Source organism: Oreochromis niloticus, linkage group LG15 (genome assembly GCF_001858045.2).
Source record: "Oreochromis niloticus isolate F11D_XX linkage group LG15, O_niloticus_UMD_NMBU, whole genome shotgun sequence".
NCBI classification, from domain to species: Eukaryota; Metazoa; Chordata; class Actinopteri; order Cichliformes; family Cichlidae; genus Oreochromis; species Oreochromis niloticus.
Genome location: NC_031980.2, coordinates 19221509 through 19454453, shown reverse-complemented (window position 1 = coordinate 19454453; position 232945 = coordinate 19221509). Strand labels below are relative to the sequence as shown.

At 39.1% G+C, this 232945-nt stretch overlaps 1 protein-coding gene across 3 annotated transcripts; it reads right to left on the bottom strand.

Annotated features, from left to right (window-relative positions):
- Positions 1 to 1094: 1094 nt before the first annotated feature.
- Positions 1095 to 194612, bottom strand: fam184ab (family with sequence similarity 184 member Ab). 3 transcript variants are annotated; one of them, XM_019346150.2, is made up of 22 exons: positions 193884 to 194612; positions 125787 to 125912; positions 121940 to 122098; positions 117976 to 118215; positions 117570 to 117653; positions 116275 to 116526; positions 105619 to 105754; positions 103720 to 103901; positions 95940 to 96125; positions 80971 to 81093; positions 79644 to 79805; positions 76895 to 77016; positions 65130 to 65280; positions 57451 to 57663; positions 43970 to 44123; positions 40678 to 40805; positions 32007 to 32191; positions 27731 to 27877; positions 16426 to 16543; positions 14524 to 14628; positions 11871 to 12125; positions 1095 to 2123 (listed from the first exon to the last, which is right to left on the bottom strand). In XM_019346150.2, the coding sequence occupies exons 1-21, from the start codon at positions 194043 to 194045 to the stop codon at positions 11967 to 11969; spliced, it is 3294 nt and encodes a 1097-aa protein (XP_019201695.1). In that variant the 5' UTR covers positions 194046 to 194612; the 3' UTR covers positions 1095 to 2123; positions 11871 to 11966. The 3 variants fall into 3 exon arrangements, with proteins under 3 accessions (XP_019201695.1, XP_019201697.1, XP_019201698.1); XM_019346152.2 differs by having other exon boundaries at positions 125793 to 125912; positions 193884 to 194611; XM_019346153.2 differs by lacking the exon at positions 11871 to 12125 and having other exon boundaries at positions 193884 to 194610.
- Positions 194613 to 232945: the final 38333 nt, after the last annotated feature.

Genomic DNA, 232945 nt, shown 5'->3' with positions numbered 1-232945 from the left:
TAAACATAAATCATAATCCTATTCATCATAAATATATATTTATAAAAACACTATAAACCATTTTATCAGTATACATATAAGAATGTGTTCTTCCTTCACCTTATCCCATTTATTTTTCCATCAAATTTCAAATGCTTATACAACTGTCTGCAGATGAGCTCACCTAAACTGTGTCAGTTACTTCTGTAAATATTAAAGCCTCCTGTGATTTGATCAATTTAGCAGAAATTCAAGCTGCCAAAAACGAAATTCGTGGAAACATGTTTAAGTAATTACTTATTTATTTAAAATCATTTGATTTGAGAGCACAGGAGGACAGTTGCTACTTCTACTGCCTGTTGGGATGTTTTTGATGAACAGCCTCATTTTAAAGCGATGTTTGGCACAGCTGCATCATAAAACCCATAAAGCTGCTCTGTTGATGATGTGATGTGATCTCATGTCTCCAGTGAGCACAACAGTGTTCAAGACAACCTTTATATCTACTTTTAGTTTTTACTGAAAAGTATTTGTCTGTCGAGTCGTGCTCCAAGCATGAGGGACTGTGTTGTGTTGTTAGCCCAACAACACGCTGCATACATATTAGGATAAATCTGTGTCTAGGCTCTGGAGGACAGTGTGAGGGGGTGACGGTGGGCTCCAGGAGGAGCTGTAATCCAGGATAAACAGGTGCAGGTGTATTGTTGACAGCTGTGTTGTTCGTATTGAGTTATTTAAGATGCGCAAACCTTCTGCCCCAGTGCAGCACAAACTCTTAATGAAGCAGTCGTTCCACACGTCACATTGAACTGACATGTCGTTAAAATGAAGCTCTGAACTGAGGATGTCTCATTCGGTTTATAATTCGCTGTCTCGACTCCTCGTCTGCCTCGTCTCTTCCTTTCACCCCAATCAGCCCTGTGTATTTAGAGTACCGTCTCTTCCTCTGCTTTTCCATCTGTTTCCCTTCACTCCTGTATTAATTAAACCAAAACTAAAAGCTTTTGTTGTTGTTGTTGTTTTTTTTTACCTCATAACAAAATAAGTTAACTTCATTTATGGAAAAAAGAAAACACAAATCACCAGTTCATTAAAAAAAGACAAGCAAACACCAGTAAATGTCACAATAATAATTTATTAAGCATACACATTATAATATAAATATAAAATATGCTATTTTTGATTTTAAAATTGGTGAGACATCATTATATCTGTGTTGAGACAGACGACCATACAAACAGGTTTTAATATTCTACCAAAATCGGCTGAAACTTCTATGCAGCTGTAACAAACTCGCCATGATGGTGCCGTCCTAAAATCAGAGCCTGTAATCACGGAGCACGCCAGAGAAGTGTAACTGATCTAGGATCAGGTCCGAAGTTAATGTCACCATAAATGAGGAGGCAAACTGGTCTTAGATCAGCCCGCCTAGTCTAAGATGCTGTATGCAGTGGGGCCCACGTACAAAGAGAGCACAATTACCTACCGTATAATTCTTTATATATAGTTCTTACTGTAGTCCAACAATGGCAATTAGCAGCATGAAAATGCACCACTCATATTTTATTCTAGTTCCAAGAAACTGCAAAATAAGTCGAAGAGTAAAGGAATGAAATAAACATCAAACATACGGATGATTATTGTCACTGTACTATGAGAGAAACTCATCCACAGTGAAACAATCAGAGAGAATCAAACAATCAAATCAGATCGGAGCGATGACATTTGATGTCGCGGTCGGGTTCAATTCAGTTTGGCCTCGGTCAACGGCAGGAATTGGAAAATCGTGGCGTTTCTCCCAGAAGTGGAAATCAGTGACATCAGGTTCTGTGCGTTTGATCGACACGTCGAGGAGAAGCGATTTTCAAACCAGGATTTACAGTTTCGGTTGACTGATTCCAAAGTGGATTGATCCCCGAACCGATCAATGACGATAAATAACAAATAGTTTGAATTTTTTTTCCAGTTTTTTGTTTTTTTTTCATCAGTTTTTTCTTTTTCTTTTTTTTTTTTAAAGTTTGGTTGACATGCTGAATCGTTGTGTTTGCAGGTTTGTGGTCGATCAAAAGGAAAAGTATTGGGCGAACCACTCCTGGCGCTGAGCGTCCGGGGAGTCGATGGCAGAGTCCTTTGTTTCAGGAGGGCTTCAGGACGGACACACACACAAACAGAAAGTTAAAGAAAGAGAAGTGAGAGGCTGATCGCTCAGCTCGTTACGCTAAAACATTAAGGGGTGAAAAGCACAAGCTTCACTTTAACACTCTCAGATTTTTTCACACCAAAGAATCTTAAAAGTCGATGTGTTTTTATAATAATCCAGCTTTAGCCTCAAATGATGATTTCTGATTGAAAAGAAAATGATGCTCTAATGCTTTCATCTCTCAGGAAAATATAGATTCAGCTGAGCAGCCTTCCTCCAGTGAAGCTCCACAATCTGATCCACAGCTAAAAACCTTTTTCTTTTTTTGCCTCCAAAATCAAAAACAAACGTTCACACTCTGTTGATATTAACATGCAGAAGAGCGGGGGACACACATTAACAACTGCGTGGAAGATGTTTGTTTTAGTACTTCGTCCGGTCTAAATACTGAAATAAATCAAGCTGAGCTCTGCATCTAAAACATCAGCGACTGTGTAGTTTTGTGGAGGTTTATGCGAGACACGATGTAGATGTTAACTTTGGAAGTATTTTCCTAACTATTAAAATAAATAGCCCAAAGCAGCCTCTGTGTTAGTTTGTGAATATGAGCTAGTGACGGAGCGTTACCAAAGCAGATCTAACCCCTGTGTCCACCTGTGCACATGTCTTCATTGTAACCAGTGATGTAAGTCTGTCTGTTTCTTCTCAGACAGACCAGCAAAACTTTTTTACTATCATGAATCAATAATCATTAATATTAATTAATATTAATGTCTACCTCTGATGCTTTGAGAAAACTTAACTGGGTTTTTGACCCTTTTCCACACTCCACTGGTGTTTTTGTGTGATTTAAGTTTGAAATCTGAGCGTTTGAATAAGTCTGAATGTGTAATTTTCTTTTCTGTCCACAGGGGGCAGCATAACCACAGCCACGATCTTCAAGATGAGCCACGTGAGTGTTCGTCCTTCTCCACACTCCAGTTATATTACAGCTGATTGAATGACTATTCTCCTGTGCAGCCTTTGGAAAGTAACCACGAGCAATGTTTTATCTCTAAGTAAAGGTTTAGTGAAGTTCACAAAGTCCTTTGAAGTAAATTGATCTTCCCCGTATTCCCCGTTTAGCGAAACTGTTAATCGGTGTCGTATTCACAGAGATGTCACCACCCAGAAACTGTTATAAACACATGGCTGTAACAGCGCCGTCCCTCATCACCATGAGAACGGTTTAATTTGACTTCTCAAATCATCAAACCATGATGCTGCTGCAGGAAATCATCACTAGAGCCTCAAATCAGCTGAAAATGGCTACAAAAATGGAACAATTTCATCCTGTCTGAATAAGATTTTCTAAAAGACCTGTGTCCAGATGCTTTTCAAGAAAATGTTTTGTGAGGATTTTCTGTTTTTTTCTGTCCTTTTTAAGTTTGCCAAAACAAATTTCAAAATTAAAGAAGGGTTATTAAACCTTTGTTGGGATTTATTCATGAGGCTTTTCTTTTGACAGGACTACTCTTTATGTTTTGGAGCTATTAATACAGTACTGTGGAAACGTCTTGATTTTTTCTTGAAGGACATTCAAAGCTATTTTTTGGATGTTATTTCCCTTTAGATGATCCCACACTGCTTCAATTGAGATCTGGCCCCCGGGGAGGCTGGTACATGGCCGATAGAGTTCATTATATTGTTCTATCCAGGATTGCTTTGACTGCATTGGGATACCTGTCATGCTTAAAACTGAAGCTGTTGCCAATCAAAAGTAGCAGTACCAGATGGTACTGAATGGTGGATAAAAATCTGATGGTACATTTCTGTTATAATTCTATCACTTTTGAAAAGATCTCCAAACCACGACAGAGCTTCCATGTTTTACGGATGTCTGTAGACACTCACTGTTCTACCTCTGACTCGTAACCTCTGATCAGTCCAGCTCTGTGTAATTTGGCATACCCAAGGCTTTTCTCTCGGTTTCCCTTCCTCAGGAATAGCTTCATCTCAGCCACACTTCCACTGCTTTGAAAATAGATGTAGATGGATAAATGCAGAGCCAGGTTCATCTGTCAGATCCTGTGTCAGGTCTTTGTTGTATTTTTTCCCTCTATTTTTAAGAAGATGATATTTAGATCCTGTGCATCTGCAGTAAACAAATTTTAAGGCTTGCCACGTCTTCTATTTGTACTCTGTCGAGTTTCCTCAAATTTTCTAAGGTCACACCGCACATTATGCTGAAAAACGCCAAGTTTTTAGCTCGTAGCTTTTCGAGAATCACCTTGTTGGTACAAAAATAAATTTTTTAATGTTTGGCAAACTGGGTTATTTTTTTGGCATTTTATAGATCCATTAAAAGAAATGGAAAGAAAGGGAACAATTATGTATTTTAGTGACAGGCTGCTAGTAACAAAGTGTCTAAAGATACAATTTAAAATGGGTTTTTTGCTAAGTTGCTTGTCATGTGCACACACTGGTTTATCTCTTGAGTTGATGGTTTTTTATGCTTGAATGATTCATAGGTCAGTAACAAACAAAAAACATTTGTTTGAAAATGTTTAAAGAAAACTTTGAAAAACCTTCAGAAAGTCCGGAGGAGTCAGAAGTCACTGAAAGCAAAGTACGAGAAATGAAAATGGCTTTTGCATCTTTTCTTTACCTATTCATGCTTGTCTGGATGAAAAAAAAATCATAGAACAAAATCGCTTTGAGATATCGCTCTGCACATTTCACTCTCATCACATATCCTCACAAATTTTGGTGGTTTGAGTTAACTGTAAAATTTCAGAGCCCTTCCTTTGACATGTAACGGTAAGTGGGCTGTTTTTTCACGTGATGCTTCCCCACCTCACTGCCTGTTATTGTATGGCTACTACACCATATTTGAAAACTAGGCACCAAAGTTAAAACTACATTCTGGAGCTTAAACTGTTTAAACTTTAACTTCAAACAGCTATTGGACTGAATTGGAGGTTTTTGTGTGTGTCTGTGTTTTCTTCCACATCTTAAAGGGAAGTATAGATTCAGTTGAGCAGCCTCTCTTCAGTGAAGCTGGAAAATCTGATTCAAAGCTCTGAAGCCTTTTTTTGAAAAGATGCATTTTTTTCCCTTGAAATCAGCAGCAAAGTTTCACACAGGACTTTGGACACAGCTCTGCATCTAAAATATTAGTAATTGTGTGGAAGAGTTTTTATGCAAGACACGGTGTAGACGTTAATTTCAGAATTCTTTGGAAGTATTTCAGTTTAATAAATAATAAATAGCCCAAAGCACCCTTTGTGTTGCTTTGTGAACACGAGATTGTGATGGACCATTAAGAAGGAAAATCTAACCCTAGAAGAGACAGAGTAACTGTCTGTGAAACGCACAAACTGTTACGAGCGGCGTCTCGTGTAATGCACTTTCTATGAAAATGTCACAACATCCCTATTTTTGTGTCTCTGAAGCATTTCCAATGTTTCTACTGCCCTCCAAGTCCATACTGCAGAGTGCGATGTATTTTAATCCTACGGCTGTGTTCACATTATAAAGGATGGGTGTAGCCACTGTGGCATCACCCATTGGCTAGTAAAGTCCCATTAAAGATTGTTGTGCCTGAAATGAACAAATTAAAAAAAAGAAAAGAAAAAAAAGAAGCCTAACGTTGAGTGTTTATGCTAATGCTAAAATACATTGTGATTAAAAAGCCTCCTCTATGACTCTAATATTGAGCACAGTTCACAAAACGAGGTTAACATCCCTTTTCAGTATGACCTCAAAACTGAATTATTCTTTATACTACTTATTGTTACTCTCTCACTGATAAATTCAAAAACTGCTGCAAAATAGTAGCTAGAAATGCACAAAATGAACCGATGGGACTGAACAGGCCAATCAGAAGCTGCGGGTTGCGTCGATCCGATGTTTAGTTGCTTTTCTCATGAGGTGCAGGTTTTGGTGTAGGGTTCCCGCTCAAGCACAACTTTTCAGATTCTTAAGCTATGTGCATCTTTTATATTGTCTGTGTCACATTTTAAAAGAGCACTGATGAGCTGAGCTTGGTGAGTATATATATGTTAAAATACTTTAAGAAGTTAGTTTCCTCAGCAGGTAACTCTATAACACTAAATTGGCATTATCCAATGATTTAAAGTATATTCTTTTCCAGAAAAATGCCAATCGCGGCTGGAATTTATATGATCTAACCACGCTGCAGTTCCTTCCTGACTCACGTCCTCGGAGGGGAAATATACCGTTCCCCAAAGTTTGAACTAATTAGTGTGTGCATCTATTAAAAACAAACACCTATCGGAGCCACTTCTGTTTCTTAATTGGCTACTTCTTAAACAAACAGTCCCATAACCCTGGGGCGATGCTAAAATTTTACAGGGGTATTTTTTTGTTATTTTACTTTCTCCCCAAAAGAGCTCCCTTATATTTGCTCAGCCTAATGAATCTTGTTTATGCTGCGCACGGTCACAGTTCAGACTCAAGGCGTTCTGTTTTACCACAAATTCATAAAATATTCATGTTAATGTATAATTTGTGCTCACGGTCATCTCATATTAAACACCCTCTTCTTCACAATAAAATGCTCAGTGTGTGCACTGACCGACAGAATCACGAGGTGATCAGAGGATTTTAAAGATAATTTTCAGGAAGCTTTGATGCAGGAAGTGCAGCTTTCTGTTCGCAAGAAGAAAAGGAGAAAAGAGAGGTGAAATGTGGTGGTATGAAACCGTGAGCAGAGAAGCTGGATGACTTGCAGGAGCAGGGCAGGAAATACGATGGAGAGGAGATGAAAAGAGATTGGCAGAGCATGAGAAGATGAATCAAGGTCAGAGGAAGAAGTAAGAAGAGCGAGAGGAGCGTATCAGATTGAAGGAGGGAGTCTATCCATTATACGTGACAGCAGAGAGAGAGGATGTGGCCTCTCTTTGCATTTGCACAAATACTGGACCTTGAGGGGAAAAGAGAGGGCTAGAAACTCGGCAGGCTTTTACAAATGTGTGCACTTCACCCGCCTACCTTATTTTTTAAGGGATCGAGGTGCAGTCATATCATCTGCAGCTCAAGTGTTTATGATTTGGTCTTTCAGTTGTACATTTCATTCATGTAGATTACTTAAATTTAACATAAACAATGTAATAAACGTAATGAGATGCATGTTTATCAATCAAAACCACGGTGTTTTTCATGTGGATAAAAATAACCGGCCTAATGAATTATAGTTGTTTTAAATATGTAATACCTAATTATTGTCTATTTATTTACATTGTTTGCACTTGGTTCACTTATCTATATGTTTATATCAAAACTATGTAATTTAAAAGATTTAAATTTTTTACTATACTCTACTTTTTACGATCCATTTTCTTCCACTTATCCAATTCAGGGTCTTGCTGTGAGGTGACAGTGTTAGCCATGACCTTTTAATATACTATCATATTTTTAGGCCTTTTAAACAGCTTTAAAGAATCCCAGGACTTTGACTAAATGCACACGTTAGAACAGCTACCTGAAGACAGCTTATCTTTATTTTTATAAAGATAATAAGATCAGCTTACGTGTGAGCCAAAAGCTGAGACTTCAGTCTGCTCTAAAGGTTCATTCAGCTATTTTTCTTCTGTTCTTGAATCTGTATGATGTCAACAGATTACTAATATGGTCAAATCTGGCTGTGAGCACAGAAGCTGCACCCACCTTCTGTTTAAACTTTCTGTTTTTGAGGAGCAGCCAGTGAGAAGAAAGCAGGCCTTAAAGGGGGAGGGGTCTAAAATGACTTGTTTTAGAGAGTCATTGAACTGGCTTGGGGTCTCGTTGGCTATGGTAAATGAGGATTATTATTGTTGCAGAGTTTTGTGTTGTTTTTTTGTTTCAGATTTTGATTAATATTACTATGTTTTTGGTAAATGATACTTGATATTTAGTTTTTTCTTCTGATGTTTTTTGTTTTTGTCTTTAGTTCCTGTCAACATGATTGTCTTGATTCCTTTCAGCTGTTTCTTATTCCTCAACCGTTTCTAATCCCTCTAATACTCCTACATTTATATGCAGCTTACTCCTGACTTTCTTGTTGTCTGTCTGATACGTGTCTATGAAGCTTGTTTTTTATTTTGTTTGTTTGGGGTTTTTTGCTGTCCATACCTCAAAATTTGGTGTCATTAACCTAAAATACGTAACTTTGAGTTAGTCATCTTGAAATTTTGACTTGAAATTAGGATTAGATTAGGATTAGTCTGAGATTTAAACATACCCAATTTAACACCATTAACAGGCTGTTACACACATTGCGTTCTATATATTTCTATTAAACAGATTTTTGTTATGAACGTTCTGGATGTTTGTGGGCACAAAGATATCTCCTTCTGCCAAAACGGGTGCGAGCTGCAGTCTAATAACTACTCTTGACTGCTGTGATGTCTGACTCACTTCTTCTATACAAACTGAAGTCGATTTGAATAAAGTTTGTCAGGGGTTAAACACTTAACGACTTATTGATTTAAAGAGGCCAGCATAGCAAATCACTCAAGTGTAAGGAAAATGTTTACCATCACTCAAACTGTTTGTTAAGAACAAAGAGTGTGAAGAGTGAGAGCAGAGATAAATTGTTTAATATAGTCTGAAAACAGTTCAAAGCAGATCTCTAACACCTGACCTCATACTGTCATCGCCTTACTTTGTTGTGCATGTTAGAATGTGTGTTAAGGTACAGCTCTGGCAATGAGGAATAATAATGCGTGTGTGTGTGTGTTTGTGCAAGCATTTTAAATCAACAGAGGTTCGTCCCAAGCTTTTGCAAAGCAGCCACTGCGTCTTACTCGGCAGTACAACATGCAGCAGAAAAGAAAGAAACTACTCACTCACACACATGCTGTAAACCTACATGCAACGTCAACCCCCCTCACACGCATACACACCGCATGTATTCATGTGAGAAGCATGTTACATAATTTATCATCATATCAGTTCACACAGTTCATCACAGCCACCAAAGCAGTGTTTACTGGAGCGTAGAGTAGAGCAGGATCAAAATAAGACACCACCACACACAGAGGGAGACAGTCCATAATAGCAAAAGACAATATCTACTTCAATATAAGTCTGCATAAAAAACCCCGTTTATTTACTTTTTACAAAAACAGTCGAGCCCATTTCGAGTCGAGTAAAAGTGCAACATGCTGAAATTTAGATGACGGTGAGGATGAAGAAAGAAACGTCACAATGTGACACAAAGCGACGACGAAAAAGACACAGTGGATAATAACAACAGGTAGTGTAAATGTCCTGAACGGAAAAGAAGAGAAAACAAAACAAAAAAACATTGAGCATGCACGCAGTTCAGACAGCAACATGTTCGGACTGATGGAAAAGAAATGAAATGAAAAGTAAAAACATGCCCCTTTTGCATTCCAAGGCCATTCTTTGAAGCTTCAGTCGCACACGGGACTCTCGTGTTTATGTTGCCCTTTCCATATTATTCACTTCTATTTAAAGAGCTGCCAATGTCTCTGAGTTCAAACATGCTGCAGCAGAAAGCAGTCGTGTCCTTTAATGTCGACTCAGGGTCAGCTGGTTTGTGATATATAGTGTAAAAACCTCAGGCCCTGAAAGGAGGCAGAAAATCATCTACAAGTCTTTTTGATTAACTGTTCGCCAAACCCTAACCCTGAGGAGCGAGGCTGTTATCAGCTGGGAAAAAGTGGGCGTCAAAGACCCTCAGGGTCCCCAACATCCCCAAATCTACACGATATAACTAAAGTATAACACCTATGAACTCAGAAGGGTCATCAATCCTCTGATTCTGTCCTCTATAGGGTCAAGATTTAGGACCTGAAGTTTATTTTCTATTGAAGCTTTTTACTGAAAGTCTTATCAAACCATGTCTGGCTGTAAATAACACAGACACAACGTGGCATTACTTTACTTTATCCATTTAATAATAAATTGACTATTCTGGGTTTAAAATGAAGGAAAATGGTGAAATGGTGGCATCACAGTTACCATAACCAAAATTATCACATACATATGTTACAGATTAAAGCAGTTAAAAACTGTTAACTGTTAGTTTATCATCACCAAAAAGTATTAAATGACCAAACTGTCGTCATAGCTTAGCATTTATATGACTTAGGTACTCCAGACGTGCAGGCTCTAGACGTCTTCAGTGTAAAACTGTCTACACTCTATAGTTAAATATTTTGGACATTATTTCCACTTAAAAATCTAAATCAAGAAAAACAAAGTGGTGAGGATTTGATTGAACGTGGTTTGCTTTACTGTAAGCTGCAAACAGTAGCATGTCTGTTAGCTTATTAGCTTAAAATTAGCTTTTAAAAAGTAGCCCTGGTTACTTTAAAAGCCAAAAGCATTACATCAAACATGCATTAAGCAGTTTTTTCTATTGTTTTTTTTCCCAGTGGTTTAAAGTAGTAGGATTAAACTTGGTTTTCAAAAAAATAGCCCTTGCCTCTCAGTTGTCTCTAACAGTCTGTTTTCTATTTGGGATGAATTTATCGCATAAAAGTGTAAGAGCTTTATGCTAGCTTCCAACCTGCGGTATAACAGATCTCACACATGCTCTCCATCAGGACGATAAAACCTGATGTGGCTCTAGATAGTACTTTGCTAGGGACAGCATTAGTGAAACAAGATTTGGGTTAAAACACCCCCTTGGTTAGAACTGGGAGTGACCGCTTAATGTAACACCATAACACCTTGAATGCAACGAGCCATGCAGCAGTTTTTATGTCATCAATTAATACTATGTACTATAATGCCAGTTCACCCTGAATGTCTGAAACACGTATACGATGCCTGGTTCTACTTCCTAATGATTTTTTAAAAATATGGGACTGTCTCATTGTTGAGGCTTTCAATTGAATATTTTAGGGCCTTTGCCTTGGAATATAAAGCACCTCCTCAAGGTTATACAGCTGTTGTGAATAGAAAGGTTTTATTCATTTTCAAGGAAAAAATTATAATATGTTGACTAAACCTTGGTTGAGTTTGTTTTTCTGTGTCACCTTTAATGTCTTTGCATTTAAACAATCTAACATTGCTGTATCTGGAGAATACCATAGTATCCACCTATCGCCTAAAGCCAAATCTTTAAAATAACTGCCTGATTATCTGATGACTGTAATTTTGTTGCAGCTCTAGCACCTGCTAAATACATATATTTTAATCTTGTTCCAAACTGAGTCAGGTGGAAGCAACACCTGGCAGTTTAACCAATGTGTTACCTTGATTAAACTAATAACAAAAACGGAGAAAATCAAGTAGCAACAGCTGATATTTAGGCCAAAAAAACGAAGTAATGATGTAAAAACAAGCAGCGTTTTTCTGCCTTTTTTGTCTTAAACTCAGGTTCCACCTGTTGCTTCTAAAACTGTCAACAACCCGCAAAGAGGGGAAAGCTCAACATGGCACCAGCAATCAACAAGGTTGGGAATCAGCGAACAGTTGATCACAGCACAGAGCTTCTGAAAGCTTCTTTTTTTAGAATCTGCAGCTATAGCTGACAATGATTTCATGCTTCTTATGGTTTATGAAAGTGCCACACTTGGCAAGAAAGAATGAAAGTATAATAAAAAAAAAAACATCTGTAGAGAAGATTTAACCAAGTTCTGTTGTTTGTTTTGAAACCTAAAATAAAGATATTATATATTTGAATGTTTACCTCAGGCCACGACTCACTTCAGTAAAAGTGCTTCTGACTAAAAAGAGGCCTGTGATTGGATAATTAATGCGCTGCTGTTAGTCGGGGCTGAAAAGGTCTCACCTCATGAATTTCTTGGGTTCGGTGGGAGGGGTCAGCGGGGCAAGAGGTTTGTTGGAGTTGAGCTCAAGGTGATGGAGGGGGAGTTGGGGATGGGCTCTAGGCGACTGGGCGGGGTTGGGGCGGGGGTGGTGGCTGTGGGGGCTGGCCGCTCCCTGTACCCACCAAGCCCATGCCCATACCTGCTCCCTCCAGAGCCCTGACATTAGTAGAGCTGCTCAATCTGCTGGCTGCTGTTTTCTCATTCTTTCTCTTTTGCTACACAGGAGAAAAAAAAAGAAAAAAAAAGAAAAAGGAGGGGCACGGGGGTCAAAAAGGAGCAAAAGGGAAGTTTAAAACAAAATAATAATAAAAACTTAGGAAGGAATGGAAGGATAAAAAGGGCAAATGGAGTACAGGGAGAGCTCTGGAAGCTGTAACAGTCCAGCCAATGAGAGACAGGAAAGAGCAGCGTGCTAACTTAATAATATTCAAATGCTGATCGAAGCAGAGTGAATGGATCAGTCTGAAGACCGGCATTGCTCAGTCACAGTCTTAAAGCACCAGTCACTCTGAGCAGAATGAAAGTTCAGATGAGAAGAGATGTGTCAAAGCGGGAAACATCTCACACTAACAAATGGCTTTGAAAGCAAAGGAAGGCTGAAGAAAAGAAGACCAGTCGAATCGGGTGGCACATTTATACACACAAAGACATGATGAGAGAAAGGGTTTGCAAAGAAAACAACGCGCCACAGGTCAAAGTTGTAGAACCTGAGATGGTGTCAACAGTTAAATCAAGCAGTGGGAACCATTCAGCTCAGACACACATGACAATGAGACATTCTGTTAACCAGAATCATCTTCTGAACCTGTTTCCTGCTACGAGCTATGAAGTCCTGCATGAGAATGTCAAACTTGTAATAACACTTTTAATTTTCTGCTCTTTTTTGCTTTTTTTTGCCACAAAAGGAAAAGGTCGGCACACTATTTACTTCAAAATATCAATTAAATTCTTAATGCAATGTAACAAAGGAAAGAGAGTATTAATTTCAAAGGAGCTTCTTCAGACATGGGTCAAAGAGAAAAATGAGCTGCTATTCTTATTGTAGACGCTCTAATTGATTTAAATCACCATGGCAACCACCAACAGGGATATGTCTGGGAGTGTTATCACATGGGACACCAAGAACAAGGAACAAAGGGCCCACAGAAAATCAGAATATTTGATCTGAAATATATTCAGTATACAGTCTGGATTAGAAAACACTTGAGTGATTTTTGGCGTCATCATAAAGATGCATTACTGAAGCAGATGTAGTACGTTAAGCTGAACTTCAGAACAGTGCTTGAGTAAATGTACTAAGCTATATTTGAACCACTGGTCCCATCCATACTTTCATCCAGTGGAGTTAATTGTATTTTTGGTGGGGCCAGTGCCCCCCCATGCCCCCCCTCTGACCACACCCTTGACAACAACAAGATGGTGATCATAAATCCAGAAAAACGAGAAAATACGATGCCGGTGTGACAGGAAGGAAAGAAAAACCAAGTCTCTAATAAACAATTGATTTTAAGGTATTTATTGAACCTTTTTACACAAATTAAATTGTTTCAGTTATCAAATATTATTATAATAGAAATAAATGTTATTTAAATGATTTCTAAAATTGTGCCATTTAATTATCCTTATATAGTATACAGAGCTTTTCCTTTTGTTGCAATATATTGAGTAACATTGGGGGCGGGGGAGTCTGGTATCTAAATTAATGCTTGCTTTTGCTTATCTGGTTATTTCGCTAAACCAACATCCTATATACTGATTTTTTGAGTAGTGCTTTACAGAACAGAAATGTTTGTTTTCAGCAGCTTTAAACAGATCACAAAATCAATGCTTCAGAAAAGCACCATTGTCCTTTTGGCTTTAGGTTTAAATTCTCTAATTATATAATTACACTGAGCCACAGCGACTAACAGGAAACAGCATTTATTTAATTAAAGGTAATAATGGGACATAATTTAATTGCAATCAAACTTCCTGATTTTATTTGACTGCATTCATTAAAACCAAAGGCCCTTTCCTTTTGTGGTGTTTTTATGGTGCATTGAAATCTATAAGAATCACTTTTTGAACTGTGACACTTTGGTTCAACTGCTGCAAACAAACAAGATCTTGGTATGTAGACCTTGGACAGCCTCCCCCTCACTCCTCAGTCTGTGCTATTATCTAGAAATGAAAGAAACACCACAGTTCCTGTTCGTCATGCCGTTTCCTGTCCTCTTACTCCATCCTTGACGACCTTCATTTTACAGAAAAGAATAAATGTGATAAAATTGATTTTTTCTCCCCTTGTCCTTCTGCTGTCTCTCATAAACTCTGAAAGTTTTACTGGAACATCGTGATCCTTTCTTTGCTGTAAAACAACTTCATGTCTTGCTCTGTAAACTTTGCTAAAGGACGACAGTCACCTCAAAAATGGTGTAATTCTTAACAGGTATTACTTAAAATGATTTACTGTGGTACCATTTTAAAGCCTCAGCACTGATGGTGTTGGTTGATCAGCACAGATGTACATGAAATGACTTGGAGTGGATATCATCTTTGCTATGCAGTAAAATAATGGAGCAGGCTTATCAGAGCGCCCCTGTGTGTGGCGTGTTACAGGATATTAGGGCCTACCTTAATGAGCGGGTTGATAACTCCCACATTAGGACTGGCGTTGAACACTTTGTTGAAGTTGGTCTCCCTGTTGACGAGTTCCAGCTGGTAGAACTTTTTATCGTCCTGGAGGAGAAAATCGTGTTAGCTGACAGCCAGTTAGGCTGCGGAGGACTCAGGGGAGTGTGGAGTGACTGAAAATCACACATTTAATGAGCTCTGTCTGGCAACGTTTCCGAGTGGCACACAAACTTGACACTACAGTTTCATGTCTTTGTGAAAACTGCTTAAAAACAGCAATTCTCACAACCAAACTCTTCTGCCCATCAGAATTTTGCACCTGTGAGGTACCTTTTATGCACTTTAGCATAAACTTTTCACCTCCCGAGCGCTCCAAACTGTCAGAGACAACTCCATGACTCAGACAGCAATAGTGCCTCAGCATGAAAAATGTAACCTGATTAATAAAAGTCACCACCTCAGTACCACTGAGTGTCAGACAAAAACAATGAATCTCACAGTGTTAATAAACTGAAGTAGATTAGGTCTCAAACTGTCCAAAAGAGAGAAACTAAGGCTGACAATGGTGCTGAAAATTGTGATGCAACGTATAAATAAAGACTAATTCCAACATATTTCTGAGCAGTTCTGAATGCCAACATGTGAATATATTTAGCATATTTCCAAGTTTGGACAAGTTTAATTCTTTTATTTTATTTTTAAACATTTAAATTGTCACATGAGGTTTTGGACTCTTATTAAGAAACTTTGCGGTGTTCCTCAGGATTCTGTCTTGGGTCCTGCACTATTCTAATTAGCACCTTCTCTTTAAGTCAAATCCTTTGCTGACTGTTCATTTTATGAAGGACTCCTCACCTGTACATTATTTTTAACATGTCAAACTCTGTGAGTAATGAGTTATTAATCTTAGGGGTGTGTATGACTAGTCGAATACATGTTGCTGCCCTCGACAGTCATCAGTGCAAATACGGCTTGATTAAACTACCTACTCATAATTAAGTTAATATTCAAAGGCAATTAACTGTTAGATTTTATAAGATGTTACACACCCAGCCAAAGTCACTACATGGTATAACTACTCGACCAGAGCAAAATGTACCCAGATTCTGCACAGGCATGTCAATGGTAACCTGCAAGACGCTGGTGTTAGCACTGCTAATGTTAGCCACCCTTTACTAAACTAATCTGACGCTGTGTGTCTGTGAACTACTGACTGAAAAGGTCACAGCTAAGCGTGAAAGCATTTAGAATTGGACGAACCAAATGCTTTTTTTTTATTGATTGTAAGACAAGTTCTTTCATGAATCAAAAATTGCTAAATGCTTGCTTTCAATGCTCCTCACACTCTGGCTTGCTTTTCTCTTTTGGTGTTCTCTTGGTTCTTTGATGAGGCTCATTAGCTAGCCTGTGGCCAGAAGTGACAGACAGATGATTAGTGCAATGAACGTCATTTAATTATTATTTAAAATGCACTGGCCATTTCCAAACAGCTTCAAAAGATGACTTCAAAGCTGGTTCTGTAGTAAAACCATGTGGTGCTTCACTTTAGCCTCAAATCTAAGATAAAATATAGTATAAAAAATGAGTATAAAATCAGTGTTGTTAGAAAAGTAACTTGTGAAAATCAGCACAACCTGAGCGATTTTTAATTTTACAGCAAACATTTTTTTTGTTGGGTTTATTCAAATGTTTAGCTTAGAGTTTTCAGGAGGGTTAAACATATATTTTGTGGGTCTGGACAACACTATCCATGCCTTCTCTATAAATCAGATAAGCTCTGGGAAGCATTACTCATCATTTTTGTTCACTGTGCAAACAAACAAGGGAGGATGCATTTTCCTCTTCACATTTATAGCTATAACTTCTTATGGTTGAGACTTTACCTCACTAGCTGTTACCTACCACCAGTTTTTTGACTAGAGTTTCTCTCTCAGAAACCATATCTTTGAGCTCGGCGATGAGCTGCAGATCCTCAGGACGACTCTCTCTGTTCCTGAACTTCTCCTCTGTTCCTTCCAACCTGTGAGATCAAGAAAAAAAAAGACATAAGACCATGAATATCCTCCCACAGTCTAGGCTAAAACAAAATTATACATATCTAAAAATCAGGCAACACTTCAATGCTCAGTTTGAGCCAACAAACTGTGTGAGTTTCTTCCACATATTAAATATGTGACATCAAACATTAGCAGGGAAAAATTCAAAGCAGGAACATTTGATCTGGCACTTTATAGTGTATGTTTACAAGATGGAAGCATTTAAGAGTTGAGAAAATTAAAAGTGTGTACCAAAAGGAGCTTTCCTTTTCCATTACACTTTAATCAATAAAACAGTAATTGTCCTTCCTTTCTTCCCCGCCCTCGCCTCTTCTCATCACAAAAACCATTATGTCAGCAGCTGTGCAGCCCCTGTGGAGGATGTTTTGATTCTGTAACTTAGAAGAACTTTCAAAAATGTTATAATGGATTTTTTATTTTCACACTGGCCTTTAGAGAAATCAACATGTTGTGTAAAAGCTCTGATTAATTTAACATCTGGTGACATTTTCCTTTCTGCAACACACGCTAAAGAGCGCAGTGCCAACGTAAGCGAGTGACACGCTCAAGCAACCAGTCATATGTTGTACTGTTGGCTTAAATTTGTTATTTTTTTTAAGCTGTGATAAACTCAAATGTTCTTTTGTGCACAAAACTCAGACAAGTAAACATAAAAGAAACATGCCAGGATCACAATTAAACAGAGATGCACTCAGTTTCAGTTACTGTGTACTGGGTTGCTAATAAATCGAAGTATTTTCAGAATATGTATTTTTTTTTCCGTTCACAAGAATTATGACATGACACCCTCATAAATTTAAATTAGAAAAGAAAGAAAAAAGAACTTAAGCAAAAGAAACAAAAACAGGAAAATTAAACCATCAAAGCTCAGTTACAGGAACTTTTATGTGAGGCGTTTTAGGAAACGAAAACAGGTCTTTTTGATTAAACACAACTTCTTTTCATGTTTAGCTGCAAGCATGTTTCTAGTTTTGGTAATACTTTTTATCATTATTTGACAGTGAGCTTAAAAACTTGTTACCCCAACACAGTACAAATTTTCCCTGGATTTTTCTCTTGTATCTTGTTTATAGTTCTTAAAATTTTGTTTTTCAGGTTATTTTTTTAGGGTTTTTAGTCTTTAGTTCACGTTACATTTTTATTGTGTTTACATGCTGAGTACCAAATATACTTATTTGGTTTTAGACTCCCCCATGTCCTTGTCTTTCTTGTTAAGTGTACATATCTGTCCCCCCCCATGTGCTACCTCCAGTTTTATTTTAGTACTCTGTTGTCTCTTGTGTTTTGTCTTTTATTTTACATTGTTTATTGTTCTTGATCAGTTTCAGCTGTTCTTGTTTCCCAGGTGTTTTCCCTCCTCCTAATTGCCCCTTTTCTATACAGTCAGTGGTGTCTTCCCATTAGTCTTTGTCTCAGTGTCTGTCATCTACCCTTACATATTCAGACTCAGGTCTGTTTTGTTGTGGCTTTTGCATTTTGGACTGTTTCAAGAACCTCATGAGGTATCTTTTGAGTTAACTCAGGTTATTAGTCTCTTCAGTCCATTTTTTATAACATGAATTTTTTCATTTTAGTGAAGCTTAGCATTTTGTATATTGATGGGTTGGGGGGAAAAAAATCAAGCATCCATCTTTTAAGAGCTAAATTTGAGCTTTTAAGTATTTAACATAACAAAAAAAAAGATAAAATGGCAGTAGTGACTGCTTTCTTTATGTCATGGTATAAAACGGGTGAGAAGGCCAGCTTCTCTTCCAGATAAATTGCGGTCACTCCAAAGAAAATCTGGCATTGGAGTGGAACAGCCAGTGGAGCTGATCCAAGTGATGCTGATAAAAGCTGATCTGCAGTTTCGTCAGATATTAGGTTTGCTGTTGTGCTGGTACTTCTGAGTTTATCAGACAGGCGATTCATCATCTTTTTTCCTGTTTGCCAAACATTTTCTGCAGCTCAAGTAAGAGAATATCTACAGTATGAACCAAACAAAATTCTGGTTGCTGCTTTGTACTGTTCAAGTGCTTAGTGCAATAATCACTTTAGGGATCTAGAGTAAATTCTGAACACGAAAGTAAAAATATGAAGGAAAAGAGCTTGGGGCTGTTGCAATCTTTGTGTTTTGAAACTGGATGCTACGAGCGAGGGGCAGTGAAAGGACATAACCTCACCCTACAGCACACCCATTATCTTCTTTTTTTGGCTTTAATGGCAATTATCATTTAAAAAATGAAAGTCATGTTGTATTCAATGAGATATGAAACTTGCTTTGACACCATAAACTCTAAGGGCTTACTGAAGTCACAGAGGACATTATCACCTGGAGTAATTCAAACAGTTGAATTGCATCAGGGCAAGTAAGACAATCCATGGTTGCCCAATGAAATTTAAAAATGGAAATTACTGCCATCATGTGGCTGCCGTTGGCTATTGTCTCTTGAGGCAGTCTTAACCCGACTGATTCCTTTGGAATTTACAGCATGTGTTGTTTTGATGGGGTCCTCTACATTCTGTTAACAATATCTTAAGCCTTTCAAGCTAAGAGGCCAGCAGCTTTTTCTGGTTGTTTGCACACGAGCATTGGATAAACCAGAGTGCCAGAAAAGCTTTCACTGCCTGTACTTTCACTGCTCTTAATGGTGGCGATCGTGGCTCAAGAGTTGGGAGGTCGCCTTGTAATCGGAAGGTTGCCAGTTCGAGCCCTGGCTCGGACAGTCTCGGTCGTTGTGTCCTTGGACAAAACACTTCACCTGTTGCCTACTGGTGTTGGTCAGAGGCGCCAGTGTCCGGCAGCCTCGCCTCTGTCAGTGGCTACAATGTAGCTTGCCATCACCTGTGTGTGAATGGGTGGATGACTGGATATGCAAAGCGCTTTGGGGTCCTTAGGGACTAGTAAAGCGCTATACAGACCATTTAATTTCAGCTTTATTTATAAACCATCACTTCCCATCAAGTTGCCTCAAGGTGGTATACACTGTATGGTAAAGATCCTACAGGACTAGGGGAAAAAGCAGAGGTAAATCTGAAATGATAAGAAATCTTTTGTAACCTTCACTGGGTCTATTTCTGTGCTATGATTCACTCTAAAACTCCTTAAATGGATTAGTCCAGATAATTAGTTAGCTGTTCGACAACTACTCTTTCAAGGATTTAATGAAATAATTGAGTTATCTGTAATTAAAAAAGACAGCTGGGTGAAGTGATGACTTCTCCTACTAATCACTTTTTTGAAGATGAATCATTCCATGTCTTGTAAAATTAAACAGAGAAGTTGATCAGGTACAGGCTCCAACAGCACTTTTGTATTCAACACGTTCTCACTCCCGAGGCGTAACATTTTACGCTAGGTGACAAATCGTCCGTATATTACGCTTCCGGGCACCCAACACGTCCCTATGTTATGAGATCGGAAAAATGAAGAAACATGAAAACTGTTTGGAATGAATCTACACATGTACGTTTGTTTTACTTACATCACTTTGGAAAACACTATCTAACATCATTAAAGTGCTAGTTAAGGTTAGGGATAAGGTTATGGTTAGGGCTGGAATACATGGTGGAACGTGTATTACCACGGGAGCGTCATTCGACTGGATTTCATCTATAACCTGGCGCATAGCATAAGAACGCGGAAGTTCACCTTTCGCGTTCCTCAGGAACGCCTCTGGACTTGACAAATCGTTGTTATGTTACACTTCGGGGTTGAGAACGGGCTGTTGTATTAGAATCTTTGACAAATCATTTGATTGACCGAAGTTACAAAAACAGGGTGTATGCTTGTCTGTCTTAGCTAATTAAAAACTTCTTTAGAGATATGTGGGCCTCACAGGGTCACGTCTGTGCTCGTCGTTTTTTTTTTTTGTTAGGGAAAATATAGCTGATGTTATTGTGCTAATCTTTATTTAAGAAAAATTCAAGTTGGATCCTTTTTTACTGATAAAATATTTATACATATTTGTATGTATATATAAATCTTTTGTTCAAGCTGACTGAGCTGGTGCTAAAACAGCTCTTCCTCTGAGCAGGAGCATACTGAGGCCAAGTGTTTAGTGACCAGCTATTTTGCGCCTGAGTGCCACAGCATCAGCAACCCTTCGCTGAGCAGAAGGACCCTCAGTCACACCCACAGGAAAAGCAAGGGAGCGCTGTGTCACCAGTGGCATTTATCTCATTTTCAGATTTGTTTCAGATCACACGGACAGATGGTTTCCAGCTTACGGACAAACACACCTGCCATTTCTCAGGCTTACAAACAAACACACACACACACAAAACATCATGACAATCTGCAGGGAGAAAATCCGCTGCATGGTTAAGCTGATATGAGACGCTGGACAGCCACGACTGCTCCAATATGTCAGCAGCAAACCTGTAACACAGTGTTCATGTGGATTTTCTGGAGGTGCTTCATCTTCTTGGTGAAGGTGAAGTCTGTGATAAGATGATGACTTAGAATCTCTCAGCAAGAGTCTGAGGTTTTAGGATTTCATATGTCCCAAAAACAGAAATGAGAGATGGTCAGGAGGGTTTCTGTTATCTTCGCCACCTTCTTATCATGTCTTGACCTTTTCTCTTATAGCTGCTGCTGCCGCACTACATTCATGCTATTCACACCACATCAGCAGCTGAACGAACAAATGCATGACCCACTCATGTTGGTGCACTGGTCCATGTGCACAGTGTTAATTCTGAATAGTTTCAGCTGTGCGGTTGCAGACACACACTTCTCATTAACACTTAAGACATACAAATACAAAAATGTCATGAGAAAAATGAACGAGAAACTGTTTGTAAAGTCATTTCGAAAACCCACTGTGCATTTACGATAGAATATGGAGATATAAAGAAGCACTCATCAAGGAAGACATTAAAAATAGAAAAGAAGGCTAAAAGAGAAATGAAGGAAAGATCCAAAAGGTCACATTAAGCAGCTTTCATACTGTATGCTTGATATTTTCTCTATAAAGACTTTATAGGAGGCAGAGTTTTATCTACGGCAGCCAGAGACAGCTTGATCTTTAAAAGAGCAGTTTGATTTGTTTGGTCGTGCAGCAACAAAATTTGTTTTCTCTTTGAGAAGAAATTGGTGTTTTGAGACTTGCAGGGGGTTTTCTGCAAGATCCTTGGAGTCTTTTTCAATATTACATTGCTAATGTTGCAGAAAGCAAAACCTCTGTGATATTTACATACAGTTTAATATGTGTTAATTTGAGAACCGGTGTTCAAGTGTTAGACAGTAATTATGATTATGGTGCCACTATCATGGTTCTGGATTCTTTTGGTCTCATTTTTATTTAGTAATCTTTTTTTTTTTTTAATACGCCAACTGTGTTTATTTAACAAGTCAGTCCCCAGTATATACACTATGTGGAGGGCCACCTACACATTACATCTACAGGATCTGCTCATCCATGGAAACCATGCCATGAAGCTCCTGGCATACAGTTTTTGTGCTGATGTTAATCCCAAAGGAGGTTTGGAGCGCTGCGGTGTTTGAGTCAGCAGAGTGTTGGCAACTTTTACACATTATACATCTCAGCAGATAACACTCTGTAACTTTACATAGTCTTTGCAATACTACTACGTTGGACCTAAGTTTTGGACTAAAGATCTAGATTTTACTCTTCTTCCTGGTGTCCTGGAATTGAGTCCCCTCCCTTTGTGAATTTTTCCAGTCACGATGTACGACCTCAGCTGGAAGGCTGCTAATACGACTGCAGACATGACTACAAACTGAAAAACCAAAACTTCACAAAAGCAAAAAAACCCCACAGGTGAGTTTTTAAATTCTCAGAGGACTGAGCAACAAGGCGCACAGGAAGAGGGCAAAACACTGAAATATTCATGAAAACTAAACAGCACAGCAGTTTCAGGGGATATTTAGAGGGAGGGTAAAGCTGTCGTCATGACGGTGATTAATTAGGAAGGGACACGGCTTGTTAAGATAAATCTATGCTGTACTTAATTAGATGACAGAAAGTGGATCATCTCAGAGAAAAGTCCTAGAAATGCATCTTTAGGGACTCGAGTGAAGACAGCAAATCAGGAAGTTTTCCTGACTTTATTAAAGTAAAATTGTTACCATAATAACAAAAAAAACAAAAAACAACCCAACCTAGAATACATCTGTAAACTCAGTTTCCTGCACAGACTACAAACCTTGTGCCCTGATAATGATGTAGATGATTTCATGTTTTTTCTCTTTGGTAAGGGTTCATTAGTTCTCAGAAGCAAGGGTGGATCTGATTTCAGATAGATTTAAATGGACTAAAATGGGTGTGATTAAAAAAGAAAAAAAATCTAAAAACGCAGAAGTTTATTTGAACTCAACACACAACCACTGATCACAAATTTCAACACATTAATCTCCAGGATCAGAACAAACAACAGGCAGAAACCACAAAAAAACTGACACTGAAATGTGATGCAACTAAAGTCAAGCCTTGAGATGGGATTATTTTCTAAAACACTTTTTTTTGCATCATTCTTAAGTTTTTAATTATTATTTAATCTTAAATACAAGAAAAACTAAGAAGATCTTGACCCCTCCTCTTGCTTTAATTTTTGCCACATGGGACTGTGGCAGGTTTAGTTCATGGAAACACTTAATTTGTAAGACATGTTTTTTCAAATAAATGCACTTTTTTCCCCAAAGTTTTGGAATTATATTGTTAAATAATTGTGATCTCAATACTGACCAAAAAAATGTGGGAAAAGCTTGATTTTCAGAACTGTTGTACACTCGCTGGCCACTTTGTTACACCTGCACACCTGTTCAATTGCTTGTTAACAAAAACGTCAAATCAGCCAATCACATGGCAGCAACTTAGGCATGTACACATTGTAAATTCAACCTGAAGTTCAAACTGAACATCATAATGAGGAAGAAAGGTCATTTGAGTTTGTGGCATGGTTGTTGGTATTTCAGAAAGCGCTGATCTGCTGGGATTTTCCCCATACAACCATCTCTAGGGTTTGCAGTGAATGGTCTGAAAAAGACAATATCCAGTGAGCAGCAGTTCTTTGGATGAAGATGCCTTGTTGGTGTCAGAGGTCAGAAAACAATGAGCAGACAATGAGCACAATGAGAAGAACAGAAAACTGAGGCTACAGACTCTCCAAACCTCAAGATTAGAAGATGAAAAAAACTTGCCTGGTCTGTTAAGTCTCGATTTCTGCTACAACATTTGGATGGCATAAACAATATGAAAGCATGGATCCTGCCTGCCTTGTATCAATGAATACCAAGTGAACATCGTTTAAATTTCAAAGCCTAACTGGAATATTTGGTCATCCCACTATAACCATAGTGTACCCATCTTCTGATGGCTGCCATGTCACAAAGCTTTTTTCCTGATTTCTTCAGCAGACAAATCAGCAGCAACTGTACAATCCCATCATGTCAATATGGACTCGGATCTCTCGGGAATGTTTTCAGCATCCTGCTGGATCTATGCCATGAAGCATTGAGGCAGTTCTGAAGGCACAAAGGGGAGCCTGAAATGCCAATCTTATTTTTTCCTCATGTTGTTGCTGTGCAGGTCAAAGCAATCATTTCTTTTACTGATTTAAACAAGATACACAACAGACACGCACACTGTCACAATCTTGTATGTGCCTATCTGTCAATGTGACATCATGCATTCAGACTGGCGCTGTAACAAAAGAGATAAGTAAATGTCAGACAGCTGCTGTAACGCTTCAGACGCGTTCAGATACTGTTGGATTAACGGAAAAGGCAGCAGTGTGTTATGTAAGATAATGCTGAAGGGTGGATGCAAGAATTGCCCATTCAGGGTGATTCGGGTGAATTCACACTGTTCATCTGTGACCCAGCAGGTGGCGCTGTGCTCTCAGCAGAATCTGAGTAAAAGGAGGTCAACTCTAAAGGGTAGAGCTAGCTCGCTACATGTTTCCTGATGGTCTCTGGACACACACACACACACACACACACACACACACACACACACACACACACACACAGCATGTCTCCGTATGAATTTTCATTTTTCATCTCCCTCTGTTTTTTTATCAGTGTTGCTTTCTCTTCACAGATTTGGTTTCATCTCTTTCCTTCATGCTTTGACGTCACAGATCGCCCACAACAGGAAGATTACCTTAAAATTCACCTTATTTCTACACCCACTCTTCTAAACATCTTCTCCAGTTTTCTCTTTTAGCTTTTATGTCACATCTCAGTCTCGGTTATCTATCTTCCTCACATCCCCTCAGCCTCCTCTTTTATTTTCCTCCTATACATACATTCATCACTTACATTTTACCCAACATCTCACTTGACCTCTCTTGCCTACAGTATCTTCACTGCATGTCATCAGTAATACAACTCTCCCTCTTCATCTGCAGTGATAAAAAAAAACACACACACACACACATTTCCTACCACTAATGAGGTCCTTTAACCCTTTTCATCATTTCTTGGCGGTCTAAATGTCTTTGATCCACATCTATACATCAACTATGATCTCTGCTCAGATTTCTTCGACTGAGTGACTTCTAATTTACAGCATACTTAAGGACTCAGAGAGATGTATGTTTTAAAGGAGGCAATAATTTATATTTCTTTTTTTGTTTTATCACCATGCTTGAATTCTCAACTTTATTCAGTGTATAGAGAGTTCAGCTGAATGCCTCATGTTATGAGACTTCAATTGGATGAAGTTGCAGTTTGTCAAGGTTGAATCTGGTGGTGAATCACCCTCTGAAATTCTTTAGTTTCACATCGGAGAACAGAAAAGCTGCAGCAGTGTGATGATAATCCTTGACACTCACCGTACAATATAATTTATAGATTAGAAATGATTACAAGTTGTATTTTATTACAGGAATGATTCACTGTAGGACTAAAATTGCTTTTGGGTTAATTTGCTCATGTCAGGTTTAAAGGACTTCCTCCAGTGGAGTTAATGCCCATAGACTTGCGTGTTAAAAGTCCCATGGGAGTAGGGGGTACTTATTAAGCTCACTGAACTTAACCTTTTGACTGTTTGTGGTGTTGGAGCCTTTTGGAACATTTTTCATACAATTAATAGTGTCTGAGAAATAATATGGCCTACTTAGCTTGTCTCTTACTTAGCACTAAGTAGCTGTGTTTTGAGTGCTCAATTTAAGCAGAATACCTAAATATATACCAGTCTCTTTAACATTTATAGGTGCAAATATGGTCACTTTTGACACAAAACCACTAAAAAAGGAGAGTCCAAACACCACTTGATTGAGTCAAGGTGAACAGGTCTAGATCTGATTTGCCGTGGATGGTATCATATCAAAGTTTGGCTGTTTTAATTCAACACCTGATGTTAGCATGGAAGACCAGGATCTGAGACACGGCCTGGTGCTTTTCATGAATAGATTTCACATTGATTGGACTGGCTAAATGCATATGTGGGTCCACATGGGTGGCACTTCAAGACCCAGATGATGAACTCTCTATGTTCATAAAATATAGTGTGAAACATCCATTTCTCGCCCTCAAATGTCACCATCATATCAAAGTAGCAGGAAGTGAGGGGCTATCAAAGAGCCTTCAACAGTAGAATAAGTCACCACTGCCAATGCTAACTACTTAGCTAACAGTGGCATTTTTTGCCAACTTTAAGGTAACAAATGAGGCACTTTTCAGTGGTGATGTGTGTTAGATTGGCATTGTAGGTCTGTACAACAGGTTTCTCTTAGAAGACAAACATATAAGAAAAAGAGTCTGTCTTAAGTCTATTTTCATTACAGTTACACTGAAGACAATTAGTCAGTAGTTAAGCTGTTAAGAGTTAACTTTCAAACAGAAAGTCCATGATAAAAAAAAAACAAAAACTATTTTTTGTAGATTAATCCTTCATGTCTATTAAATTGATGGAATTTAATATAATTCAGCACTCTGCATGTTTTCATTCTGTTTTCTGTGACGTGGCCCTTTAAGCTTTATCTACGTCAGTATGACCCTGCTTTAAATATCAGGGGCACTAGCAACACACAGGGCATGCTGAGTATACGTAAAGGATTCAATATATTTGTGATTTACAGTTTCGGACCCGTTTTTTTGGATGTTTGAAATGGTACATTTTATGGAGTTGATATGTCATGATTTTTTCGTAAAAGTTTGTTCATGTAGTTGGACTTCAGTCTTAAACTCCAGGTAGGATACTGGTGACACTGGAGATATATAGAAGGTTTCTAATTTTGGACTGAACAGCTCATGTACAGTGATGTTTAGATGAAGAGAGCAGACTTTACATTTACTGTCTGTGCGAAGAAGACGTGCTGACGGCGCAGGCAGCACAGATCCATTGTTATATGACAGTTTCATTAATTTAGAATCAGCTGTCTCATACTTCCAAGACAGGTCTGGGCGTTGTTCCTTAATTAAATCGATTCCATATACAGATGTGAAGAGGCACATTACAGTGTGTGAATAAAGGCACATTACAGCTTCTACACGTGTAATCCGGAGCCCTATACTGTGCTGGCGTTTGTGTTTCTATTTTGTCAGCCTTTGATTCATGGATTATCATTTCTTTTTGCGATTTGTTTGTGTTTTGGAGACTGAATACATTATTTCCAGATGATTGCAGCACAGGTAAATATTGCAGGTGCACCCATTGCTTGAAGCTCGCAGTAAATCTCTCATGGTGCCGTCGCTTACGGCGAGGCAGTTTCGTTATGCACCGTTGTGCTCAGCGCAGTGATTTAAAATTTATGACACGCACAATGTGATTGGTTGGGAAGAAAATAACTCGTTGCCTTGCACTTTATACTCCATGCCACCTGGCCAAAAAGGAATAAAGGAAGTCTATGCTTTAAGTGTCTCATTATGAAGTAGTGACTGCACTGCATGAACAAACAGGAAACCCACATTTTTTTTTAAAGACTCCCCAAATGTGAAAAAAGAGCATTTGTCTAAAAAACTAAGTTAAATCTGTAGAAGAGATCTGACTGTTGCCTCTACTGTTATTTTCCCCAGAGACACCCAGTCTGTTTATTAGGATATAGTGGGATATACTTTAATGCTTGCATTTGACCCTGACAAAGCAGAACGACATCATCTACGATGAATAGGCTGACCTGCACTCAGAATCTGTTAAATGTTACTCGTCTGTAGTTGTACAGCTGTTTAAAGGCATATAGTTTTTAAAATGTGTACATACAGTATCTGAAGGGCAGAGATCTTGTCTTTGAGCAGTTCCTGGGCTTTGTTGAAATCTGACAGCATGTTCTGCGTCTCCCTGCTGTGGACGGCGCTCAGCTCGGCTAGCTCCCGCTCGTGTCTCTTTGTCAGCTCCTGCTCATGAGCCCTGAGGAACGAGAAGAAGAGTCAGCCGACAATTTGAAATAGCATTTAAGATTTTTTTGCATGCAGTGTCCGACTCACTAAAATACTGCCATCACACCAAATGTGAGATGAAGTTTTCACACTGCCTTCTTACACACAGAGTCTATGCAATGAGACAAACTGACACAAATTTGCACCGGCGATGTGAACGGAGCCAAATCTGCATTTGTACTATTTAAAATATAAAACCCATCAGCCGGGATTCTCCTGAAGCCACAGACAATCAGAAATGAAGGACAATCTTGCTGATGCCATTAAAGAGCAGCTGGAGCTGTTTCAGCTTTGCAGGATTTTCTAGTAACTTCTGAAATTATTTTACCTTAACTTAATTCCCACTATCAGTTGTGTTCCATGGATTGGATTTTAATAGACAGTATTTTCTGGTGTATAAAAATTTGCCAGTAGTAGAAACAGCAAAGAGTGAATCAACAGTTGAGCTTTGAATCATGATCCTACGGCCACAGTAGAGGTTTAAGACAAGTTTAGCTGTTTGCTGGCAGACATAGGATGTAGATAAGTGCACTTGTGGTTTTCTTGTCTCTCAGTATTGATAACTTGGGTTTGCACTGGCTATGTTTAGTGTCCGGGTGGGATGTGCCAGAGATGCTGTGGCTCGAGGGTGCTAACCACTGGCCCACCATCACCATAGACATCAAATAACCATGACCTAAATAGGAGGAACAGGAGGACTCTGCCAATGCTGACTGGGTGGCAGGTGTTAAACTCATACACAGTTCTGGTTTCTGGTCTGCAGGGATACAGCACATTGAGGATGTAACTGTCTCTTCCTGTTTTTTTTAGATTTTTTGGGCATATTTGTCACACTTACATGTCTCAGATCATCAAACAAGTCTTAATATTAGACAAAGATAACCCGAGCAAACAGAAATTTTCTTTGATGATCTGAAGCATGAAAGTGTGCCAAGAATGGAAGAGTGCAGATACTTTTTAAATGGTATTATAGATGCTTAGTCTCACCAACAGTGATGAAAAACACAGAATTACTTGCAATATTTTAGCTCCGTCTAACGTGATTCAGCTTTTTGACTCAAACTCAACCCAAATATCAGATCGGTGCTCTCCTACAGCACCTCAGAGCTGTTGCCAATTAAAAAAAATCATGATAATGACCGAAAAAACAATTGCATTATATCACACTGTTCACTTTTAATTAACAAAAATATTAAATATATCCCATGTGTCACATCAAATCATGTGTCACTTTGCTTGATCACAATTTAAGCTCTGGGATAAAGTGCTGTATGCTGTAACTCAGAGGTAATAGATTTATTTTTACTCTTTAATATGTGAGGTTGCACTTTAAGACTTAATCAGGTCCTGCAGACTCTCTCTCTCGCCTTGTATTTTTCTCCCAGGACGGGCAAAACATAATGGATTGCTCCACGCTGGAAATGTTAGTGAGATAAGAAAATCCAGAGACGGATGCACGGAATGAATTCGTAGAACATAATTTCATGACAAACACATAATTAATTTAAAATCATAATGAAACTGACATGTATGAATATTTAATAGAAATACTACAAAACATGTGGACAGCAATATTTGAAGACCTGTACAAGGGGCAGGATGATAAAGGACGATAATGAAAAGAGGGGAATAAAAAAACAAAACGAGTTGATGAAAGCGAGGAGGACGATGGAGGGGGAAACATGGATGCCCGTCTGCCTCTCATTCTGACTGGGCCAACTCTCCCTGAGGGGCGCACGTCTTATCTCCCTCTCTCTGCTTCCTCTTTATTTATTTATCAGTCTATTTTTATCCCCGTGACCAGGATTCAGACGAGGCGTTACGTAACAGGAGAAGAAATGTGCTGCGCATGAGTCTGACAGCAGAGAGCGATGACGTGTATATATAAAGGCAAGCGGCACACAAATTAACAGATAATAATAATGCACCACGGGCGCACTTAAAAATACAGTGTGATGGATGCTAATGAGTAGCCGGACCACATTACTCATATAGCACTTTAAAAATTCATTCCATGCCGCAGGGACAACATGATTATAGCCCACATTTTGCATTACCCAAAATAATCTTCATGTCTTCTAATCAATGGGCTCCTGACACTGGTCGAGAGACAGAGGCAGACTAAAGAGACGGATTTGCTTCTTTCGGGCTTTTCTTTCCTCTCTTTCATCTTTTGGTGTATTTTCATCGCTCAGGCTCGGACAGAGAGGGATTGCAGAAACTATCGTCATCCAAATATAATAAGAGAATTCAAATTCAGACACATGTGCCCACTGCGGGCGTTTTTGTGTGTTCTAGGCGACAGCAAATACATGCCAAAGCTATCTTGAAATGTCACTGACAGTGTGGTGCTAATGTTTTTAAAGGAATAGTGTGACATTTTCGGGAAGGCAGCTTTTCCTTTTTTTTTTGCTTTAAATGCCACGTTCAGCATCATCTCAGATGGGGGTTTTTTTGCATGGATTAAAGAAATAAGATGTGACGTCTTTAGTTTTTTCCCCAAGAAACAAACTGTTTAATGTTGCTGTTTACTGCTCTGAGCTAAAAGTCTAGCTCAGCATTTTAGGAAATATGCTTATTTACTTCTTTAATATGAATATTAGGACATTCTATTTCTTACTTATGAAGTTGAAAATTGTAGTTAGATCAGATTAGCATAAAGCAAGGAGAAACAGCTAGCTTGGCTTTTCCCAAACTTCAAAAACACAAAAACTGGTATCACCCTCAAATGAAGCAGATTTAACCAAAAGACGTACGCATTACGAAATGTGCAGAATGTGCAAACACATCATAACAGAAAACATTAATAGCCAGGATGGTGGTTCAGGTCTCTGTCCAGCATGTTCTCCCTGTACTTGCAGGGCTTCCTGTGTGCTCTAACTTTCTCTCACAGACCAAAACTAAACATGTTAGGTCAGGATCCAGCCACACATGCCTAGAGACCAGCTGCCAACCACAAGTCGATAGAGAAACATAGACTTGATCATGTCACAAAGAGGTATACTGTGCTGGACCAAAATCCTTCTTGTGATTGCACTAGTCACTACCAGAGTTTCATGAATGATTTCAACTCATCTGCAAACACTTGTTAAGCGAAATTTTGAAACATGTCAGTTGCAGCGGTGAGGTCTAACTTTTTCTTCGAAGCTGAACCTAACTTTCTGCTAGTAGTTGGCATCCATGCTAACCACCAGTAATCACAGCAGACTGCTAATGATCAAATCAACTGCAATGAGGTTTTTGAAGCAGAACTGTCTTTGTGATTGATTTCACATTACAACATCCAGCAAACACTCGACTGGTCTCTAGGCCTGTGCGTCTGAGGCCTGAGGTATGTTATATGTGGGTGTATTAATGAATGTGCCTGAAGTGGTTTGGTACTAAGAAAGACTAGAAAACCACAATATGAATAAATGCCAACCCACATATCATAAATGTCAAGCTTCTGATTATGAATATTGAGAACACGTGCCAGCTTTGCTTTCACGCTCAGCTCTGCAGATTGTGCTTCAACCAAAACCTTAAGTCCCTATTTTTACAAGTAAAACTCAAAATTGATTTAACAGAAAATTCTAAAATGAATCTGAACCGTGCACTGTAACTGCTTACTGCCAAAAACGGACACAAAAAGAAAAAAATAAGGCACTCAAACAACCATCGCTCTGAATTCCCGAGGAAAAATATTCAGCAGTTTGGTTGCTAGGTTACAGTAAAGGATAAGCTTCACTGTGAAGATGCAGTTTTGTTTTTTTCTTGTCTGTGTTTTTGAGCGATTTGGACGTGCATGTGTGTGAGAACTGTTCGAAGTGCAAGTTTAACGACTCATTCCTTAGCCACACAAAAACATAATATGACAAAAGAAAAAGAGGCATATTCAGAGGAGATCAGTCACAAAGGTAAAGAGGATTAAGCAATCTAATGTAAATGCAGCAAACAGTAACTTAATGTTGACAAAAAGAAAAAGTTTAGTTAGAGTCTGGAGTGGTAGACAAAACCAATTTGCTGTGAACGTGTTGAGAAAACGTGTTTTTCCTCCCTGTGAAGTAAAGTTTGACCGCAGGTTTTCACTTCAGTGCTACACAATGAACACTGAGTCATACCGGATCTGCTGATTGGCTTCACTGCGGATCTTGAGCACCTCCTTGCCCTTCAGCTCCAGCTCTTTAGTCAGGGTGCTGATGTTCTCGTTGAGCGTGTGGATTTGGTGGTCCAGCTGAGCGATGTGGTTCTTCCTCCTCGTCACCTCCTCCTGCAACTCGGAGATCCGGCCCAACAGCTCGCGTTCCTGTGAAAAGAGAAACAATAAAAAACAGCATTGAAGAGATGAAGGACATAAAGGTTTAGCTATAAGGTTTGTAATGTTTTAAAGCTTATCTATATGGTAGAATATTTTGTAAACTAAACTTTAGAATTTTTTAAAGTTGGTTATTTTGAACATTTTTAACACCTTGAGAATATTTTTTAAATCCACCATGAGGGTGAAACTTTTCAGATGAATAGGTGAATGCTGAACACAGCTGAATGAACAAAAATGGCTTTACCATGATGAAGCAATCATCCATCAATGCACACCACGCAGATAGCAACAAAGCCTCTTAATGAATATACTGAACAGCATTTTATCTTAAGTCCTGAATTTATGCAGGACTTTAAATAATCTAGCTTATGTGTCTTGATTCAATTGTCAAAACGGTTTTCAATGTGTCCATAATTTCACATCCTTAAGAAGCTTATAGAGCCGAATTACAGCTTTTATCAAAAACTGAATATATGTTTTGACATAAGTCTGTTGTATTTACTGTATTTTCTCAAAAAGCAACAAGAACTTTATTTATCTCAAAAACAGAAGACTTGCAGCATCTTGTATTAGAGGCCGGTTTGGTATTTCTCACAAACTGTTTAAACCTTCTGTTTGCAGACAAAAGTTGGCTTAAAGGGAGAGAAACTGTTTATTGCAGACAGTGGATTAATCGAAAGGTTGCAGCACTATAAGAGTAATAGGGGTTATTTTGAAGTGGGAATCGCACAAAGCCACTTTCGCAGAGTTCAGGAAAAAAACAGAGGTGGAAAGGACCGTATTAGGTCCTCTTTAAGTAAATTTACTTGTTTCCTCAGGTAAATTCACTGCATGATACTGTTAAGGCAGTAGTAAGCTGTGACCCCTCTTAAAATAGATCAGAAATAAATGTTAGATTGCCAGATTCTTTATTTGAACAACAAGCAGCACACCAGTGCCAAAAGTATTTGCTCAGCTTTGCCACACATATGAACTTGACTAAAATCCCATTCTTAATGTCGGCCAACCATCTGCAGCTATGACAGCTCCAACTCTTCTGGGAAGGCTTTCCAGAAAGTTTAAGAATGACCAATCTTTTAGAAGTGCATTTATGAGATCAGATGCTGATGTTCACCGAGATGGCCTGGTTCGCACTCTCTGATCTGATTGATAGTAAATGGTAAATAGACTGGTTCTTATATAGCGCTTTTCTACTCTGAGCACTCAAAGCGCTTTATACAACTTGTTCATTCACCACACCCATTCACTTTTTAGTGCTATCTAACTAACATTCATACATACACATTCACACTCCGATGGATGCATCGGAGAGCAACCTGGGGTTAGTATCTTGCCCAAGAATATTTGGCATGCAGACTGGGATCGAACCACCAACCTTCCAGTTAGTAGGTGACCCGCTCTACCACCTGAGCTGCACAAAGTTGCGAGCATGAAGTTGTACAAAATTTCTTGGTAGCTGAAGTATTAACAGTTCCTTTAACTGGAACTGATGGGCAGAGCAAAACTCCTGAAAACCAAGCCAAGACCATAAACCTCCTCCGCCAAACTTTACACTGATTTTTTTTGCCCTTCCCTTTATTTGGGCTCAGGACACAACTTAACACTTCCTGTAACTCTTTCAAATTAAAAGCCTCAGCGTTTCTTCTTAACACGGCGTATACAACAAACACTGGAGAGGACTGTTCCTTTAGCTTGCACATTACAGGCAGCCCTTATTTGGTCACATTGTCCACAGAGACGTCTAAATCCTCCACTGGTTTTCATTTAAGGATACACAGTGATTTCCAACTGTGTCACAATAAGCTGAGTCAGTGTAAGGTTCTTATTTTGTCAACTTACTTGCATTCTGCAGCCAGTGTACTTGGGCAAAGTAGGCCAGTACAATGATCTATTAGTTCTTTTGGGCCATAACAGTTTGTTTATGACTGATGAAAGCAACTTAATAAAATCCTGTAGAGAACTCAAACTGTTGCTAACCCCCCCCCAAAAAATAGGTAATTTAACTGACGAGTATGACAAAACCAAGATTTCAGTCATTATGGGAGAGACAAGATTCATCTGAGCTCTGAAAATACAACAGCGCTGTAAACTACTGAATGACTTCATGTAAACATGACCAACAACTGAAATTACTCACGACCGCCTGCCGAGCTGCTCTTTTCTTCTGAGCTCCACACTGACACAAGAAGCAGCTCCATTCTGCCGCATTTTGAAAGTGAGAAAATGAGCAAGTGATTTTCCCAGCAGGGGTGCGGCGAACGACGCGTAGGTTCAACCAAACAGTGGCATAAAAAAAAAAACCCCAAAAAACAACGCAGCCTGTCTGCATTTACGAGTCCATTATTGGAACATGTGACTCACAGCTTTGCAAACTTTAAGAAATATTCCACTTTCTGTTGTTTGTTAATAGGGAGCTTAAATTTCTTTTTATATACAGTGTATGAACTGAGGGGGTGCATTGAGGTCTGGTATAAGATAGAAAAGGATATTTTTGAATAGCGCATAGCTACTCTGATAAAGTCATAAGGTCAGTTACTACGATTTATATTCTTGGTAGCTCTGAATATCGTCTCAGATTTGCCTGAAAATGGTAAATTGATCTGTGCCTGTAAAAGGTGAACTTTAAAGAAACAATGACGCCTTATTATTACTTATTTCACTGTTTTATATATATCTATATCTATATATAATATATATACATATATATATATATATATATATATATATGTATATTTTTAAGTTATCATCTCTCATTTAGGTGTTTCTATTTTAGTAACTTTCAGTTTTATGTTGACTGTCATTTGTCTCTAATGTGTTTAAGACACAAGAGACTGCTTCCTTTGTCTCATTGTCCTTGATTAGTTTCGGCTGTTCCTTGTTTCCTAGGTGTTTCCACTCTGATTAGTCCTCATTGGTCACCTTGGTGTTTGTTCTTAGAACTTTGGCATCTCACCTAATAAAAGGCTGATTTTAAAGATTGCAAAAAAGTTTACTTGTCATCGCGGAGCACTTTGTGTTGACTGATGAGGGGAAAAAATGAGCTGAATCCATTTTCAGAGGAGCCTGAAACACTGAAAGAGATCTGAAACCTTTCTCAAGTCATTGTCATTAACATTCACAACTCTGAAGTTAGCGGGAGGTGAAATGGGCCTCACGTGCCAAACATTTCATTACGTTTGGTGACTCAAATGAAGAAGCAAGATGTGATCTGAAGACTCTCAGTTGAGTGCCACTTAACTCCATCAGAATTAGATTAAACACTGTCATGTTATTGTCTACTAATGATTCCTCTCCCTGTGAAAAATCTAATTTAACTTGGCACTATAATAATTTGTGCCAAGGACTGTGTTCACATATCCAGAAGCCATAATCTTGTAAAATAGCTTCATATTCACAAACTACTGTTTCTATTTGCATCTCCATCTGCATTTTTTTGATGTCTATAAACCTTCAGCACAATCAAGCACAATGGTGATGGGCCAGATGAGTCTTTAATGACCAATTTACCCATTTTACTCTTCATCTCATCCAAATCTTGGCTTGCGTTGGAGCAGGAGATGAAGGGAAATTAGGAAAGAAAGCTGGCAGAATTAAAGAAAGAAACAAAGGCTAATTGGAAGAGCATTTATCGAATGATATGGGACATTATAACTTAATATACTCTTTCAATTACAGCAGATATCAGCCTTTGATTTCAGAACTACGGAAGACGAGATAAAATTCCCAGTGTTGGGCTCATTTGGGGGAGAGATTTATTTACTTTTACATCTTGTCTGAGTTGATCTGTCATCTTTTCTTTTGTCTGCTTATCTGCTGTCTCTCTCTTTATAATCTCATTTTATCCTCTCTTTCAAACACCTCAGATATAATATGTGAACAGCGCCGTGAAGGAGAATATGAGAACGCTTTGTCATTCTCTGTTTTGCCTAGTTCTTCTTTATTCTTCTTTTCCTTAAAAAATAAAGTTTTCAAATAATAATCAAAAAGAATATTAGTTACCCCGAGCTCTACAGTAAACTAGGGTGTGATTTCCTGAGCTACTTTATTTTTCAATGCGTATTAGTAGTTAGCCAATGAAATCCCATGAATTTGAACTGCTGTCATGAATACATATTTTTATTCTCAGGGGAACAATGCTGTGCCCCAGTGTCTAAACAGTGTGTGATTTATTCGTTTTGTTATTCCTTTAAATGTGCTTTTTATTTTAGTTTCGAGTTGTTTACTGTCTTATTCATAAGTGTATCTGTGAATGTCAACAGTAAAGCCTTCACTTTTTATTCCTCCTTTCAGTGGGACAAAGGTGGTTCATACTGTTGCTGTAAAATATGCTGGCTGTCATCATGTTTATCCAGGGCTGGACTGCCAACACTAATATGGGAAATATGCCACCTTTCTGCCCGTCACAATCTCAGTTAATCATTTCATATCAAATTCTACCAAACTGTTAAAAACACATTGCTCCAAAAACCATAACTCCATGAGAACAGAACCAAAGCGGGGAGAAAAATAATACGAGCGATAAAAGGAAACAACGGTTCTCTGAAGATGATTTAAATCTAACAATGAGGAACAAAAAATGTTCTCATGTGTGCCTGAGCATCATCATGAATGGAACAATACAATCAAAGTGGACCGGAATAGATATTAAAAGTCAAGAGATACTGATGACGGGGTAATTCTTCAGACAAGACTGTTAGATCAAACATGATAAATATCTAGACAAGGATAGATGACACTGTGTACACAAAGACCTGCACACACCTCTGCACTCCATCAGCCTCTCCCTCCCCATCTGTTAAGTAATTGGAGGTATAAAAGCATTATTTAACACAGCGTGACGCCCGTCTGCCACTGAGCTCCTCCGCTCTATTGACTCAACTCAGGAAGTTTCACTTTATGTTCCATTAATGCTTCAGCAAAGTAAACAAGGAATTATTGTAAACACAGACTCCCACTGATGTTGAATTTAAATGTAAAACGAAACGTTTAAAGGCAGACTTTTAACATTATTAAATCATTAGCAAAATAATAACCGAGACCTACAGCATGGACAGAAATGTCCATTACTAAAGCCCCATTCATGCAGGCCCGGAGAACCCCTGGCAACCAACAGTAACCCAGTCACCAGAGAAAAGTGTGTTATTTCCTGACAGGTTGGTGAGCGGTGGAAGTCGATATCTTCCATGGAAATTATGGATCTACTAGTGACCAAAGCTGCTTCTTTCCAACTGACTTTACATGGTTAACAGGTAGCAACAACTTGTTAACTGGTCAAAGAATAGACATTTTTTCTCTCCCGTGGATTTCCTCCCACAGGCCAAAGACATTCATGTTAGATGAAATGGTGTTTCTACACTGGCCGTTGATATGAATGAATGAGAAAGTGTGGATTTGAGAGTTCAGTAAGACTAAAAATCCAAGTCTTCTAGTATTACGGGATAGCTTTTATTTAAAATATATATATAAAAAAACATGTCTATCACATTTATGCTCTAAGTGCTGCTTAGTGAGCATGCATTTAAAAGCCTCTATACCATGAAAACACTTGTTTGGCTTGATGCTCCCACGGTAATCAAGAAGTCTCTGGGTTTGAATCTGATGATTGTTTAAAGAGTTTGCAGAGGTGATGAAGAGGAAGAGAAGGGCTTTCTCTTTTCAAAGACCTGTAAAAATGGCTTTTTACTTTTTTCTTGTTAAACAGTTACCAATGTAAATTTGATTATTGGAAATGTTTTTTTTTTTGTAAAGTTATTTATTGTTTGGGATGACGCAGATGTTCTTATACTGAACCCTTCAATGTCTGTCATCTCCGAATTATCAATTGTGGGTCTCTTCTGCACCCCAAAGTAGACTAAATTGTCTAAAATACAAGCTTTTTCTGTGTAGGAAAGTATGAATGTCAGACTTTGTGTCTATTTGTGATTAATATTCAGGAATGGGCATTCTCTGGCATTATTAATTTCATTGCTCAGTTCATCTGCAAAACATCATATTACACAAAACATTTATACCATGCCACTGAGAGATGACTTGCAGGGAGTTGGTACGCATTCGGAGTAAAACAAGAAAAATATCAAGAAAAATGGGCCGACAAATATTTATTTGCTCCCTGTGGATCCAACCTTCCATTCAATGAAACTCGTCCATTGGGAGTTCCCCCAGGAAAAGGAAATATTGAGCAGCTATGTACATCGCTTTGTGAGCAGCAAATCAACTTCTTCATCTGAGCGCGTAACTCGGATGTCTTTATGGATCTCAGCGGACCAAATAATAAATAAATAAATCTTCAGATGCAAGAAAAAGGCAGAACACACGTATGTAGAAATCTTTGAGAACCTGACCCTTGTCTCCTGTAATCCATGACATCAGAAAACATGCTACTTTTTCAGTCATTAATTTTGAATCTTTTTAAATAAAATATGATGATAATTTTGCAAATCATGGTCCACATTGTGGTCAAAAACAAGAATAAAGGAGGGTTTGCTTTACCTTGTAGCTGACTGCTAGCTGACCACCCCTCGCTTGTCACATTCAGTTTCAAATGACCAGAGTGAAAACAGTTTAAGACAGATCCTCTCTAACAGGTTGATGATGTCATAGTGGCTGTGTTGACTGAACATGCAGTTACATTTCTTGGGAGGTGCGCGTCAGGTTAGATGGGAGGTTACGGCCTAGGGTTAAGAGGAGGTTCCGCTTATCTCTGAAGTCACGCCGTAGATTCCCAGCTGAAGCATAATTCAAACATCACTGTTTGACTGGCAGGTAGTTGAGACTGTAACATGTGCCTATTAGCTTTAATTGCCCCCCTGTTCTCTTTGTGACTAAAGAGGGAGTAAAGGTGGGGTGTGTGCATGTGTGCATTTGGGGGGTGCATAGTGGCAGTATTAAAGAGAACCAGCTGCGTGTCTCTGCTAGAACATCTGTATCATAAGGTGATGAGAAAGGAACTCACTGTGCTGGGGGTAATTAGAAAGATTTACAAGTGGCACTCAGAGGGCTGCCTGCAGTGTGGTGTGTGTGCTTGTGAGCAGGTGGTGTATGAGGCGTGCTGGTAGCATCATTTAACACTGACTCCATCCCATTGAATTTCTTTGATTTCGGCCAGAGCAACAAGAGGAAACATCAGAAACAAAAACATGAAAAACTGATAATTAACAAAGTAATTTTGTTTTTTGAGGACTGTGTGACCTAGATTTGTAGATTAGTGTCTGAATGTTTTATCACTGAGTTTGTATTTGAGCATGGGCTGTATACTGAAGATGGATGGTGGCTGATCCATCACGGCTTCACCAGCTGAGTAATGAAGTCCTATTCTGAAGCCTTGAGTTTTGCATTTTGGCCACCACCACGTTGGTGTGTTGGAAGAAGAAGTGTCCATATTTTGACATGATGGTGGATTACAGAGTTAACGATAACCTGCTTCACACAAACATACAGATGTCTGCTAGTTAGTTAGGGCTAGTTAACAGACTCTATACCTCTATGAGGTGGGAAATTAATATTAGAGACAATGAAACAAGTTTTACTGCAATAAAGTTTCCATAAAGGAGACTATAAAGACCTGACCCATCTTCAAGTGGTCATTTGAGGAAGTGCAACTTTTGGCACTTCTTTATGGCCCATTTATCCTCACCATGCAAACTGTGCCAGATGAAAAAAGTGACATCATATACAGAGGGAGATGTTGCAAAAATCTGAAAAGAAAAAGACGTGGTACTTTTTTCCAGCGCTGATGTACAGACTGTGTCTGAGTGGAGACACTTATCGTAATGTGGGGACTATTTCCTCCCTCAGTGCTGGTATAAGTGGTACGGAGCTGAGGAGACGTCACTGTTTGCAAACAGACGAATGCAGTGAGCTTAACCGAGACTGAATTCTTCAGCGCTAACAGTATCCATTTGGTTTGGACATGAACACTTTCTTGGGTTGTAAAAAATTTCGTCTATACAAAAAAAATAAAAAGCTTCCACAAATCAAGGCGACACCTTTAAATTGCTCATTTTTGAGCCAATAGGTAAAGCTAGGTCAACATTTCCTCTTGAAAAGCTCCTTATTTTTTAAGCACTTTTAACATTGATCCAGCTTGTCCTCAATTATTTTTTTGTTGCTCAAGTAATCAATTATATGACTAATAACTTCGATGTAACCTCGGGCTAATTTAAAAACTTGGTGAAATAAAGAAAAATCCATAAAAATATCAGCGGCCTGTGGCTTTGATCCAAATTAAATGGCTCACCGGTGCACATAGCTCAAGCCGGGTGTGTGAAAGGGGAATGTAGTTCAGTGCGTGTAATACTGTGTGCGTCTAATCTTCACTGTGGCCATGGAAGCAAGAGAATATGCTGGAGTGTTTTGAGGATTCATCCTTCACCAGACGCCCATTCATCATATAGCTTTGTGGTGGTGGTGGAAAGAAATGTGGTTGGAAATGCTGTTGTGATAAGCCAGCCCGTCTTCAGTAAGTCTCACAGTACCTGTGTCCGGTTATTCTCGATCGTCTTCTCCAGCTCGGCCTTGGCGGCGGCTGACTCGTGCTGGTGGGTTTGTCTCAGGTGTTCGATGGCTGACGCGTGGATGTGGTTCAGCTCCGATCGCAGAGAGGCTGATGGAAAAATATGATGGAATACACGAATGTCAGGAGGTCACATTTCATTTGCACAGAGCATAATGCACATGATGAAGCAAAGCTAGTCTGCATATTTCAGATTCAGTGTCACCGGGCACGCAAGACTTACTCAGAAAGCTCCTTTCAGCCTTTTGTCTATTTGCAAAAAGAGCTCATTACATCCAAAGGCATTCTTACTACATTACTTTTTTTTTTCTAACTTTGCACATAAAGAAGAATGCCTCTGCTGCCTTTACCCGAGTGGCCTTTAATCCTCACTTCAATGAACACCTTTTATTGCAAACAGTCTAATGGCTTAGAGAAGCATAGTGAGGGAACACACTGCTATTAGCTTTGAAAGAAAAAGGGGGAACAAAGCCACGAACTGCACATGATTTCTCTCTGCAGTTCAAAACCAGTCAGAAGACGGGCAAACAGAAAAAAACAGAACATGCGAATACACACGTACGGGGATACGATAGAAAAAAGCTAAGAGATATAAGGAGGAACAGGTAATAAAATAATATTATCGCTGGAGAAGTGAGAAATCGATGGAAGGAGCCTGCCAGTGTCAGGACCATGACATAGAGGTTAATGGAAGACCATTTATCACAGCACAGCACTGGTTTGTTGGCACCAAATATTTGGTGAGGTTGTGAATTTACTTCACTTTTTTGTGCTTATATGGTTTTGTTAGACTTTAGATCCTTGTTGATGTCTTCATTTTACTTTGCTGATGTTTCATTTTACTCTGTTGTCCCTACATTGCATTATAATAGGAAAATAATAAAGACTAGATGTTTCTCCTGTCAAATAGCAACATTAACGTAAGACAGAGAAATGTAATAATGCAGTCTGTGATGAAAGAACGTCTGTCTACAGTTATGTAAAAAACATCCATATGTCTTGTGTTCTGAAATTACAGCTATTATTCACGGAAATGCCATTTCTATAGCACTGAAGTGCAAGACCGGCTATCTAAATGTGCTTTAATGTTGTTCTACAGTGGGGAGGAAAGACTGTCTTTTGACAGAAAGAGATCAGACCCATCCTCGAGGATAGGAAGTTAACTGCCACAATCGATGGGGATGGTTAAGGGGAAAAGGGACGACAACCGACAAACAGGACAAAACATAAACTGTGAGAGAGCAGACAAAAATGATCACCCATCATTCTACTGCACGACTTTCCCTCAGACCAAATTCTGAGTGTTTTATTGAAACAGATATCTTCCACAGCCGTCCTTTTTCAAACATATTTCACTTCAGATGTGTTTCCACTAGTTGGAAAAACTCCATGAGGTTCGAGGGAATGAGCCGCCTGAACAGACCGTGGAGCAGGCAGTAAACATGACCAAGACTCACTAATGGTGAACGGACCAGGTTACCAGCTGCTATAGTCGCATGCTGTTGAAGTCTGACATTAACAGAACGTTGTGCCAGGGAGCTGGAAAGTTACAGATTTGTGTCCTCACAAACAAAACGGGCTCAGATGTGTGATAATGTGACCTTCTCATCTTTTCCAACTGTTCTCCGTCTGCACCAGCTGGGAATCCCTGAGCTGTGCTGATGTATCACAGAGAGACCCGTACAAGTATATCTCACAAAACTAAAATCACTTTTTAATTTAAATGGGTAAATTTTTATATATTCTATACAGATTTATACATTTAAAGTGAATAATTCAATACTTTCTTTGTTTTAATATTGATTATTATGGCTTATAGCTCATGGAAATCTGAAAATATCTTAAATTATTTCATTATTTCATTTGAAGTTTCAGTAAATTAAAATTTAAACAGTATAAATACTGCGTGATTTTATGCTTCATCTGCTCACGAGCTTTACAGAGATGCTGATTTCTTTTTCCAGTTGGACTTGCTCACAGTGCTGTCTGTGCTCCATTGGTCAGCCAGCTCACTTTTCAGAAATTGGACAGTTTTGTATTTTGAATCCTTTTTTGATAAAAATGAGAAAATGTTACGATAAAACTGATAATCGATTTGTGAGTTTTTTTCATGAGCTTTAAGCCAAAACCAAATCAAAATGTCTAAATACAGAATACATGAAAGTATTCTGTATTTATAAGAATACATGAAAGTATAAATTCTGAAAGAACTAACTTTTTTCCTGGACATTCATATTATTGGAGATGCACTAGTACAGATGGACCCTGTCGCACACTTTTGCCTCCAGACTGGGGTCAGGTTACAAAAATTGGGGGATGCCAAAACAACACTGTGGCGGGGTGTGGTCTGCAGCTGCAGAGGAAGCGTGGTGCAGTGGGTTCAGGGCCCAATGCCCGGGAGGCTGAACCCACACAGCCTCTCGGGCATTGGGAGGCTGGGAGGGCAACTGGGGCTGATTGGCTTATTGGGCTCCCCTGTTATCAGAAGGTCGCTGGGACCGGAGGAGTGAGCTGCACCGCAAAATGTCACCAACCCTGCGACATTGTGCACTTGTTGGGTCCTTTTGCCAAACTAAAACTCACAATGCATTTACATTTCAGAGAAATCCAGTTTAAAAATATATTTTTTGAAAAGTTGTTACATAATCAAGGATAATATATTAGCCATAATAAATGTGGCAGCCCTAATTTTCCCCTTAAGTCCTTCACTGCCAGTATCTTCTTTCACTCAAGACTTTCTTCTGAAATACATGAATCTGTTCAGCCCCTGCTGCATTTTTTCCATTTGGCTTCTTCTGAAATAACCACCAGGAATCCATATTCATAGGTATGTGAAGTCTCCTCTATGTAGACACAAATCAGCTGCCAGAGGGTGTGTTGAAGGGTTTCATAAATGACTTCCACTTAAGGCTGTATGGTTTGGAATAGCACCTAATGTGGCAGAGTGTGAAAACAGAGCGAGACAGTACAGGGGGAGGATCTCATGGCTGAATTGAAGTCTGGCCAATAGTCTCATATTCAACCTACAAGTATAAACACAAATATTTTCATATTTGTGTTTTATACTTGTAGGTTCTGCTTAAACATTCTTCTGTTCTTTCTATAGTTTCAGCTCAAACTGTAAGATCAGTGCAGACTCTGACTAAAAACTCTCCAATCAACGCAAAATATACTTAAAATTTATGGGTGGGTTAATCTGTTTTTATGTATGCACCCACACACAAACGCAGAGCAACCAAACACACACACTTTACCTAACATGGCTTTGCCCTCGTCCTCCAGTTCAAAGCGGAGCGTTTGCAGCTCCTGTTCTGACTGCTGTTTGAGCGTCTCGATGCTCTGGCGGTGAGCCTCTCGGAGAGACTGCAGCTCTGCATGGTGATGGTGGCGGAGACGCTCCTCCAGCTCCTGATGGAGAGATGAGACAGGTGGGTAAAAAAAAGGAAACAGAGGAGGGTGAAAGAGAAACAAAAAGAGGAGGTCAGGAAAACAATTAGAAAGAGGGAAATGGAGGAGTGGGAGGACCAGACGGAGACAGAGTGACAGGAAAAATGCAAGAAAATGAACAGTGTAGGAGGAAATGATGGAGTGGGAGGGAAAAGTAAGAGGCAAGAGGGATAAAAACAATGAAATGGAACAGTGAGGAAGAAAGAAAAAGGAAACTATTTTATTTAAAATCCTCCATGAGCTGAAGGAAAAACTGACCACTGAAGCATCAAGAGCAGAAGAAACACACTATTTATGCTGCACACTGCACAAATCTTGGTCACCTTCTATGTCTGAATGCATCATAGTGCACACGCTATTTTCTTACATTTGAAATGTCAGAAAAAGTCACTCTGCTCCGGAGCTGTGATATTAAAGAACGCGCAGACAGTTTTTTCCGTCATGTTTCAAGTCTCAGGTTTGCTGTTCCTGTCCAGAAGTGCCTCATTCAGTTTAACTCTGCATGTCTATTAAAGCAACAGTGTTTATTTTGCAATGCTGAAATTTAGTTCAATATATCTTCTCAGTTATACTAAGTAATCTGCAGCACTGCAGCAGTTACTTTATAGAGACCTACAGGCTTGAGTCACACAGGCCTAGAGACGGGTCAGCAACCAGTGGTTGTGAGGGAACAATTCATATTCCCACATATTCCCATCTGCTTTGGATGCTGGCAGATCACTCTGGTTGCCTTTAGTTTGCAAGAAAAAAACCCATCCTGTGTGTAAACACTTGCCAACTAGCTACTGAACTTGGAAAAGTGCAGCACACACCAGAATTAAAGTGTTCACTGTCAGTGAACGTCGTTCTTTGTCGGTGCAATCAGCATGTTTCAAAACACCCAACTTTCACTTTGAAGGCAGACAGTCTTTGTTTTCTGTTTGTGTCACACTGCTTAGGTATTACATCACTACTCTAATGGCAGATACACAAAGCCAAGGTGTCCGTATGGATATTAATCCTAAAAATGGATTGGTGCATCCCTACTCTTCATCCTTCTGCGTGCAAGCATGGAAAACTGGAGATGGCGTAGAGGTGGGTTTCTAAGAAGCTCGCAGATATATCCTGACAGATCTGACAAATGGATGTTAAGAAGAGTATCAGGCAATTTCCCAGGATTGGAGCTCACATCATGTCCTGCTGGAATTAACTGGAATTTGAGAAAGATTAAAAAATCATTTATATTGACAGAGAGAGAAAAACTGAGTGATGTGCCATCAGATTCTTTTGATAAGTTTGCTGTTGTCGTGCTATGAAGAAGGAACAGGCAGAAAGACATTAATGAGTATGTAGGCTAAAGGCACCAGTCAGGCAGTTTTTGTGTACACTTCCAATTTTCAGCTTTTCTGGGAAGTTTTTGCCACATTCAGCATCTGAAAGCATAAGTCTCAACTATTTAATTAATAAAACAATAAATACGTTCATTTTGTTTTGTTCAGCTTTTTTATTTCCACTTTAGTTTCCAAACAAGAACTTAAACAGTTTAAACAGAAAAACATATTTGACTATTAGCAAAAACAACTGACAAGCATACACAGCATTAGCATCATGCATTAGCACTGTTTACTGGAGGGTTGCCACAAAACAAACACACACACACAGACACACACACACACACACACACACACACACACACACACATTGTAACATCAGTGAAGACCTACTAATGTTACGCTGCTGGCAGCTGAGTGTTTACTCTGGCAGAAAAGGCTGTTTTTGATGTGTGAGTATCCACATTTTGTGCCTTTCTAGCAGCAGGTTTATAGGAAACATGCTTTTACTTCTTTGAGAAATAGTCAGCGCTGCTGTTGCTGTCAGGATTTGACGTCTCTGTGTCAAACGGCCATTAAAGTGTTTCTGCAATCTATCAGGAGCCTCATTTCTGTTTCCAGAAACAGTCCTCTAAAGTTATCACTGAGATTACACACACAGGGTACAACTTAAGTGCTATTTTTCAACATGCAGGTATAAGTTGGTACAATATGACTTCTTTAGAGATTAACAGTAGTCATTGTCAAGGCTTTTCTAAGCTTGCAGAGGTGTTTATGATGATGATACCTCTAATTTACAGAAAGTAGCCTCCACCTAAACTTCTTTTGGCTTTAGCTGCAGGGATCACCACAGTGATCTGCCTCCATCTCACCCTATTCCTAGCATCCTGCTCTGTCACACCAACCCTCTGCATGTTCTCCTTCATGACATCCACAAACCTCCTCTGAGGTCTTCCTCTTTTCCTCCTGCCTGCCAGCTTAATCTTCAAAATCCTTTGTCCAGTATATCCACTATCCCTCCTCTGCACATGTCCAAACTATCTTAGAGTCACCTCTAACTTTGTCTCCAAAACACTCAACCTGAGCGGTCCCTCTGATGCACTCATTTCTAATCTTGGTCAAAATCCTAACAATTTCAACTCTGCCATTTCCAGCTCAGCCTCCTGTCTTTTTGTCAGTGCACTGTCTCCAAACTATACATCATACCAGGTCTCACTATCAACTTGTAAACCTTCTATTTCCCTCCTGTACTATCCTTCTGTCATAAATCACCTCTGACACTCGTCTCCACCCACTCCATCCTGCCTGGACTCTCTTCTTCACCTCTCTTGTGCACTGTCCGTTGCTTTTGATAATTGAATCCTGGGATTTAAACTCATTCACCTTCTACTCCATCCACTTTCAAACTGTCTCCCTCTTCATTCAGTATTTTGTCTTACTTCTACTGACTTTCATTCCTTTTCTTTCCAGAAAAGCCCTCCACCTCTTCAGGGTCTCTCCCAATGCTCCCTACACTCACTAACGATCACAGTGTCACGTACAACCATCACAGACCATAGCCCACGCCTTAACTGAAGTATGAAAAAGATGGACCACATTGCCCGCTAAACTGACCATCATCTAATCTGAGAAACTCCAGCTCGTCTCTCTAAAATCCAACTCTTGAACTTAATAAAACTTTTAAACGCTTAACTGTCTGATTAGATTTTTGGTTGCCAGATGCATTTGGTAACACTTATGTTCAGGTCCTTATTGTAAGCATAGTTAATAGGTCTTTACACGTCCATACATGTCAACGTATAGTATTTTTTAATAAGAGTATTTATTTAAGTGCTAATCAAAATGTAATAGGGTTGCCATGATAGTAGAATTTCAGTCTCAGTGTCAATACCCCTAAAAAATACTCAAACCAATGAGGGCAAAAAATGTCAAATAAAGATGAGAACAATACAAGCCACTTTTTAATTTATCGGATATAGTTCAAGAACCTCGATATAAAGTGTTAAATGTTCTTTCCAACTCTGGACAAACTACCTAATCATCTTTGTCTGAAATGGTATCAAGATAAGTAACTCAGCATGGCAATAAATAAGGAAAATGTTGATACTTTTTCTATCAGCAGTCGTGAAATATTGGATGACGTTCAGATCTCATTTGCATTGTTGCACAAAGCGTTAAAGCACACCACGGTTCACACTGAGTTTAGCTCGTTTTTCTTTGTCAGTGAAATGTTCAGGTGCCATTTTGCAAATTTTAAACCACAATCCATCAGCGAGAATGATCTAAAATGATATTCAAATGAGGCTGACAGAAACATCTGCATTTTAATTCAGCAGTGTGTAATGCCTTTGGGAAATGATACATGGATTGAAGAGATGCTTGAATATTGAAATGAGCCTCGCTCTGAGTTGGCGGACAGCAGTCCTGATTACTCAGTGTTCGACGGGGCTCCCATGCTGTTTTTATGGTAACCCTTCAAAAGCACCAAAAGCAGCGCAGTGCATTAATGACTTAAAAAAAAAGAAGAAAAGAAATAACTGCTATTTATAGTGGATTCAGTCATTTATCTGCTATAACAGGGCTCTCTGTTTTCTCACGATGAAAAGCTGCTTCATATTTTACATAATTTTCCTATTTGCACTTTAGAGCAGAAGAATCACATTAAGTCCTAAAAAGATAACGTAACAATCCTCAGCAACTTAATAAAAGGCAACATTATTCTGATTAATCTCAAACACAGACTGTATATCAATGATGGATGAAGCCAGCGTGATTTAATCCACTGGGTATGGCGTCCAAATGTTGATGCCTAAAATTTGGTATTTTGGTTGCCACCACAGTTTTTTCTACCAAATCTACCAAACAGAAACCAACCTCACAAACAAGGGGCATAAAAGTCTGTATCCAGACTATGAACTATAAAACAAATTGACTTGCTAAACAGCTGATGTCAAACTATCCACCGAGGCCAAAACCATTTTTTGTACTAACTTGAAAACATGTTTACTTCTGCTTTAAATTGGGGCATTTCAACATGTGAGTCTATGAGTACTCATTCACTTTTGGAACCTGCCTCAAGTGGCCACAGGAGGAACTGCAGTTTCCAGCACTTTTAACCCCTCAGCCATGATTTTCACATGTGATAAATTGAGAATGATGCAACGTAGCATTTTCAAATTGATACCATTGGTGCATCCACTAAAAATCTTCGACATGTCTGAATCTCAGTGACCTCAACCTCAAGGATCAAGGTCAAGGGTCAACTTTTCTGAAAATAATCTATGGTATAAATTTGACATTTTTTTTTTCAATTTTTTGTTTTTTTTTACCATGCTGCGAAGATTTTTGTTTTGTTGTCTGGTTGTGTTTCATCGACCTTTATGTAGCTAACCTGACACCATGAGTGAAGTAAGCGGTTGGTATAATCTTGGCACAGATAAAAGAATAGACATGCAAAGTGATCTTCAAGATTTTGTAAGCTGAAATCTTCCAACACAAAAGTGGTGCAGACTTTATGCTGCCAAAAAGTCTGCACCACTTTATGGCAAGGTAAAGTGGTGCATTTTGAATTAACTGTAATCAGAAGCCACACCTAGAAGTTAATTAAAATATTTAAATTGTAAAAGTACTCAATTTTTAAGTCAACTTTTTGTGTTTTAGTTCAGATTAACAAAACACAAATCTGAAAAAAGTAGCCTGTATATGCTCAGTGCCCAGCCCAAGAAGGAAAAGCAGCAAAGACCTCTTTGACTCCAATATAAAAGAGGAGCTAGGTCGGAGGAGGGTAACAAAGGGGCTTGCAGATAAATCACTGAAGGTCGGCAGCCTACTTTACTATCATGTCCAACATGAGACACTACACTACACTCAATTTTAGACTTCCAAATAATCTATTTAGGGCCTTATTCATTCCCTGTCTTCCTTTTTAAGATTAGGTGTTGGTCCACTGGCCCTTACTACTGAAAGACTTGAGCAAATCTTAAGGACTTGATTTAATCCATCTAATCCTTGCCTAAGTATTCTGTTTCTCTTGAACACATCACAAAACAAGCTCTAAAGTTTGACTTTAAAGTAGCACCACTGCAGTTTTTTAAGATCTAAGAGAACCTTTAATTATCATATTCTTAGTGGCCTTCACTGAGTTCATATGTGCAGTGAATCCTGTATGAGTTTTAAAAGCCACTAATCTATCTTATTCATTAGTATTGATCATTGTTGCTTTTGTGCCCCGAGTCAGTAAAAAGCATACCTTTTATTCCTTTAATTAAAGGGAGAGCATTAGTTTCTCTTAACTGCAGTGAATCCTTTAATTACAAACTGACCGAACTGTTGTTACATTCACCTCCTCCCCTGTCTCGTCTCTCTGTGCTGTTTGTGTGTGAAGGCCTGTTTCTTCAATCTTCTTTCCATTACCAAGCGGTCAATATTTGTTACTTTTCTGGTGGCTGAATCCATTTAACAAGTAAAAGTGGTGATACCGAAGAACAAGAGCTTGGGGTAAACATACAAAGACATGAACTGAGAACACTGACCCTCAGGTTTTGTGGCAAACTGATTCAGCTGCTTTTAGTGCAATTCTGAATCCTGACCCCGAAGACCACTGAGAGTGAGGCATCTGAAAGGGATGTGGCTTAAAAGCCTGTCTAATGCGCATTCAAGTTCTTAGACTGTCGAGCAGAATCTTAATGCCAAAACTAACCTGCAGCCAACACAAGGGTTTTAAAACAGGTAATATGTTCGGACCCTGAAGCTACTGTAATACGATAATGCTCACCTTATTCAAAGCTTTTTGGACCAGAGAACACCACCTGACTAGTAATAAAGGCCCTTTTCGGTGTTTGACTGTGGGAAATGACTGCACTCTGCCGTTATTCCAGAGATGATTGAGGGGATTTTGGTGATTATTTTTTTTTAATGCAGGACTTGAAGCTCAGATCAGGAGAAAAGTGGCCAAGTGATGTCTGAACATGTCCACACTAACTTTCAGCATTCCTCATAGATAATTATTTCACTACATAAAGAATTATGGCAGAAAAAAGCAACTCTCGTGGCTGGAAAACGAAATCTGATTGAATTGAAGCCAGAGAAAACGACGCCACTTGATGGAGTTGATGTATGAGAAGAGTTTATTGCCTTAAAAGTCAGTTTCTGTGCTTCCTCAACACAGCATTATGTGTATTCTGTAAATAATCGCGACATTTAGAGTAAAACAGTGAAGAAAGCAGGAACTGTTTGACTGCATGATGACCTTGTCACTAACAAAATGGTACCAGCGACATTTTTGTTGCTGACTGGGCTGCTGCTGTACAGGAAGTGGAGCAGGTGATCTATTAGTCAGATGGTCAGTGGTGTGATCCCTGGCTCATACACTCCATCTCTTGAAGTGTCCTTGGGAAAGACACAGAACTCCAAATTGCCCCTGGTGAATTCATTGGAGTGGGAATGTGTGTGTGATAAGAAAAAAAACAAGGTTAACGGCAGAATAAAGTGCTGTGTGGATGGGAGCTGTCCAGAAGTACTTCTATTCTCTCAGAAAGAGTAGAAAAGCACTACATAACTACCATAAATCAGAGACATTCTACCGAGGCAACTCTGAATAAAAAATGTGGGAGCACTCAGCACTAAAGATAGTGCTAAAGGTGTGTCAGTACTGAGTGGTGCATGCTGTTTTCTGTTGTGGTGACCAGTAAGATTTAAAGTTCAAATAATTCTCAAAAACGTTTTACTAAATTTAAGTGTCCATGGATGGTAACACTTGTGTGGCACTAAACAAAACCAACAACAACAACAAAAAACAGAGTGATGGTCAAATATCTGGTCAATCTCCAATGTAATGCACAAATTAGAAGAAAATCTTGATTCACAGGCACAACAATTTACATTTTCACAGTAATTTTAAAAGTCCTGTGTGAACTAAGTATACCCAATGAGCCAGTAAATTATAGAACCACTGTGGTCACTTGTTTATGCACAGCTGTCCTAAGTTCCCACCACAGGATTTCGATCAGGTTGAGGTCTGGACTTAGACTCGGTCAATGTAGTAGATTTGCTGTTGTGCTTGGAATTATTGTCCTATGGTGTGACTCAATGTAGACCAAGCTTTAGCTGTCAGACAGATGGCCTCACATTTGGCTCTACAATACTTTGGTATAAAGAGGAGCTGGTTGGCTCAGCGAATACAAGGTACCCAGGACCCATGGCTGCAAAACAAGCCCCGATCATCACTCCTCCACCACTGTCCTTGACAGCTGGTGTGAAGCATTTGTTTTTCTCCACCTTGGTTTTGTCTATCCAAAGAGCTTTGGTTCAGATGTCTTATGGTTTATTCAGATACAAACCTAAACCATACTGTCCGAGGATTTCTGCCCGCAACCCTTTTAAACAAGTCATTGTTGATCAGACTTTTTCTAATGATACGCTTATTATGAACTTTAGTATTTAACACACCAGCTTAAGTCTGAGTCTGAGATGTAGCTTTAGGATCTTTTGCTATTTCTCTATGCACTACACGATCCAAACTTGGGCTGAAAGTGCTGGAAAGATTGTGACCAGTAAAACTGTCACAACCTCTGCTTTTACAGAGATGGTCACATTTGCTGATGATCAATCAATCAAGTGCATTTGATTAGAGACACATGACTATTCCAATGAGGCTGTTTAACATGTGACCCTCTAAATTCCTATTGAAGAAGTTGGTGTTACTTTTCAGAGGACTGCATATCTTGTGTGAAAACCTTTTTACATGACTGCATCAACAGGAAGGATTTATGTCAGTAAAAAGAATAACATCAATCCATCTGACAGTGATATTTCAGCCTGGACGGTGGGTGTCTGCAATTTTTTAAATATTTATTTGAATTAATATCTACACATCCTTTTAAAAAACACCACTGTTGAAGGTGAACTCATTCTTTCCCTTAGCGTGCAGACAAAAGAAGGCAAGTAAGCATCGGAGAAATAACTAAGACAAAAGATAAGAAATTCCATATACTGTCAATTGCCTCACACTCATTCACTGCTTCTATTTGCAGCTTTTTGTTGAAGAGAGTCTGGGAGCTAAATTTGATTATTTGAATGTGTGTGTATGTGTGTATATAGCAAGGATTTAGAACAAATGTATTACTCCCTGGATATAACTTCCTGTGAAGTGTGAAGAGATAACACCAGACAATATGAATGTACCTCTCATCCCCCCCCCCCCCCCCCCCCCCCCCCCCCCCACACACACACAGACAAATCATCCTTCAAATGCCTCCACGTGGGATAATTGAGTTTTCTCTCCCTGCGCTCCCGACAGAAACATAAACACCCCGTCACCATAAAAGCCCTCCATAAAGCTTTTAACACTTGGTTTCCCAGCTTATTAACTAAGTCTGTGACAGAGGAAGAAGTACTCTGAGCAACAAAAAAAAGTGGTCAATTTTGTGGGTATACTGAGCAAATATGTACCAGTGCTGTGTGCGTTTGCATCAGAGGAGAAACAAGTGGAGGAGGAGATGAAGATAACAGAGAGGAACGTGTTTGTTACAGCAGTCAGTTTGGTTTACGGGGAAATAATGAAGACTGTCGATTTCATAAGAGCTGTGTGACTCACTGTTTTCTATCCTTTACACACACACACACACACACACACACACACACACACACACACACACACACACACACACACACGCGCACACATACACACACACACACACACACACAGTCTCATACAAATGTGTACTGAAGGAAATGCCAGAAAGACATCATAAGGACGCTGCTTCCTGACCTCCATTCTGCTTAAAGTATTAATACAATTAGAGCGTCCAAGACGGAGATAGGATTTGGAATTGTGATGTAAAACTGATCCAAATCGACCTTGACTGTGAAATGGACGGATTAGTGCTGAAGAACATTTTCTTGGCACCTTGAGGACAGGGTATGTTGTGTTTATACTTGCATGTTTTTGACATTATAAAGAGGAAACACAGAGCTGTCAGTAGAGCCACTTGATGCAGAGGCTGTCTGCTGTCAGTCCGGGCGAGTAATGATGGAGATGAGTCACTGCCACTCTACTCTTGACTCTGACAAGGCTCCACTGTATTCAAAAGTCAAGTAAGACTTCTCCTGAGGAGCATCTCTAACTGGCTGAGAGGATAACAGGAGTCTGTAAGCTCGTGGTTCATGTAGTCGTTTAATTTATTTACATTGAATAACAGCATGAAACTTTTCAGGAATGCAACATTTTACATATAAAAAGTAAAAGTTCTTATTATGCTGAAATGCAGGACTACGTTATTGCAATGAACACTACCAAGGCAAACTCAGTTTGTTTCAGCATAAATAAGAGAATATTTTAGAAAGACAGCGACAAATAAATCTAAGAGCCTGGTTCTGATGGAGGTTTCTTCCTGTTAAAAGGGAGTTTTTCCTTCCCACAGTCACCAAGTGTTTGCTCACATTTTGCAATTTTTTGTGTTCTTCTCTGTGTTATTGAGGGTGGTGCATCCTCAGTCTCTTGTCTATGTCACCATTCTTCTTTTTGCAACACCCTGTCTGGCATAGTGAAATCGACATAAACCTAGATAGTTTTGTAGCTATAATTGAGAGGTGTCACACAGAGGCAATCATAAAACGACTCTTTTATAAAGTGGAGAGCTGAAGGGATGCACTCACTGAACATGTGTGCGTAACAGTCTTATTAAAATGTGGCTGTGGAGAATGGGCAGATTGTTATTTGCTGTTTTGTTGGGAATTACTCATCTAAAGAACATGACTGAGTCACTAAAGTCATCTGCCACAGGAAAACAAAGACAGACAAATGAAAACATGTTTAAACCATCAGAATGATCTTAAAAACATAGAACATCTTGACTAGCTCTCACTTTTTAGTACCCTCGTGTTAGTCTGTTTGAGTTAGGGTTAAAGTTAGAATTAAGTTTAAATTTAGGCTTAGATTTAGGTTAAAGGTTCAGCACTTAGAGATAATAAACCAGATAATAAACCAACTAATTCAGAACTGAAGAAGGCCCAGTGGTCTTAGAAAACACACTTTTTAAACTAGAAATAATAATGCACTGCGTTCGGTGATTGGGGAACATTGAGTGCAAAGGAAAGGCTGCACTGATGACTGCTGATTGATGCTCCATGCAGAGCAGAGAGACGTAGGGGTCCCGAGGGTCGCTGAGATGTATTATTATAATTACTGTTTTATTTCTCCGTATGTCATCCGCATCCTTTGTTTTAATTAGCGAGAGCAGTACACGCTTCCCAACAACATTTTGTATTAAGTTCTGTATTTGTCTGCAGGCCTATTGATCTATTTGAGCTGGAAACACTCTCTGTCAGGAGCAAAATCAATTTCAAATTCAGCTTTCAAACAGCAAAGACATCGGCAGCGATTAAAAAGTTATTTGCTCTGCAGTGCGTTATCATCGGTCTCTTTGTCTTCACAGGGTTGTGCAAAGGGATCGTAATGTGGCAGGTCTAGCAGCTTGTCCATCCAAAAAGATTGAAATCGAACATTGATTTTCATGTAATTTGTAATGAACAAAATGTGCCTATTGGGCTGATCAGTCTACTGCTCATGGTAGTGATTTGGCCCGAGTCTGTGTTGCAGTATAAATCTTGCCAATCAGACTGCTTCATCACACATTTTCAGTTTTATTTCCTTCCATCGATAAAACTTACAGTCAAAAAGAAAGTTTTCAGAGGACTCTATGTACTTGTTAAAAACTAAGTACAGCCTTACAGCTTTTATAACAATAAAGATGGTAAGTAGTAGCCAGTAGCTGCTAATCAGAGGCACTTGATAAATTGATTATCAGCAAGTGTGAAAATCTCTAAAAGCAGAAAATGTTGCTCCTTGCTGTACTGGAGGTTCAGGTGCTGTGTAAACACAATGCCACAATTTTCTATTAGTGCCAAATTCCCCCCAATGTCAGAGAAACAGCAAAAAACCCAAGAGCTACATCACAGACTCTACAGTACAATTAGAAAAAGACTGAACAAGTATGGCCTGTTTGGAGCAAAGCCTCTTCTCTCTAAAAAGAACTTGGCAGCATGGCTTAGACTTGGAAAGCTGTATTTGAACAAACCGTAAGACTTCAGTGCTTTGGATAGACAAGACCTGAGCGGGGTGATGATTTGGGCTTGTTTTGCAGCCACAGGACTTGGACACTTAGCAGTCACTGAGACAACTCTGTATACACTACCTGTGTGACAGCTCAAGCTTGGCCCAAACTCACGCAACAGGACAATTCAAGCATAGCAGAAAATCTATAACAGAATGGCTGAAAAAGTAAAAGAATCAAGGTGTTTCAAAGGCCAGGTCAAAGTGCGGGAGCTCAACCTGACTGAAATGCAGTGGTGGGACTTTAAGAGAGCTGTGTATAAATGAAAGTGTGTAAACCTCAATGCCTATAAACTTCCTGGAAAGAAGAATGGACCAAAGTTCCTCCACAACAGTGGGAGAGACTGATAAAGTCACACAAAATGTATGTCTTCTCTATTCTGTTCAGTGCAGGATTGTGACTTGGCAAACTGCACCTTATAAATGTACAGTGTGGTGTTTTTGACCTATCTATCGATATCGATATCGATATCGATAGGTAGAAAGGAACTCAATGGGGATATGGCGAATAACACTGGACGCCAAGTTTAAGCTTATAGCACAAGTCACCATCAATTGCGGGATCTACCAAGGAGATGCTCTGTCCTCACTGCTGTTCTGCACAGGCCTGAACCTCCTCAATGAGCTCACTGACAAGACTGGCTACGGATACCAGCTACAGAATGGAGCAAACGTCAGCCACCTCCTCTACATGGATGAGATGTAGGAGTGAATGAGACACTGATTCACTGATCCACACCATCAGGATCTACAGCAATGACATCGAAATGTCAGTCGAACTGGAGAAGTGTAGCCGGATGGTAACAAAGAGAGGCAAGGTAGTCAGAACTAAGGGGATCGAACTACCAGAAAGTGACATTGTAGAAATTGAGGACAGCTACAAATACCTGGGAATCCTACAGGCAAAGGGGAACCACAAAGACGCCACTAGGAAAGCTGCAATCACCAAATACCTGCATTCAACTGAGGAGTCAGTTGAATGGGACAAACACGATCTGGGCTATAAACACCTACGCTCTGCCTGTGATCAGATACCCTGCTGCCCAAAGGAGGAGATGGAACCCATCAAGACAAGGAAGCTTCTGACCATGCATGGAGGGTTTCACCTCAAATCCAGCACCCTGAGGCTGTATGCTAAGCGAAAGGAAGGAGGTCGAGGACTGGTGAGTGTCAGTACCACTGTTCCGGATGACACAACAAACAACCATGAGTACATCAGGAATATGGCCACAACTGACTGCATGCTCAGTAAATACCTCAGGCAGCAGAAACCTGAGAGAGAAGAGGAGCAAGAGGAGGAACCATCATGGAAGCGCAAGCCCCTGCGTGGCATATACTACCAGCAGATAGAGGAAGTGGCTAACATCCAGAAATCCTACCAGTACATGCTTACATGGCAGGAACTCACAAATCCGACCCTGCTTTATCCTCTATTTTAAACTAAATGTAAATGTATGTACGAGGTTAACATAAAATTATATTAAAACTTGAGATCTAGACTATAAACTCTTCAGGAAAATTTTTAGTAGCCTCCTTTTTTTGTATCTCTTGCAAAGAGAAAAGTCGCCCACAGCTGCTAAGAATGAAAGTTTAAGGAACTTATTGAACTGGCTTCTCTTCTCAGACCTGAACGCTACGAGCATAACGATTGCATTCATCAATAATGCAAAATTCATGCAATTTCACTGAAGGACAGTTAATGGTTTTAACGTGGCAATGTGAAAGGAAATTGCAGAGGAGAAAAAGACCGCTATAACGTGTGGATATAGGATTTGACATTTTTTTTTATCAGAAAGAAAAAAAAGCCAATGAGCCTTTGACAAAAAGCTCTATAGCAGCCTTTTTGGGTCACTTTAATGTGTGTTACCTTCAAATCACGTTGCCTGGCATGCTCCATGTCCTGCATGGCGCAGCGGTGGGCCTCCTGCAGACGCTGCTGTCGCCTCTGATGCTCTGTCTGCAGCTCCTCCAGCTGCATCCTCAGGTGCTCCCTCTCCTGGCTGAACTGGTGCTGTAGCTGCTGCAGCGACGACTGCGACTGGGACAGCTGCATCTCCAGACTCTGCTTCAACAAGGATATCTGCACAATAATAAGAACAATAAATATTGCAGTGATTGTAAGTGAGAAAGTTGAAGAAGCAGCTGCCTCTAGACCCCTGCATACATAATTAGTTGGATAGAAATCAGGTAGGTGGTCCAGGAAGTGCAAGTTCAGGCTGTCTTGAGGGAACTGCATTTTTACGTGGCAGAATAACAAAAAGGTAGAGGGTTGGGGTTGGCAATCAATTTGCCTTAAACAAATATATACTCTCAAAGCCTGCAGCAAAAGAGCTTTTTGCTGTGAACAGTAAAAGCAGGCAGCAGTGTGACTCACGAAATGAGCCTGTCTAGACAGTTTAGGATTTTGAATTCAAGTGTTGAGATAAGTACGACCTTGCAAAAGCTGCTCTGGCAGCACTGTATGCAACTGCTGCCAGGTCAAAAAACACATTCTAATCAGAAACCCTGATGAAGAAGATCGGCAGTAAACTTTAGGGGCATCAAACTCATTTAAGTTCACGGGCCCATAAGTTACCTACTACACAATTTAATGCCAAGTAGGCTGAGCCAATAAAATCACTTAAAATAACCTACAAGAAACAGTTCTTAAAACCAAACCATCCATTCACAAAGCAGATGGCGAACAGAATGAGATGTCTCACAAAAAGAAGTACTTCAACAGCACGCTTCATTACAATTTACAGATCACAGCTGATTTACAAAGACACAAATTGGAACTTCTGTTTAGTCTAGACAGGCTGATTTTGCGAGTCTCTAAATATTTTTTAACTTTCCACATACTTCCACTGCTTTCTAGTACTGCAGACCAAACATTTTACTAAATAATTTGAATCTCTGAATCAATTTTCAAATGCAATTTTCAGCCATTCAGTGGGTCAGGTTGAAACCTTTTGTTGGAAGTTTGGAATGTGATCAGAACATTTTTTAGAAAGGCTTCATAAATTCAAAAATGCTGATTTTAATTTAGCCCATCTCACCCTCAAGATCGTCTTCTTGTGCACTCACAGACAGCTTCTAGTGGGTCTGTGGTTTCTATATTACTCCCTGAAAGTCGTGCTCTGATGGTGCGCTTCTTGCAGGCACACAACTTCTCTTCCTCCTCTTGACCTAAATTTCATGTAGGGGGTCATTGATGAATGAGAGCAGGATCTCCATGCAGTCTTCAGTGGAAGAATACAGTGTTTCCAAGCCAAAAGGCAACACATGAGGAGTGAGACTGGAAGACTGCTTGTCATTTCATTTAGTATTTATTGAGTTTTGCACCATGAATTTGTCCCCCGGCGTGAGTCAGAATGAGAGCATTCAGAGGAAACGATCTAAACTGTGCCGGCTCAGTGTGCACTGAACATGCAGGAAATTTCTGCCCACCATCTGGACGACTCGCCAGATATGGCTACCTGAAACTTTGTCCACTTCCCAAAAATGTAAACTAAGTCAAACGGTTGTTGCTTTGATGCACTGGAGATCCAGTCCCTCATTACACAGGCAAATAGGACACATAGCTGTTAAAAGGGGGATTGTCCTTCCCACTGACGCCAAAGCACTTGCTCATACGAGGTCGTATGATTGCTTGGGGTTTTCTCTGTTTTCTTTATATTATTGTAGGGTGTTGACCTTACAATATAAAAGTGCCTTGAAGCAACTGTTGTTTTGATTTGGTGCTATTTAATAAAACTTAACTGAATTGAACCCTGAATGTGTGATCAGCCAAATGAAAATCAGTTAAGACGTCTGACTTTCATGAACTCGTTCTCAGAATACTGTGACCACACCCCCACACCTCTTTACACAAGTTTCAGTGTAAAGATCTCACAGACAAACAGGAGCATTTGTAGCCTGAATGTGCAACTCTGCTTTATGGACTGTGAAAGCTGAATGAATTATTTGGCTTTGAGCTTTTAATTAAAAATACAACAATACTTTCAAACATAATCGGAGAAAGTGTTGATAAATCCATCATCTTGTGCAGCCACTTGCAGATCATCATTTCTGAGATGGTAAACACAACAGGAAAGACTCTCTGTGATCTAAATAGAGTAGCTTTGCTGCAGGAACTGCTTCACTAATTTGGAAATTACATTATCACTCAGACATGAGTCACACATTTTTTTGCATGGTGGCAAATCTTTATTAGCAGGCACATATGATTATATATGCTGCACACTGATTCTGTATTATCTAAAATTTACTTGCTCATATAACTTGCAAACTGTGGACTTATTCAGTTTGGAGAGTTGTTGTATAATAGACGAAAACTTGCATAACGTATTAAACAGCTTCCACATTCCGTGGATTTATACACATCGGCATCCTTGTTTCAAACATTGATGTCCACTAAGGTTAAAACAGGGGCCTGATTTACTAAACTGAGAGTGGAAAGTCTTTTGTTTTATCTAATAAGAGTAAAAAGTTTTGCTGCTGCAATTTTGAATAGTTGAATTATCACCTGGTGATTATGTAACCAACATGAAATGCCACTTTTATAATGACAGCCCACCACTTTAGGGACATTTTGCATGTCATGTCAAAGCATTTTAAGCTTTCTGTGCCTCGTTTCACTGTGTTTTGTGCCAGCTGTAAAAAAGGTCGTCACAAATTGCCAACAGTGAGAGTAAATCCTGGACTAATGGCAGTGATTTTGCATGTCTTGCAATTATAAAGTCAGCAGTGCCGACCTCTCTAAGTAGTAACTTTTTGGGGCTTTTGGGTTTCTCCCATAAATCCTGTAAAGCTAGAACCATAAATTAGCTAACAAAAACAATTTTATGTATTGAGCTCATTTCATTATATGAAAACTAAATGTGCTTAATACAAAATATTAAGACATGAACCCCTCCCCTCAAAAATAAAAAAAACCCTCTAAGGGAGTGAACAAAAAACAACAACAACAAATATTAAGTGTAGGCCTGTGTGAATAGAAGGTCTGTTTGACACACAGATTTAGTTGATCTCAATTTAATCTCAATTTTATATTGCGCTGGGAGCCAATGAAGTCATTTCATTACTGGGGTAATGTGGGTAAATTACAGTGACCTGTAAAGATTCTGGCTGCTGCATTTTGGACAAGCTGAAGACGTTGATGATGTTGATGATTTGGGAAATCTTGCAAATAGAGCGTTGCAATAATATAACCTACTTGATTTGAATGCATGGACGAATTTCTCAGAGTCAGTTTTAGACAAGATTTTTTTAACCTTAGATACATTTTTAAATTGTAGAAAGCAGTTCTGATAACTATACTGATGTGGTTATCAAAACTGAGACCACTGTTTAAAATGATACCAAGGTTCGTGACTTGCTCACTGTGTTTTAGAGAAATGGATGATAAATATGAACAAATTTTGGACCACAAGCATTTCTGTCCTGTCTCTGTTCAGTTCTAAAAAGTTTTGAGACATCCAGGACTTAAAGTCATCAATGCAGCTCATTGGTTTATGAACAGAGGTTAGATCATAAGAGGGAAGTGGTAAGTACAACTGTGTGTCATCGCTATAAGAATATGAGGCTATATTATGACAGTACCAAGTGGGAGCATGTAAAAGTTGAACAGTAATGGACCAAGGACTGATCCTTGAGGAACCCCCAATTGAATTTTGTATTTGAACAGATCTAAAACTGCTAATTGAAACATAAAAAACTTTGACCCTTTAGATACAATGAAAAGCAATAATGTGTCTGACCTGTTAAACCTACTGAGTCATGAAGCCTTAAGTTGGATTATGATATGGTACAATTATTAATTACTAATAGATCTAAGTTAGTTTTATTGGGTGGTAGTGTGATTACAGCACATTTAAAAGAAACAGGGAAAATGCCAAACTGGAGAGAGAGCCGTTGATAAAATTTACTAAAAGATTTGTAAAACAATGAAATACAGATTTGACAACTTACATATATTAATTTTGTATCATTTTTGCTATAGCTGGCATTTTTGAGAAATTTCTTTCTCACAGTTGTCAAATAGACAGATAGAATGGAGGTTGGGCTTAAAAACCACACTGTTGAAGCTTTTGCATGAGTTCAATAAGGAAGATGTTTTCACTCATCTGCTCGCGTCTAGTCTGCTGTTAATATGTTCTTTACTGTATTCAAAGATTCATACGTGTACCCCTGTATTATTTAATGGCAAATGGACTGATTCTTATATTTTCTACTCTCCCAGAGTATTCAAAGCGCTCTACACAACATGGCACATTCACCCAATCACTGTCTTCTATGCTTTTAAGTGCTTACTAACTACCATTCACACTCATACGCCGATGGATGCAACTTGGGGTTAATATCTTATCAAGGACATTTGGCGTGCAGACTAGTGGGAGCCAGGGATCGAACCACCAACCTTCCGATCAACAGATGACCCGCTTTACCTCCTGAGGTACAGCCATACAGCCATGTGCTATAGTGTATATGATAATATTAGACATAATATTATAACATTTCCCCCTCAATATTATCTTACTTTGGTGCATTTTATTTGCCAAAAATGAAACAAAACAAACAGTAAACATAAGTTAAAGATGAAATTCACAGGCAGTCAAATTCTTCTTCTTGTTAATCACGAAGTTGATAATCATGAAGTGAAAATCTGATATTGTGACAGTGATGGTGTGGATGCCACTGACCCTTTTTAATTTGGTTTTTCACTGAGATTCAAAGTAGAGGTTTTCAAGCATTACCTCTCTCAAACTCTGCATTTGAGTGCAACATTACCCGCATATATCATTCACATTAGGCGTTATTTACAACAACACTAATATTTTCAATGCTTGTGCGTTTTGAAAACACACTTTGGAGCATGCTGTGCATCAAGGCCTTACTGGCACTGACATCTGCCATTTGATTTCTAAACAGCCTCTTCTCCGTCAGTGCGTATCTGTCAAGAGCCTGACTGCTGCTCTGATTTGGCATTGGAGTAAATAAATATGGTTTAGCTGATTGTGAGGTGCGGAGCGGCCACATTAATCACCGATGACAGCGCGGGCATGTTGAAGACCGGCGATTAATGCACGAGACATGCACAAACAAACAGAAATAACGCTGTTGATTCTGCGCGTACGATGACCACAGGAGAGCTTAGTCATGCCACATTAATATTACTGTGCAGTCATCAGCTACAGCAGCCGGCTCCGGTGTGCGTTAAACACTACCACATTGTAATACGTGAGTCTGTGTGCCAGTTTGAGGAGGAAATCTGTGAGTCTGGCACAGACAAGCCGTCACAGGCACAACATACACCTAGAAGAGAGGTAGCTCTTATTGCTTCAATAATGTTTCGCTCATCATATTGATTTTCTTACTGCTGGTATAATTACAGCCACTTGACTCCAGGCTGTGGGCATTTTGTGTTCAAAAAGGTCTGTTGATTGTAAGTTGAAGATTAAACCTTTAAATCTTTAACCAGTATTGTCGCTTAACAGTGCTTTACAGACACACTTGGTGTACAGACTCTACGTGATTTCTTGTGTTAATAAAAGCTGTTAGTTTCTTGCTGTTCCTGTTTTTCTTTGAAATATATCCTTTCTCCTCAACACCTTTGTTTGCGTCTACACTCACTGGGCATTTTATGAGGCACACCTTGTTACTACTGGGGTGGACCCTCTTTTACCTTTGCCTTTAATTCTTGATGGCAGAGATTCAACAAGGTGCTGAAAGCATTCCTCAGAGATTTTGGGAGATTTTTTGAGATCACATCTCAAATTTGCTCCTTTTGGATTGGTTGAGGCCATTGGAGTAAACTCTTGTCATGGTCAAGAAACCAATTTGAGATTATGTTAGTGGTCAAAAAGGGATGGACATGATCAGCAACAATACTCAGGTAGGATGGCACTTAAACAATGCTCATTTGGTACTGAGGAAACCAAAGTGTGCCCAAAAATGTATTCCTCACACTATTAAACCACCACCACCAGCCTAAACTTTTAATACAAGGCAGGATGCATGCCTTCTTTTTGTTTATGCCAAATTCTGAACCTGCCATCTGAATATTGCAGAAGAAATCGAGACTCATTAGACCACTTTTTCCAATCGTCAGTTCTGTCTAATTTTGGTGAGCGTGTGAAAATTGTGGCTTTAGTTTCCTGTTCAGGTCATCGTGACCATGTCTACATGCATAAATGCACTGAGTTGTAACCATGTGATTGGCTAATTAAATATTAGCAATAATAAGCAGTAGTTTGTTTTCCCTCCTTTTTCTTCTTTATCAACTTCTCCCCTCTAATTATCTACAGCTTGGTGTACTTTCAGGTTGCAGTCACATAACCAACATAATTACCTCACATGTTTATCTCTAATTACTTTTCCTTGACTTCAGTGTCAAAAGCTTTGAGGTGAAGTACCTGTGTGAAGGTGACCTCTGAAAAGTGGCCCACACTGCTCACACCACTTACATTAGGGTGCTTAATAATGTGGTGGGTGATGTGAGTCAGCCCTGTTGATACTACAGAAGTAGTACAGCCTTATCTGTTCTTAGTGTTTTTCTTTATGCAGGCTATATGAACTTAGACATTGATGTGAATAATGTTTCCATTACCAAGTGGGAAAAACGTGAGAAACTTTGGAGTCACAATGAAATAAAATGGTTTTAATAAGAAATGTGGCTCGCCCTGCTGTCCACTCATCTACTTAAACACTTCCTTTATTAAAGCTTTTAGCATCTCTGACGTGAAACTAATTAAAGGTAATCCCGAAAGCTGGAAGTACAGCAACCCCGAAAATGAGAACAAAACCACAGCAAAATGAGTTACACTACAACATTCAGCTCTCTTTGAGCTTTGAAATAGGGCCAATTATCTTTATTTATACAGTGAGCTTGGCAAACTGTTGAGATTCAAAACATATCAGCATATTAAGTCATTATGGCACAGGCGGTAATTTACATGATCTGTGTCAGGTATGTTGATCATTTTGGTTTGTGAACGTCGTTTGAATGGTGTGCTGCTATGAACTCTGGGAAGGCCTTATTTTCTTAGAGTTGGGAAGTGCATCGTCTGCTAAAGGAGGTAAGGAAGCATGCACTGAGGCACCTTGTCTCTGCAATTTGAGAATTTGACCAGCTCTAATGACGGCTGCCATGCAGATAATTTACTCAATCAGAAAGTACAAATGATTTGACCACAACCAAAGTCTCATCTCTGCTTTTGTCTTTGTTTTATCATCTGTTTACTGTCCTGTTTTCCGGTTTGTGTCCTGCCTTGGTAATGGTTTGATTCCTCATGTTATTCTCACAAGTTTTGATTTTTCTTTGTATTCAATGTGTGTCTGCTCATCACTGCAGCCTTTTAATTCACACCTATTTATGAGCTGACTAAGTCACTTCAGTCTTTCAAAATCTACCAATATTTACTTCCTGAATTCCCAAAACACAACAAAAACACCAAAATTCACATAACATTTCAATATGTGCCCTTTTAGTCTTTTGCACAGAGACAGTAGAGTGAACAGAAGGATGGGCGGCACTGTTTGTGCTCCCATTGGAAAGAGCCTCACCTGTTCTAGCAGGTCCTCCACTTTCCTTTGCCAGCTCTCCCTGGCATTGCTCAGTTCCTGCTCCTTGCTTTGCGCCAGCTGAGCCAAGGCTGAGCTTTTGTCCTCCTCGTGCTCCTCTTTCAGCTCCTCACGTAGCTTCTTACACTCCTGCCTATAGCACAGCACAAAATGAAACACATATGCGTTTATGTTTCAAGTGCTTTATTAATCATCCAGTGTGATTCACAAAACCTGTGTGGAAAACTACACAAATTCAATCTGTGAACTGCGAAGTTTCAGACAACCTGAGAGTAAAATAGTGTGACAGAGGAATCACGTATGAGTCGAAAGTAAATCTTAGTGAGCTCAATAAGGACCCTACAGCAGCAGCAGCGTTACTGACAGGTAGCTTAGATCAGAGGACGCTCCATTTCAGCATTTTTACCACCGTTTGTAAGATGGAAATTTGATTTTTGGAAAACAGTGGGAACCTCCGCAAACTTCTTTCTTGTGAGTGAATAACCATAAATCACTGGAACTGGGGGATTGCCTATATTGATTAAGTGTCAACTCTCAAACTGATTTATGTGCTGTGCTGACAAGAAATTGAGCACAGCGTTAGTTCAATCAGGCCATAAAGTCAAGCCCAGCAGTGACCACAGATAAAATGATGTTAACACCCACTCATGTCAGCTGATACCCTCTTATAGATTCAGGTGGCAAATTTAATATAGGGCCTACTGCTTTAGTGTGGAAGCCACTTTGCAACCCACTTCTGCCAGGTTGCTCTAAAAACTCCCTGGGGGAATCCCTCCCTTAAGTCAATCCAGAGTGCTGCAGTGAGAGTACTGACAGAGACTAGAAACAGAAAGCACATTCCTCCCAAATTAGCATTGTCGCCCTGTTAAATCCAGAACTGATGTTAAAATCCTTCTCCTTACATATAAAATCTTGAATAATCAGGCCCCTATCATATCTTAAAGACCTCTTTGCACCATATTATCCTAAAAGATCACTTTGGTCTCAGACTGCTCCTGCTACTGTACTGTGAGCTTTTCTTTTCACTCTCTGTGTATTCATATACCACAACTGTAGTTAATCATTAGTTATTATTCATCTCTATCACTCTCTCACAGTGTGTCCTTTGTCCTCTCTTCCTCCCCTCACCCCTATCCGGTCGTGGCAGAACGATGCCCCTCCCTGAGCCCGTTTCTGTCGGATGTTTTTCCTTCCCTCTGTTGCCAAGCGCTTGCTCATAGGGGGTCATGTAATTGTTGGGGTTTCTTTCTAATATCGTAGCGTCTTTACCTTACAATATAAAACACCTTGAGGGGACTGCTGTTGTGAATTGGTGCTATATAAATAACCCCAGCTCCTCCTTTAATGCTTTATCTGACTTAATCTGAAATCTGCTGTCAATGATGCTTGATCCTCTCTGTGCTCCTGCTGATGCCCTCCCCATCACCAGTTTTTACTGTCTGCATAATGAAGGGTGGCAAGGTCCCAGAACAGAGCTGCCAAAAAATGAATTACTCCAGTCATAAATATTAATCTTCTTTTGTCTACAGGGATCTTGACTGAACTGAAATTATGGATTGCCTGGAGGATATCAAATAAATCTAACAGGTATGCTCTGGGAAAATAAGGAACTAGAATTCAGCTAATTCCCCCAAATGTTGTGTGTTAAGTTTAGGCTGATTTTGTGGAGATGACAACAGAGTCTGAAAGAAGAGACTCGAACAAGCAGCTAGGAATTGGCTTGAAAGGTAAAGGTGCTTCAGAGAGCGCTATAACACCTTTATGGGAACAATAAATTGTCCTGAATCATTAGACCTCAACACAGCTTCCACTGAGCGCCCATCACTCTCCAACACTTCGGCTAACAGCGCTGCGAATGGCAGTGTGTGTGTCTGCGCGCTGCCAATGTGATAGCTGTGTGGGAGTTGAAATGGCAGCTGTTAAATGAAGTATCCAGGCAAACACATTTTTTCTCTCACTTCGAGAGCTGCAAAGTGTCAGACTGAAGGCAGGCTATAACACACACAGCGATGCAGTCACACACCACAAAGTCACGTTCATAATGCAGCACACTTGACACGTGTCATCATTCACGTCCTCATTCAGCATAAAGCAGACGTTCTCCCTCTCTCTCGCTCTCTCACAGACACATCCAGACTTGAGGCGTCAAAGATCTCTGCTCTTCTCTTCTCTGCTGTGCAGGAAGAGCCGAGGGCAAATGGAAAGAGGTAAAAACATGAAGGGATGAAGGAACTGTCAAAGATGGAAGGAATATCCGGATCAAATGTGGGATAATTGGCTGGATTCAGGGATCTGTACAGGCAGATATGAGCCGCATGTGCTCATTTAAGGTGCGTGTGAGATTAAAATTTACTGTGTGCTCAAAATATGTAATCATTCTAACAAGAACTTTGTTCGTACAGTACTTTTAAAACACACAGTTACAATGTGCTTCACAATCTGGTTAAAACTGGGGCGCCACTGTAACTCACCTGGATGAGCTAGCGACCAGGACACTAAGGCTAGGGACCCTTATGGCAGGGGCCAGAATTCAAGACAGAAAATTTCATTCGCGCTCACTCTCTCACCCCCTTCCTGTCTACTCTCTGCACTGTCCATCAAATAAAACATGTTAAGACTGAAAAATAATCAAAGAAAATCAAAAATAACCCTTTTACAGCATAAATTATTTTTTTGTGTTTTAAATTGCAATAAAATTGAAGCTTTTTATACTTGTATACATACGTCAGCATGCGCAATTAATTTTGTTAATTTTATTATTGTGACATGGAAACCCAAATAATAAGAAACCAGAGCCATAGTAGCACCATAAACTATTCAACCTGATGTCTTTCCCAAGATTTGCAAACAAAGGTTAATAACTTATAAACACCAAAAATTACAAATCAGCCACATAATTCAATCATCACAATCTGTACATAAAAACACTTCTATTTTTTTCAAGACATCCCACTAAATGAAGGTATTCTTAACTTATCATAATTAAGGACTATACAGAAAAAAGTCACTCATTGTTTGTTGTTGTTGGTATCCTAAACAGTGTTTAGGACAGTAGGTTTAGTTCATTTGAACCACGCAAATTTTTTGTCTATGACAGATTCTTTTCTTTTTAATGACTTTACTGTAGATACTGCTGCAGTGCATTGCCCTGTTGCATGACCCAGTTTGGGCCAAGCTTTAGACAAGTGCATCCCATTTGACTTTAGAATATTTTGGTACACAGAGGAGTTCGTGGTTGACTCAGTGTCTCCGAGGCACCCAGGTCCCAGGTAGCTATGAAACCAGCCCAAATCATCACCACTCCACCACCGTGCTTGACAGCTAGTGTGACGTGTTTGTGGTGATATCCTGCGTTCGTTTTGGGGTTTTTTCAAACATGGTGCTGTGCATTATTGCCAAACGGCAACATTTTAAACTAAAGCTGTGCTGTCACATTCTTTTTCAAGGGGAAGAGGCTTTCTCTCCTTTCTCCAACAAAGTGCTAAATGTTCTGCTTTTTATAGAGGTTCTCAATTAATCAGGTATATATGATTAACAGCACCTGGCTGCTTCTTATTAGAAGTAGTATGGGTGTACTGAGTTCTTTACAGTACTGCACAAAGACTGTATATTCACCTTTTAATGTTTATTATTATTGCACATACAGTGTAGTTTAGCTTCTATAGTGAACTTCTAAGAACTATGTGATTTAGTCCAAAGAAAAACTTTTCTATTTACTCTGTTTCTGCTAAATTAAGCAAACAATTCCACAACGTTGTCGTGGCACATTTTTGCCTTTCTTATCCACGAATCCATCTCACGTCACCTTGATCGGTCAACATAGGGCCAAATTTATCAACACCCTGTGTCTGCTGTTTTTCATTCTTTAAGTCCACACATCCCTGCAGCATAATTAAACACATACATCATACAGTTATGAGAAAATGTAACAGTCAAGGTCTTTGCATATTTGTAACATGCTGACAAAAGACTCCAATGCTCTCCATTCCAAATCTGTGAACCCACATACATACTTACATAAAGGAGACGTGCCCAGAATAAATTAACACAAGCAGAGAATGTTCAAGAAGAATTTAAGAAAATGCTGCCTACAAAAATATGTTTTCGACAGACCTTTAAAACAAACCACAGCTTCAGCCAACTGATGAGATACACTGCTGTTTCAATATTTATCATTTATAAGAGTCAATACTGCTGTTTGTGACTCTGAAATAAGAACAATGAGGAGGATCTGAATTTAATGTGTATAATGCATATTGTGTAAAAGCCCACTGTGAGGGAAAACAGCCACCGGGCTTATACTGACTCACAGTTACTGCATCACAGGATTTCCGAGCAGCTGCCAGTCGCACAAGACATTTTGGCTGCTGGTACTTTGACAGATTTCTGATTTCCACCAGGCTACGAGACCCATTACAAGGCTAACACACACATCGACTTATGTGGTGCTAAATCCCTGAGGTAGGCCAAAACGTGGAGGTCTTACTTCTCCTTTTGTCTTTTTTGCCATTCTTACGTGTATTCTTGTGTATTTAGGCCGGACATAAACCAGCAAATGTGAGCGATAACACTGATAATCAGAACTGATGGGGTGTGAAGTGAAAAAACAAATACAGAAATAGAAATATATGGAGTAACCACTTGTCTGCAAGTTTGCTTGCAGAATACTTTCTATACAAGTAACAACAACAGTACAAATTCAAACTCAGATCTAAAAACATTTACTGGATTTTCCACTTTAGAAAAAAAAAATTGAAAAAGAAGTTAGTATGACATTAACAATACAAACTTTAGCCTGATTATGTTTCGGGTGCCTGCAGACATTTTAATAATGAGTGCTTGATGATTTATTATTCAATATTAAACAAGCAGGTTCACCGCACAGAAAGTAAAAGAAGAGAAAGTCGTATTTTTGGAGTCACATTAATAAAATGATCCCTAAAAGAACAGCCAGCTCACATTACAGGATGATGTGGGTAATTAAATATTAGCTGTCCTTCTGCTATTTACCTTCTCAAAGTCATAGCACAGGCAGAGGTTCAGAGTTTAGATGTAAATCCTCAAACGCAAACACAACTGCAGACGAACCCTGCTGGAAGCATCTGCCACAAACTCTGCTGTAACATTCAGAAGACTCACACCTTGCAGGAACTTTGTGAGAGGACGTGTCTGTTAAAAGATGCAATAAAAGGCTAAAGAGGTACGTGCAGTCTCTTTATCATAAAACCGCTACGACTGTAGCAACTCAACAAAGCAGTATACTTTTATGTAACATGGGCAAATGCTGTTATAACATTTTCCAAGCAGCTGGTCTTTGTCATGGATTGTAGCATTAATTTCAATATTTCTGGGATATCTGGCGTCAAACTATTATGTTTGTTTAACATTTAGCTAAACTGCCACAGCAGGGAGATGCTGGTGTCATGTTCACTCAGGTCACCAGCCTAGTTTTAGGTTGGCCAGGTTGGAGGGGGAGGCTGTTTTTCCACTGTGGGGTTTTTACCTTACAATATAAATAAATATAAATAAAATAATATGTAAATACATTTTAGCGACATGCTAAAAAAGGTCTCAACAGTTCTTCCTGAGTATATCCTCTGATTGGCTGTCACTCACAAACAGAAGATTAGAATAGCAGGTAAATGGGGCATCTGTGCTCACAGCGTGCCAAATTACACAAAGACTGGACTAGAAATCAGGACCTGTCAATATATCTCATTTTCCTAAAAAAAAAAAAAATGCGTATGCAGGCCATTGATGCATAAGTGATGCAGCATCACTGACCCCTCTAAAAGTCCGCCGTTGATCTAATTCAGTGATATTTTGCAGGTTAACGGAGACAGTTTTTTGGCTGAAACAGTGACCTTTAGATCAATACTTCAGTCACAGCGGAGATGGAGAAAGGCTGTCATCTTCTGCCCAAGGCTTCCTGCTGCAGCACATTTACAATGACTTACTTTTCGGCCAATATTTATCTGCCACCGCTGTGAGATATTCAGTATTAGTTGGCTGGTTCTAACTATGATATAAAATAAGCATTAAAATTCTTTTTATTTTGGGATTAGGAGGAAAAAACATGAACTACACATCCCTTCTTGTATTGAACTAGTCATCGCATTTTTAACTTTAGGGTCTGATCAGCTGTCCAATACCTCCAGTGTTATCACTGGCACTAACTGGTTACAATATCTACAGGGAACTGTAACACAGAGACAGCTGTCCACATTAAAAAAAACATTTTTCACTTATTTATTTTATCCACTACTGTAATTGTACTTTTTGTGATACATTTCTTCCAGAATCGACACTGCCCTTCAATAAATCCTGTTTTCATATGAATATAAGCAATAAATACATTGCAAGTGCTCCCTGAAATGCAGCAAATAGGATGTGAATAAAAGCCCTTCTTGTGTTTTCACACTCAGGATGCAAACACTTAACTTAGTCCGTTAAAAGAAGGTTCAAAATAAATGATTTCATTTCCTCGTGAGCGTGCCTATTAAAGCAGGATGGATGTGTATTAGGATATACACACTTCAATACCTTTTATCATCTCAAGTCATACTAAATCGCTGTATTGAACAATGGTATTTCATACTGCACATTTTTTTCATATCATGCAGTCCTTTGCAGTCATACTACCTGCTGATTTCTGACTTTCATTTCACGCTCTTTTTCTCAGCCTCAGAGTTCGTTTAATCAGTTAATGCCCCCGCTCTTTGTAAAGGTCACACTTGATATTGTTTAATATTTCTGTCTTTTCCTCGATCTACCGGCCCAAAGATGTCTTCTTACCCGACTGTAATTTATTTTCTACTTCTCTACTTAACTTTCTTGTATTGCCCCACTTCACTCTTACTCTTTCCTTTGCACTCATTCTTTGTGTGTTTATCTGAATCTGATTGTGCATACTTAGAGGCTTTCAGATGATCAAATCAAGTAAAATCCACCTGCAGTGCTGAGAAAAAGTTTTTGCCACTTCCTGATGAGTTCGTTTTTTTGTATATTTAGAACACTTACATGTTTTACATCATCAAATCAAATGTATATCAAACAAGACCTGAGTAAATTTAAAATTTAAATGATGATTTTCATTAAGAAAAAAAAAAAGCTCTACCTAATAACTGGTTGTTCCACCACTGGCACCATCTTTAACATCACTGTGGGGGAATTTTGGCCCACTGTTTTTTGCAGAATTGTTTTCATTCAGCCACACTGGAGAGGTTTCAAGCATGCATGGCCTGTTTAACATCATGCCAAAGCATCTCAATTGATTTTAAGTCTGGACTTTTATGAGGCCACTCCAAAAAACAATAATCTTTTTTTTCTGAGTCATCCAGAGGTGGATCCAGATCTTTGTCCTTCTGCATAACCTGAGTATGCTTGAGCGTCAGGCGATGAACTGATAGCCGGACATTCTCCTTCAGGATTTTCTGATACAGCGCAGGATTCATGGTTGCATCAATTACAACAAGTCATCCAGGTACTAACCATCATACTACCACCACCATGTTTAACTGTTGGTGTGATGATCGTTTTATGAAATGCTGTGTTAGTTTTATGCCAGATGTAATGGGACTCTTTTGGTTTTTGAAATTAAATTAATTACAGGAAATTGTAAGTCATCATTTAATAACAGGGAGCAATTACTTTTGCAGATTAGGGCACGTAGGTTTGGATAACTTTTTCCACTTGATGAATGAAACTATCATTTAAAAATACAAGTGGCCATTAGTACTACCCCTCAGCCTCATGCTCCTGTGGTATAAATTTGAGTTCCTTTGAGTTCAAGGTAGATAAGATTTGTAATAGATGCACCTAAGCTATGAATTTAAAAACCCCATGTTGCCTCGTTCTTAAGTTATTGTGTTCAGATTCATAGGTCCACGCCATCCACCCGGGAGGGTGATGATAACTCCCCATCAACTGTTTAAGGCAGAGAGGTAAAAACTATGTTTTGTATTTACTTGAGTTATCTCTGTATAATATGATGATCTGAAACATGTAGAGATACCAAGAAGGTTGCAAATACCCTTTCAAATTAACAGAAATGTGGAAAATACAATTTGATTTCAGTTGTAATTTCGTTGGTTAGTTATTAGATTATGTGTTATCTGTATAATAACAACACCCCAACAACGCCAGTCCAGTCCATAGCCTTAACAGAGAAAACAGGCCTCTCTCTCCCCAGCTGCCTACTTCATCTTTTGCATGACGAAGTCAGCATTCCCGAGCCCCTTGAAAGATATCATCTCTCAAGTATGTCACAAGTCTGCTGCAGGGCCTCCTCCCACTAGGACGTGCCCAAAACCAGTAAGCGTCCAGCTCAGATCAGATAAACTATCTCCACAGCTCCTTTCGAGGTGGGGGAGCAGCGGCTCCTCACCCTACCTCTAAGGGAGAGCACAGATGGTCTTTGGAGCAATCTCACTTCTGCTTGTGTCTGCAGTCTTATTCTTTCGGTCACGGCCCGCAGCTCATGGCAATAGGTGATGGTATGAATACAGATCGACCAGTAAATTAACAGCTTCACCCCAACACTCAGGTCCTTTCACCACAAAACAGTGTTCCAGCGTTACCGCAGACATCTGCAGTAAATAAATGTAATACTTGCTTGTTGAAATACTTGGGCGATCACAGACTTTGTTCTGATATTATAACTTAAAATGCTTTTCCTTTTTGGGCACACCTCTGTAAGGTACACAAAGTCACCTTGAAGTATAACAGATGCATTCAGGTAGGGACAGATGTGGGATTTTAGTGTACTGCTATTTCTTAAGAGTGTAGGGGATAAACTAGAATAGAATTAGTATTAAGGATTATGATGAGTCACAGCAACTGGAAAGTGGTGACAATTCAAGTCTCCTACGCATGTGAACAATGAATTAAGACAATAAAGCACAAAAACCACCCGAAGACTCAGTGAAGGTGCAACAGAGCAAAACAGAAATATTGGCATACTGACGCATTTATATTATCCTGATGTTCCCCATCAACAGTGAGGGACAAACTTTAAGAAGCACATAAATAGAAGGCCAATAGGTGTCAAGCCTCGCATTAAATTTAGGAGAATTGATGTTAAAAAACTGAAGCTGAATCTTTCTTCTCTTATCTTGACAATCATCACAACCTAAATCTGTCAGCAGCCTCTCTCGGCAGCTTTTTCTTTCTTTTTATACTCTCCCAGAAGTATGATTTTTCTGGTTAATAACAGTATTTATTTAACACAGAGAATTCCTCTTTCACAAAAGCATCAGACAGTTGGCTAATTTCACCTTCTGCATTACATTTTAAGTTGCTTCCAGTGAGGAGGATGTTTAAATAAAAATGACAAAAACAAAAAGGGGAGATTGTGTTACATGCTGAAATAGCAGCTCTGCTGTGATGTTAATGATCAGACCTGATGCAAAGTGCATCTTCTCATTTTCCCTCTGCTGTGCTCACAAACTATCTGCAGCAAATTCACTTAAATACTTTATAAACCTCAGACTCGGTGACATTCAGTCTTCAAAGACAAGGTGAACGCACTGTAGGATTAAAAAATAAATAAATATAGACCAGCATATTTATACAGAGCACTTGTCGCTCTCCTCCTCTCAGTCTCCTCTTCATTAGCTTCCATTCGCCTTCCTTTGTCTCTATGCACTGAGCTCTTTATTCCCTGGAGAACATCTATTCATTTGGTGGTTGGGGTGAGTACACTGTGGTTAGTGAGCCGTCTGAATAAAGGAGGCTGGCTTTAATCCCCCTTTCACTGTGGAAACAGGCGGTTTGTCTGTGATAGTGTAATCACGGAAAGAGCTCTCTGGATTACCAAATGAGCAGAAGAGGTTCGGCGGATCAGCAGACTAGAGCGCAGATGAGGCCGTGCTAGTTTGTCCTGGTCATACATAAGATCTTACGAGCATGTTAGGCACTTGAAACTTTAGACCGACCTCTGACAGATGCTTTATCCTGGTTGTTATAGTCTTTAGTTTAAAACTATTCAGGGAAGTTCAAGCAAATTCAATCTGCGATTTAGTGAGAACTGACCTGGTTCACACTAAAATATCACCAATTAATAGGATTTCCTGATTACTTCCTTTTTCCAAAATATTCATATATATGTAATAGTTTATATCTGGACTCTAAAAAGCCTGAAAGTCAATATTTGCTATGCCCAAAGCCCGAACTCTCTTAGGCAAGTTTTTTTTGTAATTTCTTTAAGCAGTCTTAAGGAATAGTTCTCCAGACTTCTTGTAGGACATTCAAAGTTTTTCTTTGGATGTTTGTTCTGTTCACTAATGGTGAGGTACAGGCCCTGAGGAGGCAGTTCAAGGCTGATAGTGTTTTCTACCCAGATATGCTTTTTGTTTGGGATCATTTTCATGCTGGTAGATGAAGCCGTTGCCAGTCAGATGCTTTCCAGGTTATATTGTGTGCTGGCTCGATCTAACGGTACTTTTCTGTGTTCATAATTCCGTCAAATTGGACAAGCTCTCTAACGTAGCAGCCCCAAACCATGACAGAGCCACCATGGCTGTTTACAGACACTCACTATTGTACTCTCCCCTGACCTTATCAGTAAGTACTGATGAAGATTTGAACCTAAAATTTCAAATTTGGATTCATTGCTCCATAAGACATGTTTCCAATTATTTTCAGTCCAGTTCTTGAGTAATCTGGCACAACTCACCTTTCCTCCTGTTCCTCTTCGTGAGTCTCTCACCATTTCTTATAAAGCTTCAGTGAACAGTAGTTCCTGTCTCAGGTCAGTGCTGGATTTTTTTCTATTGCTTTAGGTGTTTTCAGATACTGTTCATATGCTGTTGAAAGCTTTTCAGGCCTGCCACTAGTTCTTGTGGCCTTCCCTTGTAGTTATTTGTCACAAAGTACACAATACCCTTTGCGTAATAACTGCAGATGTGGAACTTATGAATGGAGGGAATTAATTATCGATTTAAGAAAGTGTGTGCATGAACTTTCAAGGCAAAACTCCACATATAGAAACAGAGGTATAGATGAGATGTTACGATTAACGCAGCACTTTCACTTTGGCCTCAAAAAGGAAGAATTCATCAGATGCTGTTGAATCCTGACAAAAACTCTAACAGAGTCATTTAGTGGCTGTGTGAAAAGCACATCAGTTCACACCTGAAAACAGTCAATTTTATTCTGAGAGGATTTTGAATAATCACTCTTCAAAGGTCTATGGACGTTAACAGGGACTTTAACACTGGGGGCTTTAACACTGGATTGAGCTGAGAAGCTGCAGAGCCCACCAAGACTAATGCTCTGTCACAGTCAACGATGGAAGCAGCATGACCCGTGTGTGTGTGTTTACGTGCAATGTGTGTGTGTTTAATCTACTAACAGCAGGAAATGAAAATAAGGAAATAAAAAGTCAGAAATTACCCATTCGTTCTCAATTTCATACTCTGTTAAAAGGAAAGATGAAGACGGCGGATGCTATTGTTGCTTTGCATTTAAAATGCACACACACACACATTCTCATTTTGATATCTTACTGAGGACATCTAACTGAAATAATGCTTTCCCTAGCCGCTTACCCTAACCCTAACCATCATAAATGAACGCCTAATCCTAACCCTCAGCCTAACCTTAACCATAACCTAATAGTAACCCTGACACTATGGGTCCTCATAAGTGATCGTTGGTCCCCACAAGTATAGTAACGTTCCAATTTTTGGTCCCCACAAAGACATCTAAACAGGTACACACACACACACATACACACACACACACACCTGAGTGTTTCAGTCCATTTGAGCTCCAGCTCCAGAGCCATCTTGTCCATCTTATGTTTTTCTTCTTCTTTGGTGGTGATGAGTTTGGCTTCATGCTGACGTTTTTGGGTCTCCAGCTCTCCCTGAGAGAAGGACACACCGACTTCAGTCTACCATCACAGTCTAAATCACATGTTACACTTAAACTCTGTGGTGTGCACATCACTTAAGGTTCTCAACAAGTTTTGACCTGTCTAGCTGAAGTTGCGGTCTGACGTGCATGCTGTCTAAATGCCAGTCATGCACACATTCACAGCACCTGCAAGCTAAAGAGCCAGCTAACAAGGGAAGCAACAAAAAGGAAAAGTTGTTGCTGAAGGCAGAATAATTTCAGCAGTGGTGTGAGACTGAGCAGCCTACGCCTTTACTGAGTGCAGAGAGAGAGACCCGTGTATTCACCATTAGACAATTTCTGTTTTCAAAGACTATGATTTGCATCATTACTATTTTGTTTTTTCTATCTTTATGAAACTTTCTACACATCTATTGCACTATCATGTTCACGCCCGTTAAACAGCCTGTGGAAAATTCTGAAAAATGTTCTTTGCTTTTACATCAACATACATTTGGTCTTATTGAATTTCTCCGCACTACCTGCTTGTTAAAGGGGTTGTCGTGAGTTGACTGTGTGGTAGCCTTTGTGTAGAACTTGTTTTCCTTAACAAACTAAGGTTTATGGGGACCAACTGTATCTGACAAGGCAGAATGGAATATATGTTCTTAATTACAGGATGTAAGTAAGCTACAAATTTTCAGGTGCCCCAGTGCACACCTTAGTGAACACCTAATTGGAAGCTTTATCTAAATTCACTTTAATCTCAATGATGGTGTCAGTGGTCAATCTGCATGCCCAAAAACAAGCTGAGTCACAGATGTTTTGGGGCATTGCATCCTCCATACTCTATGTAAAGGATAATGTGAGGTCATAGGCTAAATGAAAATATAATTTTTAGAACATATTTGGGTCATTTTCTTGGTGGCAGTAATTACGACATTGCAATTACACAATTAAAACCTGACAGATTAAAATCATCTAAATTAAAATACTAATATGCATTTTTTTAAATATATGAAGCGTATGCTTTGTAGATGTAAATTTTGTGAACTGCTCTCCGTCTTCTCATTCATATCTCAGGTTTTTCCACAACACAAGGAAGGCTAGTATGGGATGCCTGAAAAGTGACAATCAGTTATAGACTGCCTTTCACAAAGCATTGTGGGATACTAGGCAATAGTAATGCTCGCTATATATTTGGAAAGGACTACAAAATGGTTTACTACAGTGTGGAAATAAGCCCAGTTTTCAATCAGGTTTTTCCTTTTTTAAGGAGAGAATCCAGCTTCGTAGGTGGATTTTTTGCAGAACAAAAAAAAACAAAGCAATGTAGGGTGACACTGCTAACAGACAGCACAACATGTTGGCTTCTGGCAATGTCAATCCTAACATCCTAACACACCAGAAGCCATGCAAAAAATAGAAAAGGAGAAAAAAAAGAAAAAACATCACTCTGTGAAACTGCTACAACAAAATTGATGATTTTCTTTTTTTTTAAACCAGGCCACTAATTTTTAAAAAGAGACATTGTTGCAGTGTTTCAAATATATTATTTTAGCACTTTGATGAGTACAAAGAAAGGAAAATGCTATCTGGTTACATTATGCTTAGGAGAAAGACAATCTTTATGGATAAATAGCAGCACAGAAAAAACAAAAAATGTTTATTTGATTTTAGAGTGAACTGTTCTTTCACAGATAAGTTAAGGTTTGAGGTTCATCCAAAGAAGTTGATTCTGTTCATCTGGACGTAGCATTTTCATCCAAGTGACTTTTTCAGTCTCAGCTAACTGCAGTTTTCCCCAACCTTATACACAGTACATTAGCATATTGACTGAAACTAGCACCACAGAATGACTATAATATGCAAATTAATATACAAATTGTCATGACCATTGATCAACAGCTACTGATCAACAACCACTGATCAATGACCACTGATCGGTGGCGATGAGTACCATTCACAGAGAGTTGGGGAATGGCTGCAATCACAGCATTTTAAGATGGTGAAAGATGTACCCTTAGGCCCCCTCCTCGAATCAGAGATGGTCTTTGCCTTTTTACATAAATTGCCTCTTTGACTCCTCACTCAAACCACCCTGTCCAGGATGTGTACATCCTCATCATTGAAAGAGTGTAGAGTGAAAGCCTGTAGGCGTAAATAGGTGCGAGTTAGCTCTTCTGCGTTGTGCCATCCGCTTTGCCAGAGGTTGTTTGGTTTCCCCGATGTATAAATCATGGCAATCTTAACAGCGTACACTACATTACTCTGTTTGTGCTGGGGGACCCGATCCTAGGATGGGCCAATTGTTGGTGCAGCGTGTTTTGGGGTTTGAAAGCCATAGAGACGCTGTGTTGGGAGAAAATGCGTCACAACTGTTCCGATACTCCTGACAAATAAGGGATCACTAAGGGTTTTCGCTTAGGCAGCAGTTGTTTATAAGGTTGGGGAAACCTGCAGTTGGTTGAGGCTGAAGAAGTCACTCAGATGAGTGACAAAACGTTTCTCCCACTGAAAACACTACGTCCAGATGAACAGAATCAAGCTTTTGGGATTTCCTCACCTGGATGTTTGAGCATGCATCAAGACGTTTGAGGTTAAGTATGCTGTTGTAAAGTTCAGTGCCCAGGCTGATGTGTGCTTTGTTTGTCTGACCTGCAGAGCAGTCAGCAGGTTGCTGGTCTCTCTCAGTCGGGCCCGGGTAGCGTCCAGCTCCTCCAGCAGCTTGTCCTGCGCCTCCTTCAGCGTGGAGATCTGCCCCTCGGCTGTTTTAATATCATTCTCCCCCTGCTGTACTTCTTGCTGCAGCCGAGACACCTGCAGGGAGGACAGACAGACAGACAGAGTGAGGCAGAGAGAACAGACTCTGTCCACACCCTCCTCTCTGTTACACTTCAGGCTGTAGCTCAGTGTGGCACCAACCTTGAAACTACATCAGCATTTTAGGCTCAGCGAGGTGGAATTTCCATCAAAAATACATTCAATGACTGTTTCCATTTCAGATTTTTAAATGAACCAAGCCCATATACTTTTTTTGCCAACATAGCAAAATAGTTTTGCAATACATCACATATTAATTTCCCCAAATGTCTGAAGTAGTGGCTAAAAATGTTTGCATAAAGTACCCCAAAAAACAACAACAAACAGTGGCAGCAGATTTATACTGAGGAAAACTTGAAACGAAAACCATTTACTCATTCAGAGTGTTTTAATATGCAAGCAATTCAATTCATTCATAATCATTTGAGCTAAACTCATCTTTATTCTTTCTTGTTCAGCTACTTTACTACACGAGTACTAAAGTCTTGTTGTTTTACAGCAGAGCTGATCTGACCTGCTCAGGTGCAGTCAGGTTCAAAAATAATTAAAACTGAAGCTTTGGGTTTAAAGTTTTATAAAAAGAAATCTCAAACCCAATTACCTCCTCTCCTGGGCTCAGTTTGGGTTTGCAAGCTTTATTTTTCCACACACTTAATTTTTCTGTGTCCTTTAAGAGTGACGGAAGCTGTGACTCTTAGAAGCGATCCTCAGCTCATTTTTCAGGGGCTAATATGACTGAAATGTGTTTTTATTTCAGCTTAAAAACAGCAAGTATCATTTAACACTTGGGGAACACATTTTTTGAGGAGCTCAGGATTCAGATGTAGGTTTCTTAAACTTTCTGTGGTGACAAAACTGACCAGAAGTTAAAACAACTGTATAGTATATATATATATTTAAATCTAAGCTTTTACCAAAGTATGGACATACTTAAGGAAACTCCATGTGCTCAAGGACATCGCTTCATCTGATCTCAAGAACGGGCACTAAACTGATTTAAAAGGTCAAGAATAAAATTTGAACCTTACAGTTTTTTTTCTTTCCATTGAGACGCATCTGATCTGTTTTCAAAGTGTTCCTTTAACTTTTTTGAGCAGCGTATTTACCACAATATATTGTTTGCACGCTTGAACAGAAGCTTTACAAAGTCAACGTGTCGTACCTCCTCAGTGGCCGCATTGAGTTTGGACGTCAGCTCCTCCCTCAGCTCATCCAGCTGCTGCCTGAGCAGCGTCTTCTGCTCCTCCAGTGACTGACGCTCCCTCTCAAACTGCTGCTCCAGCTCCTGTGGAGACCGATCAATAACACAACACTGTCAAAAACAACAGGGAAACTTACAAAAGCCAAAGTGAGCTCAAGACCTTGGATGAAAAGTCTTTTGCGCCTGAAGATTCATAGGGGTGAACCCTTATCTGTTTCCCTCAGATAAGTGATTCATATAAAGGGGAAATGGTACATGAGTCGTGCCTGATTTAGTTGAAGGTGGAAGTTAAATTTAATCAGTATTCACAGTATTTTGCGTCTGTAAAGATTCTGAGTCATACAGGTAATGCAATATCTGAGAAAGGAGTCAGGGCAGAAATTATTCACAATTCAGATGAAATCTTGTTAAAAACAGTCACGATCAAACAGCAAGTCATTTTTCCACTAACCTACTGAGTGCCAATTAATCTAAAATTTAGCAAAAGCTGCAAAACCGAAGGCCAACATGAACAACCTTGGGCTCAATGAATAGCAGACACTTGAGAGGAATTTGAAATACAACAAAATCGGCATAACTGTGCCACCAGTCCAGTATAAGAAATGAAAAACACCAGCAAATACTTACAATTTTACATCAGGCTAATCAAAATACAGCTTTATAATGAGCCAGGAAACATTGATGTTACTGCACATGTTCTAAATACTCCCACCTAAAACTCAAAAAGTTTCAAACTGCATTGAAGCGCAAAAAGTTACTGCAATTACTTCAGTTGTAATAGTCCTGAGTGGCCTCTTCAGTGAGTGTACCAGGGTGGAAGAGGTTAGAGAAAACCTTTACAAAGGTTTTTGTTAGAATTTCCTAACTGAAAGTCAGTCTTGCAAACCACATCTAAAACAGTCTAAAAGCCAAGGCAGTCGCTCTTTCATTTAAGAGCTTCACCATAACTGTGCTATCATACCAAAGTTTTATACCAAAGGTTTAGCAGGCATAATCTTTAACATCAGGCAAAGTGATCCTAATGGGAACATTACTGTGAGTTCATGTTTACTAAATGTAATGTTAGCCTTGATGTATAGTCATAAACTCCACAAAGACCCGGTGCTGTGGACTCGACGTGTCATTGTTTGCCAGTAAGCTGATGTGGGAGGGAGAGAAACTATACACAGATTATTAAAACAGTGCATACAGGGGTGTTGCACTACACCAGTACTGAAAAAAAACCCCTAATACTTCATAACAAACATCAATGTTGTGTTTTTAAATACATACATTTGTATTTTGAGTACAAAAAAAAAAAAGGTATGGCTAAAGCACATATTAGATAAAGTTTTGTTATGTGGACATTTCTAGTTCCCAGGTCTGATTGTGAGTTCTGAATGACTGAGGTTGAGTTTTTTTGTTTGGTGTTATAGATTTTTTAAAAATTGATCTTTATGTTTTCTTGAGTATTTTGGAGTCTGTAGTACTTGTTATAATTTAGTTTTAGTTTTAGAGTTTAATTTGTTCCCTCAGTATTTCCTGTCTTATTCTCTTGTGTCAACCCACCTTTAATGTGTCTGCATTTCACCATTTAGTAACAATTTTCCCTTCCTGTTTTATTTTGATAGTCTTTTGTCTCTAGTGTCTTGTGTTTAATTTTACTTCCCCTCCTGCCTCACTACGTTTGATTATCTTCACCTGTGTTTTTTTTAATCTATATCTATATCTATATATATATGTATATGACTATCTATCTATATATTTCTCTCTATATATCTCTCTCTATATATACATACATATATATGTACTTTTTTGGACTTTTCCCATCAGCTGAAATAAAGGCTTGCTTTTTTAAAATTTAACCTGTCTCCACATGTCTACGTTTGGATTCCCTTTGCCTGTAGTTCATGACATGACATAAAGTTACATTTCTAAGAAACTACATGTCTACAGTAGAGGTTATATAGCAACACTGTAGTTGTGGATTTACTGCAGTGCTTTAAAAAAAAAAGAAGCTCTGAGGCATTAATAAGGTGACTACAATTCATCTACAGGTGTATCTGCATATCTGAACCAAATTTCAGGTCACTGCATCAAACATTTGTTGATGCATTTTACTGGTGACCAAAGAAGGAGACCTACATACATTTCCACCCACAGGCAAACAACCAGTACACTTAAAAGGGATCTGGATGTGCCGTTACGCAGCACTGGAATCATAACAGACTAAAAAGTTTCAAACCAATAAAGAGACTAACAATGACCATCAGCTCTGACAATGGCATTGCATTTGTCCAAACCTTCAGATCTGTGCAGCACTTCCTCAGTCGTGGTGCGGATCCAGAACTTGCCTCCCTCACTCTCCTTTGGTTGACATTACATTCACTGCATTCATCTATACAAATTTCTAAATATACTTCAAACATTTTCATTGTCCTTGGCAGTCAGAAGAGAAAGAGCTCTTGCAATTGTCACCACTATAAAGCTTATTATGCCTGCTGATGAATGGGGAATGGTTTCTGTTATACTGAGCGATGATTGCTACTTTCCAAGGACAATTAGAGCTCAGGGAAATTGCTATAATGTCAAATAAAATTTGCCACCGTTATTCATTACACAGGAGGATGGAGTTTGTAACGGCGTGCAAAAACACTCTGACAAGTGTGACACAGTCCCATAAAAATGAATGGGACTTTACAAAAATGTATCTGAATGGAAGAAAGAGTGAAAAATCACAGTAATTCATGTGTAATGCTTCATGAATTCTTACACTCCACTCTCTGCTTAGAGCATGGAAAGTTTCTCTGTTGTCATTCTGACAAATGTTACAATTGTTAGCTCACCTTGCATAGAAAGTGAATATTTAATGACACAAGAATGCATGTGTAAAAAAAACCTCTATAATGTGTAATTTTTTACACCAACATAACCAGTTAAAACACCACACATTGCTCCACTACTGGCTTCCCACAGCACAAAGGCTCAAATTAGTCTGACAGATGCTGCGAATCCTACAAAAAACTGAAAATATACCAAAAAGACTTCAAAACATAACCCTAAACTAGAGCTGCATCTTTCTATTTTCTGCCCGGAGCCTGCTTCTGCCCCGGACCCCTGCAGAGAAAAATGAGGGCAAAAATCAGGACACAGAATAACTCTGTAGCAGTATAAGAACTCTATTTATTTCATATGTAGTTTACTCTTTATTTATTTTTTAGTATTATAGGCCACAGTATGCAACATGAACCAAGAGATGCACCACAGCATTTATAGTCAAAGCTAGTCTGCAAGGCCCGTTCCTTGCACAGTAAATACAAACATTAAAAAACCCCAAAAAACTCACAACCCAACAAACTAAAGTAGAGTGAAGCACCATAAAACAAAACTCACATGTATGATTCCTCTTTAAGAACCGGTTAATATTAAAATGATGCGGAAGTCTGTAAGTAAGGAATTCGATTTGCTGATACCCCAAACAGAAAAGCTGTTTATCCACATCAGGATTGGCATAATGGTACATTACATTAGAAGCTCCACATGTTACTGAACCCAAAGCTCTTAGAGGAACCACAAGGTCACTGAGCAGCTTGGGAGACTGATTACGAAGGCAAGCATAAATTATTTTAAGATTAGCAAATGAAATGATAAAAATTTCACAAGTTAAATTTCTTCAGGCAGTGATGAGATCTAATGTGCGACTTGCTTGTTGTGGATGCTGCTTGCGACCAAAAAGTTACACAATCGTTTATTGAGAGTATACTGAGAAAATTATACTCACAATAATGGGGAATAAGTGAGCACACATTCACTCAGTGCCAATAAATTATGGTCTCTCCTTTTTGTGCCATTAAAAGGAGACTTCACCAACTATTCAGCTGCAAACCATAAAACAAAAACATTCAACTGAATATGGTACAATGACTCATCAGCCATCACAGTAAGGTAAGTACGACAGTCTTTCTGGCAGTTCTTACAGATGGCTGAAGAGGCCACAGTCTGGGCATAAGATGTGCTACATTTGTGCTGTGCACCAGTGTTAGAAAGGGGAGCTGGTGTGGTTGCTAGAAAGCATCTCATTATCACAGGGCATATGCAGGTTTCTACAATTTATGGGACTCTGGGGGCACACAGTCGGTGAGAGCCTGCACTGCAGGGCCGACTGGGTCGACAAGCCGGCCTGGTCGAAATAAGGAAAGGGACATCTCACCTTCCATCAAAGGCTGAAAACTTCCTGTATCTGCAGAAACAGCCGCCAATACAGAAGGATATACCCAGGAGGAAGTAAAATTCTATTTAACCAGAGGCATTCTGACCGTGTTCATGATCCAGCCTCAGTTTGCTGAATTTACAGGAAACCTAAGAATCGGATCCAACTCTTCCCAGGTATTGTTTCATTATCTTATATGAAATATGGTATATATCTGAGTTTGCTAAATGTTACAGTGTCCCTATGAAGACTTTTTCTTCATACACGTTCTTTGCTGCTTTTCACTAGAAGCTTGTCAGAGATCTCAGTAAAAGGTTTCCCCCTATTTCTGTGGATTTGTTTTTAACTTGATCCTTAAATTGTCCTTAAAACAACGTCAAAGCTCGAGGCTGCTGGTCAAGATTTACCAGACATCCTTTGTTAAAGACCTAACAAATAAACCACAGAGCAGAGGGGGGCACTTTAGCTCTAACTTTAAAAAATCCTTGGGAATTCTCACTATACTCAAGTAAGTATTAAGAAAAAAACATTGAAGTATTTCAATACTTCAAAGAAAACAAAAAACGACATCTAGATAAAAAAAACATTTTAAAGTTTTTTACTATTATTTAACTTTGAAAATCAGAGAAAATTGTGTGAGTTGGAGATTGTTTGGTGCTGAAACAGACAAAGTCAAATGGTGCAAGAAATGATAAAGAAATAAGAAATAATAAGAGAGAAAGAAATTATAAAGACATATATATATAGGTTCCATAGACTGTATATAAAAGATGGGCAGAGCTTCCAGCTCTTATAAAAGAAGCAAAGACCTGCAACTTCTTTAACTGTAAAAAGAAGTCAGACTATCTATGGCAAAATAAACTTACTTTTCACCAAATTTAACAAATCAGTAAACAGTTTATTGATAAGTTTTTGGTCTCTAATTAATGACCAAGTCTTATTTTATACAACATTATCAAAGGCCAATGAAGAAGAATTTATTTTACACTCTTCTACCACCTTATTTAAACCAAGATGGACAAAATCCTCACTCAAGATGTTAAAACAGAACAGAACTAACTAAAGGCGTGATGTCAACGTGACTGTCCATCTTTTATATATAGTCAGTGATTATGACACAGAAGGATTAATGTCATGCCAGGTAGCTTCATTTAGAGCTTGAGACAAAGGCAGAATAGATCCATTTAAATTCAAAATGCAGCCTCCTCACAGACAACTGTCATTATAATTTAAAGTGATGAAAGAATGAAGATGATGAAAGAAAAGATGATTAACTCGAAGTGATGAAACTTGGATCAGACAAAAGAATTAGGTGATGAAGATTCATTTCTTCTCATCTGTCTGCTCTGTCATTTTTGGAGAAAAGATGTAAAATTGTGAGTGAGCGAGATGCGAATGAATGCTGCTGGTCGCCCTACTCCTCCTCCTCCCCGTCACTCTTTAAATCTGAACAATTCTGCACACAGTGCTGACAGCATAATCATGAACAGGACTGAACAATGGCAAATTACTGTGCAGTTGAGAACGCAGTGGGAGGGAATAGGAAGCCATGGAAATCCCACAGCCGTGAAAATCCCACAGAGCCACAGAGGAGAAAGTCTTCGTATGGAATGCATATCTATAACTACAGAAATAATAACAGTCTTAGCATTGCTTTCACATCTGATCGGGTCTACAGTGGAATATCATTTAAAACATCCTCATTATGCAACTTTGATGCAAGAGAATACTTGATCACTTGCTTTCACATGGCTGTGTGTGACTGGAATGAAGGACTCTTGAGATTAGGCATCATCATGAGGCTATTTCGGGCTGGTGGAACTGCATGCCACGGCTGCAGTCAAATCAGTGGTAGGCTGCGATTTGGAACAGCGAAACCTTAGGCTCATTAAACTGGTCCCAAGCCCAGTTTGTAATCCTAGGAGACAATTTCACTGTTTCATATCAGATACAAATCTATTCTGTTGGTGGAGTATTCTAGGCTAGGCACAGAAAAGGATGCAACCGATGATCATCCCCTGAAATTGATCCAATATCAAATTGTATTTATTTATGCTTCAGCAACTGTTTTCATTGCACCTTTTACAACAATGACCAAGTATACCTCTATGCTGCACTCTAGCTAATATTTGTGGGTCACTTCATTAGGTGTCCCTGTTCAACTGCTCGTAAATGCAAATATCTAGTCAGCCAATCAAATGTCAGCGACTCAGTGACTTTAAACATGTAGGCACGGTCGAAGTGACCTGCTGAAGTTCAAACTGAGCATCAGAATCATGAAGGATGGTGATTCAAGTATGATTGTTGACCAGTTAGACTGATCAGAGTATTTCAGAAGCATTGGGAATTTTGCCAAAGAGTTTACAGAGTGATCAGAAAAAGAAGAAATATCCAGTGAGCGCAGTTCTCTGGGAGAAAATGCCTTGTTAATGCCACAGATCGGAAGAGGAAGTGGATCTGATAGGACGTCAAAATCAACACAAATAACCACTTTTTACAACTGAGGAATGCAGAAGAATGAACAACACAAACAACAGCAGCAGAAGACCACATAAGGTGCCGCTGCTGTCAGCTAGAAACAGGAAACTGAGGTCACAGTTCACATGGGCTCACCAAAACTGGACAACAGAAACCTTCTGGTGAGCCTTGATGTCTTAATTGTGTTATTTGCACTTCGGCATGAAAAACATGAAAGCATGGATCCACCCTGCCTTGTGCCGGTGGTTCAGGCTGGTGCTCGAGGTCTATTAGTGGGTGGGATATTATATTGAGACACTTTGGGCTCCCTAGTATCAGAAGAGCACTGTTTAAACAGCCAACCCAAGTACTGCTGCTAACCACGTACACCCCCTTATGACCACAGTGTACGCATTTTCTGATGGCCACTTCAAGCAGGATAACACACCACATCACAAAGCTTAGGTCATCTCAAACTGGATTTTTGAATGTGACAATGAATTCACTGGGCTTAAATGGCCTCCACACATATAAATTTAACAGAGCTCCCTTTGGACCTGGTGGAAGACGAGATTCACATTGTCCGTGTGCGGCTGACAAATCTGCAGGAAGTGTGTGATGCTGTCACGTCATTACGGACCAAAAGATCTGAGGAATGTTTCCAGCCTGAAGAATTAAGACAGTTCTGGGGGCAAAAGACGGTCTTTCTCTTTTTTGCATTTATTTTCTGGCCTTTTTTCTACACATTTTTGGATTCTGTTGATTTCTCACATTTTTTTGATGTTCTGTTTGAGCTCTCTAGGTCTTGCCTCTTGGGTCCTAAACTACTGCTCTACATTCCTTATATCCAAATGTGACACTATATGAATCAGGAGTTTTCTTTAAAGCACATTTACTAATGAACTGATTTTGCAGAATTCATTTCAGACAAGAGGGAAATAAGAAACTCTGTGCTTTCGAAAAAGAAACTCATGTTCTTCTTAAGAGTTAAAAAAAAAGGTAATGGGGTAAAAATATATACCATAGAATATGCAGCAGACAAGCAGTGGGTAAAAGCGTCATCTAAGAACTGTGCATGTATGTGCTTAAGGTCTGTTAGGCAGGCCACACGCTGTTCTAAGTAGCAGTAAAATATTGATGCTAGAAGTTTTAGAAACTCACATATATGCACAGACACACACACACTGTACTGGCTACCACAGCCATATCCTTGAGCCAATGCTCACATCCATCTCCTTTAACATCAAATCATTTTGCCCTAAATTTGATCACTTTACTTACTTTATACCCTCCACTTGGAGTTTTATGCGCAGTAAATGTCATCCGTGTCCTGGTAGGACTGTGAATTTAAATATATTGGTCTTGTGCTCTTTTCAATGTCAAACTTTCAAAGCTTCTAACAAGCCTAATTCCCTCATTTATTTGAAAGACGACACTCCTCCTAAAAATTAATGTTGTCCTTTAGAGAACCAAAAGTTAAAAAGTTGCTTTTTACTATGTAGCTTGAGGTTTTCTACCATGTACATGCAATGTGTTAATCTAATTAATGTCTTTTTGTTTCTGTAGCAGCGGCACGCTACAACAACTACAAGGAGCGCTAGTTTTAGCATCTCCCTGAAATAGCGCCTAACGCTTAAGACGCTCTTTGTCACCTGTGTGACTCATCAGGCAGCATGAACTGTCTGCACATGTGGCTGTCATCAGCTGCCACTTCTTATTATACTTTGTTTTCATTGAGAACCTATTTTAAATGCCTGTTCTGGATCTGGTTGCTTTGTGACATAATAAAACTGACAAAACCTTCATCGGGTTATTCACATTCCTACAAGCTCAGATTAGGAGAGCCCAGAGGTGTCCCAGATTACATTTATAGGTGATAAATATAAATGCGCACCCACGTCAGTAGGTTGCGTTTCCTCCTTTGATTTCGCCAGCTTCTTAGTCACAGTTATAGCGTCATTTGATGTATTTTAGTCTATAGACAACGAAAGAAAATGCAGATTTTTTGTTTTGTTTTGGCAGAAATCTCAACTGATGTCACATGTCGTTCCTGTGCTAGTTGGTGTACTACTTTGAATATGAGTAACAATGTGTGCGCAGTAGTATCACCCTGTGAGCCATTTTTCTCATGTTAAAGGACTTGCTTTTTGTTTGCATGCTGGTTTGTGTTTTAGCAATGACTGTCTTTCACATTGACACTGAAGTTAAAAAGACTCAAAGCCCTACCATTACCAGGTACCCAGGTACACTCAGGCAGAGGTGGAAAGTAACTCAGTACAATAATCAAGTACTATACTTGACAACACTTGACTTGACAGTACTCAGCTGTCTAATTCAAACGGTTCTTCTGCTTCACCTCAACAGTTCAATTTTTGTGCATTCGTAAGAAAATACATTTATCTATATTCATCTGTTTAGATTTTACAGTCTATTCCATGTGACTGATGGTTCCCAAACTTAGATTTTAGCATTCTATTACTCTATTATTAACTTGTAACACCTATGTAATTTGCACAAATCCTTTTAGTAGACTGTTTAAGTATTAATAAGCATTAACACAAAGCTTAGGGCAAAGTTGGTAAAAGAGCACAGAACAATGTTGTTACAGTGATTCTTCTCTGAGAGCATGCAGGTGATAACATGACAGCTCATCTCTGCCTTTAGTATTACAACAGTACAAGTCAGAAATGAAGCCGAATCAGCTGCTTGGCTGCATCACTCGGGGTCTGGGTACCTCTCACTGCTAACTCTGTTTGAGCATTATATACCGTTTTACAGGTCCGCGCAGAGCTTTGATGTTATTCTTGCAGTGGCGGGTTGTTGTTTCTTGCATGAGCGCAGCTCTCTCTTTACCTTCTTGTCACTTTTAAGTGTTTGCAAGTGTTTCACGTTTGCTTCTTTGTACATCTGCAAAGGTGACTTTCTTCTTCGCTCTTTTTAGAAAGAAGACGTAATCATCGCTCCTCAGCAGTCATAAATCACTCTAACACTTTGGTCTCATCTTCCACATGAACTGTCATCAAAGCCGCTGTTGTGCAATCCACATAAAAAGACATGCTGGAACATTTTTCCTACCCTCTCGAATCACGCAGACAATTGAGGAACTTATGTTTGATTAATAACTATAATGTAATTAGTGAATTACTCCATTACAGAGCCAGAATATCAATGATGTGTCTCATCCGGTTCGCAATCCATCACAATTCACAGGTTATTGCCAGTAAAATGACAACTGTGACCTTGAGCACACTTCGGGTGAAGACCCATTAGTTGATCACTGTCTGCAAGTTTCTGACCAATGCCCAACACTGATTACAGTATATCCATCACTTTCTGCAGATTAAATACTGTAATCTTACTTTACTTGCTTTTATATGAGGAGTAATTTCAGGTGTAATGATCCCGTCAGTGCTGTCATCCGATAGGGAAAAATGTGAAGATTTTCAGCACTATGAAAAGTGAAAACCATCAGGTTGTGAGAGCCTAACTCACCAGTCTCAATATCCAAAACAAACTTTAATCAAACCTTCATCTTTTAAGTCCCGGATTGGTAAACTGATTCGTGCGTACTAGACAATTCGAAACATTTCAGTAAACAATGCATGAACAGTCACACACTTCAGTAAGCACAAACTTCAAAATTAGGGGAAAAACTCCAAACATCAAAGCCCACTGCTCTGTCTATCATCATCTTTCTAACAGATTTCCAATTTCAAACGTTCTTCAGCCTCTCGGAGAGAATCAAATTTGCTCTTCCTCTTACACACAGGAAAAACTGCGCTCTTTGTATTCACGAGACTGACAGTCTTGTGACAACAATAAACTGAAAATGTTAGTCGGATCTTTTTCCACCGCCTGAGAGGAAGCGTTTCAAAGAGGGGCATCACCTGAAATTCAATATGAAATTAACTGAATACCGAAGCCAGTATTCAGCATTTCTTTCCATTTTTGGCATCAGCAGAGAAAAGCTCTTGAAACAGTATTTAGACCTTTGTGAAAAACATGTTACAAAGTGTCTAGGAAAACACAGCATGTATCTTCTTTTCAGCTCTTGTGGCAGTGAATAAGGAGAGTCTTTGTACAGACTGGAGAAACAGCCTTGTGATAGCTTACTTGTTAGAAATCCACACACACAACTTGCACATCATCTGTGGAGAGGTAAATGAGTATAGCTCACAGTACAGAACTATACTAATTACTGGGAATAGGAAAAACTTTCCTTTTCAACCTAGATTGTTAATAATCCCCCCCACACACACACACACACACACACACATACACACACGCAAACAAATTGCAGCCTGCTATAACTGTAGCCGGTGGTATAGAAAAACATATGCGACATAATGTGGGCTGTCTGTCATTCCACTCGTTCGCTAATGAATACGACATGAGCAGACTGGATTCTTTGACAGGGCCACATCCTTTGGCGGGGCGCAGATCCTTAGTGCAAAGAATCCGAGCAAGCCGACAGCTTGTATTTTGACTGAGTCATTCCTGATTATCTGTCTGCTCATCATTTTATAATATCAACTCTAACTACACGGTTATTTGCAGTAGGTGCCTCCCGGGTTATGATAAAGTTTTGTAACAACGTCACCACTTGTAACTGTGACTTAGATGTAGAGCAAATTTCTAACAGGGAGGCCGTTCGTCAAACAATCCAGGTGAGCAGCAAAACGGAAACAAAAAATACACAAGAACAATGGAAACACGAGAAATACTACAAAGTATAAAGTAGAAATAAAAAACTGACTTGAGGGAGTCTGTTGCTGCCTGGGTTATTAATAGCTAAGGTCCACCAGTACACTGAATCTGATCTAATTCATCAGATTTCTATCATCAGTTTTGTCATCTAGTGTACATTTTTATCCCTGTCAGGTTACCGCTGACAGGGATAAGCCGAAGAGAGCGGATGGATGGATGGAGGTTACCGCTGAATAATTACATTTCAAAATGAAATATAAAATTTTGACGACAGAAAGTATATCGTACATAAGTATCATATATTTTATGTCAAACTTTTCTTCTGTACATGATGACAACAGGGCGACATAAGCTGATTATTAATGACTGTTCTCTTTCCTCCTTATTTAAAAGATCAGCATTGACTTGTGTTCATATTCCTCAGTCGTTTGGGTTGCCATGGTGAATTGTGATATCACTGTTTTATGTGTTATAAACTACATAAAACTACACGTACTTCAGCTAGTTTGGAGGTAAATTTAATCTCAATGTTTAGCTCTCCAGACAGCAAATTTTCCATCACATACTGTAATATATAACCTACAATACTCTGCCTGCTGTGTAGCAAATGGTAGAGAGGAAATTGCTGATAAACATAGAGGGTCATTTAGGAGCTCGAGAAAAATATTTCCTTCTGCAGTTAGCAGACCACAAACAAGAGAGTGAATATTGGACAACAGTCTAAATAAATGATGAAGTTACTCTGTAAGATGTCAGATCGTATCAGACCGCTGCGGTCGAAGGTTAGAGAAGCGAGTCTGTGACTACAAGATCAATGGATCAGTCCTGGGTCATCTCTCTCGTCAACACCACTGCTCCGCTGATGCTGTTTCTACACACTCCTACACACAGCCTACAGCTGTGTGCAAGTGAAACTTTACTTAATAAATACATGTTAAATCAAGTTGGTCAAGTTAGTTTGTTAAAAATTATTTCCTGAAGACTAATCCATCCATCCATCCATGCAGACTAAAGGACACCAGCATCTTACTTACTAAACATTTTTGTATTAGATCAGGTCAGTACCTGAAGCCAACAAGTTGCTTGTCATCTTGAGCAGTTCACCATCTGCTTCTTTCACTTTATTTCTGATTGAATGCAACATTTGACAACTCTAGCTTTTCAACATGTGCAGTTCTAGGAAATCCAACAGAAATGGCAAAGTTTATAATAAAGTTGCCCAAGCCTTTACTGGACGAAGAGTGGCCCTTTTACCATACATTTTATACAGGTGTCCTATGTGTGCGTGCCACCAAGAAATGACCACAGAAGGTTTTGGTTTAACGTATTTAACCTCCCAGTGACTAGTATGCAGCTGATTAGCTCAAAACCATACAACAAGTTCACACTAGTTAGCAAGCTAATATTAGTGGGCTAAGATCCCAGACACTATAAAAGATGAACACAGCTTTTGGGGCTTAAAGTGAAGCAATGCAAAAGCACCTTAAACCTGATTCTTTGTATTGGCCAGCCAGGAACCACTGCACAAGAAAAATTGGGAAAATGGCCCTCAGCTCACTCTCCCTGTGACCTCAGTAAACATTTCCTGATATGTTTATGGGCCCAATCACTAGTTTCTAATCATCGCAAACAGCAACTGGGGCCCACTACCTTCCATTATTAACCCAATTACCTGTACTGCTGTCACTGTCAGCAGGCACCAGTAGACACTGTCACTATGATTTCCCATCACAGTAATGGCGGCTGTGCTGGGTGGTGGAGCACACAAATCAGTGATAGCAAGGCACCACGCGATGACCATGTTTTGACATATTTTTAGCTGCAAATTGTCTTGTGACTAAAATATTACCAAAGCACAAAAGTGCATAAAGTTAAAAAAAATCTAAGGCATCAGAACAAATAAAAATACTTATGCACCAAAAGTTAATTTACTGTCACATCTGGTGTCCATCAGAAATTCTTCTAAGAACAGAATGTTTACGGCTTGAGATTAGCTCCGGGCCTGATGATGCAGGATCAATTAGCATACAGCTGTTCACATTCCTCCGGCTTCGAGCAATAATCGCTGATTACTCAAGATGCGGCAATCACAAAATAAACCCCTGTTGATTTTCATTCATCGTGCCCTGTGAACCCACCATCTGATCCATCCATGTTTTAAAGCTGCAGTATACAAAAGTGTTTTTAGAAAGTGACATGAAATAAAAAAAGAACCAAAAAACCCCCAAAACAAACACATCTGATGCCACATATAAAATAAGATTGAAATGAAGTCTTTGTGTTTCTGCCCAAAATAATTACAAAGTTGAGGAGGACAAGTTTTAAAAAATAGTTCCGTCTAGAATAAGAATAAGTTTCATAGATTTCATTTTTCACTTGAAACCTGAAATGATTATGTTTTATTTAAAGCAGAGATCAGGATTTTGCAAAGCCTGATGGTTGCAGAAGTGGCACAAGTTTACTGAAGTAATCTACTTTAAAGAGTATATCCCAAAAGAAGTGTGGCATATCTTCCAGTGTGACTGTGTATATTACAGCAATAAGCCAGGATAACCGTTTATGCAACATACGCAGTACGCCTTACAAGTTACTTTTAATTACAAGATTACAAATAGCTCTTTGAAAAGTTTTATGATCATTTAACATTTATACATGAGTTTTTTCATCACCTCTTTCTTAATATGTGTCTGTCCTCCCTCATCTGTACCTCATTCTCTTCCTCCTCACCTCATCTCCTGAATTGAAAGTCTGGGCTTTAAACCCCAAAAAATGCATAAACATGCTTATTTGTTCCTGATATTGTCACAGCTACAGCCGGCAGATTAGACATGCGACCCACACAAACAACAACAACACTAAGGCCAGCTAACAGCAGCTCAGTTTTGGACAGAAATGAGCTTCACTGACTCCAGAGGCTCCACATGAACACCCAGATGACATAAACAGTAGAGTGACAGAGTTGTTTGTACCTACAGCTGCCATACTTAGGATCACGCACTTAAATTTCAGAGGGGTAAAAAACCAGAACTAGACAGCAATCAGCAATCTACTGACATCTACAGCAGTGGTGAGATTTCACAAACTGTACCTTTAACTCTACGTTATTTGGCTTGTTTTAACAAACGAAGGAAGAAAATTTGAGATGCACTGGTTTAGCCAATTCAACCCACTATTTTGTTAAAATTACTGCACCGAGGCTAGTGTGAAATTTGCTCAAGTCCCTCCTCACGGGCTACAGGCCTGAAAACAGAGGCCAGAGGCACTGCCTCTTCAACTACTTCAGTTTCAACCTGGTGGATTATGGATTTTTATTAATAATTTCAGAAATTACTACACCAGCTTTAAATGTAGTTGTTTCTTCTTTGTAGTTGGGACCTTTGTTATGATTGCATGTGTCAGATGCTTCACTTCATAATAAGGCTCTGGTCTGGAAGAAGCTTCGTCATATCAGAGGTGGACACACTGGATAATTTACAATAAAGGGCCCAGGACAGCCCTGTATGTCTGTCTGTCCTTGAAAACAATGAAAACATGTCCCTGTGTGTGTGTGTGTGTGTGTGTGTGTGTGTGTACTCACAGCCAGGAGGCGGTTCTTGTCCTTCTCGGCGTTGTTGAGAGTGGTCTCCAGGGTCACCCTGTTCTTCTTGGCGACTTCCTCCAGAGCTCGAGCTTGGCTCTCCTTCATTTGGCTGGTCTCCTCTTCGTATCGACCTCGCAGACTGTTCACGTCCTTCTCATGGGACACTTTCTCATCACGCAGGGTCTGAAAAACACAGAATGCGTGCGCACTTAAATTATGCTCAAAGGTGAGCGCTGCGATAGACGATAGACAGACACAGAGCTCGGGCTGACATTCACACCATATGCTGCATTATTCAGCCATATTGCCACCGTTTGCTTGAGAATAACCAAGGAATTAATCCTCCAGGCTGCCTCTACAGTGCTACTCTTTCTCTCCACATCACTCTCATGTGTTATTCTTTGAACAGTAAAAGTTGATAAAGCCTGGGCACAGCCTATCTGGGATTACTGATAATGGGGTTATTGATTAGGACACAATGAAGCCCATTATCAGTCTCAGAAATAAAGATAGAATCGTTTGGATTCTAGATGTCCAACAGTCTTTATCACACTGGTGTTCGGGTATTGTTTTTTTAAGTATGCTAAAGCAGTCTAGCTGATAACAGGGGAACTTAAATTTACTCATTATTTAAACAGAAGGTCTTTGAGTTCACACAGAAAGAAACAAACAGACTTTGGGATGTTTTGTAGTGAAATCCCAAGTGAAATGAACAGCTGCTGATCGAAGACTCTGACCAACACGTTTTAAACATTGTAAAAAGATCTTTAATATAGGCAGACATGTAATATTACTCAAAAAATCCAAAATCTAAGTTTCTAGCAAAATATTCACCACTGGATGAGCCACAGTGAGCGGTATCTTTGTTGTATGCAGCTAGTTAACCCCTAGTTAGGGCACAGTATTATAAATAACTTAATCCTTTAACCTAAAATTAATTTATTTGGATGTTAAAAAAACCTTTTCTGATTATTTAAACCGTTTCACTTAAATTACATGGAGGGCTTGATAATAATGTTTGGCAAAAATGTAACTCAATTAGGTACACAGAAAGTATATGTGACTCTGCAGAGGGACATCACAAAATAGTGACAAATAGTGACAAGTTTACAAACTGCACTTGTAACCAAACTCATAAGTAGTACTGTAAAATTTGCTCATGTGTATAGAAGAATCCAATAGTAATTTTAAATTTAAGAAAAAAGTGAAAATTGGTTCAAAACTAACTTCTAATGCGATCCACTGATGAGTCACAGACATGACAGATGTTTAAAAGGAGGAAAAACATTAAAAAGCCTGAAATTCCAAGTTAAAATGCTAAGCTAATGAGTATAAATGCAAAAAAAAAATGTAATGAGCATAATTTAAAGAATGATTCCAAGTTATTTAGGAGTGATTTATGTGTGGATGAAATGAGAGGATAAGCCGTAGAATAACAGAGCAAGGAGGCAGAAAATGCAGTGAAGAACAGATGTAGAAAAGATGTTGTTTAGAGAGACACAAGGAGAAAGAATGAAGTCCTGCAGAGTTAGGTTGTTGCCAGGCTCTATAAACTGTGTAACTCAGACATGAGCAGACAGGCAAGAACAAATGTCGTCTGTACCCAGCAACAGTGCACTGGGTTTGTCATTGGGAAGCTATTATAGTATGAATCAAGGCTACAGTCAAAAAACAGTGATTTTCAGGGGAAACAGACAAAGCAGACAAAAAAAATTAATATGCAAGCGGTAAAGTTTGGTTTTAATCAGGAGAGCAGCTGTTTCCTCTTTTCATGGCTTTAACAAAATTTTAATTGGCTAAACTTTGCAAAAAAAAGTCACAAGGGAACTGTAATACACATGAGCTGAGCTGACGCACACAGTGAGCGATCTGAGGGAACATATCCTATTAAAGACTATACCAAGATTATCTGACTACTAATGAGATTAGAGTTAAAATCAGCAGCTCTGTTTCCAGCTTTAATTCTCTGTTCGTTGCGTGTTTTGGATTAAAAAACTGTAGCTAAAGGTGTAGATAAAGTTTACGTGTGGGCTCTGGTTGTGGAGCTGGGTAGTTTCCTGTTTTCTTTGCACACTTACAAGAGATGCATTACCAGTAGCATCACACCAATCATCTGGTGGCAATAGCACATCGGGGCGTACTTCAGGCAGACATAAAAGGGATGGCAGGAAGGAAACTTGAAAGTAACTGATTAATGAGTGAAAAATAATTCTTTAACATAAGGTTAGATTTTGTTTTTAAATTTTAATTTGCTCAGTCTCAGGAGTCCACACAGTGAATTTCAGGTAGGCCATTAAAAGGCTTGGACAGCATTTTTACTGATGACAAGGGTATGTGTTATTTGATGGTAATTTTATTAAAATAAATAAATAAAGAGGCTAAGTGGCTGGTAATAGAAGCGAGGGATTAGCTTAGTGAACAATTAATCTTTGGCACCACAAATATATGTTTGTTAAACTAATTACAAATGTCATCAGTGTCACCGACTCACTGTTGGGTTACGCAGCCACCCGTCACTTACCCAGGGTTGCATTGTACACTGCACTGTAGCCGCGACAGCTCCCCTCCCCTCACGCTAATTGCTGTAATAGATGTAAACAAGCAGGGTGGGAGGTGGAGCAGATGACATCTAGTAAAAACTTCTGCAGTCCACCAATACTTTGATGTAGGAAATGAAGGGTTGAATGTAGCGTTTGAGTCCGGCCTGCATCATTGACTATGACAGCCTTAATTAATTTTAAATCAAACTATCAATATTTATAGCATTTTACAAAAAAATCCCATTAACTGTTTAGGAATTGCAGACATTTTTAGATACAGATCACATTTTTAGAGGTTCAAAAGTAATTGGAGGATTTACAAGCAGTTTCATAGCTTAGTTATTATTACACAACAAATGAAGCAGACATAATATCTGAAGTTGACTTAAAGTGTTGAATTTGTATTTCAAAACTTTTTGCTGTAATTTTAAATATAAGGTGTAAAGCCATGTGTACTAAAGACGTGGTTAATGAAGCGGTGTGCAAGTTTAGCGGCTAAATCAACAATGTGGTACATTCTTAAAAGGAAGAAATGCACTGGCCAACTCAGCAAGACACGCAAGACAGCTGAGGTGGATGAAGACAGAATTATTTCCATGGTTAAGAGAAATAACATCTAACCAAGCCAAGAACACCTTTGAGCAGGTAGTTGGTACCTCCATCTCATCCTATCACTAATATCTGTCACACCAACCTTCTGCATGTCCTCCTTCACTACACCTGTGAATCTTTTCTGTGGTCTCTGGCAGCTCAATATTCAAAATACTTAGCCTAATATATGCACTCTCTCTCATCTGCACATGTCCAAACCATCTCAGCCTTCCCTCTTTTGAACTTTGTCACTACCATCTTGTAAACCTTCCCTTTTAGTCTTGCTGCTATTCTTCTGTCACAACTCCTCCCTGTATGCACTTTCTTCTTCACCGCTCCTGTGCACTGTCCATTACTTTGAATGGTTGACCCCAAGTATTCCAACTCATCTACCTTCACTAACTCTACCAATTGCATGTTTACCTTTCCACCTGTCTCCCTTCCATTCACACACGTATTCTGTTTTGCTTCTACTGAGTTTCATTCCTCCTCTCTCCAGAGCATACCTCCACCTCTCCAGACTCTCTGCTTCCTACTCTCCTTACAGATCATAATTTCGTCTGTGATCATCAGCGTTCACAGAAATTCCTTCCTGACCTCAGCTGTCAACCTGTCCATCATCATCACAAACAAGTAGAGGCTCTGAGCAGATTTAATCTCACCCCAACTTGAACCCACCTGTCACTCTTACCACACACCTCACCAGTGTCTTGCTGTCCTCATAAATGTCCTGTACCTCCCCTCACATAACTTCTCTGACACCTCATCACCTTTGTCTATCTATAGTGTGTCCAGCTTCACATACAACTGACTGTAAGCCCTTTCCTTTGCCACCTCACTCTTTGATGAACACCTACCCTCCCAGTACTCCGGTGTACTTTTTTCATCTCACTGCTATCTCACTTTTCCTACCTCTTCCCTTGATACTCTCACTCTCATAACAAAATTTATATCAGTGGACATAAGAGGACCCTTGCATGGTGGTGGATGCAGAAACTACAACATTGTTGTTGGTTTATTAGAAGAAGAGACATCTGTTTTGTCATCTCATGGTATTAAAAATCATATCCTATGACATACTAATACCCTAGTGTTCTATATACTTTAATGGCAGTAAATTTACTGCTTCAGAATTAATAGCGTAATAGCTCCCCAGCCTATTTAGTGATACTAAATGCTTACATAACCGCAGAGAGCCCATTTAAGCTGGATATATTCACTCATTACAAATTAAATGTTTGCTTAAGTGTGATAAACGTAATGTGTAAAACTCTTCCTTTGTCCACTAAACTGAACTCCAGAAATACTAGGCTTCAGAAAAATGTGAATATATTAACTTCTTAAGTCATTTAGACTGACTGACCAACATAACTTCTCAGCATGACACATTTTAGTGTCCTAAAACATGTACAATTTATATCTCATTCAACCTCCCAATTTTCATTAACCCTACTGAGTATCTGGCAGATCATCAGACACTGGCAGCAACGTGAAAAAACTTTAATCTCCGATCAAAGAGCGATCATATTAGTGTGCAGTAATTGCTTAGAACCAAAGGCTGTTTTGGACAACTACCAAAAAAAACCCATCTAACAAACTGGTCAAACTGGGCAAGCCTGCTGTGTTATCATATGGCCAACAAAGCCGTAGGCGACACATCTCCACAGTGTGACACAAACAACAGGCCATGAACATCCTGAGAGGTTAATTTCTCCTTTTAGAGAGAGACAGAGGGAAAAAAACACAAAGAAATAAAAACAAACCAAAATGAGAGAGAATGGTAATAAGAGGGAACCGAAATGAAAACCAAGGAAACAATTAATCTAATGACTTTTCACACATGTTCCCTAATTAAGTCAGACCAATGAAATTATCTTTATAGTTCCGTCTCTTCGCGTTCGCTAATGTTGCTTATTTGGAACCATAATTGATCCAATCTTTGTCTTAAAAAAAACAAAGAAAGAAGAAAACATGGTCTGCATTGCCACAAAAGATGCAAATTTATATGGATTTCACTTGGAAGGAAAAGTGCCAAATATCACTACATTAACAATTAAATGTAATTATAAAAATCATCTTTGCAATGTTTACATTAAGGTAATTTTAATTTATTTTACAAATACAATACATTCACTATCATTATATTGTACAAAGTGTTTATTTTTTACAGGATTTTTCAGCAGTAAATATTCAGAGTATTTACATCTATCTTTTAAAAACACTCATGAACCTATCTCAGTCAGGACTGCTATAGCTGATTATGAATGTGTCAAATCTGATTGATTACTGTTTTTGTTTTGTTTTCGGTTTCAAGCCACTTTGCAACCCAGCTCCGTCTCAGTGTAGCAGAAAAAGTAAATTAGCTCTATATAACTTCAGTCAATTCTCCTTTCATGTTTTAACTGACTTGGTCAGTGTCTCATCTGTTGGCACCGTTTCCCTGTCTGGTCCTGCTGTTGCCCTCCTCGCCTCTGGCTTTCATATGTAAAGGGTGAAGAGGTCCCTGAACAGAGCTGCACTGCCAAATATAAATTACTGCAGATGGGAATGCTCTCTTCCCAATTTCTTGCTTCACTGCCCATTCAGCTTGTGACTGTTTTCTTTTGGCATTACATGTTATGTTCTGTTTACTCACTTTACTAAACTTTAGAGGGGAACATCCAATTACTGTGACACTCATATTCAGTGCAGCATCTTGGTCTGCTGCTCCATTGGGGGTCCTCAGACCCTATAACTGCATTTTGATCGAGGTGATATGTCCAAAGTATAACACAAACACCAGTATAATTTCTCCATTTCACTACTAAGGGTTAAAATGTCACTGTATTAAGAAAATTCTTTTAACACAGGACCTTTGTAAGTTTACCTGAAATGAAAAGTTCTTTTCAGACAGTTATGAGGAGACAGAAATGGGTTCAACATTATTTATAACCAGCTCAAAGCTGGTTATAACCAAATAGAGATTTTGGCTTTAGATTAGAGGGAGTGTAAAACTGGTTGAGTAACAGTTACCCTTAACCAGTTGTGGCAAATGGCTGACCCTCCCTGAGCCTGGTTCTGCTGGAGGCCTCTTCCTCTTAAAAGGGCGTTTTTCATTCCCATTGTTGACAAGTGTTTCCTCATAGAAGGTCGTCTGATTGTTGGTTTTTCTGTATTGTTATAGGAGATATTACACTATAAAGAGCTTTGAGGCAACTGTTGTTGTGACTTCATGCTGTATAAATAAAAGTTTTCAATGTGTAGACTATGTGATACACAAATGCAGGGAAAAAAATTCAACCCACCTGTCTCTACTTTGAGGGCCTTTAATACAAAAAACATTCATAGCGTGAAGGTAAAATTTCATTCAACAAAAATAAAGTTATTTTACATTAATAAATCAACTGAACCGGTCGAGGTCAGATGGGAACTTTTATCACATTTAGTTGAGTTTACATAAATTTCATCAAGAGACAATTTATAATGATGAATCAGTGTTGAAAGGTTTGGAAATTTAGCTTCAGCCATAGAAGAAAGATGGCATGAAGTTTAAGTGATCTGAGATCTTCCATTATCCTCGGGAAGACATCTAAATTCACAGCAACCACACTCAGTGGGAGAAGTCTTTCAGCTCCCAGAGGATTACACTGCACAAATGTCAGATATAAAAGGATGGGAAAACACACATGAGGCTGCAACACTTGACATTTACTATTGGCTGCGGTCGGTCTGCTGACTACGCTGTTGCTTAAATCATCTGACCTTTAAGAGTCCCGGTTTTTAAAAAGAGGAGCAGCTGTCCTTTTTTCAGAGTTTGTAAAAGCTGTGATCGACAGGTTTGACCCTTTCAACTGTTTGACGACTGCAGGTCATCTGTGCAACCACACGCTTTAAACTTTGTTGCAGACCTACGATTAATTTTCTTCTTAATCCCTAGGAATTCCTCTGCAACGCACTAAATATACCAAAATAACTAATGAAAAATAGACAGGGCGGGTATTTATGCATACTGTACATCTACATGCTCTTATCTAAAAATCTGACTTCCTCTACAAATACAACTCTCCCAGATACATCAATAATTTAAACTAAGTGCTCTTTTTACTTCTGTAAAGACTTAATTTGGGAAAGACATCACCCTCACATGGGGATTACAGTCTCTTCTGTACAGTCAGTATCACAAACTAAGAAAAGCAAGCAAAAGAAAACTGGAAAAATGAATTTGGACAGCTCTTTACTGGAGTCTACGTTTAAATCTACTTTTGCTTGATCCTGGTCACTTGGTCAGGAGAGACAGGTTCACTACTTAAAATGCACATAAATGCAAAAAAATACAGGAGACCAAGGCTTCATGCTGGGGTTTCACAATAACTGCGTATAAACATTTTGGGTACGATTTTGTTTTTTCTGCCAAAGTAACCCTAACGTGAAAACCTGATATCAGTAGGAATTAGTTAGTACTGGTTTACTCCATTGACATTGGACTACTACACTAAAAAGTATGGGCACTGACTTCATCACAGTCCTTGTATTTTAAACTGGTATGAAGCAAACTCTACAAAAAAGTTCAGTTTCTGCATCTTGATGACTTACTGGTTATTCATAACGGAGCTGCTTCCTGTCTGACATGAATACAAAACACTTCACCATCTTACAGACACACGCACCTTCTCCAGGGCCTGGAGCTGCTGTTTCTGTCTTTCATCCAGCGCTTGGCCCTGGCTCTGAAGGGCCTCCCTCTCTTCCTCCATCCGCACCACCTTGTCCTTCAGCCGGTTCCGCTCGTTGTCCAGGTCTCTGATGGCTGCTTCCTGGGTCATCTGGGTGGCCTGCAGACTGCTTATCTGACCTATGGCAGAGCAGAGACGAGAAGAATGCAAATATTCAAGTAATGCAATCGGCGTGTTGCTGGTTCTTATTGATGCTGCCAACACAGCCACAACGAGGTGCTGTCAAAGACTTTCCGTTTTGTGATTGTGCCATGGTTGACCCTGACTGATAGAAAGAAGGTCTACAACTCCCTGGGGCCTTTCTATGTGGAGCTTGCATGCTCTCACTTTGTCATTTGGGTTCTCTGGGTACTTCAGAGCTATACAGTTCTTCACTGAAAACCTCCTTGAGATTGCTTTGACCTCTAGGGGCTTGCTACATTCTCCAGTAGTTAGCAATGAAAATGCTCACATGCCCACAAAGACGATTAAACTATTCCCAGAGCAGTAGTGAAACTGTTAAAGTACAATGCAAAACAGGAAGTAAAAGTTGTGTTTTTTGACATGTGTTAGTTGCAGCAATAAGGGACAAATTCATTTTTTGAGTTTCACTAGAACTGGGAGAGTAAATGGCCAGTCTCTGCAGATTAGTTGCCATCTTCCCTGTGAACTACAGGTGATCGTGTCAAACTGCTTGCCATTAAAGCAATCACAAGGAATTTTTGTTGCAGCAATTTTTGTGACTGATTTCACCTGGCAGCAGCCAGCAACCAGTTTGGGAATAAACATTTTTGTTACCCAACTGGTGTTAGCCAGTTAGTAACTGATTGGTCTTTGTGATTGTGAGAGGCCTTATTCTAAATTAGCTGTAAGTATGGGTCTGAGTGTGAAAGGTTGTTTTTGTCACTATGCTAGCCCTGCAATGGATTAGTGACCCTGCCTCTCCCCCATGACAGCTGGAACAGGCTCAAGCCCCACTTTGGCCCTTAACTGGATAAGCTGTTAGGAAAATGTATGGATGAATGGACACCCAATGTGGCAAGAAAGGGTCCTTATCAAGCATCTGTATGCGAGCTGGGAGTGAAAATGTGCTGGACATTTTTGGACATACAAACTATAAATCTTAAACTCAAGACTACACATTTACTAATTGTTGAGGGATGGTAAGTTGACATTTGCTCACCACTCTGACATATTTATTTACCTCTTACAGCTATAACTTAAAAAAGACAAAAGGCACTTTAAAAGGCAAAAAGAACTCATGGTCATTTCTTTGCAAACAACCTTGAGAGGTCCTCTGATCTGTAGTGTGGTAAATGAGACTCCCATGGCTGCATTTACCAGCTGGATCTTATTTGTCTCTAACATGCAAACAGCTCCAGTGGAAAGTGATAAAACGCTCTCATTGGGTACAACGAACTCATTGGAGCTAATGGGCCGAGAATGACTCCGCGCCAAAGTGGCTGCGATTGCTCACACGTTTCAGACAGTAATGTTTATGCAATGTTGTTAACCAAAGCAGTGATGGAAATACATCATAAGATATTAGACCAGATTCTAACATACACCTATTTAGCCATTTACATGTGCACATAAACAGAAACAAACTGGGTGCTGTCGTCAGCAAGGCTTCTTCTAGCAGGCTCTGAGGGACCGGGAACACCATTAGCCCCGCTATACAGCAATATGCTATTAAAGTGTAACAGGCAACGATGTCTCAGACAAGATGAGGGGAGCTGTTAGTCGATATGTTTGATGTTTTTGCATGGAAAGCACAGAGTGCATCTTGAGTCTAATGCGGGTGCAAGAATTCGCAGGTCTCATGAAAAGAGAAAGGGAAGAGATTGTGGGTCTTACTGGCTTTGAGAAGTATTTCAGTTGCCTGCTGCTGAACTCGGTCTCTGGCTGCCTCTAGTTCACATTCAGCCTCCTTCTGACGGATTTCCACAATCTCCGAGTTCTGGGTCACCTCGTCCAGCTGCTTGGTTAAGTCCTAGAGGAGAGTCAAATCCACACAAGAAAGCTCTGTTAGGGTAGGTTAAGAAGAACAACAACCAACCTCTAACATCTTCACAGAAGGAAATAATAAAATTATAATTGAATTATATGATTATAATTATAATTATAAACCCCCAGTTTAAATGTCACTGATGAATAGACTGATGGTCTGTGCTGTCATACAACTCTTTTTGGTTTACTTTTCCTACTTTCAGACATTGCAGATGGTTGTTTCCAAACATCATTAAAGGCCAGCTGATAAATGCAGCTGTGATAAATACAGTTCTAAGCCTAAATATAGTATCTAAATGAGCTTGAATATTAAACCTAAATAACTAGCAGACCAGAGACATGACTTCAAATGGCATGACACATCTGACTTTTACTCAGTGAAACTGCAGTTCCTCTAATGGCCACTTGAGACCAGCTCCCAAGTCAATCCCCATAAACTCATATGTTAAAACTTCCCATTAAAAGCAGCATGTTTACAGCGTGGCACACAAACAGTTTTGGCCTCTACAGCTACTTTCCACCTTTAAAACAATTCTACAGAGGGGAAATATTTTTATCCAACTCCTTCATGTGTCAGTGGCCACTCTGACAAGTTTTAGAAAGTTGGAGCTGTATTTCTGATATTGGTGCATTTTGTAGGATTTTTAATTGAACTAGCTGACAAATAATATAGCCTGTCGTAAGCTACAGCCCACCCAAGATGCTTGTGGTTCAGTTTTGGGGACTGAAATTCTAGTATTTTGATTAGTGATAATGTTGAGTTTTTAATATTTAGAATGTCAAGTGGACGTCAACACCACGGGTATGACGATCTTTTACAAATGAAGACAGAATTATTAGGCACCGTATTATTATTTTTTGTTTTAAACAGAGCAAAGAATTCTTAACACAGGTTTTCTAAACATTCTGTTTTTATTTTGGACACTTAAAATATTTTACTTGGCACACAGAAACAAAATAATACCACATAAACCAAAAAGCGCCAGGGTTAAGACTGCTACTAGTCAATCTTATATCCGTTTTGCTAGATAACGGCCTGTAGCCGTTTGCTGTAGTTTTCGGCATGTCTTACACATGCCTTGATGGTCTGCGATGGTCTTCTGGCATGCGCCTTGGTCTTTGGTTCACCTCACAGATTTCCAGTTGGATTCAAGTCGGGGGGTTTTCGTTCACTTTGGTCGTCTAGAGGTAGTTCTTCACCAGGGGCAATGTGTGTATTGATTACATTGGAAGACAAAGCGATGACCCAGACCCAGTTTTGCTGCCAATTCTTTGAGGTTTTCTTTAGGATCTTCACATATCCTGTTTTTTTGATGATTATCCTTCAACCTTGGTGGGATTCCCAGATTCAGATGCACTGCAGCTTCCCTACAGCATAATACTCCCACCATGTTTCACCGAGCGCACTGTTTTTTGGGGTTGTACTTCCAAAAAACAGCTTCTTTGCTTCAAACATACGCAGTGTCTCTGTGGCAAAAAACTAGTTACATCTCATCTGGCCAAAGGACGTGTATGTCCAGTATGCATCATCTTTGTTCAGGTTTCCTTAGCATATTCAGTCTGACTGGAAAGTGTCTCTTCTTCTTGGGCTCTCTTTTTCTTGGTCTGCAACCTCACAGTCCATTTCAGTCTAAGGTTCTAGTGATTGTGAGATCAAAAGTCCTGACTTGGCTAATCATTCACTACTGTTTTTGGCATTTGTTCTGGAGTCTTTAGACACTTTTCTCAATAGTTTTCTTTCCAAAGTCTAAATTCTTTTCTTTCCTACCTCTGCCGGGCTTATTCTGTACACTGTAGCTCTCTTTGAATTTTTTGATGAAAGTTCTCATTCCAGTTCTTGACATTTGGAAACTCTGTGATAAGGTTTTAAATTCATCTCCTGCTTTGTAAGCATCAACAATTCTTTTTCTGTTGTCTAAACTGATTTCTTTTGTTTTTGGCATGATGCTTTCTCAAGTGGCAGCTCAAACTCCTGCTGAAGTTTTTGTACTGTGTGTAAACTGGAAGATGATGCTCAGTTTTAACTTGATTTTACAAGCTTTGAGCATTACAAAGTTAAAGCACATCACTACACAGCAGTGGCTTGTGTTTTTGCTCAATAGAAGGTCAGGTTATCAGGGGTTATGTTAAAAATCTGTTGCTCTGTTTCATTGTGGAGTAATTATTTTATCCTCACCTTTATATACAGTCAGTCAATCATGTGTGGTCACAAGTTCACCAACAAAACTTTAATATTGATTAAAAAAAGTCTGTGTTGTGCTCAAATATTTTGCATGTTTATTTTAGAAAAGGTAAGAAAAAGAATGAAGAGCAACTAAGAGTTTACAAAATAGTTTCTAGAGCTGTCCTAAGGAGCAATTCTTGGGCTCTGGACAGGTCAGGTTAATGACTAAAACATTGTTTGACAAAATTATCTTACTATCTATAAATTATTTTGATGGTGATAAAGTAATTTATAGATAATGTCTTTGTTATTTACAAGTTAAAAGCTCACTCATTACAAAGACTGCCACAAGGCTCACTAGCTGAACAGTATAAATACAGGAAGATTTCTTTTTTCACTCTCACTCAGTTTTTGGAATGATAGGATTGTTAGCCCAAGTCTAAACCTCAACATTCAAGACCTAAATATCTGGGCACATGCCCTTTAACGTCAGTGAGTAACTAAATGGAAAGAAACCTGAGCAAATGGAAATCCACCTGTTCTATATTTCATGAGCCGTTAAGGGTGTGTTAAGTACTATTATGAGGTAAGGTATGCTACTGAAGACAGACCTTTAAAATTACATGTTGCTTGGTCAATGCAAAAAGGTACGTGTAGTACATTCATATTTAAAGCAATGTAGAGGCTTTAAGAGGCACATCCGTATAGAAAAGTGAAATTCACCTTATGTTGTAATGCAATGCTGGGATGAAGTTAGCAGCCAGCAGTTGCAGCCAGTTTATCAAACTTACAGAAAGAACCATATTGGCAGAATATTAATAGTGAAGATTGAGACTGTAAATGCTGACTGGTGCTCAATTAATAGGAACTAGACTTCAGGGAGTGATTTGACGTGAGTGCGCACACACACACACACACACACACACACACACACACACACACACACACACACACTCACGCACACACAGTACAGTAGCTTTGTGATTTAGCACTCTGCAAGAACTCATGAGAGGCAATTTCACATCTTTCAATCCCATCAAACAGCCTCCCTCAAACTTAATTACCGCTGCTATGGCTAAGACAATGAAACCTCAGTATGATGAAAACCACTGAGGAGTCACACAAATTAGACCTGATATGTGTGAGTGGGTGAGACACTGTGTGTATGCTGATTTCCCTCAAGGAAAGTAGTTGCACTTTATGACCACTAGGTTTAGATAAGGCGGGATAAACACATTTTAACTTTAAGATTTGGGGGGTTACATATATTTTCTTTGTCTTACTTCTTCATACAGCATTCTGAGATACACTTACAGGAAAAATAAAGTGTTCAGTCCATCTGGGAACTACTGTAGCTAAGGTTAAGCTTGGAGCTCTGGTGGTAAAGATAAAGATTATGTTATTTCTATGAGTTTCTTTACTAGCAGTACAATGTATGACTATCTGTGAATGAGGCAAAGTAAAAGTGTGAATGTTTCAGAAACTGGGGCATTAAGTGGAGTCCTAATTTCTTCACAGGGCTGTTTCAAGACTCAGCTTTGGGTCTAAAATTGGAACTGGGATAGGGTGGGGTTAGACACAGCTGTTTAAATGCCAATGCACGATTCAGCCAGGCCAAATATGTTTGGTTTTGTGTCAGTGTAGGCAAAATCTCTACCGGCAACATTGTTAACAAATGCAGACCTTTTGATTATGGAAAGACAAAAGTGAAAATGAGGGTGTGTGGAATTTGTCAGACTGACTGCTGCTTCTCCATTAGTCAAGCATTGTGCCTCCTAGATGAGGAGTTTCAGACATCCTAGGGCAAACACAGGACATCCTGTTGAGATTATGTCTCACAGTGGGCTTGGACACTTCAGTATCCTATGCAGAAGGTGGCGGAGGGTAGCTACTGCCGATGAATGGACTTTCTGAGAAAGTTTGGATGTTTCTGCCAGTCCTGAAGCCTTCAAAGGTCTTTTTCAGGATCAAAGGATTTCTCTAGTTTTTGTCATAACCCCTATGGTTCTCAGACAGGTGGTGCCCTACACGTGACAATTTGTCTCACCTGCCATCCTCACTTTATATAGCTTGTTGTCTGTGAAGGTTCTCAGTCATCCAGGTCATCGTAGTCAAAGGAGTTTGCAAAGAAAAGCGTCTGGACTTCTGTGAGTTGCTTGAAGACGTTTCACCTCTCATCCGAGAAGCTTCTTCAGTTCTAAGGTCAAATGGCCGAGAGTCCCAGATTTAAACCCAGTGGGAGTATCCCCCCAAGGAGGGACAAAGGACCCCCTGGTGATCCTCTAATCACATGCGCCAAGGTGTGAAAGTGGGTGTGGGACCTAATCAGCCAGGGTTTCGGGTGAGCTCATTGTGAAACCTGGCCCCACCCTATCATGTGATTTCCTGAGGTCAGATGGCCCTTAAGATGCAGGTGGACTGCTGAGTCTTGTCCTGTGGAGGTGGCTCAGCAGTCCACCTGCATCTTAAGGATAAAGGTCACTCTTTCGAGGATGCCAATGTTCACATATTGGACAGAGAGGACAGATGGTTTGAAAGAGGAGTGAAAGAGGCCATCTATGTCCACTGTGAGCGACCATCTTTGAACAGAGGCGGTGGTTTACGACACCAACTGTCTGCCATCTATAATCCAGTTTTGAGTTCCCTCCCCAGACGCCTTAACGCCCACTCACATCCTGGGCCATCTGACCTCAGGAAATCACATGATAGGGTGGGGCCAGGTTTCACAATGAGCTCACCCGAAACCCTGGCTGATTAGGTCCCACACCCACTTTCACACCTTGGCGCATGTGATTAGAGGATCACCAGGGGGTCCTTTGTCCCTCCTTGGGGGGATACTCCCACTGGGTTTAAATCTGGGACTCTCGGCCATTTGACCTTAGAACTGAAGAAGCTTCTCGGATGAGAGGTGAAACGTCTTCAAGCAACTCACAGAAGTCCAGACGCTTTTCTTTGCAAACTCCTTTGACTATATAGCTTGTTGTTGCAGATCCAGGTTACTGAATCTTAGAACTAATATTTTCTACTGTTCAACACCACTTTGATTTAAAGCACCCTCCTTCAAGTATCTACCTCACAGAACGCAGTACGCAGCTAGTTTAATTAAGCCAGTTTGCCTGACCTGTCAGTTTTGTTGTACAAGCTTTAACCAATAAAATAAAATGACTCTTTTATACAGAGCTTTTAATGAAAACCAGTATCGTGTTATTTTATCTCTTATTTCCTTCAGATTTTCTTCATCGTTCTAAGCCAATTTGTTCCCACAATAGAAGTAAATGTAGAAAAAAATATTGTAGTTTTTAGCAAATCCAGTTAACATAACAACAAATTTGTTGAGGTGTCTTTGTAGTGGCTGAGACACAGCGCCCATCAATGCACTGTGTGAGAGAAATAAGACTTGCCTATATACTAATGCTAACTTTTGGTTAAGACTGAGTGGAAGGTCGGTGGTTGTTAAGGTTTGGGTAAAAGGCAAGTGAAAGCATAACTGTCCCTTCGAATGTAGTGTACACCTGTGTTTGTGTGAATGAGGCTGGCAGATGGAGGTGAAAACGCTTTAATTAACGGTATCTCTGTTGAATTATCTGAGTTAACAGAAGAATCTCATTGTTATGACATTCACTGATCACCTTTGATTCACTTCTAATCCCCTTTAAACCTCAACAAAAACACCCACACGCACACATGTGAGTTCTTCTCATGTACTGCCTCACCTCTGTCAATCCTCCTGATTGGGCCTGGCTGATTCCTGCATTTTCATTTAAATACAAAAAGGGACCCAAACATAGTGCTTTAGGTGATTTATTGTTTTATCTCACTAAAAGCTCCCACAGACTTAGTCCAGATAGGCTCTACCTGAAGTGAAATATTTAGTCCAAAGTCAGTGACAGCAGCAATTTAACACAGCGTCAGTGGAGTATTTCACTTGGGGGACAATTTGTAATTTTTTGGCATGCATATTCCTGCAGAAGCTTGTGAACACTGAGCCATTAATTACGTCTGTCTCAGTTACTCTGAGCGATCATTTGCTTGCATTTCTCTGGAGATTTGCCTACTAAATCATAAGCTAAAGGAGGGTGGCAGAACAGTGAAGCAGACGCTGCAGCATCCTGACACCAACCGCAAGTGTCTCACACTGGTGTTAAGTCGATATTTGATGATACGGTTTCTCCACATGGCGTATGTGCCAGTACAGTAATTATGCCTCCGGAGACTTGGGAACATTTTGATTTAGTGCAGCATTTTAATTTTCAAGAGTTAAATTAATTTTGTGAAGGGTCTAAAAATGTGCCTCTATTTGAAAGCGCAAATGCTAGCGACTGTATAGGTATGCACAGTGACGAGATGCAAGAGGTGTAAATCAAACCTGTGTTGCGAGCTTGTTAAGGTTAAATTAAAATCTACTATTATCCAACAATGAGCTCACAGCAGGAGGTGAAGGATTAAAAGATCTGTTCAGATACCGAGGCTGCTATTAAGAGATTATTATGATATTACTTTTACAACTCAATAACATTTCAGCTCCACAAAAGACAAAACAAGCAAAGGATCAAATAGTTTCCATCCTCTGATATTCGTTTTACCTTCTTACATCAGGTATCAAGCACTCTGCTTGTCGTTTCTTTATCTGGGTTATAGTTAATTGCTCTGATAGCTAAAATTATTAACTCCACAGCCACCGCTGACCTTGATCCTAATTTCAGCATCACCAAGGAGGAGAGATCCCTTCCTGTCTTTGTCTGCAATCAGTGATAATTCCACATAAACTTCAGAGCGAGTCATAAAAACAAAACAGACCTACTTAGCCAATCCTCCCTGGAGCACATGTCAGCTTTATTTTCAACGGCGAAGATAATCACGGGCGTCGTCGCTAAAGATCTTACAGAAGTCAGACACTAGAAAATAAAAAAATAATGATCTACTTGGGAAACAAACACAGCGCTGCTATTTTTGCTGTCATACCAAATAGAGGCTTAGTGCGCTGGATATTTTGGGTGATTTGTAACAAATATAAAAAAAGTTTTTGGCAATCCAAAAATCCAAAAGGAAGATAACCAATATTGCTTTAATCAGTTCTGTTAACTGGGGGTTTTATTTGCTCAGGCATAATGGATACATTTTGCTTATCAAATCATCAAATAATAGGAAATAGCTTGAATTCCTCTTTTTAAAAAAATTTAAAATCATCTTTAGCAGCAATAACTTGTAGGGTTTGTCATCGTGGAGGAATTTTGGCCCACTCTTCTTTCTTTACAATGTTGCTTCAGTTCATCGAGGTTTGTGGTCCCACCACGGCATTTAAGTCAGACGACTGGACTTTGAATAGGTCGTTCTTTTCTTTTTCAGCCATTCTGTTCTAGATTTGCTGCTGTGCTTCATTGTTACTTTAGTATACAGAGGAGTTACCTTTGAGTCACTGAGTTCATGATCAACTCGGTGAGTCAAAAGAACCCAGGTACTTTGGCTGCAAAACAAGCCCAAATCATCACCAGTGCACCGCCGTGCTTGACAGTTATTTGTACTGATATGCTGTGTGTGGGTTTCACCAAACACGGCACTGTGTATTATGGCCAAGCATCTCCACACTGGGCGTGTCTGTTCGAAGGACACCGTTTTAAAAGTCTTGTGGTTTGTTTAGATGAGACTTTGTAACCCTAAGACACGCGGCCTTATTCTCTAGAGAGAAGCGGCAACACTTCAGTCTTTTTCTAATTGTACTGTCATGAACTTAACAAGCTAACTGAAGCCTGTAGCATCTCAAGTTTTGCTTTTATTGAGAGGCTCACATTTGCTGATGATCAAGTTAATCAAGTGGATTTGATTAGCAGCACCTGGATGCTACTTACTTTCTAACACCCTGTGGAAGCAGTAAGGGTGTACCCAGATTTTCATAGGGTTACACAGATACATGTGAAACTGTGAAAACAACTTTCCTTTCACATGAATGAGTGTATATACATTGTATGTTAGTGTTGTAGAGAAAAGGAAAAATGCTGGTTACCTGATATTTCCAGTTATGTTCTTCACAAAATAGCTATGAACTTACCAAGGAGACACTGCTAACTGCAAACCAACAGCTATAACATTTACTGCTGTACTACTACATGTAGTGCAGACATCAGTGCAAGTATTGTTAACATTAGCGTCGGAGTCACTCTGTCATCTATGTAGTGACAACATTTATAAATCAGTTGGGCAGCGCTCCTGGGTTTGAACCTGTTTGTCTTTCTGTGATATTGTACATCCTGAGTGTTACAACCTGACCCATAAGCTGCTACGCAAAAAAACTGACAACACAGTTTATAAAAACCTTTAATTATTTCACTTGATAAATATTAATAAAAGTTCAAATTTATGGAAAAGTGTTAATACTAAAGCCAGGAGAGTACAAAGTCTAACAGAAAGTGCTTTGAGTCACAGCCATAATTAGCAGCTAATGTAAATCTTATAGCAGAATAAGTCTATTTGAAAGCTTTTGTTTTGGAACTAGCATGTAGCTAAAAGACCTAGCAACTTAGCATATAGCTAAAATGTAACCCAAACCTAACCCAACTGTTAAGTGGCTTGCTGCCAAACTGGTGGATGCTGAAAGGTTAAGTCCATACAGACCCCACTGAAAGGCTAGCATGAGCTGCAAATGGGGAGTAAAACTGAATCCATTAACCTTACATCCATTAACCTAAGACACGCAGTGATTCTAAAGTGGCTGTAGGTATACGTGAATATCTGTCTGTGCTAGCCCTGTGATAGACTTTCACAGGAAGCCTTACATACAACATGCACACCAATACAACTGCAACAGGCCAGTATTGGCTTGTAACATAGCCGATAATATTGTCCATCATATGTTGGTTAGACATCAGTGGGTAGAGAGACAGCAGTGTGCAGGAAGGCCCTGCTCATATGTCTGCTTAAACTGTCCTAGAATATATTTAATGATACAGAAACAGCAAACCGTTTTAGAGTAATGGGACAAATTACTTGTAGACTGTACAGTTAAGCATCATTTGCTCTCAGTACACAGGTAGGCTGTGGAAACGCACCGCACTGTTTTTAATCATTTATTGTTCACCAGCTTCGACATTTTTGATCTGCTCCTCCTCTAAATTACAGAGAGAAGACGAGCAGGGACTCAAAGTTTAAATACAATCTTACTGACATGTCATCATCCTAATGACTTAATCTGAATCAGAATCAGAATACTTCAATAATCCCTAAGGAAATTATGTGGGTTACAGTTGCTCCATGACAATAACGGTAACAGACTGAACTAATTAAATAATACAGTATATTATAAAGTTTACAATATATGAGAAATAGTTCTAATATATACAAATAGCTCAATTATGAATACCGAGAATATTACAGAGGTGAAATGTATATGATTGACTGAACAACCTGAACTAGCAACCAACCTGAAGCGTTAATTTGGAGAATGCTTCCATTTGCCTTATCAACTAAATGTTTTAACAAACACTCTCCTTTAAGGCACCTGCACACTGCATGATCCGAGGAATCTTATAAGTTCACTGCATGACACTATGCAACATGGATCTAATAAACTCAGGCAGGACATCAAGTTTGATGATATTCGTTTACCTACAGAATCAGGAACCGCTCTGCAGTTTCTCTCCATGCTACCATCACTCTTACATCCTAGTCCAGACCTCTTACGACATCTAGCTGAACCATTTTACCTGTGTGGTATAGGTTCACTGTTTTTGATCAAGACACAACGCAACCATCCTTCTTTAAAGACAGCCCAGCATGGCACAGTATATACCGTATGCTATAGTTGCAGAGGAACAGCAGCTAGTCTGGGAACCCCTGAATGACATCCTCACCCACTTTAAAGCGAGCCTCCTGTTAGGATCCCTGGGTCTGTTCCCAGTGTTTGTGTTTTTTTGGACATTTGAATCTATGTGCTCATCATCTTATGTGAGCATTCATTTAAAATAATCAAGCTGAAGTCCCTAAAACAGTGAGAGCCACTATTATTTGACCCATTAATATAAAAATACTAAGAAATATCACTTTTGATGTCTATGAACGTTAAATTAAGGCTCAGGTTGGACAGCTTGATGAACATCTACTCGTCATAATTTAATCTATAAAGTGACTATCCATAATAAAGGAACACATTTTATTGAATTTCTTCACACAGACTTTGTTCCCTGTTTTAATTTATATCTATCTTTGATTACAGGCACAAAATCTTTGCAAGCTGTTTATAGAAAGAGACATCAGCTCACTTAAAACTACAGAATTTTCAGCTACTTCACCTCCGTCCACCTTCTGTTGACTCATTTTTGGATGAGCAGGTGAGGGTTCACACTCACTTTGATGGTGCTCTCTGCAGTGTTAAGTGACGACTGCAGCTTGTAGGACCTCTCCCGGTTTTCCCGAGCCTCGTCCGACACCCTGGCCAGCTCGGCCCTCAGTTTTCCGAGGGTTTTCTGCAGCGCCGCCTCCTGAGTCTGAAACTCCCGTCGCAGCTCGGCCTCAGTGCGTTTCCACGCCAAGAGGTTGTCGGCGGTAAGCTGCTGGGTTCTCTTCATGGCCTCCAGCTCGCGCTCATAAAAGGCCTGAGCCTGGGAACAAACGGAGACTTGTGAAAGTGTTCACCACTGCGGAAAAGATTTAAGCCAAAAACATGAAGGGTGTAAAACTAATTAATAAGCCTCAGTTTTCTCTCTTTAATGACAATGTGAATTTTATATTGAAAGGTCTAAAAACATTTAAAGCTGGAGCCAAAATAACTTTCCTGACAGTGTTTACTGCCGACGAGGATGCTTTTTTTATTGAATTACTAGCATCTAAATGCAGTCCTTAAGTGCTGCTATGGCTTTTCCTGTACACAGATCTGCAGATAACAGCCTTCACTTTCAGCAGCGTCAACACTATAGTGCCAGGAAATTAAATTTTCAGGCCTCTTTTTAACTATTACTAATCCAAGGACATTTAGCACAGCCTGGAGTGAATGGATTCTGGAAATGCCAGATGAGACACTGAGTGTGCAAACCTTTTAAATCTGCTTGAATCCTCTTGAATCCTTATTTTATTTAGGCTTATTTTTAAAAGATCGCACCTTTCAGTCTGGACTCAGTATTAGGTTTTTGGATTGGCTCTAGACAGAATTAGACTGTAGCAGTAGTGAGAGCAGGGAAGGAGAGTACACCCACACTTTCCTGAAAACATTAAATAAATAGAGTAAATAACAATGGACTTAGAGTCTTAGAACATAGTGGTACCAGCTCTCCATCTACTGCAGGTTCTGGTTAGAGTTGACCCACTAACTTGGATCTCCAAAGCAAAACAAACACTACTGTATATTGTCCCTAGCAGCAGTTGAAGTCTGGAGGAGCGATACGAGGTGACTGAATGGCATCAAGGACAAGACGAGTGGGAACATTTAACCACATGTGAACAGTTTGGGAAGGGCGGACAATCACAAAGGAGAGCAACAAAACTGGAAGTAAAAACAAAACAAAACACACGGGTGGGGGGGACTAACACAGAAGGCATGTGAATAAAATATCCATATAATGCCTAATAAATGATTTATTAACTCATATTTGGTTACCATTTTGTTTACCAATTATTAATGATGGTAATTATTTTTAATGCATTGTACCTTGCTGAGTTTGGCCTCGTACTCCTCCACCAGTCTCTTCTTGTCCTGTTTCAGCTCCTCCACCCGCTCCGTCAGAGAATCAACCTGCAGCAGAAACGTCCAACACGGAGACACAAGGAAACACCACATTTCAAGTTAAGAGTCAGTTTAAAAAAAAAAAATTAAGCAACCAGAAGTCTCTGTTACTTTTGCTGTAGAGAGACAAAACATTATAAAATGCATGTAGTCTAACTACATGCATCTACTAATGCTAAAATGTTGTCTAAGGAAAGGTAAGGTAGCACAAACAGTTGGAAACTTGGTAATTATCGCTGTCCCACTTTCTTTCTTCTTCCCTGTAGTGGTTTAGAGTTTGATGCTTTGGCTTTCAAGAGCTGCTCTACTTTTGCAGAAGCAAGTGTGTTACCTCGGCTTTATGGAGCTGTACCAGTTTCTCCTGGTCTTTGCTGTAGTTTGCGTTCTGGCTCTGGTGGCTGCGAAGAAGCTCCTGGATTTCCTGTCTGTGCTCAGCCTTGAGCTCTTCAAGCGCGGCCCTCTTCTCCTGCTCGAACTGGGCCTGCGCCTGGCTGAATGTACGCAGCTTCTCCTCAAAGGACCGTCGCATCTCCTCCACCTCCCTCGACATGGACACCACACGCTGCGTGTGCTGCCAAAGGAGACGGGAATGAAAGGCTGAGCTAACAGGGGAATTGATTTATGGGTTTTGTAGGCTTCTTACAGAGCGCGTGACTTTTCAAAAGGTCCAAGCCAGGTGGTGGTGTACTGGCTTGGGGGATTTTGACCTTCTGGCTGCCGACCTGGCTGCTCTAAATTAGCAGTAAAAAGCAGCAGACTAAACAGAAACAAAGTGTGTGAGCAGAAAACACTCTGAAGGTCATTCAGAGTGAAAAATGTAATCTAGTATTGACATAGGAGGTTATCATTCTGACAACGCCTCAATCCATTGATATTGTATGTTATATTGATTAGCAGAAAAAGTGGTCTCTAAGGTACCTGATCAGAAAAACACTTAACATTTTACCATAAAATCTTTAAGGCACATAACAACCATCTGTCAGGGGAAGATTTACTAATACGTTTTCATACCTTTCATTTATTTTGACTGCATTTCATTCTCTAAAGTAGCTAATTACACAATCAGCACCAACTAGCTATTAGCTATAAATTTTATAGTCTCAAAAGGTGCAGAAGTGGCATATCAGCTGAGATAAAAGTAGGAGACACCCATGACTGACAGCTTAGACAGTTATCAGGTAAAAAAACACTCAGGGGTAATAACACAAGCACAAACACAGACACACATCTGCATATTTGCCATCAGTACGGTGGCTCATTCTGCTGCACTGTCACCTCACAGCAAGTGGCTTCCTGGTTCAAATCGTTTCTCCAGGAGACCTGGCTTCTCCTGCCATCAAAACATGCTAGGATAATGCTCCCCTCGCTGTGCCCTTGACCAGAATAAGGCCTAACAGGTACCCACCGCTGCTAATAATGAGTATGGGTTAAAATGCGGAGACTGCAGCCTTTGGGTGTTTGCATTTTAATTCTTTGAGCATCACTCTAATTCAGGGATGTAACTTTAGTTAATGGGCTAGATCAGTAAAACCACTGCATAATAACATGTGGTGAAATATCCATTTCCAAAACACATGATGAACATCCTCAGATAATTTTAACAGTATGTCTTATTGCATATGTGCTGTAAATAAGTGGATCTAGAAAAAGCAAAAGTAACTTTCACTTTGTTCTGGAGGTAGTTCAATGTCTGTTTTGGGTTGTTGTGTTGGAAAAGTGATGACCCAGGCCTGTTTTGCTGCCTTTTAAAAACCTGACATATCCTTCTTTATTCACAAGTCCATCCACCTTGACGAGATTCCCAGATCCAGATGTACTGAAGCTTCCCCACGGCATGATACTCCTGCCACATTGTTCTAACTCTAGCCCTCATTAGCCATTGGTCTGGAGTCTTTACACATATAGGTAGTTTTCTTTCCTTCCAAGCTTGTTCTATATTTATGTTTCTCTGATTTTGTGGATGATACTTCTCGATCCACTACTTGACACTTGGAAATGCTGTGACAACTTTGTATATCCATATCCTGCCTTGTGAGTATCAAGAACTCTGTATCTCTGTGTAACTCTCTCTGTAACTCTGTCTGTACAAGTATCAGTCCATTTACCAAACAGTCAAGATGTCCAGGGTGGTCTACACTGAGGGAAACATGTTGTGAGATGATGTATATTGTACTGATAACTGTCCCTACAAGTGTCTTACTATTCAAAGCCATCCAGTGAGCTCGACCAGATGCTTTGTTGGCCTGGTTCAGGCCCCCAGGCTGCTTTGTTTGACACCCCTGCTCTAAATCATAAATTCCTGCATCTAGTCAATTTTTCTTCATTCTTGCCTTTGCATCTTTTTATCAGAGAGCTGCACACACTCCATAAATCTATATAATGATGTTCATTTGGTCAGCTATTGTTAGAGATTAGTTACACGCTTCACTGTCCTCCCAGGTCATATACAAGCATATACATACATGGGGATGATTTCATACACACTGGCTCACTCATAAACTTATAAACAACAAAGCAGAGGCAATTTACAGCATAGCATTAAGAGAGGTACGCCTCTCCTACTTACAAGAGGTGGGGAAAAAAAACTAATTTAAATTTAGTCTCTTTATGTGTCTTAGCAGGACTGGATTGTTATTGGATATCGAAGAAACTAGATGTGATTGCATCCGAGAGGCTGCGAGATCCAGCTGTTCAATACATCCTGCATTTGACTTGCAATCCAGGCAGATGTGAAGAAGGTGAATGCATGTGTCTCTCTAAGACTTCAATGCAATGTTTACCTCTCCCAGCTGTTATTGTGTCTGGTCTGTCTATTGTTACTGTAATTCTAACAGGCAGATCTACTTTGGAATACTACCAGAATAACACCAGTTGTTCCTTGAGTTTAATTAACAGAACAGACATTGCCAGCTTCTGAATCTGAACATGAAGGACTGTAGAAAAGGCACACTGAGTGCTTACAGCATGTCGGTGATCTCTGGTCATTGTAATCATCTGTTTTTATATTTTAGTTGCAAGCCTCTATTTAAGGCTTCGTCCAAAAAAGTTGGCACTAATACGTCTGTATTTTTACTCAAATAACTGTATATAAAAGATGGATGCACCGTGCACCCACTGTGGCATCACCCACTGGTTATTGAGGTCCTGCTGTGATCCCTTGAGATGAATCTTTTTGCCCTCACCATCTTGGTGTTTTAAAATGGGAGATATTAGGCAGGGCTTTGAGAACTGAGAAACATTGTATATACCTGAGCTGCAGCAAACCCTACCTTCCTTTTTTGACTGTGATGAGGATCCTAATTTAGAAAATGAATTTCATGTTTCATTCATCTAGTGAGACCATAAACTCAGGTCATAGATTGAGTAAGCTGAGGGCTGTTTTTCCATCAACTCAACTTCTGCCCATTGCACGACATTACAAAGAAAGCTGGTTCTGGACACTAAGCTACATCTAAGAGTATTTTTATTTTGTAGTATTGCTGCCTTCACTAAAGTAAAGAATCTAAATCCTTCCTCTGCTGCTTTCCATGTATTTTCGTATATTAAGGCTTAAGGCATCGACAAGAGCCTGAAAATTGTGCCTCCTATTTCCTAGGCTAATATTCAAAGCTGCATTTTCTGATTTCCCCCATGCGCTTCGCTCTGATGGGTTCTTGGCCTTTCCTGTGGCAACACATTCAAAGGTTAGACCAAGCCAAGTTCTCTCTTTTATGTCTCTCCCTCTCTCTGATCCAACTTTTCCTTTGTCCCACCATGAGCACAACTCCTCTTTTAACCAGATGACCCAGGCCTCCTCGCTTCCTGTTTCTCTGCAAGGCCCTGCTCACATCTTAGTAAAATCAAAAATGGAGTTATAGTGGGCCAAATCATTCTTAATAAATCATCATCTCACTTTCTTGTGGGAGAGTTTCTTCTGGTTGACTTGTTTTAAAGAAACCTACTAAATCTGAAAATTTGTTAAGTGATGGCATTACACTGGTGTTTCCAGGTAAACAGAGCTCATTCTAGTCATCATGTAGCTGGATTAACTCGTGGATGTGACTAAAGTTAAAAATGTATTAAATAATATCTGGACTCTATTTACAAAATCCTTGAAAAAAGAGGTGAAAATGAGCCCTGAAGGAACCCTGACCGCTCACAGCAATCTGAGGCAGTTGATGCAGACAAAGAGAGACTCTTCACTTCACAGCAGGACAGAGAAACAGACTTAATAGCGATTACCTGCAGCTGTGAGTGCAGACACAGGTGCCTCTTGCCTCCGGCACACACAGACATCACATCACTCCTCCATTTACCTGAGCTTCAGTGCAGAGCTGCATGTCTTCCACCCTCTGACGGTAGCTCTCGAACTCGGCCAGTGCCTGCCTCTTCATCCTCTCGTGGAGTTCCATTGACTCCTCCAGAGACTGGATCCGCTTCTTCAGGTCCATCTCATCGCTGATCTTGCTCTTGTACTGGGACAAACATGTAAAGTTCAGTGAAGAGCTCGCTATCATCCAAATCTAGCATTTTAATGACAGCATGTGCAGAAATGCTTACTCTGTGATTGACAAGACACAATATGTCGTGCACTTCATATCCTCCAAAACTTGATCATTTTGAGATATTATAGGACATAAAATGCATGCAAACACCAGTAAATAAACATCCTGGATTTCAGCTTTAATTAAAATTACTTTAAAAGATTGGCTGATGTGCACAGAATTTAAATTAGGCTTTGATTTTCCTCATTATGACAACAAATGAAAGTGAAAATTAAAAGATTAAATAGGTACATCCAATTCAGCTAAATTAATTAAACTTGCATTCAAAGCACACCAGTAAACACTGCCTCCAGGGAAACTTAATAGAGGAGCAGAGCGAGGCGATGTCTGCGTATTCAAGTGTAGCTGATCGAGGTTGGTCACATTACTCACAGAGAAGCAAGGCATTGTCATCAAGAGTAATGACGTGACATATAGACCTAAATAATTAATATTCATGTGATTCATAATTGATGACTTCATTTTAAATGTGGTCTGAGCTCACCGGTGATCGCAGTGCAGCGATCCTGATGTATTTTAGCGACATCATCAGCTGTATGCGACTTTATAATGATGTCCGTTTTCTTCTTAACCTCTTCCTGTTTTATTTTGAAATCTATTATATAGTTGATTTCAGTACATCTTCAGCCTTTTGTCCACCTATTATTATTACTGTTATTATTGTTATTATATTTATTATATCATTGCGTCTAATTTTATTACACTAAATTTCATTTTTAATTGCTGTAACAAAGGAATTTCCCACCTTTTATGATAAATAAAGTAGATCTTATCTTAATGTTATCTTCTAGGTCAAAATGATCCAAGGCCTCTGAGAACAGCTTCTCTTTACACCTGTGATGCATCTCTATTATCTAAATTTGGAAAATAGGCTTTGCTTACATAATATTCATCCTCCTCCTTTTATATTACCAGTAAAGAAACTGTTTCAGATGTAGACATTTAGATTCAGTACGAATTCGACCTGGGTGGCATTACATTATATCAGCACATTTAGATATCTTGGTTCTCCTGGATACTGAGTGCTTGCTACAATACATGTCTCAGCAGTGGTCCTGAGACTTCTGAAACTCCTTTCTGCATGGGTGAACCTGGTCTAACGAGATTCCCACAACGCCGTCTTCTCTCTTTTATTTTATCTGCATTCCTCAAGTCTGCATGTTACTAAAAAGTCAAACACTGTGTTAGATCCCAGTTACCCCTGTACAGGAGGTCTGGACTGGCTTTTTTTTTTAAAGGTTCAGAGTTTCTGATCCTATGAGTATACAATAGTGGGTTATTCAGACACTATCTTAAACCATTGGCAAGGACACTCCTAGATCGAATAGCCTGATATCTTGTGAGCTTCTCGCCTGTATTTGTAAAGTCTTTGTGCTCCTAAAAGACACAGCGCAAAGTATTTTTCTCCAGTGTCTCCTTTAATGCTCAAATATTTACCCTGTTACAATGTTTGGTTCCAAATAGATATTCAGTTACATGAATGGCCCTGTATAAATTCACTAATTACCCGCTGTAATGAATCTATTCATCGATTTACTTACCAACTTCTGCATCTGGCTATTAATATTTCAGTACATACACATAAATAGGCATGAAAGTTACTTTCTTGGTTCATGAATAAACTTAATATGAATTGACAACACTGTAACATTTGATATATCAGCAGTTTTGCTCTTAAACCACTTCCTTGTGTTGTGGACAGGAACAAAAGCTCCCCGACATGTCGTGAAAACAGCACAAAACATTGTTGGCACAGAGCTGCCATCTTTAAAACATCTCTAGATCACTGGCTGTGTGAAGAGGACCAAGCAAATCATCAAAGACATTGCAGACCCTGGACACCATCAGGCAGATGCTTTCAAACAATCCACACACAAACGGATTGAACTGCAGCTTTTACAAAAACCCCAACTCAAACATCTCCACTGTCTGAAAACTAAATGTATACAGCTTTACTACTACTACATGTACTATACTTACATCCTCACTAACTGTCCAATTATAGACCGGATTGTTCAGCTTTATATATTTCTTATCTCACAACTTGGGAGTCATTTTGAATTGAATAATTGAATTTTAGTATAATGGTCACTGAGACATAGATACTGGATGAACGGAATAATCATTTAAATCCATTGGAAAGTGCTAAAAAAACCTCCAAGAAAAGATTTTCCCCCATAAAGCTGTACTTCTGCTATGCATACGTACATATCGTGAATTCTGAAATGGTTGTGAAACTCTAATGTGCGCATGCAATGACATGATTGATTTAACCATTTCCTGTTTCGAATGTTGTTTGGCTCTTTGGGGATGAGATCGCCATCTTTAGCGTTTCATAATTCTCTAAAACCAAGTACACCCCTACTGCTTCCATAGGAATTAAGTAGGTAAGTAGCAGCCAGGAGATGCTAATCAAACACACTTGATTAATTAATCATCAACAAGTGTGAGCACCTCTGTAACACCACTAATCAGAGAAATTGCAAAAAAAACCCCCAAAAACCCAAGAGCTACATCTCAGACTCTACATCTGACATGTAGCTCTATATCTCAATTAACATTTATCATGCTGACTGAGGCCTGTGCTTCTTTCAGATGCTCCCTTATTAGCAACGCATCTCCACAGAAGAGGGATCCGCATATCTGATTTGGCACAAATTTTTATGCTTGATGCCCTTTGTGACACAACTCTAAATCATTTGCATCTTCTCCAAGTCTTAAACCAGGGATCTCTTGCACATTAGGTCAATGTGTTAACCACTACAAAAAGATGAATATGTATGATTAGTTTGGAAGGGCTGCCAGGAGAAAGTCTGTTCTGTATAAAAGGAATGTGGCACCATGACTTAGGTGTGCACAGTTGTACCTGAGCAAACCACACGAACAAAACACAGCTTATCACCATGAACACTTCACTGTCAGCACAGTGGTGCAGGGTTGATGATATGGGCTTGTTTTGCAGCAACAGGACCTGGGACAGAGTGGCTGAAACAGAAACGAATGAAGGTGCAACAATGGCACAGTCGAAGTCTAGAGCTGACTGAAATGCCGTAACAGGACCTTAAGAGAGCTGTCCATAAATGAGGGCCCATGAACCTCAATGAACTGAAAAACAGTAAAAAAGAGTGAGCCTAGATTTCCAAGTTGAGCTATTATAGTTATTGCTGCCAAAGCTGGTTCTACAAGCTAGTGAATCATGGAGTGTACTTAGTTTCACAGGACTGCAGAAAGGTATGATGCCTCTGGTCAAACTGATCTTGTGCAGTTTTGAAGTGCATCCTGTCAATGTACCAGCTGAAGGTTGCGTGGACTGAAATGCTATAATTTAATACATGTTTTATATTTATTAAATATATAATAAATATGTCAGTTTCTTATAGATTGTATTGTGTTATGTGCCCATACTCCAACAACGGTGTGTAACGTCTTCTTATGTGATGTGTGTTTCCACCATCATCATCTGCTCCTATCTATCTTTAAAGTGCACACAGAAGGAGAACTTCACTGATTTCAGTCGATCAAATTGAAACACAGGAGTCAAGCAACAGAGTTTTTGTGGTAAAGAACCTAATAAATATAAAGTAAGACAAATACACACACAAACCTGGAGTATCTTCTCCCTGGTCTCAGAAAGAATCTGCTGCACCTCCTCTTCATGAGCCTCCTTCAGAGTAGCGATGGCTGCCTCGTGTTCATCATTTTTCGTGTTCAGTGCATAGATAACCTGCAACAGAGGGAAGAAGCACATTAGATTATGTACAGGATCATAATGAAGATTTAATACAATATTGATACGTTTTTGTTTGGTTTTTTACACCTGACTAGACCATTAACAGCAGTATTCAGCTAACATGCTAGGACTGCTATGCTGGGCATATTGTGTTAAAATATTAATACGGGAGCTAGCAGCAGAACATCAAAGCATGAGGATAAAGTAAAGAAACATGAGAGCGGAATAATATATCTGTAAGATGAAAAGGAAAGGTGATATTGATGTTTTGAGGATGAAGCTCCCAACACGGTTCAAGGAGAGAAAAAACCTTCTCATACAATATTTTTACAATCAAGTCCAATGAAGTCTTTATGAAGGACAGCTGGTACTTAGTGCACATTTGGTGTTATAGACAAGGTGTTTGAAGCATCCACTATAATGTTCAACCATCACCTTAAATCAATGAAAAGAAAATTTTTCACAATTTTGAGAACTCGAGTTGGATGAGGAGTCCTTACAGGGTTTGTCCTTAAGTGCCTTTTTGCCTTTTAACCAAAGAAAAAAAAATCACCAGGACTGTGATAAAAAAATTTCCAAAGCTGGCAAACACTTCAGTTACTCTCCGAGTTGAGTGACGCAAACCGAACTCTACCATTCAGCTGCAAAATAAAAGATTCACCTTGCTGCTGCAATCAACACATTTGAAAGGGCAAAACTTTTGCTTTGAAGGCGAGCATTCTCCACTTCCTGTTTGCACTGTAAACACACACGTTGCACTTTTTATAGTTTCACTGGTGTTTAATGAGTAGTTGATAAGTGTTTGCAGACATGCCGTTTACAACATGGTTGTAAACTACAACCATGACGATCTGCTAACAAATAAAGCATTTACAAGGAGATTTTGGTGTAGCACTATATATTTCATTGCAACCTCCAGCAACAAGTTGAAACCAGAAACCGGTTGCAGACTGGTCTCCAGACCTGTGAACCCTAAAGACCTAACGTGAGCCACAACAGTTATAGTGTCATATTCAGGCCATTATAAAATACACTTTAAAAAAACAAAACAAAAAGCAAATTCAAGATTATCTGCCATACTACCAATATTTGTTGTGGTTTACTGAAACGATTAATGTTGAGACAATTTGCTGAATTTTTGCTGGTTTGCTGGAGTTTTTTGGGGGAACGCAGACCAGACTGACCAGACATGCTGAAGAACTTAATAAGAACTTAATGCAATTCTAACTTCATATTTTGGCCTCAGTTCGACAGTCCTGCTGTAGCATAAATATTTCTAATGCTACTGACATACAATTAGTAGAGATGAACTGTGGTACTGTATATAGCTGGTATACAGCTGCTAAAACCTCGTAGTCCATTGCTTAATGTTTCTAATAACTCAGGAGTATCAGTGATCTCTTAAGGATAAGCTATGGATTTCACATTACTTATATCTCCTCCATATCTGATGCCTTGCAGTTATGAATTAGAAATTGGTTGACGCTGTGTATTGCTGGGGATAAAAATAACACAAGCAAACTGTTGTGCATGAGATTGACCTTTAAATCTGTCCAAAAATACATGCGGCCATCCAATAATTTGACAGTGCAGTGATCCTCTGCTCAAGGCAGAATGAGAGGGAGAGGACAGAAATGGGTTTTACATTTCCACATGAAAAACCGTGAGACACCCGTCCTCTGCTTCTCTCCCTGCTGTGAGAAACAAAGCTCTGCGTTGCCTCTTTGAAAAACCAAGTCAATAATTCAGCACATTGAACTGTGTTTGGGTGCTAAAGAGCCTTTGTTTACTTGGGCCAAAGTCCATCAATAGAATTAGAAAAGAGTGCAGAGGAAAACATTAGAGAAAGAAAAGGGGGCAAAAGCTTTCACCGAAACTAGACATCCACTTTTTATTCTTTGCCATGCCTTACTGGGAGAAGAAATGTAGTGCATGTAGCTTGACAAGTGCTGATGTCTTTGAGATTTTCATTGTTTATTCCCCACACACTCACCCTGTTTTTGCTGACAGCTGCAGAGCTGTGCAATGAGAGAAATAAGTCACTTTATAATCAAAGACATACTCAGGCGTGGGATGAAGCCTCTCATTTGGTTTTGTAAACCACTGAAGTTGAACAGGACCGTCCAGCTTTCATTTGGCCAAAAATCCAACTTTATCACCTCGTTTTGACTCAAATTATTGTTGTACAAGATTCTACTTTGTGTTGTTCTCTTGTGATTTTCAGTGTAAAGGTATTAATTTAGGAACATTGTATTTTAGATCCTTTAGCTGCAAATAAGCCTAGTTCATGTCTAATAAAAACAAGAAAAAAAGAGTGTATTAAATCTATAAAGCAACGAATAATAATAATAAAAGTTTAACGTTGCATAAGAGCCATTAATGTGAAGTTACATTAGTGTGTGAGTTTTATTTGCATTATAAGAAACTCTAATAAGCTTCTAAATAAGCTTCTTAAACAGTTGTGTTGGTAAATGCTTAATCTAATGTTTATAATACTATTATTACTGTTTATACAGCCTTATTAGCACATAGTATATCTTAATACATGCAATAGATGTTAACTAATATTTATTACATGAATTTTGACATCATGCATTACCATTTACTGTCCTGGCAATATTAAGATGCTAATAAGACATTATGCTAATGATCCTGTGAGACTGCTCTTTGGCTGTGCAATTAACTAAAATTTTGTTTCAATTTCTATTTTGGTTTCAACTAATTATTAAAATGAGATTATCAAAATCATATAGTTACTGTGTCAGATTCTGTTTTAAAATAATCTTCTTGTTTTGCTTTCAGTACATCACTCTTCTGTACTTTTGATCTGACACATTTATTCACTTTAATTATAGTTAAAGTTCATAGAAATCCACTTAAATAAAAATGGAAAAGAAAAGTGCATTAAATCATCCGCAGTACTGAAAAAGTAATTATGATTTTGACCATAATCAAGACGCCACAGACTGGTTTTAGGTTCAATTTCAAGAAGAAGAAGAAGAGCTTTCCCTCCTCTTTAACATCTCTCTCCCCTACAGGTTGTAGCAGCTTTAGCTCATCTCAAACCAAAAAGAGGTAACTTTAATAAAACTGACCCAGGTCTGTGGAAAAACTAATTTTAAGAAGTAGTTTAAGAAGGTGACAAATAAGTACTATCTTTGCTAAAGGTTTTTTTTTTAAAAACCCACCATGATTGCCATGATCTAACAGCCCACGTGTGTTTAGTAGCTGACTTAAAGGAAGTGATGTGTGTGAGGTTTTGGTCTGTCCTTAGTTTTTAATAGGATTTACATTTAATGGGAATCCAGCTACAGCTAGACTTAGACTTTAAAAGAAAATGCCAGTATAGATAATTCATAGTGGTGTCAGAGAACAGGCCAGGGGATCACCAAAGTCAGCAGAACTGGTCCCCTGATGCTCATGAATGTTTGTCCAAAATTTATAGCTGTTGACATATTTAAGTATTTCAAGCTGTTTCATCCATATGACCATGTTCCTCCCCCTTGTTGTCCACTTAACCCTGTCTTTCTTGTAGGCCAATTAGTGCCTACAGTGTACTTGTTCTTCATCTCACCTTCCTCTGCTTCGTGGGCAGGTGTCCCAGTCCGAGGCTCTAACTCTAATTACAGCGGCTGGCTCAAAAGAGCTGCCAGTTTGTCATTTGAGATAGCAGTGATTTAAAGTGAGGAGTCTGCCCCATGTCTCCTTGTTTGTAGCGTTGTTGTTTGGTAATCTGGTTAACACTGAATGTACCTTAGAGGGATTTGTGTTCTGCTTCAAATCTATGTGCTTGCTTTATAGTGCTTTAACTCTGTAGCCTGAGACACTTATCTGAGTCTGGAGACTGTTTGATCTGTTTACAGTTAGGATTTCTAACTTTTTTGTTCATTTTTGTCTCCTGTGCTGTTTTATTTCAATTTACCCATTAATATCTTTTGTTTGTGACTGGACCTTCTCCTTCTGTGGTCAAAAGACTGACTGACATCAGTACACCCATGCAATCCATTCACACACACACACACACACACACACACACACACACAGCCTAGTTTATGTATACAGGGTAGTTTTATCCAAGAAGAATTACAGCCTGTGTTTTCCTTTGGACCTCTCACTGTAAGTCTCCTTCACTGTGTTCACAAATGAGCAACGAAGCACCAAAGATCAGAGACAAACTGCAGAGAGGAAAATAAGGCCAAGAAAAATTTGGTTTGCTCCAAAATAAAACATCTTTTCCTCATCAACACGCCTAAATTATTCAGCTCGGCTCAGCCTCTCATCAGCTTAGGAAGCGAACGAAGCCAACGTAACGGTTAGACGAGCTAAAATCTCCATCAGAGTCATCAGCACACTTCTGCAGATGAAATGCACTAATCATGATGCTGTGGGGTCTGCACACACACACACACCAGCATAAACTGTCAAGTTCCTGATGAGCCAATGAGCCCATGTCCAAACTCATCATGATAATTTGCCTGACAAATGGTCAGAGACAGAGATGTGGAGGCAGAGACTATTGTGTGCGTGTTTGTATGCATTAGCACCCACAACAATGACAAGTGCAGCCTGGGAGATAAAGCCTGCAAATATTGCCATCATTGTCACCCACGGACACTGAACAGTGTGTGCCAGTAATGTGCCAATAAGAGACATTCTTCTAAAGGTTATTGCAGATATGAGCCAATATCTTCTGCCAGTGCTGATCTATGTAAAGAGTTTCTGTAGATCAGCACCTTCTGAGAAAATTTGGGTTAATTTAAGTATTACACAGCATATATTCAGCATTAGATGAAGACCCATCCTGCCTGTTGGGGCTCTGTGAGAGCATCGGTATACACAATTTAGGGGACTTTCTCAGCCCTAACTGATCCTCTCAGACAGTGTTTTCCCCCAGAATGTGCTCTTGCTAAGGCAGTACATAGCTTTAACTAAAGTCCTGCCTTAAGGCGGAATTACAATTCTCTGTCAAGGCGTTATGTGGTTACCCTTCAGGTATAGACAGAGATCAGCTTAAGATTTAACCCAATGAACTGCCAGAGCACTGTCTGTGAAATGCAATATCATTCATTTATTTTATGTATTGTAGGCATGAAATATATTTTGGTATTCATGTGATGGAGAATCACACCAAGGACACTTTGGTAACAGCTTGTCTAGATTCTAGATAGTAAAACACATTTGTGCATATTTAGTGATAATTTTAAGTTCCAATTTTTGTAATCACATTGATCACAAGTTTTCATAGAGTGCTGTGAAAACTAAGTACACCTCGTGTTTGAATAGCTTATAGAAGCACCTTCAGCAGCAATAACTTAGTAGTTTTCTGTATGACTTTATCAGTCTCTCATATTATTCTGGGGGTACAATTGGTACTTCAGTTCATTGAGATTTCCAGGCATTCACTTATACACAGCTCTCTTAAGGTCTTAAAACAGCATTTCTCTTAGGTTGAGGTCTGGACTTGGGATCATTATTCTGTTGAGTGACTCAGTTTTGGCCGAGCTTTAGCTGTCAGAGAGATCGGTCCTCACATTTGACTCTAGAAGACTTCGGCATAGAGAGGAGTTAACAGTCGGCTCAATGTCTGCAAGGTACCATGGTTCTGTAGCTGCCAAACACGCCTAAATCATTGCCCCTCCACCATCATGCTGATAGTTCGTGTTGGGCCATAATGAGTGTTATGTTTGGCAAAATCTAAACAGCTCTACTTGGGTTTCATCTGTCTAAAGGACATTGTTCCAGAAGTCTTATGGTTTGCTCAGATGTAACTTTGCAGACCATCCATGGTCCTTTTAGAAGAAAGAAGAAAAGAAGCTTTCTCCTGGCAACACCCGCAAACAAACTGTACTAGTTCAAACTTGGTCTAATTGTACTCTGACAAACTTCAACATTTAACATGCTAACTGAGGGTGTTAGACTCAAAGATACAGCTCTTAAATTATTTAAAATGTCCAGTCCTGTATGTTAACACACTCATGAATGCTTCAGACCGGCATACTACCAAATGATCTTTTTAGTGCTATAGAAACACAAACATTTTAGAAATTTGTCAAAAAACTTGTAAAGCTAAAACGTATTTATTGTTATTGAGCCGAGACACTGGACTTCTTCTGTTCAGGAATGCTAGTAAATACCTGTAATTTGGCATCTTAAACAACTAATAATGTTTGGTCCATCCATTCTCCTCCATTTAACCAATTCAGGGTCGCGGGATAGCTGGAGCCTATCCCAGTTGCCATAGGGTGAGAGGCACTCTCATTCACAGTTATGGGCAATTTAGAATCACTAATTAAGCTAACCCCATTAGCTGCATGTCTTTGGGCCCAGAGAGAACCCACGCAAAACACACAGGGAGAACATGCAATCTCCACACAGAAAGACCCCAGCCAGATGGTGGATTTAAACCCAGGACCTTCTTGCTGTGAGATGAATTCATCCATCTAAGGTGTGAGCGTGAGAGAAAGAGGGAGTGAACGTGTGAGCACGGTAGCAGAGATCTTTTCTCATCTCCGCCGGTCGATCAGTTCATGTCCTTGGAGGAGTTTGCTTAAATGACAGTGATACCAGGCCAATCGATAAGGCGACAGCAAAATGCTGCAAATTTTGTCTGTCAGCTGGGAGAAAGTCACAGCTGAGAAACTCGCTAAGTCTTCGACCAGACGCGCTACGGCTGAGTCTCTGCCTGCTGCTCGGTGAAATATGACTCAGCTGCCAAAAGCTGGGAAAAGCTGGGAAAATATGACTTTCTAAAACGAAAGTTTCCTCTCCTCACTTTTACTTAGTTTTTAACCCCCTTTACTTCTATTTCCTTTTATGTTATTCACTCGACACAAACCAGCTGCAGTGTATAGGCTTCATAGCAATACTGAAGATATGTAAACTTGTTTTTTCCTGTCTCCGTTTCATTTTTTCTACTTGAAGTGTTTACTTGTCTGCAGGAATAATGTCAGATTTACTTTGCGTGGTGCTCCAGACATTTTATCATCAACGTAAGCTTCGGAAAATAGCGTGGATAAACAAACTAAATCATGTCAAAGTATATTAAATTAATGTTAAAATATACAAACACAACAACAAACACAGAAAGTTATTTTAGCTACACATAGTACAGTAAATGTTTCTGTCAATACCATAAGGACAGCTTAAGCTGCTTTCAGTAGAAATGATTACATGTGATATGTTGTTTGGTATTTTTATGAACATTGAAGTATGCAGACAGACAAATGACTAAGCACCTGTTCAAGTACTCTAACCCACCTTTGTGCAGAACAGTTGTTAACCCCGGTGGTGATGACTGGGTCACAGGTGGAATTTAATATTCCACTCATTTAATGAAATGATATCAATCTCTGTAGTGCTGATTGTGAGGCACACGCATACACACACAGTGGATGATAACATCATTCACATATGACATAGAACAATCTAGCCAACTGCAGTACATGATTAGGGGACAGGCACCATTTTTTCAAGATATTTCTTCATGTATTTAAAATGGCAGAAAACAACAGTAGATTAAAAAGTACACGGGCAACGTATCATTCTACATTTTGAACTAAAATAGCAGAAATTATGATAATAATTCACTGATACTCAAGCTTTGTACAGCTTTTTACAGACTTGTATTGTAATACACTGCATGTAGCGTAGGCAGATCTTCAAATACTCGTCTGAGATTTTTAGTAGACGCATATATGATATCAATTTGAAAATCCTAGGTGACATCTTGAGTTGATGCGTTCACAAAATTTTCTGATCTCAGCCGAGATCACTGAGATTCTAACTCACCAGATATTTTTCGTAGATGTACCTATTGCATAATTTACAAAAGCCTCGTCACCTCGTTCTCGAATTATCGTATTTATAAAGTTGGGTGTCCACGCTGCTAACAATACTCCATTAGCCTTTCACGGCTGAGGGGTAAAAAGGATGCACACAGCTTTTGGGTCTGAAAAATTGAACCAACTTGTGAGTGCCTAGAACCAGCATTGTCTTTAATGGCCATCGAGGGGTGCTTTGGGTGCTGTAGAAGTCTATAGAAAATAAGCCGTCTGACACTTTCCTGTTGAGGGTCGAGTGCTCAAGACTCATTTTTAGTCATACTGAACAAAAAAAACAAAAACATTAAATCTTGGTCGTGCTGTGTATCTGGGGTATGCTCACTACGCTCACCAGTGAATTGTGATTGACAAGTCATCAGGAAATGAGCGTGTGGTTTCACAGTCAGAACGGCCCTGCTCTCACCACAGTGGGCAACACTGGCATCACTATAGCTACATCTGATGTAATATCTATCATCTTTTTTTTCTCAGATCTATCATCTGACCTCAAGATTCTTGGGCTGGACAACACTCATTACACTTTTTTATTTCAAATGCACACCTATAAAAACTCGTGACTGCACCTTGCAGAGATGCATGCATGAATGTCATGTTGAAAAAAATCTGCCCACAAACCAGTAAACCCCTTGCACCTGATATTGTCTTTGGGGAAGTCATAGTAGCTACAGTGGGTGTGTCCAGGATGCACATATTGCCATGACACACACACACGTATATGTACATACACACACCAATTTAATGACTGCAACGCCATTTTTTAAAGAGTTTAGATTTTCCAAAGTGAGACTGAGATTCGGTGAGTGCAAAGTTTAAAAGTGTCCCCACAATTAAAACTCAGACAATAAGAACTCTGAAAAAAAAAATCAAAATTTCATTGGACCAACAGCAGCTGGAGGGGATATGACAGGGGAGGTGAGTCATTACTTTTTAATTAGCTCGTAAAGGACAAGATTCTGGGGTGATCAAAGCAAACTATGCTGTTTCATCTTCACTTCCCCACCACACTCAAACCTCAAATTTTGTCACTCTAAATTGCTTGTGAGTGCTATTTTTAGACATTATTTATTTATTTATTGGCTCTGCTGCCAAGATTGGATTGTGTACAACTTGCAGAGATGCAAAAAATATGTTTGCAAGATCCTGGGCACTGGCTTTTGTTGCTTGGTTCCCAGTGCCAGTAGGAAGAAAGGGTTCTGTAGCGTATGCATGTAGAGTAGCGCTTCACATAGTTTGATCCTGGAGTTCAGAACAACTGCACCTGTGCTGAATACTTCTGTAATGCAGCTTCTAAGTAGTAAGACTGCAATGCAAAGCTACTTAATGACATAACATCAAAAGATGTAAATTTTTACGGGTATAAAGAGATGATATTTAACTGTTCTGCTTTTGTCTCATACACTTTTACAGAAACTGGATGCACCTGAAACTACAAAGTTAAATATGCATTGTCTTCATTGAGGTAATCCACTTGTTAAGCCTGACTTCATTAGTTACCTCTGGGTCCAAATGCTACTAGAGCTCTCAGAAGCAAACAAACACTGAGGAAGTCCAAAGTGTGGCGAACAAGTGTTTAATGTATGGCTTTAACCTCCTGAAGCTTTGCAATATTTGGAGTCCTGGACACAAGACTAAGCCTAAAGACATGCTACACATGATGGAGAAGCTTAGAATGACAACAAAATACTTCTGGGGGGTTCGTGTCTATTTAAAAGGTAATAGCACTGCAGCAAGTTTAAATGACTTTGAGTGAAACTTCCACAGAAAATAAAAAGTGAAAAGTCCATCAGGCTTTGCCAAATGAAACAGGGATTGTTAAGGCCAAGATTCAGCTGAAGTCTTTGAACTGGCAGGATGAAAGCTGCCAAAATAAACTCCCATAATAAAGCGGATTGTTAGTATTTGCAACAAAAGTATTAAATATCACCTACAGACCAAACAAACAAGACTTGGGACTGTTTGTGCCCAAAGCGGGAAGTGAAAATGACAGCTTCTAAAATTTTGTACCGTTGTCATTGGATTCCCAACAACTCAGTGAGGGAAAAGAACATAAAAGGGTAAAAAGATGCTGCTTCTTCTTGGAGTTTGAGCAACTTCAAAGGATCTAATGGCCACTAACAAAAACTGCCAGCTATCCACACACACACACACACACACACACACACCTAATCTCTCTTATCGGGTCTTTCCATCAGCTGACGAGACTTTGATGATAATGATGATGTCTAATGACCACCATTACACTACCTTAATGCAAGCCGGTAGTCATTTCCCACCTTGTAGCGTCAGAGCTTTGTCTTAGGAGTTCAGTGGGTGTGTAAGCACATGAAGGAAAGCTTGAAATGTGCTTGGAAATGTACAAAAACAGAAAGAAATACAGTATATATTCCTTTTCATTAAATGCCAATTTTCTATATAGAAGCAAAATTTCTCTTCCTAATGTTTAATAATATATTTTATATGTTTTATTTCTCATTTAAGAAACTTTTAATCATTTTTATTTTTATTCTGGTAATACTGATTAAGACAATCAACAGCTTATAGGTATATATCACTGTTGACTGTTTATATTATATGATACATAAAATAGAAATATGGTCATGCAATATGTGTTAAAATTTAAAAACAGAACAATAGTGTAAATATAAAAACATCAAGGAGATTTAGAGGTGAAACCAAGTAAACTGTATTAACATGGCTACCACTTAATTCAACTTTCAAGCCTTTGTGCCAAGTGAAGCTAACGATCAACCTCAAAGTGTAAAAATATGAATGCACATTTTAATTAGTAATGCTAACTGCTTCATGCTTTAATTTCTGATTTTGAATTAAAATTCAGAAATAACACCGTGCAGATATGAGCGACTGCATGTCGGTACCCATGTATTGATTTCTGCACACTTGGGAATAAGATCGTTAATGGTTTGGAAAAAGGTCAGTGGGTGGGATCCGGCTCCAACAACTATTGATGTGTCATTTCACTGGCAGAAGCCTTTTAGTCAGTGGGCTGCTGCAGAAGGTAGTCAGTTTAGTGGAAAAATGGGTTTTGCAAGCAATTAACTTCATTATTACTGCTGCATAACAAACTATAATTATGATGTTGATGGGAACCCTGCTTTATTTTCTCCCTTTGTCCCCTGTCCAATCTCCCTCTGCCTGAGTCTTAATTCTTATGTCATCTTTTTGGGGGGAAGCTACAGGAATGGAGAGATATGCGCTTAACTGAAGACATTTTTATTACTATTTAATCATATTTTTTTCTGCCTGCTTATTTATTGTTTCATTAGAAAATAAATTTATTCTTCAAGTCAGGATCACAAGTTATGTTTTTTTTCTAGGCTTTCAGATGCCCCTGGTCCTCAAAGGCAAATGGACATTCCCTGAATAACTGACTGAACTGTCTGAATTATTAAGTTATAATGTTCCACTTGTAGATCATCTTATGACACCTGACTCACTTACATTAGCTGATGAGGACCATCATATGCAACTGAAAACTTTAACTGGAGTCCATAATTTGCTGTATAATAAGAAAGATGTCAAAAATCAAAAGTTAAACACAAAAACACGAGTATAAAAAAAGTGATGCCATGCATGTGACACATGGTTATACACAGGAGATTATACATTTCTACAACCAAGCCAAAAAGTCATGCACAAAAGAGTTCAGTTAGATAATGAGGCGAAACATGAGGCAGAACACAAGGAAGAATATGAGAAAGAGCACAAGGTAAAAGACAAGATGGGCTAAATGAAGCAAAACTAGGGGAACAGGAGGATCACAAGATGTAAAAACAAAAAGGGCAACATGAACATGAGGAAGAAACACAAGGAATCCCAGATGCAAATGAAGCAAGAACATAAAGCTAAAAAAAAAATACAAGAAAGCGTAAGCAAAAAATATGAGGCCATGACTGCGAACTTGAAAACAATCTGTGGGAGGTGAAAGACAGACTGTATATTTATAGAGTGACTGACTAAAAAACAGGTGATACAAAGCAAACAATCACAAAGGAAGGAAAGACACGAGGTTAAAGTGACAGTGTAAAAAGACAGAGTTAGAAAATAAAACAGGAAATGATGATGTAAGGCAGCTCTTCTAATCACTGACCCGGCACCGTCTTGCTTGTGGTCAGTGAGTTGTGAAAGGCACTTAACAAAGGTCTGAGTAGAGTATAATGTACAATCTCGTGGCGTTCCAATGTGATATCCGCTATAACGGCTTTAAATACTACTTGGCTAAGCAATATGTGATGAGACATGAGTGCCAAATCCTCTCAAGCTGCAGTGAGGAACATTCCTAGATAATTATCATTATCTTCCTGCACTCATTATAATTTAATCATAGTCAAAATGGAAATTTAATTTCTAATTTGGAATATAAGCCTGTGGCCGTATCATGCATTGGTGACATTACTCCTATTTTTTTACGTATCTTGTAGAATTTTATGTCATCCATGCCATGTCACAGTTAACATGGTGCCTACAACCACTTTTTTTTTCCAGTGAACGAATTATTCCATTTGATTTAGAGTTTGTGAAGGAGAGTGTTAAAGGGGGAAGTTGATCATTTTTTTCTGGAGGAAACAGTTCTTCGTTAATTTCCAAAATTCCCTAATAATGTCGCTGATAGAAGACCAGCATACAACCCAATCCAAATCTCTTTAAGCAAGCTTGAGATCATGCACAGGGGAAGCAGTCAATCAGGTAAACTAAGCAGGTGAGGAGCAGGCAAGAGGCAAAGTCCAGAAACAGTGTGAGAAAATGAACTGGGAAAAACACCTAAAGAAAAATGAAAAAACTACAAAAACATGAAGAATATAAAAGCAGCGATTGATCAGAATGAAAACATGATCCGGTACCTAACAAGATATAAAAATCAATATTTGCAGCTTAAAATTTGCAGAACGAGAAGAAATCAGACTACTTACTCCCACGCAGACTTCAGTTCGTGAGTCGTGCAGGTGTATTTCAAAATTAATTTGTATTTTTTGACCTGTCTAGGAAAAACAGTCATCAATTTACCGGCACACTCTTGCTAGCTGTTATTTTAATAGTTCAGAGCTGATATTTATTGTATTAAAGTGTATATATTTGGAAATGTGCATACTGCCCAAGCCATAGGTTTTATTGAATTTTGGGGCGGTTGTCGAGTATTGCTCGTGGATGTCAGGAGACCACAATGCAGCCGTCAGGCATCTGACATTTTCTGCATTTACTGAACTATTTTTAGTCTGGTTTATTGTATGTTATTGAACTATTTTGCTGAATTGACTGTTATCACAGTCTTTGAATTTTATTGTACTTTTGTATGTTTTTTTTCAGTAATTAAGCTTCCTTTTGTCTTACATTGTTTTTAATTATATTCCATTTAACTTTACATGTTTCTTTTTAATCATTTTGCTATATTGAGCTATTGTTGTTTTGTTCGTTTGTTTCGTCAGCTTTTATTTACGTGTGTCGCAACTTTATGTGTTTAATTTTCCAATCAATTAAAATGGAGCTAATACTGACACCAACAGGTAGTGACACTAGCACGAGGAAATACAAAATAAAACAGGAAATTACTTGCAAACAAAAATAATCAGTATGCTAGTGCTGGGGTTACTTCTCATAAAGACCATCTATTTTCAGACTGAATCCAACATTAGTATCAGCGTCCTTTCAAGTGCCACCTCACACTTCTACTGTGCCCTACATCACAGCTTTTCCCCACAACATCATCTGAAAGTTTCATATTTGCAAATGGGGGGAAAAAAGGCAGTGTGCCATCTCATTTCAGCTGCCTCAATATTATTCATTTTCTGGGAGAGAATTTACCGAAGCACAGAGAGAGCGATAGGAGGCCTAATTACTTTAATTATAATGTGCGCCTGTGATCTGCTAAACTGTAAGGTGCACCTTAATCCGCCAGCTAATTACGGGATGCTCTGTGGCAGCATAAGCAGCGGTGCTGTTAAAATAGGTTTGAGCCGGTGAGTAAAATGCAAAATTTGGTCTTTAATTTAATGCAGAATCTGTGATCTGTGGATCAACTCTGTTAGCATTTCACCAAATAAACACCAGCGGATTTTAATTGAAGGATCGTGTCGTGACTTGTCTGTCTGGCGATGGATAAGGGGGAGAAAATAATAAACGTCTGAAGCGGCCTCACTGCAGACTGTACATATTTTCTGCTCCTTTTTTGGGTAAGCTTTTAATGCACATGCTTTTCGCAGCTTGTCAACACTGTTAAATAAAAGAAGAGGCCACTCAGTGCAGTTTTTCAGATTTTAACATTTGAATCGCTCCATATTTCTATCATATGAATAACACCAGAAGAAGAAAAGACTTCATGCTCAGGGACAATTCTTCAAAAATATAAAGGAACAGATGCATGGCCTAAAAGTCAACATCAAATACGTCTAAAAGAACATGTGAAAGTGCCTCTTGCTTCTAAAAGAAGGGGTGTACTTTAGTCATTTCTGGTTTTAATTAATAACTCGTTGGTTTGAAAATGATCCAAATTAGCATAATATTCAGTTTCATTGTAAAGTACCTTTATTTCAAAAACTTCTACTCTTAAATAATGCATTTGTTCTCATTGTTTTATACATACTTATTTATTCCCCTTGACATCTCCCTCTCTCTCTGTTCTGCAGGACCAGAGTAGCCAGTGATCTATTCAACAGACATTAAATGTTACCATTAAAGGACTGAATAGATGCCATCAATTCTCAAAACCGGCTTGTATTAGCTTAATTTGCAGTGATGCATGACTTAACGCACACATTTTAATTTAACAGAGAATCTGATTTACTGGGAATCATTAGCTGCATTTGGTTTTTAGAGCACTGTGTAATTCACCAAACAGGCTCAGCGAACAGAAAAATCAGCTTTACAATCATTTGAAGACTCTCCATGGAGGAATAGTTTGCGCATCACTTCTTTTGGAATACACACTTAATAAATCCTACTCCTAAAACAGAGTCACTGTTGCTCAGCAATATGCAAATGCATGCCTAAAATAGCGCTAAACACTGGAGGGATGACATATATTTATCATAGATCTAAATCCAAAGTAAAATTTTGTTGGAAGCCGAGTATTTTTAGCTGGCATGAAAGCTAACTTTCTACACTCTGACTTGATAATTAACCAGTTACTGTGGCAACTACTGCAAATACAGATGCGACATAAAAGCGCGTGACAACTAGTGAGAGTTTGTTTATATGCGTGGTTACTGTATTACAAGAACTAAACAGTACAGACTCGTCTAATTGAACAATGAGCACCATCTGGATGCAATTAGTTTACTGTAAGCTCTGAGTGCATTGTTCTTCTGCCTCTTTAACACAACACAAAGAAGGAGTAATGCAATCTGTTTCTGGTGCATAATACTTTCATTCATCTTAACCTTTTTATGGAAATGCAGGCAAAATGAATTCAACAAAAAGTCAGATTGTAGCTCATTTCTTTTGTCCTTTAACCTGTGAATACTCAGGCACACAAACATTGAGTAGGGAGGATGCTGGGCTTTCTTTCTCTGCTGGCTGGATGTATGAATTGATGTGATTTCTATAATCTTTGCATAGATAGGGTCACAGAATTAAAGATTATAATGTCTTCATATTTGGCCAATATGTTAACCTAAGAAGAAACTTATCCAGATTACTGGATACAAACATTTTGGACTTACTAACAAGTTGTTTAATGAACTAAGATTTCAAGGTATGGTACGGCTGTGGTTACACCCTAAAAAACATACTAATGCTACAGTCACACTGGGAAAAACAGTGGTTGATGAATTGTTCCCTTCAAAATGGTTCCTTTGAAGACCAGGTCTGTGACTAATCGCAGTCTATTACAGTCTTTCAAGCGACTTTAGTGTTTCAAAACTGCGATGAAACTGTAATAAGACAGAATCATTCCGTTATCAGTTTGCACCAATGGGTTCAAATTGGCAATTACATAAAATTGGTGATAGTACAACAATTAACTGTTATAAATCACCAAAAATCTCAAATCTGTTGCTGACTAAATATGTAGAAATTGACATTAAATAGAAATTCACATTCACCCATCTTCTTACACTCAGAGTGTAGCCAGAACCTCCTAGATTTAAAAATAGAACTCATAAATTCCCCTGCAAATAATGATGATGTTTCTGCAGGACAGCAATTTAACTGCAAAATGACACCAGTCCCTCAGAAACCTTCCATTGCAAACATTGGAACCAGTTGAGTTGAGTCCCCTGTTACAAAGACATATGTTCCAAACAATTAGCATTCATTAGTCCAGACTCACTGACTATTTGGATTATTTAGCTGCTTACAATACAAAGGTACTTCTCTTTTTTGGGGCTATTTTTCACTCCTCTACCTTTCCTTTTTCGGTGATAGTCTATTCCCACTTGTTTAAATGTTATAGACAAAGAAGCAATGTCTGGAGTCTGAGAGATTTGTTAGCTTGCTATGTTATCAAAACCACCCCCACACCACCAGTGTAGATATATATATCTCATCCTTGCAATGGGCTCAGCTTGTGCATCCAAATAAAATAATAGGCCATCTCTGTTTCCCACTATATGTTTGCATGCTGTATTATATGGAAAGCCACTGCACTCAGTGAGACTGAAATAAAGTCAATACCATGAATGCACTTTAATCTCAGAGGTTTAAGGCAAGCCTTACTAACAAAATACAGTGATTTTATGGCCCTTTAGGTGTTTTTATTTTAAAAGAAGAAGGAGAAGGGCAGCTTGATTAAAAAAACAAACAAAAAAACAACAACATTCAACACAAGGCATGAGATTTATTTTTGCATTTTAGCATAAGTAAGCTATTATCATGCTAAAACGAAAAGCAAATTAAGACACTGCTGAGACGTGCTATAAATCAGGCAAAAAGACACCTTAATCACAGTACAGTATTGTGCACTGTCTTAAGCTACAACTCAATTCTGTGTTTTGCTAAAACAATCGTAAATGTGGAGTAATTCATTGACATGTGTCCAAGCATTCATGAAAATACACTAAATAAAGCAAAAACAGAGTTTGGAGAATTCGAACAAAGTCAGTATTTGGTGACCACCTTGATTCTTCAACATTACATACAACTCTTTAAATCTGGTCGTGTCCACTGTCAAGATGATCCCACACTGCTTCAATCAGTCATGGACTGACCCACTCCATGACTGGTAGTGTTTCATTGTTTGTTTTTCTTTGCAGATATGCTTTGGCTACATTGCCAGTGCACTTGGGAATAATGATAATAATAATGATAATGATAATAATATTTAGCCCCAAACAATGGCAGAGCTTGCACTGAAAAAGCAGCCAATGTCCAAAGAAAATCCCTGAAAGACCTTCAAAAAGCTAGACAGCTATTGCTCAAGAGAACTTCAAAAAAATTACATGGAAGTCTGGCTCTTTGGAAGCAAAATATAAAGAAATTAAGGATAGCTCAAGACTTTTGCACAGTTCTCTATACCAATTCAGACAGATTAAAAAGAAACAGAAACATAGTGTAGATGAACTGAGTCAGAGCCAAAAGAAGAACAAAAGCATTCAGAGAATGCAACTCCACCCGAAAGTCAAGGGCTATACTAAAATTTGATAATTTTACTACAACATGCTGACATCAGCCTGTTTCTATTAAAATATGATGACATCAGTAATATTTTATAGATCATTTGTGGTTATTTCACCCTAATGAGATTAGTAATACTGAAATCCCTAACAATGACATGACGTGATTTTGTGAAACTTTATGGCATCATTGTGATGTGTTAGGGCATCAGATTGGAAAAAGGTGGGTTGTGTAGCTCTCACTATTTGCTTTCATATGATATGACTGACTTTAACCTTGAGCTAACAATGAATCAAATGCTTAGCCAACCTAGTTCTTTACGTCCAACAAGGCCTGGTGTATTGTTGTGAAGTTTGAAGACGAACCTTTAAAAAATTGTGAGTAAAACAGGTTTTTACCGATTTTCACATTTGTTGTGACTTTGACCACGACACGATTTTCACCTAAATTAAATCAGATCGAGCTCTTATTGCTATCTACCATCGTACAAAATTTGAAAGTGATATAACTGTGGATGGTAGACTACTAACAAACAAACAGACAGAACCGATTACATACTCGCTCACTTCAGAGGGAGAACAAAGGTGCGTTTTTAGCCTTCAGATCTCAGTAAAAGATTTGGGAAGCAGCCTGGGTGGCCCCGTGTGTGTGTGTGTGTGCGTGTGTGTGTGTGTGTGTGTATTTGTTATAGAGCCCTGAGTTGATTACAGCCTATGCTCCACTCCTTTCATCTGTCCACAGGTCCTGGCAGTGTCAGGCTTTGACAACAGCTCTTTGCCCAGGTTTTATTACTGAGGGGCTTCAATTCTCTCTTGTTCATTCTCACAAGTTTACAGTAGCTGGAAAAGCAATCAGCCTTATTTTCAATGTCTTCATTCACCCTTTGCTGTCACTGTAAGAGCCAAGGCAGCACCTAAAGAAAAGCTCTAGATGCACCAAGCCTGGTTTTCCACTAATTACCACATCTCTCCATTCACACCATTCACGGGAAGTCCCTAAACAGAGCCATACTGCTGCAGACAGAAATGAATGTAGTGGTCCTGACCAAACTGTAACTACAATCCCTTTGTAATCGTAAAGCGGTATGGTGATAGAAAGTAGAGGTGTGGAGGCTGACAAAGAGGAGTGAGTAATGCTGTGAGCTGTCACAGACCTGTGACTATGTCTGCTTTTTTAAACCTGACTCTGTTGTTTTCTTTATTTTAGCCATTCTTTAACCTTATTTTAGCTCATAAAACTCAAAACTTTTCACTCTTCTTAAACATTTTGCAGCTGCCATGCTGCAGAAACAGTAGTGCAAATATATACAAGAATATGGGAAAATGTCAGGTAAAATTGTAGTCATCCAAAAAAACAACAACTCTTCCCTGATGGCAGATTTGCAAAGCTACTATCAGTATTTCTTTATTTCACTTCTGTGTTTGCTGTTGTCATCACTGGACACCAAAACCTTAGATGTTGCTCAAACCCACTGCAGCTGTAATCTGGGCTGAGGTGGTCCAAACCTGAATCAAATCTGACAAATGCTAAGTTATTTGAAAGCTAAAAGCCTCACCTCAACAGGGACACACACTGTAAAAGTCTGACAAACAAAACACCCGTAAGCTTTTAGTTTTTAAATGAGAGTTATCACTTAAGATTTTACGCCTCTGCCAGCCAGCGTAGCTCAAATTTAAATTGCTCCCAACTCATGTAACATATACAGTGAAGACACTAAAATAATTTTATATGTAATCAACTTGACAGCTGACCAGATGTCAAAAATGATAACAATCTCTCCTTGTGTTAGTGAGTCATGGCATTGACTAATAGTCAGAAAAGTTTTTTTGTTTTTTTCCTCAGTGAGATTATGCGATGATGAGGCCTTCGTCATCAGTCAATCCCTCCACAATTCATGAGAATCATTATTCAATCTACATTATTCAAGGAAAGGTCATATTTGTCATTTTACAAGGGGCGTTTCCATTTTTACAAAAACTGCTTCTCCTCAGATTTTAGTGAAGTAAGGTTAACTTGGATATGATTTCTAATTTTCTTTCTGTATTTTACATGTTACAATAACCTGTACAGTTTGATGGCTCATGAACCAGATGAGCTTCTAAGTCACTAATGTTCTTGTGGATAATTATAATCAAATTTATAAGTTATAAATAAAAGGTAAAGGTTAAAAGAAAATCATTTTTATCATCATATGCCTCTTCCAAAACGCAGCAGTGGCATGACTGTGATGCAGTGTATGCAATAACACTTCAGAATAGATCGGGTATTTTGATCACGTACCTTTGAGAAAACATGAAAGCAGTTTGTTGTCTACAATTAATAGTTAATGTGTATGTTATATATACATATGTATATATATGGACTATATACTTTACATACTCACAAACTTGTCATGTTTTCATCTCTATGAAGCTTCTTAAATTGCTTACCATCAGCATAACTGTCATTAAGAAAAAAAAACACCTCCACATGTAGAAACAGCATCAAACAGATGAACCACAAAGCTGATGGCCTGGCCTGCAGCCAGAAACACACCAGCTTGGGCAACTTGATTATTCCTGTTCTTATTTTCCATCCCGTTATCCGTCTATCTGCTGTGCTGGCTCGCTTCCATCTCGTGCTTTTCCCGACAAAACAGGCTAGATTGACACAGAGCTCACTTCAAACTTGAAAAGTAAAAGGCTGCTCTGGTTAACAAACCGTCTAAGACATTTTAAATGGATGTTAATGGTTTGTAATAGCAACAAAAATCACCCCGTGCATCGGATGACCAAAACGGGAGCAGACAAGCATGAGCCAGCAGTATACGGTGGCACAGCAGGTTAGCTGACAGCCTTTATCAGGTCTGATTAATGCATGGGGAACAGGGATGAATGGGGACACTAACATCCTCATGAATTTACTGTTTCTGTTTTGAGCTCATATCAAACTCCTTCCCTCCTCATCCTGCTTCTGCCTCCGAGAAAGGCGCAGAATGGGACGGGTGGGAACAGAGGATTAAATAAATGCAGAGAGTTTATCATTTATCCCTCCATCCATCCACTCCTCTCTCCCTGCTGTTACCCACGGGCTCTGAGGAAAACGCGTTGATCTGATTATGTTTGTGAACGTGTGTGTGTGTTTCAGGAGGACATGTGTGTATTTGAATCACAGACTACACACTCCTATGCTGAAGTGTAGTGAAAGCTTAAATAACACACAAAGGCAGCGTGTCGGACTGCTGAAATGTGTTTTTTTTTTATGTGCACTGAGGATTTGATGAAGGCTGTTAAAGGAATGAAGGAATGGTTAATCATTTCTCCCACAAAATGTAGGCGACTGCTTTATGGCAGTGACATAGATGCATGGACATTAACTCAGACTGTTTGTCCTGCTGTCAGTAATCTCCTAGCAGACATGCATGATGTCACACAAAAATAACCAGCAGCACACAACACTCAATACAAGACAATTCAAAAGCACTGCTGTATTCAAAATATATATTAAACTGTGTTTTTGCAAATTAAGTGCAGGCATTTTTTGTCCAAGTGACCAAGCGAGGTAATTTCTAAGTGATGTTATGATCATTTTTCTCATAAAAATGTATCAGAAATCTGTTAAATGTGTGTTACCAGGCCAGTAGGTGATCTCTGGGAGCAGATTGCTGTGGTTGCCTGTAGTTTGCATGGAAGACACCAACTTCAGTAAAGCGGCAATCATTGACACAGGCAAAGAGTTGCCAAATTTATCACTGCAACCAACACGTTTTAAGTGGGGCAACTTTTACTTTGAAGGCAAATCGTTTCCATTTCCCTTTTGTGTTATACTTTTCACAGCTTCAGTACACTACTTTTCCCAGATGGTAAGATGACCAAGTTCTGTGAGACCGAGGCCTAAATAAATGTAATTTTACTTCTTCCTTACTTGATTAATTTACTAGTTGTCTAAACAAGAGAAAACTCAAGTCTAGTTAACTAGTCTAAAACTAATGCAACACTCAGACATCATTCAAACAACCTGCATATTTAAGATGAAAATTCTTCACTAATCAATTCGTGTTTTGAATGTCCCTGAAATGTGTGGCACTGTACGCATGCCACACGTATACCATCTCACGCATGCAATGTCAGATTAGTTTACTGAGTCTGGGTAATACTGCAGAGTGTGGATACACATTGCTTTAGCTGTGTGGTTATATGCCACTTTACTCTGACGCAGCCGACTCGACATCAAAGTCCTGCAGAATAGCTGTCATCTCTTTACTTTTGACCTTGCTTGTTTACAACTTGCCTTCACAAAAAGAGAGAAAAAGTGATAATCCCAACTAGTGGCAGGTGGAGTTTCCAACACACCATCTGCCATCGTACATTAAGTAAATAATAATAATAAACACTGAGTAGTATTTCAGCTAAAATACTAAAAAGGCAATACCTATTGAAAATCATAATTAATGAAATTGTAATATTTTACAAAATCTGTCATAATTACAGAAAACAGTATAGGTGATGAACACCTATACTACTGTACAAAATATAATGTGGTCAAAAACGACCGGATTTGGTTAGTTTAGCGGCTAAAACAGCACAATCCTCAAGGCTTAAATCTAAGGTTTCAGCTGTGGGATTTTATGTTTCTTGTCAGTCCTTTCATATTTAGTCTCAGATGTTTTGCTGCAAAAAACCACCCATTTTCAAGTCCTCTGTGTGGTTTAATCACTGAGGTAAAAACCGGGGAGGAGGAGGACGGAAGAGACGAAGAGGCAGGATTAATCTAGTGGCGACAAGCAGCTTCGATATTGTGTTCAGCGTGTGAGTGTGTGTGCGTATGTGTGTGTGTTTCTTGATGTCATAAAAAGTCCATGTGAGAGTGAAGAGCCACATAAATATAGAAAGAGAATGAACAGAAGGGTTTTAGCTGGTGCTCTTCTGTCTATGTCACAGGTTGAACCTCTCGAAACGTGTGTGTGTGTGTGTGTGTCTCTGTGTCAATGAACCATCTTGCATATGAACTGGTCTCTGAGAAAATGAGAGTCAGGCCCACTTTCGCTTGATTTACGCCTTCTTGACCACCGCTGACCTCCATCAGCCATCACATCAAAGATCTCTTCATGCACTAAGAAGCATGAAGTGATGGCCTGTATAGGTACAGTACTTTTCCCAGAGACATTATAGGAGAGAGACACAGCATTCAAAGGCAGACTTTGCTACTCCTATCCTTCATGTTCTGTTGGCTGAGCACCTTGACTGGATTTTCAATCAGAATCCGAGCTGCACAAAAGCAGATGGACGGTCTTACTGGTCTCTGTACAACTCTGAGATGTTGCCAAGAAGCCAAGATGCCATGCAGCACTGCTTACCCAGCCTGAAGATCAACATCAGGGATTTATAGGAGGATTTCAGGCTTTCCAGACCAGATTCTTTGTTAATTTTTGCTAAATTCTTACAAAGAAAAGGGTGTTTGTTTCTCTTTAATAGCATGCTGTCATGTTATTACAGTTTCTTAACAGGGATCGTATGTCTTATGAAGAGTTAGATGTAAGAATTTTCAAAGACTTTTTTAAAGCCAGTCAGATTTAAATTTAAGACTAACTTAACAACAACCAAAATGAATTAAAAAAAAAAAAATCTATTCGACAACAGGAAGTCAACAATGCTCTGCTGGCTTAATAACTACAGATATCCAAACCTCTGTCAATAACATCAGCACCAACAATGTAAGCCGGAAGCTTGGTGTGGGTTTTCATGGCTGAACAGCTCCAATATGTGGAATGTATAGGTGGCCCAGTACTTTTGTTCATTTAGTGCATGTCGAATACTTTGGGTGGACTGCCTCACGGGAACATTTATGACCCCTTTGCCCTGTCCTGATCTGTGGGTCTGCTGCACATCTGCATCTGTGCTGCACATCTGCATCTGTTGGAAGGCTGCACAGCAGCATAGGACGGGACAGTGGTGCGGAGGACTGTTGCTTCACAGCAAGAAGGTCTTGGGTTTGATTAACAGGCTGAGTTGTTTCAATAAGACATTATGAATACAAGACAAGACATTATGAATGCTACTAATTACTACTTTGGTGTTATTTGATAAACGGCAGGAGTAACACAACTTGAAGCAAAACCATTAATACTTCTGCAGCAACAGCTGGATGTCAGACCAATCAGTAAACTATGGGGCTTGCTTTAGATGATGACAATAAGAAGCAGTGCAAGTTTTTTTTCAGGTTTTTTTTGTTTGCTTTAACTTCATCTGAGTGCTGTGTTTGGTTTGCAGCCCTGACTCATTAAAGGCTGAGCCAGACGCTAACAAAGTAAATTTAGTCTACATTCACTGATGATGTCTCTAAGCAAAGTAAATGCCAATTTAACCTTACCAGACCGCGGTGAATAAAAGGATATTTGTGAAGCTGTCTGCCTGCAAGGTAATAGAAAGTAACATGCACTGAAATTAAATGACAGACAAATGAAAAGAAAAAGAAGCAACAAGCAATTAGCATCAACAATAAAGAACAAAAAAACCCTAACTAAACCTACGCTTCCTACATAAAGCCTGTTTATCTTTAAAGATAAGCTTTTGTGTGCCATCCAGATAAAACTATCTGTCATCACAATATGCAGTATTGTTAATAATAAGCTAATAAGCTGTGATAAGTTGACAGCATAAATGATTAACTGACAGAAAGCGGGACATGGTTACATAATCTACATCAGCATTCAACACCAGGACATAAAACGTGCCAGATATCTGTCAATATGAGGTTTATGGATTGAGACGTATTAATTCTAGGGTCGGGCCTTTGAACAATGCGTGAAAGACATTATGATTCGCAAATGATGGATTTATTATTTTATTGTATTGCTGTAATGCACTGAACCACTGTATCTATAGCTTCATCTGTAGTCTGTGGCTCATATTTTAAATCCAGCCCTCACAGGACAAATGATTTTGGTTTCCACTGACTGTTTTTTATGTATGTCAGTAAAGATTTTTAAGTTGACTATTTGTTGACTGTATCTTGGCATCACATTAATGACGCGCAAATACCTACATACAGATAGATGTATTGACAAAAGAGCCATAAAACACAATGCCTCTGGCCATGGTTATTTTCCAGCCTGGAGGCATGGACATTACTTATAGCCGTAGGTGATATTTGTAAATGCGGCAGGTAAAAGACATGGTCAGCATGTCTAAACTTTTTTGCAATTTGCAAACAATAGGATGTGCTCACTGCATAACTAAAGTAAGGCTGAAAATTCCCCACAGACTCCCAAGAAAAAAGAATATCTAGATCTGGATTAGTTTCCTACACCTTCTTGACAATGTCTCACAATTTTTGTTGTTTAAATATTATAGCAAGTGTTTGTGAAAAGAATGCAAAACGTCCATCTCTGACTTAAAGTATCCTTTAAGGATTCAGATCCAGATCCTAAAATAATCACTACTAAGTCGACCCAAGCTGACCTTGGGTAATTTGTCACGCAAATCCATCCACGACCACCCTGACACAAGTACAGGAAAGCAACGGGCTGGAAACAAACACATCAGCTGAACAAACTCCACTGAGAGAGTATTTTGAATCTCTTACCTCTCTTACTACTGTCCTGACCTTGTTCTCCTTGACACGAGTTGGCTTTCACAGTATTTTTAAAGCATTTAGACAAATAGCTCACACACACTACTTTTAGAATTTCAACTGTGCCTTTAACTACTTCCATTTTTAGCAGAAAACAAGTATACAAGTATTAGTAAAAATAACATGTATATTCACTTTACATGGTCCGGTGAAATCCCCAACATTGCACGCTTCTCTGTATGTGGAGTCAGAAAACTACCTACAGCATAATTATATAAGAAATAAAATGTATGTTTCAGTACTGTTTTATTAGCCCTTATATTTTCATCCCAAGCAGAAGGAATGTGAAGTGTTGGACAGTGTGGTAAGTGCAAAAGAGCTGGTTAAAACGGAATAAATAAACTCCCTCTAAGCGGTTCAGTTCACTGGTCTCATTGCTCGGCTGTGCCAATCATTAGACAAGAAAAGAAAATCATACTGTTGCTGGGATCAGTGAAACACCCACCTGTTTGACACCTGTTTGGAATAACTAACTCTCAGATTACGTGCTGGGCGAAAGGTCTTAAACCGGATCTCAGGAGTGAAAATTTTACAATATGTGTGTGATTAGTGATATAAAACGCATTGCATTGCATTTTTAGACATTTTTAATCTACTTATAGCTTTAAGCTGTAGTAGAGTAGTAGTAAGGAGAAGCATTAGGGCCAAACTACACATTCAAAAAGACCAATGACATTATTATCTTGACTGAAAATGTGGCAAGACCGTAGATACTCAGAATTTCTTTTTGTCTCTGTGCTCAGTGAGGCTCAGCAATGAGCTGCCTACTCATTGCTCACACACCGGCAGAAATATGAATCTTATTTTTTAAACTGCTGCCCTTCAACAAGTAAAGGATAAATAGAGGAAAATACTTTTAAGGATCCACAAAGCACATATTTGACGCAGGCAGTATTTAACTTTTATTCATCCGATTTTTTTTTTTTTTTTTACAAATGTGCTTACCTATGCTACTTCTCGCTGCAGATAATAAACTGAGCACTGTGGGAGCCTCTAAATACAAAACTGAATCCAAACAGGGTGCTGAGGCAAAATCAATATAATAGTTTTCTAGAAAATAATCAGATGACTGTTCAGATAATTGATAATAAGAAACTGAATGATAGCTTTCGAATGCTGCCGATGACACCATTTCATTATTTGCATTAAATGTGAATCTAAGTGGGAAAAAAGAACAAAAACATGTAAGTATAAAAATATGTAAGATTTGTAAGATGTAAAGAGAGTCAAGAAATGTACAAGAAAAAAAACAAATCCATGTAAATGCCCAGTTAAAACTGATAACAGATCTGGTTTGGCATAATTCATTGTTCGGGGGAAACAGTGGGATATGTAGAGTGTTCCTTCATTAAAGCCGGTAAGCTAATCCAATACAGTACATACGGCACATGCACAGTGATTAAACAGAGGTAATGTGAGCCCTTTTGTACGATTTAAAACCTTTTACTGAGACACACTGTCACGCTGAGTGCTGCTGACAGCTGGTCTGCTGCTTGGCAGCCAATCTAGTTTGTAGATGCCAAGTTTACAGCTGAAATATTGATCCTAAGCAGACAGGTGAGTGTTACTGTGTCTGAGGCGACTGTAGGTCCCGGCTAAAAAAATACGTTGTGACTAAGGTGTCCTGGTGGCTCAGTTGGCACACGGACTTTTGAAAAAATAGTTTTAGTCTTTCTGGCTCTTTAAGCAGCCCAGCGGGAGAGGTGCCACAGTGTATTTGAAAGGAAAAAAATGTCACTACTGCAAAGCCTGAACTCCTACACATAATTATAAGTTAATAATTATCAGTCCAAATCAACCATCTGTGTTAGTGACAAAATTGTTTAATTAGTTTATTTACTATTTCCTGGCTTCCCAGGTCCTTAAAATTCAGAAAATGATATTGAAACATCACTAGAAATGTATGGATTGCCTTTTTTACGAGGTTTTTTTAGAGGATAAGGCAGATATTTTAGGTTTTTAGTTAAATTATCTCAACAACTATTCCGTGGATTTTAATTAAATCTGGGAGAAAAACACAAAACCCACACAAACCATTAATTCAGCCTGATAACAATCACAAGGATTTGTCTCTGGTAGGTTAGATTTTTCACGTATCCTGTGAAATGTCTTTCACTGGCATTTTATCTCAATAACGGATAATTCTGGATGGTAACTAATGTAGCTGGGTATTCTTGTAAACCACCTTTATGTACTGCAGTGCTGTGCTTGAATGAGCTAAAAAGAATATGCTCACTGAACACAGTGAATGGACTGAATGCGAGAATGTAGCTGGGGTGCTGTAAAGTGCTCACTGCGTGAGAGCCACTGTAAACAACAACACAGTTGTTGGCATGGTTAAGGAAGAGTTAGAAGGTACAGCTAACAGCAGTATTTCTGAAGCCAGTTCACATTTTTAAAAATAAATTGATTCAGATATTTTATGCAAAACTCTGCAAATTGAGTTTGAACAACCAAGTCAGATTAGCCAAATTTGGAACTTAACTTCCAGCTTTCGGCCAGTCTTGGGAAATATCAACGAAGGATTGATGGTGACAAGAAATCCCAACTACTTCATAAACAGATCTGTTTTGAGATGGCCTTTTCTGTGGTGTCACTGCTGAAACGGTAAAAATCTGCATTCTTTTGTTGGTTTGATTGCACAGTAGCACTGTGGTACCAATGACTGGGACTGTGTGGGAATTTAAGTCAGCTCAACTCAAATTTATTTATATAGCAACCAAAGCGCTGTAAAACAGTTACAATAGATTACAACTAATTAAAAAATGGAATAGATAAGAAATAAGTGAAATACATGTTAGTAGGTACAGAGCTGGCTGCAAAAAGCATTGGAGATACAATGGTTTTAAAAGACTCAATGGAGGGAGCAGATTTGATGGTGAGGGGACTGCTGCTCCACAATCAGGGGCAAACGCAGAGAACGCCCGCTCTGCTCTGAGTTGAAATCTAGAGCGGGGGACAGTCTGAAGCACTCGATCAAGAGGCAAACCACGAAGGTTTTGAAGATCAAACAGGATGATTTTGAAATCGATTCTAAACCCTACTAGCAACCGATGGAGAGAAGCTAAAACAGGTTTATTATGATCTCTTTTTCAGGTGTCTGTGGGGAGTCTAGCAGCAGCATTTTTGACAAGCTGGAGACAGGATAGAGAAAACTGACTGAGACCGTTGCGCTGTAAAGTGAATAGCAAGTTCTTTATGTGCTCAAGGGATATCACAATGCTATCCAGCCTACACCTAGCTTTAGCTTTTCCAGTGATAAGCAATGATCACTGGGGCTGCTTGGGTGGTGGGAGGAGGGTTTTACTACAAAGAAATTAATGTGAACGGAACTTTAAGCTAGAAATGAACAACTACAGTGTACATATGGCTAAAAGGAATCCATTTTCTGTTTTGTTTTGTTTTTTTAATAAATAATATGACAACTAACAACTGAAGGCATGTTAAATGAGGTCATGGAGAGGGTGCTCTGGGCATTAGAATCATGAGGATTGACTTCTGGTTACCAGTAAACGGTATGTAGGTATAAAGCACTACCCCAAAGCTGTCTATATCCATTATTGATGGCATCTACAGGCAAACACTGTAAATAATCCCGCTAAACATCATGCATGCATCAGCATTCAATTTAATTTTAGCATGCTGAAATTAGCATTTGGCAAAATTACCATCAAAGAAATTAACCCCGCGAGTCGTCACATCAGTCAAGCTTTATAGTGTGAATAAAGTAAGTCATTAAAGAGTAAATAAAGGTAAACTGGCACCGAGGCTAATATGGCTCCCATTTCTGCTACTGCTTGGCTATCGAGGGTTGGACAAGATCCAACTTTACCATTTAAATATTCTTCTATAGATTTCTATTCAGGATTATTTGACTACAATGGCTCCTCTCCATAATGTCTCTAATAGCAAACATCAGTAGTTCTAAGACAAAAGTAGCGGTGAGGCTTGAAATTTGCTGTTTATCCAGGCCCAGGTCAGTTGGGCAGCAGTCAACGTTTCCCTGCCCATCTTCTCTAGCTCTTCACTGACAAAAACTAAGCCAGCCATGAGATGCACTGTCTCCAGGACATGCCCAGAACACCCTTCCTCTGGTCAGAACAACCTCAACTGGCTCCTTTTGATGTGGAGGAGTACCAGCTCTACTCTGAGCCCTTCCTGAACGACCTTGTGGCCATCACTGAGAATACAAACCAGCATCAATCATAAGTAAATCAACATCGCTTTCACAGAGAGCTCTCTGTTCACCCCAACAGATCAGTACAGCACTTGGACCATTGCAGATGCTCCACCAGTCCATCTGTAAATCCCTCTCCACACTCCCTTTACTAATGAACAAGTCCCTGAGATAATTAATTTCCTCAACATGGGGCTGCAGTACATTCCCAACCCTGAGTGGACACTCCACCCTCTTCCAGCCCGCGATCCATGGCCTCAGACTAACCACTTCCAAATTTGAAGCTTGTAAATGAAAAAAAAATCTGTGATTTTATTTGAAGTAGCAGAATCAGATATTGGGACAGTGGCATATCCTGACAAACTACCCTTAAAGCACCAATGTGTGAACTCATATTATAATACAAAAACTTATCTTCAGGTTTAGTAGCTGTTATCTCATAGCTAAACCCTCAGCATGAATGCCAAAACTTTTATGCCTTAAACCAGGGGAAAAAACAACTTTATTCACTCTTAAATTAAGAAAACCAGTATGAGTTTTTATGTATTTCAGCACACACACACACACACACACACACACACACACGCACACACCCACACACATACACACATACACACACACACTATAGGACCTCATTACCCTGAAGTGTTTCAGATAAAACCAGCTGAGAATAACTAAAGTCATTTCTCTTCTCCTCCTCCGCCCCACGCCGCTCTCTTCCCACCATTTCTCCTGTCTCAGCAGATATCAGAACAGAGCAGGGAGAAGACAACTTTCTTGCTTTTTGAAGCAAAAATGTGACACACTCGGGAGGTCCGCGTTGCAGCCGACAGAGTAGCAAGGGGACGGTGCTCTGTTTCTCCATCTCTCCTGCATCTCATCTGCCTCACATGAGCCTACCCACACCCGCACACATGCACAGCCAGGCTGTAATCTCTTTGGTCTGCTCATCGGCCTTTTATGTTTTCCCCTGAGCCCTCCCAGCATGCTACAGTTGGCCATGTGCTGCTTTACTGAGCATTGGAAGAATTAGAAACAGTGTCTTATCAATCTGTTCATTTATTCCAGCTCGACCGCAGTTCATACATATAAATTGAACCTTATTTTATCTGGTTTTACCAACTTCACCTCTATGTGTTGGGATAACAAACAGAAGGTTATGAGAGGGGTTTTTTTCTTTCAATGAAACAGCTGCCTGCTGCTGAAAACAGAGCTGAGTGGTCTCACAGCAGGTTCTAGCCCCCACATGACCCTGAATGAATAAGCGATTACGAAATTGAATGGATTCATATTTTCAAGTATGTTATTGCAACTCTTTGAACATTAACCCTGGCTAGGGTTATGTAATAAACCAGAACGTCAACGATGTTAGCAGTTCATTCGGCTCACAATACATCGTGTTTCAGAGCTTATTGCCCATAAAATGACAAATGTGAACTAGACCACAATTTAGGTAAGGAACCATTAGGTGATTAAATTGATTCAATTCTGACTAATACTGTAGAAGTAAAGGTTCTTGAGGACTTCGAATGGATGGATGGATAGACAAACGGGCAGATGGACTGATGTTGGTTTGGGTTAAAATATCTCGACTGCTAATTCTTACAAAGCTCCACTTTATTGCTTGCAAGGCTAACACATTCTCTCTGAGGAGTCTGAACAGCTGCAGACACAAAACATAGATAAAAATGCGTTTCAAAATCACATCGTCATCAAAAAAAATTTCAATAATTTGTCTCCATAAATAAACAACAACAAAAAAAATCGATTACTCGCCTTCACAGCAAAATGTGAACCTTTCATGTAAAACCAGAGTTGAGTGGAGCATGAGACTGACAATGTTTGCATGTTGCTGGTACAAAAAATGGAATATTTAGTAGACAAAGAAATATAATGAAGACTACATAGTTGGTGTGACAGAAGAGGATGCTGGGAATAAGGTGAGATGGAAGAAGGTCTACTGTGGCAACTCTTAAAGGGAGCAGCCCAAAGAAGAAGAGGAAGAAGAAGAAGTCCACACACTAGCTATACCATTTTTTCATTTCCAGCTTGTTTTGGACTGCTTTTGCCCTCCAGTGCACATGAAAATTAGTTATTGTAAAATTAAAAAAAAAAAAAAAAAGCTGAACTGCTGTCAGCTCCACAGTTCCACACATCTGTCTGACCCTGGTTTACACCAGGAGTCTCTGAAACAGGGAGGGAGGAGTGGAGGGGTATAATTAGCCTCCTTAAAAGGAAAAAAAAAACACAACTTCTCTTGTTTCTCTTTTCACTAATTCTCTGAGATTACTCAGACCACACAGTTCCCTGCAGTGCATAAAATCCCAGTTTTATGCCGCACAGAACAACACTGATCACTGATGCAGCCGTCATTTGTTTATCTGCTCAGAGAGACAGAGATATGTCTGCGTGCTCCGGCAGGCTGGTTTTCTCGGCTAATTGCAGCACGGTGGCCTCGTGCGTTCAGTTCAGAGGCAGAACAAAGCTGAGAGGGTTTGACTCTGATCAGCTGGGACTGAGGACAGCACAGCGCGCACACAAACCCGCTCTATGTGTGCATGCTTGCACGCAGCGGTTACAAGTAATGATATTTCTTTGGTGTCTGCCTTTGAGTCAAATGGATGGAGTCGGGAGATGAAATAGAAAGCTGAGTGTCCTGATTTACATGTTCTGTATCTCCTACTTAGGTTGCTGAGGCTGTAACTAACGTTTATTTCCATAATGATATCTGGATGGATTTTTAAAATGAATTGTCTGTCTTATATATTAGTTGGTTCAATGGATAAAAAACAAAAGAGATTAAAATTTTAATCAGGAGCTAAACATACCGGGCACTTTCTGCTTATTAAATGACTTCAAGGATTATATAATACTTAAAAGATCAGACAGGTGATTTTTTTATTGTCGGTAAAATACTTTCTGACTCCTCTGCCCCGTCTGTGGTACTCTGTCCTTAATCCACGTATTAATACTGAAGACGAAAGTCTTAAAAAGCGGATCACAAATATTACTTTTCATTGTTTTTAAAAGAGGATCTGTAATAAACCCGGCACACTAGTTTTTCGAAAACATCAGCAGAGCAAGAGTGCATTCTAATAAGGATTATTTAGCTGCATGTGAATCATCTTTGCTGAGTTTTTTTTAGCAGTCTCTGTCAACTGCAACTCGAGCACACTGCTCACGTTAATTGAATTTACTGTGAAGTAGAAGGGTGTGGCTTATTGTTGATTTCTTTTGTCTTTCGCCACAGTGAAAGCGCTTGGAAGATTTTGTTTTGTTGGAAATCGAACATAGAAAGTTGCCATCCTTCACGAATGTGCGAGTCTGCTTTGGTGGCTGACTCAGCTGCAGACTACAGTGCCCAACAGAGTCAACGCAAAATACTACAAAATGTTCTTTTAAACCACACTGCAAACACAGATGATCCATAATTTAGGCAGCAGAATGACATATCGCTTATTGAGTCCTTGTTGTATTACTCCAAGCTGTATTTTGAATTTAAGCAGGAGAAGAAAAAACGACAAATGGCATTCTTAAGGACATAATCAGTAAAATACTGTCTGTGCAGAGAACAGAAGCTACTACTACAACTGGGACTAAGAATTCAGCTCGCACGTAATCTCACATTTTGTTCCACCTCCACTAAAAGCTGGCAGATAAAAATGCCACGGCTCCTGGAAACAGATGACAGGTGCCACAGTCAAGCCCAGATAAAACTGATGAGGAGGCATTATCTTCTTCTACGAAGCAGAGCTTCTTTTTCTTTCTTCCTGTAAAGCACACGGCTGGTTGGACAGGAAGGATTGCAGCATCAGGGGAACAATAGTTAGACTAAGAGTGAAATTAGCTTTGAAGGGGAGGTCTGATATGAGAACGGTGACAAAACATATACAGTAACCTTGACTCTTTCTTATAACATTACTTCAGTGTAAAGTAGCCCATTGCCCTCGTAGACTGACTTATTGAATGACGCTGCAATAAGGAGCCCCGTTGCTATGGTCACACCATTACTCTACAGCCTCGGAGATTTTTTTTATGTCCTCGGAAGGAAAAATTAAACAATTGCACGCTGACTTATTTAAGCCCACGTTACAACGAGACGCCATCTTTTATCCTGCATGCCTGCAACAGTACCACAACCGACGAAAGCATTTTTAATCCGAGTGGGACCAACATAGTTAATTAACAATTAATTAAGCAAAAGAGACAAGCACAATAAAGAGGTACAATTATGTTAATCGCAAGTGTCTGGGACAAGAAATGAGTTACTGGGATCATGAACCCGAAAATCTCTGCAAATTAGTGCAGGGTGGGTGGCGTCACAAAATCATTATCATGCCAGGCCCAGAATGCAGAGATACTAATAACAGGAGCCTTTAATTTTGAGCAATAACAATAAATTATGATGGGAACAAAAGACTTATGAACAGACTGAAAATATTTTCAGTACAATATAAGTACTTGATTTTGCAACGCAAATATGTAAAACATAAGGCATTTCTTTGAGTTATATGCTTGATAACATGTATGTGAAACACAGCATAGTATTTATTATATGAAATATCTGAATGAATTCTCCATATTGTAGAGAATAAGCAGTGCTCCATTGAGCGAAAAGGGGTGAAAAAATGTATCCACTGGTGAAGGGCCAAACAGTGCAGTTTTTCTAATGGCCACTTGAAACTGGTTCCAAAAACGAGTTAATCCTCCACCTGTAAAACCCAAAGCTTATTGGCTAACAGCTTCTCAATCAAAATGAAATTTAAGTTTATTTAATTTTCCTTGAAAACAGTGACTGAGCTCATAAACATCAGGAAAATGCAAGCCGAGCTAATGTCCAAGGGTAATTTTCCTATAGACCAGAACTCAAAAGGAGCGGAAGTCAGTCACTTCCAGCTTCCAGGCACTTCTCACAGCCTGAAGCCATGTCCATCTTTTATAAAGTTATATCATAATGTCTGTGATACAATAGGGATCTACTGCTTCATCATAAAATTTTACTGTGAACTTTAATCTGCTCTCCGTAATTATAATATAACTATAAAATCAAAATGGATTTAGTTGCAGGAGGATATTCAGGTATTTGGGCATACTGTATGTTTATTGGAACACACTGAATCTTTTCAGGTACAGTGCTTGACACATTTATTAGACCACCACCCAGTGTAATGTTTATGCAGCAGCTGCTCTAAATTAACAGTACCGGTAATTACCAGAATCATTTTTTTTATCTTTCTGTAATGGTTAATCCACATTTTAACGCTATCCATGAATTTAGAAAAGTTTATTATTTTACAGAAAAAAAGTAATGTTTGCGTTGTGAATTCAGCGTAAAATAGTTAAATAGTTCTTTTTTTTAATTTCTAAAATATTTGTATTTTCTTGTTTTTATGTCAGGTGGTCAAATAAATGTGTTCGGCACTGTATATGGAATAGTAAGGTTGTATGGTGGGATTTGGCCTTATGAAAGGAAAATAACGAGGACAGACATAAAAATATTATTAGCCACAAGCTGAGTTTAATTTCCAGAAAACCCCTTTATGATTATTGGAACTGACTCCTAGTATAACTAATATCAAAACTACAACTCTTCTGTGAATTCTACTGTCTTAATAAAGGAAGGTAAATGCACACTGACTGGTGATTCACTTTATATTGATTTTGTGTTTTATTACTCTTTTCTAAACCTATTATCTGTAGAATGCAAGTTTGTGCTTTAATAACTTTCAAACAAGTTTCTTTATGTACTTTTATATTACTTAGAATTCAAAAGCAAAAGGAAGCCAGTTGAAATAGAGGGCATGGTGGTTTCGAATGTACAATCTTTCACCTGTCACCGCGAGGGCAAGAAAAGTAGGAGAGTGTATGTGTGCTTGTGCGTTTGATGTTAGATGTGTTGGATGTGAGCAGACAGAGCGAGCTGACCAGTTGCCCCAGAGAGCAGAGTCTTCAACAAATCTGTGTGTGTGTATGTGTGTGTGTGTGTGCAGATACAGATCATCTTCTTACAGGTTCTCTCTGAATTTGTTTTCATGTGGGACCTGAGACACTGCAACACAGGAAAATATGTGTGTGGGCGCATTTTGTATTCACCACGGCACGGTGCAATATTTGCAAAACTTTGATTATGAGCAACAGTGGCAGAACCACAAATATGCTCATACATTTGTTGGCAACACATGCCATTAAAATGCAGGACTGCTGTGTTTTTTGGTGCCTTGCAGGCAATAGATGAATCCCCTCCGGCTAGTACAACTGCATATGTAATGTAGTGTTAGGAGCTGCACAGGAAGTGTGGGCCTAAGATTTTGTGTTTATTTAACAACGTAAGCTTGAATTTTAAAAAAGGTATGGACACTTTGCAATATAGACAAAATAAATCTTACACAATATAAATGTTGCACTTTACCAGACAGCTGTACACGTTGAGTGAAAAGCAGCATAGATGTGTTATTGTTTTACAAAAAGTTAATACAGTGGACCAAGTTACTTAACATTTGTGTGGTTAATAGAAGTTATATAGAATTAAGCTTTATGTGTGTTAACCTACGTAGCACTTCAGCAAACAGAAAACAAGACTCTGAACTTACCTTAAAAGTATATAGTTTAAAAAAATTAACTTTGGTGCTGGTGGTCAGTGTGGTTTCAGACACTGTTAAGCATTTAATGTTAAACACAGACTTGTCATATTATTAACACAACAATAAAGAACTGGCAGAATTTACAGAGTCCCTCTAAAACTGACCTTCAACCTCTACATACACATAACTGTACATTTGGCAGACTCAGTAATCTCCCACATGATGTAAGATGTCACTGGTACCAGTTCATTTTTATATGTATTAACTTTGACTCCCCTTGTAGTTTAAAACTACAGTTTTATTCCCTCTACTTCAAGTTTAGTCTTAAAGCTCTGATCGTTTTTTCTGTAATGCTCCAAAGCTTTTTTATATTTAGGGCTCTCTCTGATTTCCTTTAATTATTTGCTCTTTGTCATCTTCTAGCTTCTTCAGGCTTGTTTTGTGTTTTAATAAGTCACAGTTGCTTTATTTTAATTACTTTAGCACTTTAACTTCACCTCTAGCTGATTTATCTTGTAGATGTGTTCTATACAAGGTTTTGGTACTTTTTTAGTGTTTTTTCAGTGTGTGTGTGTGTGTGTGTGTGTGTGTGTGTGTGTGTGTGTGTGTGTAAATGTGTGTGTGTTATACATTATGTACTGTTTTAGAACAAGTTATTGCATAAACAGTTGTTTGGACTTCCCTAAAAATGAAAAATTACACGTCAACATTACAAAATGCACAGAAGGGTCCCTGTGAACCTCAGTGGGTTTAGCAGGCGACTCATATGCTGGGCTAACACAGAATCCTGGGTTCAAATCTGCCACTAAAGCCAGTTACTGCATCTGTTTTTCCTGGTCTTTCTCCCAGATCTCCAGCTCTTATTAAAAATAATGGCTAAAAAGCCCCAAAATATGTATACTACTAAAGGTTGTTAACGAGGGAAATCTATTTAACAGTGAGAGGAAAAAATAAATAAAATCAGGAAGCACCAGCCAGATGCCATTTGAGTATTATCTGACAGCTACACAAAAGTGTAGGGTAAACAGCAGGGACTGGGTTTACATTTAGCATTGTTAGGTTTTAAAAAAGTTCTTATTTGGCTCTCTGTGCATTCACTGTGTGGACCAGCGTACCTCATAAAGCGCTATATCATTAGTTCTAAATAACAGCATGATGACAGTCATTACTTCAGGTTAAATTAATAAGCAAGAGATGAAGTAATAAATGACAGCTTTCCTGCCACGACATGTAGTTTAAACACAACATAAATGATTAAAGGAAAGTTTACTCTGTAATTTGAAATCAAGATTATATTTTCTTTACTGGAAATGTTTAGCAGTTCCAAATATAACTTTTCGGTCTCTTTAATGACTAAAAATTGCCATCAGTGTCAGCCCTGAACAAGCTATATCAGTTGATCCCAGTAAGCAACGGTTAGAATCTCTTAAAAACAAGATCTCAATCTTAATGAGACCCAATCAGTGGTTGCGGGAGAGAGGCTTAGTTTAAGTATCTCAGGATCTTATTCATAATTGACAGGAAGCTGGAGTGCGATGTGAGTAATGTCACGGTTGTGTAGACTGTCATTATGAAGAGACAGCTGAGCTAGAAGCTGAAACTTCCTACTTATCAGTCCATCTACCTTCCAGCTCTCACCTAAGGTCATGAAATTTGGGTGATGAAGAAAAGAATAAGAGTGTGAATAAAAGCAGCTAAAATGAGTTTCCTCCATGGGGTGTCTAGAGCTCTTACAGATAGGGTGACCTCCTCACCCTATCTGTAAGAGCCCCAGCTTCATCGTATCAAAAGGAGTTAGTCGAGTTGGATTGGGCATCTGATCAGGATGTCTCCTGGGCGCCTCCCTTTGGAAGTTTTCTGGGGATACATCTAAATGGGAGTTTACAGGTGTAGACAAAAAAACCTGCTGCCTGCTGGAGAAGTTACATATGTCATCTGGCCTGGAAACCCCTTGGGAGTGTTTGTGGTTACCCTGCTGTCAACTTCAGATAAGTAGAAAAGATGATGGATGGATGGATGGATGGATGGATGGATGGATGGATGGATGGATTGACCCTACAGTTTGTGAACTATATAACTTTTCATTCAAAATTTTAAGAAACTTTGGCTTTTACCAAAGATTTTTTGTGACATCCATTCTCAATCAGAGTACACATGGTTGCAGGACAGCTAATAGGGCATGAGCAGCAGAAAGGACAGGAAGAAAAAGTAGAGCAGCAGCCTGTTCCAGCTCCATGTCAGCTCTCGCTGTGCATTGTGGCAGCTGGAGAGTTGTTGCGGTTGTTTTTCTTGGCATTAGAAGTCAGGTAGTGTCTGTTCCCTCCAGCAACTAGTCATGAAGTGCGGGAAAAGTTTGAACGGTCTCAGCAGTAGGTGCAGGAAAGTGAAGTCTGCAACATTTAACTTTGTCCTCAAACTGATGGAGCTAAAAGTTTCCACAGGTGTCTGCTGAGGTTTGGGATATTTTTAGAAGCGAGTGGGTAGACTGTAATTACACACTGCACAGACAGGTGAGGAGAGAGGGTGGGGGGTTAAAATCACACACACAAAAAACCCCTCTCTTTTACACACAAACTTACGCACATACACACGTCTGATTGGCAAGGCTTATCGGATGGGTTTCCATGGTAACTAGACACAGCTGCTTCTATTAAAAGGGAGGAGGTTGAAAAAGGTGAAGAGGGAGAAAGAGAAATAGAAAAGTGAGGGGGAGCACAAATGAAAGAATAACAGAAAGAAAAGAAAAAGCCAGCGATAGAAAAATGGTTGAACATATTTCTAATTCAAACCTTGTAATTTACACTCAGCTGGTGACGCACATACTAAAAGCAGTGATTGAGTTAAAGGAAGCGAGGCGGGCAGGTTGGCAGTCAGGTGCTATCTAACCAGCTAGGGGAGCATAACACACTGTAGACAGATGATGAATGAGCTGCTGGGAGTGATTATGACCAATTAAGGCTCCCACTGATTAAAAATAACTGTACTGCAAACTTCTGTGTGCCTTGGCTGTGAGATAAAACTAATTAACATGATCATAAATATGTTGAATAATCTTTAAAACACCACTGACGTAAAGAGCATTGACCATTTGCTTGCTAGTTATACAGTACTGTGCAAAAGTCTCAAGCCACCCCTCATTTCTTCATATTTTGCTACCAAGAAGCCAGACTAGTGAAAATAATAGAGCAATAGTTCTTCAGACTTCCTGGTTGCCAAAGCCTTCACTTGAACAATAGCTGCTTTTTAACTCATCCTCAGTCCAGTCAGGAATATATATATATATATATATATATATGTTTAAGGCTCTGGACACTGACCAACCAAGCATTATAAAAGTCACCTAACTCGAGGGGTGTTGTGTTGTATTAGCCAGAAAACTTGGCATATCTCAGCATGGTATGCACTCTATCCTGAAAAAAATTGAAAAACTGGACAAGTGGAAGACAAAAGAGGTGGCAGGCCTAAAAAACAAACACACACACAAAAAAAACCAAACACCTTTAACAGCAGGTGAACACCATCTGGAAGTAATTTCCATCTCATCAGAAACAGTGCCATATGTCTGTCAAGAAGCCATTGTCATGGAAAGGAAACACAGAGAAAAGCCTGAGGCATGTCAAATTACACAAGAGCTGGGCTCAAAATCGGTGGCAACAGGTCTTATGAAGGGATGAAACCAAATCTGAAATTCAAATCGTTGTCAATATGTACAGAGAAGGTCAGGAGAGACGTGCAACAGATATTTTCATGTGATCACTCAACCTTGACGGAGATATCCATATTATGTCCAATTCAGTGTGCAAAATAATAAGAATGTGATGGCAAAGTGAAAACTGTGGCCATGATGGAAATGACCATCCAAAACCTGCATCAAATTTCTCCACATACCTGAAAAGGTAACACTACAACTTAAAGAAAGTGGTAAAATAACCACAAACAATGATGCCAAACACCTAAAAGCAAAACTTTCAGGTAGCTAAAAAAGAAATGAACAGACTTCTATGTGCAACATACCATTGTACACAGTTCAGTTTTATTTACATATCCCCCATTCACAGAAACCATCTACTTAAATACTGTAAGATAAAGATGTAAAATATCAATGGGAAATTGATCAGCTGATCCCCTAACATTGTCTTAGAAATATGAATACTTCATATCTTGTTAGGGACTGGTGCTGAGTATGTGGGGGTTAACTTTATACTGTAAACTTGCAGTTATGTGCCAAAGCATTTCAGTCTTGTGAAATAAAACAAATGTAATGTACAAGTAAGGTCTAATACAGTGCTTTGTTGGACCCCAAAACTGCTATTTATTCAAATTCAGTGTAAGATAAGGAGCATATGGAGAGTTTACAGCCCGCCCACGCTGTGAAACATTAATGGACAGGGACACATCAACAGAGCCCTGATTACCAACATTCAGCTAAAGCAGCTTTGTGCTTTTATATACTGCAATTTTCCATAATAGGCATAAAAGCCTATCGAGTGCAATGAGTCATGAGTAGGTAGGGATTAGTGCTGGGCCTCAGCTGAGGAACATAAAGTCAAAACCTCATGTATGATTGTGGAACCAGGACTAACAAAAAACAGACAAGAAGGAAATAATAGCCAAGGTGAGATCAAGTCACAGGTTTCCCATGCCTTTCTGCTAAACAACTGACATACAATCTTTCAAACATGAGCCAGTTCAGGGATGTGTTTAAGCTTTTTAGAAAGACACATAAAAGAAACCCCTAACGCAGGTGCTAGTTGGAAAAAAAATGCTTGTGAAAGCAGCTAGCAAGACTTTGATCTGTCTCTTTGTACTCATTTCATCATTTTCTACAATAATAGTGGTTTACATATCACTTCAAGCTGTAGTGGGTAAAATGAGAAAAGGGAAATAATTTGAACAGTGACAGTCTTTTTCCTGCACTATTTCTTTGTTCCAAGCTCCTCAATCCATTGATATATCTTGATCGTGCGAGGCTGTTTTGTCAGAAGCTGCCTGAGTCTCACCAAGGTGCCATTTGGCAGCTGTGCCTTTGTGCAAGAGCCCTGGCAATATTGGACTGAGACACAACGGTTCAGTTTTACAAGGGGTTCAAGCCACAGATATAGCAGGCAAGAGACTGTGATTCACATCCAAATTGGACCTTTGCATTTCAAGCTTTTTTTAACTTGATGATTTGTTTCATTTTACCTACTTTTTACTGGTTAGATTTAGGCACTAAGTGCTCCACGGTAAGGTTTGGACACTAAAAGCTATTTGGTTAGGTTGAGTCATTAAAAACCATTTGGTGAGGTCTATGCACTGAAAACTTACTTGTTTGGTAACCAAGAAGTCATGTGCAGCCTTGTGGATAACTGAGGCACATCAGCCGGTTTGATAAAACTGCATTGCTTGACAACCAGGGAACAAGAATGGACTGGGCTTATATGTGATAAAAATAAATCAGTGCTGACTCATGGCCTCATACGCAATTCAAAAGACATTCTCACGTGAAAGTCTACTGCTTAACTCACAGCAGACTTGCTTTTTCTTAGTCTTAATGAAGCAGTTTTTGTCCTTCATACAGCTCAACTGATCTGGTCTGAAAAGATCTGTGATCAATTGTAGTGTCCTTTCACAGAGCCAAGAGGAAGTGCAGGACTCCTTTCCCCTCCTTAAAGGTCTTTAATGGGTTTAGTGAGAGAAAATGTCCAGTTTCAGCACAGTTTTACTTCATACATCTCACCACATCAAACAAATAATCAGTGCTAAATTTAGCACCATCATGCTACCCAAAGCAGAGCTCTGCATTTAATTTTAATCACTGTTAATGATACAGCACGTATGTGAAAACAGAGCACCCCACATATGGTGACAGGTGAGTGATGGATGTGTGTTTCATTGAGTTTCTCTGCCTCTGCTGCTGCTGTTGAGAATCAGGTCAGATGAGTCACCAGCAGCACAGGCCCATAGCTACAATCTCCCTCTCTAATCCACTCTCAGCCTGATGTGATAATGTGATCCCATTCAGTCTGCTCTTCTGTTGACTGCTAATGTCTCGCGGTTTGTGTGCTTCTTTACTGCATGGTCATTTGTTTGAGTTAGAGTTTGACAGGTGCACGTGTTTGAAGAATGCCACTGTAAAAGTATAACTACTGCTGAGTTTGAGCATTTAAGCCTATGAGGCAGGGAAGCAGTCTGGTCACAGACATTTGTGTCTGTAAGAGTCAGTTTAGTTTAAACTTAGTTGTTTTTCTTAGTCTTTTGTGACAGTTGTTAAGCTGGAAGGCATTTTTTTCTGTGGGAAAACATCCTAGTATTGAACTGCTGTTTGAACTGATGTGAAACAGGGTGAAAGTTCAGTGGAGTAGAGATGGATTGGCAGAAATTAATCTGCAACTCTCAGAGTCTTAGATAATCTCTAACCTTCAGCAAATAAATCACCCGAACGCACCTGAAAGTGCACAATAACACTGAGGTTATGGTGATAAAGTGCTTGCTGTAAATTGGATAACTGAATCATAAAACAATGCAATCTAAATATTGTGGGGCATTTAAAGTATGGCTATTTATTTTAATAACACAAGTGAGTATGTTGGTGTTATATGTAGACACATTATCCCTAATGCCAACGTTTTTTTAAAACTAAAGTAATAAGCTGATGGAATCAAGAAAATAATCAATAATTGTTTACTTATTTATGATTATTGTTGTCATTTCCAAGCAAAAATGCCAAATACTTGTGAGGTCAGACCACAAAAATGTTCTTGCCAAGCAGTATCGAGATTTTTAAAGCAGACTCTAATTTCCTGAAATATAAAATCATTTTTTTCTTCATTAAACAACCAGAAATAACACAAAAATGTATAAATGAGTGTTAAATAAGGTAACATTAACTAATTTTCTTGGCTATACGCAAATTAATTGTGCTTATATGTGTTGTCACCATACCAAAGATTTATTTTAAACCAGGTGAAAACCTTAAGGTGTGCTGTTTTTGAGCCACAAAATAATATGAAAAAAACATCTGTGAAATTGGTGAATTTTGGAGTTCAAATAAAATGAACCATATTCAGGCGCAGGGAACTTTTAACAGGTATTCTTTACCATTTTCACACATTTTACTGAGGAAAAGGTTCAAAGTCAGGGACAGGTTGGTCAGTAGAAAAATCAATATAAATTCCAGGCTTGTGAAAGAATCTAAACTCTGGTCTTCCATGTAAAGTTAGACAGTTGACCAGGTAATGAACAAACACACACATCATCCAGATATAAAGAGATCGCTGGTCAAACGGTGCCTTTCTAACTGCAGATTCCTTGACATGTCAGGCTCTCGCTGTCAGACAGAACCAACCCTCAAGTAGGTCAAATCAGGATGATGAAAACTGCAGCAAAATCATTACTATCTTCAATTTTTCAACATACACTTCAATTCCTGGTGAAGTACAGATAACATTACTAGACTGGAGTGAAAATATGTTGGCAGTTAGAAATATTTCTAACTGACAACATGTCCAGTAAAGAGTCAAATACAATTTTTTTTAGCTCCCCCCACAGTGCTACCAGTTATTTCTTCACCACTGAATTTCATTGACATTTCCTAGTCTCTGGTCATCACATCGCTGCTTATCTCTTCCTGTGGGGTTTTACTTTCCACCTTGCTACATAAATGACACACTAATTCCTGCTTGCTTTGTATAACTTATGAATTGTGTGTTTAATACAATGCCAATGACGGTGCCTCCACCCACAGTATTTCTATGCAACGATCTGATCTCATTCTAAGCTGGATCATCACACTCCTCTGCAGTTCACCTCCTACCATATAACATTTAAATTGTAGATGAATAATAGCACTGTCTTCAGTTGGCAAAACACACAGTGACACTCTCTGTTAATAGCTTCCTGTTTTTCCATCTTTCTTTTTCTCGGCATGTCCTCGTTGTGTTTCCAGGTGGTGGCCGGCTTGTCCAGCCGACCGTCTCTCTCCAGCTGTCTCCCTCTCTGCATGGGCTAACTCTGACTGACACTGACCCTGCCCACAGGCTAAAAACAACACAGCAGTTTCAAATACATTCATTTCTGCACACACCCACACTCGCAACACACACCCACACAATGAGAGATACACAGTGGTTGGTTTGTGGCAACGACAACTTGATCTAATCTGACCTCAGCCTCTGTTGTCTGGTTTTAGGTCTTTGTGTGTGTGTGGATATGTGCTCACAGCTGTTGAATGATGAGGCACACTCCATCACCTGCGTCCCAGTCATCCTCCTGTGAAATAGCGGATGGCTGTCGCCCTAAGAGATACGCACAGTGGCACACACTGATGTCTGGATTGTGCTTCTCGCTCATGGCTCAGTATATCTTGTCTGTATCCTGTCTTAATCTTTCTCTATGTGTCCCTAAAGTCTTCCTCCTGTCTTAAAAGTTGTCGGTGTCTGCATGCTGTGCTGCCTTACCAGAATGACTATTCCATCCAGACTACCAGCTACCATAGAAAGTATAAAAGACCAGAGTAGTCAACACACAGTCACACACTATTTAGTGAAGTCGTGTTATGAAGCCTTGAGATCAGTGTTTTCACCATTGAAACAGGATGTGACAGGCAAGGGAAAAACCAAATGCAATGCATGCTTATTGTTGAAGGACTTTTGATTCATCAGTCCATTAGAATATTTTAGATAATCCTCCTTTTTGAATCCAATATTTACCACATTTTACATTATTAATGACATTTTTATTTAATATGACCTCAAACTAGTGATTTAACCCAAAAAGTCATTAGGAAAGTTTTATAATGAGGTCAAAGAGCTGAGGGTCATCCCACATAGCAGACAGGTCTGGCCCAGATCTGGTGTCAAGCCAGCACTGCTGGCTGACTTCTGGCATGGTAAGTGGTATGTCATCCAGATATGGGTCAGGTCTGGCATAGATGGCACTGTTTTTGTGATGGCATGCCATATCTGGCCTGATTATGGTTTGGTTTATGTGTCCCAGGATCATAAAAAATAACAGGTCTTCCCCTGATCTGGCATCAAGCTGGCACTTCTGACTGACTGGTGTCATGGCAGAGTGTATGTCAACCAGATGTGGGCCAGGTCTGGTAATTATGGCACTATTTATGTTCCTATTTTCCTATTATTGTACTGCAACAAGACCCAAATGCCTTGTTGCAGTACTATACTGCTATGGTAGCCAAAGTTTCAAATGCAGGTTTGACAGGTTTGTGAGTGTACACTTTTAGTGAGGGGGTTACTTGTGTTTCCCACCGGGTGGCTGTAGCTCAGGAGGTAGAGCAGGTCACCTACTGATCGGCAGGTGGTTAGTGGTTCGATCCATGGCTCCTCCAGTCTGCATTAGGCTGTGTGGCCAGCAATGTGTTTGCAACCGGTCTTGTGCTGGCCCATGTGTGGGCCACCTCTAGCAAACCAAATCTGGGCCGCCAAAGGGCCATCATTCTTTGCATTGTGTGGGCCAGATCCGGGCCATACCAATTTTGCTATGTGGGATTTTGTCACAGACTCCAATACGTTAGGTAAAAAGAATGCAGATCTAAGGAACTTAGATCTACGGCAGGTATGTGGGGCAAATGAGTATGAAAGCCCAATACTAACCTTTTTCTACAAGTCAAATCTGAAAAATCATATTCATACTACCAATCAGTTAGTCAGTTAAACAAAATAACTCATCACAGATTCACAGAATCTCTGTATAGGCTTTTCTATTCCTATGCTACCGTACGTTTCCCATGGCAGTCTTGAAAATAAAAGTCTAAGACAAGCCCTGAATACTTGGAAAGTTGCTCAATTCTGTCTGCCATGGAAAGCGGTAAAAAAGAATAAATAGCTGCATTTTGACAGTCTCATTACATAAGCAAAATCATGCACTGGTTAAACCCCGGTTTGAATACAAATTGGGGCTCTGTAGATCCTTTACAGGATTTCAATAAAAACCATCTACATTGATTTAAAGCTAAAAGTTAAACTTTAGAAAAAGAAAAGTACAATATCTACAGTTTTAATAAGACTACAAATGCTGGGAATGTTGGCTTTAAGGTAAAAACTGTCTATATCATGTTATAAGGATATTTTTCATAACGCTATGGGGATTCTATTTTGGGTAAATGTGCGTTTTACAACAACAGAAAGAATCTCCATGTTTTATTCCTCATCATCCCTCCACCACGCTGTCTTTCAGCTTAATTTCTTTAAAAAACACTCATCACCACATCATTGGGTCTACTTACGCATTCAGGCTTATTTTTCTCTGCGTCACAGTTTGCTTTCGGTCTAAGAAAATCTCTCCTGTGCTTTAGATTCATACTCATCCTCAAACGCAGCATCGACCACCCTCGCCTCATCAGCCGCACCAGCGCTCCACGCCTGCCACTTCGCTCTGCACTCCGTCTCTCATTCATCCTCTAAGCCCCGCTTCTACCTTCAGCCCTCACCACCTGCTGAGTTGTCTACAGTCAACTTCAATCCCCTGCCTTCATCATTGCTGCACTTCTCCATTATCTTAAGATCCTGAGTCTGAAATCTTCACTGGTCATAATGCATTGTTCAAAACAAAAAATAAAGACTCTCTTAATCCTTCCATAAGAATCTTCCTACATCTTAATTAAATATGCTAGGTAAGAGAATCTAGAGCAGTGTTAAACCAGTCCAATTTGACACAATGCATGGCTTTAAAAAGGCATAAAATGCAGTGCTTTTCCTGTTGTAGTGATGCGATGCCAGCATTACTGCACAGGAGTGAAAATGTATGGAGATCATGTTTAGATATAAACATCATGTTTAATTCATAAAGACATAAAATACTTTGCTGCTTGCTTACAAAAACAACATGTGAAGGTTGTGGCTGTGAATCTGTAAACTATAACAACATCACACTTACTAAGGGGTTGCTTGGTGCCTCACCCAGGACCAATTTGTTTTAGTATAGCTTACCAGGGGGCACGTTTCCCCTAACAACATAGCTCCTGGGATCACTTGGGTAGGCAGACACCGCCACCAGATTAAGGTGGACATTCAAAAATGCACAAATTAGCTTCCTCTGAGGTGTTTCTGAGCTCAGTCTTCAAGATAACATTTTGGAGTGGTCCAGGCTTCTTACTGTAATGTCTCCTGCACGCCTCGTAGTTGAACTGGTTCAAGGATGTCCTTGGTCCTTGGTTTGCCTGAGGATCAGACCCTAGGACAAACCAAGGGCATGATGGAGAGAATATGGCTCTGCAGACTTTACCCCTGGAAGAGCTTGTATAGATAGCTGGGCCTTGGCATCAATCCCATAACATGGATGGATGGAGAAATTTAGAGGAATACTGTTTTCCTATAGGTTAGTTTACAAAAGATAAAGTTTCTCTCTACTAGTATGTGATACTATTAGGGAATTTGAAGTAATTTTGCAAATTATCATTGCATGAATATAGCATAATGTATAATAAACTCTTTCTCATTACTGCAGAGGGCAAAAAATAAATAAAGGTAAAAACTCCCTGCTATTAAGATGAAGCAAAAGCCAGAATTAATCGGCTCACCAGGTCATCTTGCCCATACTGTTTTGCTTGATTTACAGCCCTCTGCTTGTCCTTTGCCAGCACCAGGTCAACCACTGGTGCATGAAAACCATTTACAGTGTGACCACTTTCTGTTGAGTCATGCTGTAGATCACAACTGCACAGCTGGAGGACATTCTCTAAGACTATAAGGTCTACCGCCTTATGTGCCAACAATTTAAACGCGTTAATCATACTTCCTCACCTCGAGTACAAAGCTATGAATCTGTTCTGACTTCAGATGTAGTCCAATGAAGATGTTGGTGTCAGTGTTCAGCACAGAAAAGCTGTTACGAACCTGTGTAGCACAAGTAGTGATGTATGAATGGGACGATCGTTATAAAGAGAGTGTTAAAAATAGCACAGCACCGGGTCCCTCTGGAAACTGCATGGCTCGTTCCCTCTCTTTCCTCATCTTTCTTCTGCTCTGTTTTGCTCACACAGTCACAGCACACTGAATTCCATTAGAAGAGGCATCAGTGTCTGTAGCACTTGTAGCCTGCAGCCTCTTTTTCTCACGCATATTCGGTGTGTGTGTGTGTGTGTGTGTGCGCGTATGGCTATGATGTCACTATTTGTTGTATTTTAGACGCAATGGGACTGAGTGAACCCTCTTTAAACACTGCGGAGGAACGTAGTACTAGTCTTTATACTAAATATGCCAGGTTGTAGATTAATGCCTGATAAGAATGATTTTAAAAGACCACTTCACTGGTGAACAAAGAAAACACACACTTCAGTTTTTCAGGGGGTTTAAGATTGGGGGGGTGGGGGTGAGACCTGAATTGCAGCTTGGTCTCATATCAAAATGTGAAACAAAACCCCAAAAACCCCAAAAACATATTTATGGACACAAACTGTCCATTTGTTTGCTTGCTTTTTGTGTCAGTCACCATGACATTGAAACTAATGTATCTAAATTAAGTTTTGTGTTTGCATCATGTAAGTTGCCTTGACTTTTCAGCAGGGACACATCACCATGGCAACCAAGAAACCTTTAAAGGAAGAGGCAAAGCATGAAGCTTTTTCAGAGTCATTTTTAACTCCTTATCCCAGCCGAGCAGTTTTTATCACCTAAATGTAAACAGATTCATTATTAGCATTCATAATTAGCTTGAATTAAAAATTGGAATACTTGGGTTTCACCAAAATGATCCAGAAATTGGAAATTTTCACTATTACAAGTGAGTAATATGAATGCACTTGGAAAAATGTTCAGAGGCATTAAAAAAAATAGAAGAATGTGTGTCTAGAAACCCAAATTGGCAGATTAAAAGTCGTGGCTAAGAGCTGGGAGGGCCTCGCAGCTACAGTCAGCAAGAGTAAAGACACATGGAGGATAGCTTTTTATTTTCTTTCTTTCTTTCTTTTATCATAAGTTTTATACAGAATAATGGTATAGTTGTTGGCACAGTCGTGTAATAAGTGAAAGACAGATCGTGTAAAAATCTGCCAAATGAAAACATGTGGTGCTACCTGCTGTGAGGACCCCTTGGGAATAAGGGAATAGCTGAAAGTAGCTTTTTTATTCCTCTAACAGAAGAAAAACAGGCCACTTTAAACTGATATAAAGGCACACTTAATAATAACAATTATTTAGTTATATTAAAACTGTGCAACACATTTTAATGTCAATTAACTATTTTATTAGAACAAAATAATTATGATAGCTGTACTTTGCAACAATGCTCTACTTTTGGACTTTCAGCCTCCTCTAACAACTCTTCATTTCAGTTTTTTGAGTTCAATAAATCCACACTTGTTCCAATGAATGAGCAATTGTAATTAAATAGTTGTAATCTCATGATTAACCAAAAAAATCATAATTATAAAATTTGCCATAATTGAGTGATATGCAGTGAAACCACCAGAATCTCTGTGATACAGATTTTTTTGTCATGCCACCCAGCACTCGAGGAATGTCAAACTGGAGGGAAAACTGATCCACATTACACAGTCATCCTTTTAACATCTACTGCAGCAGTTAGGCTGAGATGCTCTGCACATATGTGTGTTCGTGTGAGCACGCCTGTTTAATAAGGTGATATAAAAGACATGGGTGAGATGTTGTAGCTCACATACAGAGGTGTTATCAAAACAAGCACACAGATAAAAAGCATCACAGAGCTGAAGGGAAGCGGTGCCGTGGAGTTAACACGAGGCAGGCGAGCATTCTGCTGAAGTGGTAATAAGCTGCGAATCCACAAATGACTGTCCACATATTGTGTCAGTGCGAGCAGAACTGACACCAAAAGGCTTTGCACAATGTCCCTGGCTGTGCTCAGCCTGGCATTCAAAAGCTGAACATTGCTGAATACATGCTGGACTCAGAATGTTCATCAAGTTTAAAAAACTGCAAATATCCTCCCACCTAACTGGAAAGTGTTTAAAGTTTGTCTGTTGTACTTAGTGTTTTGTATGTAATGTTCTTCTTGTCTGCATGCTAATTAAAAAAAACGGAAAATAATTTGTCTGAAATGGCAAACACAGAAACTCACAGGACAGTTAATGTTTCACTTCAAATCTTTCTTTTAGCAATTACAATCTGAAAATCTGAAAAAGTAAGATTGTATAAAGTGTGTTTCACTTAAACTTATGTAGCGCACTTTTACTGTGGTATATTAAGTTATATTTATAGCTCCTATATAGGTTGTGAAGAAACCTTTTCACTATAAATCCATGATAGCACATTTAATTTTACACTAGTATTTCATGAATCAGTTCGCTACCAGAAGAAACTATATTTCTGTGTCCTGCAGGCATCATTTATGCACGTTCAGTTTATTCTTTTTCCACTCTCCTGTGTCCTTGGCACTAAACCAGTATATGTGTAATACCTTTTGAATTCAGTCTACTCATTAAGTACACCCTAACTACACCCTGATTGATTGACTTTCCCTAAGAGCAGTTCCACAGTGATTCCTGTTAATTAAATGTCTATTTTCTGTGTATGAAATGCTACGTGCATACTGTGTGATGAAAGCTCCCAGCAATTCAGTACGGAAAGAATAAAAAAAGCTACTCTGCTAAAGCCGTGTGATGCAGATAGTTTGTTTTTGGATTTATCATTATTGAACATTCATTACTCTTGACTGGAAACTCTGTGAAAGTGTTTGTCTTTCATTTCTCAGGATCACTTTGTGAACCTTTTTGACCTTTCAGCTCCAAAATACCAAGTTTATACACCATCTTCCAAGCTGAGCAGAACTACTGGTAGCATTAGAGAAACTTGGGGGAAATACACCAGAGCATTCCCAAGCCAGAAAATGGACATAATCTCTTCACTGGTCCTGGCTCTGCCCTGGGGTTTCCTCTCAGTAGGATATGCCTGAGCTCACTTGGAATGTGTCCAGGTTATCCTGGTCAGATGCAACAACTGGCAACTAAAACAGTGGTTATGGGTGACACATTTGTCACTGTTAGTAAGCCCAGCAACATTAACACAGCCCTGTAACCACGTATACCAGCACACTGGACTCAGTGCCATGTTCTCCTGCATGATAGGTATCATATTTAGAAAAAGTCCAGGAATAGAAGGTAGAAACAGGAAGTCAAAACAGGAAACAAAGCAGTCGCTGATCTTTTTTTTTTCAAAGCTCTCAACAGACCGTCTCATCATCTTCCAGCTTTTGAAGGAAGCCCCTCTCTATCACTTTTTCACTGATATATAACTAAAATGCTGGTAAGGATGTACATGCTTGTACACTCATTCTCAACAACAGCAAGCATAAACTGCTGATTCTAGACATCCTTCAGAGGAAGCTTATTTCCACCTCTTGTATCGGCAATCTTCTGGCCACTACTCCCAGTTCGTGGCAATAGGTGAGAAAAGCTCACACAGTATATATCAACAGCTTTGCTTTCGTGCTCAGCTCTCTCATCATCACCACAGACTAGTACAGGTTCTGCATCACTGAAGATGCCATGCTGACCCATCTGTCAATCTGTCACTCGTTCCCACTTATAAACAAGAGCTTAAGAATAAAATGCTTTAAAATAAATAAAATATCAGAAGTCAAGCCAACAACTCTGATTACAGCTTCCTGCTTTTCTCTCTTTTATTTGATAACAAAACTGTACATCATTACCAAATATGCTTTAAATTGTGTAATATAATCATTAAAAGAAGAAAAATATCCTGACACGAAACTCACTTTCATCCAGTTTGACTCAGTTTCCTGTGTGAACTGACTGGAAACAGCAAAAACAAAAACACACATTGCGTTTGGCTTCAAGGAGCTAGCAGAGTTAGTCTATGGACAAAGTATGGTCACCTAATCCTCTGCTTGTTTAGTAACGCTTTCTCAAGACGTGAGAAAATATTTAATCCGAGTCCCTCATGAACTTCATATGTTGCATGAAAGTCAAACTGAAGCTTTAGCCTTGGGCTTTATGGCTTATTGTGAAACTATTAGCATAATTCAATATAACCATTTATCACTTGTTTTCATGTTTAAAGTAAACTTAACCACGAATCCTATAAAGATTAAAAAACACAAACTCCTGTACTATTTAAGAATATTAAATCTATTTGTAAATCAAAGAAAAATTAGGCTAAGAGCTTACCATCCCAGTATAACAACACAAAGCTTAGAATAAAGTAGTCAATGAATGTAACCTGATTCTATGAGTGAGCTGCATTGTGCCTATTCTCTTTTAGAATCTCCATCCTCTGCTATTTTCTGAGATAGTTTTGCAATGTTGGCAGTTGCCACCACTGAATACGGCTTTTCACAGTCTGACAGGGAATATATCCTCACCTACATTTCTTTTCATTGTCCATAAGAGGACAGGCATTGAGTTTTACATCAAAATATTGCAGTTGAATTGATTAACAAAATAATAATAATTGTTTTGCAAACGGAAATTGTTCATTGACATGAATATCACAGTATTAGTAAAATAAACTGTAAAAATTAATACAGAAATCATGACAGAAAAATTCATGGCTTAATTTATTGGATGTTTTTCCTTCTCACGGTTTAAGTTTAAGTCACATTCTTCCTTCATGTTTGCAATTACTCACCAAGTCTGTGGTTCAGTTGCTTCATTTTACTTTAATTAGTGCTGACATTTCTCACTTTTTAGCATTTTAACCATTTGCACATAAAAGCAGTTTCATGTTTAAAAAAAAGGAAACTTGTACTTGGCATTGATGGCACAGATGGTGTCAGCTGTTTGGGCTATAAAGGTGGTGTGTTTTGTGCTTTAAAAGTACAGAGAGCAGTGAAGCTACAGCATTTTCTACAGTGATTTAGCTTTTAGTCTGTCAGCTGCCCTAGGCAGAGATGTGCCCTTCTCAACAACATTTTTTTTCTGGATAAACAAGGTTAAGCTATATTATTTTCCTCTGTTAAATGGTTTTATTTTTTGTCATTTTTGGCAAAAATCATCAATCATCATTGATTAAACAGGTAGATTTTATTATGAAATTCTTCTATAAACATGCTCAGTAAATTCAAATGGGTTACAGATCTTGTACTTTCTACCTCAGCATTTCAGTTTAGAGCTTTACTGCAGCTAAAGTACATATCTAATGCTGCAATCTTCCACATAAACAAGAAAAAAAAGGGACAAAGACTGAATTAAAGGAACATTTAACTTCCTGTAAGGCACAAAGAGGCAAAGAGAAGCAAGGTAGGCATTTGTAGAGAAAGAGCTTTATTGATTGGACATAAACCACCCCTCAGAAAACTGACTGATATAAAAGCAGCAACGCTGAGTCATGGGGTTGTCAAGCTGTCAGCAAAGAAAGGCCAGAGGACTGTGCAGATAGATGGAAATATGTGGAAACGATCAGAAATATACCAAAAAGTTATGAACAAACAATTTCCCAAATTTGGTTAATTTATTAGTGAACATATTGTCTCACAGATTGCGGTTCAATCATTTTGGCTCTACTTCTCTGTTTATAACAGATTGATTCCAAATTAAAGTTTCGGCTCAATAATTCCCTCTTGTGACTTAAAAGCTATAAAAAGAGCTGGAAATGTTGATGAACTGGTGTCAAATTGTTTTTGTTGTTTTCTATGTTAATATATGCATTATATCCATCCAATTTAAATTTAATTTTCTTTACTAGGATAACTTAAGTTTCAAGTTACTACCGTATTATGTCCTTTATCCCATCCCTGTTGACTACTGGCCATAATATCCCCTGAGGGATTGGTTTCATCTTATCTTAATGGGAGGACAGACTGAAGACTGGGTGAAGTCATGGCGAGCCCTGCTGTTGTTTGGATGTCCTTTAGCTTGAGGGAAGGACAGACTGATAAACAGAGACATGGAGAGAGGATGTGAAGAAGAGAGGAGTAAACACAGGCCTGCCAATTTTAGAAAGAGCCAACAGGGGCATGGTCTTCAGGAGAATAAATAAAAGTGCAAAACGAAAGAGCAAACAGCAACTGAAGAGTGAATATTCAACACTAACGTTTATGTAAAGATTACAGCGTAATATGAATAACAAATCATTTGAAGGCATCAAATTCATGTGCCACAGCATGCAGGTAGTTCTCTTCTCTGCTTTCAGATTAAAGAAACATCACCCAAAAAAGTATACAAGGACATTAATGGATTATTATAGATAAACAAATATAATTTAGAAGTGAGCAGCAAAAGGACATGTTTGGGTACTTACAATAATAATGTGCTTTTGCCACTTTTTGAGTAGTAGAGTACCACGTTTCTGCTGCTGATGCTGCGAGTGTTTGGCATAGTTGGGTGTTACAGGGGTTAGGGATGGCCATGATTTTCCAATAGAAGTGGACGGACTAGAAGCAGAACTGGTCACAGGTTGTTTTTTTTTCCCTGAACAGCTAAAACAGTATTACTTTTTTTTTACCATAGACCCACAGGTCTACTGACTCGCCCAGTCTGTGTTTTATGTTTAAACTTGCTCACCAGTCTCACCTATTATTACTCAAGTTGATGTTAAAAAAGACCCTTAACAGTCTTCTCTTAAATAAATAAATAAAAAAAAATAAAATAAAAAAAACAGGTCTGAACTATTACACCCAATATAGTTTGAACTATTTCATTTTGAATTGGGCCACTTTTACACAAGGTCATTATTTGAAAAAAAAGAAGGAAAAAAAAGCATATATTCTTTGAACACTGATAATAATTCAGATCCACAGTCAGGAAAAAAAGAAGTAAACACTACACTCTTGTATAAGCCAGATACTTATTAGCAAATAATCAAATATATCTCAAAGAAACTTCCTTCAGCAACAAACTTTAGGAATGAAATAACTGCAAAAGTAAAAGCAATAACAGTTTTTTATTGTTGAGCAATCATATGCAAGCCACTGCCCTCAGCTATTTCTATGACCTTATACCCAAATGATGCACACGGTGAGAAGGAGAGGGTAACTGCCAGTGTTAGGCCCATCTCTCCCATCAGTGAAGAGAAACAGAACCCAGTGAGTAAAGATGGATCCCTGGTGGCCGAGTAGGCTTACGCTGCTGCCAAGAAAAGAAGAGAAAGTCGAAGCAGACTTTAGCCTCGAAAATCCTGATGCTTGCTCGCTACTGACAACGTCTGCCAAACAGCTCCCTTTTCTTGTTAAGTGTGTGGGCTGGTGTCAAGTTAGTAGGTCTTCACTTTGTAGTGGCTTTCAGTCAGTACTGTTTATTCCCACATCAATTTAGGGCATTGATGAACACTTTACACTTTATGTAAATATGTCTGACGGTCTTTTCTGATAAACCTTTATTCTAGTCTGTGAATTAGAGCTGAAATAAACAGACACAGAGGAATGCAGAGGAAATAAGTCTAATAAAAATTACAGTTGTTGTGGAGAGGAAAACCTGGCCCACAGTTGTCATCACTGATGGATTATACACGGAAATCCAGCCCACGAAATGCACTCATGTGCAAAGGTGTGCAGCTTTATTTCTTTTTTCCACATCAAAGCTGTAAATTATACAGATCCATATAACTGATCGCTCCTTTATTCTGCAGCATTTTTTATCTTTCAGAATCTATGCTGTGCTTTTGGCTAAGATACTATTTTAAAATCTCTGGGACTGGTGCTTTGGAAATATATTGAATTAAAAGACATTGCGCAGATATTTCACTATATATCATCAAGTAAAAAGCAAATAAAGTCACTCACCAATCAACAGAGGAGAATAAAAGTTAGGAAAAAGAGCTGGCCAGGCCCATTGGTGGCCAGGGTGAAATATTATGAAGCAAGTTCAATATGGTTTTATCTATGTTAGGGGGCTTGACAAAATCTAAACCCCCAGTCTGAGATAAGAATTATCACAATGGTGGTTATCATCTTTCTCTGCTAAACCTTTGTGCTTCAGGCTCTGTGTGCGGTCATATGAAACGAGGCTTTGATGCATCATTCGACTGTTTCACTGCAGAAAACCGAGTGCTGCCTACTGCAGCCTCAGACTTAAGCAAAAGAATGCGTGATAAAGATCTAGTCAAAAGTAAATAAAAAGCCAAATAGCAATATTGCTGTTGCAAATAAGTAAAGAGAGTGATGCTGTGAGAAGTCTTAGATCTTCACTAATTCACAAATGAATAGCTGTTACAGCAGAACACTTTAGAAATGTGAAACTTGAGCCATTTAAACATTAACGCATGTTTATTCATGTTTGACAGTCTGATGAAGGGGAAGTGGGAATAAGTTTGTGGACAAGTCAAAGGGAAATACATTTTTACTGATTAAGAGCCTACAAATAGTTTATTTTTTTAATCTGTGTTCTAGTATCTGCAAATCAAGCAGTGTAAAACTTTACTACTTATCAGTATATTAAGTATAAAAATATATTTCTACATTAATAAATGAATACATGCACAGTTTGTGTGGCTGTAAGCTTCTACCAGGGCTTGATTTGGTAGTGTTAGTCAGGTGATGTTGAACAGGTGGCAGGTGTTCTTACTGCAGAGAGTCTGGATCGCACGTAGAGCAAAATGTCATCAACATAATTACTGAAAAACTGCCACTTAAAACCAATTTTATACTGAAACTGACTCCGGATCAGGTCATACGCTCAGCATAAGTTATCGAAGTGATCTAACAGCTGAAAACTCTTTGACTACTGACTTTCTTTTGCTTTAGGTATCATTAAGTTAAACTTTTCATTATTATTTTGTTTTATTTATTAATTTAACTTTCTTGGTTTTTCCCCCATCTAGATATCTTTATTGTTATTCCCTTCATCCTCTGGCCCATTTCAGGGAATACAACACAAGGTTATAAAACAAGAGACAACTCAACAATTACCTATGAGATTTCTTAGGTTAGCAAATCCTCCAGATAATACTATGCTGGTAAATATATCCTACCAACAGTGATTTCTTGGTCAAAATACTCCATATACTCAGTGTAGAAATGTTTACCACAATTTCAATTCCAGCTCTAATGATGTGGTTTTTGCTCTACTTCTACAAACACAATCAGCTGTGCGCAGCTGCTCTTGCCCACAAGCCGCTGCCTTTCAATATGGCCACCAGAAGGACTGTTACATCACCTGAAAGCCCTCACAGTGAAAACAATCCTGTGCAGAGCACGCCTTGTTGCAGGCAATTTGTGACAAAGCGATGATGGATTACATCCTTCTGGGCCATTACTGGCTCATGGAAGTGAAAAAAATATTGGTGCGATGTTGTTTCCTGGCATGTTTTTTTCTCTCTCCCCGCAAAAGTTGAAATTTTACTGAGCTGACATTTCTTTTTTATAGTTGAACAACATGCAATGTGGACAAATTATGCAAATACAACACTGACAACATTGACGAAGACTGTTTCTTTTTTGCCTCTCTCTCTTTTTATTGTTAATTTTTCAGATGTCAAAAATGCTAATACTGATTAATCAAACAAAAAATGTTCATCCACTTTGTTTTAAACTTAAACTTGTAGTTGGTGGAGATACCATGAATGGATCAGGCCAGTTAAGCCAAACCTTGATACCTTTACTTGTTTTCCTCAACAATAGCACAGTATGTAATGGTATTAAGTTATCACAATAGATAAAACTGATTTTTCTTTGATTGACAAATACCTACACCTTTGATTAAAAATTTTAATTATATTCAGCTGGCCTAATAAGCTAAATGTCACCTTCAAAAATAAAAATACAACACATGTGAACTGAAGCAACAAAAAGACTTTACTATTCCATAAACTGTGATACAATAAATGCCATTTAAGCCTTAAAATTTCCAAAAATCTTATATGAACATTAGTCATCCAGTGAATCAGTGAGGCAGGTCCCACTGCAGCTTTTACAGGCTGCTGAGTACAACCCTGCCACACTGCGCTGGAATGAGTTCTCACATCAGACATCTCATAACAGTAACAATAAAAACACACCGACTGTGTTTACAGGCAAACCTTCATCATACTGGAGGTGGAAGACACTGACCTCCTCTTATGAGACTTTCCACAAGGACAGCTGAGTGTTTGTCTGATATATCAGGCGTGTGTAATGACCAATTGTGCACTGGTGTAGCTCCGCGTCTCGCCTGTTGTTGCGACATGAGTTGCTGCAGCGTCAGCCAAATAAATCGGGGCAGAAAAGACGAGCAGCGATGTGGCTTCTGGCTGTCCGAAAGCAGAGGAAACAGTCAAGGTCAAACATTAAGAATGACTCATCAAATCACCCTCCATGCGCACCTCGCGACGCCATGAGCCACATGTGTGTGCATCCAAGCACGTGTCTGTGTGTGTGTGTGCACGGTTTTCTGTGTGTGTGGGTGCGTCTGTGTGACAACAGGCATGTCGGCAATGCTTTATTTGTTCTGGATAGTGCTTCAAGCCAATATGCTCCCATCTCACCCCCTATCTTTGTGCTCAGCTCCCTGTATGTTTGTGGTTCAGTGTAAGTGTGTGAGTGTGAGTGTGTGAGTGTGTGGGCGTATCTTAATGAAATCTGACAGAGAATTGTGACAATCAGTGAAGGAGCATCCTGCAGAGGTTAATAAGCTGTACTCCTCACAGCAGCAGCAGCAGGCCGCTTTTCTCTCTCTCTCTCTCTCTCTCTCTCTCTCTCTCTCTCTCTCTCTCACACACACACACACACACACACACACACACACACACACACCATTATCCCTGTGTTTTCATTCTCCCAAAATTATAGTTAGAAATCACAAAGCTGAAATTCATGCCCAGTATCTTTAGCACCCTATAAGAGCCAATCTTCTTTGTTTGTCACCTCAAGAAAGTACTCTGAAAGGATACTGCGGCTGCTCCTTGGAATGTTTTCTGAGACAAAAAGTAGCTTATAATCAAATCCCACTCCCACCCTTCCGAGATCTGAACTAGGACTTGTGGTTTGGTGTAGCACTCAACAGAATAACACACAGATAGACTTGAACTTAGGCAGTTCAAACTGAACTGTCAGAGGGACATCTCCATTCAAGTCAGTAATTACTTAAATTCTGGATAGATTAAGACTCTTTTCAAACGAAAAACCCTGAGTTAAACTGATCAGTAATTTTCTAAACGGACTTTGTGAACTGCATTACTGACTGCATTTTCTTTGCCTGTTTACTCTGCAGTTGAATCCTCTGCTACAATGTTGTTGTAGGGCAACCGTGTCTCCTGTGGCATATTCAAGGTGGAGAAAAACAATCATCAGAATTTGCTGAATTCTCAACCAATTTTCAAATAGACTGGATGGCATGAATCATTAAAAGAACTTTTTCATTTGCCACAGACCCCTGGTGCCACATCATTCAAGAATCCAAGGACAGAGTCCAAAGACTTACCTCCTACCTTCTTCTCCTAATCACATTTCCTTGACCTCGATGGAAAAGTAATGAGGGCATTGAAAAGTGTAAAGGAGAATTAATAAGGATTTGTGGGGGGAAAAGGGAAGCACAGTGCTCAGAAAATCCAATCGTATCTACTGATGAGATCAGAGTGGAGATGACTGGCCGTAATGCACGGCCACATTTAGAGAAAACCAAAATACAGCATATCAGCACACACACCTCACATCCACTGTGAGGGGAGGGGTGATGACCGACGCACCTTGCAGATATTGAATCGACCATGAACTCCTCTGTACACCGATGTATTCTTGAATCAATGTTAGTCCATCTGTCTAACAGCTTATTGTATGTCTGGCTAAAACTGGGTCATGCAACAGGACAATAATCCAAGCACAGCAGCAAATCTACAACACAATGACTGTAAGAGAAAAGAGTGAAGGTGCTGCACTGGGCTAGTCAAAGTCCAGACCTCAACATGCCTGAAAGGCTGTGTCAGAACATTAATACAGCTGTGCATAAATGAAGGCTCACGAACCTCAATGTACGATGATGTGAGAGACTGAAAGTCACAGAGAAAATTATTACTTCAAGTTATTGCTGCTAAAGGTGGTTCTACAAGGTTTGAGATGAGCTGATGAGGTGCTCTTAGTTTTTCTTTTGCTCATAACTGTACTTATGTAAACTACTACAGCTAAATGCACGTTGATCAGTTAATAAAACCGACAATCTTGATTTACAGACTCTATAGACACCTGTGTTCTTCACTCCAGGCAACAGCTCAACAAGAAACAGATTTTATTACAGCACTGTAATATTCATGTTACATGAGCTGAACCATCAGGCAGGGTGTCGCTATGACTTGTGGGATGGCATCATCTCCTTTCTTTTCATTAAGAATGGCTCAGTGCATCCTCTGCTGAATGAGGTAATAAAGGAAGAATTGAAACAACTTTCCTACATTTTTAGAGAATTCAACCAGCTCTTGTTACAACTGCCACACAGATACGTCCAGGTCACGTCACTAAGTTGGGAGTAGAATTCAGTTTATTTAAAAGCACCTTACCCAAGTTTTAATCATGCAGCCTCTGCTTTGTTGTCTTTGTTAGAGCAGCTATACTGAAATAACAGTATCAAATGGATGCTAATTGCTACAGCTAATATGACCATTAACAGGAGAAGCCGCAGTATCAAGTGCATCTTTAACTCGTTAAAGAGTATAACTCAGATAAGTATTCGATCTTTGTTAATCATTACAAATTTATTTCAATTTCAAATCTTCTTATTTGTTTAAAAATCTGTGTGCACAGTATCAGGCTTTAAAATCCCAATCAGCAAGCAGTACTCTATTCCCAGATCTGGACTCATGTTGCTCTGGCCATCTGCTCTCTAACCCTGCCCCGGCTACACAGATCACTGCACTACCACCCCTGGATTATGGCATCAACACACGCACATGCTGCTGCCAAGTTAGTGCCATGATAGTGTATTTATGTTTTCCTGCGTTGTCTTCAGTGCAGTCACTAAATACAATAACAAGGAACATTAACCTTATATTTCTACAAAAGAAAAAAATATTCCATCTTTTATCTACCATGAGTACTTCTTCCTGTAGTACTGAACAGACCTTCGGCCACAATGTGAAATAAGGGAATAGTTGGGAATATAAAATTAGAAAACTACTAAGCCTCGGATTGTAGAGCAGCTTGTGTGGATCTTCTCATCTTTTCTGAGTTGCTTGTAAAGAAGCCCCACTAGGGACGAAAAAATGTAATTAACAAATTTCTCTATGGATATGTCTGAGTCAGAATATCATTTAATCAGAGCATAAAACCAAATCCTCTTATCATCTTATGTTGGACCTTGCTTAGTGTCTATATGTGATACAGACAATATAGAGCAGTGTACATGTTGCATACTTTAGTGGAGTCATCGTGAATTATGATTACAGTTCCTATTCCAACGCCATAGAGATCCATATAGAAGAAAAAAACGTAAGTATAGAAAAAGCAAAACCTTTTCTCCATTCAAACTGTTACTTTTAAAGCAGCCATCCACAAACTTTAGACTGCCATCTAAACTATAGTCCATCCAAACTAAAGATAAAGCATTTCTCTTTGGGGGGTTTTCATTGATTTATTTGGGCATCTGTTGGTGATCTGTCTTTTTAAAGCTGATTCTCCATAAAAGCATGTATTTCTTGCACTTGATAGCTACCACTCTAAGTTATTTCATGCCTCTGACAGGAAACAAGACGAGTTTAGGACTAAAGACAATCAGTTGGTCAGAAAATGAAGAATATGTGTCATTTTTAAATCGTGTTTTTCTTTTAATTTTTTCTGGTTTGTTTTAAAGTGAAAATACTGCTTTTTTTCAGCTCAGCAATGCCTTTAAGATAGGGCTGTGCCATATCAAACTGTCCATGATAACACCACTATACATTTTTACCAGATAAAAAACTGTCATCTCAATGAGATAGTGCCGACATGCATTTCTCATGAAATGCATGTCGGCACACGTCAACCTCCAATGACGATTTAGTACCTAAAAAATTAGCTACTTACAACACTGTACTTTGCAAAATACACTAGAAAATGTTTCCCGCTAAAGCTGGAAACAACAAACTTGTTTTACCACTTGAGACAAAAAACACACAACAATTGGTGATGTGCAACCTACAAGTAAGCAAATGACTTGAATGAGCATGTCTGGAGCTCTCTGTAGTTGCATCCATGTGACAGGAAGAGCAAACAGTGGATGGAAATTACTGTTGCTGTTACATGATGGGAATTCTTTTAGTAGCTGGTTAAAAATCTCGACCCAAGATACAACAACCAAAGGAGAAAATATTTTTCCATTTCAAGCTTTTTAATATGTCTGTATTGTTCAGACTGTTGAAGAGTAACAAGGCTAACTTTAACTAAAGTTTTAAGCAGTTCTGTTATACTTTTACTTAAAAACATCAGGTAAAACACTACTAACACTACTTTTGAAGTTACATTTGACTTCTGTATATATTGGTGTCTCACTACCATTGCACTGTACCTTGTGGCACTAGAGTCATACTTTGAATTAGGTCACTTGCCATCAATGATAGTGGTTCTTGGAAAAGAAGGATGGATAATGCTCTTCATTTAGTTTGCACTTAATAGCAGCCCTGTTTGAAATTCTTGCACTTCATTTATATGCTACTTAGCACTAATTAGGAGGAACCTGTGTTCCTGCGATGCATCCATGTCATTTATGGAGGAAATGTGTTATTTAAGCTAGCTAGTTGTAGCTGGTGACATAGTACTAAACACTCTTGTCCAAATGTGCTCACTTCTGGCTATTAAAAAAAACCAAGATGGTGATGGGCAAAATGCAAAAGTAATCAGTGACATCATGGTGGTTACATCTATTTATATGGATGGATTTAGCAAAGCTTTAGAAAAATGAGATAAGGACTCAGCAGAGATGGTTTGATGTTGACTTTTTTTCCCCCTCAAACTATATTTGAAAACATCTTTGCTGAAATGTTTATACGCTGATTTGGTGCTGCAGCACTACATAATATGAATTACAAACATCACACACACACACAAACACACAGACTCCATGGTATTTCAGTATCTCTGTCTCTTTCGATCCCTTCGTCCAGAAATGCACAGAGAGCTCAGAGGTCTATTTCTGACTCACTTCAACACTAAAGTCAGTCAGGCATTGCTGATGAAATACACACACACAAACCCTAGGCTAGGTAATACATTTGTTATAAAGCCTTCTCCTGACGATGCAAAATGACATGCTGCCCTCTCTGTTTCCCAGAGCTCTGACAACAACCAGAAACCTCACTCCTGACTCACTGTGGACGGCCTACAAGATCAAGCGTTTTTTTTTTCTTGTTATGAAAATCAGCCCACATCTTACAGTACATTGCCCTGAATTATAATTTAAAACTTGTTGCCATAGCAGCAAAGCCCCTACACTGCCTTCTTTTTGACAGAAACACTACAATAAAAGGAAAGCCATCAGAGAGTGTAACTTGTGAAAAAAAAGAAAAATCATGACAGTGAAATCCCAGCAGAGCCTGAAGTACACAAAGGCAAGCAGCTTTGTGGGATTAAAAATTACTGCATGAAGTCTTAAAGAACAGTGCCAACAAGTCTTGCATCGCAAATCATGAAATTCAGCATCCCACGAGAATTGCAATCAATAACTGACTTACTGACTTTGCATGAAATCCCAGCAAAAACGTATGAACACTGCTTCACTGACGCACACTACAACTGTCAGCCTGCTCTCATAGCAAAAGTTGAAGTGGTCACGTACATGCACTCTCTTTGTTCATGTTCATGGACACAAATTCTCACATGTTTTCATGTCAGTCAGCACGACTTTGAGACTGAAATGTATTTCGAGTCTGCGATGCACAGGTTATCCAGACTCCTAAGTGGGAAACACTCCATCACGGAAACCAAAAATACAAGCTTTAAAAGATGCTGCATTTATTACATGTGTTTCCTGTATTTTTATTATGACGATTTAACCTGGCGGGAGTTACATATGTTCACATTAAGCAGTTATAATGTGTTATTATGCGGAGAGCATGCACACCAGCATAGCTAATTCTCCATCCCTTGCTGAGATTTTTACTTTCCAAATCCTCATTCACGCATTTAAGATTGCTTCCATGCAGGAAGCAATTCGCTCATCATGCACTGCTTTGTCGCTGATGGTTTGTCTCTAGTTTACTCAAGGCTTCACCTGCCAACGTAAACCTGTAATTTATTCACCACCCTGTAATATGTCAATCGATGGCATGCTTTGCTCTCTGGCTGAAGTTGAGATTTGCCCACTTTGTCTCTCAAGCAATTATTTTGTCTTTGTACGTAACAAAATAATTTATTGTATTATGCAATAGTAATGTAAACTATATAAAGTATTGCAAAATTTCAGTAACTATAAAATAATTGGGATAACAAAAAACAGAATTATAGTAGCACTGAAAAAAGCTGGCTGATGTTATCAGGATTAAAAATCATGTCCAGATTATAAAAAGGGAAAAAAGATAAAAGATTTTGAAAAATCATAACATATAAAGCAGACACTATCGATTCAAATAATTCAGTTAAAATACGGGACTAAAGAGATGCGTCAGTCGCTCCCGAATCATCCTGTGACAGCGAGCTGGAAATCATCCAGGCAGAGATGTGTCACGAGAGTGGCTCAGAGAGGTTCCAAGGTTGCTATTTATTCCTGAATGCATCTCTCACTCTGCAGAGATCAGCGGTCAGCAGATGGGCCGAATGCTATCAGCCTGTTCCCCTCCCCTGCTTTGTCGTGGCCCAACACAACAAGGCACTAGAGACACGAGGCTCAGATGTGTCGCCTGTGGGAACGTGTGGTGATCATGTGACTTGGCGTATGAAAACAACATCTACTATTGTGTCAGTTGGTGCACACTCACTGGAAATATGGTTTTATCTCAGCCTCTGTTTCACTATGAAATTAATGCTTCTCCACTTTTTCTATGAAGACATTATTTCTTGTACTTCAATATATAGGCTGAGTTCAGGATCAAAAATGGCTGAATAAAAATGAAATATATCTCATTTTTAAATTCCATGGTATTGTTTCATTAGTTATTTTTCTTATTAACATAACAAATACATAAATAAATATTTGATGGCAATCTTGAAAATTGTTTAATGTAAATGAATTCTTGGGATACAGGTGCAGTAAAAATTGTGTAAATTGCTATTTTGTGCTTCCCATCACTGTCTTAAATTCATGTTTTGTTGTTATACTTCCTATACAAGAGCCAACAGTGGCATTAAAGACAATATATCAAGAAGGAAGTGTTGATGAAGAGAAAAAAGAAATCTTGTTGGTAAACACATCAAAATATCAGCCATTTTTTTGATAGACTGTGTGGTGGGGCGTGGTCTGCGGTGCCGTGCAGGGAGGGCGGACGCACCTGCACGGCATCCGTAATCACGCCCGCCAGGTTAAAACACGGAGACTCAGGTGTGTGTGGTGTGTTGTGGTGAGATGTGAATAAAGATGTCTCTAAATGATACTCCGTGGTCCCGCCGTGCCTTATTCTCACCACAGACTGCAATAAAAATATTTAGTTAAACTATGATTGATCTTATTTTTTAACAGTTTAGCACCTTCATTGGAATTCTTTATTAAATAGATTAAAAGCTGACTCTGATTGAGAAAACGTAGATTAAACTACTCTGCAGCACTTCATAGAAGTGCCGGATTTAAAAGTTTTCTACCCTGTTGCTGACCGATGATCCGTGGTAAGTGTACAGGTGCAGAACTGGAAAAAAAACTGGAACTGGAAGTGAGGAATTACCTGGACAGACAATGAAAAAAATCATTTTCATGAGTCCTGTCCACTGTGAGGTTAGGTTTATCAACACTATGACACAAAAACTGTAAATTATAAACACTCCAGAGTATAAACTCTGGTGCAGTTTATATACGGCATTAGAGTCCAGATTTTGAAAGGTGATGAAAAGACCGATGTTATTTTTTTTAGTGTAGGTTAGTGTAGGTTACTTTTTTTAGTAAGCATAGAAATAATATTTTTGGGGGGGTCTTGTAGTTTTTATTTAATCCATTTTTATATCTCCTTTGAATCCAATGAGTTCTAGCAATTCTAACACTATGTTAAGAGAACATTTTTCATAAGCAAAATATAGTCTGACAACATAATGTTAAGGGGTTATGTTTAGCTCCTTGTAAACCATCCTAATAATAATTTTGTTGCACCCAAATTTGTCTGCTTTGCTGACCCGTGTTGTCCAGAATTATGCAAAAAGACAGCATTACTACATAATATTATAGAAATTAATGTTATAGTCTACACATCAGCTTTTCACTGAAAAGAATATATTTGTGCTTTTCCAATATTCTCTGTCCAAGGCACACCAAAGCGTGAGCTGAAAGATTAGGACTAACGTCTGTAATCAGTTCTTCTTTTGACTGGGCTGTCAGATGGTGCGACTCAGCACCTGCACCTAGGTGTCAGAATTAAGGACCTAAATGCAGGACTCCAGGCAGACTAAATATTTAAAAGCAAACCTTTCATGAGGCACGCACAGGAACAGATATAGACACCACAACAAAGACTAAGGGAAAAGGGCAGGACTATTTATACACATAGGGGAATCAGGAAAGTGGAGAGATCTGGAAGGAACAAGACACAGGTGAAGACCAAAAAAAATCACAGCAGAGGAAGTAAAATTCAAAGTTAGACACAAGAGACAATGTTAAATTAGGACATTAAATTCAAAACAGGACCATACCCAGGTAGCTAGGCTGACACAAGCAAGGTTTTTTGCTTCACAATAAGCTCCACTATCATATACTTTGCCTCCATATTAAAATAATAGTAAAAAAAAAAGAAAAGAAAAGGGTATTGTTGATATAACATTCCCTTTTGGCATTACAGTAGCCATACACAAAAATGTCTTTTAAACTTAAATAAATGAAATCAAAATTAACATAACTGTTTTTTGACAGGGGGTCTGTTGGATCTTCATATAAAATACCAAAAGTTCCCATGAAGAAAAATCCCTGTATCTTTAACACTACATAATATTTGAACAAAACTGTGGCAAATAAACACAAAAACTAAGAAGTTAAATTTTTTTATGCAAAACATACAAAAATATTACATGTGCAATTTCCTTTAAATTATTATTAAAAGCTACACTGCATATTACAATGGTGACTTAGCTACCACGGTCGAAAAGACCTTTTTCTATTTCATTGTGACTTTAAAGAGTCCACTCTGCACTAAGGCTTGGCACACACCTAGCCCAAGGCTGCTGAATTGTTTGTTTTTTTTAAGCATCCACTCTCTCAGCACAAAGAGAGCACAAATCTTATACTTAGAAGTCAGAGGCAAATCCTCAGAGTATATATCACCAACTCCAGGCGTCAAACCCTTCAGAAGCCACCTGGAAACATGTATAAGTGCCTGGTGGACCCCCCAGCTCGATGATAATGACACCCCGGAGCCAGAAACATGTACTGACATGGAGCCAATGTTTTGGAGGCACCAAAGTTTGGCAAGTGACATAAAAGAACTGATCCTGCTTTGAGGTGAAAATCATTTAAAATGCCCTTGAAAGACCATAGATGCGGGTGGTGTAGAGGAATATTATTCAAGTCTGCTGGTCTAGAGCAACCATATATACTGTGAATGATCTCCAAAATATAATTTGCATAATTGCATAATGCTTGATATTATAAGGGATCAAAGTTTTCAGGAAGGGTCTAGTTTAACTGCATACAACACTTATGCATGAGAGGTAAAACTAAATGCCAGAAGAGTCTGTGCTGCTAAAGATGATTAATGAATGAGATGGCTGATATTGTGGCCAATGACCCGCTGCTCGCTTAAGATGCAGCATCCAAGCAGATCTTCAGGCAGCTCGTACCTCCCAGGTAAGAAATCACGCCAAACTCACTAAAATAAAATATCAAACTTTCAGGGCGTTTGTATGCTTTTAGATTTCAGTATGCCATGAGGCATTCAGAACTGCTGCTTCTTTCGGCTCACAATTCAAACACCAGCAGCATGCATTTAACTTAAATCCAACTTTAACTTCCTTTTAACCAAAGCGAATTACAGCTGTAGTGAGCATACCCTACTTTAGGAGTGAATCATTTTTTATCAGGCTAATAAATGTCGCCTTAAATGGACCCCGAAAGTACAAGAACACCCTGAAAATCCACTAAAAAAATATCAGTCTTGTTGTGCTCGTTAGACATGTAAACCGACACAAGTTTAATTGCTAAACGGGCAAATTTCCAATGGAGTTTGGTGCCCAGTTCTCACACCAGAACAGCAGGTACAGGGTCTTACCCAAGGGTTGAAGAGAGAGTGCAGAGGAGGCCTCCTAAAAAAATGCTCCTTACCTTTGTTAGCTGTGCTATCTTCTTGCTCATCTTCAGGTGTAGGTCTTGGGTATATTCCATGGCGATGCCGGACTGAAAGGACATGCTGGATGCCGAGGATGTGCTAAATTTCCCCTGACCGGCAGGGCAGTAGCGCTGCTGCCAACCCGACCCAGTCGCCATCTTCACGATGATGCCTCAGATGCTCGAGAAAGATATGGGCAGTAATAATAATAATAAACTGGACGGTGCTAATGAGCGGTGGAGAGGACTGGGACTGTGGAGGATTTATGTTTTTGCCGAGAAAAATAAATCAGAAATATGAAGCCTTTTGAGCCCACAGACTGTTAAGAATTGGTTTCATTTTTGCTTGGGTCGGGGTAATAGTACACCAGAGGGGTGAAATGAGTAATTTTAAGGTCCGGAAACATGAGCTACTACCATCTCGTCCGGAATGCGTCCGTTTTCAGCGGGTCCAGTCTGCTGTCACCTGGCGCTGATGTGCACCCGTTTCCAGGGAGCTGGTTGGCGGGCTGGCTCCCGGTCGGTCACCTTGATACAGAAATTTGTCAGCGGCAGCCGTTAACAGTGATTCCTCCTCGGTGCATTCCGGCTACACTGAGGAAGAAGTGAGTAGAGACTGGGGGTATGTGTGTGTGAGCGTGTAGGACAGGCTCGGTTGGCTGCTGCTCCTCTGTTGCCATGGATCACCTCAACAGTTTATGCTGCATTCACGTAGGATGGGAGCAGCGCTGCATTCACGTGCTGTCGGACAAAACGAAACGTGCTCACGTACAGCAAGCCAACAGCAAAATACGGTTACTATAATTAACTACGCTAAAAGTAGGTGTCCATTATAGTCAACGGAAATAAAATAATACTGTTTACGATTTTTCGTTCTTAAAATATAACAAAAATAAAATAAAAATATGGAAGAAATGACTTTGATCTCCTAAACAGCCTTTGAGGCTTTGATTCATTATTTATTGAGACGTGTATACACGACCGTGTGTCAAAAGCTTTTTAAAACTTCCCAGGCTTCACTGAAACTAATCTGAATCCAAAGCATAAAGTAGAAATACAATCTAATTAGGCTTTAAATTTGGCAAAAACAAGATTGATGCACTCATGATTAACAACAACTTACCTTCCCATTTAGTTTGTCTGTTTGTTCTCTTGTTTTCTTTCTCCACAAAGTGATCCCTATTTACCACGCGCCAAAGTTTAACCTTTTGGCTGTTGTTTGGTTGATGCTAAATCCCTGGAGTTGCCTCGAGGCACACAATTGGAAAACCACTTAAAAATGTAAAAAGTAAAATGGAAATGGAAAATTAGAAAGTGCATAGCAACGCAGCTGCACCCACCTAAGATGGGTCTTAAAAAGTCATAAAAGTCTTTTATTTTAGTGGGCTGCAGAAGGCACAGGCTGATTCTCATGACTGCACTTTTTTAAATGTCTTTTAAAAATGCACATATATCTAAAAGTCTTGGAAAGTCTGTTTCACAGGCATCCATGACAGCTGTATGACAACTCAGCAGCTGAAGAGACAGTTTAATATTTTACTACTTGTCCCATACACCCAGTTTTTCCTCTCCCCAGTTTTTCAGTGATGCCTCGCCTAAACCACAGCCTCTGGCCCAGCTCACTGCTTTTCATTCATCTATCATCTTCCTTATCGATAAGCGTTTATCATTTGTATTCAGGGTCGTGGTCCTTGCTGGTGAAAAGAAAAGTAAAAGATCTTTAATCATGTAATTTACCCATAATGTACAGCACAGCCTCCTGACCTGAAACTGGCTGCACACAAAATGAAATTTCCCTTTCCAGTTGCATCACTTTGAGACATTGTGGTGTAGCCGTATGTCCCTTTTTAGTTCAGTGGCTCTCTGAAGCCAAAGATTTATTGAGTTTGTCTGTGGGGCGGACTAAAATATGTATTTGGCCTGATTTGGCCCATGGGCCATTATATTAAGATGATAAAAACAAAAATCAAGATGTAGGGAACTAACAGCAGCGATTTCAATTTAAACCTACTTTGAGGAAATTAAAAATCACACATCAAGTTGTCTGAGATGCAAACCTATTCAAGATGACCTCACGTATCATGAAGACTGAGACAAAAGCAATTAACTATGTTATGCAGTGCAGGTTCAAGCCAATTATATGGACTCAATTACACCCACTTAGACCCAGTAATTGGAATGAATTAAACACCTATCAATCAGCAATCGACCAAAGAGTACACAGTGCCTCATTTCCCATTAAAACATCATCAAAAGAGGTGGCATAAATTCTAAAAAGACCCAGCAGGAAAACATTATGGTCCCAAATCTGTTTTTAGAAATTAAGAAAGTAGCCAAACGGCCTCAAATCTCAGAGATACATTTTCTATTTTCCCCTCCTTCCTAAGGGTGTCAGTGTTTGAGATAAAGCAGGTAGCACAGGCAATTCAGAATGCTGTCATATTGTCAAATAGCCAGAAAAAGGGGTAGGTTGGCCTTTGACACCTAATGAAGCAGTGACGGGTGGCTGTTCTCACAGAGAGATGACAGCATGCTTTGGGTGTTGTTTTTCCACTATGAGAAATGAAACAGGTAGCAGGTAAGACTGTTTATGCTCAGTGGAGCTTAATTTTGACAAGTATAGGTGCACGTTCCTGTATTTCATGGTTATGACACATTTGTTTTGTCATTTACATCTACTGAGATGTGTCTACAGTTTTAATGATACCATTATTTGCTGCTGAGTGACTTAAGTTTTCACAATTAGGTCATGTCTATGAAGTATTCACTATATTCTAATCATCATTCTGCTAACAACACTTTTTATTTTAAATATTTCATGTTATAAGTCTTAATAAAGGATGATGTTCCATTATCCTAAATGCCTACATCCATTTACATAAAGCTCAAAAAGATGGCCGCATGTTTTACCCTGACCTAAGCTAAAAGCATGCACATGCATATTCGTGCCAGATTATTCAGGTACAATGCACCATTTCTCTTCATACAATGACAAATACACAATGGACTATTGAGTTACTGAAGCCTGTGCCATTTTTATTTGTGCCTTGGCTCCAGGCATCCTGACTGACCTGGAAAAAATCTTACACAGTAATACTTTCACATTAGTTTGTGTATTTACTGAGGTTTTCTCAATAATCAGTGATAAAATTCTGCAAATTAAGCTTTTCATAAGTTAAATGGGGAAGATGGCATATGAGCATGTGCTCCTCCTCTTCCTCAGCTTGCACGCTATTGCATGTTTTTGCAAAGATCAAAACCTGGCCCACCATCTGGTCTCCACGCAAATGTCAAGTCTCACCATGAGACCTCCTGTTTAGCCCCAAAGATCACAAACAACTAAGCATGACACACTTGAAATGAAGTCGGTTTCCAGAAAATCTAAGGACCACCTTCTCAAAAGGTGTAGGAGTGACACTCAGCAGTGTTTGAAGAATTAAAGAATAACATACAAGGAACCTTTTAGATGAAATAAATCTGCAGCAGAATTTCTATTTTTACTCTTGTGCATGTTCATTTTTACTCGCACATACCAGCTACTCTCAATAAGGAGGTCATATGAAGCACGAGTTTCTTCCATGGCACATGAATGCACCAAGCTGAATTTCAGTGACGTCATTTCATCATTCAAAGCTTAAGAGGAGGAAGAGGAATAAAAATTTAAACTGACTGGCTCGCTGCAGGCAGTATATCTCACATAGTCATAATCACAGGGATGACGCAAATAGTTTTTCTTATGCTTTCTATTTAGGGTTTCTCACAAGCTTTGCAAGAGTGTAACCGCTTACTTCATCCATGTGCAATAAATGTGTCCACGTAATGAATAAATAAAAAAATAAATCAATTTGTGACTCACTGTGTTGAAATTTAAGAGTACAACCAGTACATTAACAGTTTTGCAATAATCACAGCTTGTCTATATAATTTGAATTGGACTACAGTAACAATTTGACAAGATTTATGATCAAAAAAGATAATATTATTAGTGCCCACTGATGCAGTAACAGCAGTGTGATTTCCTTCTGCTGAAAATGTTTTCACTTATTAATATAAGAGAAGATGTGCAGTTCATAAAAGTCATACTTGCAACCAGTAATTTTCTCAGTTGATAATGTTAATTGGCTTACGAGGCTAGGAGCCCTTCTGCTAGAGGGGGCACAAAAACTGGTTAAATCAGCAGTTCAAATGATGAGAAAAAATTACCCGGTTGAGCACACAATCCTGTGAGAATAATAACTTCAAGCCAGGCGCTAACTACATCTTCCAAGGTGCACTGTTGCAAGAGAGATCCAGTCATCTGTATAAGAATATGCATAATGCATCACCATTTGCATCACCAACTAACAACTTTGCCTTCACAACCTTGGAACTGAAAAGATCCAAGTTCATAAACTGGTATACAACTTTTCATGAAAGTAGCAGAAAACAGCACTGCTGAGGCAACCAAACTCTAAAAAATGCAAGAGACCTCACATCCATCCCAGCTCAAATACTCCTCAGGACTTTTTGGGGGGGGGTTCTAGAGCAAAGATCAACAGTATCTGTCTTGCACATCCAAACAAAAGCCACTGGAAACTACCAGTAGCTGACAATTTTCCCACTGTGACTGGGTGGGAAGCCTCCAGTTGCTTACTGCCCACCAGATTACCCAGATTACCGGTGGGCAGTTGCTACTTTTTAGAGTGGGCAGTTGCTTACTGCCCACCGGTAGTAGGAAATTCGATCACATCACTCCAATTCTGGCTTCTTTACATTGGCTTCCCATTGAATTTAGGATTTGTTTTAAAGTCCTTTTATTGTTTTTTAAACCTTTAAATGGCCTGGCTCCTGTCTACTTATCTGATTTGCTGAAGCCACATGTTCCTACTCTTCGCTCCGTTCAGCTGAGCTAAGTCGCGGCTGAAACTCAGAGGAGACCGAGCGTTCTCTATTGCAGCTCCCATGCTTTGGAATAACCTTCCCCTTCATATTAGACAAGCGTTATCAGTGCAGGTCTTTAAGTCCAGATTGAAAACCTATTTTTATTCCCTGGCTTTTAACTCTGTGGGAAACTGACACCTTTCTTATTAATTGTATTGTATTTTTAATGTTGCTAGTTGTTTTGATTTGTGTTGTTCAGCACTTTGGTCTGCCTGGTGTGTTTTTTAAAGTGCTATACAAATAAACGATGATGATGATGATGATGATGAGATTATCTTGTTGTGGTCAAAGAAAAGCTCTGAAAAATGTAAATGTCACCATTCTCAGAGTTCATGCATTATTTGGATGTAGATGAAAGTAAATTGCATCCTAAGCCCCACTGTTTACCAAGTTTACTAAGTGTGTTGCACTCACAGTATTTTTGTTAGGAAATGTGCACAGATTGTATTATTTTAGAAAGCAGAGGAGAGAACAGGTCAGGAAATTCATGCATTCCTCTGATGGTCACATTTCCCAAGTTGGAAAATCATTCTGTCGACTCTGTTATGCTTATGTTCTCCTAACCTTTGTGGCATCCGTATGAATTTTTCCAACTGAAAATGTTCTCTTTCTCATTAATCTGAGACCACATGGTTGCACAATAAGTTGCACCTACTCCCCCGTTACTCACCTAATATATCCATAAGCCCTCCCTAATATAAACTGACCTTGTATGGCGTTATCAAGAGCATATTCTTGTTTTGAAATGACTCACAGATTCTCGGACCTCATTTGCTTGATATTCTCAGGTGAAACCATTTTCCTGGCAACAGATGTCATTTTAAATCATGGCTGCTGGCAACAAATAAAAACAGCTCTTTTTTTTTCTCTCGGTCTGGAATCAAGGACATTCATTGTTTCATTTCTTGTGGTAAAGTCTGCCCTCTTTATTACTGTGAAACCTGCATGCTGGAGACAATTGCAGCATCAGTAAGAAGCTCAGCGAAAGGTCTATTGTGTCTTTTATAATATCTTTTGTGCTTCTTCTGCAAGAATGACTTAGGTTCGCATACACTGTAGTTTCATCATACTGTATGTCCCAACTTCAACAGCCCAATCGTTTGAATTCACAATGTAAGAATTACAAGTAGTAAAACACGCGCACATAGCCCACACGCACAATTCATAATCACTCGTGTTCAGTGAAGCTTGGTGTCAATATGGGAGCATTAATTTCTGCCTTGTCTTTGTCCTGCTGTGGGTCAATAACTCTTTAAGGACAGAGAAGACGTGTCCTTGCTGATACACAGTCACAAAGAGGCTGCAAGACGCACGTGTGATGCATCCAGCTATTAAAGAAAGTAATGCAAAGTATTAATGTTGTGAATTCAATATGAGGCTAAACAAGGAAGAGCCTCAAGGTCCATCAATAAAGGGATTAAGCTCCCAGGGGCTAAAATTATTTACAGAATACAAGGTTATCACACGGGCTCAGTTGTGAGTTTATGTGCAGATACCCACGGCAGGGGCAGGGGGCATCAATAAGCTCCAACAAATCCCCTGCATCTACAATCATTTACAACCAAAACCCCCAAAAGCCTCTATTTAAAAAGAACAAATCATTTAGGGACAAAAGAAAAGTGATATCTGACGAGTGATGGGTTTGGTCAGCTGGACATCTTTGAAAGAAAATGCCCGATGAGCTCTGAGAACATTGGTCCAAACTGAATTTTAATAACGACTGGTCATGAAATTTGTCACGTTTATGCACTTCATTGGAAAAAATAAATTATTTTGTTGACCTGTACTCGTTTAATATAATTATAGAGATTAAAGTTAGCCTTTGAAAATTAATTAATACTAACATCAAAATGTGAAGAGGCAGCTGCTTTAATGTGCTGTCTAAAATGTCTGAGTGCATTTAGGGAAGAAAGGTGATTAAAGTGACTTTGTACATGGTGCGTTCAAAGTCACTTGTGTTTCAGAAATTGCTAATCTACTGGGATTTTTCTACATAACCATTTCTAGGACTTAAAGAGAACTGTCCAGTAGATCTATGGGAAAATGTCCTGCTGATGTTGATTGCTCTGTACACTCAAGGTATGCAGAAGAGACTCTCTGAATGCACACCACATTGAACCTTGAAGCAGACAGGCTACAGCAGCAGAAGACCACACCAGGTGCTACTCCTGTCAGGTGGGAACAGGAAGGTGAGGGTGCAGTTCACGTGGGCTCACCAAAAATGGACAATAGAGGATTGGAAAACTGTTGCCTGGTATGGCGAATTGCAATTCCAGCCGCAGGATTCAGATGGTAGGGGCAGAATTTGCCATAAACACCAGGAAAGCATGGGTTCAAATCATCAGCAGTTCAGGCTTAACCAAGGCACTATTTGCACCAGCTGAGCTTTGTTTAAAGACCACAGCCTACCTAAGTGTTCTTGCTGACCATGTCTGACCCTTTTGTGTCCATTCTCTGAAAGCTTCTCCCAGCACGCCGTGTAACAAAGCTCAGTTAATCTCAAACTAGTTTGCTCAACATGATCACTGTCATCAAATGCCCTCCACAGTCACCAGATCTCAATCTAATAGAGCACCATTGGGATGCTGTGGAGTGGGAGATTCATATCATAATGTGCAGCTGACTAATCTGCAGGAAATGTGTGACACTACCATGTGAATATGGACCAAAACTTCTAAGGAGTGAATGAGTGTTTCCAGCACCTTGTTGATTCTCTGCCCTTAAGAAACAGCAGCTCTAAAGGCAAAAACAGGGTCCAACCTGCTAATAGCAAGATGTAGCCTAGCTGACAAAGCAGCTACTAAGTGTGCATCTACCAGAAACTTTGAAAATCGCATGCTTGTCCCTCCACCGGGCGTGACAAAGATTGTCCCTAGGAAGAGGCCTGAAAAGGTCATGCTTGGTGGAAGTGACTGTTCTTTATTATCGGAAAGACTAAAAATCATAGAAGGGGGTATAACAAACCTCTCTGGGGTGGAATGACCTTCAGAGCACAATGATCAGTTTGCTGCATCAGATGTGCTCATCTCATTCCCCCTTCACATTAAGTAGTCCTGCTGTCATGTCATGCTAAAAGCTAATCCCTGTTCATCCACAATAGCAAGTAGAAATTCTCACTGCACACATGTTAACAAAGTAGAGCTAGCAACTGCTAAAGTGAAGCTGAGCAAATTCAAGTTGTGCATCTGGAGGGTGTATTGAAAGTATTTGATGTGAAAAGAAAAAAAAGCAGATTTCCCAAATATGCAGCTCCTAACTTATTAAATTATTACTATATAAAGCTATAATTCAGGGTGATTGCAGAGAACTTAGCTTTGTTGAGGGACCAATGGACCAAAGGAGTTTATTAAATCATCATTTAATCAGGGTGTCATTGAGAATAGAATTACTTTTTCCAGACAGCCCTGAGACCCAAACATTTACCAGAACAATGAGCCAAAAACAACAGAAGGCAATAAACAAAGAATTAATAAAAGCAGTTGCAAGATTCATAAAAACATCAGTTAAACAGAAGCAGAATGTTACTCTGTGTGCAGAGTAAACTTACCTGAATATGATTCATCATTTATCAAAAGATTTTACATTTGGGCCAAAGTACTTTGGCTAATAACTAATGAAAGTGAAATCAATGAAAGACTGCATTTTTTAAAGCACATTTAAAGCTAAAGTTTACTGAGTTCTAGACATATTTCAATTCCTGTGGTTAATATGTTATAAAAGTCCTCAAGCATCTGCTCTTGTCGCAATCTGACACTTAATCGAGGTTGTTATATTAGGAAGAAGCATTATTTAGTGATTCCCTACACTCTGAAGGCCACTTTCCTTAAGCGTCACGTGTGTGTCATTGAAGCGGACTGCCAGGGGACACTTATTCCGCCTGTCTCATATCAATAAATCAATAAAACTAAAACACCCTCAGAGGGAGCAGCATCCCTGGCTCCCTTTCCCCGCTTTTCAGCAAAACTGGTCCTCTTGCAGTGACAGGAGCAGAATAATATGAACCTTATGTCCTTTCATTTATTAAATCCCCTCTTGGGACACAAAACCATATTACAGTAACTGACCATGTGCAATGCGATGGCAGAGTCCTGGACTAGCACAACGCAACAGTGTGGTGTATTTACTACTATGTAATGAACAAAATAAGGTTTGATGGGGTTGGTTTTCTTGCATTTTAGTAAGTAATCAAAGACACGACAGCTGTCAGTATGACAACAGTAAATCCTAAACATTACATGTGAATGATTGTTGTAAATTAGTGTGCTATATGCGCATGCATTACCTGGATTCTGCTCACATTCACTTGTAATAATTATTTACTCACATGCAAATGTGAACAAGAATGCAGATCACTGCAGAAAAGCAACATTAATGCATAGTGTCATCTTTCATAGGTGTGTTGGGTGACTTAGACGGGACTTTTTTCTTTTTCAAGACCTAAAACCAATTTACAAATAACAACATGTTGATTATCAACCACAACCACATTTAACCATGTGGAAGTAGTTTGACTGTTTTTGTTGTTGTTGTTGTTCTTTTTACTTTAAGTTTTTCTTAAAACAAATCCACCTGTTTTTATTTTGAAAATTTAAAAATGGATTTACTTCCTATCCACTGTTGCATTAATTAGCAAAATAGTTGCACCTGCCACTTTAAAAAGAGAGCAACAGAGAGAGGAGCTAGCTAGGCTAGCATAGACAGTATAGATGGTTATAGAAAGTGGGTGGAGCTGTATAAAAGGGGGTCTGTGTTTTAGGGTGAGGGGCACAGCTAGGCCATAGGGAGAGACCCAGATCTCATCCTTCTGCGGAGAAGGTCAGCCCCATGCAGTGTACAGGGGCAGGGAGGCTGCTGCTACAGGGAGGGATGGGACCAGCCCTTGTAATTACCTTAGTGGACTTTTGGCATATGATGTTTTATATTTTCTCGACTTGGCTCATTTTATCAATTATTTTCTTAATGTTTTTGGGGCTTTTATTAGATACATTGTCTTAAAATGGCTAACTTGCATATGTGGTCTCCTGGCAGTAGAGCCAGCATAAAACAGCTTTTACAGAAACAGCAGAATGCATGTGCATTTCAGTGACCTGTAAATAACTGTATAGCTGCCGTATTTATGTGTTAAGTATGATTATTGCACAGCAAGAAGGTGGTTGTGAATGTGACTGGTTGTCTGTCTTTCTGTGTTAGCCCTGTGACAGACTGACAAACTGTTCAGGGTGAACTCCGTCCCTCGCCCTGTGGCAGCTAGGACAGGCTCCAGCACCCTCACGACCCTCATTTGGATAAAGCAGAAAAAGGATGGCTGGCTGGATGGAATCATTTAAAATGCTCCAAAAGGATTTCCACATGATTAAATTGCTTTATTTTAGCATTATGCAATTCTGTTATTCCAACTTAATCTACTTGAGTTGGACCAACTTAATTAATTAATGATAAATCAACTTATTTACTATAGTTGAATCCAACTTAATTTAACTGAATTGATCCAACGCATGCAAATTACATTACTGCAAAACATGGAAATCCTTTCCATGATTATTTTAAGTTCAATTAAAGAGTTATTTTTTTAAGTGTTTCACAAGTCTAGAGTTTGGTTAACATAAAACTCATCATTTGCATCTTTTTTCCTCCAATTTAATGGATTTGTAACAAATTTCACATTTTTCGTTCTCTTCTGCTTATCCTTATCAGGGTCGAGGGGTGGCAGGAGTCCAGGGAACTAACCACTCTTAATAGGGGTATCAGGTCATCACGTTGTTGATTTCATGCTGATGGTATATCATTTAATTCCGTTCAGCATAAAAAGATTAGTTTGCTCAAATAACAAATTAGACTCTTCTAAATTTAATCACCAGCCAGTTTCGTTTTTTTGAGTGAACTCCATTATCCACGTGGACAAGTTGTAAAACATCCACCTGACTGTGAGATTTTATGGAGGGGGAAACTATACATAGAGGTTAAAACCATTGGGCATTTTAAGACGGGTCTTAAAGAACTGAATATCTTATGGAGCCAGATTTAGGTTGCTTATAGGTGGAAGTGCAATTCATGGCTGCTGTCTGCTAAAGAGTCACTGCATATGTGGCACTTACTTACAATTTTAACTAAAACTCTGCTGTGGACATGGTTATGTGTTCAGCATAAGTTTCTGTGTTAACTAAACGGGGTAAAAATCTTGTGACACTAGAAATTTAGATTTTTAGGCTCATCAGACTTCACTAAAGATTAATCTCACTTTAGCTGGAGCTTAGCTGAGCCTGCGCTTCTTTAAATGTAAAAACTGAGTATGTCTTTTTGCACAACTGCATTTAAAATCCCTGCCAGTTCCAGTATAGCTGAACCTTTTTTAATCTTCAGACGAGCTAAATTAGTCAGAAACAGCCCCACCAAGCGCTCCCAGGAGTATTTAACAGAGTGTGTAACAAGTAACACACAACAACACATTTTCATACCTCACTTCGTACAGCGCGGCAGAGAGCCGCCACAGACTCTTGTTTAATTCTGAATTGAGGTTTTATCACCTGAAATAATTTAGATGCAAACACACAAACGCGGTGAGCATTAGAGATTCCCCTGAGCTGCAGGTCTGCTGCGCTGTGCCATGAAAGAGGGTCGTCACCCAACCCTGCAGCAGCTGTGTTAATCAGTGAAAACAGCTGCTGCGGTGTTGGTTGGAGTGAAATGAAATGGAAATGAAAGAGGTTTCAGGGAATGTTAGCAGCAGTCCTGCAGTCAGAAGAGAGTAGAAAGTTCACTCCAAGTTTAGCACTGAAAGGATTCCTTCTTTGTCTAATAATTTAAAGGGTGACAGATTCTGATGTGGATTAATCTAAACTGCTGTCAGCCCGTGGTTCTGACTGGTGCAAATATCAAAGTTTTTGCCACGTTTGGCAGTTTAATCATCTCAGGGCATGGAGCCGTGTAAAGGTGTGTGTGTGACAAATGTAGAGATGCTCACGCTGAATTTAAACTTCGGGTGCGACTGACAGAATTAAAATGTAAACTTTGATATTAGATCAGTACAGGGGTATATTTGGAAGCGCTGACGCGGTTGTGGATGTTGATATCTGTTATTTTTATTGACAGTCTGTGGTATGGAAAAGCAGTTAATTTACATACTTTCTCCTAGGTAGCAATTTATAGTGCTGCTAGTGAGAATGTGGTATTTCCCATGTCAGATTATGTGAACGCAGCTTTCTCGCCGATAGTACGAGGTGTTTGAATATTTTTCATTTAAATATTTTTTCCTTGCCTTATTTTAAAGAATAGTCTTTTACTTTGCTAGCCTTATATATTGAAGTCCACTGATTGTGAATGGCTTTAGAGGCAGACTTTTTTATCCAATTAAAAAGTACTTGCTGAATTTTATTTTAAAGCTGTATATGTGTGATTCCAAACATTTCAGTTTTATACATGGGTTTTTATGTTGATTGTAAATGAGATAGTAGTAAAATACTTACTTCAAACTGAATATTATAATGCTACAGCTGTTTTTGGTGAAGTTCTGCTCTAAAAAACTGACTGCAAATTGTAAGTGACAGGATTACTTCCATTATTTAAATGACTTCTCGGTCCTGTCAAAGTTTAACTTGAAATGAAAGCTGTAGACAAGTCGGAGGATCTGTTCTCAGTGATGTACTTCATAAATGTCTATCTTTAGCTTATGAGACTCCACACACACATAAGTAAACACCAAAAAAGAAAACTTTTTTTTTTTGTTCAGATTCGGGTATACCTGCAAGTTGACGACTTCTGTCAAATTACAGTCACATGAAATGGATAATTTAGTGCAAACAAAAACACATGATTAAATTATAAATATTTTAATGAACCAAATAATTGAACCTTACTTATTTTGCCAAGAAGGGTGGTCTAATATCCACACAGAATTAGACCAGAAGCTTGTCGATGTCTACCAAAAGCATCTGGTTGAGGTTCAACTTGCTAAAAGACATTTAACCAAGTGTAAGAGTGTGTATGTATGCTTTAGACCAGGGGTCCCCAATCCCAGTCCACGAGGGCCGGTGTCCCTGCAGGTTTTAGATCTCATCCTGGGTCAACACACCTGAATCACATGATTAGTTCATTACCAGGCCTCTGGAGAACTTCAAGACATGTTGAGGAGGTAAGTTATCCATTTAAATCAGCTGTGATGGATCAAGGACACATCTAAAACCTGCAGGGACACCGGCCCTCGTGGACTGGGATTGGAGACCCCTGCTTTAGACCCTGTGTGAGTTAAAAATTGTGCACCCAGTTATTGGTATTTAAAGTCATTAAAGCTGTATGTGGTAAAATCATTCCACCCTGGGAAAAGAGCGGTTCAAAGATATCATAAAATCTCAATATTAATTGATATTCATGGTCACAATGAGTGTATGGAAACTTCTGCCCACAGTTTTTCATGTTTGAAACACACGTAAGGTGCTAACTGCACTTTAGCCTAAAATAAAGTTAGATGGGTTCTAATTTAAGCATTTAAGGAGTATTTTTTTTCATACTGCTACTATATAATTTTTATAGTATAGGCATTAAAATCTGAACAAGCTTAACATGCAAGCAAACAGTTGTGCTGCTTTGTTGTGGATGATTGTGAAGTTTCAGTTCATAGGACTACAACCTATCTGTCTAATTTGTGAAGTTGCCTGAATATTTCATGTTTTAAATATTCATGTCATGCCATGTGGCTTGTACAGTCTGCACATAAAAAGATTTTCCTCTACCTTCCTAAAGGGCATATTTAAGTTTTGGACTTCCTCCAAAATGTGAATATGAATTATAAGTTGATACTACCACTGAATATTTTGTGGCTAGGCTAATTATCCCCACCACACACAAACACACCCATCATGCTGATCTCAATCAGCAGCAACAGCAGCAGCACTTCCTTGCTGGCATGCACGCACAGGCAGATCGATAAGCACCGAGGACCCAGAAAGAAAGAGGAGGTCATGCAATATCAGTCTGAAAGCCTAATAAGTTCAGCACGACTTTTTATGTGATTAGAACGGTTGTTTCTTCTAACCTTATTACTAATTCTAATGAAATATTGACAGGCCTTGTCAAACTCAATAATATAATTGATATGCGATTCATAAAAGTCATCCCTAAAATACAGATGCAGTTTTGTGAAAAAGTACCTGATTTTTTAATGTTTAGGCCTCCCTTGTCTCAATTTATGTCAGTATTTATGGTTCAGCAATATGAAAGAGATCGGGCAAATGGAAGCACAAGAGCTCCCACAAAGGCTCATCTCACATTTGCCAAAAAAACGTCTTGATCATCCCCAAGACTTTTTGGAAAGTATTCTAGACTGACGAGACAAAAACTGAACTTTCTGGAAGGATTCTGTCTCATTCCAAGAATGCAACCAGTTATTATGTTTAGGGGTCAATCACTTTTTCACAGCTACCTGCTGCAGCTTGTATCCCTTAATAAATGAAATCATTTAAAAACATTTTGTATTCATTCAGGGTTTCTTTGTCTAATGTTAAAATTACTTTGATCCGAAAAGTGTGACAAATATGCAAAAATAACAAATAAGAAAGAGGTTAGGCAGTACTGCTAACTCTCTTCTTCGTAAATCTCACATCTGGAGTGAGTGAAATGGAAAACCTGGAAGAGGAAAGTTAAAAATTATTATCAAACGTTGTACAGAATTTCAGAGACTCTCGTTCCTAATTGTGAAATTAGAAAAAAAAGAAAATTAAATTTCTTGGAGAATGGAGGGTTTGTTGGACCTCCTGCCAAATAAAAAGCATTTTTGTGCAATCCATTGCTTGGAGCAGGACTGTGTGTGTGCGGTTGTTTACATCAGGTTTTTAGGTGACAAATAATTTGTCCAGTCCGCCGCTTAAGAAAACCCTCACCTGTGATCACAAGCTCAGCAGTGCAGGTGCATACATTGCCTTTTAAATACCAAACAAATCCACGTGTTTTACAGAAAAAGTCCAAAGTTCTTCAAATAGTCATGCTCATTGATTCGCTACCCAAACAAGTATCTCAGTATTAATGGTGCAGAGGAATGTGTACCAGTTCAAATAGACAATCATAGCACCAGACCTTACACGGCCTTCCTCGTGGTATTTTCTTGTGTGTCTACTTGCTCAACGTGTCTTTGATGCCAGCTTGTATGTTAAAAGCGGTATCTGTTGATTGTGATGATTTGCAAATGGGGCACATCCTCATTTAACTTGCTCTTAATGAATAATGAAGAGGGACATGCTGGCTCAGCTTGAGCCCACTGAGTCTGCTTCTGGAGATCAGCTTTTTAACGGTGACATGACAGAGCAAAGCCATTCTAATGAAGATATATTAGAAAGGCACGTGTGTGCGCATTCGCACAGTATTGTGTTTGTATTTCTGACATCCATTAAGGATGACTATGGCAAAAAAACATGGGAGGGTGAGCGTGTATTTTAGGGAAAACTGAAAATGGGGAGAGCTGTGGGAATATGCGTTGCATCTGGTGCACCAAAATGATGGACTGCTCTCCATTGTTCTCTATTGTGCACTAGGGATTGAGTCTGCAACAGCAAACACATGGGCGTACACACACTGGCATGCACGCACACACGCTTGTTTGTCATCAATCTGTGTTTCTATTTTTAGACGATATAAAGCTGAGGCACATACTCCGCATCACTTCTTCTGCTTAATAATTGGAATATTTTATAGGTTTGAGCTTCCTGCTGCCGAGGGAATACAGACTACCACAATCCAATTAGGGGAGCCTGATGGCTCACCCAAAAAGTAATAAAGTTGACAACATAATAACCACAACAATCTAATCTCTCTTTGCTCGCTGAAATATACAGTGTGCAGCGTTAACACTGGAGGGCAAACGATCAAACTGAAACATAATTGCATAACTCCACAGAAGGTTATTGTGTGAAACAAGTTTTACACAGGAAACAGAGTATTGGATCAGTTCAAAGCACATCAGTCACATCGCAGCGGCAGCGGCAGTAAAAACGCTCTCACACAGCGTTATGATCCTACGGCACTGGGTGAAGCCGGCCTGGTTGCAGCCTGATATTTTTCTAAATTGCAAAAAATAGCCCAGTTAGCCCGACTCACTTCTTGACCTCAGCTAAATTAATCTGGCTTTTATTTAGTTCCAACATCTTCTGATAGCTTAAATACTGCGTTTTTGATTTTGTATTGCTACAGAGTGGAAATCCTGATGATTACTGACTCTGTATATTCACCCAGGACACTTAAAGACAAAATTCAGTCAAGTGTTTGCTGTTGGGGCTCCTTGGATGTGCAAGACAAATCATCTTTAAAGATTCATTTATGTTATAGGACCTTCACTTCTTTTTTCTTATGAATGTTGAAGTTTTAGGTTATTTCATTCTTGATTATTGAGTCACAATATATTTTGTCCAATTTATACTTGGACAATTTATATGGATGAGACTTAAGTCATCAGGAAATATTTGATGGGTTCTAAGATTATAAATTACTAAAATATTATCCTCTTTTTCTTCTTTTGGCTGCTCCCTTTAGCGTGTCATCTACCTCCATCTTACCCTATTCCTACCATCCTCTGTCAAATCAACCCTCTGCATGTCCTCCTTCACTACATCCATGATCCTCCCCTGTAGTCTTACAAATCTGGCATCATGTCTCCAAAGTTTGGGATTAAGGGTCTCCTTTAGGGTGAAAGAGAGAAGGTGGCTCTTAAGGTTTTTGGAAACAACCTGCCTTCTCGTTGCCTCTGAATCTGCCTCTCCCCTCTCCTCTGTCTTTGTCTTTGGCCAACAGTTTCTTCCGGCACCCTGTTGGCCAAGAGCACCAGAGGCGGTCGTTAATCTGGCCCCCGACCGATCAGATATGGAAATCTCAATCTTGATGAGCCGCATGTTTGATTTGGCAAAGATTCAGATGCACTTGATACATTTCCTGACTTTGCCTTCCCCATTTGTCCAGGTTTGAGACCGGCACAGGAAGTACACTGTGTTGTTTACTGCCAAGAATGCTGGAGAGAGAATAGTCAGAGGCAAAAAGGTTTAATTAAAAATAAGTCTAACGACTAAATATGTTTAATGACTAAAAAAAGAAAAGAAAAAATACAGTCTGAAAAGGGTTAAATCAAAACATGCCTGAAGGAGCATGAACTGACAAACCAGAAGACAAGCTTTCATATATACAGACAGCTTTGTGTACAATACAGCTCAATGGGAAACCATTCAGGTGGGACACACAATCAGAAATGAGGGACAGGTGAACACAAGGTGTAAACAATCAGGGAACAGAAACAAATACAGGGAACAGGAGGACAAAGGAGACATGTAAAGAAAACAGTGCCAAAATGAAAGAGGTGGAAACGAGGAAGACAAGGGAACTAACACATAGACAAAACAGAGAGAAACAGGAAGACGCAGGAGTGTAGGAGACGCTAGGGAAATCTGACCGTTAAAAACTATTAAAACAGGGAAAATATTTTAGAACCCCCCCTCCAAAAAAAAAACAACCCCCAAAAATAAAAACACCATGTTCAGTAAATTCTAGTGTTTTGAGGATTTTTTTAGCTGGCAAGTGTCTCCTAATAACAACTCTGCAGTAGCACCTGTTAACAACAGCAAATAAAATTGCTGCTAAATCTTATGAGATTGGTTGCAACAGCTAAATATTTATTTCAGTCTAAACAAACTTGGATCATTGTACTCGTTGGTGGTTCTCCCAGATTATAAAATCACATCAAAGATCACTACTAAGTATCCACTCGTAAATTATTTAATTGCATCACTTAACACATCTTAGTCTGATGTTCAAAAACATGGATAAACTGTTAATATCAAAGTGATTTTCACTAATAGATGAAGCGAAGTGGGACTTTTGTTTCTTGCCCTCACCTTTTGTTCTGTCTCTCCACGGACAGCGTCCCAGGCGAAACCTTGCTGCTGCCTCCCTCGATAACAGAGAATGCCAAACAAACATGCATATGTATGTTCAGCCTGTTTAGGGATTCAGCAGGTGTATGTGCATGCATGGAAATGTATTCAAAGGCACTGTGTCACCACTGTCATCCCTCTGCTCCCCTGCCAGCTTATGGAGGACGCTGTGAAGTAAATCCACGTTTAGTCTTTGCTGTATCCACACTGCTGGCAAAGTGCAGAAGAATGTACAGTTTATCCATTATTCAGAGCCTAGAAGTGCCTGCTTCTCATGTAGCTATAGTGTGGCTAATCACATGACTTTGTAGGCTCTGTTCTTTGTGAAGGTTTCAGTTTTTATAAGGACAGTTAGAAAATCATTTTAAAACCATTTCATCTATTTTAACAGGTATAAACAGTCAAACACATATGCTCAAGTCTTTAGTTAAGACTAAACTTTATGCAAATTTAATTTTAATTTCTGCTGTTTTCTATTAGGAATTTGTTTTTTATTTACAGTTAGGACAGATGGAGAGCAGATGCAAGTAAGGCTTAGCATTAAGACTCCCTATTTTCAATGTATATTTTAGCCAAATGGCCCATTTCCATTTCTGTGATGTCCTGTTTTGTGCCAGTATGGGTGGCAGGAAATGGCAGCTTAGCAGAGCTGCTGTCAAAAACAAATAGCCAGAGAGAAAAAAAGAAATCCTTCAACGCAAGCCAAGACTTACTGAAAAAAGCTTTTAGTTGGAACGGTCTTTGTGAACCTCATCACTCTCTGAAACAGACAATGACTTAACTGGGCCAAGAGACCATAAAATAAGTAATATTTGATTGAGACTACGAACTACTGAGGCCTTACTGACTTTGATTAAAGGCTTTATTGTTGAGGAACCTCCTTTAAGTGCTTTGAGTGTTGAAATATGCACAAAAGCAAGTTTCATCCAGAACGTCTCTCAAATTTCCTGTCAGGATAAAGTTTTTTTACACAGAGAATTAGGGAATAGCTAACAGGTTTTTTTTATTGGTAGTAGCAAGCTGAGATAAGATAGCTCACCATCCACAGAAGGTGCAAGAAAGCAAGTAAGGAACCATTTTGCAGTTTAATCACGGACCATTTTTCTGTAGTCGAAACAGAAAGCAGGTGGGAGAGAGCCTGGAGAGGTGGAGGTATTCTCTGGAGAGAAAATTAATGAAAGAAGGGGAAGAAGCAAGACAGAATATATATGTGTGAATGGTAGGGAGACAGGTGTGACAGTGAAGGTGCAAGGAGGTGAGGTAGTGAAGATGGTCGAGTTTAAATATCTGGGGTCAACCACTGAAAGTGATGGATTGAGCATTAGAGAAGTGAAGAAGGGAGCAGAGGAAGGATGGAGAGTGTGGAGATGAGTGTCAGGGTGATTTGAGAGATAAAGATAGCAGCAAAATATCTCTAAATAACATATATAAATAACTAAATAACATTAATGTTTGGAGGGTTAGTTGGCATATACTGATGTATTAATGACTTCATGGCTAACGGGGAGAAGATGTTGGCTGAAGGTTAAATTTTTCCTAATAAAAATGAATCTCGATCATTGGACGGAGATGAACGCCATCATACGGCAGGAAGAAGACTCCAAGAATGGACCAAACATCAGCCAGGAGAACATCTGAGATGATCCATCCACCACACAAGGTTGGTCATTATTATGCTGCTGTGGTTTGGATTACTCGCTATGAAAATATCCTGGTCCTAAGATTGATGTCCACACTGACACGTCAGTCAACCTGAGGGTGATTCTCTGTCCGAAGCTTTCAAATATTTCGTGTCTGGGTTTGAAGTGTACACAACAAAAACTCAAGCCCTTGTATATATTTGGTTCCTCTTGTTACTAGTTGCTCATGTATGCCTCACATGAACTCTTTGCCTGTATTTGACCTCAAGCCTGGAGTTAAAGTATTGAACTGTTTTCCTTGTGATAAAAGGCAGTTTGGATCCTATTCCTTTGTGAAATGTCACACTATATTATGTCATATTTCCAGACTTGAAGTCCTTCCAAAGTGCCAGATAGCAATGATGACAGAACTAAAGAGCTGCTTTCAGTCTTTCACAAGTGTTTTTTTTTTCTTGTTACTCAACTACACTTGGATATATCCAGGGAGTGTGTGCTCCACAGACACACACAGACCTAACGAGTCCTTAATCAGTTATATTAATCAGGGATCTAAAATGTATTATTCATAAGATGGAATAACATCACTGACAGTGCTCGGAGTTGATGAGTCCTGCAAGTCTGCCTCAAAAATCTATCGTGTCTTTTTTCTTTTCAGCATGACAGAGGACACTCTGTCACAGTTAACAAACACTGAACAAAGACCATCATGCATCAAACATTGAACAAAGACTGACCATGCATCAGAAAAAAGAAATCTTTGAGCAACCTTCACAATCACTGAACTGGTTGGAGAGCAGGAACAAATCATTTAATATTCTCTGTGCACGGGTCTGTTATTGAATTTAAAGATCAAACACTGCCGCTGTGCCTTTCCCGGGTGTTAGAACTCACTGCTGTGTGGCGTAATTGTTAAGTTTAGGAGTTGCTCTGTTCCTTTGTCACTCAGTCAGAGAGAAACACACAGGCATGCTGTTGTTATGTTACTAGTATGGATCAGAAAGCAGAAACATTTATTCATTAAATTAAAGAATACTGCTTGTTCAATAAAAAAAAAATGCACTACTGAAATAGTTTCATCCTGAAAGCTAAAGAAGAGGATCGACATCATCCATGTCTGTGTTCTTGATATGAAGCTGGACCCAGTGGACTGTAGCTTAACGCTGGACTTTGAAGCTCATTATTTGTGGTTTTATATCAGACTGTTTCTTGGCCACGCTCAATAGCTTCCTTGAACCTTTCAGTAACTTCTCTTATTTCTAGCTAAGACAGATTTCAGCACACAACCCATGATTAAAAAGACCCCTCCAAACATATCTTTCTTTTTTTGTTTTCTACAGATAAAAGACTTGATTAATTACCTGTTGTTGTATATTTATGTTTTTGTTTATGGGTTTTATTTGTGTTCACGTCAAATGAGAAACTGGATGGATTTCGACACAGCTTAATTTCCCAGGACTTCCCATTTATGTAATATTTCATGCATTATGAATCATCATATCACAGGGGTCAGCTGTATTTATGTACAGTGTGTGTTGTAACTCAGGCCATTTGTCAGTTTTTTCCAGGGCTTTCAACACCATCAGCAGATGTTCTGGTAAGAAGCGAATGTAATTTTGTCAATCTACTGTTCTGATAAACGTGTACAGTCCCTGAGCATTATCTGACTTTCAGTAAGAGCACAATGGACAGACTAATTTCTCAACAAAAAGCTCAGAACAATTTATCTCCCTCAGTCTTTCCCCCCTCTTTGTGTCTGTAGTGTTCCTCTCAGCATTTGGCAGATGGATTTCCATTCAACACCACTATTATCAAGTGTCTGTGTGGACGTGGGCTGGTGATGTAAGTGGTGTGCTATTATTGTCTGTGTGCATCATTGCCTTTGTGTAAGAGAAGTTTCAGAAAGGCAAATTATTATATCAAAGGAATATTCACAGGCAATCAACCTGAAATAATGACATTATTTGATTTAAAAAAACCCACAAAGACAAAAATCTGAAAGGCAGTTTTTGCAACATTAAAGAAAATTGGTTGGATTCAAATTCATGTTGAACTTCACGTGTATATATTTTGTTTTGCTTTGTTATTTTTCACACCACACTGGGAAATAACGATGGGTAATAATCTAAAATTATAGATATCATAATACGAGTTCATAATACGAGCACGATGATATACCAGTACTGACAATAAGCATTATATTTTAAAATGAAATATACATACTGGCCACTTTACTGGGCCCATCGTCTTAGTCCCCCTTTTGCCATCAGAGCTTCATTAGTTCTTCATGGTATAGATTCAACTAAGTACTGGAAACATTCCTCAGAAACTTTGATTCTTATTGAAATGAGAGCATCACAATTGCTGCAGATGTTGCACATCTGTAATGATAATCTCCTGTTCAATCATGTCATGCTCATGCTCAAAAGCCAGGTTGAGATGATTTGAGCTTTGTGACCTGAGCTTTGTGATGCGTTAACCTGCCAGGAGGTGATAGGTGCATTGTTGTTATTGTTGGGATGGGCATGGTCAGCAGCAATATTCAGGTAGGCTGTCGCCTTTAAACAATGTGGATAATAGAGGACAAGAAAATATCCCCTACACCATTAGATAAACACCATCGGCCTGAACCATTGGTACAAAGCATGATGGATCTATGCTTTCATGCTGTTTATGCCAAATTTAGATGCTACCGTCTCAATGTTTGGCAGAAATTGAGACTCATCAATTGAGACAACATTTTTCCAATCTTCTATTGGCCACCAAAAGTGGCCAATAGAAGATATCTGGATATTTTCTTCTTCTTTGGATGATTCTCTATAAACTCTAGAGATGATTGTGTGGGAAAATCTCAGTAGATCAGCATTTTATGAAATACCCCTCCACCCTGTACAACCATGCCACATTCAGAGTCTCTTAAATCACCTTTATAAAGGGCTTTTCTAAATGTTGCTGGCATATGATTGGCTGATTAGTTATAGTGGCCAGTGGGTATAGATGTTGCATTTATAATTTATACGACAGAGTCTATCTCCACCTCCCTACAGTAAAATTTGTACTTTTTCCAAACTTTCTATTAGGTATTCTTTGTGAAAATCTGATCTCGTAACAGCTCGTGTTTATAGAGCCTCCTGAGTCCTTGGAAGTACATTTTCCACATACTAATATTAATCTGTGTAAAGAAAACACACACAACATGCTTTTTAATCTACTGATGCACTTTAATGCATAGCATGTAATCATCATCAGATTTTATAATCTCTGGCTTTACCGAGAGTCACAGAATATACGCAGCCACTATAATAATAGTTACATAATCGATAAGCTCTGAAATGTATCATAATTTGGAACGAGTTATGAGCATGTGGTGTTGAGAATGCACACAGTTATACACTCGATCTGAAAGGCAGCTTCACGTAAGGTGGTTCGCCGCCTTTTTTGTTGTTATGGCCTAAGACCAGGGAGATATTGAAACGCAAAATAAAATAATGCCCAAATAAAGGTCAAGAACAGAGAAAAATTATAATCCAGTAATAGAAAAGCATTTTTGTATTTAGATCTTTAGGCATAGGTGTTACTAAGAGCAGGCAGGACAACTGGACAGATACGAATAAGCAAGAATGAAAATAAATAATTAAAGAGGAGTTAACAGACTCCACCATAGTCATCATCATGAGAGCATGTGAATAAATGTGATTGGCAGACTGTAGCCATATGCTGTGTGAAACATTTATGTAGCTTCTGGGATGTGCCTGCATTTTTGTAATTGTCCCAAGGGGGCGTCTTCTTTTGGTTGCATAAAGACTTTTGGCAGTTTTGAAGTTTATGTGACAACAGTGCTCTGTGACATCAGCAAAAATCTTTCTTGATGACTTTAACAGGTTAATCGCTAGTTTCAGGTCACACTGAATAAAACATGAAGTTCATTTTGTTAATTAGGGAGGTTTTGTTTTTGTGTTTGTAAGTATAAATAAAAACTGTTGAATAAAAAGAAAATCTAAAAATGGAAGATGGGGAGGGCCTGCAGCCTGCTGACTCTTTGCATGTGAGTCAGTACATTTGTCACTGAAGCATCCTCCTGTTCCTACTTGTATATTCACTCTTCCCTCCTTGCCAGCTGTTTAGCGCTGTAGATGTGTGCTGAGCAGCAAATTTGCTGCTTCCTTTTCTGCACTCATGTATCTTTAATATTGATTTTCTAAGATCATAGTGGTGTTTTTCTTTTATCTCCCTCTTTGAGGATTAATTTGACAACTTTGCTGCTGACTGTAATGAGTTTTTGTTTCGTGGTTTCTTTTTGCTCTTCTCCTGCAATATGCCACATAGGTTGGATTGTTAACTAAATTTATAGAGAAGGAAAGTTATTCAGCGTGGTGAGAAGGTGTGAAATTGTAAATGGATGAGACAAAAAAACAATACAAAGCCATTGTTTCTACTGAAACAGCAACATTTTCTCCTCTAAAAAACATCATGGGGAATATAATAATAGTGCAATACTTCATTTATTTGTCTGTGAAAGGATTAATATCAGATGCAGCTGCAGGATGCATATTGTCCAATAATATGCAGCATGCAGAGTCATCCGTCAGATTGTTTACAAGAAAGTTTTCCAATGAGAGCCTTAAAATGAGGCGATAAAGAGCCTAAATACAAGGAAAAATCCAGAAGTCTGCCTTGTCGCTGTTGCTCAATAAAAGATGAGCACAGGAGAGAAAAGCAGTTCCTCCTTCAGGGTTATTGTGGCTCAGCAGATTTACTCTCAGTCCTCCTCTCTCTCTGTATCCACACATAAACACGCTGTTGAATCAGGGAATTTTTGAGGAGCGCAGGTGCTGTGGTTGCGTCCTCTCCTGTTCTGTAATCTCCTGCTGCTTTAAAGCTCTTGTTCAAATTGAGCCTAATCTGAGTCGTCTGTTGTTCTGCAGGTAGACAAAAGGACGGGGAGAAGAAAAACAGGTAAAACAAGGACGGCAAATGGATGAGAGGGCTGCAAAGATAAATGCATGAAGGAAAAGGACGGGACAGAGCGGGAAAGGGCAGTGTGAAGGAATGGAAGGATGTTAAAGGAATACTTTTGGTGGTTTATTTACACAGAGCTGTGGTTTTAGTGGGAGGCAAACAACAGCTGTGAGCAGCTCAGTTGAGTCTCATCACAGTGAAGTCTCCAGATTTGGTACCACCATACCTACTTTATTATTATTATTATCATCATCATGCCATTTATAAAGGTTGTCTCTCCATTGTTACATGTACTTGCAGTTTTTCCTCTGTTTGTTAAAAACTGACTCGTGGATTTTTATTAATATTTTGTTTGAGAGGAATGCTTTTTCTTTTTCTCCTCTGCCTGAATCCCTCTGTGAATTTGTTCATGGTCCGGCATTTTTAATTAGTATCAAAAATACTTTACTAATCCCAGGGAAAAATTCTTTTATTACAGGCATATAGAATCTAACTTTAAGCCTAACATACTTGGTAGCCCATTAATCTCACTTTGAAGTACACTCTTCAAGAAAGGCTCCTCAGTCTTTAAAAGTTACTTAGCTCCCCAGCTCTCATTGTTTCAGGAAAAAAGCAGGGGAGGATTTAAATACCTTCTGCCTTTCAATTCTGTCCACAATCTGGGGACAAATATGTAAAAATGTAGTGAGAGCAAAGTCCATGTTCATTATTCTAGATATTGTCATGAAGGGAATCATCAACTATATAACAGTAATGTGCAATTTTTATAGCCAGTTAAACATAAAGTACAACGGAAGGCAGTTTCATTAGGTGCATATATAAAGAAAAGTAACTAACTGCCTGTAGGAGGAAACAAGATTTCCAAAATGTAACCAAATAAAGTAAATGTGTGTGACAAGAAGAACTAACGTGTCTTGAAAACAATCATAAACCAGCATGCATATGTATTGTCCTGCTTCTTTTCTATTATGTGAGATGTGTATTAAAACTATTAAGATCATTAAAATGTGTCTTGGAAAATGTGTGGTACTGTGACTATCACTAAAACAAGGCAAAAAACTGGGGAAAAAAAGCAGTGACTAATGGACCAGCTCCCTGCTAAAGGTCTGGGGGTGATCCACCACAATACGTCTCGATGTGGTCCACCGCAGCAGTGTCATCACATCTTCTGTTCCCTCGATACTCTTTCTATTGCTGCTGCTGATGTTTATTTGCCTGAAGACTGCTTGACTGCCCATATTTCATTTTTAATTACCAATATTAATACGCACCCATTCTCTTTTCATTCATTGCTTTAACTTAGTTGTCCCCCTTAAGTCCTGGGCCTCCACTTGCATCAATGAAATTCCTAAATGCATAAAGCAAACACAGGCTCTGTTAAATAATATAATATTTTATTTTCTGCCTCACTGTCTTCATGCCTTGACACATCTATCACAGTTCAGGGTAGATGTTTCCTTTGCCTATTTCTTCACTACTTTTCGGGATTCATTATTTGAGCTGTAGTCTCATCTCAGTCTTGAGCAGCAGCAGCCGCAGCAGCATGTTTTTATGGAATCGACTGAGAAACTAATGATGCTGCATGCTCACATGACTGGGACTTGTCAATCACACTTTGCAATCAAACCCTAAATGCATCCTTTATTTTACTCTTCATAGGAATCAAATTTACAAGATGAACACCGTGTTGTGTTTAAGAAGACTTGAAACTAATAAATGACACTAAAAATTAATGTCTGAGGTACGAAATCATGTAAGATGTAGAGTACTCTGCAGGAATCTGCCTTTTTTTTTTTTTTTTTTTTTTAAAATAACAGTGGATGCAGGTTTAAGGCACTTCGCTATCTAGTTTACTTTTCAGACCCAAAGGCTACATTTGTTATGATCCTGGCACATTTTGGGGTTTGTCTCCATTCTTTCTCCCTCTGGATTTGAAAATATTACTGTCTAAATCTCAGGTGAAGTTTTATGCTGGGTCCCACCTGTGAGTGGAGTTTCTCTTTCTCCCACACACTTTGAGTTAATTTATCAGGTATTTCTGGATGTTGCTACTGTTTACCACTAGATTAATAATTAAACCCTTAAAAAAACCTGCTAGCCCTTGTGCTTTTCTTCCACTAACTTCCTGCTTCCTAGTTTCCAATCCCAAGTCTGTTTGTCAAACCAGTTCTCTTGGATTCCTGTTCCCTTGATGAATTTTAAGGATGCTAGGAACTTACCACTTTTTCCTGCGCTTCCCTGCTGTTCTCTGTGCCTACAAAGTAAAGCACTGATCAGCAACACACCTGCCTACCAATTTTTTAGAGTCAAGATTTAGATAGTCTAGCATGACAATCTTCATCTTGGCTTGGAAGGACTCATTTAAAGTGGAGGTATTACATTTTTTTCTTATTGTGCTATATGCAACATTACCGTGTTGGCTGTTCATATTAAAGTTGGCCAAAATTTTAATGTCAGTCTGTGTACAAGTAAACCCTATGAGGATAACACTCCAAATATAGAAAATACAGAAACCCTACCCAGATGCTGTTCAAACAATGCGTTTTGAGAGGCAGCCAGTCAGAGGGTAAAATGGCTGCAAAAGGCGAAACATGCTACTCTACAGGGCAAATATAAAAATCATAATAGCTTCACTTTAAGCACTGATTAAGATGTAAATGCATTAGATTTATCATGAATGCAACACACTGCAAAGTACAAGATTCAGCAAAAAAGGCAAAAACAGGAAAGTTGAAACAAGCTTTATTCTGTTTCAGCTGGTTGAATGTCCACAAAACAGAATCCATAAATCCAAAAGGAGAAATAAACAAAGTTCCAGAAGCAAACTAAACTTCTCTTTTTAGAGGAAGTGGACATGTAGTGGAAGAGAGTTGAATAAACTAAAATGCAAGGAATACGTAAATAAACCAAGAACTGGAGAGGAAAACCGAATACATCAAAATACAAATATATTTTAAAAACCTTCAAAACTTTGGGTCGAGACCAACACCGTGACATAAAATTCCTGTAGAGCAATACACTGGGTTTTAGAGAGGTTGTTAAACCCAACAATGAACACTCAAACCTTTTTTTTTTATTTTAACAAGTATTTGAGCTAAGTCAACTAAGTCAATAAAGCAACTCATCTCAGGGTGAGTAAAGGCAGCAACAGACTTAGAGTCGGGGGTTACTTTATTAAAAATGAGTTTTGTGGTTTCCTGTTGCTCCTGGAAAGACACAGCAATTCACTATCAGAGTAAAACTAAATGTCTTTTACATGCTTGGACTCATTTCAAGCCAATCAGTCTAAATTAGCACACATGAACGCACATTATTCATGCTGTTATCGCAGCGCCACAAGCTGTCAGGTTTAACCGCGTCCTGCAGCAGCTGTTTCATGTTTCTGGGTTTTGATGAATTCTCTGATTTTTCAAATGAATTTAATGTGCTTTCATGTTCTTGGTTGTAACCAAAATACAAAACATTTACATCTTTTTTTCCACACTTTTTTCCCGTTGGTGTTGCATTTTTATGAAACAGAAAAATTTTTCCATGTAAACACATTCTATATGTCTGTTCACTGCAGTCCTGGAACATAAATGCAGTTTAGCTCTAACCTGAGTGAGTGGATGCCTTTAAATGGCACATGTTAGTAAAAGATAATTTATCCTTTGTTTTTATATTTCCGTACAACACCATGTGAGATCTGCTGGGCTCTGTAGCTGACAGATCGTATGTCATCTTTTTGGATCATTAGAGGAAAAATTAGACAGCGACTGAGTCCCCCTAAGGCTAGTGCGCTGATGAGCTGAGTCATTGTTTTGTCATATTAACAGCTATTGACTCTGACGTCTGGATTAATGACACGTTTCCTCGAAAACATTATGCCATCCACTAAACAAATCCGACGCACTGAATCAACGTGTCAGTTTGAGACAAGAGTGCAAATAAGATTATTCAATATTAAGTTACATTAAAAAAGGCCTTGCTGACACAAACAAATGCTTTAATTTTGATGCCAAAAAAAAAAACTTGCTGAAACTACTCTGGGATCTGCACTACAAAGCAAATTCAGCATGTCGAGGACATCTTTCCATTATCTGGACTTATACTAACACTGGCAATCAGGATAAACAAAGTCACACAAAGCTGTATATCAGCTTGCAGAGTTAACTCAGGGTTTCGCCTACATGTTTGGTGGTGTTGGCAGCATCTGGATCATATAGCTCTTCTTCCACAGAAAATGATTCCTATGAGCGTCACCCAAGCCAATCAGACACATTATCAAATTATTATAAAATGGTGATTAAAAAGCTCTAAAGACCAGAAAAATATAAGAGTAAAATGCAAAACTGTTAAGAAAATAGATGAATGCTTCAGAAAACTCTTAATACACATTTAAATCCAAGCTAATTATTTTATACCTGAGTACGCTCTCAGTGCTTCTGTTTATTTCTAAGGTGAAAGCTGCATATTAGAGCTCTAAAGCTTTAAACTGGATGCATTTAAACATCAAAGACTGCTGTCCCACAGCCTAATTAAAGGGACGTGGAAATCAGTACAGTTTGTTAGCAGATCAAATTAAGGTATGTTTTTTTTGTGTTCTTGTAGCTACAATTCCAGCAGAATACAACAGATTAAACATCAGATTAGAATAAATTATAACACAAATTTAGTACATTTTCTAAATCCCCAAATTAATACATGCACATTGCCGTGACAATGCAATGCGCAGATTGCGTTTAATGCAATGGTTTTGGTAAGATGCAGCTTAACAACATTCACATATAAACTACAGTATATTCCACCAAAAGAAAATCTATAATGCACTTGAAAATGTGGCACTTCCAGCTGAATTTGAACTGAAACACAAACCACAACCTGATCCTGACAGTTTTATGTTTTATTCTCTCAGCTGCAGACCATTGGAAAAACACGAGGGAGAAGGACAGTTGCACAACGGGAACATAGAGATGCTTTAACAAAGGGAAGACGGGATTGTATATTGGCCAACCAGCTGTAGCTAGAGAGAAATGTGCATTAATTCATTTCCTTTTCTGTAAAATAACCAAAGTTTCGGCGTTACTTAAAATTACTTAAATTAGCTTACATTGTAATTATTTCTTTTTTCCTTTTAAATACATGATGTTCTACACTATGTAAGGTCGCGTAAGCATTACTAAAAATTACATGCACACTACTTAAAATAATTACAGTTATTTTTATTTCCTGTAAAAACCTGACTTTTTACTCATTTATTAAAGTGTACTGACTACTAGGTAGTTGTAAGTAAATATAATTACATTGTAATTTCAAATATAATGCATTGAAATTCAAATTAATTCCTTGGAAAGAATTTGGGCTGTATTATAAAGTGCCATTTTTGTGCCATTTTACAACAATTTTAAGCATATGGTAATGGTTTTTACATTACCTTGACATCAGCTCTATTTGTGGATGTTCTGTAGTTTTCGTTTGCTTCCCTCATCAGTCCAATCATCCAGTCCATCACAGGGCTAACGCAAAGATATTGACACACTTAGATTTCAGTGAGACAATTCACATTTCTAACAAGATAAAGCCAACTTAAAAATGTGTTACATGTAGATATTAGGCATGATGAGGAAATCAAGAGCCTTTCTTCTCTGTCTTCCTCTCCTCCTTTCTCTCTGACTCCCAGGTGGAGCCTCCTCGGGGATCCGCTTGCAGGTTCCCTCAGGCTTTCTCCGGCTTTTCCTCCCACACCTGTTGCTCATCATCTAACAGGATCATAGTATTTATGGACCGGCTGGTGCTGCTACTCTCTGCCAGATTGTTGTCGCCTTTATGGTGTTAATTAGGCCTTCTTTGTTGCTAAACTGCTTTCGTAAGTTTCATCCAATAATTGCTCTCCAGATTATTGCCTGAAGCCTGAGAGATTAGTCCTAGTTCCCAGACCCAAGTTAACTGAAGGAGTTTAACAGACACTGCCTGTGAACATTACCTGAGTCAAACAGCAGGACCAATTCTTCCCCTGCTCCACTGGAAGTGCCTGTCCACCCACAACTTCTCCAGGGATCATATTCAAGAACACAGCAAGTAAGACCTCAGACACCTACTGTTAAATTTGCTAAATCTTTTTGCACTGACACTGGCCGTTAACATTTCTTCCTCTCTCTGGACACTTTCCTGAACCACTTACCTGTTCTGCAAACATCATTACACAAAACCTTTTCAATAAACCTTCTAAACTTACTGACAGTCACCTGAGTCTACTTCTTGGGTCTAATTTGTTGTTAACCACGTCTCCTGCAGGCTTCTCTCCAATTAGAGTCCCCAATTAACTTTACATGCATGTCTTTGGACTGCCGGAGGAAGCTGTTGAGAAAGTAGAGGGGAAAAAAGCAAACGCCTCACAGATAGGCCTCAGCACATCAGCAGCAGATTCCAACCTACAGCAGTCAGGAGACAGTGCTGCCCATAAAATTAGCAGATGAGAAACTAATGCAGTTTTTCACATTAATGATCAACAAAAAACATTACAAAATACCTCATTGTTATAAATCACTACTGCGTATTGATTTTGAGAAATGTCTACAATGGACCATAAAATTTAGTACCAGCAGTTATTGTCAGGATTTATACATCTAAAGCAACAACAACCTGAAAAATGACAAAAAAGAAATACTTTATTTTTAAAAATGTAGAGAGCCCCAGAGTAGAATGACCAGTATCTGAGGGATGATTGCAAGGTGCCCCGATCCTGTGGCTGCAAAACAAAGCCAAGCACCAATTCCACCACCATATTGATAGTTGGTATGAGGGTTTTGTGATGATATGATCTGTTTGGTTTTCTCCAAATGTGGTCCTGGACATAATGGCCAAACACCTGGATTTTGGTGTCATCTGTCCAACTTGCTTTTCTAAGATCATTGCTGAAGTCATTCCTCCTTAGTATTGCCTAAACATACACTTGAATCAAAACCTGATTATGTCGCCAGTCATATGAAAAATCTAGAAGTTAAAGAAGGTGTACTTTCTTTTACCATGACTGTATGTAACGAGAGTGCATAAAAGCCTCACTTCACACTGTGTGTCTAACTTTAAAACAATTCTAACTTCTCTCTAAAATCTAAATCTAAATCCCCAAATGGGTCTTTACAGTGCTGTGAGAAATAAAAAGAGCTGACCAAAAGGTTATTACAAAGGTATCCGCTATTACAAAGTGTTTTTATTTAACTGCATTTTTTTGGTCTTCATAAAAATAACTTCAGTCACCCACTCATGTAGTTTGGATGAGCAGTTCTCAAGAAAGCTGTAATCTATAATCTATTCTTCTCAAGCACCTTTTTAACAGCCACACACAACCTGTATTTGTGTGTGTGTTCTTATAGCTGTCCTCTTTTTGAACACAGTGTTTGCCAGCATGTGGTGTGCTTAAGGAAAATCTGGAAATTAGAGCTACAGAAAATAATCTGCATTACACATTCTCTGGACAGTAATTGTACTTGCACTTTCACTTTCACTAATTGCACACAATCAGTAAATAAGTCTACAATGAATTTAGATTAGGGATGCCTCGTGTCATTATTTTATGTCTTCATTTGTGTTTTTTTTATAAAGTGAAGAACTTATGTTGTAACTTTTTAAGTATAAATTAACTTTTATATCTACTGCAGGGACTTTTTGAGGGATTTTTATCTGTGTATAATTCTTAATTCCCAGAATTGAGAATAGCCAATAAAAAGGCACCCAAAAGTGCATGAAAACATGAGCAAGAAGGGTGTCACATATAAAAGCCTCCCAGTGTGGATCTTTTTAAGGCCATATGGTGTGGGAACAAAGCTTAAACTAGACAAGAACATGAACAGTACATTTCTAAATGACACATTCACACATTTCAAACCACAATAGTTTAAGAGTAGAGCAGAGCCAGTTCAGTAACCCTCCATTTATATTAGAAAATGTAAAAAAGGAGCTCTACAACTCATCTCATCATATCATGGGGGGGTTGCTTCTTTTACTTTCTTAGGAGAAATCAACTTTATGCTCTGTAATGGGATGCTGAGCTGATGAGACTTTTTCTGTGCTTTTAGACATCATCAAACTTAAGCGGTAATGTTGCCAAGAGGTGGGCTTTGTACTCGCAAGCAGAGTCATTTTGGAGTCTCAGGGGAGTGTTTGTATGATTAAATGGAGAAAGAAATCATGGGGAATAAAACACAACCTGCAGGACCTAACGCGAAATTATAGAAAAGGTGTCAAGATCTTAAAAAAACAGACGCAGTGGTAGTCAGCCTCAGACACCCTTCCACAGAGAAAGCTGAAAATCTTTTGGTGGTCCTCTGCTGCTCTCTGGTGGTACATTTCCTAAATTGCACATCCTCAGAATGTGAACTAAAACCATTTCCACATCTGCTTTATTATGCGCAGGTCATATGATCCATGAAATGTTTCTTTAGATTGGTCAGATGATTCCAACACTGCTCATTCATGTGAACATGCACGGGAAATCCTGGGTTAGAAGTGATAGCAGAGGTGGGACCAAGTCATTGTTTTGCAAGTCTCAAGTAAGTCTAAAACAATATTGCAATTATATGTTAAAAGTAAATAATAGACTGATCCACCCTTATCAGCCTTTTATGACTGAGGGGTAACAACTTGTTTCTTCCATGAAATTCAGTATGAGCATCTTTCATTTTTAGCATGTGATAAGTTGACTTTGTATTATCATCATAATTTTGAGTAGGGCTTAAATGATTTCCAAAACAATGTATCCTGTTCAATGTTCCCTCTAATTTTTAATGTGTCTGAGCGAACACACAAACTCCCTGGGCGGTCCCTTGGACCACTGTGAGCAACAGCAGACGTGTGCACTGTGGTCACGTCAGCATCGAATCCATCCAACTTACATGGTTTATTAAAATAATCAAATTACAGCATTTACATTTATGTTAGACTACTTTTAATTAACTGCTTTAGCCCACTTACAATGAAAATTTAAAAAAATCTAGTCATTGACCTGTGCAGTATGTTAACACTATTGGAAGTAAAAATAACTTGAACTCCAATTTTGAAAACACAACTTTTATATATATACATATATATATATATATATATATATATATATATATATATATATTATATATATATATATATATATATACATATATATATATGAAGCTCTGACTTGTATTATGAGTATGAGCCTGTGGTCTGGGAGAGAGTCCTGTAACTCTCTGTCTGCAAAATACAGTATATAATGGCCAATGTTGAGCAATTAATTATATAGTTACTTCTTCAAAAAAGTAACTCAGTTTGGCAAACAACAAAGTTTTTTGCAGTTATTTATTTTTTTTAAATGCAGCCAATGTGGGCAGCACGGTGGCACGGTGGTTAGCACTGTTGCCGCACAGCAAGAAGGTCCTGAGTTCAATTCCAACATCAGGCCGGGGTCTTTCTGTGTGGAGTTTGCATGTTCTCCCCGTGTTTGCGTGGGTTCTCTCCGGGTACTCCGGCTTCCTCCCACCGTCCAAAGACATGCAACTTGTGGGGATAGGTTAATTGGATAAACCAAATTGCCACTAGGTGTGAATGTGCGAGTGAATGTGAGTGTGAATGGTTGTCTGTCCTTGTGTGTTGGCCCTGCGACAGACTGGCGACCTGTCCAGGGTGTACCCCGCCTCTCGCCCTATGACAGCTGGGATAGGCTCCAGCGCCCCCCGCGACCCTGAAAAGGAGAAGCGGAAGCGAATGGATGGATGGATGCAGCCAATGCGTTTTTAAACAAACATTTCAAACTATTTACAGAACAATCAGCTGTTCTGCATTAAATCTGATGCCACTCCAAAAAATAATTTCTGTCCACTATGAGATAAAGGAGAACATCACAAGCCTGATACCTGCAGGCCTGACAACAGGAGATGTATCACTCCTGTAACACCTGTAACATTCAGCAGCCGCCTCATTGTTCTGACACACCAACAAAACTATTGACTACACTACACACTAACTACACAAGATTTGCGCTAAACGTCGCAAATCTCTCACATCTCAAAACACCGCCGTCACTCCTAAAACTTCCCCCCGTTTCTTAACAACTAGATGCCACGTTGCCATATCATTTTTTGATTGGTCGACACGGTACTTTTTTCGACCAATAGGAAAGGGTGGGGGTTTTTTTTGTTTTGTTTTTGCTCACAGGTGGAGAGTGCTTTCGAGCCTTTTCCTTATAAAACGCCGTTTTTACCGTTTCTTCCCGCAGTAAATATAAACAACGATAGTATTCAGGAAGAAAACCAAACATTGCAGATATTTTTATCATAACTCTGGTTTTACGTGGCTTATCAACACAAAATCAAAACTGGTATAAAGTCCACACTTTTTCCGTCAATTGTTCCGTCTGTCCTGCTCACATCTCCAATGGTTGTACACGTTGTCATTAATGTGGCTTCACTGCACATCAGCCACGCCGCTTTGCTAGCTAAAACACCGGTGTCGGCACATAAGGACGCTGTCAAAGCCGGTCAACGACGTTGATTAGCTGTGTATATACGAATGTGAATCGCATTATTGGCTGGACTGTGGGATAAGGTGGCATCGTTCTAATCCCATATAGGAGCAGCCAGTCACTTACTGACTAACTCTGCAAAACAGAATTGTTGAAGTTTTAATTTTAATTTCAATTCAGGTTAGGTTTTTTTTTGTGCGCAACGCAGATTTTCTGTGCGCAGAGACAGTGCCAGCAGTGCGCAATTGCGCACGTGCGCAGCTTAGAGGAAACATTGATCCTGTTTCATTTACATTTCACTCTGTTTTCCAGTTCTATATGGATTAACATAGAATAACATAATGACAAGGTGTATTTGTTTATTCCATGTTTATTTATTTTCAAATGCATACAAAGATTTGATGCAGAGGTCTTCCTCCAGCGAGGTCTGAGGTCAGGCGAAACGGTTAAGTCCGCTGGTCCTTCTTCTGCACGCGCTTCCCTCCAGAAGATCTCTCTAGTTTTCCACGCCGGCTGTGACGGATGCTTGCAAGCAGGTGAAATGGTTACCAGAGGGCAGGAGCCCAGGAGCAGATCCAAGCCCTGAAACATAAGGAAGCGTCGTGAATTGTTTTGTTGTTTTTAAAATCTTACCTGATGAAGCTTCCATCAGTGCTGATGGAAATGGACCAAACGATAAGAAACCAAGAGCAGCAGGAGAGAAACACACAGAGACACGTAAATGTGGTCTTTGAGCCTATTTAGGCTCTCGGAAGGCGTGACCTAACGAACGCGCTTCAAAGCACTCAGCATTGTGACGCGTCACGTAATCTTTGTTCCCATGGCAACCATCGAGCGTAACTCTTCCCAGTCTTTTATACTCCGACCAGTAGCGATTTTTGATAGGGGCGACATGGGCGGTTGCCCAGGGCGGAATCGTGGTGGGGGCGGCATCACGGGCATCTCCAAAAAAAAAAGCTGCTCGTACTCATGCTGCCCCGACATCAGCCAGAGCATTTTGGAGCTCTCATAGGCATCTGGCGTGTCCAGCGGGGTGGCCTGTGCCCCCAGACTGGCTACTCTCAGGGGAGAGTTTGTATGATTAAATGGAGAAGGAAATCATGGGGAATAAAACACAACCTGCACAACCTAACACGAAATTATAGAAAAGGTGTCAAGATCTTAAAAAACAGACTCAGTGGTAGTCCCACTCAAGACACCCTTCTGCAGAGAAAGCTGAAAATCTTTTGGTGGTCCTCGGCTGCTCTCTGGTGGTACTCTGAGGTATATCATTTTGTCATTTCCTAAACTGCACATCCTCAGTTCCTCTCCTCAGATCACCCACTTGCATCTTGATTCCTCCCACTAGAGATCCGCGTTGAGGAGGGGAGGAATAAACACGAAGAGAGACGTCTTTAATTAAATGAGGAGTCCTCGTAGCCCAATTTTAATGTGATGTCAGTTAAACAGAACATTTGGCACAAATGCATCATAAATAATTTTTGTTTTAGTACAATGACAGCTGTTTTGCAGAGCTGCTTTTAATTACATTCCCAACATCACACAGTGTGACAGGATATTAACCTCACATAAACAGTAAAGGGCCGCAAGTCTGATCGTGTTAAATAACTGAAACAGCCTGTGAATAAAAAGATGACATCTTTTGAAGAGTCCTCCTCTTGCATGGCATATATACTCCAGCTGTGTGTCACACCTCTTCTAAACTCTAAGGGTAAAGCTATATTTCCACAAAGCATGCACCTGATAGCTGCTCCAGCACGTCTCTTCCATTCGCTCTTTGTCCTCCAGATGCATTTTACAAACTGAGACTCAGCCTGGCCTGTTGAGATTGACTTCCAGGTCACAGACAGGAAGATGTGGGACAGTGGAGACGAGGAGTCACAAATTGGACATAAGAAAAAGCATCTTGTTTCTGCCAGGATGAGAAATGGTGTTTTAAATCACGTAAAGGGACCCTGCACACTTATGTTTTTTTAGAGGTTCTTACTCCGGTGCCTTGTTTTCAGCAGATTCATATTTTATATCAGGGCTGATTGAAAACAAGTTTATCTGCAAATTAATAAACTGCAGAGATCTTGTTAAGCTCACTGCTCCTGTTTAGCTTCAACACGTATGCGCAAACATTTGTGTGTTGAGTCACTGTGTTTATCTTTGTTGGAAATAATGACACTTCTGCTTGAGATATTAAACTATGTGCCGTAATGATAAAAGTATAAAGGAGCCTAAGAGACCACAACAGTCAAAGGACGTACATGCACAGAGGCCTGCACTATGTACTATGAAGCAGGTATTCATCTTATCCAGCTAACTTCAGGGCCAGCCTTGGGTTTCTCCAGGTTTCACTGGTTGCATGTACCAATATATCACCATGCTATGTTATAGAATAGAGCAAAATAGCCTTTTATTTTCATTGCACATCTGCAACGAAAGTGTGGGTGCTCCTCACCAACTGTGCATGAAATAAAAATCTAAATCAGTCTTTCTGTTTTTGTTTTGTTTTTTCCTATTGGCAGGAACCAGTTTTACAACAATTAAGCATTAATATACGACCCTAAAACAGGACGCCTGTACCTGTTTGTGCATAGACTATGACTATGTTTGAATTCTGTTTTTAGATTTAATCTTTACTCTCAAACAGCACAGAGTTTGCTATTGAAAGATTAAAAACTAAGGCTGTCAGGAGCAGATTATGTTCAGAGTTTCAGTTTAAAATCGACTCAAAGCAACACATTTCACTGAGTCTTTTATTTACAGCACGCTTTAAGCAAAATATAGAGTATCTGTTAGGGAAATATGTTTTATGTAAGTTTTTAACCCTTACCCATGTCTCCCTGGATGAAACATCAGCTGTGCATGGAATTGGCATAACAGTATTACATTGGTGACTTTATTACTTGCGTCTAAACTGTAGAGTTTCTTTCACACTGCTGGAATTGCAGCTATGAGAACACAGAACACACCAAGTTTACCTGTTCAGTCATGAATTTGATTTGCAAGAAACTAAAACCATTTCCACATCTGCTTTATTATGCTGCAGGTCATATGATCCATGAAATGTTTCTTTAGATTGGTCAGATGATTCCAACACTGCTCATTCATGTGAACATGCACGGGAAATCCTGGGTTAACCAAAGAGTTGATTGCCAGCTTAATGTTACAGTTTATCCTGATATGTAACCAGTAATTGCCAATGTTCGAGTAAGTGAATTCAGATTACAGAAAACACAGATTTGTAAAGATTAATAATCAAAACCTTTGCCTGGCCAAATGAGCATCTCCACCCATACTAGCAGAAACCACTTTTAAATGCAAAGTGGGAGACTTCAAGGACAATATCTGATGCAATATGAAGAAACCCCATTCTCCCCTGTGCACTCAAAACAGATGGTTCAGTACATTTGGTCAGCATTTAAGAGAATCCATCCTCCATTGCCTCTTTTCTTCAAACCAGGAAGGACCCGAAAGACAGACAGGTAACCCACAAAACCAGCGGAAAGGTTGCCACTTGATAAAACAATGAAACTGGAAAATGTGCCATAAATTAGAATGCAGTGTTATAAGGAAAGTGTTAGCTCAGTCAAAAAGGCCTGTTTACCTAGAGCAGGGGTGTCAAACTCAAATACACAGTGGGCCAAAATTCAAAACTGGAACAAAGTCGCGGGCCAACATTAATATTTATTGAAAAAAAATCTTCCTCCAGATATAAGAATGAATCTTTTCTTATGGACTCAAACAAGTTTTGCTGAAAAACTGAATATGGAACAAGCAAAGCTTAATACTAAACAATATATATATTAGCTGTATAATACCAGTAGGCCAGCATTAATAGTAATTTGGTATGGCTTCGCGGGCCAAATGTAATTAGGCTGCGGGCCAAATTTGGCCCGCGGGCCAGAGTTTGACACCTATGACCTAGAGGAGTTAAAAACCATGAGCACAGTTCAAACACTGTCCGAACAAAGCCTGTCTATATTTAGCTTTAAGCTCCCGCAACACTGCTCCCCCTCACCATATCAGGCAGCCCAGTGTCGACTGTGGAGATCTTCAAGTTCCTGGGTACCACCATCTCCCAGGACCTGAAGTGGGAGACATCAACTCCATCCTCAAAAAGACCCAGCAGGGGATGTACTTCCTGAGACAACTGGGGAAGTACAGTCTTCCACAGGAGCTGCT

What these genes read in the sequence shown, in the direction of transcription:
- fam184ab (XM_019346150.2), bottom strand. Translation starts at nt 194,045, where the DNA reads ATGGCGACTGGGTCGGGTTGGCAGCAGCGCTACTGCCCTGCCGGTCAG. An exon ending in TCGAGAATAACCGGACACAG is followed by an intron (nt 32,192 to 40,677) that starts GTACTGTGAGAC and finishes CTCTTTTCACAG; the next exon opens with GAACGCGAGCTGTTGGGCCG. An exon ending in ATCTCTGCCCTTCAGATACT is followed by an intron (nt 16,544 to 27,730) that starts GTATGTACACAT and finishes TTGATCTCACAG; the next exon opens with GTTGGAAGGAACAGAGGAGA.